The following is a 285,656-nucleotide window of genomic DNA, read 5'->3' as shown; positions in this document are numbered from 1 at the left end:
TGTCAAGTATAATAAAAACACTATAATTTCCTCCTCCTTCCACCCCCAGATATAACCGCTATGAAGAGTGTGATATACGATTCTCACAACACTAGGGGCTTACATTATATCTATGCTTTATTCCTTCTGCATATGCTCACTGATGTCCTTCTGTGTGCTGGAATACTCTGCTAGATCCCAGGGTAAGGCAACAAGACACACAGTCTCTCCTCTCACGGACTGTATATTCCAGTGATGAAGGCAGACAGGAAGTAAGCAAGTGAATCGACAGCAGCATCCCACAGGTAAAGAAGAGGGCAGTTCCTCGGAAGAGGGCTGCTCTGGAGAGGGTGATCAGAACGCGTCTGTCTCTGAAATTGAGATCCAATGATACAAGAATCAGACATTATAAAGCGTGGGGTAAGAGTGAGCTGATGAGAAAAAGCAAAGGCCCTGAGAAAGACCAAGCTAAGTGCATTCAGCCCCCAAGCAGAGTGGCTGGAGTGTGGAGGGCAGGGAAGAACAGAGTGAAGCGCAGGGCAGCTGGGGTCCAGGTCATGCAGGGCCTCAGCCAGTGAATTAGGTGAGGTCTAAGTGCAGCACAAAGTCAGTGAGCAATGTTAAGGGAAAAAGTGAAGTTGCTCAGTCATGTCCGACTCTTTGTGACCCCATGGACTATAGCCTACCAGGCTCCTCCCTCCATGGGATTCTCCAGGCAAGAGTACTGGAGTGAGTTGCCATTTCTTTCTCCAGGGAATCTTCCCGACCCAGGGACTGAACCCGCATCTCCCGCATTCCAGGCAGACGCTTTAAACTCTGAGCCATCAGGGAGGGCCCCTGAGTCTAATTCATAACTTAAACGGCAGTTAAATATAGACTCACACATAACACATGCTTATACTAAAATAGATACATATCCATTCACACATCCATTTCATTGCAGAGACGATTCCTTCTTACTTGAGAAGGACAGGCTTTCTTTGTATGCCCTCAGACAGACATTTCAGTCCGTGTCTCTCAGACACCTTTGCTTGGCAGCATCTAGAGGTCACAAATGGCTCTTTTCAACAGCATTTCTCTTTTAAACCCCTTTGCAGAGAGACGTTCCTTTGTATGAAACGACCATGTGTGTATAAGTTCTGTTTGCTTATTTCAGTTACTAACGACTCACCTATTCAGTTATTCAGCACCCGTTGTTTGAGCCTCCACAGTGCCTAAACCTCTAGATAGTCACAGGAATATGAATGAGCGGAGGGTCCTTGCCCTCAAGAAGCAGCGTTTGGGGAAAGGGTGTGCAGTGTATGACCACGTCCTGTTGGGTTTCACAAGGTCTGGAAGGAAGACCACACAGAAGGACAGAGGAGCACAGGTTGGGAGGAGTCCAGTCTCGGGATGCTGGGGGCCAGGGGAGCCTTGCAGAGTGGCTGGCTCCCAGAGGGCTCTGAGACGTCGGTAGGAACATGCGGCAGACAGAGCCAGCAAGGGGAAAGCACGGGGCAGGATGCAGCCCCACGTGTGAAAGGCACTGTCATTAACACTTGAGGAGACTCCACAGTGAGGAGAAAAAAAGGACTTGCGCTGGTGGTAAGGACACCTGGGCTCCAACTTGCTTTTTCCTCTAATCCCTGTGTCTTCATCGCTCAGTCCCTTCCCTTCTCTGTGCCTCAGCCTCTGCATCTCACAGGAGCACTCTGGCTTTCACATCTTGTGGCCTTAAGTAAAAATATGACATAAGCAAGAGCAGTTGGGGGAGGGGGGAGCAGAATCTTTTTCAATTGCTCCCGAGCTCTGAAATGCTGCCAAGTCTTTTTCCCAGCAGACAATACTGAAACAATTAATGGAATGAAAAATACTGATCTCACAGAGGGCATCTTCAGCAAACTAAGGGGAATCATTAAATAATACTGTAGTTAAAGTTTCAAAGTAGCAAGGAGGTAGTTTGGTCCCATGCCCAGCTGATAATTTGATAATCTTCAACAGCGCCACCTCGTGGTCATCCAGCTTGGGCTTTAATGAAGGAAGGTGTCCCTGGTGCTGCTGCTGCTACGTCACTTAAGTCGTGTCCGATTCTGTGCGACCCCATAGATGGCAGCCCACCAGGCTCCCCTGTCCCTGGTGGCTCAGTGGTAAAGAATTCTCCTTCAATGCAAGAGATGCCAGCAATGGAGGACGTGGGGGTTTGATCTCTGAGTGGGGAGGACTCCCTGGAGAAGGGAATGGCAACCCACTCCAGTATTCTTGCCTGGAGAATCCCATGGACAGAGGAGCCTGGGTAATGGAAGGGCAATGGAAGGAGCCCCATTACAGTCCATGGGGTCACCAAAGAGACACGACTTAGAGACCAAACAACAGCAGTGGAGGAAGCCCACCCTCTGCAGGATTTGCTCTAGGTGCCTGCCGCACCCACAGCTTCTGCTGAGACCTTCTCAGGCTGTAGCCCTGAGCTGGGGTGTTCATGATCTTTACAAAGTGACTCCCTACAGTCTGAGTTGAAGCAGCAGGGCAGACCGGGGCAGCGCCCTTCCTTGGGGACATCAAGCTCCAGCCTGGTTGAAGAATTCAAACAAGGGAGACAGAAACTGGCTGAAATGGGTTCCTTCTTTGAAGAATTTGAAATGGGGATGTAAACAGACAACTGAGGGGAAGAGCAGAGGGACAGACGTTCACCATGCAGGACACCGTGTTTGCCCTTCCATTACCCAACCCACTTTGCCACTGGGATTGGAAGTGAGTTTGCAACTCTTTCCTAAGATGCAGGGGCACTTAACCAGAAAGATTAATTCTCCCCTCTTCACTGTGTTGACCAGCATAGGCCAAGAGATCCCTGATTTCTCTCCCAGCCACAGGGAGTGCCTTATGAACTCAGGATTTTACAGGCAATTCTGAGAAACAGGCTCCTTATCTGTGGTTTAAAAATGCAAAACTTGGAACTTGATGACTGCCATTGTCTCCCCACTATGAGAAAAGCCAATATGAGAAGAAAGCAGATGCGTAGAGATGAGCAGAATAAAGGAAGCTGCAGAGAAACAGAGGTGGTGCTGTTCCACTGGTGCTAAATCCACTCTCTTTTATTGTCTAGGCCAGTTTGAGTTGGAATTTCTTTTACTTATTAAAAATGTATCCCCCAAACAAAAAAGAAAATAAAAACAGTGTGTCCTCTCTAAGACGCCAAGGCAGGATGCATGTACCATCAGAATCCTGCACCCCAAGGTCCCCCTGCATGGAGCGTGATGATCTGGACCAGACTTCAGTGCTAACTCAGATCTTGGTCATTCCAGACCCAGGAACCTGCTTGTATTCCAGCTTCTAAGCTGTATCTTTCCTGGTTACCTTACTTCACAACATATATTTGACTATATCTACCATCCTTGCGTGTGTGTGTGCTTAGTCGCTCAGTCATGTCCAACTCTTTGCAACCCCATGGACGGAAACCCGCAGGCTTCCCTGTCTGTGCGGTTTCCCAGGCAAGAATACTAGTGTGGGCTGCCCTTTCCTCCTCCAGGGGATCTTCCTGACGCAGGGATTGAACCCAGGTCCTTTGCACAGTAGGCAGATTCTTTACCATCTGAGCCACCGGGGAAGACCATCTCCCATCCTTACTCCTGCTTAAAACCTTTTATTTGGGTTTTCAGTGATTTGAGGATACAGAGCCAAATCTCTCCTCTGGCCCATAGGGCCCTGTGTGGTCTGGCACAGAACCTCACTCTTGGGTCTTCTTGACTGATGTCACCTCCTTCTCAAAGCTCAGGGCTCTGGTCCACCTGAAGCAGACACCCCCTCTCCCTAAGACAGCCCCTCCCCTGTCTCCAGCTCCTGGTGTGTCGGATGATTCTGCCAGTGGGCATGTTTGGGAGCTTCTGCTCACCAAATCTGCTTCTGCTCACCATTGCCTTCAGTCTTCAGCAAATAGGAGGCAGGGCAGAATTAATAGGTACGTGAATGAATTCCTACCACTAACAGAAAGTGTCAGTTCTCACTAAGCCGAATCTCTGCAGTTAATCCCTTCCAGCAAGTCAGAACATGATATAGAATTTCTTGAACCACCAAATCAGGTGTCATGATGTCCCCAGGAGTCTCACGCTATCAGAGTGGGGGGAAGGCACACCTCTTCAGTGGATACAAGCAGGATCAGCTGCTCAGTGATGCCTTGAGAATTGCCAAGGCATGGAGTTACTGCTGTTGTTTCCACTGGATTGAGGAAAAGACTGCAGCTGACACACTCCCCTAGAGTCTAAGAAATATGTCTAATTGATTTCAGGGGTGGTGTGGGGGTGGCTTTTATAAAATTCATTGCCAAACCCTTGAAATGTATGTATATTTGAAGTGACAAAGCGTGCCGTGTTTCCCAGGCAGCTCCTACCCGCCGCCTGGATGGATGGAGGTCGCGCTGAGTCGTGGGTTGCCTCAGTGGTACCAGCACTGAACTGTGCAGTCAGAACTGAGTTTTAACTCCAGCGTCACCACTTGGAAGCATGAAGCTGACCTGTCCTCTTCTCTCATCTTTTGTAGATGCTGATTTGGATGGCTGGCCGGCTTAGCGTTTGGTTAGCACTCTTCCCTGTGGCTCAGATGGGGAATCCATCTGCAATGCAGGAGAGCCGGGTTCAGTCCCTGGGTTGAGGAGACGCCCTGGAGAAGGAAATGGCAACCCACTCCAGTATCTTGCCTGGAGAATCCCATGGACAGAGGAGCCTGGCAGGCTACCGTCCATGGAGTCGCAGAGTCAGACACAGCTGAGCGGCTAACACACACAGATACTTCCCAGATCACAGTGGAAGGTGTCCCTTCATGCGAGATTAGAGCTCAGGCTCTGGATTCAGACTAGTTTGGAGCCCTGACTCTACCTTGTGCTTGGGTTAGCAGTCTGAGGCATCATTAAACTCTCAGCTCTTTCCTGGTATATAACAAGCGGTGGGGGTAGGAGGCATGGAATCTGCTGTAGGCCTCAACAAACAGCAATTAGCAAGACACCCTTCAGTACAGAGCAAGTGTTGAATATATCTGCCCCAGTGCTTTTCCCAGTGAAGTCAAAATCCAGCTCCAGGTCTTGTTACCCAGCTCAGAATTCCACATCCTGCACCATGAAGAGGGGCCTGCCTGGGAGACCCACAGGAGGCAACAGCCAAAGGCAGAGGAGCCATGCGCATTTCTGACATCGAAAGTCTTGCCAACCAGAGGAGAGGGCCCTGGGATCTGCTGCCTGTGCTTCTCCATGGGCTGAAGGGGGCCCTGGGGTGGGGCCAGGCCCCATTCAGGGGGTCCTGTGTCTCCACGGACTGGAGGAAGCCTCAGAGGTGGGGCCAGGCCCCATTCAGGGGGTCCATGTCTCCATGGACTGGAGGAAGCCTCAGAGGTGGGGCCAGGCCCTATTCAGGGGGCTCCAGGTGTCTTCAAGGCAAGCAGCCCAAGACCTGTTTCCTCTCCCTGAAGCTCGGTGGACACCCCGTGGGCTTCTCAGTGTAAATGAGGATGGGCGATGGTATCGTTTAGCTCCCATGGCGCTGTAAGACCCATAAAGAGCAAGACATTTTGTGAGATGGAGAACAGGTTCTTTGCTGAACTGAAACCTAAGCTGCTGAAGCTCAGAGATGGAAAGGATCTTAGAATTTTGTGCTTTCCTGAGCCAGAGAGGGAAAGGAACTTTTCTGCACAGTGAGTTGGAGAAATGACAGGAAGAAAATGCTCATCCTGGCCCTGAGTTCAGTTATTTTCCATTATTCCACACCATCTTTGCTTGCTCCCTCAGATAAACTATACTGCAGCTCTTTGTGAGAATTAAACATTGGGGAAAACTGCAGAAGACCTGCAGAGAGAAGACCCCAGCCACTCTGATTGTGTGGCTTGCAGGGGGCAGCAGGGGTGCTGGGGGAGTCAGGAGGGCTGGTCTCCACCCTGCATCTGCCCACCTACCCCCACCCCCCTGCCACCACTCTGAGACTTTGGGGAAGTTACTCAGCCTTTCTGCATCCTCGTCTCTAGGTTGACGGGCATGGATGACATTCTGAGGCATCCATCGATTCTGAAATACCTGTGGCCCAATTCCCCCAAGTGATTACGGACCAAGACAATTGGCTTTCTTCCAAACAGCCCATCCTGGACATAGCAGTAAACATTTGAGAGAGATTTGAGGATAAATTAAAAAAGGACTGAAAGGAGCTTTTTTTTTTTTTAAAAAAAAAAAAAAAAAAAAAGCTGCACCAAGTGAAAGAAGCCAGCCACAAAGAACACATAGCGTTTGCTTCCATTTGTATGAAATGTCCAGGAAGGGAAGATCCACAGACAGAAAGTAGAGCAGCGGTTGTCAGAGTGATTATGCTCAGAGCAGCATGACGTCTGAAAGGACTTCCACGTGTGCCATCTGATAGAAGCCGTAGGAGGACGGTGCACGGAAGGATAATCACCGGTGTTTCATGCCCAGAGTACAGAAGTGGCTTGAACGACGACCCACGCACCTCGACAGGGGCGGAAGGGGCAGAGGGACCGCTCGGTGCCCCTCTGCGGCTCTCCACAGCCCTCCCCACACCCCCCAGACCCAGAGCACTCATTAATGCCATTAACAGGAGCAACAAATCCTGGACAGGTGCAGGTGGTGTCTGCCGTTTCCTCGCGGGGTTCTATGCCGTCTCCAACGCTGCTCACTCAGCACCCCCAGAGACGCTTGACCCACCAGTCACTCTTCGCCCCCCTCCCCAGTGCCTTCATCCTGCAGCCCCTTGGTTTTTCTGTTTCCGGCCTGCTGGTGACCAGTGCTCTCAGCCCCCAGATGGGCCAGCTTACCCTAAGACCCCCCCTAGGGATATCTCCGTCCCTTGGGGACCCTTCCTGGGCTGTGTCAGGCTCTCTCTCCAGATTCTCCCCTCTCACGATCTCTGGTGGCACCTCTGCACGTGCTTCCTGAATTTCAACGGCTGCAGGGCCCAGGCCCACGTCAAACTCAACTTCATCAGTATCTCTCCGCTGGACCATCTCTCGGCCCCGCCCTGGAGGGTGCAGAAACCTCATGTGCAGAGAAAAGGACTGGCTGTATTCCTCAGTCCCGCTCGCCAGCATCCACATCCAACATTCAGGCTCATTCTCGCCTCTCTCCCCCACCTCCTCCCCTTCTTCTCTCTCTCTGTCTGCACCTCTCACCGTGTCTGGGTCCTCCTCTGCTCCTTCCTCCATTATACCCCTGGTCTCCTAATGAGTAACTGCTGTGTGTTTGCTGTCATTCCCTGCAGATGTGGGTATCTTCGGGAAATGTGTCAAGTTGTCTTCTGCCTACGTATTTCGAATGTGTATTAACGATCTCTTGCTGACATTTCACTCAGCACTTTTAAGATGTAGCCTGTCTTAAAAGTGGGGTGCTCCTCTGGTCTGCCGCTTCTGACTGCTCCGTGTCCACCTTGCATTCACACAGCTCGCCTGTCTGTTCTGCCATTGATGAGCGACTGGGCACCTTCCGACAACTGCTACCGCAAATGGATAGCCGGCCACGTGCCTTCTTATTTCCGAGTATTCCGCCAGCCTTTCCACCCTGAGATGCCGTCGGTGTCCCTTTCCCCACGCCCCCTCCCACACGCCCCATTGTACCCCCTTGCCGTTGTTGTCAGGATAAAAAGTTGTACCTTTCTTTCCATTAGCATTTTAAAATTACTGAGTCTCCATGTTTTCACTAAACATGTTAGTAATTTTGACTTCCCCATCTGTCAGTAGCCCTATTTATAGCCTCAGCTCATATTTGTACTCCGTTTAGTGTCTTTTATATTTTATTTCAGGAATTTTACCTTTTATTACTGATATTAATCATGTGTCTGTTTTGGAAGTTGGGGAAAAAATCTTTTCCTGGCCTGTCATTAATTTAACTTTTTTTTTGAATGGGAATTGTTCTTGTTCATGTTGTAAGAACCTTTCTTGCTCCCTCGAGGCTGGGGCTTCCTGTGGCACCTGTCCTGTCACTCTGCTTCCTAGCTGACCACCCCAACGTGTCCTGTCTCAGCTCAGCACCGCCCGCCCGTCCTCCCCGATGGCCCCTCTCCCCCGCCAGCCCACCTGCACCCCTGCTGGCCGTGTGGTCTCCTCTCCCGGCACCATCGCTACCCCGGCGTGTTGCCCACCGGCTCTCACCTACACTGTCCACCGGACCGCTTTCCGTGCCCCGGCCCCCACCTCTCCCCACTCCAGGCTCCCAGCTGCTTCAGTGGAGCAGTGCTAGTCGCTCAGTCGTGTGTAGCTCTGTGTGACCCTGTGGACGGCAGCCCTCCAGGCTCCTCTGTCCATGGGATTCTCCAGGCAAGAATACTGGAGTGGGTTGCCACGCCCTCCTCCAGGGGATCTTCCCGACCCAGGGATCAAACCTGGGTCTCCTGCACTGCAGGCAGATTCTTTACTGTCTGAGCCACCAGGGAAGCCCCCCAACTGCTTTAGTGCAATTAAAAAACCCCCAAGTTTATCATTACTGCTACTACGACTCGTGGTGCTATGATTTCTGTTGGTCTGGGGCCTACTGGACTCAGTTAAAGGCTCTCATTGGGAGGCAGCCATCCCGCTGCAGCCAGACGTGGCTGAGGTGGAGTCTGTCTGGAGGCCCCTCGCTCCTGTATCTGCTGGCTGGGGTTGGTTATCGGCCACAGCACCTGCCTGTGGGCTCTCCGTGTAGCCTGGGCTTCCTCAAGGCACGGTGGCTGAGCTCCAAGAATGAATGGCTCCAGAAAGAGTTAGGGAGAAACTATTTCCTTCCAAGAAAGTCACACGGGTCACTTCTGCCTCCCTGTCGTGGCCCAGGCAGTCACCGAGATCCACCTGGTTTCCAGGGGAGGGGACGGACACTCCTCCTGCCTGAGGAGCCATGGGTCACGTGGTCCAGAGAGCACATGCACTTTTGTTATGACCCACATTTGGAAACTACAAGCTGCCTCACCAGGAAGCTGGTTAACTTCTCTGAGCCTTGGCTTCCCCGTCTGTAAAGTATGGACACCAGCATAGACGTCACAGGAAGGCTGGCTGAGAGGTTCTTCTCCAATGAAACCTGACTTCTGTTAGTAAATATTGAGCATCTGCTGAGTGAAAGCAGAAATGGATTGAACACGCCTGAGGCTCATGATCTTAACAAGCCCACAATCACTATTAGCTTCAAGTTCCCTGTAGAAAATGACAACATGCAATGTTCAAAGTCGGCATCACCGTTTGGGAGTGGGCCTTTGTGAAAAACATCAGAGCAGGAAGTTGCCTGCCTGCGTACTTCTCCCCGAGCCACCACTGCTCCCTGTCCTCCCTGTTTTCACCCTTGTTCTGAGCTGCTTTCATCCAGATCTGGGCGTATTTCCAGCAATGAACACTCTCAACTGTTTTCTCTTCAAATATTTCATTTTGGAAGAAATCCATGTTTAATTAAATAAACAGCCTGGTCTGGGGTAAGGAAAAGACAGAATATTCCCATTTTTACTACAAGAAGCCTTATGTATCGCTCTTCTTTTTATCTGATTATGCCTCTCATATTCACAAATTTCCACCCATTAATGTCACTATACAACATGTACACATTTTATGAAATACAAGGCTTAATTTTTTTATCCCCTTCCCCTTTCCCCTCTGGTAACCATAAGTGTGTTTTCTACGCCTCTGGGTCCATTTCTGTTTTATATAGAAGTTCATTTGTATCACCAGGGGGTTGAAAAGAGTTGGACATGACTTAGCAACTGAACAACAACAACAAATCATTTTCTTTAGATTCCACATGTAAATGATATCATATGATATTTGTCTTCCTCTATCTGACTTACTGAGTGAAGTAAATCACTTACTTAGTGCGTGACTTATTAGTGTGATCATCTCCAGGTCCATCATGTTGCTGCAAATGGCATTAGTTCATTCTTGTTAATGGCCGAGTAATAGTCCAATGAATATATACATACCACGTCTTCTTTACCCATTCATCTGTCGATGGACATTTAGATTGCGTCTATGTCTTGGCTATTGTAATTACTGCTGCTGGAAACAGTATGCAGTGTGAAGTTTGACGGAGTATGGACTTTGGGGTCAGACAGATAGAAGTGCAGTTTATAGGGATGGAATTTACTTGTTGGCTTTAGACACATCACCTTGCCCACTGTGTCTCATTTTTCTTATCTGGGATGATTAGTTAGTTGTTTTTAGTGCTTAAAATATCAAAATCTATTCCATGAAATATCAGCTTCATGATGCTAATAGATATTCCACATATAAACCGATACATTATCAAACAAGGTTCAATATTTCTAAGAACAAACTATTCTTTTAAATTTTATGACTCCTAAAGGGATCTTTCTAGTGATTGTTCTAAATCTCCAAGGAAGTACCAGAATATTCAGTTTTTCAATATATCTCTGACACACTGGAAGCATTTTCCACAGAAAACCCTAGAGCTGTACAAACACTCCTGGTACAATGATGGTGTAAGACAGAATACACATTCCAAAATTCTACCTACTATTATCACTACTACTATTATTGCTAACATAACTATTATTCAGTTACTAATTATTACCTAGCAGCAACAATAATAATGCAAGAGGCCCAAATCTGAAGAAATCCAAGTTACAGTTCAAAAATTCCGAGTTTTCCAAACAAAATTTTGCCTGTTGGATTTTCCTTGGTGCATCTCCTCTGAATTCTACTGGTTGTAGAACAGACAACTTGAAAAGAGACAAATCCCTCTTCCCCCTTGCTAATCAGCAAGTTGGACTGTTGAGAAGGGACTGCTCCATCACAGCAGAGATGATGCCATTGCTTATAATTAACCATACAGGGACTTGAATTGATTCAAAAAGAAAGGAAAGTTCTGAACATGCCCACTCACTTGGGTTAAGGACCAAAGAAGTCAAAGAAATAACAGCTGTGGGCATGCATTTCCTACTGAGCTCCTTACAATGACAACACATTTATACATACAATCCATGGGGCTGCAATGAGTCAGACATGACTGAGCTCCATCACCACCACCATGACTTTGAATATTTATAACTGTGTTTTCATAACATGGGGCTAATGAGAGCATGGCCAGAGAAAGTGGTACACTCACATAATTCTGCAGTGCCAGCTTTTTGTCTAGTGCCTTCCTGGGTTATGCTATTAATTCCTTGGAAAGTGTGAATCACAGTAGTTGCTAGGTGATGAGTGATTTTCCATTATTCACGAATGCATTCTTGTATATAGACAACAGCCTCTGTGTGCCAGCATCTGTTTTATTCACTGAGACAGAGGCCCCCACCCCCTGCACTCTGGTTCTAGCCCTCCAGCATCCCTAGGTCTCCAGGATGAATGGAAAACCAGAAAGCACCCAGGCCTTGGGGTCTTTCTTGCCTGCCTTGGGGTCTTTCTTGCCTCTGGGTTCTTGTCTAGACTCTTCCCTGTGTGGGAGTCTGGGCAAGATTCACCATCATTCCTCTTCTCTTTCCTAAGATGAGCTAGACGCCTTCCGATTCCAAGACTGGAAGCCCAATCCATGGCTTCGAGTTAAGGGAAAAATGAAACCCTTGGGTTGGAGGGAGAATACAGGAATATTTACTTTGTCACTGGCCCTAGCTATCTTTTATAACTACTCAGCAGACATTTACTGAGCACTTAGTTACTAGGCCATGGGCTGGACACTGGAGAAATAGAGCTCATGATCAAATTGGGGAGAAAAACATACGCCCATAAAATAACGCAGTGTGCGGTATTCAGTCCTGATGTGGACATGTTACCAAAGAGATTACAAAAGGCAGGGTGGTCGCAGCAGGCCTCACAGAAGTCACTGCTCTGAAGCAGAGTTCTGAAGGTTGAATGTGTATTTGGCAGTTGAGTAGGGATGGGAACTCTGAGTAGAGAGAACAGCACATGAAAAAGTGCTGTGAGACTCAATATAGAAAAGGAAACACACACACACATATATAGTAACTACATATAGTAACATCAATCTACAGGCAACCCAGAAAGCCAACTCAAGGGCTTCCCAGGTAACTCAGTGGTAAAGAATCCGCCTGCAATGTAGAAGATACGGGTTCAGTCCCTGGGTTGGGGAAGATCCCCTGCAGAAGGAAATGGCAACTGACTCTGGTATTCTTGCCTAGGAAATCCCATGGACAGAGGAGCCTGGCAGGCTACAGTCCATGGGGTCACAAAAGAGTCAGACACAACTGAGCAACAACAACAACAAAAAGGAAACCAACCCATGACCTGCAGTAGGTCAAACTACTATCTTTAGCAACCAACTCAGGAAGCCAAACAATAACCCCTATAACAATCAGCCCCACATGGCCAGGTCTTGTTTAATAACTGACAGCTTCCCTAATTTTTGCCCCCATTTCCAGCTTAGGGCCCAATGGAATAAAACAATGGTCACCCCTAAACTGTCACACAGGACACCCCACTGGAGGCAGTTAGTCCACTTCCAGCTTCTCCAGGCCAACAGCCTCCAATCAGGGGACATCTGAACTTTTGTGTTTCCTCCACTTCCCACTCCTCTGCCTTGATTCTCTGCCAAACCGTAAGAGATGGTGGTTGACTCCCTCACTAAAGCAAGTTCAAAGTAAATAGCCTTTGCTTATTTTCATTTGGGAAATCTTCTTTTAATGTCACAGCACAGAAGCATGAAACCATATGTTCTGTGTAAAAACTGAAAATGTGTATTTACTGTAGGTGGTTTTTTGTGTGTGTTTCTGTGAATGTTAATATGCATTGGTTGAGGGGAGGATGATGGCAGATGGGTTTGGAAAACAGGCAAGACCAAAGCCACTTAGACTTTTGTATAATGTATTAGTTAACCATTGCTGTAGAATAATATTACCACAATGTCAGGTGCTTCAAGCAAAACACATGTGCTATCTCCATTCATGTGGGTCAGGAGTCCAGGCACCCTTACCTTCAACCAAGGTCTCCTTTGGGACTGGATTGAGGCTGGTCTGGGGAAGGTTCTGCTCCTGGCCCACGTGGCTGCTGGCAGCATGCAGTTTCTTGTGGCCTGTTAGTCTGAGGACCTCAGTTTCTTTCTAGTTATTGGCTGGAGGTCACTGGAGGAGGCAAGGTAATGGTCCCCCAAAGATGTCCATGACTTCATAACCAAAATCTTGAATATATGCCCTTACATGGACAAAGAGACTTTGCACATGTGATGATAGCTAAGGACCTTGAGATGGAGGTGCGGGTGTTATCCTGGAGTACCCAGGTGGGCCCAGTTTCATTGCATGGATCTTTAGTACCAGGGAACATCTCCTAGTTATAGCCAGAGAGAATCATGAGGACACAAAAGAGACGAGACTGTAGCTGGACTTGAAGATGGAGGAAGAGGCTCATGAGCCGAGGAGGGCAGGTGTCTCCAGGATCTGGAAAAGGCAAAGGACAGATTCTCCCCCAGAACCCCAGGGAGGAACTCAGCTCCTGATCTGTTTACTGCACAAAGTTCCCCCCAGCCTGAGCCTGCGGCCACTGAAATCCGGCTTGTGCTCTGCCTATGCTCTGCTCACCAAGCAACACCCTGTTAAGGGGTGTCCACCCATTGTGGGTCATCTGCCTAATCTGTCCAGCTGAAGATGGTGCCACTTCCTGAATAGAAGGAGCATCCCTGTGTACTTTGCCCACAGGTACCAGACAGCAAGTCCTCTGTTTTCACAAATGCCTCCACAAAGTTACTGTTACCCACTCTCTGGGAATGAAGCTTAGAAATAAATGACATTTTGCTCTTAAGTCCAAGGGATCTAGGCTCTAATTTTAGAGCCCAAGCTCACTCCTGCTTCATGCCATTGAGCCCCTATGCTTCCCCGGATGGTCATGCTCCCTCCCTGCCAAGTCTATGCCTGTGCTTCCTCTTCCCCGGCTGTCTACTGAAGCCACCAAAGTAGCCACTCAGCTGTGACCTCAGAGCTGAGAACCAGGCAGCCCGTCCCTGGTCTCAAGCAGGCCTTGCGCTTTCCTGCTGAACCCAAACATTTCACAGGATATCCACACTAGACAAGGCCACTCTGCCCATGATGGATCTAGACAAACAAGATTGTTGGGCAATCATGAACAAGAACTTTGTTGAAACGACAAAAATGTGTACACGTCCCCCATCCTTATTATCAGACCAACTGCTGCTTTTTTTGAGAATCACAGCTGTAGCTGTCATCCTCCTGGCCCCTGAGAGCTGAAGGAGCCTTGCCTCGATTGATCTCTGTATTTGTTTCAAAAGCACCTGGGATTTGACAGAGATGTTTGCAGCTGGACTTTAAGAGGTATGTGGTGGTCAACTGCCCTGAACTGACTCTGACTTGACCACAGGAAGAAGCCTGCACAGAAGAGATCTGGAGGTGTCTGAAAGCACCCAGAACAGAGCTTTCCCCATCTCCTCCCACCCTGTGTCACTGCAAAGCCCATGAACAATTCCAGGGAATAAAAACTTAGTCTTGCTGATATAATAAAGTCTAACCTTTTCTTCTCCTTTGTGCTTGGTCTAGTTCCACTGGCTCACAGGGGGCCACGTGCAGAGGCCTTGCACCCAGCGCTCTAGTCCACAGTTCCTGATGAAAGATGGCTGCACCCACACTTCAGCTCTCCGGCCGTGTGTAGGATGCTGCGCATGACACCACCTTAACCAAGATGGCGGCGGCGGTGGGCCGTGGGCAGAGGTGCCGCACACGACAATCAGGCCAAGATGGTGGCGGCGGAGGGCCGTGTGCAGAGACGCCACACCTGGGCCTGCAATCTGGGACATCAGGATTCTACTCACCCTCCAAGGCTCAATTCACCCTCCAGGTGCCCTCCGTGGCACCTCCTCCACGGAGTCTTCCCTGGAATTCGCCTTAAGAAGGAGTCACTTCCTCTGTATTGCCTGAGGAAGAAAGCTAATCCTTATGGGAAAATGAAGACATGGAAATGAATGAAGACCAACTCCCTGGTATGGAGACACTTCTAAAAGCTCACCTTGATCTTGCCCTTCTGTTCCCTCTCTTGCCCCAGGTAAAATAATAAAAATGCAAAAATACCATTTTCTTTTGGGGGTTTGCCCCTTTAAAAAGCAGCTGGTAAACAGTAAACCTCATTACACAACACACATTCCAATTAGAAGCTCAAGGCCCAGGAATGGAAGGATGGGTCCACCCCCTGCCATTGTGAACAAGAATCTCGCTACTTACTCTTTCTAGCCCTGCAAATGGACTTGTGGGTTGGTATGCAAAAGGAAAAAAATAAAGTCAGTTTAAATTTGCAGTGATTTATGTCTTGCCAGGTAAGTTATTTAAAATTGCTCAAGAGTAACACTAGGGCAAGTAATTATAAAATCAGAAAGGTTATAGCTATATATCTATAGCTACACATCTATATGACAGTATCTCCTTATAGACAACAAATACCGATATAACAGAAAATTCAAGAAATTTGTTGTAACCAGATCTGGTGTTTATAATTAAATTAATTATAGTAGTTATAATTACTTCTATCACTTTCCAGATGGATGATATCAGTCAGGCTTTTTGAACCTAAATGCTGTCATCCTGTAGAATGGTGGTGGTTTAGTCACCAAGTCATGTCTGACTCTTGTGGCCCCATAGACTGTAGCCCCCAGGCTCCTGCATCCATGGGATTTTCCAGGCAAGAATACTGGAGTGGGTTGCCATTTCCTTCTCCAGGGGATCTTCCTGACCCGGGGATTGAACCCAGATCTCCTGCATTGCAGGCAGATTCTTACCCACTAAGCTTTTAGGACAATTTCAGGACACAGTTTTACACAAGCAGTGAGTTCCCTTCCTTCCCTCTCCCTCTGACAACAGCATGTATTCTCCCTCCTGGCTGAGCATCACCAGCATTTGCTGGTCTGTCCCAAGACTGCTCTCTCAACCTTTCAACTCCAAAGAGTTAAACTCTATCAAAGTGAAAGTGTTAGTCATTCAGCCATGTCCGACTCTTTGTGACCCCATGAACTGTAGCCCACCAGGCTCCTCTGTCTATGAACTTCTCCAAGCAAGAATACCGGACTGGGTGGCCATTCCCTTCCCCAGGAGATCTTCCCAACCCAGGGATGGAAATCGGGTCTCCTGCATTGCAGGCAGATTCTAAACTCTATCAAGGCCTTTCTCAAATATTTTTCTGTTCGTGTGTCCACATCACTGCTCCGTACTGGAACGCCTTCTCTGGTCACGAGCCTTACAAACGGTCCCCATCTTCCCAGACCTGGATCAGAGCTCATCCCTGCCCCGGAGCAGCCCTCAGCCCCTGCTGCTCTGGGCCCAGGGAGCCTGGCCAGCTGTCACAGAGCTTTGACATTGGGTCATCCTCTGCCCTCTGGGTTGGCAAAGGCAGAAATGTAAACAAATGATTACAGTGAACTGCGACAGTGTTCTGAATGGAGATGAAAAGGAGTCATTCTGTCTGTGGTTAATGAAGGGACTGCTGAGCCTCGGGTCCATTGAAAGGGGGAGGGGGGTGCTGTTTATAGGAAAATGGAATCTGAGATGCCTGTATGGTGGCTGGTGCTCACCAGGAGCAGACAGACCACCTGGAGGGCACCGGGAGGAGCAGAGTGTCAGCTTGGTCTAAGACTCACAGCAAGCAAGTGCCGCCAGTGCTGCAGTGTGACCCAGGCAGGCAGTGCCCGGCACCCCTGAGCTTGGTGCTGGAAAAGATGACAGGATTTGGTCTGAACGTCACATCAGCTGAATGCAGCCCATGAGGAGGGTGCGGTCACCGTGGCTCCCCTTTCTCCCCCTCCCTCAGCCTTCTTGCTCCTGCTCTGCATGGCCTGAGGCAGGGCAGGAGGTCCCGAGAGCCAGGTAGACAGGCAGGCAGCCCCACTGGACCTGGGGAGCAGGCAGATCTGACCAGCTCTCTGCTCCCACTGGGCCAGACCTTAGCCACTCTCTGGAATTGACTTGATAACTTGACTGGAAGAGCATCACCCAGGCTTATGCAATGGCTGGCACATGGCTTGGATGTCAGCGAAGGGGGAAGCAGCATTGTAGCTGGAGTTTTCGAGAAAAATGCTTATATTGAGGACAGTACTAAAAGCCATCAGCACACGGCCAGCCCCAGGCCAGGCTCCCGGGCACCATCGCCTCCACACCTCTCTCCAGACACAGCTGCGAGCTGCCTTTCACTCACCCCATTTTACAGATGACAGCATCACCAATATTTGTGAGTCATTTACACTCCACGGAGGGCTTTCCAGGTGGCTCAGTGGTAAAGAATCTGCCTGCCAATGTAGGAGATGTGGGTTTGATCCCTGGGTCAGGAAGATCTGCTGGAGGAGGAAATGGCAACCCACTCCAGGATTCTTGCCTGGAAAAGCCCACGGACAGAGGAGCTTGGTGGGCTACAGTCGGGTCACAGAGTCGAGCATGGCTGAGTAATCGAGCATGCAAGCATTCACCTCTGTGGGTACTGACTAAACACCAGAAGGTACTGCCTCATTTAATAAAATAACCTCTCGAGGAAAATGCTATTAAGATCCCTACTTCACAGACAAACAAACCGAGACTAGAGGGCTTTGAGTATTTACACACAATCACACATCATGAGCTGATGTTAAGCTTGCATAGAAGTCAGCCCCAAATACCATCTGGGGGTCAGGCAGGGAGGGTGGAGGCAGGGATCCTGAAGGGGAAGGGGGCAGGATGGGGAGGCAAAACCTTTCCGTGCAGCAGCTTTAGCCAGGATCTGGTCTGAGTACAGGCCGAGCATCCGAGGGGCCGCTGCACCTTTCCCGATGGCCTTGAGCAAACCAGCTCATCTCTTAGGCCTCCCATTTCCAAGGCGGGAACAGTAGCACCTACTCTGGTTATGACGGTGAATTCCATTCCAAAGTCCAGCACTACGGTGTGGTCAGACCTTGGAGACAGTATGTTAAGCAGAAGAAACCAGCCACAAAGGGTGACACACTCAGCGAGGACTTGATGTGAAATTTCCACTGTAGGCAAAGCTGTGGAGACAGAGAGGCCATTATTGGTCATAGGGACCAGACGTGGGGATGGGGAGTGACTGCTGATGGGCATGGGGTTTCTTTCAGGATGATGATACTGTTCCAGAATTAGGGATGATATCGTACAATCCTGTTAATAAATGAAAAGCCCTGAAGTACACAGCTTAAAATAGTAAATTTTATGTGTCAACCACAAATAGGCACTTGCCAGGGGTGTTTGCCATTTACCTCTACAAGGATTAAATCACGTGCTGTTGCAGCTGAAGGAGTTCAGCGTGGAGATCAGGAATGGGGCGCTCATGTGCTCCTCGAAAACTGGCAGGACAGGTCTCCAGATAGATATTCTTAGGAGCTGATTTTATGAGCCCAATTTTCGTATCTCCTTCTATCTCTGCTAAGTCACTTCAGTCGTGTCTGACTCTGTGCGATCCCATAGATGGAAGCCCACCAGGCTCCCCCGTCCCTGGGATTCTCCAGGCAAGAACACTGGAGTGGGGTGCCATTGCCTTCTCCAATGCATGAAAGTGAAAAGTGGAGGGAGAGGGAAAGATGGCGGAGGAATAGGACGGGAAGACCACTTTCTCCCTCACAAATTCCTCAAAAGAACATATCAACGCCGAGCAAACTCCACAAAACAACTTCTGTAGGCTGGCAGAGGACATCAGGCAACCAGAAAAGCAGACCATTGTCTTCAAAAACAGGTAGGAAAAAATATAAAAGATGAAAAAGGAGACAAAGGAGGTCGGGAGGGAGCTCCGTCCCGGGAAGGGAAGCCCGTCCCGGGAAAGGAATTTTAAGAAGAGAGGTTTCCAAACACCAGGAAACACTCTCCCTGCCGAGTCTGTGGCGAGCCTTGGAAACACAGAGGGCAACATAACAGGAAGGGGTAAATGAAGAAATAATTAAAACCAACAGATCACAAGCTCAACAGTAACTCCCCCAGCGGAAAAGCAGCACAGACGCCTGCATCCGCCACTGGGAAGTGGGGGCAGGGCAGGGACGCGCGGGAGGCGCGGGCTGCAGAGCTTTGTAAGAATCGGGCAGGAACGCCCCACGCGCAACCAGAACGATCTAACTTGGGCTAGCAAATCAGACTGTGGGATAGCTACCACGCGAAAAGCTCGAACATAAGACACCGCCAGGACCGAGCACAGAACAAAGGACAGAACGGAAAAAGCCGGCTGCAGACCATCCCCTGCCGGGGACAGGCAGCCAGAGCCGTAAGGCTGGAAAGGGGCAATTGCAGACCCGGAGAGACTTTACTTACCTAACTGCAAGCAGGCTCCTTTGCTAAGACTTCTGGGGGTGCTGGACAGTCACAATCTGCCTCACGGGGTGCGCCAGCGGCCCACCCAGAAAGCTGAGCAGCAGCGGCAGAAAAGATGACAAGCCTCGGCGATCGTGCTCGCCAAACTCCTGAGCTACTCAGACCTGGGAAGGGCACAAAGCGCAGTTCCAGCCGAATCTGTGCCTCTGAGGGCTGCCTGAGCGCCGAACCTGAGCGGCTTGGACCGGGGAAGTGCATGCAGCCTAGAGCCGGCCCCAGACGGTTCCCAGCTGAGCATCCTAGAGCCGGAGTGGTTTGTGCGCCGCGAGAAAGGACAGGTCAAGCGGGGCAGAGATACTGTGTGCACACGACAGTGCTATTTGTTTGCAGCATCCCCCCTCCCCACAGCGCAACTGAACTAGTGAGCCTAAAAAACCAGCAAACAGAAGAAGTTAAACAGAGGGAACCACCTTGGAAGTGATCCCACACGTCCCATAACACCAGAAAGGGCTAGATATATTTTTAATATTTTTAAAATCATTCCTTTTTTTTTTTGCTTTTTTTTAAACTTTTTTTTAATTGTTAAGTCTTCTATTTCTCCTATAATTTTTATTTCTATAACCTATTATTACTATATATATATTTTTTTTTAAAGACTTTTTTTTTTTTTTTTTTAAGGCAAACACCATATACAGTCTTTGGATGGTTGTTGATAGTTTTTTTTTTTTGATTGTTTGTTTGTTTGTTTTTTAATAATTCTTTTTCTTTTTTTTTTTTCTTTCTTCCTTTTTCCTTCTGCTTCTCTTTAATATTGTATCTTTGAAAATCCAACCTCTACTCTAGATTTTTAATCTTTGCTCTTAGGTTTTTGTTGTCAATTTTGTACATTTAAAAACCCAAACTTCACTACCCCAGTTTACCTGAGAGCGAGATTACTGGCTTGACCACTCTCTCCTCCTCTGGACTCTCCTTTTTCTCCACCAGGTGGCCTCTGTCTCTTTTCTCCCCCATCTCTCCTCTATCCAACTCTGTGAATCTCTGTGTGTTCCAGACGGTGGAGAACACCTAAGGAACAGGTTACTGGCAGGATTTGTCTCTCTCCTACTCATTCCTCTCTCTGATCCTCCTGGTCACCTCTGTCTACTTCCTCCCTCTCCTCTTCCCCGTATAACTCTGTAAATACCTCTGAGCGGTCCAGACTATAGAGCGCACATAAGGAAGTGACTACTGGCTAGCTTGCTCTCTTCTCTTTTGATCTCACCGCATCTCATTCCAGTTACCTCTAACTACCTCCTCCATCTTCTCTTCTCCTTATAACTCAGTGAACCTCTCTGAGTGCCCCTCAATGTGGAGAAACTTTTCATCTTTAACCTAGATGTTTTATCATCGGTGCTGTATAGATGGAGAAGTCTAGAGGCTACTGTAAAAATAAAACTGAAAACCAGAAGCAGGAGGCTTAAATCCAAAGCCTGAAAACATTAGAGAACTATTGAATTCAGGGAACATTAAACAATAGGAGCCCATCTAATGCCTTCATACCTACACCGAAACCAAGCTCCACCCAAGGGCCAACAAGTTCCAAAACAAGACATACCACGCAAATTCTCCAGCAACACAGGAACACTCCCCTGAGCTTCAATATACAGGCAGCTCAAAATTATCCCAAAACCTTTGATGTCTTGTAACCCATTACGGGTCACTCCACTGCACTCCAGAGAGAAGAAACCCAGCTCCACCCACCAAAACTCCAACACAAGCCTCCCTAACCAGGAAACCTTGACAAGCCACTGATAGAACCCCACCCAAAGTGAGGAAGCTCCATAATAAAGAGAACTCCACAAATTACCAGAATATAAAAAGGCCACCCCAAACGCAGCAATATAACCAAGATGAAGAGACAGAGGAATACTCAGCAGGTAAAGGAACAGGAGAGTTGCCCACCAAACCAAACAAAAGAGGAAGAAGCAGGGAATCTACCTGAGAAGGAATTCCGAATATTGATAGTGAAAATGATCCAAAATCTTGAAATCAAAGTGGAATCACAGATAAATAGGCTAGAGACAAGGATTGAGAAGATGCAAAAAGGTTTAACAAGGACCTAGAAGAAATAAAAAAGAGTCAAAATATAATGAATAATGCAATAAATGAGATCAGAAACACTCTGGAGGCAACAATTAGTAGAATAACGGAGGCAGAGGATAGGATTAGTGAAATAGAAGATAGAATGGTAGAAATAAATGAATCAGAGAGGAAACAAGAAAAACGAATTAAAAGAAATGAGGACAATCTCAGAGACCTCCAGGACAATATGAAACGCTCCAACATTAGAATTATAGGAGTCCCAGAAGAAGAAGACAGAAAGAAAGATCATGAGAAAATCCTTGAGGAGATAATAGTTGAAAACTTCCCTAAAATGGGGAAGGAAATAATCACCCAAGTCCAAGAAACACAGAGAGTTCCAAATAGGATAAACCCAAGGCGAAACACCCCAAGACACATATTAATCAAATTAACAAAGATAAAACACAAAGAACAAATATTAAAAGCAGCAAGGGGAAAACAACAAATAACACACAAGGGGATTCCCATTAGGATAACAGCTGATCTTTCAATAGAAACTCTTCAGGCCAGGAGGGAATGGCAAGACATACTTAAAGTGATGAAAGACAATAACCTACAGCCCAGATTACTGTACCCAGCAAGGATCTCATTCAAATACGAAGGAGAAATCAAAAGCTTTACAGACAAGCAAAAGCTGAGAGAATTCAGCACCACCAAACCAGCTCTCCAACAAATTCTAAAGGATATTCTCTAGACAGGAAACATGAAAAGGGTGTATAAACCCGAACCCAAGACAATAAAGTAAATGGTAAAGGGATCATACTTATCAATAATTACCTTAAACGTAAATGGGTTGAACGCCCCAACCAAAAGACAAAGACTGGCCGAATGGATACAAAAACAAGACCCCTCTATATGCTGCTTACAAGAGACCCACCTCAAAACAAGGGACACATACAGACTGAAAGTGAAGGGCTGGAAAAAGATATACCACGCAAATAGAGACCAAAAGAAAGCAGGAGTGGCAATACTCATATCCGATAAAATAGACTTTAAAACAAAGGCTGTGAAAAGAGACAAAGAAGGCCACTACATAATGATCAAAGGAACAATCCAAGAAGAAGATATAACAATTATAAATATATATGCACCCAATATAGGAGCACCGCAATATGTAAGACAAATGCTAACAAGTATGAAAGGGGAAATCAACAATAACACAATAATAGTGGGAGACTTTAATACCCCACTCACACCTATGGACAGATCAACTAAACAGAAAATTAACAAAGAAACGCAAACTTTAAATGATACATTAGATCAGTTAGACCTAATTGATATCTATAGGACACTTCACCCCAAAACAATGAATTTCACCTTTTTTTCAAGTGCTCACGGAACCTTCTCCAGGATAGATCACATCCTGGGCCATAAATCTAAACTTGATAAATTCAAAAAAATCGAAATCATTCCAAGCATCTTTTCTGACCATAATGCATTAAGATTAGATCTCAATTACAGGAGAAAAACTATTAAAAATTCCAACATATGGAAGTTGAACAACACACTTCTGAATAACCAACAAATCACAGAAGAAATCAAAAAAGAAATCAAAATATGCATAGAAACTAATGAAAATGAAAACACAACAACCCAAAACCTGTGGGACACTATAAAAGCAGTGCTAAGAGGAAAGTTCATAGCAATACAGGCATACCTCAAGAAACAAGAAAAAAGTCAAATAAATAACCTAACTCTGCAACTAAAGCAACTAGAAAAGGAAGAGTTGGAGAACCCCAGAGTTAGTAGAAGGAAAGAAATCTTAAAAATTAGGGCAGAAATAAATGCAAAAGAAAAGAGACCATAGCAAAAATCAACAAAGCCAAAAGCTGGTTCTTTGAAAGGATAAATAAAATTGACAAACCATTAGCCAGACTCATCAAGAAGCAAAGAGAGAAAAATCAAATCAATAAAATTAGAAATGAAAATGGAGAGATCACAACAGACAACACAGAAATACAAAGGATCATAAGAGACTATTATCAGCAGTTGTATGCCAATAAAATGGACAACGTGGAAGAAATGGACAAATTCTTAGAAAAGTACAATTTTCCAAAACTGAACCAGGAAGAAATAGAAAATCTTAACAGACCCATCACAAGCACGGAAATTGAAACGGTAATCAGAAACCTTCCAGCAAACAAAAGCCCAGGTCCAGACGGCTTCACAGCTGAATTCTACCAAAAATTTCGAGAAGAGCTAACACCTATCCTCCTCAAACTCTTCCAGAAAATTGCAGAGGAAGGTAAACTTCCAAACTCATTCTATGAGGCCACCATCACCCTAATACCAAAACCTGACAAAGATGTCACAAAAAAAGAAAACTACAGGCCAATATCACTGATGAACATAGATGCAAAAATCCTCAACAAAATTCTAGCAATCAGAATCCAACAACACATTAAAAAGATCATACACCATGAGCAAGTGGGCTTTATCCCAGGGATGCAAGGATTCTTCAATATCCGCAAATCAATCAATGTAATTCACCACATTAACAAATTGAAAAATAAAAACCATATGATTATCTCAATAGATGCAGAGAAGGCCTTTGACAAAATTCAACATCCATTTATAATAAAAACTCTCCAGAAAGCAGGAATAGAAGGAACATACCTCAACATAATAAAAGCTATATATGACAAACCCACAGCAAACATTATCCTCAATGGTGAAAAATTGAAAGCATTTCCCCTAAAGTCAGGAACAAGACAAGGGTGTCCACTTTCACCGCTACTATTCAACATAGTTCTGGAAGTTTTGGCCACAGCAATCAGAGCAGAAAAAGAAATAAAAGGAATCCAAATTGGAAAAGAAGAAGTAAAACTCTCACTGTTTGCAGATGACATGATCCTCTACATGGAAAACCCTAAAGACTCCACCAGAAAATTACTAGAGCTAATCAATGAATATAGTAAAGTTGCAGGATATAAAATCAACACACAGAAATCCCTTGCATTCCTATACACGAATAATGAGAAAGTAGAAAAAGAAATTAAGGAAACAATTCCATTCACCATTGCAACGAAAAGAATAAAATACTTAGGAATATATCTACCTAAAGAAACTAAAGACCTATATATAGAAAACTATAAAACACTGATGAAAGAAATCAAAGAGGACACTAATAGATGGAGAAATATACCATGTTCATGGATCAGAAGAATCAATATAGTGAAAATGAGTATACTACCCAAAGCAATTTACAAATTCAATGCAATCCCTGTCAAGCTACCAGCCACATTTTTCACAGAACTAGAACAAATAATTTCAAGATTTGTATGGAAATACAAAAAACCTCGAATAGCCAAAGCAGTCTTGAGAAAGAAGAATGGAACTGGAGGAATCAACTTGCCTGACTTCAGGCTCTACTACAAAGCCACAGTCATCAAGACAGTATGGTACTGGCACAAAGACAGAAATATAGATCAATGGAACAAAATAGAAAGCCCAGAGATAAATCCACACACATATGGACACCTTATCTTTGACAAAGGAGGCAAGAATATACAATGGAGTAAAGACAATCTCTTTAACAAGTGGTGCTGGGAAAACTGGTCAACCACTTGTAAAAGAATGAAACTAGATCACTTTCTAACACCATACACAAAAATAAACTCAAAATGGATTAAAGATCTAAATGTAAGATCAGAAACTATAAAACTCCTAGAGGAGAACATAGGCAAAACACTCTCAGACATAAATCACAGCAGGATCCTCTATGATCCACCTCCCAGAATTCTGGAAATAAAAGCAAAAATAAACAAATGGGATCTAATTAAAATTAAAAGCTTCTGCACAACAAAGGAAAATATAAGCAAGGTGAAAAGACAGCCTTCTGAATGGGAGAAAATAATAGCAAATGAAGCAACTGACAAACAACTAATCTCAAAAATATACAAGCAACTTATGCAGCTCAATTCCAGAAAAATAAACGACCCAATCAAAAAATGGGCCAAACAACTAAATAGACATTTCTCCAAAGAAGACATACGGATGGCTAACAAACACATGAAAAGATGCTCAACATCACTCATTATTAGAGAAATGCAAATCAAAACCACAATGAGGTACCACTTCACACCAGTCAGAATGGCTGCGATCCAAAAATCTGCAAGCAATAAATGCTGGAGAGGGTGTGGAGAAAAGGGAACCCTCCTACACTGTTGGTGGGAATGCAAACTAGTACAGCCACTATGGAGAACCGTGTGGAGATTCCTTAAAAAATTGCAAATAGAACTACCTTATGACCCAGCAATCCCACTGCTGGGCATACACACCGAGGAAACCAGAATTGAAAGAGACACATGTACCCCAATGTTCATCGCAGCACTGTTTATAATAGCCAGGAAATGGAAACAACCTAGATGTCCATCAGCAGATGAATGGATAAGAAAGCTGTGGTACATATACACAATGGAGTATTACTCAGCCGTTAAAAAGAATTCATTTGAATCAGTTCTAATGAGATGGATGAAACTGGAGCCGATTATACAGAGCGAAGTAAGCCAGAAAGAAAAACACCAATACAGTATACTAACACATATATATGGAATTTAGGAAGATGGCAATGATGACCCTGTATGCAAGACAGGAAAAAAGACACAGATGTGTATAACGGACTTTTGGACTCAGAGGGAGAGGGAGAGGGTGGGATGATTTGGGAGAATGGGAATTCTAACATGTATACTATCATGTAAGAATTGAATCGCCACTCCATGTCTGACGTAGGGTGCAGCATGCTTGGGGCTGGTGCATGGGGATGACCCAGAGAGATGTTGTGGGGAGGGAGGTGAGAGAGGGGTTCATGTTTGGGAACGCATGTAAGAATTAAAGATTTTAAAATTTAAAAAATAAAAAATAAAAAAAATGGATAAAAATAGTCCACGAAAATTCTAAAAAAAAAAAGAAAAAAAGAAGAAGAAAGTGAAAAGTGGAAAGTGAGAGGGAAGTCGCTCAGTCGTGCCCGACTCTTAGCGACCCCATGGACTACAGCCTACCAGGCTCCTCTGTCCTTGGGATTTTCCAGGCAAGAGTACTGGAGTGGGGTGCCATTGCCTTCTCCATCTTTATATCTAAAGAACTAAAATTCTTCATGGTGTCAACTGTTTCTCGTGACTAGCTTCCTAAGACCTGAAGAAATGTTGCAATGTATGGCAAAACCACTACAACATTGTAAAGTAACTAGCCTCCAATTAAAATAAATTAATTAATTTAAAAGAAAAATACAGGCTCAATTGCATATACTCCCCCTTGACCAAAATCACATGCGTACTGTCCTTCTCCCTGCCTCTTTGGAGCAGGTGCTCAGAGCTATCTGAGGTGCTTGCTAACCGTCTCCTGTGCTGTGGTCCTCATTTTGCCCCAAACCAAATTTAACTCACAGCTCTCATTGTGCATTTTTTAAAGTCGACATATGGTATACGGATCATATCTCAATAAAAAAGATCAATTTCTTTTGACATTCAGGCTGTGCATTGGGCTCCAGACGTTTATGTGTTTTAATTTTTTTGGTCTACCCTGGATCTGAGAAGGAAGGATAAAGGAGGTCAGGCTCTGGCACCCTAAATCCGGATTTGTGTCAGCATTTCCCTACAAGTTAAATCGTTAAAACTTGGCCTCAGGTCTCTGAGCCTGTATAGTGGTTCTAATTTTATCTGCAGGAACAAAGTTCACCCCTTCGAGAGGGGTGAATTTAGCGGAAGGTGACGTGAAGAAGCAGCACTCGGCAACCTTAATGAAACAGGCAGGTGTCAGGGGAACTGCCCGTGGCTGTCATTAACAATAAAGCCCCGACAGTGCTATAGTCACGCTGACCCGCCAGTGTGCAGAGGGTGCTGTGTTCCCCGGACCTGTGGTCACTCCACACTGCTTCTCACTAAGTGTGTGGATCAACTCTATGAGGCAGGAGCTGTTCTCATCTTTTCCTTCTGAACAAGGCTTTGAGGTTCCGTGACTTAGCTAAGGTCGCAGGCCCACCTGGAACCTACAGAAATGTGTAGCGACAGCACGCTTGGAGCCTCCCAACTTCAAACCTAGGTGGGCATCATGGAGAGTGTACACAGTTGGGACAGACAAGGCTCTGTGGGTAAAACCACAGAGGAGCCGCCCTCTCCACTGAGACGCATCATTTTCTGGCAACTCAAGTTGCCCCAGAAGGGAGAGGCTGTCAAAGAGAGAACTGAGCTCCCTGTTCCTGGAAGCATTCAAGCTGAGGCCACCCAGAAAGGGAGGCTAAGGAGCAGACTCTCGAGGAAGGGGTGTAGGTTGACGCAGATGACCCCTAAAGCCCCCCATCATTCCTGTGTCCAGGGATCCCAAGACAATACACAGACGTCTCGGGGTGTCTGAGCCTCCAGAGTCTTGCATATCTCAGCAGGCCCTGTCTTCTGTCCAAGTGAAGACTGCGGTTGGTCCACTGGTTATGTTGGCAGAGCAGCTATTTTCGTAGCTTCCTTTTAGAACACACAAGAATTACAAAGTCCGTTATGACAAAGGGACACCCTTTCTTAAGGAAATCAGAAACCCTGCTTCACAATGAAACCCCAAGCAGAGGACTGGATGGTGAATTTACAGATCATTCTCTGCAGCTGTGAGCACTGGCCTCCTTTGATGGGGAGCTGGTTGTGAGTATACTGATAGGGTCTACATGGGGGCTCACTGTTAAGACGGTTCATTATGTTGACCTCACAAACAAAGAAGAAAATCCGTGACCCTTCAGACTGACCAAATTGCCCAAACGACATTCTTTTTTCACTGGCACCTACCTTCTCAAAGCTATGAGACCTCCAGATTCCAGACCTCTAGCTACGTGACCACAGGACTCAACTGCAGGCCAAAAATTAAGCATCCCTTCAGAGAATTTTTCATTAGTGGGAATAAAGAAAGACTCCATCAGAAGGGAGGATGCTGGTTCTCCTCAAGTTGCCCTCTCAATTCCCTCTAATAAATTTCCCTTTTCTTGCCTGACTGCCCAGCTCACTGTCTTTTCCCCTGCTCTCATCTCCCATATGCATGCTCTGAACTTTCCCCAGAGGCTGGACAGACATTTAAACTGTAAGGGTATCTCTATGCACCAAACCTACAGCAGCAGATCCTGGGAACCAGGGTTTTTGGGAAGCAGCCAAATCAATGGTAGACGCCCTGGGACAGGAGAGGGGACACAGCCTGGCCAGCCTGTGCCCAAAGGAAGAAAAAGGGGGGAAGCACCCGGCCTCCCCTCCGCCCGCTGCCCTCCAGGCTGGCTCTTGGGGACTTGGTGCCCGCCCCCACTGGTAAGTCAGGAACAAAGCTGTCTGGGGACTGCAGGTCTCCGCCTCACACATGAGGGTGTGCCAGGGTGGGCGGACGGGAGAGCACACAGACCCCAAGACCACAGCCGTGCCCACTCTCACACGTGTGCTCCCACAACCCCTTGGGAAAGGACTCACAGCCCCCGCTTCACACACAAGGAAACTGAGGCTCAGAGCCGAATAACTCACTCATTCAGCTCCCGAAGCTGGGCAGCGTCACAGTGGAATTCCAATCCGGGGCTCTTTCCAACACAGCGGTCGGCCCCCAAATGGCAGGATCGTGCATGGCTCACTTTGCTCCTGGGACCACAACACCCAGCCTATGTGTGACATCTGAGTCACGACCGTGTGGGGAGCAAAGGCTGCAGGTGGCCTGGGATTTCGCGATGATAGGACTGTGACAGCCCGGTGGCTTCTGGACCTGGAGTATGGATTTGGAGCCGAGGCTCGAGGGACACAGAACCGCAGAGTCAGAGGCCTCGGGCATGTGAGGCTGCTCCAGGTCAGCTCAGATCGTCCTCACGGTCCCCGCCAGGCACTCATCTCCCCCACGGAATACAGCAGGAGTGCTTCAAAGCAGCTGTTGTAAGCTCCATTGTACAAAAGGGCCAGGTGCCGCCTGAGGACGGGGAGACAGCCGGGGCGGGGTGGCGGGGAGTGCACTAGCGGCAGCAAGCTGCGACACGCCCTTCCTCCTGGGGGCGGGGGCCGGGTGGGGCGTGCGTGCTCAGTGCGGCTTCACAGAGAAACTGGGTAGGTGGTGCACGTGTGCGCGCAATCGCTTCAGTCGTGTCCGACGCTTCGAGACCCCATGGACAGCCCGCCAGGTTCCTCTGTCCATGCGATTCTCCAGGCAAGAAGACTGGAGTGGGGTTGCCATGCTCGCCTCCAGGGGAGCCTCCTGACCCGGGGATCGAACCTGCGTCTCCTGAGCCTCCAGCATTGCAGGTGGGTTCTTTATCGCTCCGCCATCTGGGAAGCCCTGGGTAGCGAGCTTGAGTGTGAAATTTCAAAATGTTTAAATGGTGGTCATGAATTCAGATTTTTTTTTTTAATACCACACAGGTAATAATAATAACAACGATAGTGAAAACTTTAAAGGTCGAGTCTGACCTGCAGGCCACTGGGTCTGTCCTTCCGCCCTGGAGAATCTGACCTGGGCTCCGGGCCCGAAGGCCTGTCCTGGCTGTCATCCACCGGCCCTGCCAGCAGGGGGCGATGTGCCTTTTGTTTACGTATTTGCTTTCTGCCCACCCGTTCCCCTCCCAGGGCAGCTTTATGGGGCGGCGGGGGGCGGGGGAGGCATTCGTGAAAGGCCTTCTCCAGCCCTGGTCTTCCCTTTCTAAGAAGGCGGTAAAATCAGAGACGCCGAGAGCTGCCCTCAGACCAAGGGAGTGCGGGGAGGCAGCCAGGGCAGGGGCATGGGGGACGCTGCAGGGGGCAGTGTTGGGGTGTGTGTGTGTGCACGCATACTCGCACACAGGCCGGGGTCAGGGACACGACGTGCAGGGGACTCTGGAGAGCGTGTGTCTGTGCCCCGCTCCCTTTGGGGATCTGCATTCTGAGCCCCTGGGCTCCCGAAGCGGAGGGGACTTACCTGGGGATGGAGGGAAGGCTGGGAAGGAAACTCAGCTGAAAGTGGTTTAGCTGATGCTGTTAGCTTTCCACCCGAGAGGGAGACAGACCGAGAGAGAGATGGACAGAGAGAGACAGAGGTATAGAGACAGAAAGAGAGACACAGAGAGAGGGGGACGGACACAGACGGACAGAGACACAGAGAGGGACTGGGAGGGACAGAAAGACAAAGAGAGACAAAGGCGCAGAGCTGGAGAGATGGATAGAGACACAGACAGAAATACAGAGACAGAAAGATAAAGACACAGAAGACACTCTGAGAGGGAGCACTCCCTGGGAGTGAGATGGTGTTGCCTGGAGCTCGTCCCTGAGTTCAGTTGGCCGTCAAGCAGCGATCACTGGTCTCTGGGCTTGGCCCAGGGAACACTTGGCTCTTTGCTTGCTGCCAGCTTACAGATTGTGGACACATTCTCCTTGTGTGGCTCAAGCTCAGAAGGCAGCCTGGGCTCAGCATGCGGGCGGCCCTGGCATCCAGGAGGGACCAGGTCAGGAGAGAAAGCCCAGAAGGACCGGGGAGGCAGGCAGGAGGAAGAACCTGCGTGGCGGGGCTTCGGCCACCAGCTCTCCTACCTCAGCCTACTATCCCCCAGATGGGGTGCCAGCTCCACGTCAGCCCACAGCCTGCGTCACCCTGGTCAGTCCTCGGGATACTCAGGCAGCCCAGGCATTGCTATCACCCTCCCCTCCCCTGCCCTGACTGTACAGGGGATGAAACGAAGTAGAGGCTAATGCTGTGCCCAAGGAGGCACAATTTCTAACTAGCAGAGCTGCCAGGACGAGGCACTCCCTTGATCGCAGAGAGGGTTTGGAGTCTCAGGACGCTGAGATGCTTGGCATGGTCCTGCCTCCCCATGTCCCCCGCCCCGAGGCCCGCATCCCTCCCAGTGCAGCTGTTTCCCCTCAGGCTGCTGAGGGGGTCCTAGGGGAAGAAGTGACCCCCTCTCCAGCCCCAAGGTGCGTGGGGCCCCGCCCCTCACTCACTGAGACTTCGTGATCGCCTCCCCCCTCCATTGGCCCTTTTTGTAGCGGTTGGTTGTTCCTCTTATTTCATTTTTAAAACTGACTTCATATTCAGTGTGCTCTGAGTTTTTGAGTTCTTCGCATGGAAGTTTGGGGTACTGCTTTTACAATTTCCCCCTACCTCTTACTAAACAGTATTCTTTTCTGACACTTCTGTTCATTGAGTTTTTTGATGAAAGAAACCACAGCTGGTCCTCTGTGTGCCCCCAGAGCCTAGAGTAGCACCCAGTGCCCAGCAGGTGTTGAGAACACACTGAAGCCACATATCCAGGGGTTTGGGGCAAGATGAAGTTATCAAGGGGTGTCAGAGTCTCAGATTTATAGACCCTGCTGAATCATCCTTTCAAATTGGCTTAATAAGTTGGTTGTCTTAAAGGTTTGAAGTCAAAGTTAATGCTCACTTTTTATAGAGCAAGAAAGGAAGGGAAATATTAAAATAATGACAAAGGAAATCTCAGTGAAGTGACATTTAAAGGGCACTGTCGGACATCCAGACTGCACGACAGAGTGCCTCTTGTGACATTATCAAGTTTACAGTCGCCTGGCCTTAGAGAGCTAAACAGGGCCTTGATGCTGGTTTTTATCCAATGACAAGGATGAGAGGAAGGCAGAGAAAGCAGCTGAGGGACCCTGGGCCATGAAGCCACAGGACTCACTCAGACACTGTCTGCCTCCAAGCTCCGTAGGAAAAAGAGCCTTGTCCTTTGGTTTAAGCCTTAAATGCAGGGGAAAGCAGTCAAATAATGTAATGTTTGTGATATTTTTCCATAATATTGGAAATCAACCAAAATGGAGAATGATTTGCTAAGATGATTACATAATTTATACCCTAAATAATATTTATATCAAGTGGGACTTTTTAATAAGCATTTGAAATATTTAGGACATGCTTGTATTAAGAATCAAACCGTGATATAGTTGGATACTTCCTGCATATTCTCATTAATGTTCAAAATAGCTTTTTCTTAATTAAAAAAAAAGTCTAGATTAAAAATACTCCAAATTGTTCATAGTGAGTATTTGCAAACTTAATATTTGGGAAGATTTTGATTTTAAACATTTTAGTAGACTACTTTTCTACTAGATATGCGTAGACATACTTTCTATGGCGTCTGTTTTGTAGGAAGAGAAAAAATAAAAGTGTACACATATGAGAAAACTGAAAGCAAACATCTTCCTTGAGGCTCTGCAGATTCCTGGATTTCTTCTGGAATTTATTTATAAATATGAATCTATCAATTTATTTATGTCATAAATTAAAATACATGTATTTCTAAGTTACAGATTTATAACTTGTAAATATATGTTATAAATTTACTCATAAATATAAATTCAATAATGCCTTCTTGAAGCAGACTTAAATAAGAAAAATTGAATTTCATACTATGACATGGAACTGGTTTCTGAGAGAACTGGGGCAGCTTTTGTGACCGGGGTCTCACACTGTGTTGGTCACACAGAAAACCTTCCACATGGGCTTCCTGGCCGGCTTTCATTCTCTCACTGACACCAGCGAATTATCATCAGGTTTGTATGAGGAGCAAGTTATTTTCCTACAGAAAAACACCATATGAAGTTGAGTGACTGCAGACATCCCGGGTCCTGTGCTAACATCATTCCCCAGCCGACCTGTCCTGACCTACCCTACATCATCACTCTACTTCTAACTCATGCAAGTGAGAACTGGTTCATGTAGTTACAGAGACTGGCAAATCCAAAATCTGCAACGTGGGCTGGCAGGCTGGAGATGCAGGAAGAGCTGCTGTTGCCACTCAAGTCCAAAGGCTGTCTGCGGCAGAATTCCCTCTTGCTTGGAGGAGATCAGGCTTTTGTGCTAGGCATGCCTCCAACTGATTAGACAAGGCCCACCCACACGTGGGAGGGCAGTCTGCTCCCTCAAATTTCCACCAGTTTAAATGTAATTTAAAACATCCCCAAATAGCCTCGCAGAAACACTCAGAGTGTTTGACCACATATCTGGGCACCATGGCCCAGCCATGCTGATGCAAAGCTAATCATCACAAGCTGAAAATATAACCAAGTCCATCTCCCAACCCTCATGCAAGCCTCCCTCTCATGGCTGTTTGGAATTGGTACTGGCAGCACATTGCTTAGTCCCTGCTGGGCTCTTGAGACAGAGAAGCCAACTGGCTGGATATTGGCAAGGTCAGCTGCCTGGACCATTGGGGCATCCTGAACTGGCCACAACCAGTCCACATGTCTGTCCTGACCAGAGAGCGTGGTGGGAGTGGGGGTTGTGGTGGGCACTCCCCCTTCAGCATGGACCATGAGCAGAAGCTGGCCCTGAAGGGGGCGGGTGCCAGCAGCAGCACGGAGTCTTGAGCACCATGGAGACCAGGCAGTGGTGGGAAAGCTCAGAAGGAAAGTGCCAGCCAGTCCCTAAGGGCGCCAACTCACTGCCGGCCTCGTCTTGTTAAAACAACGTGCCCACCATCAGGAGTCACAGTGCCTACTGTGCAACAGGGAGAGAGCAGTTCACTAGTCTGCAGCTGTGGGCCTGAGCGTGACTCGGTCTTTGACATCAGAAGTCAGAGCCCAGGGTGGGAGAGGGCAGGTTGTCCTTGTGAGCAATGGAGGGGGTGAGGAGTCCTGGGAACAGAGGGTGGATTTCTGGGAAGAGTCCACTCCAAAGCCCTCGGGGTGGGAGTACGTCTGGGTCTTCCGAATACAGCAGATTAGCCTCCTTCCCTCCACAGTTCGTCCTGGTGGCTTGTACCTTTCCCGGCTCATCCTAATAGAGCATGTACTTTGGTATTTAAGAGAGCACCGGGCAGCCAGACCCAGACAGGCCAGAACGGGGTCGAGCGCGGGGCCGGGCCATTACCCGCGCCGTCCACGAGGGGGTGCGCTCCTGTCGGAAATCAGCCCAGACAGAAGTATTGGCCCCTTGTCCAGCACTCACTCCCTTTCACCGCCTTTGCTGCCGTCTTTAGGATGGACCTCTCCCCTGCTGCTTCCTCTCCCGGCCCACCTGTTCCCCCTGCACTGGCTTGACTTCCGGTGTGAGCACAAGGAAGAGCTCCACTCTGGGGGCCAGCTTGTGGTCACCGTCCCAGGCTGGACTGGTCCCTGAGTGACAGGAGGGAGCCCAGAAGCCCCCTTAAGCAGGGCCCATCACCTCCTCCCCCCTTCCCTTCTCCGTGCTCACGGGCTTCCTCCAGGAAGCTCACTGTATCTGCAGGCAGCTCTGAACTCTGAGCTCAGCAGCTTCACCCCTTCAGGTGCTGCCGTTCAAAGGGTGGGTGGGTGGTTAGCATGGTAATTGATTGTATCTGCATTTTATGGGCCAGAACCTCAGGTTTGCACTTGTTAAGGAAGTGGCCCTCCACTGCAAGGTTAGGGAGTCGAGGATCCTGATTAAAGATTTGCCAGGATTCATGCTTCGCCCGTGTGCTCCTTTGTCCAGATGCTTCCTTGAGCTCTCTCCCTAGTGGATGCCTGTCTCTTCCCATGGTTCAAGTTCTCCCCTTGGGAGCCAAACAAAAGAGCCCAGGCCAATGTTTTTCCATATGATTTAGTGCTTTCATCACGTGATGAACGTGCTGGATAAGAGCTTCTGGCTCTTTCATTTTCTGCCTATGGACTCTAAGGCTCACCTAGGGGCAGAGAGCTTACTGTCTCCCCAGGTGCTGACGTGAAAGGAGAGCACCGAGTTCTCATCCATGGGGCAGTGCCCTGGGCGCCAAGGGAGGAGAAGGAGAGTATCTTAGAGACAGTGGGCCAGTAACAGTGCCACCAAGCGACCAGCCACTTTCCTCAAAGACAGCACCTTCCCAAAGAAGTCTGGGGTAGGGGAAAGGTCCGCGATGCCCGTCCCCAGCCCCAGGACTGAAGAGGATGGCGGCTGTGGGATGCTGTGGACTTTGCCCTGCGGGGAGAAGGTATCGGGCTTCTGCAGAAGCAGAGCCAGGTCTCGGGAGGAGCTTGGCAAGCTGACGGGGCAGACGTCCCTGGACTTGGGCAGGGGTGGCTGACAGGCTGGCGTGGGAACTAGACATGGCCCTCCCGGAAATGCTCCACTGCCTCTCATGTTTGATGTCCCCGCCAGCCTGGCTTCTGCGGAAGGTTAATGACCACCTGCAACCCTGCATCATCAGATGTGGCGCCCAGGCCAGCGTCTTTCCCAGAACAGTGACCTACACAGCTTTTAGCAGGTTGCCTTTTCCTTTCCTGATTTCAAAACTCTGGGTCCCTCCAAGGTGCGTTAAGAAGGGGCTCCCTGCCTGCCCCTGCTCCTCTGCCCGGCCAGCCCAGACATCCCCAATGAAGGTCCCAGCCTCATCAGAGCTCCATGGTATTGGAGTTGCCTAACTATGCTCCACAAAGTGTTTTCCGGAAAGTGGTCCTTGTGCAGATTGGGTCTGGGACTTCCTGCCGGCGGTTCACAAAGCTCTGGAGTCTATTAATGATGCTGTGGGTTTCCATGTATAGAGTTTGTTGAAATTTAACTTGTTATTTCCCAAACCATCATGCTGTTTTTGTTGTTACTATTCCCCTCCCTCCTCCCCTCCCTCCTCCCTCATCCCCCTCCCTCCTCCCTCTTCCCCTCTCTTTTCTCCCCTTCACTCTCCTCTCCTCTCCCCTTCTTCCTCACCTTCCTCTCCCCCCTGTTCTTTTTCCTTCTTCCCTCCCTCCTCCTCCTTTTTCCAAGAAACGTGTATTTACACCTCATAGGAGACAGAGAAGTATTCCTCTGAGCCAGTCCTGACAGGGAACAGGGATGGACAGATTAACACAGTCTCAGCAGGAAGGGGCCCAGAAGCCACTTAGCCCCTCGTGCTAACATCCGATGCTCCCTGTGGTGGGGCTGGGAGAGCCTTGGGCATCTGCATCCCTAGCCAGAGTCTATACCCGCCATCTGGTTTCAAAACTGAATTTCTGCCTCAGTTTCCTGTCCAGCACCTCAGCTCTGTGCAGGGCTGGAGGCCAGTCTGGGGATCCAGAGAGACTGGCTGGGATCCTGCAAGCTGTGTGGCCCCCGTGAACTTCCACAACTCTCTGATCCTGCCTCAGATCAAGCGTTGGAACCATGCCTCTGCCCTGCCTGACTCTGAGAATCGCTACAGACCCTAGGCCCTTGCTGTTCTTGCCCACGCACCTGGGGAGATGCTCTTACTTATGGTAGTTATTAAAACAAGAGTTGCAGTATGTGCCAGATATTTTACAGGTATTGTCTGATTTAACGGTCCTAACAGCAAAGAATGTTCTCAAGGCGAGGAAGCAGGCTCAGAGAGGTCCCGCCACTCGTGCATGTAACCCCCACGACTGATTACACTGTCAGTGCCCCCATCACACAGGTGAGAAGGAAGATGAGGCTCGAGTGTGCAAGGCATCTGTCTAAGGTCTTCCAGCGCAAGGTGGATGTGCGTGTCCTTGTTGCAGCCTGTGGAAGGGTTTCACACAAGCCGAATCAGATAAAGCCTCCAGAGGAGTGGCGGTGGCTGGCACCAGTCAGTGGCTGGCACCAGTGGCTGGGCCAGCCTCACACAGGAGACCCATGCAGACACACCAGGACCCCACGGCCAGAAGGGCCTCTTGATGGTGAATTTTCTGTGTCAACCTTGCTGGACCTGCAGATGGCCTGCTGTCTAGTTAAACATTATTCTGGGTGAGTCTGGGAGGATGTTTCTGGAAGATACTGACATTTGAATCCATGGACTAAGATTGCCCTCTCCAACGTGGGTGGGCATCATCCAATCCACCGAGGCCGGGATAGAACAAAAAGGCAGAAGAAGGGAGAGTCCGCTCTGCCGACCCCTTGAGCTGGGCTCTGGGTCTCCTCCTGCCCTTGGACTGGAGTTGCACCGCTGGGGTCCTTGCGTTGGTATCCAACTTCAGACAGTAGCTCGTGAGACTTCTCAGTCTCCATAACTCGTAAGCCGGCTCCTTGATAGAGAGATAACAAGGTACCCTGCGTGGGTGTGTGCCAAGTCACGTCGGTCACATCCGACTCTTTGCGACACCTTGGCCTGTAGGACTGTATCCCGTGGGCTCCTCTCTCCAGGGGATTCTCCAGGCAAGACAACTGGAGTGGGAAGCCAAGCCCTCCTCCAGGGGATCTTCCCAACCCAGGGATTGAACTTGCATCTCTCACGTCTCCTGCATTGCAGCTGGGTTCTTCACTGCTATTGCCACCTGGGAAGCCCCAGCAGGGCATCCTACATTTTCATTTTGAGCTAGAATCTGCATAAAGTGTAGCCAGTCTTGAACAGCATGTTTTTTAGTTGAAAGGGAATTGGGAGGACTTTATTGTAACCTTCCTGTCACAGCTTGGTTCTCTTGCCCCACGCAGTCCGGCCCCACACAGGCCCTGCCCAGCCCCTGAGGAGCTCACCAGCTGCCCAGGCCATGCCCAGGACACAGTTCTTCTGGGAAGCTGCCAGGGGCCCCAGCCAGGCTGGCCTCCTCTAAGGGCACAGGCTGTGTATTTAACTGTTTTCTGAGAAAGTCCCAGAAACTCCCTGCTTCTTCCCCAACAAAGTCTCTCTGGCCACGTGAAGCCCCATGCTGTGAGGCCCGTGGCCCACGGAAAACCCCTCATTGTGGCCAGCACAAAGCCTGAATGCGCCGCCCAGCCCGGAATCCCAGCCTCATTCACTGCATTGTACCCAGGGAAAGAAGGGCGCCTTGAAGTGTGCAGAAAAGAGGGGGCATGTCTTGCCTTGAGCGTGGAGTCGGCGTCCACCCTCTGGTTCGTGGGGCCTCCGTTTTCCCACGGCAACTGGCAACTCCCCCCACACCCGCCCCCTGCTTTGCCCTCATCCTACCAGCTTTTAATCCGAGGATCATTTCCAAGGGCCTCCCAGTCAGGGCGTCTTGGCTCAGTGGAAAGGAAAGGTGCTTCTTCAGGGAGGCAACAGCACCGTGGGAGGAAGCTGGGCTGGGCTTTGGTGGCAGGGGGCTGGGGACTGTGCGGGCAGCAGGCCTCAGAGGTGCTCTGATGGGCCTGCGGCTGGACATGGCACGCCTGCCCTGTCCTTAGGAGAGTCTTCCCTAACAGAGCCTTTCCTCCCAGGTCGGAAGCACTGCGCTCATTCTGCCCCCAACCAAATCTGATCATGCCTTGAAGTCGCCCACTCCCACTTCTTCCTTCCCCCATCTCACCAGCCTCCTGCGTTTGGTTGACTCAAGGCAGCAAGGAAGGGCTTCCCAGGTGGCTCAGGGCTGAAGAATCCACCTGGCAATGCAGGAGATGTGGGTTCAATCCCCGATGCAGGAATATCCCACACGTCTCAGAGCAGCTAAGTCCGCATGCCACAACTATTGAGCCTGTGCTCTGGAACCTGGGAGCTGAAACTACTAAGCCCTCATGCCCTAAGGCCTGTGGCCCGCAACAAGAGAGACCGCAATGGGAAGCCGGTGCATCACGACTAGAGAGCAGCCCCCACTCACCGTAACTAGAGAAAAGCCCGCGCGCAGTGAAAACCCAGTGCAGTCAAAAGTCAATAAGACTAAAAAAAAGACGATAGCAAGGAATCACGACCGGCCGCCTGGTCCAGCCCCTTCAGCTCTCCCTTCCCTGGGCCCTGACCTCCACGTGCTCCCTCAGCTCAGACTGGAGACAGGAGGGGTCTTGGCTCCAGCCGACCCTGCATGCTAACTTCCATGCTGGAACTCAGGCTTCCTGGCTAGTCTGGTGCTGACCTTGGACCTTACCTATAACATATGCACACTTAGTCCTGACCCTGGAGCTGGTGAGAATTGCAGGCGCCTTACTGGCTCAGACGGCAAAGCGTCTGCCTACAGTGCAAGAGACCCAGGTTTGATCCCTGGGTTGGGAAGATCCCCTGGAGAAGGACATGGCAACCCACTCCAGTATTCTTGCCTGGAAAATCCCATGGATGGAGGAGCCTGCTGGGCTACAGTCCATGGCGTCACAAAGAGTCGGACACGACTGAGCGACTTCGCTTTCACTTACCTGAGAGCAGGGACGGGGCCAAGAAGGAGCACCAATCACCGAGTCGCGGGTTACCCCGGGGTGCCTGAGTTTTCTCTGTACCCACAAGCATCTTCTCTTTCATTCTCAGCACCTCACACACATCCCATGTGCAGACCACTCTCCTGGGACTGTATGGTTCAATAGAGGACCATGACTAGCTTTTCTGAGCACCTACTAAGTGCTGGCATTTGTGGCTAATTTCACAGAGGGGATGTCATTTACGTGAGGAAACTACTGAAGCCTCGTAGTCGCCCTCGGATGACTTGCGTGAACCCACAGGATGGGCGCCACAAGGCAGGACCTAGGGGTTCCGGGTGGTCTCCCCTCTCTGCCCTGAGTCCTTGCAGCGAGTGATACTCAGACTTTGGGGTATCTCTCCGAGACCATGTATGGGTCCCTCTCCCCAACCCCTGCAGACCAAAGGTGGCCCTTTCCAACCCTTTCCTTGTTCAGATAGCCTGAGGGTGGGGTGCATCCCACGCCCAGCCCACTGTCGCTCTGTAAATATTTGTCTGCGCTTTTCTCACTGCCTGCAAAGGTGGGTGAGTGCAAAGCCAGACGGGGCGTGTGAGCACAGGCAGTTTGTCAGCATAATTGATACTTCGAGGCCGGAGGCCCGGCTCAATGGATGCCTGCCGAGCAGATGGGCGAGGATGTGTAATCCCTATAATACAGGCAGGCGTGTAATTTAGGAAAGTGGATTTGTTTTTCTGGAACAACGGGGACAGATAATGCCACTCCACGCAGCCAAGACGGTCTCTGGAGAGTTCAGATCCGCACCGCTTTTCTCTCTTGCGTTTCGAATGCTTGTTCTGCAGGCATCCGTCACCGTCACCGGATGGCGGCCCTGTGAGTGAGCGCTCCGTCCTCCCTGGTCCCCCCACCCCCTCCCAGCTGCCCACAGGGGGACACAGATTGACCTCTGGGTGGCAGCGGGGCATGGAGGAAGTCGAAAACCAGCTTCTGTCTTCTCATCTCTGCAGCAGGGATGATGGTGCCTTCTGCATCGTCACTCATTCAGCCACATCAGGCATACTCGTGGAGCCCCTGTCTCTGTGGGCTGGGTGTAACCAGCTCTGACAGTGCTGAGCAGATAGCAGATGCTCCACACATGCACCTGCCAGACTTTTCCTTCTTTCCTAAAACTCCAGTTTATAAAGCAGCCTCCCGTCTCTAAACCCCCTCCCCCCAGCACTCTTGTCCTGTACAGAGTAAGATCCCTATTTCTTTACTGGGCTCTAGCATTGAAGCCATCCAAGAAAAATAAATCTATCAGAAAACAAGGTGTGCACATCCTTTAACCACCTGGGACCATTTCTAGGACCCTTCCCGCCTAATCACAAGCACAGATAGAGAACAGAGTGAGGCGCACGTGGAGAGGTGTTTCCTGCGGCATGTTGCCAGTGACTAAAGACTTGGGAATAGCTATCCATCCCTTGAGGAATCGCGACGGAAATTCCTGTTCTCCATTCACCAAGCTTGGTGAGATTTCCTGGCATGTGATGGGCGTCTAGTGTGTGTGTGAAATGAAAGAACAGATGGAAATCAAGGTGGCCGTGAACAGAATAAGGTCAATCTAAAGCAAATGATACCGACAAGTGCCCAACATACAGGGTTAGATGGAAAAACAACTATAGAATAGGATGTGTAAGGGGCTTCCCAGGTGACACTAGTGGGAAAGACCCCCCTGCCCCCACCACTGATGCAGGAGGCACAGGAGACACTGGTTCAATCCCTGGGTGGGGAAGATCCCCTGGAGGAGGGCATGGCAACCCACTCCAGTATCTTGCCTGGAGAATCCACCATGGACAGGGGAGCCTGGTGGGCTACAGGTCCATGGGGTCTCAAAGAGTCAGACATGACTGAAGTGACTTGGCACACGTGCGGGGTATGTAAAGAACATGTTCTCATTTTCGAAAACAGAATGTAGAAAATATTAAGAAAGCTACAAAAGCATCTCTTCAATACAGACTTTTGGAAAGAGAAAGGGAGAGCCTGCTTTTTTCCTTCCTCCAACTCTTCTCCTGCTTTATTCTTTCTTACCTTGTAATGAGCATAACCATAAATCTCCACTTGAATGACTTTCCATCATTTCTTTCATCCGATCCCCTAGCATTGGACATTATGACTGTTGCCCATTTTTCACTTTTGTAAACAGTGCTGGTCTGAACACTCTTGGGAACATATCTGTGCTGACGAGGAATACATTCCGGGAAGGACAATCACTGCCATTTTTACTAATGTTCCTTCCAGTTGTCTTTGACCCACTGCACATGACTTAATTGATTTCACAATCAAGGAATGGTTCACCCTTTACTAGCTCTGACAGAGCAAGCGACCCTCCGAAGCTCACTTGCCTCACCTGGAAAAGGGAAGTTTATGATTTGAGATGCTGCCAACCGACAGGGACGATCCCTGGACGTGGGCAGTCATATCACCCGGGGTGCCCAGGAATCTTAGCAGGGGACTTCACAGAAAGAAGGAGTTACTGATGTTGGTGTAACTGGCTCAGTTTCTAAACCAGGGAAGCCTGGGAATGGGGTGTGATCCCAAGGGCAAGCAACTGACCCAGGACTTGCCTAGGTGGCTTTGGCAGGATCACACCATCAGTGTGAAGGCTCTGGTTGAAATCACCCTGAATGGGACAGCAGGCAAGACCCAGGAAGAAGGAGATTCTGAGTTGCCAGGAAACCAGTGTTTGATTTCTCAGCTGATAACTTCGACCCCCTTTTCAGAAATCAGAGCATTTTTGTGCTAAAAAAAGGAAATTTTCAAGTCATCTTTCAGGCTGGGATATGTAGAAGAAAAGCTTCTAGAAGGAGACCTAGATTCACAGGCAGGTGGACAGCTCTGGCAGGATTCTCAGCAGCCAAGCCTCCGCCTTGTATCCATGAGAGGAGGCTGGCCCTGTTACCCTGCCAGCTGTGCTCAAAGTGACACACGCGTGTCTGGAAGTGTTTCGAGCACACAGGTACCTAGCTCGTGGCCACGGTGACTGATGTCATTGTTCTTTAGTTGCTATTATTATTTGCTGTCTCTCCTGGAGAATTCCATGGGCAGAGGAGTCTGGTGGGGCTACAGTCTCTGGGGTCACAAAGAGTCAAACACAACTGAGCGACTAACACTTTTAACTTCACTGGAGATGTCAGGGCGTCTCAGGAAGAGACATCAGCCCAGGGACTAAGTCCCCTCACTCACCAGCTCCTCTCTGCTCTGGACCAGGCGCTGTCCTCCCCAGAGGATGCAACAGAATTTCCTGCCCTCTTGGGTCTTGTTTCTGTCTGGGGAGACAAAGAGGAAACACTCAAACATAAAATACACTGTCAGAAGGTGCGGCTGGCTTGCCCTCAGTCACTCAGTCATGTCCAAATCTTTGCGACCCCATGGATTGTAGCCCGCCAGGCTCCTCTGTCCAGGGGGATTCTCCAGGCAAGAACACTGGAGTGGGTTGCCATGCCCTCCCCCAGGGGATCTTCCCAACCTGGAGACTGAATCCAGGTCTCCCGCATTGCAGGCAGATTCTTTACCGTCTGAGCCACCAGGGAAGCCCAAGACAGGCCAAAGCCAAGTAGGGAGCAGGGACAGATGTCGAACTGGTTTGCATTTTTTTTTAAAATTTATTATTGTCAGGACCCTTAACATGAGATCTACCCTCTTAACCAATTTTTAGGTGTGTAATACCATACCGTGCACCTTGCTGTAGAGAATCTAGAACTGATTCACCTTGCTCACGTGACTCTGTGCCCCCTGAACAGGGACTCTTCGCTTCTTGCTCCCCTGGATCATGGCAGCCCCTGTTCCGTACCCTCCTTCTGTGCATCTCACTGCTCCAGCTGCTCAGCAGTGGAACCCTACAGCGAGCGGAACGTCTTCAAGACGCACCCGTGCTGTCACAGATGGCAGGATTTCCTTCTTTTCCAAAGCAGAATGACACTCCATCGTATGTCCATACCGCACTGTCTTCACCCGTCCGTCCACAGTGGGCATTTAGGTTGTTCCGAAATAACCTTGGATATCGCGCCCAATAAACGCAGACGGGGTGGGGAGGGGGCCTGCTGAGGAGGGGGCCTTTGACCCGAGCCCTCTGTGGAGGAGTACATGGCGCCTGAGGCGGGCCCTCGAGGGAGGGAGGGCCACCGAGAGCCCCGACTGTGTAGAGGGGCTCCATGTGGGAGAAAAGGCAGGGAGGCCAGGGTCCAGGGCCAGACTGTGGGGAGGGCAGGGTCCTGGGCAGTTTGTGAAGGAACACGGTGTGGCCTGGGGGCTTCAGAGTTGATTCTAAGCAAAAGGGGAAACCCTCAGGGGGCGTTTCCAGCAAAGATAAAGAAACTGGATTTGATTTTCAAAGGATCCCCCTGGAGGCTGGTGGGTGGAGGGTGCCCAGAATCCATTCCAAACATGCCCTCCCCCGCCCCACCCTTCCAACCTCCGCAATCTGGCCCCCTCGCTTTTCCCGATGTTCATCCTGCCAGTAGTAACTGATTTGTAACGCACCTGTTACATGGCAAGCACCACCCTGGGCTTGGGGACACAGCAGTGAACAAGAAGATGCATTTACTGCCCTCACAGAGATTGAAGTAAGAAAGAAATGCAGGAAATACCCCACTTTTTTTAAGAGAAAGGAAAAGAATAACAGATTTCAGTAAGTGCAGAGGTTTGATAAAAAGGCATGGTGGGTCAGAATGACTCCTCCCAGGAAAACGTCCCGCTCTAACCCCTGGAACGTCGGCATGTGGTTCACTCTCGGGACTGTGTTATGTTATGGGGCCCACATTAATAGAGGGAGCTTATTGAGATTGTCTGGGAGAGCCTCACCTAATCCGATGAGCTTCTGAAATCAGCCAAACTTTCTCTGGCTGATGGCAGAAGAAGGCAGAAAGAGAAAAGCGGTGCTTCCACTGGGCTGGCCCAGGAAGAAGCAGACGTCTGATGGAGAGTGCTGACCTCTCAAAGGGATGCTGGGGCCATGCTCAGCACTGACAGGGAGCCAGATAACAGGGATTTCTGTGCCACAAGCAAGGCACCACAGCCAGCAACCCCAATGAGCTCAGCAGCCGATTCCTCCCCAGGAATTTCCAAGGGAAATGTGGTTTGCAACACCTGAACTGCACCTTCGGGAAACCCTGAGTAGATGATCCCTTGATGTTTCCACCCAGAAATGTGAACTATGACTGGCAATCACCCTACAGTTATTTCATATGGTGTTTATTATCACCATGATGGAATGGGTGGAAGAAATGAGGAGGAAGTAAGTCACAAGGGGCATTTTCTAGCTCTTTGTCTAATGGATATCCATATACTTTTGTATGCAGAATGATGGGTGTGTGTGTATGTGTTAGTCACTTAGTCGTGCCTGACTCTTTGCGACCCTGTGGATTGTAGCCCATCAGGCTCTTCTGTCCATAGGATTCTCCAGGCAGGAATGCTGGAGTGGGTAGCCATTCCCTTCTCCAGGGGATCTTCCCGACCCAGGGATCGAGTCCAGGTCTCCCGCATTAGGCAGATCCTTTACTGTTTGAGCCATCAGGAAGCCCATGAGGAATGATACCCAGAATATTTTCTATTTCCGTTTAACACATCTTGAAAATTTGAGCAGCTTGGCATCAGAGTTGGACTCAGCAACTGGACTCAGCAGAGAAAGAGTCCAGAAGGGAAGGAGGCGAGACAGAGCTTTCTGGAATTGTCTTTGCAGAGCCCTCTGCTCACTTCTCCAGGCTCTCAGCCTCTCTTTGCAGAGATGGAGAACAGAAGAAATCCTTGTGTCCATTTCTCAGAGGAAGGGCATGACCTTGTGAACCCACGGATCCGTTTTCGTGAAGAGGTTAGGTTTGGAAGACGGCAGCAAGGAGGGCCTGGAAGGCAGTGCCGAGTATGCCCGGCCTCCTCTCTGGGCCTCGGGGTGCTCAGGTGCGGAAGGAGATGGAAGGAGAGGCCGCTGGTCTCCGGGGGTTTGTCCAGCCCGGAGAGGCCTTCATTCTGGTTTAACAGTGGCAGCAGGGATTTCCCTGGCAGTCCAGTTATTCAAACTCCGTGCTTCCATTGCAGGGGCAAGGGTTCAATCCCTGGTCAGGGAACTAAGATCCCATGTGCTGCTAGGCACCACACACACAAAAAAAGTTACCATTGCATTTGATAAAAATTTAAAACAAAATAATTTTTAAAAAACCACTGGCAGCCACAGAAGGGAAGATGGGAGACTGAGGGCTAGGGTGTGTGGTGGGGGCCGTGGGGCTCTGTCCACAGCTGGCAGTCAGGACACACTCAGTCATGGTGAGGCGTGGGGAAGGGGCAGGGGCAGGGGGAGAGCCCTGGGCGACAGGACCACTGCAGGGCAGGGTCCCAGAGACAGTCCCAATGGTGGCAGAGGCCTTCTGTCCTGTGAGCTGACCTCCCTCACTAGGACTCAGGGGTCATCAGCAGGGGGAGGTTGTTTGGGGGACCCCACTGGGGCTGCCCCTCAAATGTGCAAGCTCGTTTTCAGCATGGGGCCCGGCACTAGCTGTTCTAGGAGCTCTATCTCTGATTTTGGATGGTTTCCCAGCTCACCTCCCTGCCATGGCCCATGGGCTCTAGAAAGCCCCCCACTGGCCAAACCCCTGCCCCACAAGCGCTCCAGACACTCCTGATCATCTGGCTTGAGTCCACGGTCTTCTCAGGCCTCCCCAGCTGCATCAGTCACCTGTGCCCTGCTCCCCTCTCTAGCCTGGCCCTGGCCACAATCCCCCCATGAGCCCCAGGCCACAAGGGGCCCTCAACTCCACGCTCAAGTCCTTTACTCTGCCTGGCCAGCTGCCTGTGACCTAGTGACCTCCGGGCACCCTGCAAGCCTCGACCCTGGGTACCCTCCTTCATCAGGCAGGGCAGAGGTGCTCCCATCTCTAGTCACGGCCCCCTGGTACTGATTCTGGAGTCCGGCTCTCTCCATTCACTCTCTAATTCATCTTTCTTCTCTGGGTCTTTCACAGCACTTAGGACAGCCTGGTCATTCAATGCGGTGGGCCGCATCCCTGTATTCTGTCTCCCTGTGATGATGGGCACAGGCAACTTCCCCCTCCCAACCAGGCTCAACATGATACCTGGCACCTGGGCACACGCGGGGCCCGTGACGCCTGTGTGTTAAGTGACTATGCCGTCTAGTCCTTTCACGCAGGTGTGATGACTCTCTTCCTAGCCTCCCTACCCTACCTGTGACTCTGATAACCAGGGCGCCCATCTCAGTTCATTGCCATCCCATGCCAGGACAGCGCCCACCCACCCCCCAGCATGCCTCCTGTGTCCCATTTACCTGGCAGTTGACACTCTGCCTGGTACCAGGTGGGCTCCCAATCCACCCCAAGTGTAATGGACTGCCGCAGGGACAAAGGGAAATGAGGAGGAGAGGAAGGAAGGGGCTGGATGGCTGAGAATTCCCTGGGTCACAGATGAGCCCCACTCTGTTTATTAAATCCCTGCTGCCGAGCAGAAGACCAAATAAAGACACCCCGGAGCTTGGGAGTCTGATTTGTGTCAAGAGGGGCTGAGGGAGGTCATTCAAATTAAGGCATGTTCTCATCTAGTTCAAAATACTCATGCCCGGCCCATTTTTAGGAACGGAGGTCAGCAAGAAAAAGCAGAGGAGCCCTTGGGGCCAGCACCTGTTCCTTCCCTTCTTTTGGAGGCTTTGCAGCCCTTGAGGAAGGAGAGTGTGCTCCTCACACCCACCTGGCCCCCATCCCTGTTCTTCTGGGGGACTCCCGCGGGCGGATGACAATGGCTCTCCCTGAACTTTCCTAGTCCTCATCTCAAAATAAGGACATCAATCCACCCCTCCCCCAGGATGTTCTGAGAGCAGGGAGAGGGGCCACCTGTAGCCAGAGGCAGGCAGGTGCTGGGCCAGCAGAGGGGCTCACAGAGCGGCTCACAGAGCGCGGCAAAAGCGAAGCCCCCCACCCCTGGCTCCCTGCCCCTCCAAACTTTCCAAACTTGCAGGCAGCTGCTGCCTAGAGAGGGGGCTATTTCAGACCAGGCTGTAAAAGGGACCGAAATACCCGCTGAAGTCTATTATTGGACGAGAGTTGTCAGGCCCTGTCCCGGGCTTCTGAGTGACTCCTCTTTGCCGCCTGGTGCCCGACGCTGTTCCTGAAGCCCTCACCCCTCCCCAGCCTCCTGCCCCCAACCCCCCACCGCGACCCCCAGAGGGACACCCCATCCCCCTCTCCCCCTTCTTCCGGGAACCTCCCGCCCCTCCGGCCCCTGGCACTCCAGGGGACGGAGCGTCTCCTTCTCCGCTCGCCCCACCCCCGCCCCTTCGCCCGCCCCGCCCCTCTTAGCCCCGCCCCACTGCCCGCCTCCCTCCTCGCCCCGCCCACCTCCGCGCCCCGCCCTCCGCGCTCCGGCTGGGGATCCCACCGCCCCGGCCGCTTCGCCCCTGGGGGGACCAGAGCAGCTTTGTTCTTGGGCAGCAGCTGGGCTGGCTGCCGCTGCTGCATTTTTGTTCCCCCCAAGGAGGTGTCTCCCGTTTCCTTATTTTTCTGTTTCTCACAAACTTTCTGTTTTATCCTCTAAGTGCCAAGCCTCACCTTTTTCACAGTATTTATTTAGTTAGTGGTCTGATAACTAGCTCTCTCTCCGGACCCCGGCCGGGGCCAAGGCGCCAGAGCTGTTACAGGTCTAACCTAGGGAGTCAGTTTGCTAGATTTGGGGGGAGGGTGGGCGGGGCCGCTGGCAGGTGACACCCCCCCGCCCCGGAGGGGGCTGCCTGGGGCTCGCGGCTTCTCCAGACTCGCTTCTTCTGGATCCGCCTGGACTCGACCCCGGCTGGCATCCCCCTGAGCCTCGCCTCTGCCAGGTAAGGCCGGCTTCTTTTCTCTGCTGGGGGCTGCCGGGGGTCACAGGGCTTCAGGCTTCCCCCATCTCCCCCGCGACCAGGAGGGGAGCGTCCTGGGGCCGTGAGCCCCGGGGGCAATGCCCTCTCCTCCCTGGGATCTAGCTCCTTCCGGAGCACCAGCGCACCTAGCTCCTCAGACAGTGTGACCTCGGTCCTGACAGGTGGGCCTGTGCTGGGCCCAGGTTCAGAGTGGGATGGAGCAAAGTCGATGAGAAGCACCTGTTTGATTCTAGCCAAGCAACCCTGGGAAATAGGAGCACAGGGTGGCTGGCGCCAGGCAGCCTGTGAGATGCAAGTTGGTTTCTGAGTTGCTACTTTTGAGTTGTCGAGACATCCTAGCTTCTTTTAACTTTCCAATAAAAAATTTGGAGCAGGAGCCAGAAAGATTTTGTTAAAAAAAACAACAAGACAAACGAAAAATCACAGAGTGAAGTGGGGAAGAATAGTGTCCCTTTGGTTTTGCATTCAGTGTCCAGGATCTTTGCCTGTTGGTCTCAGTTGACATCTCTTTCCTGTCTGAGCAGTGTGTCTCCCTCTCCCAACTTTCTCCGGTCCAGGAAGGTGTTTTTGTTCCTTTTCTGCAAAGCCAATCTCTGCAGCAGACCTGAGCTTCTTGTCCCAGGTTATAAAGTGTAATTGGAATTAGTCACATTTTTGGCAAAATGTGCCCTCCCTTCTCCCCACTCAGGTCCCGACTCAGAGATGACAGATAGGGGAGAGGCTTATCAGGCATGTCCTGAAGGGGGCGACCCTGCTAGTCCCCTCCCCAGAACATCATTCCATTGTCATCTTCCAGCACCTTCTGCGGCACCCCTGTGGGAACACAGGTCATTCCAGCTCCCGTCTGTGTCTCATTGAAGATGTACACCTGGCAAAATCCTAGGAAGCCAGGCTTGTGCTGTGAGAGCCCCCGGTGATGGGCCGCATTTTCAGACCCTTCTAGTTTAGTTCACTGAGTTGTTCCAGGGAAGTTCTAAAGCCCAGGGCTTCTGTGTTGCTGGAGGCTGGGCTGAGTGGGGTGTGTTGTCTGGTTGGTACTGATGCTGGTGAAGGGCGGGAGCCTTGCTGCTCATCTGGCCTCCTGGCCCAGGTGGTGCTAATGGTAACAAATCCACCTGCTATTGCAGGAGACACAAGAGACTCGGGTTGGATCCCTGGATTGGAAAGATCCGCTGGAGTACAAAATGGCAACCTGCTCCAGTATGCTTGCCTGGAAAATCCCATGGACAGAGGAGCCTGGTGGGCTACAGTCCCTGGGTTGAAAAGAGTCAGACACAACTGACTGTTGGAGCACACGCACACACCTCCACGGGGCCTTGAAAATGTTGGGAGCAGAAATTTGTAACTTTTTTTTTTTTTTTTTTTGCTGGAGCTTCTTCAAAGTTTCATCAGGTTCTCAAAAGTTTTCTCATATTTACAAAATGGTTAAGGAAGTGGCCCACAGGCTGATCCAGCCCACAGACAGTCTTAATGCTTCTTAGGTGCATTTTGCATTTGTTTTAATTACTTTTCAACATAAACTGAATCAGATTTCATGTACACATCTTAATCTCTGGCTTCTCTTGAAAAATGAGAAGATGGGACAGCCTTGGGCTTGTGTCCCAGGGAGGCTGTCCATGTGGCTGCCCACCAGCCAGGCAGATGCCCCCTGGTCATCCACGGTCATTGGTGTGACCAGGAGGGTGCTTGCCTCTGGACTGGAAGGTTCAGATTCTCTCTCTCCCTCTGATTCCATTCTAAGAGGGTTGCAGATAAACGGAGTCACTTTCAGAGGAGAGAATGCAGGCTGCCCTGGGAACAGAGTCATGGACCGTAAGAAAGAGCCTCTGTTGTGGAGGAGAGAGGACCCGTGGCTGAAGGAATCTGGGGAGATGCCGTGGAGGAGAGACAGCTGACCCGCTCTCTTGGTCCCCAGAGGGTGGAAGCAGGAGGACCGGTGAATGAAATTTCACTGGATGCTAGATTCCTGTCCAGTGGGAAGATCGGGTCAGAGACAGGAGGGGTCCCCTGGATCCAACCACTGGGGGACGAGGCTCCAATGCTAAAGGGATTTAAACAGAGGTTGGACGGCCATTTCACAGGACCGGAAGGGGTGTTGATCTGAACATCGATGGCCAGGTGAACATTTAAGCTCTTCTCCCAGCTTGAGGGTCTGCACTTCCTAAACGCTTCCTTTCCACCCCTAAAATTCTGCTCATCCACTCTGGCCCCCTGCTCTTTCTTCAGTGCTGCTGCTGATAGAGGCCAGCACGGGCGTGTGGTCACTTGGGTCAGGACTGTGAACTCTCTGTGGGTCATTCATTTCTCGATTTTGTGAACAAGGAAACGGAAGGTGAGAGTCTGAATGGCTTACCTCAGGACAGGTAGAGGGAACAGAAGAGCCAAGATGCAAAGCCACATCTGGGGGATCAAAGCCCTTATCACACCGACAGAAGAGGCCACCATTGCAGATGCAGGCAGCTGAGGAGAGCTGGGATGAAGAAAGCCCACGGGGATCTTTAGGGTGGGGAGGTCCCTGAGGATTTCCTAGCCCATCTTCCTACTCAGGGCTGGAAGACACGGCAGCTTGCCTGACAAAAACAACTTTAGTCATTTTTATTAAATAAATGAAATAAATATTTTTATTAATAAAAATCAATAACAGAAGTCAAGGAAGACGTATCTGGTAAGATGAGAAGAGTCCAGTTGCCCCATTTTACAGATGAAGGGACAGAGTCCAGGAGAACGTGGATGACTTGACTGTTTTGTATGTAGAGTCAGAGATGGGTCTCAAATGCACGTCTACTGAGAGATACCTGGGCATAGAGGGCTTGCCCTTGGTCTTCCTGCCCATTGTGCGTGCGTACGTGTGTGTGTGTGTGTGTGTCAAGGCCAGGCGGCCACACTGACCTCTCCTCCTTGCACTTTGCAGTGAGTAAGTGAACAAATGTCCATAGGAATTGCAACACTGAATGAGTGAAGGACATGAACCACTTCTCAGCCTTATGATTTAGCAAAATTGGCCACTTTCTTTGTGGTTTAGTAAACACCATTTTTTATTGCTTCTTCTAATCCCTTCGGTGGATGCCGCCCCCCCCATTCCTGCTTGCTGCCTCAGCGAGCCTCTTTCTGCATGTGACTTCCGACCCTCGCGATGCCGTCCCTGAGATTATTCCTAAGGAATAGGCATTCTGGGTCAAAGGGCGGGGCCATTTTAATAGCCCTCAGGAGGTTTTGGGACTGGGCCTTCATGAGAAGCCAAAAGCTGGGTAACATCGTGGTCTGAACAGAGGGAAGTCTTGGCCGAGATCCAGGGAATGTGCCGACCAGCCCTCCTGCTGTGGTCGTGGAGCTAGTCGGAACCCTCTAGAGACAAACCCCATCTGATGGGGTTAAGTTCTCATCTGCTGTCCGCCTGCCTTAGCTTGGACACTCCCAGTTAGTGCGTGCTCACCACTTCTAGCTAACTCTGCATAAGTTCTGATAGAGATGAGAACATCATTTTAATTTCTTAAAGTTGGGTTCATAATACAGTTTTGGGAGGAAAAAAAGCAATTTGCACCATCCTTTTTGGTTGGAGCTCTCTAAAGAGAAAACTTTCTTTTAACTGCATCCTGACAGATAGGAGCCAATTGGAACTGGTCTTGACTGCCTGGCAGCCAAGTGGCTGAAGCCAGAGTGTGCTGTATAAAAACAAGAAAAAGCAAAATGAGCTCAACAATGCAGTCAACAAAGTCTCACTTGAAAATCAAACAGTGCTACAAGCTTCTTTGGGGTGATAGATTCATGACCACACAGGGCTTTACCAGATAGTCATTCCTTTAACAGCCTCTTTCTTCTCAAGCCTGTGAGATGACCATCACAGCCACCTTGCCCCATCTCCTCGTCTGGAGTCTGACTCATCTCTGTCCCAGCCTTTGCTCACCTTCTCCTGTCCTACTCCCGGGGCAGAGGAACCGCCACCTCCCAAGGGGAACCAGTGGTTTGTTAGTGGATATCTTGTTAAAATGAAAGTTTTCTCCCTGCCACCTCTGTCTGTCAGCCCTTACTCCATGTTTTTGGTGGTACTTAGAATAATTAAAGGGGGCTTCCCTGTCAGTCCAGTGGTTAAGACTCTGCTTCCAATGCAAGGGGTTAGGTTGCATCCCTGTTCAGGGAACTAAGATCCCACATGCCACACGGTGTGGCCAAAGGGAAAAAAAACAGTAGAATAATTGAAATCTCCTTTCCCATAACATCTTTTTTTGACCTCTGTAAAAACAAGACTAGTGTGACCCTGAGCCTGATATTGGACCCCAGTTGGTCCCAGGTTATATAATCTACATTCTCCCATCACTCCTGGGGATCAGTTACGCTGCTACCCCCTGTGCAGATGGACAGCCCAGTGGCCTGTCCATCCGGGGCTTACAGATGTTTAGTCCCACAGTAAGTAAGTGGCAGAGCTGGGACTCAAACCCATGTCTTCGTGCAGAATCCATGGCCTGAACCAAAATTCCGATCTGCCTTGAGTGTGTCAGGTAAATGTAGAACATTCATCCAATGAGGCATATATACCATATGGACCATCCTTGTTCTTTTTAGAAAATATTTTTCATTAGAATGTCTTAAATTATGAAAGCAATGAAAGTATGTTTTTTAGCATTTAAATGCATGAGAAATTCATAAGTGTATAATTGCTTTATACTTGAAAGTGTATTTTTACAAAGGCAAAAATATTGACAATGCCCTGTGTTTTCATCTCCCCAGCTTATGCAATAGTAACATTCTGACAAATACCCTTTCGGAATCTATATCCAAACATACACATCAATCAAAAATCCAACATTTGAATGTAGTAGTCATTGTCAATGACTACTACAGCAAGTTTACCTACCACTGTGTCTAGGTCATAGGAGGGGCTCTGTTAATAACTGAAAGGTTGAATTGTCTGTTTTGCCTGGTCTAATGGTTCCTCTGAGGCCACTGGGCTGTGGGGCAATGGTCTCCATCAGCCTTCAGCAAAATGGACGGGCAGGATAAGACCCCAGATGGCATGTTTGCAGGTCTCTGAGGAAACACCTAATGCAGCTCAGCTTTCCCCCTTGCTCCTGCATTGCTGTGGAGTCCGCGTGGGCTTTCCTTGCCGCTCGGTTCCCCGCCTGCCCTCCCGGTGTTCCCCGCCCCCGGCTCCCCGTGCTGCCACAGCTTCACGTCCTCGGCTTCTGTAACCCCGAAGGCTAGTCTGTCTCTGCCCCTCGCCAATGAGTCCCTGGAGTTCATGGGTTTTGCATTTCTTATCTCTGAACTACTAGCGTCTGCACGGTGGTGGGCGCAGTAAGGAACTCAATACATCTTTGTGGGAGGAAGGAATTTCCAAACAGTGATGATCAAATGCCTGGCACATAGTATCTGATTAATAAAATTACAGCTTGGTTTAAATCACAGATAAGGGAGTGAAATATCAAGATTGGAAAAGTGGTACTGATATTTGCAGTGTCTGGCACAGCGTCCCACAGACAGACATGTATGGCGGATGTTAGTCCTTCCCCATCAGCGTGGCGTGGTGGTGGGGGTGAACTCTGAGCGATGACCGGGCAGCTCTGGACCTTGGGCATTGCTGGGGGTCCCACTGAGCCCTAGGGGCCTGGATTCATGGACCGGGCTGTGTTGGTGGATCTAAGTCTGGCTTGGGTCTGAATCTGGCCCTTCTCTTGCCTGTCTGCGTGGTCCAGGACCTTTTAGAGACTCTCTGTGGGAGCCGAGGGGATGGGCTCAGAAAACACGGTGAGGCACAGCTCAAGGCCTGGAAATCTCTGGTCAGTGAGTAGATCTGACATCCTCAGTGCCTGGTAGGTCAACTTGCTAGAACCTTTGGAAGGTGGTACAGGCCCCAGGATTCCCTGGCAGCCACACCAGCCTGCTCTTATGCTGGAAAAGGAAGTCCTGAACACCTGATCACCCCTCCCTCGGACGGTGCACTGGCTGTACGGCGCATATTGAAGGTACTGTGCTAAGTCGCTCAGTCATGTCTGGATCTTTGCCACCCGGTGGACTGTGGCCTGCCAGGCTCTCTGTCCATGGGATTCTCCAGGCGAGAGAGTGGGTTGCCATGCCCTCCTCCAGGGGATCTTTCCAACCCAGGGATCAAACCCAGGTCTCCCACATTGCAGGTGGGTTCTTTACCATCTGAGCCACCGGGGAAGCCCAAGAGTACTGGAGTGGGTGGCCTGTCCCTTCTCCAGGGGAACTTCCTGACCCAGGAACCCAACGAGGGCCTCCACATTACATACTGACTACAAACACCTATGTCTCTTGCCTCTTTGGTTGGTCATTTCCTGCCCTGCCCCCAGGGCTCTGTCCGGTTGGTGCTCTGAATGGCTGCTGCGGGTCAGATGTGCTTAGGGCATCAAGGGGGCAGATACCCCAGTGCCCTGAGGCCAAGCTGCCCTCCGTGTGTTCAGGTAGGGATTTGGGTGCCCCTAGCCAACCACTCACCATGCAGCAGTACTTACTAGAACACAGACCATTGGCACTGTGTGTTTACACACTCCCCCCGGGTAATTTTTGCAAGAATACTAGAGGGAGTTAGTCATCACTTTATGTAGCAGAAGAGACCCAGAGCGTTAGGCGACCTGCCCAGAGGCAAATGGCCAGATAAGAGCAGAAGCCTCTTTCGTTTATGCTCCCCCCGCTTTCTCCTCCCCTCCCTTCCCTTCTCTGTGTCAGCATGTTGTCTGTTAAGGCTGGGCTTTCACATTCGACTTCCTAGGGGGTAAACACGGAGGCTTGGAGGAAAGTGGAGAATTCCCCAAACTATCTTTATTTGCTTTTACTTTTCTTAATTGGAGTCTAATTGCATCACAATGTTGTTTTAGTTTCTGCTGTGCAACAAAATGAATCAGCCATACACATATCCCCTCCCCCTTGAGCCTCCCCCCTACCCCTCACCCCCCACCCACCCCTCTAGGTCATCACAGAGCCAGCACCGAGCTGAGCTCCCTGGCTATGCAGAAGCTTCCTGGTAGCTTTACACATGGTCCCGTATATGTTAGCGGTACTCTTGCAGGTCGTTCCACACTCTCCTTCCCCACCAGGGTCCACACATCCGTTCTTTTTGTCTGTGTCTCTATTCCTGCCCTGCAAACAGGTTCATCAGTGCCATTTTCTAGATTCCACACATACGCGTTAATATATGGTATTTGCTTTTCTCTTTCTGACTTTCCTCACTGTTCATCCACATCACTGCCGCTGACCCCACACTATTTTGAATGCCTTGTTCCTCTCTGGGGCTGTGTTCCTACCACGTGCATTCCCGCAGGCAGGAACTCTGCCTGTTTTATCTCCATTGCCGAAGCTCGGGTGTGGGCTTGGGTGGGAGTGGGTTCAGTACTGGGCCTGCGGCGTGAGTGAACGCCTGTGTGGGTAGGTGGTCGGTGGTGATGAGGTGGGGAGGGAGGGAGGGAGTGCAGAAATGCATGACTCCCTGGGTGGAGGGCGGGCTAGAGAGCCGACTGATGAAACAGTGAGTGAGAGAGCAAGCCCGTGGGTGGACGCATGCACGAGGGCCTTGTGATGCGTTAACGCCACCACGAGTTGATCTGCCATGTGTGGACGGTTCTTAGGTGAAAAGGAAGGAAAGAGGATGGGGTGGCAGGGTTCAGTCCTCAGATAGAACCTTTCAAGAGGCTCTTCTCTGTCGCTCCTGCGAATTCTCCCACTGAGAAATGCTCAGACTGGGTTTGGACACAGCAAAGGACAGAGGTGATGAGCAGAACCCCTCCCACTGCCCCCCCCCCCCCCGCAAGGGGAGGTATTTCCGGAGCTTCCTCTTCACCTTGGTCCTGGAGTCCCTGCACAGTGATGCCAAAACAGCGGGTCCTTTGAACAATGAGCCGGAGCCCCGGGTCACGCTGGGCACGAACCTCCCTGGCCCCACTGTGTCAGGCACATCTGTGCATTGATTCCCTGAGAGGGAAACTCACCCCATGGGGTCTCTGTTCCTGGTTCCTCCCCAGGCATCCCTGACCTCCCCCACCTACTCACACCTGCAGAGCAGTGGGTCCTGGAGATCTGAGAAGCTCTCTTAGAAAAAAAGAAACATCCTTTGTGACTAGACAGAGACGGTAACTCCTGTGCTCATAAGCCACATGCTTGCTCTATTCTCAGGACGTAGAAGTTTTAAGATTATATTTTTTAGTATTTTTTTTTTCAAAAAAATAAAAGAGAATGTGCTTTCATTATATAAGTCAATATAGAGTTAGTGGAGACACTCGGTCATGGTTACGCTGATGCATGGAGCGCCTGCTCTGTGCCTGTCACCCTTCCAGGCCCTGAGACATGACTGCTAAGTCTAAGGAGCTCCGTGGAAAAGACAGACCAATAACCTGTTGTGCCATGTCTGACTCTTTGCGGCCCCATGGATTGTAGCCCACCAGGCTCTTCTGTCCATGGGGATTCTCCGGGCAAGAATACTGGAGTGGGTTGCCATGCTCTCCTCCAGGATATCTTCCTAACCCAGGGATCCAACCCAGGTCTCCCACCTTGTAGGCGGATTCTTTACTGTCTGAGCCACCAGGGAAGCCCAAGAGTACTGAAGTGGGTAGCCTATCCCTTCTCCAGGGGGATCTTCCTGACCTAGAAGCAGAAGGAAAAAAAGATCATAGGAAATAACATAAAATAACATAAACACTAGATGAGGGGGTGGGAGGAGTCACAGCTGCCTGAATTCACCTCTGCCCACCCCCAGAGGCTTGGCCAGAGGGGAAATGCCTTAAGTTCAGCTCAGTCACTCCTCAGGCTCATGGACTGATGGCCCAGAGAGAGAGAGAGAGAAACAGTTATGCTGGAGCCCATCATAATACAACCGGAATCAACCCTGAGTATTCATTGGAAGGACTGATGCGGAAGCTGAAACTCCAATACTTTGACCACCTGATGCAAAGAACTGACTCATTGGAAAAGACCTTGATGGTGGGAAAGACTGAAGTCAAAAAGAGAAGGGGGTGAGATGGTTGGATAGCATCACCAACTCAATGGACATGAGTTTGAGCGAACTCTGGGAAACAGTGAAGGACAGGGAAGCCTGGAGTGCTGCAGTTCATGGGGGTCACAAAGAGTCAGACCCAAATGAGCTACTGAACAACAACACACTACTACAATATCAGCTTCCCACTTGACAGGATTCAGAAGATAAGAAGGTCAGTTTTAATATTGTTTATGAGATGATAAAACATCATCCTGGGGGTCTGTGGGAGCTTGAAGAAGACAGTGGCACTCCCTCTGTGGGAAATCAGAGAAGGCTTCACAGAGGAGAAGATGCATCCTAGGGGTTTTGAAGGATGAGTAGGAGTCTAATGACAGAACCGGTGGCAAAGGGTTAGGGCAATGGTGGGGTGTTGAAGAAAGAGGAGGAAGGTGCTGAGGTTGGAGGAAAAGGCTCATGAGGAGTCGGTGGGGACCATGAACCTGGAAAAGGAGATTGGGACAAGACTGAGAAAGGCTGGAAGGAGAAGGCTTTCTTCTGGGAATGACGTGAACAGACCTGTGTGCTCCAATGACATCTGTGCCCAAGGCCCTTTACAGACTTACAGAGCTTAACCCACAGGGTTACAATCTGGTTCAGATGTCAGAGTCTCACCCTCAGGAGGAAAAGTGTCTTCAGAGATTCTGGGGTCCTGGGTAACCCGAGGGCTGAGCCAGGAGCGTGGATTCTAGACTACAGCATCTCTTAAGGTAGGGGCTCCAAGTGAGGGCTGGATCCTTCCTTCAGCGTCCTCACCTGAAGATGGTTAACATCTCTCAGACACCGTGAAGCTCCAAGAGTGCAGGTTTTGAGATGTTCTTAGTGCCTTGCAAGGTTGCCAGGACCTGGTTAGTGGGGGCACTCAGGCTTAGGTGGAAGCATGAGAGGGGCTGAGAGTGGATTCAGTTCAGTTCAGTTCAGTCACTCAGTCATAGACTCTGCGAGCCCACGGACTGCAACATGCCAGGCTTCCCTGTCCATCAGCAACTCCTGGAGTTTACTCAAACTCATGTCCATTGAGTCGGTGATGCCATCCAACCATTTCATCCTCTGTCGTCCCCTTCTCCTCCCACCTTCAAACTTTCCCAGCATCAGGGTCTTTTCAAATGAGTCAGGTTCTTCACATCAGGTGGCAACAGTATTAGAGTTTCAGCTTCAGTATTAGTCCTTCCAATGAATACTCAGGACTGATTTCCTTTAGGATGGACTGGTTGGATCTCCTTGCAATCCAAGGGACTCTCAAGAGTCTTCTCCAACACCACAGTTCAAAAGCATCAATTCTTTGGCGCTCAGCTTTCTTTATGGTCTAACTCTCACATCCACACATGACTACTGGAAAAGTCATAGTCTTGACTAGACAGACCTTTGTTGGCAAAGTAATGTCTCTGCTTTTTAATATGCTGTCTAGGTTGGTCATAACTTTTCTTCCAAGGAATAAGTGTCTTTCAATTTCATGGCTGCAGTCACCATCTGCAGTGATTTTGGAGCCCCCCAAAATAAAGTCAACCACTGTTTCCACTGTTCCCCCATCTATTTGGCATGAAGTGATGGGACCAGATGCCATGATCTTCGTTTTCTGAACTTTAAGCCAACTTTTTCACTCTCCTCTTTCACTTTTATCAAAAGGCTCTTTAGTTCTTCTTTGCTTTCTGCCATAAGGGTGGTGTCATCTGCATATCTGAGATTATTGATATTTCTCCCGGCAATCTTGATTCCAGCTTGTGCTTCATCCAGCCCAGTGTTTCTCATGGTGTACTCTGCATATGTTAAATAAGCAGGGTGACAATATACAGCCTTGATGTACTCCTTTTCCTATTTGGAATCAGTCTGTTGTTCCATGTCCAGTTCTAACTGTTGCTTCCTGACCTGCATACAGATTTCTGAAGAGGCAGGTTAGGTGGTCTGGTATTCCCATCTCTTTCAGAATTTTCCACAGTTTGTTGTGATCCACACTGTCAAAGGCTTTGGCATAGTCAAGAAAGCAGAAATAGATGTTTTTCTGGAATGCTCTTGGTTTTTTGATGATCCAGCAGATGTTGGCAATTTGACCTCGGGTTCCTCTGCCTCAAGCATGGGGCAATGGGGGAGTTTGGAGTAGACCACTCTCTCAGACAGCGGTCTCATCTAGTGGTACAGAAGGTACTGTCAACTTGAAACAAGTGCTAGAAAGGGCTCTCTGGTAACTTCCTTTAAATGAGTGCTCGTAGCTTTTTTTTTTTTTTTTTTTTAATTGGCAACCAGGCACTGTGGTAGGGACCCTAATCCTTCCCATAAACTGGTGGGGCAGGCTGATCCCCTTGTTACAGACAAGGCGTGGAAGCTTAGACAGTAGCTGAGATCATGGAGCAATCCCGACAAGTGCTGGACCCGGGAGCCAAACTCCAGTCTGTCTGGCCCCACGGCCCGTGGCTCTCTGTTGACTGTCAGTCCCAGCTCTCACTGGGGGACACCGCTTATGCCTCCTCACTGTCCTTCCCCCTCAAAAGTGGGGGCTCTACTGGGTCGGCACCTCCCAAATCACAGTGGGTCCTGCAGCACTATTTATACGCATTGCTTCATCAGGCCAGACGCCACTCAAAATAAGTTAAACAGAAATATCTCTCTGTGTCCTCAGGACCCTGTAATCTGAGATGGTCTCTTGTGAAATGAACTGAGACAGTCTATTTGGGGTGGGGCGGTGAAGAGAGAAAATAAAGAACAAAATGAAGAAGAATTCAGTACTGAACATGCAAGAAAGAAGGACAGGGTTACAACAGCTCTCGGATGTGTGCACAGACTCACAGAGCCATCACGGGCAATGAGTGGTTTCTGGTGTGGATGGTGGGCTCTCTCAAGGGAAGGCATCCTTCCCCGTGCCGCCCCATTGGCCCGGGAAGGATGCAGGGGTGCGGTATCTGGATGGACTTTGGAAGTCAGCCCTTGGAAAGGGATTCTGGGAAAGCCAGTCTAAGCTGAGTTGTCTATCAAACATGAACGGAGGAGAAGAGGGGAAAAGACACAGAGCAAGGAAGGAGATTAAGGACCCGGGGTGGGGAGGGCACTTGGAAGGGCCTGAGTGAGCTCGAGATGGAGCCATTATCTGCAGGGCCATATAAAGTCCAAGGCTTGTCTGTGGTTTGGAAGTGAAAGAAGCCCAGCTCAGACTGGCTTAGATTTTTTAAAAAATGGGGCTGGAGAAATATTTATCCCCAACACAAAAGCTCTGAGTGCTTGTGGACTTTGGGCAACACTGGGCTAGGTTGCTCAAGTGACAAAACTCATTTCGTTCTCTTCAATGGGTGGCTTCCTTCTCCGTCAGGATTCCCCCACCCCCGGGTCATGGCAGATGGCCCTCCACATCTCCAAACTTAGCATCTCTATCAGAAACATGCCTCTCTTCCCGGAAGCTCCAGCGGAGTTTCCAGAGACGCCGTGGCTTGAATTTCATTCACAGTTTTTAGCAACTGGCAGAGAAACGCGACTGGCATCTGGTCTCTTGATAAAAAGAAACTGATAGGAAATATTTTTGAATTCCACAGCACAAAGAAGGAGGTTAGAAAAGCACATTTCTCATTCTATTTCCACCCCCTGCAATGAAATTAATCCTGCATTTTGGTAGCCTGGGGTTTAAGCTGATTCCATGTAAGTCTTTCAGTGTCTGAATGGAAGGAGGGCTGGGTGGATGTTCTTGCTGGTAATTAGGACTAGACTCCTGAAGTCCCTAGCTCTTTTGTTTCCTCCTCTTCTATGAGACATCAGCTAGGGCTTTCATTCTATAGCGGTCAGGGAGCAGTCCTCTGTGGTTACTGATGATATCTGTCTACGACTGAATCCTGGTTCTGCATGTTCCTGGGTGTATGATTTGAGACACGTTTGTTAACTTTGCTGAGTTTGAGATTCCTGGATTCTAATCACCGTTTGGTCAGCTTGTTGTGAGGAAGTAAAACAATTCAAGTGAAACCACAGCCTGGCTCTGGCTACTGTCTACATCGTTCCCGCCACAGTATGTTCACCGCATCTGTTATCGCATAACCTGTTGAACCAGCTGTCATACTGTGAGTTTGGACATGTATTTTCACTGCCCTAAAAATCCTCTGTGCTCTGCCTGTTCATCCCTCCCTCCCCCCAAACACACACTCTTGGAAACCACTGATCTTTTCATTGTCTCCACAGTTCGGCCTTTTTCATAATGGCATAGAGTTGGAATCATACTGTATGTAGCCTTTTCCAATTGGCTTCTTTCACTTCGTAACATGCATTTAAGGTTCCTCCAGGTCTTTCCATGGCTAGCTGGCTCATTTCTTTGTAGTGATGAATAATCTTCCATTGTCTGGATGGACCACAGTTTATCTATTGATTCACTTAGTGAAGGGCATCTTGGTTGTTTCTACGTCTTGGAAGTTATACATAAAGTTCTATAAACATCCATGTGCAGGGTTTTGTGTGGACCTAAGTTTTCAGTTCGGAGAAGGCAACGGCACCCCACTCCAGTACTCTTGCCTGGTAAATCCCATGGACGGAGGAGCCTGGTGGGCTGCAGACCATGGGGTCGCTAAAAGTCAGACACGACTGAGCAACTTCACTTTCATTGGAGAAGGAAATGGCAACCCACTCCAGTGTTCTTGCCTGGAGAATCCCAGGGACAGAGGAGCCTGGTGGGCTGCCGTCTATGGGGTCACACAGAGTTGGACACGACTGAAGCGACTTAGCAGCAGCAGCAAATTTTCAGTTGCTTTAGATATATACCAAGGAGGGTGGCTCCTGGATCATATGGTAGGAACACGTTTAGTTTGTAAGAAAGCACCAGAGTGTCCTCCAAAGTGGCTGCACCGTTCTGCTCTCCCACCAGCAATGACTGAGGGTTCCTGTTGCTCCACAGTCTCACCTGCATTTGGTGTTGTCAGTGTTTGGACCGTTCTAACAGGTGTGGAGGGGTGTCTCACTGCTGTCTGAATTTGTGTTTCCCCAATGACAGGTGGTATGGAGTATCTTCCCCTGTGCTTGTTTTCCCTCTGTATATCTTCTTTGGTGAGGGGTCTGTTAAGAACCTCAGCTAATTTTTAAGATCAGGTTGTTTTCTTATTGCTGAGTTTTAAGGGTTTGGGGTATATTTTGGAGAACTGTTCTTTATCAGATGTATCTTTTGCAAATATTTTCTCCTGATCTATGACTTATCTTTTTATTCTCTTGAAGATTTTGTTTGTTTGTCTTTAGTTGAAAGTATACCACAGAGGATTCTCCACCATGAAAGTCACAGGAAAACATTGGATTGTGGGAAGCAAACCAAAGGCACAGAAGTACCCTAGCACTCTGAGACCAAGTGTGGTAGTTGAACGTGAGGCTGACACTGTGTCAGCAGGGCGGGGGTGGGGGGGTGGGGGTGGGCATTTGCTTTCTCTGCCTGCCCCCACCCTGGCTGCACACTGCTTTCCCTCAGGGCTCTGTCCTCCACTCCCTCTTCACTTCTCCAGGAGGGTCTCCTGCCCCAGTGTCTCTTCTGAGCTAGACTCAGATGTCTTTGACTTCTCCACCTGGGTGTCTTCCAGGCGACTCAGACTCACTCACTGTGTCCTGCTTATCACCCTCACCCGACTCAGTGACTGGCTCCCAGATGTTCAAACTGGAAGTCTGGTACCATGGAATCTGCAGCTGGACCGCTTGAAAATGTTAGCGCTAGTTGCTCAGTGTGTCTGACTCTTTGCAACCCCATGGACAGTACTGTGTCAGGCTCCTCTGTCCATGGGATTCTCCAGGCAAAAATACTGGAGTGAGTTGCCATGCCCTTCTCCACGGGATCTTCCTGACCCAGGGATCAAACCCTGGTCTCCTGCATTGCAGGCAGATTCTTTACCTTCTGAGCCACCAGGAACGCACAAGGACCACTTGACCTCCTTACTGTCTTAGGAAAGATTATCAGCATCTCTTTTTGGATTTTGCACTGACCTCCTTGTTGGTCCCTCTGCTCCATCCATCCTTCTCAACAGGGTTTTTGAAATTGTATTAATATAGGTCACTCCCTTGCATGAGGACATCCACTGCTTCCAAGGGTAAAGTCTGACCCCCTTTTACTAGGTTACTGCCCAAGTCCTTTGACTGCCTTTATTAACATGGATTCTTGCCTTCTGGTCCAGCCTGAATTTTCCCCATTGCTTTTACTTCCTCATCTAAATACTTTACTTATTGCTCATAAGTGATCCTGGAAGGGAGGCGGGCTATTCCTGGTGAAGACAACCCTTGTCTCCCTGCCTGCTCTCCACCCATCTTTCCTGACTTGGCTCAGGTGTTAGCTCCTCCAGGAAGCCTTCCCTGACTCTCAGGCCTAAGTCAAGTGCTATCAGAGCACTGACCCTACAGAAATGGAAGCATCTACTCACTTATCTGTGTCTATTAGGTCTGAAGCTTCTTGGACAGAGTGTCCTGTTCTGTGTGCCTGGCACTTAGTAAGTGCCTGACCTGCCTTCAGGGCATGATTGAATTGGGGAATAATTAGACGTTAAAGGCCTGGGACCCCTATGCAGTTAACACTGGCCTGTGATGTAGGTGTTGTTATATGTGAATGGGCTAAGGTCTGGAGAGGTTAAGTGACTTCCCTGGTTTGCACAGTGAGTCACAGGCAGAACTGGACTCTGAACACAGGGTTCTAAACAGAAGCTCTGCTATTGTGCCAGCTGTTGCAGAATAGTCAACGCCCCTGAAGGTGCTCGGTCTGTGTTTGGTGACTGAGGAGGACTTGTTGCAGGTCTTGAGTCAAGGAGGCAGGCTCCCCAGCACTCCCCAGGCAGCTGGCCTCTTGGGCTTCCATAGAGACAGAAGCCAGCCAGCTCCCTCTGCCCCTCTGCACCTGCAAGTGCGGTCTTCATCAGACAGCACAGCAGAGGCTCAAAAGGACCCGGCTCAGTGGCCTGGACACAGCCACGCCAGGCTTTTCTGTCTCCACCAGATTCCTGCCCAGAGCTTCGTCCGTCACCCCAGCAACACATCCGCGGTGCCTCACTCCACGCAGTCTCCACCCTCCATGGGCAGCGGCCAGACCCTCTGCAGCAGGCAGAGCTCACACTTTGCCCAGGCTGCCTTGCAATGTGCCAGTTCTCATTTTCTCCCTCTAAATTGCCTTCTGCTCAGTGTCTTTTCTCCCCCACCTCTGAGTCCCTGAATAGGGAAGGTTGGTTACTATGGCAATGGGCTGGCTCGTGGAAGGAACTCAGCTCAGTAAATTAATTGCTGGACTTTGGGATACTAATGGCACAGCCCTGCCTCCCAGGGACAGGGTGTGGCCTGCGTCGTGCCCACTTGGCAGCCAAGTCCTAGACAGAGCTGATGAGAGAAGTAGAATTGTGGTACCCATGCTTGCTGGTGGGGAAGCAAGGTACACAGATCTCACCAGGTACAGTGGCTGTGTCCCTGGTCTGTGCTGGTATCTCTGTGACATGCTTCGTAGAAACTACTTCATGGAACCCTCACAGCATCCCCTATGGAATAGGGGTTATCCCCTCTTATGATGGAGATGGGATGTTCATTTAGTGGCTCCTGCAGTAGAAACAGTGTCAGACTTTATTTCTTTTTGGCTCCAAAATCACTGCAGATGGTGATTGCAGCCATGAAATTAAAAGACGCTTACTCCTTGGAAGAAAAGTTATGACCAACCTAGATAGCATATTCAAAAGCAGAGACATTACGTTGCTGACTAAGGTCCGTCTAGTCAAGGCTATGGTTTTTCCAGCAGTCATGTATGGATGTGAGAGTTGGACTGTGAAGAAGGCTGAGTGCCAAAGAATGCTTTTGAACTGTGGTGTTGGAGAAGACTCTTGAGAGTCCCTTGGACTGCAAGGAGATCCAACCAGTCCATTCTGAAGGAGATCAGCCCTGGGATTTCTTTGGAAGGAATGATGCTAAAGCTGAAACTCCAGTACTTTGGCCACCTCATGCGAAGAGTTGACTCATTGGAAAAGACTTTGATGCTGGGAGGGATTGGGGGCAGGAGGAGAAAGGGACGACAGAGGATGAGATGGCTGGATGGCATCACTGACTCGATGGACACGAGTCTGAGTGAACTCCGGGAGTTGGTGATGGACAGGGAGGCCTGGTGTGCTGCGATTCATGGGGTCGCAAAGAGTTGGACACGACTGAGTGACTGAACTGAACTGAGCATAAGGGTGCCTTACTTAGCCTGACTCCTCAGTGGGCATTTTGCTATGAAAACTCCATTCATTCTCTTCCCTACAACATCTTCCAGAAGACAGAAGTATAGGGAACATTTCCTATCTCATTCTGTGATGCCAACATGATCCTAATCCCAAATAAAAGCATTCGAGAAGAGAAAATGGCACACCAATATCTCTCGTGAGACTTGATGCAAAAACTCTCAACAAAATATTAGCAAATAAATATGACAGTGAATAAAGGGAATTCTAGGTCATGGCCAAACAGAGTGTATCCCAGGCATACAAGGCTGGTTCAATGTTTGGAAATCACTTAATGGAATCCATCACACCAACAAGCAGAGAAGATCCTTCTCTGTCCTCTGGAGGATGCATGACTTGGTTTTGGCTATATCCATGTTGTCTCTGTGCTTAAGAAAGAAGTGTTGCTCCAGCCAGATTCCAGCATCCTGAGAAGCCCTGTTATGCTTGATTATACCCATGCACCTGTGATTGCCTGGGACTGAATCCTGGCTACTGGATGTGTGTCAGGGGCAGATTCCTGAGCCCTTTGTGCCTCAGTTGCTTAATCTGTAAAATGGGTCTCATGACACCTGGCTTCCAGATTAAATGAGTTATTATGTATCAAGTCCTGCGAATGACTCTTGGTGTTTAGTAAGCATGTGATGTATGTTAAAAAGGTGAGTGCTGGAGAGTGTGGACTTTGGTCATTCAGGCCTGACGGCAGGTCCAGCTCCGACTTTACTGGTCTGGGTGCCTAGCAGAATTGTCTGTGCTCCCTGATCCCAGGTTCATCTTCAGGAGGGTGGGGCTCGCAGTACTGCCTTGCAGAGAAGATGTTGCTAAAAGTGGTCTGGTTTGCAGCACATGCATTTCCCCAGCCTTTTCTTTAGAGGACCAGACAGCAAGATTGAATTTTCAACTCAACACATATTCACTGGGACAGAGGTCAGCACAGACTGGCCCTGGGGGAGCTTGCTGTGATGCTGCCGCTGCTAAGTTGCTTCAGTCATGTCCGACTCTGTGTGGCCCCATAGATGGCAGCCCACCAGGCTTCCCCGTCCCTGGGATTCTCCAGGCAAGAACGCTGAAGTGGGTTGCCATTTCCTTCTCCAATGCATGAAAGTGAAAGGTGAAAGTGAGGTCGCTCAGTTGTGCCCGACTCTTAGTGATCCCACGGACTAAGCCTACCGGGCTCCTCCGTCCATGGGATTTTCCCATGGAAAGCGTACTGCAGTGGGCCGCAATTGCCTAAGGAGTAGTTATTTCTGAGTCCCGTGGACCTGCTTTCACATGCAGCTCTACCCTTCACCACCTGGGTGTGCTGGGGGCATCTCCCTGCTTGTCAGCCTTGGCTTGCTGGCCTGTGAATGGGAGATGCAGGTGTCCACACCATGGGGCTGTTCTAGAGCTGGGACCTATGACATATACAGCGTGGAGGCTCTCCAGTGATGCCGGGTTTTACCCCGGTTCAGTGACCCTTGGGCTTCCCAGGTGGAGCTAGTGGTAAAGAACCCACCTGCCAATGCAGGTAGACATAAGAGACACAGGTTCAGTCCCTGGGTCGGGAAGATCCCCTGGAGGAGGGGATGGCAACCCACTCCGGTATTCTTTCCTAGAGGATCCCATGGACAGAGGAGCCTGGAGGGCTGCAGTCCACGGGGTCACAGAGAGTCGGCTGAGTGACGTAGCATGCATACGTGCACAGGATGGTGATGGGCTGAAGAAGCAGGTTGGTTGGAGTCCCTGCCCTGGCTTCTGTTACTGACATGGCCTTAAGGTTGTGCTAAAGCTTTACTTGCAGGTTTCTTTTTTTTTTTTTTTTAAGATTTGTTTATTTTTGCTTTCACTGAGTCTTTGTCACTGTGCGCCAGCTTTCTCTCATTGCAGTGAGTGGGGGCCACTTTCTAGGTGCGGTGGGCGGGCTTCTCATTGCAGTGGCTTCTCTTGTTGCAGAGCGCAGGCTCCGGGTGCACGGGCTCAGCAGCTGTGGCTCTAGGGTGCTGGCTCAGTAGCTGGTCACATGGGTTCAGTTGCCGTGTAGCATGTGGGATCTTCCCGAAGCAGGGATTGAAGCCGTGTCCCCTGCATTGGCAGGTGGATTCTTAACTGCTGGGTCACCTGGGAAGCCCTTTCTTGCAGTTTTCTTATTTAATCCCCTTGCAGCAACCGTGTAAGGTGGTTTTTGTTTGTATCTTACTCCTCAGTGAGGATGCTAAGGCGCAGAAAGGTTAGGTCCCTCTCTGAGATTGCAGAGTTGCTGACTGACGAGGATTTGCACCACCAGGCACTCTGGGTTGAGGCTCCGCCCTCCTGACCTCCTGGCGATGTCTGCCCCCATCGAGGGAAGCTGCTTTTCTCTTAGTGGCGCTGGTGGGTGATGGAGCTGTGAGCGGGCTAAGCGTGCTGACCTGCGGCCTGGGATGTGGGGTCAGGCGGTCCTCAGCCCAGGTGTGGGGATGCTCGTGGGTTGTTACAGAATCTGCTGCCTATTTCAGAGTCAGGCCAACCAGTCCACCCTCACTAGAGAGAACCACTCCTGAGATCTCTTCTTCTTGTAAGGACACTAATTTATCATGGTGAACACAACCTCATGACCTCATCTAAACCTAAGTATCTTCCAAAAGGGGCTTCCCAGATGGCTCAGACCATAAAAAATCTGCCTACAGTGAAGGAGACCTGGGTTCGACCCCTGGGTTGGGAAGATCCCCTGCAGGAGGGCATGGCAATCCACTCCAGTGTTCTTGCCTGAAGAATTCCATGGACAAGAGTCAGACACAATTGAGCAACTACTGCACACGCATGCTTTCCAACGACCCCACTTGGGATTGAGATTTCAACACGTGAATTTGGGGGGACATGATTTACTCCAGAGGAAAGGGCCTGGACAAACATTTGTAGATGGTAGGTGAAGAGAAAGGGAGGGTGGGAAGTTGCCAGGAGGGACCACTCAGTACTCCCCAGGATCCACTGGGCCCTCCATTCCCCTAAACTGTCATCTGAATTCAGTGTCCTGTGGATGCTGTGACCAATATTGAACAATTTAAGCAATGCAGATTTATTATCTTAAAGTGCTCAAGATCAGAATTCCGAAATGGGTCTCACTGGGCTAAAGTCAAGGGGTTGGCAGGGCTGTCCCCTTCGAAGTCCAGAGAGGAGAATTCATTCCTTGCCTCTTCCAGCTTCCAGAGGTCACTTACATTCCTTGACTCGGGGACCCTTCCTCTGTCTTCAGAGCCAAGAATGGCTGAGCAAGTCTTTCTCAGGTTGCCATCTCTCTGTGTTCTGAGCCAAATTCTTCCTTTTGTAAGGACCCTTGTGAATACATGGAGCCCACCCAGATACTCCAAGTTATCTCCATATTTTAAGGTCAGGCGATTAGCTATGTATTTGTTTTTAGCATTAACTTATTCTTTGTTTTTTCTCATTTCTTTATGTATTTATCGGCTGTGCTGGGTCTTCGCTGCAGTGTGTAGGCTCCTCCAGTTGCAGCGCACAGGCTCTCTAGCTCTGTGTGTGGGCTCAGCAGTTGTGGCACACGGGTTTAGTTGCCCTGTGGCATGTGGGATCTTCATTCCCCAACCAGGGATTGAATCCATGGCCCCAGCGTTGGAAGACAAATTCTTAACCACTGGCCCACCAGGGAAGTCATGATTTGCAATGCTAATTCCACCTGTAACTGTCATTCTTCCTTGCTATGTAGCATAACATATTCACAGAGATAAGGATATGGACATCGTTTATGAGGTTTATTGTAATAAAAAGTATATGACATAACATTTACCATTTTAAGTGTGTGACTCAGTAGCATCAGGTTCATTCAGATATTGTATAAACATCAGCACTATTTCAGGAACATTTTCATCACCCCAGACAGAAACCCTGTAACCATAAAGCAGTAACAGAAGATGTCTTACTGCGTACTTAGGCCTTTCTTTAATTCCGTTCAGCAGTGACTTGTGGTTTTCAGTGTACAAGTCTTGTACCTCCTTGGTTCAGTTTATTCTTAAGTATTTTATGCTATTTTTTGATGCTGTTGTAAATAAAATTCTTTTCCTTAATTTCTCTATGGATTGTTCATTGCTCCTGGACAGAAATGCAGCAGATTTTTAGATGTTTTTTTATTCTGCAACTTTGCTGAATTTGTTTATTGGTTCTAACAGCTTTTTGTGAGTTTTTAGCGTTTCTTACACGTGGTAAGCTATCATCTTACCTTCTCCTGAAATGGTCACAGGACAGTCCCCCTCCTGTTCCTGAGCCCCATAAACACCGCCCCCCTTACCACTATCAGTGCCATTGAGCCTACCTTGCCCTGGCCTATGTCTTACCTGTCTCCCAGGTGTCAGTGAGTATGGATTTGGTGACATTCATCTGCCTGCCCTCAGAACCTGTCACATGAGGGCCACTGGCAAATATTTGGGAATGAATAAATGAATGGTAACATCTATAAGCAGTTTCCTTTTCCTGGATCTTGGCGTTCACAATGACAAACCGTTTTTGAAATGGCCATCCAACGTGAAAATAAAATACACAAAATGGGAAATCATTTAGCTAATAAACCTCAATGGATCAAAGAAATGCGTTGAAAGCAAGAAGGGATGTTGAGTTAGCCAAGATCAAAGGAATGGTGCCACTCTGTGCGGCCAGGTACGCAGTGAGAGGGGCACCCACACACACACTCCGACACTGCTGGGGGCAGCGAAAACAGCGCAGCCTTTTTGCGAAGCAGTTTGACAGTTCTTACCAGGGCCCTTTCAAAACCCATAGGACGGACGCCCCAAGTGTTTTCCTACAAATCTGTTGTAAGAAAATAACTGAGTATGGGCAAAGAGGTGTCCTCTTGTGACATGCTAAACAAATTAAGCAGCCTATTAATGTCTAAAAGTAGAAAATACGATCAGAATAATGACGTTAGTGTCACAGGTCATAGCCTTAGGGAGCAGATAACAGGAGGCCTGGAGGTTCTTAATTAATTCACATCTGCTAATGGATGGATGGGGACCGGAGAGATGGATGAGTCAGGGATCAGGAGGTAACACTGAGCTTTGCTCTTAGAAAGTCACACCTTTGGCTGTGTGAAAAGGTGAGTCTCAGCAGTGAAGAGGGTTGGCAGGCTGGGTCTGGGGAATTCCTCCCCTGAGGGGGTCCAGAGGCTACTTCTGCAGCTTCTTAGTTCAAGGGCCCTCCTGTAAAGGTGTTCTTCCTCCACACAGGACACGTTCCAGTAGACCCTCACGGCGTCTCTTCCTGGCCAAGAAATGCTGGTTCCCAAGCACAAGAGAGCCATGGGCCGCCTGCAAGGGAGAGTCGTGGCTTGCCTCCTGTGGATGCTGCTGCTTTGGAGTGGGGACCACGGCTGTCAGGCCCAGAGGGCAGGTAGGGCCGTAGGCGGAATACAGAGCAGTGGGTGTGTGTCCATGTGTGTGTGGGTGTGGGCTGGGGGTGAGCTACTGCCGGTGTGTGTGAGAGTGTGGGTTATCCCAGGTGTGGTGTCCACTGTCCCCCAACCAGCGTGAGTCATAATCAGCCATGCCACTGGGGTGTGTGCACGTGTGTGAGAGTGAACACATGTCTGTGGCCGATCATACAACGTGCTGAGGCTGTGTCTTTGTTGACCACATACATGGTGTGGGGTAGCAGTGGGGTTAGTGTCCTGCTGCCTTGTCCGGTTCTTGAGAGGACCTTGGGCCACAGCCCGAGGGGCACTGAGTGCTCTGGAGTCCAGCCTAAAGGGGTGACCGGGACAATGAGCAGCCAGGAAGTGGGGAAGTTACAGGAGCAGAGACAGCCCGGGTGGGAGGGGTGAGAAGTGATGGGATGGCTTGTCTACCCATCTGAGGGCTTCCTGGGAGGAGTCATGGTCTGTGGGGGACCTGGGGAAGGAGTCAGGGACGGGAGTGGCTTGGGCTATCACGGCACCCAGCCCCGAGCCTGCATGCCAGGTCTGCAGTACACAGCTGGAGCTGGTTTCAGGGAGAGAACTGCCGCTGGATGGCTGGGTGTGAAACGCTGCCCCATTTTACAGATAAGGAACTGAGGCAACAGAGGCACAATACTGGAAAAAAACTGTAAATCGCAAGGATTTACTGTGCAGCCCAGGGGACTATATTCAGTATCTTGTAGTGACTTATATTGGGAAAGAATTTTAAAAAAGACTATAGATCGATACATAAATATGCATAAGCAGATCACTTTGCTCTAAGCCCTGAAATTAACACAATATTGTAAATCAACTACACTTTGATTTTTAAAAATGTTGAAAAAAAAAAGGGAGCACCCCCCCCCCCCCCCCGGCCCCGCCTCCACGCCTCACCCCCTGTGAGGCTGAAGGAATGGGCAGGGCTGAGCTAGAGTCAGCCTGTTTATCTGGGTCCTCCAAAGAAGAGGAAAAACAAACAACCCCGAAGGCTTGCATTTCTCCATCACTTTACAAAGGTCTATTCTGCTTGCAACTCACAAAGCCGGGGTAGCTAGATAGACAGTGATGAGTATGGACATCCTATTTTCCGTGTGGGGAACACGGGCCTTCCAAGGAGATTTCTGTGCCCCCCAGGACAGCTGCAAGTGCCCAGTTGGCACCAGGATTATCAAATTCAAAAGCAGGAAGGCCAGAGGACCTTCTGTCTCTGCCCTCATTTCATGGAGTGGAAAGCAGTTTGCGGGGTCACAGGGCCCCTGCGAGTGGCAGGACCGAGGCCAGAAACCAGGGCCCCTCCCGCCTCATTGCCCTTCATTCTCACCTGTGCCCACAACCTCACCTGTGCCCTGGCCTCCAGAGAAAGTGGCCCCGTGGTGAAGCCTCCCGCACGAATGAACCTTCTGCCGCCTACAACCACATCACCTCAAGGGTTAGAGCCGTGGACAGCAATCACCCTGATCAGGCTGGGACATCACAGTCCCAAAGGCAAAAGGATGACCTTTGTGTCCAGGGCAAAAACTCCCTAGGAGTTTTCTCTGAGTCCACACATCTGGGCAAACACACTTCGAAAGCTCTGATCCTGTTAGGGGATCCGTTCTGCAAAGGCAGGGGTTCACCTCGGCTTCTCAGCCAATTGGACTTGGATTTTAAAAAACTAGAGGGGAAGGTAGACGTGGAAAATTCAAGGGGGGCACTGGAGCAGGGTGGGATGAGGACGTGTGCAAGTGTGTATAAATATACCTAGCTTTATTATTTTTGTTTTTTGAACTTAATGCATTGTGTGTAAACACAAGATCAGGACTACACAGAACTTCACGCATGGCTCTGCTTGCCAGAACGAAGCAAGGGTACTTTTTGTAGCTTCTTGCCTCAGTACACAGTTGTATACACACACACACACACACACACACACACAGACACACATATGTGCTTTTCATACCTGATGACAGATGAGTAAAAAATGTTCCACATTGGTAAATACGGCAATGATAGAGTGGAAGGTGTATCCACGTTGGTAAATACAGCCATCACCGTGGTGGCCGCCTGGCATTCCACTGAATGATGCTGGCAGAATATTATTTAAATGGTCCTTATGCATACCCATGAAGGCAGGCTCCGGGATTTTGCTTGGCAGTGCTGCCATGAACTTCCTTACAGCTTTACTTTTGCCCTTTCTATTTATCTGCTGGTTTTCTTTAAGTAAATCACTGATTCTGGAATTGGCAAATTCAAAGATACAAGGCTTTTAGGAGTCTGACAAGTGGGGGTGACAAACCCCAGACTCACTCCTTGAGCCCATAAAGGCATTCTCCTTACATCCTCACGGGCCACCACAGTCAATATTTTTTACTTTTGCCAACTGGACGTTTTAACACAGTGAGATCTCTCTTTTTTTAAGAAAAAAAATTATTTTCACTGATCAACTCTCTGTGCCAGGTGCTTCCAGAAGCCTGATCCACTGCTCCAGATGTCATGGCCAAGACTCAGATTCTGGAAAAATTGAGGCAAGGGCATTTTGATGATTCCCCTGTCTACTTGTGCAGCACTTTGAAGTTTAGAAAACACTTTTCTTCCTATTATCTAACTGTAAAATGGGGACCAGCAAGCTCTCTGCACAGGGTTGCCCTGTGGATCAGAAATAAATTATAGTGCTGCATTTTATTTAATCAAAAGTGTCATATAGCTTATATAAAGTTTATATTTGTAAAAATATGAGCATATTTTTATAAAGCACTGTAGACGTTCTAAAATATATGAATGCAATCCATTTTATATGATTTCTAATAGTGAAACACTGTGAACTGTTTAACTATCTGACAGGAGAGGACTGGCTAAATAAATTATGTTCATCCCTGCGGCGGAATCTCTGCAGCCATGGAAACCAGCATTATCACACTGGAAATAGGCTCCTGGCGTATCACTGGATGCTGGGAACCAGCTTATATATCAGTGCCATGGGTACAGGCCCACTTCTGCCAAGAGCATAAATAAATACACCCTGGGTTAGCAGCAGTTATCTCTGCCCAGATGGAAATATGAGCCTTTGAAGATTTTTTGGATTGCCTTTTGCAGGTTTGAAAGACAACGAAGTCACTTTTGAACCAACATGGTAGGAGGAGTTAAACTGACAACAGCAGTCAGTATTGTTACATGACTGTTAGGCACTTTCATGAATGTATCTGTAACCTATACATAATCATATATACTTATATACAGTACATAATATATAATATACATAATTATGTTATTCACTGTATAAATACATATAAACTATATATATATAATTATCTATAGTATATAATATATAATTATATGTTATTCACTATATATATGTGAGTGTACATATTAACTATACCTAGTCAGGTGAACTTCAGAGCAATCCTGGGGAGACTCCCCATCACATGGCCTTTAGGGAACCAAGGATGGGGCTCTAAGGCGGCAGCCCAGCCCCCCTCCACCCTGCGGAGCGGTTGGGGCCTGGAGGCAGGCTTTGGGGGACCCGGGTGATCACGCCTCCAGCCCCCAGCAACGACCCTGCATTTCCCGTTGCCCCTGTAGGTTGCAAAACCGTGCACTACGACCTGGTGTTCGTGCTGGACTCCTCCTCGAGCGTGGGCAAGGAGAACTTCGAGAAGGTCCGGCAGTGGGTGGCCAACCTGGTGGACACGTTCGAGGTGGGCCCGGAGCGCACGCGGGTGGGCGTGGTGCACTACAGCGACCGCCCGGCCACGGCCTTCGAGCTGGGCCGCTTCGGCTCGCGGGCCGCGGTGCGCGCGGCGGCGCGGCAGCTGGCCTACCACGGTGGCCACACGCACACGGGCGACGCGCTGCGCTTCATCACACGCCACAGCTTCGCCCCGCGCGCCGGCGGCCGCCCTGGGGACCGCGCCTTCAAGCAGGTGGCCATCCTGCTGACCGACGGCCGCAGCCAGGACCTGGTGCTGCCCGCCGCCACGGCCGCGCGCCGCGCTGGCATCCGCATCTTCGCTGTGGGCGTGGGCGAGGCGCTGCGCGAGGAGCTGGAGGAGATCGCCTCCGAGCCCACGGCGGCGCACGTCTTCCACGTGTCCGATTTCGACGCCATCGACAAGATCCGGGGCAAGCTGCGGCGCCGCCTGTGCGAGAGTGAGTGGGGGCCGTGCCCGGGGCGGGCGGGGCGGGGGTCAAACCCAGCTTCCAGGCAGAGGCGGGCCTGAGGACACCCGGCGGCTGCTCTGGCACTCAGGAACCTGGAAACCCACCCGCACCCACCCCCAGCGTGCACACCCACCCCCAGCGTCCCCTGGGCCCTATGCCTTGGGCCCTGAGTCCAGGGAAGGAAAATTCAGGAGGGCTGGGTCCTAAACCCCATCCAGCCTCAGAGTCTGGGTATATGTCTCTGGTTGCAGCTCCATATTTGCCATGGGGACCACGCACTGGCTTCTCAGGGCCCTTGAGTCAGAGCAGGTGCTTGCAGAGGCCTCGCCCAAGCACCTGCTCACAGAGGTGAGAGATGTCGGGTCCTGCCCCTCTCCTGAGGTGTCACAGTGAAAGATCATGGAAGAATGGGGCACAGACCACCTTCAGGAACTGTCCCCGACAGGCCGGAGGCAGCCACTTCAAGATGATGGCCGCTGCTGGTCCCAGAGGCCAGGAGCTCTTGACCTGTTGCTCTCTGAGTTCACCCGAGGCCTCCAAGTTATTTGTCTGGAATCTTGACTATGGCTGAGGCTAGGGGGATGAGAGAGGGAAGAGTATGTGGGTGGAGTCGGGGGACAACTGGGCAGAGAGCCAGGAGCCCCTAGCGCTCTGACCTGGGCAGCTGACCTCAAGATTCTAGTGGGGTCATCCTGAGGCCAGCCCCCTCTCCAGGACAGGAGGGGCTGTGGTGGGTTTGTCCTGTCAGCCTTTCCCCAGCTTCAGCCTGTGCCTGCTTCACTGGGGTGACATTCCTTCCTTGCTGGTAACTTACCCCTCCTGGGCCCAGGTGGGGGCCGGGAGCAGTGTCAGCCTCTGACTTACTGACTTCTCTGGGGGACTGAGCCCTGGGTCAGGGAGCCCCAAGGGTCCCACCTAGACAGGGGCAGCAGGCTGGGTCAGTGGAGGAGGGACTGACAGTGGGAACAGCTGGCCGGAGCTGCAGGGGCCTGGTCTCAGGGATGGGCCAGCCTTGCAGCTAAGCCTTGTCAGAGACTTGATGCTTCTCTCCGTTTTATTTTAGCACTCTGTGGCTTTTTCTCTGTGTTGACTTTCTTAATCTCTACTTATTTATTCACAGATGCTTAATGAGAATCTGTTTTTTGTGCAGCCTTGTGCTGATTTCTGGGCCTATAGAAAAAGATAAGACACAGCCTTTGCCCTGAGGCTTTCCTCATCTGTTGTTCAGTCTCTAAGTTGTGTCGACTCTTTGCGACCCCATGGACTGCAGCACGCCAGGATCCCCTGTCCATCATCTCCTGGCGTTTGCTCAAACCCGTGTCCATTGAGTCAGTGATGCCATCCAGCCGTCTCATGCTGTCATACCCTTCTGCTGCCTTCAGTCTTTCTCAGCATCAGGGTCTTTTCTAATGAGTTGACTCTTCACATCAGGTGGCCAAAGTGTTGGCGCTTCAGCATCAGTCCTTCCAAGGAATATTTAGAATTGATTTCCTTTAGGATGGACTGGTTGGATCTCCTTGCTGCCCAGGGCATTCTCAAGAGTCTTCTCTAGCACTACAGTTCGAAAGCATCAATTCTTTGGCGCTCAGCCTCCTTTATGGTCCACACATGACTACTGGGAAAACCATAGCTTTGACTAGACGGACCTTTGTTAGCAAAGTAACGTCTTTGCTTTTTAATATGCTGTCTAGGTTTGTCAATCATGTCTGCAGTCACGTCTTTGCTTTTTAATATGCTGTCTAGGTTTGTCAATCATGTCTGCAGTCACCATCTGCAGTGATTTTGGAACCCAAGAAAATGAAATCTGTTCCTCATCTAGATATTGGGAAAGATACCAAAAAAAGGAATGTGGTAGGTGAGGTCCTGCTGTGGTTTTGGTGGATGGTGACCTTGAGAATGAGGGAGAGCTTCCTGGAGGAGGTGGCACTTAGTTTAGAAGAAAGAGCACAAGCTTCAGGATGAGGTGGCAACGTTTAGTCAATGCACTATAATGACTGGAGGAAAGGAGCAGAGTCGGGGCTGGTGGCTTTGTGTGATTGTCAAGGCCTGTATAAAGGGGGCCCTTGTGGGCATGGCAAGGCATTGAGGGTTCTGGGCAGGACGTGACATGGTCAGATCTTCGCAGAGAAAGGAATACTGGCCGGTGAGCAAGCCCCCTCACAAGACAGCTTGGCAACTTCAGAGAATGATGTTGGGGGTGGATGCCCAGGCCCGTTTTACAGATGAGGAAAGGGATGCCCAGAGGGTTAAGGGACACTCACCTGCTCCATAGGGTGCAGCTCCCTGGCTGTGGATTTCCATAGTGACTTCATTTGACCCTCGTTACAGCCTCCTAAGATACAGATGCTCCCCTTCTTGCTGAATGCTGAGATCCAAGGGGGCACAGCTGCAAGGCCTGCGGGGCCCTCAGCAGCAGTCCAGAGAGGTGATGGCACCATGTGGGGAAGAGGAGGAAGGGAGGATGAACTGCTTCGGCAAGGCCGGGTGGAGACTTGATCTAGGTGCATATGGCCAGAAATACCGGCTGACAAGAGGTGGGCGCTAGGACCAGGTCCAGCCAAGGGGCAGTCATCCAGCCTGGTGGCTCAGGGTCTGTGAACACCCAGCTGACCGGGCCCCCCACCCCCGCCAGCATTTCTTCATCCTGGCAGCCTGGGTTCAAAGTGGTTCTTCATCTTGGCAGAGCAGAATCTAGATTTTGAAGAGGTTCCCCCTCCCAGGGGATGGTTTTGGGAATGGTTTGGACAACCCTGGAGAGGTCAGGTCACTGGATCATGTTGCCCAGTTAATAAAATGGCAGTGTGGGCACAGAATCTGGGCTGTCAGCCTGTGCCCCTAGAGCACAGATTTCACCACCCCTGACCCTGGGTCTGAGTCAGGGACAATGATCACAGGTAACAGCAAACCCTGCTCTAACTTGCTTAAGCCTTGAGACATATGGACATCACCCAGGATGCAAAGGCCAGTGGTCAGGCAGCCCTGAGCGGAGACCAGGCCCTCTACTCTCCTGTTGCTCTGCTCGCTCTCGAGCAGATTAATTCTGTTCTTGGCAGATTTGTGTGTCAGGGTCCGGCAGTGACCAGCGTGGATGGAAGAGATACTGATAAGGTTCTGTTTGGAGAAGACAGACGTTGGGGAGGGAGAGGGAGGCACCGGGAGCCAGCGGTGGGAGCAGGGATGGCAGGGAGCTGGGGCCCCTGGGTTGGGAGGGCCTGACCATCACGAGCTCTGGTCTCCTCATCTTGGGGAGAATCACGGCTGCTCCCTCGACCATGACCCAGGAGTCCCTGCCTCACTCCCTGCCCGCCTGGCTGGCTGACCTCATCCCATAGCAGCTAGCGAAGGGGCTGGGTGACATGGGCCTGAGCAGGACAGAGAAAGAACAGGTGTGGGTTGGACCCAGGAGAGGAGAGGGTGACCCCACAGGCCTGGACTCGTCTAGCTGGACATCTATAGGCTCTGTGACTGTCCCCAGCCAATCACCGTAACCTCGGAGTGAAAGCAGGCTGACTCTCTGGGCCTGAACCATAGGACCCTGTTTGACATTGTGGAGTGGAGTCAGTTACCGCCTCTCCTCCCCCAGGGAAAGGGGTCTGACCCCGGCAGGAACACCAGGGAACCAGACCCAAGGGGAAAGGATACAGGTCCAGCCTGCTAGCACGTCGCACGTCTGCTGTGGAAATGTCAGGAGGAAGTCAGGACTCTCCCTCGCAGGCTTCTCCACATGCCTGAATGGAGGGAAGAGTCGAGTTATTCTTAGCCATCTGAAGGGAATGCAGTTTGTAAATACAGCTGGAGGCTGAGAGGGTCCGCTCTATTCTGGAGACTCAGGAAGCAAAATCTCTTCACAATTGCTTCAATCAGAAACAAAGCAAAACAAAACAGAAGCGCGAACAGTAACATAGTGGAAAGCACGTGGTGGGTGAGATCAAGGAGCCCCACAGCATCCAAACAGCCAGAAGCCCCTTGGCACGGGGAGGGTGCCTGCGGATGATTCACGGTCTGGAATCGGGCTGTTCCCGCAGGGGCTTCTCACCGATGACCTAGGAGATCTGAGAGTAAGGATATGGGTTTCCAGTGTTGTGATCATTCAGTCCATCCAATCCACTCATTCATTTATTCATTCAGCAGCCATGGTGGAGTCACACTAATCTGTTCATTCATTCGACTTCAACCCAACCGTATGTTGTATTCGGCATTGGTTCACTTTAGTCCATCTGTCCGTCCGTTCATTCATTCATTGAGGAGTCACACACTGAGTGAGTCCTCTGCCAGGCAATTACCAGGTGTCCAGGATGCAGTGTGGGAGCTGATGTCCTTCTTGTCCTTGGGAAGCTTTTTCTCCTGGAGGCAGCAGGGAAGTGACAGATTATTACACCACAGACTGTGCATGCTGGTTGCCTCCTGCCATTTGAAATTTCTGTTCATTGTCAGAGCTGCCTTCACCCACGGAATACAGTCCTCACCAGGGAAAGGCTGTTCCTAGGGGTACCAGTGCCTGGAACGGAGCCTAGGATGGAGGAGGAGCTGCCTGAATGTTGTCAAAAAAGAAATCAGGGGCAGCAGCCTGCAGTGGATTCTGTGCTGTGCACGTTGGAAGCAACTCGCGCAATGATGTACTGCCTCCCAAATGCAAAGACTAGGCATATTCAGCAAATCTGAAATCCTAGCCAACAATAACTGTTTCCCTTGTGTGTATGAGCAGAGTGGAACAATTAGATGTTGAAGGTTGATGAACGTCTGGAAAAGGCAGGCTGGGGCGTGGGGGGTGGGGGGTGAATCATACCTGCTCCCTATGGCAGGCCACATCTGGGGGAGAAGGACCCCAACCTGATTTCCCAGGGTCGGTGCTGAGGGAGGTGAACAGCACTCAGACAGCCTGCTGTTCTCTGAGCACCAAACGTTTTGAAGGCCGGGGAGGATATTTGCGTTTCACTCACACTGTGTTCTCACCCAGCCCAGTTGGGGTGGGGGGAGGGGGTGGTGTCCGTGCTCACGATTTGCATGCGGGGAAACTGGTGCCTCGTCCTGCGCTGGCCATCACGTGTGGCCAGTGACCAGTCTGGAGCTGGTCCAGACTGAGAAGTGCCTGAGTGCCATACCCACTGGATTTTGTAGACAAGGTATGAAAAAAGGGAGTAAAGCATCTCATGCATCTTTTTATATTAATTACACGTTTGAATGATAGTATTCTGGAAATTTGGGGCTTCCCTTGTAGCTCAGTAAGTAAGAGCCTGCCTGGAATGCAGGAGACCTGGGTTGGATTCCTGATTCAGGAAGATTTCCCCTGGAGAAGGAAATGGCAACCTACTCTTGCCTGGAGAATCCCACGGACAGTGGAACCTGGCAGGCTAGCTATAGCCCGTGGGGTCGCAAGAGTCGGGCACGACTGAGAGATGAAGCACGCAGCACACACACATCCTGGAAATTTAGGGTTCAATACAACATATTCCTAAAAGTAATTCTACCTAGTTCTTTTTGCTTTTTTAAAATTGTGGCTGCTAGGAAATTTAACTGTATGTGTGAAGCCTACATACGAGCTTCTTCCTCCTCCGCTTCCTCCTTCTCCGTCTTCTATGATGCTGATGCTGCAGATGGGAACTGACGTCTGACTGCTTCCAGAGCCTGTGCTTTCCAGCCAGCCCGGCTGTAGGAGGGAGGCAGGGCAGTCCGAGGGGACAGCGGGGAAGCTGAGTGCCAGCTCAGCGCACAGGAGGTGAGGGGCCAGTGTCCGGGTGGGTGCCCAGCCCCGGCCCTCAGGCAGCACAGGCTGGGGTGTGGGGGCCGTGGCTGCCCTGGTCTGGTCTGGAAGCCCAGCTGGGAGTGACCGTGTGAGCAGAGGAGTGGGTGATGTGGGGACAGGACCAGGCTTGGGATTGGACAGTGTCTTTTCAGGGTGGCTGCTGCTGAAGCTTCTCTTTGTCAAGATTGCTCCTGGACCAGCCATGGATTTGAACTGTCCTTCTGCTTCTCAGGCCTCAGAATGCCATCATCCCTCTGCTTGGAGCAGAATTCCCATAACCTGCCTCCTAAATCATAGCAGCAAATAGGATGACTTGGTGCCGCCAGCTGATTTTTTTCCCCAATGCGTTTATGGCTTCCTTTCCGCGTCCGTCCTTTCTCAGAGTTCATATTCACAACGCTTAGGTGCTTATGTTGGCTTTTACCCCTCGGCCACTGCTGGTCCCTCGCTGGGGTGGCTAGTTCAGGTCACTCCTGAAGTGGCCCTGCTGGCTGGGAGCAGACCTGGGATTTTGACCTCACTCTGTTTGACCGCAGGGCCTGAGCTCTTCCCACTAAGTTTGGATATTCAGGAACCATCTTTAAATCCACCATGGCTTTGAAGTCTCACGCCAATCCCCTAAGTAAGTTTTTCTTCTATCGCTGATGGTGGTACTGATGGCCTCTCCTTGGCCCTGAGGGGCTGAGTGGCTTATCCAGGATCACAGGGAATCAGGCCTTTGACTCCTCACCCAGCTCAGCACCCAGAGTCTGAGCTTTTCTGAGCTGTTCTTCCGTAGTAATCCCATCAGATGTCTAATTATCGAACCCTACAAGGGCCTGGTCAAGCCCTGGCTCCTGCGCGGTGACCAGTGGCTGTTTGTTCGATAGACAGATGAAGGTCATGGTAGCTGAAGCAATCTTTATCCTCATTTTATAAAAGACAGAGATGATCTGAAAAATTAGGAGTGGACCAGCAGCAGCAGCAGCAGCAGCAGCAGCAGCAGCAGGCACGCATGGCAGTGTTGTCAGAGACCTGTTTCTAGCATCATGACCTCCGTGGCCTTGCCCGGTGACCTCCCCTAAGCTCTGCTCTGGCCCGTGGCTCACTGTCCCCCTGGCCCTGGGCTCGTCCAGGGAAGCACCTCCGTGTCAGGGCATCAGCTACTGCCCATCCATGGCCTGCCGAGGCCCCCAGGAGACTGGATCTCAGCCTGGCTTCCTGCAGAGTGTGGGGCGGAGGCCCAGCCCCAGAGCCGCGGCTGTAATTAAGAGCCCTCTCCACCCCGGGCTCCGTCATGGCCACGACACAACCTTTATATAGCTGGTGGTGTGGCCTTTAGCGATCCTGTGGCCTGCCAGCGCCCACAGCTGGGGAGCCTCCGCCTACTTCTATTCTGGGGATGCTCTCTGGTGGTCCTGCCTCCCCTCTCCCCAGGGACAAGGGCCATGTCCTGGGCTGTGTCCTGTAGCTCTTGGATGTTAGCATGACTGAGGGCACGGGAGGAGCCTCTGGTGTCTCTGCAGCCTCCCTCCCTCCTCTGTGTTGTGTCCACGTGCTTTCCCAGTGGGTTTTGACTCCTGGATGTGATTCTTACCATGACTACACTCACACACACACAGAGGGGCTTTCTTACGTGTGAGGTGGAATGCATTTCACTGCTCTCCTGCAGATCTCTCTGGGAGCATGTCGGCATCCGCTCCCCAGCCATGCATTTCACCTGTTCACAGGCTTGTCCTCAGCCCCTGCAAGAAGGGTCCCGGCCTCCTGTGCTCGTTGGACCTGCTCACGGACTTGGCTACCGTGAGGATGGGGAAGGTGGGCCCAGGGGCTGGACACTGAGATTCCTTGAGAGGCTCTTTCTTGCTTTTGACCGTATCTGCCGTAGGACACTTCACCTTCAGGTGAGGGAATCACTTGAAAATGTATTCTATGCTTTTTTTTTTTTTTTTTGATAGCATAAAACAGTGTGAGGAAATCTCAGGACTTATTTGTGTAGCTGGGACGGACCAGGTGGACCTTTGAAGACGGTAGCTTGCGGCAGTGCGCGTCTTAAGGGCTCTCTATTATACCCTTGGGTTACTTTCTCAACACGTATTTTTTGTTTCCCTTTCATCTCCTGGACTTTGTTCTGAGGCAAGGGGATCATGATGGTGAATGATTGCATCTGAGATTCTACTTTTAGGGCGATACTCTCCAGAAGGGAGATGGAGGGGAAAAAAATCAAGTGAATATGAATGTGATTTCATAGAGTGGTTAAGTGCTTTGAAGAAATGAGAGAGGTTTGCATGATGAAGGGTCTTAAGTGGGAAGGTTATAGGAAGGCCTTTGAGAAGGGAAAAGCTGAGTTGAAGCTGGAATGATGAGCCCAGAATTCCAGGCAGAGGCAAGCAGGAGAACCAAGGGCCTGCAGGAGGCCTGGGCCTGATGCTGGTGGAGGAGGGGCTGGGCCTGGCGGGGGTGGGCAGCAACGGTGCCCAGGAGGGGAACATCACGGCACTTACCGGCGAGGGGCGCTTACCGCCGAGGGGTGCTTACTGCCGAGGCGCCCTTACCAGCGAGGGGCGCTTATCGCCGAGGCGCCCTTACTGATGAGGGCGGATGCTGAGGCTTGACTTGGGGGCTTGACTCTCCAGAGTCCACCCAGCTGGGAGGGGGCCGAGAACCAGCCAAGGCCAGAGCACACCTCGGCGCCCAGGAATGTCCCCTTGAGGACCGAGAGAGTCTGTCTAGGGAGAGCCTGGGCCCGGCTGTTGGCATGTCTGGGCAGCATGTCTGGGCTGGGAGTTTGTTTGGGCCTGTCTCCCTCGGGGCCTGAGTCTTGTGGTCATCAGAGAGGGCACAGCCCTGCTGGCGGGCTTGTGCCCAGGGACCAAGTCCTCCTGTCCCCACCCATCTCCTTTCCCACGTCCCTTTGCGTGGCCTGGAGACTCGGAGGTGAGGTCAGCGTGTGTGTGTGCGCGCGCGCACACACACACACACACACACACACACACACACTTACATACACCCCATAAATCATACATACACCCCCCACACACTCTACACCCCCCCACACACAGACACCCCATAAATCATACATGCAATCCCAGACACTCTGCACACACCACACACACACTCACATCTGGGAACACACACGTGCCCATGAGACGACCTGCCCAGCTCATCCTCCCTGGGTGGACCTGAAGCTGGGGCAGAGCCAGCAGCTGCCCCGGCTGCGGGTTTGGAGCCGCCACGTGGATGCCTGTGGCCTGGCTCCCGGACCACATCGCCCTCAGGAAGTGAGGCCGGGGGTCCCACCCTTTGCTTGAAGGTCACTGGGAGGTCCTCCTCGGGAAAACTTGTCTTGATCGAGGTCACCCCCTGGAAATGGTAATGGGGTTTCTTAATTCTGATTATGAGCTGGGACATTTTATTGGAAAATTACTGGAAGTGATGGAAAACTAAAAACCACCCATCACTCATTCTTGATTTGTGTGCTTGGGGAAGAAGGCAGAGTCGCCCAGCCAGGCCCCACAGGGCCCGCGCCTGACCAGGCCCCTGCCTGACTCCTCTGTCGGCTGCATCTGCGTGACCCACGTGTCCAAATCCCAGAGCTTCCGCCTTTAGCCTCTGCTGAACCAGAGAGGGCAGCTCATGTTGTCCACACTTCCTGATGAGTGTGTCCCGATGCACAGAAGGAGCAGGCTCCCTCGCGTCCCGAGTGCTCCCCACCTGACCATCGCTCTCTGCTGCTGGGTCCTGGAGTCTTAGGATGGCTGTCCTGCCTTTTTAGTCCTGAGCTCTCTGCGGATTTGTGCAGGCAGGGAGGCTCCTAGAGCAGGCTTGCGCATGCCCAGTGACTCCCCCAGTGTAGCATGGGCTGGTGGGAGGGCTTTGCACCCCACACCCTGGGTGAAGCCTCAGGCCCGTTAGCTCACCTCTTCCTGTCCTGTTCATTGGTACAAAGAGGATGATGGTGACATTTCTACCTTGTCGAGCGTCCTAAAAATCTAAGGATTGGGATGTGGAAAATGCTCGACACAGCAATGGCCCTGAGCACACACTCTGCAGCTGTCTGCTCTACTCTGTGTGTGTGTCAGCGCGTGTGGGCTGTAGCCCCCAGGCTCCTCTGCCCGTGAGGCTCTCCAGGCAAGAATCCTGCGGTGGGCTGCCATTGCCTTCTCCAGGGGATCTTCCCGACCCAGGGATCGAACCTGCATCTTCTGCGTTAGCGGGCCAGCTCTTTACCGCTGAGCCACCTGGGAAGCCCATGTGTGTATATTTATTATCTGTCAGAAAGGTGATTGAGTTTATATGTTTCACGCAGGGCAGTATTTCTCGACCTTTTAAAAATAGGGTATTTATGTAAGTGTTCTGTTTCCTCTCATTGCCTGCTTCTCTGAAACTGTAATATCACACCTACTATTTATGCTGTTTGGGTAGGTTGAACTTTGGAGGGCCCCATCTGAAATCCCTCAGATTTTTTCAACCCCTCCCTGAAAGCCATTTTTGCCCCTTTGGAGGCAATAGTACCCGCTTTGAGAAGGCGTGGTTTCTGGCGTGTGTGAGGATTACAGGATGAGAATTTGGGGAGGGCCTGCGTTCACAGCCTGTCCTCTGTCTCTGGGGAGCTGCAGTGTTGTAGCATCTGGGTTGAGCAGACAGACTGAGGTCTACAGGCCCCAGTTAAACACAAGGTTCTCTGTTTGACAGATTCCTTTTTTAACCTTTAGTTTTCAGTATAAATTGAGGACAGTAATATTACTACCTACTCTCTAGAGCCCAGGGGACTTGCACATGAAAGGCTCCCTTTGTAGCCTGGCACAGAGTTCGTGACCATCCTAATCAGGGCACGGCCTTGCCAGCACTTCTGATCTGTGGCACAGAGACTGGATGGAATCCCAGCTCTGCCCTCTGCCGCCGGCAGTACCTGGGCAGGAGTCTGAGCCTCTCTGAGCCTTGGTCTCCTCATCTGAAAGAATGTGATATTTACCGATCTGGTGAACAACTTACTGTGGTTCTTGTTTTTATCGCACTGTTTATTATCATACTTAATACCATGATGCTGGGAAAGATTGAAGGCAAAAGCAGAAGGGGGCAAAAGAGGATGAGATGGTTTGATAGCATCACTGACTCAATGGACATGGATTGGAACAAACTCCAAGAGATAGTGAAAGACAGGGAAGCCTGGTATGCTGCAGTTCATGGGATCAGAGAGTCAGGTGCAACTGATAAACTATGACAAATCTATATTTTAAAAAAGTAAAAAACTGAAGTTCTGAGACATAATGGGTGTGAGCTCCTCATCCCAGGAGGGAATCAGGCAGAGTCTCGAAGTTCAGGCACTTTGAATTCTGTAAAGGGAGCTAGCCTATTCAGGAAGGCAAGCCCGTCCTTGACCTAGTGCACGGGCTGGCCAACTCCAGCCCGCAGGCCAGATGCGCTCAGGCACCACGTGTTACACACTGAGTTTTACTGGAGGATGTAGTTCATGTCAGCTTGTTTACATATTGTCGGTGGCTCTGTTCACACAGCCACAGGCAGTGGTTGTGACAGCAACCACGTGGCCCATGAAGTCTGAAGTGTTTACTCTCTGGCTCTGTAGAGGGAAAGATCACAGACTCCCGATGATGGGTTCTGAGGCAATGGCTGGGAGAATATGAAGTCGCTGCTGCTGTCTCCTGGGGTGACCCTGGAGAGGGTGTTTCATGGGGTGCTGCACAGGGTGTGTGGGGTTCCCACCCACCCATTATATTATATTATAAATTAATATATATTTTACATTCTATTATGAATTAATATATTACAAATCAATATATACTATTATAAATAATATGTTATATATAATCCCACCCATTATATACTGTAGATTATCAATTATCCAGAAGGCCCCTTCCCTTCTGTGTCTTGATTGTCATCCTGCATAACCCTCTCCCCCGCTCCCAGGAGCTGTTGCTTTATAGATGCTTCCTCGCCTTGCCATTTTTTAGGGGTGACTCGTGTATCCTACGGAGAAGGCAATGGCACCCCACTCCAGCACTTTTGCCTGGAAAATCCCATGGACAGAGGAGCCTGGTGGGCAGCAGTCCATGGGGTCGCTAAGAGTCGGACACAGCTGAGCGACTTCACTTTCACTTTTCACTTTCATGCATTGGAGAAGGAAATGGCAACCCATTCCAGTGTTCTTGCCTGGAGAATCCCAGGGACGGGGGAGCCTGGTGGGCTGCCGTCTATGGGGTCGCACAGAGTCGGACACAACTGAGCGACTTCACTTTCACTTTCATGCATTGGAGAAGGAAATGGCAACCCACTCCAGTGTTCTTGCCTGGAGAATCCCAGGGATGGGGGAGCCTGGTGGGCTGCAGTCTATGGGGTCGCACAGAGTCGGACATGACTGAAGTGACTTAGCAGCAGCAGCAGCAGTGTGTATCCTAAAAAGTCCTTCTGCCATCCCAGGTCTTAGATGAGGATTCACACCCCGGTACAACTAGAAAGGACTCAAGGTCAGCTGTGGGTCTGCGTGCTCCCCTTGCCGCTGCCCGGCTGTGGGATGGCTCCAGCCATGGCGCTGTTTGTCCCTGGGGTCATCCCAGACAGAGTGCAGGCATGCAGGCGTGACTGTCTCATTTACTGGCATCGTCACGCCAGGAGTTCCGGCTCAGGGAGGGAGGTTTGACTCTGCACTCGCCACAGTGGCTTTCGTGTTGCGTTGGTAAAGGGATGAAATATAGTGGCCGCAGTGAAATTGGCACTTGCAAAATGCATATACACGTATACGCAGTCTATATATACACACGTGTCTGTAAATAAGTATGCATCTATATAATTAACTATGTGGAGGAATTCTGCCTTCTGAGTGTCTCTCACGTCCTGTAGCTAACCTTGACCTAGCTGAACTGGATTCACACTTGTGGGAGGGCGAGGGGGGCACAGGGGTTACATGGTGTCTGGGACTTTCCAAGAAATGTGGCTGATTAATTGCTGTGCTTCTGATACAGCCTCACGCTTCCTGGAAGGCTGAAGGAAAACAATGGTCAAAGTAGCATGTTCTTGGTGACTTTTTGGCTGTAAAGTGTGTCTGTCTTTGTCCTTTTAATGACACAGATTCTGGTTTCTTTGAGTTTATCCACATATAAACACAGCGAATCACAGACACACAGTCACACAAACAAAGATACACATACGCACTCAAACACATGGGTATGCAAACACACATGCCCACTCAGAACACACACATGGATGCATGTATGTGCCTACACACACTCACACACGAATCTAGAGAGGGGTGGTCCATATAGCAAAAGCCCCTTCCTCCTGACCCTCAGCCTGGAAGCTATAAAATTACAGCTTTATTAAAAATCAGTGCATTTTGGGGCTTTCCAGGTGGTGCTCGTGGTAAAGAATCTGCCTGCAAATGCAGGAGACTTAAGAGACGCAGGTTCAATCCCTGGGTTGGGAAGATCCCCTGGAGGAGGTTATGGCAACCCACTTTGGTATTCTCTCCTGGAGAATCCCATGGACAGAGGAGCCTGCAGGGTTACAGTACATAGGCTTGCAAAGATTCGGACACAACTGCAGCGACTTAGCACGCACGTACACGTGGGAGAGAGATGGAGGGGTGGCATGGGGAATAGGAACAACAAATATAAAACCCAATGTGTATGGAGTGTCTGTCTGCGCTTCTGAAATACCTGCTCATATTCTGGATGTAGCCAGTGTTGCTTGATCAAGTAATGAACACATGGTGGAGTTTTTTTGGTTTGTTTTCAATCTCCTGTTGCTTGCATCAGTCTAACAACCGGACGTAAGGATGAGTGACCAAGGAGGGGGCAGTGATGACAGGAGCTCTCGGAGGGGCCCCAGCTCCCCTGCAGGGCGAGCCCGGCCTCCCTCGGTGCTTGCTCAGCCTGGGTGTGTTGTGCTGCAGCTGTGTCTGCCTAGGGCCCCAGATCCTGCCCTGAGCTCAGGTTGAACCAGAGGAGCCTGTACTGGTGGACCCTGTGGGACCCGTGGTTCCAGGGGCTGGAATGCAGAGCTGAGCATCTCCAGTGACTTCTGCCTTGACCAGAGCCCGCCCAGCACTGGGAAGGCCCTGAGCCCCGAACCCCAGGCAGGAGAACAAAAGGAAACCTGCCCACTGTGAACTCTGTGTTACATGCAAGTCACCGATCAAGTATAAAAAGTGTCCCCGGAGACATGTCCCATCCCCGTAACGTGGGCCTAGGAGGCAGGCGAAACCCCCTTCCAGTGGCGTCCAGGACACAGCGGCCCAGAGGGTCCCACCCTGGCCCCAGTCCGCCCAGCCCCCTTCTCGTCACTGCTCCTGCTAAGTTGGCCTTGCCTCTTGGGGGCCTTGTGGGGGCAAGGACCCCCCAAGCTGCAAGGTCGAGTGTGTCCACAGACCCCACCGACGGCTGCCCCTCACAGTCCTGGTGGCCCCAGGCTCAGGGTGGAGCGGGAGCGGGAGAGGGAGCTGGAGCTGAGCCCAGCACCCCAGGCAGGTGGGCTGGGCAGGGCCTGAGAGACGGGGCGGGTGTCCCTGAGAAAGTGGTCTGAGGGTAGGCCTGGGGTGGGCGGAAGGGTCGGCCGGAGTTAGGAAAAGTGAGCGGAGGTTTGATCAGAGAGCCCAGCACCTGGTGATGCCCTGGTGAAGACACGGGGCTGGAAGGGGACAGGGCAGTGGCCGTGGTCAGCTGGGAGGAGAGGGGCCCCCCGTGCCCGCACTCCCTGCGTGAGATTGGCAGGAAGCCACACTGCGGGAGGGGCTCCGCATCCCCTGCCTGCAGGTCCTCGGGGGAGGCTGCCGTCTGCGGCGGGCAGGCGGGCCGCCCTAGATGCGGGCCCTGCTCCCTGGGCCCTGTACCCTCGTGCCCTAGACTCCCTCCTGGCCTCAGCCCCGGCTCCGCTCAGCACGCCGCCTGTGCGGCTGGTTAGCCCGGTGCTGGGGGTAGGCAGCCAGGCTGGCCGTGCTGACCCACCAGTCTCCCCACGGCTCCCACAGAAATGCGGCTAGTGGCCATTTCAGGAACCCACCTCCACCGACCCTCGGGGAGAGCGGCCAGGGGCAGGTGGGCCTGGGGGCCGGCCGTGTCCACCGCTGCCTGGCGCCCTGGTTCCCACCTTGCCACCCCGCCCCCCACACACAGGCGTGCAGGGCCTGACACGGTGCACGGCTGAGCTGGGCCTCACTGTCCGCAGTGGGCTCCGGGCCTCTGTCTCTGTCCCCTAGCTGGGGACATGACCCCGAGTCCGGACACAGTCTGACCCCAGGCCGCCTGCTAATGGAGAGGCTGTGGCCGCAAGTAGAAGAGACTGGGTATCTTGCTTGCCCATCCGCCCTGAGGCCCACAGACACTGTGGGTGGCGGTCAGGGGTGTGCCTGCGAGGAGGCATTTGCACTCTCTTAGCCTGTCCTCTTTCCTGAGATGCAGCGGGGAGGTAGTTTGTCCCGGCCACACGCCGAGGGCCTCGGGTCTGTGTTGCCCCCAGAGCCGGGCTTCCGAGACCTCTTCCCACCGTGGGTCTCCCCCTTCTCCCCCCGGCCCCTGCCTCTGGTCTTCCCAGCCCAGTCTCAGCCCCTCTGCACAGGGCCAGGGGGACATGTCTTGTCCACCCTTCTCTGGAGTCATGTGATAATTTTGCCGCTTTTTTGGTTTTCCTATCTCTCCATCTCCTCAGACTCCACGTTGGAAGGAAGGAAGGGTTCGTTTTGCCTAGTTTTTCTCACTTGCTCAGCAACTCTCTCGTGGGACCCCTGCCCTGTGTGAAAGCCTTGGGGCTGCTCCCCCTCCTCTCTGACCTGCAGAAACTTGGGGTTCGGGGGTGCAGACGACAGGCTGGGCTTGGGTGACACCTTGCTGGGCACCGGCGTCCTGGGGTGAGGGGGGCCGTGACCCCCTGGGATCCCCATGGCCGCAGCCCTGAGTTTGGAGCCTCCTGTCCTTTCTCTTGTCCAGTCCCTGTTGGGACCCTGAAGGGTGGATGCTAAGGGTGTGAATTTGGTTCTGGAACTGAGGAAACAGTCTCGGAAGGTCGGAGAAGATGGAGGGTGCCTCGCAGAGAGCGCGGCTTTCCCCCACAAAGCCTCCCCCACCCCTGGCTGTCCAAACGGCGCTTTCAGGGTGCAGGGCGAGGTCGTGCTGCCGTCCCACACTGGGCATGAGCTCTGCCTCCTGGTGGTGAGCTCTGTCACTCGGGTGCCCGACCCTGTCCTCTGAGATGCTCCCTCCTGTAGCCTCCGGGCCTCCTCCCTGCCCTGGGTCCCCCTCCGATCTCACGAGCCTCCCCTTCTCAGCCTTCTCTGCTGGTCAGTTCTCATGTCCCGGCATGTGACACGGGAGGCTGGGACCTACTCCGAGGCCTCCTCTTGGCCCTCTCCCTCTCCAAACCATCTCCTCCACGCCCCTCCCAGCGCGTTAAACGCTGTCTGCACACGGGCCATTCCCAAACCAAAAGCCAGGCCTTGTCTTGGCTCGGAAAGCCAGGCTTATGGATCTGGTTGCTTGCTGGGCGACTTGAGACACCTCAGACACGGGGCGGTGGGAACTGGACTTGGGTTCTCTGTTTTCCAGATGGGTTCTTCCTACAGGTTTCCAGACACTCAGAACTTTCTTTCCGGTTCTCTCCTCATCCAGTTGGCCACCCGCCTGCCCACTCTGCTTGGCAGAGAGCCCGGGGTCTGACTGCCTCTTCCTGCGCACCCCCATGGCTCTCTGCCACCCCCTGGCTGGTCCCTCTGCCCCCTTCCTTGCCCAGGCAGAGCGGCATCTCCCACCAGGGTCTGTCAGTCCCCATCCTTGCCCAGGCAGAGCGGCATCTCCTGCTGGGGGCTGTCAGTCCCCACCCGTCCTGCACCACCCCCAGCTTGTTTCACGGTCGCTCCTCCCTGTTTGCCATCCCAGCCGTGGTGGCCATGCTCCCTGGTCCCCTGGCCCTGGCCCACGCCTCTGGTGGGCCGCCCTTCTGCTCTCACCTGCCTGCCTCTGCCTCAGACCTCAGTGGAGACACCTTGGCCCTCCAGCCAGCTCCGACCCCGCTGTTTGCATCCCCCACTGGCCTCCGCACCTCTCAGGGGTTGTGATTGCAAGGTTCTTGGAGACATCAGTGCCTGGCTTGACCGGTTTCCGCTCTGTCTGCTGGAGACGGCAGCTCCCTGAGTGCCGAGGGCTCCTTACCATGAGCCCTGGGCTGGCTCAGCGCCTGGTGCGTGGCAGGCGCTTGTCAGATGCGGCGTGAGGGAGATTTGCATTCAGGTGCTTCTCAGATGCCAGGTGCTAACGGTCACTGCGGGGCTGAGCACCTGGGTGATGGCCGAAGGCTCTGCCACCCTCCCGACTTCCAGCCACTCCAGGCTCCTCCCTGCCCGGCTTCCAGGAGGTCCTCGCAGTCTCTGGTGACACCTACTGGTGCTCAGCCCACGGGACAGTCCCCAGGAGAAAGGAGGTCCAAGGAAAACGGAATCACACCCTCCTGGCAGGGGTTGCGCTTCCAAGGTCACCGTGATAACCTCTCTCTCCCTGGCCGGGATCGCCCCCTTCCTGCCCTGCTTTGTATCCCGGGCAGAGTAATTTCCTCATTGCCCTGAATTTCAGACTCTACCTGGGGTTAGGCGGTGTCCCCTGATCCATGTCTGCCCTCTTCCCTCCCTGGACTTTGCTACAGGGCTTGGTACTGCCCCCCCACCCCCCTGCCCATCACCCTTGGGCTGACCGAGCATCACCCCTGGGCCGACCGAGCAGCTTCCTCTCCGGGGCTCTGCCCTCGCTGGGACCTTCTGGCCCTCTGCTTTTCCTGTGGCAGCTCGTTCCCTTCTGAGCTCTCAGCCCAGACGCACCAAGCCCGGGGTCTTCTTAGACCCTACGTGCGTCCTGATCCCCACACCTAGTGCCCCTCACCGGCCAGTTTCCTCTGTGGACTGATCACGCATGACGACCCCTCACTTCTCCGTGTCTGTCTCTGCCTTTGCTCCCGGCATCCCCCATGTCTGGCCTGTGGCTCCAGCAGGGCGGGGCTGCCTCGTCTGTGTGTTTACACATTTGCTCCTTGTGGCAGGATGTCTTGAGTCCAGACGTGCATATGAGCCCCACGAGATCCCTGCCATCCTCCGGGACTCCAGGTCACCCCTGGAAACAGCCCTTGTGCCCCCCTGCCCATCCCTGGTGACCCTGCCGCCCCCTGCCCCTACAGCCTCCAGTTGCCTAAGCATCGAGGGTACCAGGGCAAGGCTCAGGCCTCCTTCTAGTAAAGTATAATATTGATAACCTGCAAATACTGTACTAGTGAATCACCTTCATATTTTTAAGCCCCATGTGAAAATACAGAAAAGCAAAAAGGAGGTAAAAACCACTTCAAGTTCTGCCCTCACAGAGGTAGCCGCGGTTTAAGTGTTAACATATGTTCTTCCCCACCCCGTATGTTTATGTTGAGTTGTGGTGTGAAGTGTGGAAATGCTGGGGTCATACTGAATCTGAACCCTACTTCTGCCGCTAACTAGAGGTGTGCTTGGAGCAGGTCATCTAAGCGCTCTCAGTTGTCTCATCTGAAAAATGGGCGTAACGCTACACTGATGGGTGTCACAAAGGAGGCTAAGCACTGTCCTCTGCCGGCAGAAGCACGCCTCAGCCATGCCCCAGGACCTGTGAGTGTACAGTGTGTGTGATCGTAGGTTGGGTCTTACTCCTTCCGATCTTCCTCTCCTGGGTGAGGGAGCTGCTGGGAACAAGGGATGCTCAGCTGGAGACGATTGGAGAGAGGAGGACGCTGACCATCTGGAAACATCTAACCCGCTTTTGTGAGAGACAGTGGGGCCGTCCTGGATTTGGCACCAGCAGAGGGCACACTCAAGGGCAGAGTCTTGACATCTGCCCTCCCCAGGTTCCCCAGTGTCCTGTTCAGAGCCAGATGTAAGCGGGCCCAAGCATTCACGCCTGACGGGCGGAAGTCAGAGAGCAGATGAACCCTCAGTGCAGAGCGAGGAAGCCCCGGGTGCATGTCAGGGCGTCCAGAGGCAGAAGGCGTGCCCCCGGAAGTAGCAAGCTGGCCGTCTGTCCCCGCAGGCTTTGGAGACAAGACAGACTTGGCTCCTCTGTGCTGGGTGACCTTGGACCAGTGGCCTTGGAGAGAAGCTTCGTGCTGTCGTGGCCCTGAGCCAACGCCAGGGCTGGCGCTCTGGCTTTGCCTTCTGCTCACTCTGTGGCCTTGGATAGCCTGCTGACTTCTTTATGCCTTTGTTTCTGCATCTGTGAACCACCGCACCTGGCCTGTAAAGCTGTAGGGAGGAGTCGGTCAGACGTGCTGATGGTTTCAACGCCCCTGGCGCAGTGTCTGTGCAGAGCAAGCTCCCTCCGTCTGCTGACCGTGGGGAGAGCTGCGGCCCTGGGCAGAAGCAGACCACAGAACTTCGACGTGTGGGCCTTCGGCCTTGGAAGCCTGTGGTTCTAATCATTATTCCTTTCATCCTTGGGGCCTTGGGGCCCGGCTCTCCAGAGCGGGGGTGTGTGGACTGTTTTCCCGGCTGGCCTCCTGGCCTCAGAGGAACGACCCCGTGAGTCTGCCGGGTGTCTGGCCCGTGTCTGCTTCCCCTGTCCCCTTCCCTGCCCACTTGGACTGTTGTCATCCCATCTGTGGTTCGCGGCCGGGAGGTGATGGATGGGCAGTGACCGCCTCCTCCCTCGGGCTCTGCTCCCAGCTTCTCCCGGTGCTGCTCAGCTCATCCGGGCCACCTCTGCTCACTCATTCTAGACACAGGTGGCCCTTTATTCAAACCCAGACACCCTTCCTTCCTGGTGAGTTTCTTGACCTCTCTTAGCCTCCATTCCTCCATCTATGTCATGGGAACAAAATCTGCCTCCTGGAATTGCTGTTGTGAGTCAAATCTCCAGCGACTGGCACACAGTAGGCACTCAGTAGTTGCCAGCACCCTCCCTTTCTCCCCCCAACTGGAGAAGCTCTGGACTGAGAGCCAGGGGACTGGGAGGCATGTCTGAGACGGCCTGGCGTGTCTCCTCCATACAGAGCTGCGGGTGGGTGAGCATGAAGCAGAGGACGGCAGAGACCGTCTGTGCTAACCCTCCTCCTCTGATGCTCAGACACACGCCCCCTGTTTGCAACTTGGTAAACTGAGGGCAAGCTGAAGTGTTGTTTTGTTTTGTTTTTTTTTCTTTTCTTCCTGAGAACCTGTAGTGAGTTTCTGTCATGTGCCCCAGGGAGCAGCAGCTCTGATCAGCCAAGACTCAGCCTCTGTTGCAGCTTCTGATGAAAAAGAACCCATCCTGGGGAAAGGGAAATCGCATTGCTCCAGGAAGTCTAGAATGTTCTACCTTCCTAAAGGCTGAAGGAATACAGATATCAATGGGTGAACTCCGGGGGAAACAGGGGCTTTGTCATCAGCTGTATCTTTTTTCTGCTTTCACACTTTAAAAAGGAAAAGCAACCAGCTCACCGGGAACTAGTTAAATACACATTTTGACTGCTGAGAACTTACTCTCCTCCTTAATTCCAGAGCAGCTCCTTGTGTTGATCCTGAATGATAACCGGAAAAGTCTGTATTGGTGGGATATGTGACGATAATCCAGTCTCTCAGCAGCTTCTTTGCTTTTTCTCAAGCTTTTCACTTGGACTTGGAGGCAGCGGAGTTCCTCTTTCTTCAGTTCTCCTAGACAGTCCTACAGATGTCCTGCATTTGAAGGAGGAGGAAGGGAACATGCCCCTGCCAGCCCCTTCGGCCTACCTGTCCCCATCCATCAGGGAAACGGAGGCCTTCTCAGACCCCCGCCCGCCCCCACCCACCATGCGCTTCCGGTGTTTACGCCCTTGGCCAGAACCGGGTCACAGGTGCATCTCTAGCTGGAGGGGGTGGCTGGAAAGGTGGGGACCATAGGAGTCATAATCGGCTTCAACCTACCACTCACCACTTTACTCCCTGGGCTAACAATGCTGCTCACCTGAATAAAAGTGACATTGTTTTTGCCAGGAGGAAGTGAGGGATGGGTATTAGGGTGGCAGCTAACAGTGCCTGCCCCACCTTGGTGGCTGGGGTCCTGGATTCTGAGTTCTCACCCGGTCAAAAGCACAATGAAGCCCTTTCCTGGGAGGCATCTGGTCTACCGCTCAGCTTTGGTTCAGGCATCGCTGGTCCTTCCTTCCATCGTGGACTCGCCTCCCGTTCTGAGCCTGGAGCCGGGAAGGCAGTGGAGACAGAGCTGGACTGAGACTCAGCTGGGCCCTTAGACTTGACTGGGGAGGCAGCCACGCTGGTCAGCACCTTCAGCATGGCACCACCAGCCCTAGGACACGGGACCCTGCCAAGGGGTCCTCACTCAGGCTGGGGTGAGTGGGAGCAAGGCCCAGGGGGCTGCTGACCAGAGTCTGCAGGGTCAAGGAGGAGGATGCTGTGAGGCAAGGAGACACAGGGTGTCAGGGTATCCCTGGCACTTCCTGGAGCTGACCTGTCTCAGGCCCTGGCTACAGTCAGCCCACGAGCACCCTGAAGGCAGGGATGCTATCTTATCTGTTTTCTCATTTGTGGGCCCTTAAAACTAGCTCAGGACCTGGATTGTATCTGGACCTCTGTAAGTATTTCAATTCCAATAAGCAAGCTCATGTGGAAATAAATAGATCATTATCCAAGAGGTGGACATGTCTTGGCCAAAGGCACGTAGTTATGAGCTGAGAGTGACTTTGGGTGCTCACCCCCACTCCCTGCAGAGAGGTGACCCTCCAGGGCCCTCTCTTCCCTGGGGAGCATGGATGCAGGGTGTATTTTGGGAGCCATTTGTTATGACTTATTGTTAGCTATAAATTCCCTCTTGAGGCTTTGGCGTGTATGGGGCTTAGTGATGGCTCCCATGAGGGGACTGGCAGGTGGTCTGGGGACTGATTTTTTAAAGTGGTGTGGGCACATGTTGACATCTCTGAAACGTTTCCATCTTTTCTGTGTTCATGGCCTTCGAACTGTCTTTGACCATCCAGGGTCGGGAATCAGGGCCTTCCCCCGGGATATTTGCAGAGACAAAGGCTCAGTGGCTTTGCCTGCACTGAGCTCCAGCCGTCAGACTGCAGAGGTTTGCTGATAATCAAGGCTAGAAAGGTCAGAGTCAACTCATTTTAATGACGCACAGTCCCAGCGCATCCCTCTGGCGGCCTGCCAGCCTTGAAGCAGTTGGTTGTCACCCACAGCTGCTGCTGTCCTGGGTGGCGCTGTCTGCACCCTGCGCGGCGCCGGCACCCACTTGCATATATGTGGTTCTAGACACACATAGCTCTGTGCTGTTTCCAAAATAACCCCTTCCTTGGGGCCTGTCAGACCTCTGGTGCCTTCGAGGATAAATATTAAAAATACCTCCTCCCAAATCAGGGAGAATCCCATTCTTGCTTCTCACTCCTGATTGGTGAAGGGTCCCACAATGAAACACTTGTGCTGAAAAGAGGTCATCGTATGTGAAATCTGTGGGATGACGGAACTGCCTGATCGGGTGTGATTATTGCAATAATGTATGTTACCAGATTGCTTCCAGGGCAGATGCTGAGTTGCCTCTGGTGATAAATTTAATCCCGTTATGGCTTGGATCTTGCCCTTCCTCCAAGCTACCCTAGACAAGTATATTCTCTGTAAGGTGTCCCATGGCACACACGCTCACACCGAGAAGGAGATTAGGGGACTTGCAGGAAAGCCACCACTAGGGCCCGAGACTTTAACATTCGCAGTGGGTTCTCTGGGTAGGATTTTTAAAAACTGAATAATAGTTGGCTTACAATGCTGTGTTAGTTTCAGATGTACAGCAGAGTGATTCAGTTATGCACATAGATGTATATATACGTGCATACTCGTTTCCAGTTTCTTTAATATTCTAGGTTACTCCAAGATATTTACTATAGTTCCCTGTGTTATATGTACACTATGCCCTAGTTGTTTATCTAGTATATATATATATGTATATGTATACACACACACACACACACACACATATGGTAGTTTGTATCCGTCAAGCCCAAACTCTTAGTTTATCCCTCCCTACCCTTTCCTTGGGAAGAGAAGGGGACGACAGAGGATGAGGTGCCTGGATGGCATCACCGACTCAATGGACATGAGTTTGAGTGAACTCCGGGAGTTGGTGATGGACAGGGAGGCCTGATGTGCTACAGTGCTACAGTCCATGGGGTCGCAAAGAGTCGGACACGACTGAGCAACTGAACTGACCTTTTCCCCTTTGGTAACAATGAGTTTCTGGGATTTTTAGGGCAACTGAAAGAATCCCTTTTCCTTCCAGTTTTTTTAAGGTGAGAAATCACGAAGATGTTTAGATATGTTATGCCACGTAATGACGTATGGTTCACTTTGACTTCCCCCATTGCCTCTGTATGACTGGGCAGTCTTGCTTCCTCTGGGATGTGCCTGGAGTGGCACCTGAAGCTCCCTCAGGCAGCATAACAGATGCCTTGCCGGTAGGCTCTCGGCATGTTTCCGTCCCTTTGACACCTCTCTGACTTGGAATTCTCATCTATTAAGTTCATGCCTTCGTGACATTCCCTCTCTGCCTGTGTCCCCTTTTGTTCTTTGGTCTGGCTGGCTGAGTCTTACTGTTCCTTTAGGAGAAACTGCAAGCGTCACCTTTCTGGGGAAGCTTCCCTGACCTCCCAGGCTGGGCTGGGTGTTGGGATCCTGAGACCCCCAGGAACCCAGACCCATTCCTGTCACTTAGGACCCTGTTGATCCTGTGGGCATTGCTCTTGGGCTCCCTCTACTGGACACACTGTGAGCTCCCTGCTGGGACCTTGCCTATTCCTGTGTCACCTCTGGGCACGGCACTGGCATTAGGGCCCATGTGCATCAGGTACATCTGGGAGTAAACAGAACGCCCGGTCGGTGGGGCCCTGCTTCTGCCGCTGCTCCCGGCAGATGTCCCACATGCTGGGGGGTGGACGGGGTCTCTGCCCTGTCACTTTCCACGGAGGGAACGTCAAGATTGCTTATCAGTCTCTCCTCTCGCCCTTCTCAGATGTGCTCTGCCCCAGCGTTCGTGTGGAAGGAGATCGCTTTAAGCACACCAATGGTGGAACCAAGGAGATCACAGGTACGAGAAACAGCCAGCCAGCACAGCTTGCTTTGTGATGCTGTTTGCCAGACGTGAATATCCCCAGGTGGCTCAGACTGCAAAGAGTCTGCCTGCAATGCCAAAGACCTGGGTTCAATCCCTGGGTTGGGAAAATCCCCTGGAGAAGGGGATGGCAACCCACTCCAGTATTCTTGCCTGGAGAATCCCACGGACAGAGGAGCCTGGTGGGCTGCAGTCCATGGGGTCACAAAGAGTCAGACACGACTGAGTGACTAACACTTCCACTTTCTTCTTTGCTGGACTTGACCACAACCCTCCTGGACTCAAGGGTGGTAGCCTTGCTGGTACTGTCCTCATCGCTGTCTTTCACCAAAGTCCTGGGGATGGTCTGAACAGTGCAGGTGGCAACTCCTGTCCACAAACTGCCCACTGGGGGAGGCCGTTCACGTCTTCCATCTGGGAGTCAGTGGTGATGTATAGGCATTGGTAGAGAATGAAGTAGGATGAGGGACGTGGGGAATGAGTAAGTGATGGGCAGCCCGAGTAAGAAGGTGAATAAATAGCTGCATTTGGGCGTGAAGGAGAGAGTGAATCAGAGTTATAAATATAGGAGCAAATCAATGGATGAGGGAGCAGAGAGACACATGACTGCAGAGCCAGCAGCAGAAATAAGCACTGCAGAGGCTGGCTCCATCCAGCCCGGGCGGGGTGACTGGGGGTACGCGGGGACGGCTGAGCCGGCTTCCCCTTTATCCTGGTGGTGAGCATCTTTCTACTGCTCCCTGTGGCCGGGCGTCCTGCAGACACTTGAGGTGCGTGATCACAGGGGAGCTTTCTCCCCGTCCAGGACAGCAGCCCGGCTCTCCTCACCAGTGCCGGCCGGGTCGGGAGCCCCATCCATCCACCCTAAAGCATCTCAGGTCCAGTATGAACCCACATGCGGTCTCCCTCCCGAGGCAGTGAGCCATGGGCGATCAGAACCAGGTGTCTCGTAGGTGCTGCTCTGCCCCACCCCTACCCGAGGGACCCTGCCTGCCCTCATGAACAAGGCAGCATCTGCATCTTGGTGCCTGGGGGATGTTTCTAGAATGGCAGGAGACTGTGCTGCCTGTGTGCACAGCAGGTGAGATGAATCGGGGTTAACCCTCCTCGGGTGTAATGGAGTAACCCAGCGCTCAGCCAGTGACCACGGGTGAGGAAACACTCAGGCCCTCTGACCCACTTCCTAGAGCGTCCCAGCAGGGTCCCACTGCAGCCACTTGCTGGGGGCTGAGGCTGGAATTAAGGGTGGAAGGTGCTGCAGACCTGCCAAGTTCAGCGCAGCCGGGTAATGGGAGCAGCTTTTGTAAAAGATGCGGTTTGCAAAGGCTCGTTTCCTTAAGTGACTCCAGCTAGTCTTCGGGCTCAGTGGGGCTGGAGCAGTGAGGACGGGGTGGAGGACAGACCAGGCAGTTGGAGGCGGCAGTCTGGGACTCCGTTTACCCACTTCTGGCATAATGTCTTTTAGGACCCCTCCCAGCTCTGAACCTGAACATTCTGCAGATTCTAGCAACTATGATGTTATGCAATGCTCTCTGGAGGAGTTATTTAATGGTGAAGGAAGGTGCTGGGCTCGGTCTTACTCTGAAACTTGGCCACAGACATTCTGATGGGTCTCTCCTCCTGCCTGGTCTCTGACGTCCAGATAATCATCGCCAAGTCCCGACTGTCTCAGATGGTCCCAGCCTAGTGCTTCTTCCCTCCCCCTCTCCCCCAGCCCCATGTTTCCAGTCTGGTCCTCCCCGGTCCCCCAGCTCCTCCATCCCTGCGGCCAGAGTGATCTCTGAGCACAGGCCCCGGGTTGTGTTTCTCCCTGCTTTAAAGCCCTTCCACGCCCCACCACCTCCTGCAGAAAGAAACCCAGGCTGCCTCACGTGGTCGTCAGAACCTGGCCCAATCTGCACCCGCCTCACTCACTCCTTGGTCCCCCGCTCGTGGTTCCTGACATCCCGAAATAGTGGGGATTCTCAGAAGGAACCTCACTGACTCAGGTCTGGTGACCTTTGCACATCCAGTTACCTTGGATGCCCTTCCCTCCTCCTCTCCCCACATGTCATTGGTTCTTTAAATTCAGGCCAGGCCTTGCCTCCTCTTGGGAGCCTTCCTTGAAGTCTCCTCAGCTGGGCCAGGCAGATACTCCATGTGCTCCTATACAAGCCCAGACATCTCCCTTCTTCCCATCTACCCACTATACGGACACTGCCCACCTCTGTGCACATTTCTCTGTGGACAGTAGACTTCAGGTAGTGGGAGGCACGTTGGGAATTTTGTCCTATTGACTACTGAAATCTGAGCAGCCAATGGGGCATTGTAAGACATAGAAAGCCCTGAGTGGTTTAGAGAATTCCTTTCTTCTCTCCTTCCCTCTTTCCACAAGTGGAGCCTCAGTTAAGAACAACAGCAGATTCCATCCTTTTTCAGGGATGGAAGCATGAATCAGATCAGGCCCCACCCCCCACCCCCCGATTGCTCAGCTTCCTCCTCGGACACAGACACTGTGTGCACCTCGGCCAGACCCACTAAAGACCTGGAAGTGACTCTCATGCCCAGGGCGTCCAGCGGAGCTCGGTCCCTCGCAGACCTTTGAAGGACACTGGGCGGTGGTCACGGTGTCCCTGATGCCATTTGCTTCAGCTGAGTCCACGACTTCAGGGAGGTGCCCCCTCACACTTTCTGCGTTAAACAATTGCCTCTTTATCTCTCGGTGCATCACATTCGAGTCTGCTTACCTCAGAACATTTTTCATTTTCCTTCCCGGCCTTTATTTATTGCAGGCAATTCATCTTTCTCTCTGTGCCCTTTGCTGCCACCTCGTTAATTGCTTGTTGTTCAGTTTCGTGGTGTTTAAGTCTTTGTTTTTATTCATGGAAACCAGTGAAAGTGGAATTAGGCAGTAGAGCATATGTTTGCTTTTTGAAGTCTTTTTTTTTTGTTATTCTCTCACAAATAACTACTACAGGGAAACCAAACTGAAGGTGGAAGTTTCCAGGAAGAGGGATGGCTCTGTGAAGGGAAGGAGCAGGACTCTTTCCTGTTCAGCCCTGGCACCTTCCTGTGTGGGCATCAGGCATGTGCCTGCTGGATTTTAAACCCACTCTCTTGGGAACCTCTGGGGGCCAGTTCTCCCAGCTTGTTGCCAGTGCTGACATGTGCTTGGCTCAGAGCAGGCTCTCAAAATATACATATTGAATGAATAAATGAAATCCATGGACAGATGTAGTGGGATAAGAGACTGCAGTCATTGTCAGGGGAAGTAATTAATATGAAAACTATTTCATGGATCTTTCACTGCATGTCAGGCTCTGTATGATGAGCTCTGTACCATATCATTCAAGCTTCACCACAACCCTGTGAGACGCATGCAAAGATGGTCCCTTTTCTGCAGATGAAGAAATGGATGCTCAGAGACGTCAGGCACCCTGCCTCAGGTCACATAGCTAGGACCTCGTGAGCAGGAAGAAATGGAAAAACCCACTCCAGTATTTTCTGGCCTGGAGAGTCCCATGAACAGAGGAGCCTGGCGGGGCTGCAGCCCATGGAGCGGCAAAGAGTCAGACACGAGGGGGAGACTAACAGTTTCACTTGCAGGGTCAGCGCAGTATGCTCTGGCTCTGCTGCTGCTCAGACTCTCGGTCGGAGGTCAGTGCTTTCTGTCCTTGCAGCTCCTTGTGCAGAGCTGGGAATAGACAGGCTCTCAAGAATACAAGTTGGATGAGTCAGTCATCTCTTAGGACAGAATTTTGTGGTAGAAGATGTTTTAATCACCCTAATGTGAGAGTTCGTTTCCTGTTTCCTGTGGCTGCACCCCAGAGTGCTGGAGACAGAGGAATCTTCCTGAAGAACCGTGGGTTTGGTGCTGCTGATGCTGAGTGGCACGTTCGCCCTGGGGATGTGGAGACGGGTGAGGGCCTCCCTTCACCGGCCGGGAGCGCTTCCTGCTCCGGGGACGCAGTGTCAGGCCGATGCATCCCACTGATGTGTCCATGCGGGCATTGTGGTTGGGCTTATCTGAGGACCGTATCTGCAGGACTCAAGCCAGCCCCCCACGCTGGTCCAGGCAGTTTTGTAGAGGGTCGTGGGTCAGGATGTGTGGCTGGTGATGCAGAATCCTAAGGAACAACCGACTTGCTGAGTCAGCTTCCTACCCTGTGTTGAATGGCCACCTGGGGTCCTTAGGACAGCCTCAGGTGGCATGTCAACCTTCTGTCACAACCAAGCACCCAGGCTCCTGTGGGTTATGTCGCTGCTCGGCATCACACAGATACGTGACTGACCTGGATGCCCCGCCTTGTCCCGCCAGCTCCCCTGAACCCAAGATCATGTCTTTCCCATTACTTCCCATGACCAGTGAGCAAGGTCCTCTCTTGGAGCCAAAACAAAGCGAAAGACACCTTTCCGTTCCTGCGGTATCACGGACACAGTCGTCTTCTCTCTGATGCGCCTCTTGTCTCTTTGGACAGGTTTTGACCTGATGGACTTGTTCAGTGTGAAGACGCTCTTGGGGGAGAGAGAGAACGGGGCACAGAGCTCCTACGTCCGGATGGGATCCTTCCCTGTGGTGCAGAGGACCGAGTGAGTGCTGGCTTCTGCCCCAGACCTGCCCTGGACGCCTTAGCGAGGGCGGGAAGCAGCCAGTGAGCTTGGTTGCTCGCTAAGCACTGGGTAGGGGTTTAGCCTCCAGAGTGCCTGGTGAGATCACCTTGCGATGAAACGTCCATATCACTGACCCCGGAAATTCCCCCCGTTTCTTAACTGATCTGTTTCCAGTGATGTTGCTGGTTCCCTGGTCCTCCCGGTCACCTCTCCATATGGATTTGGTGTCCATCCTCCATTCACTCATGCATGTAGTTTTTTTTTTTTTTTTGGTCTCAAAATGGGACAGTAACCTGTTCAAAATCTCAGTCCTAGGAAGCAGAAGTTGACCTCAAACTCCAGTCCTCCAACGCCATTCCCTTTACCCTCTCTTGTACATCTGTGTGTGTATACTCAGCCAAAGGAAAAGTCTCAGTCTCTTGCTAGATTTACAGGAAGGTAGTGACAGAGATAGAGATAGGAGCGTGCCCTTAAGTTAGTACAGCTTTGGTTCCAGGCCACCACAGTAAATTGAACGTCAAAACAAAGCAAGTCACAAATCTTTTGGTTTCCCGGTGTGTTATCAAAGTTACGTTTACACCGAACTGTAGTCTGTTAAGTGTGCAACAGCATCATGTCTAACAAAACAATGTACATACCTTAATTAAAAAAGAATGCTGTGTGACAGTGGCAGCGATGGACTTGCTTGGTGCAGAGTAGCCACCAGTCTTCCATTTTAAAAAAACACAGTGTCTTCAAAGCTAAAGCAGTAGCTAAACACAGTATCTTTGTAAAGCTAAAGCAAAACCAGGCATGCCTGTATATAAACAGATGTAGATACAGTTATGAATACATAGATACATACACGGGCTTCCCAGGTGGCTCAGTGGGTAAAGAATCCACCTCCCAGTGCAGGAGATGCGAGAGATGTGGGTTCAGTCCCTGGGTTGGGAAGATCCCCTGGAGAAGGAAATGGCAGTGCACTCCAGTACTCTTGCCTGGAAAATCCCATGGATGGAGGAGCCTGGTAGGCTGCAGTCCATGTTACACATACATGTGTGTTGAGATGTAAGTGTGTTTAGAAACTGCATAGCAGAGTAGGCTTCACTGATGCAATAAGATGAAAAAGGAGGTGAAGGGCAGTGTCCGTCCGAGGCTCCCAAGCCCATGTCTGTGCAGACCCTCCCATGGGCAGTGACCGGGGTGGCCCTGACTCCGGGGGAGGCCCGGGAAAGTGATGGGCGCTGCTCCCAGTGCCGCAGTGTGATCCAGGGTGAAACCCAAGCTCAGAGAACGACTCTGAGCAGCCGGGCCGACTCGCGGCTCAGATCTGAGACCCGAGAATCACAGAGGGAGGACCAGTCTTTGCTCGCAGCTCCTACAGCCAAACCAAGGGTCCCTGAGGGTCCACGAGTCTGAGAACCAGGAAGTCAGACGCCCCCTCATTTCCCATCCTGGCTCTTGGACCAGACAGCCTCCACCTGCTCCAGTGCGGAAGGCAGTGCCTCTGAGCAGGGTGTGCAGGGCAACAGCTGATAGTGATGAGGGGCGCTCTGGAGACCAGCCAGTCTCTGGGGGGGAGCCTCTACTGGGCCACTGAGCCCCAGGAGTTTTGCCCCAACAGCCCGGCCGCCCTCAGCTAGGACAGGAGTGGCACAGCTCTGCACGCCCCTGACTCTGGCGGGGAGCCACGCTCCATTGGGATGCTGTCAGCAAAGGGCAGTGTGCCTGCCTTGTAGGGCTGTCTGGGCTGGAGCTGATGGGGTTGAAGGACTTTCCCAGATGAAAGCTGGCCCCCATGCTCTGTAGGGGATGGAGGATGTCCTTTGACGTGGGGCAGCAACCAGGCAGGATAAGACACCCCTGTGCGGCCTTGCTGGGGGCAGCAGGCAGGGAGAGGTGAGGGCTGGCACAGTCGGCTGCATCTGACCCCAGGGAAGGAGGCAGGGTAGCATCTCTCATTGATTTTGGAGAGATGGAAGCAGGTGAGCCCTGGAGGGGAGCAGGTAGATTTGAAGGGGCCAAGGCAGGGCTCAGAAAGAGTTGTGTGGAGGCACTGCTGGAAGGAAAAGGCAGTGAAGGCAGGGGGGGAAGTGGACTTCAGAAATCCACGAGGTCAGTGTGGCAAGACTCAGTGACCCTGGGGTGCGTGGGCTTCCTTTGCAGCCTCTGCCCTCAGCCTGGTGGTGTCTGTCTCTTGTCTCCCTCCAGGGACGTGTTCCCGCAAGGCTTGCCCGATGAGTACGCCTTTGTCACCACCTTCCGGCTCAGGAAATCGTCCCGGAGAGAAGACTGGTATATCTGGCAGGTCATCGACCAGTACGGCATCCCGCAGGTGCGCGCCGCCCGCCGTGTCCCAGTGCTGGCTTCTGTCTCCTCCTTGTGGGCAGGGCAGCACCGCTGTGTTTTCTCCACGGGTCCCTGTCTTGGGCCCTGAAAATGGAGAGTCCAGTGTATCCAGGCCCAGGGCACCTGCAGAGACTGGGAGACCCCTGGGGGACAGGGAGTCCCCCGGGGGGACTGCAGCCTCATTTCTCCCTGATGGCCAAGTGCCCAGCACCCTGCTGGGCTGGAGGCCTAGCTACTGCCTCAGGGACCCTCAGTCCAGCTGGGGAGCTGGCAGCCGGCACCGCTGTCCTAATGCACGTGTTCCATTAGCAGCGTGTTCGTGATGCGGTGGAAGAAACCTGCTCAGAGTTGGCATGACTGGGGCTCAGACTTTGTGTCTGGTCCTTTCTTGGTGTGGGCTCAGGGCCATGCTGGCTTTCCAAGTCCTGATGTTCTTAGTCGGGACACAGAGCACCTCCCGTCAGTGGTTGGTGGAGGCATCGTACAGAGTGATGTCTGTAAAGCATCTAAGATGCTGCCTGATGTGTAATAGGGTTTTTATGGTCATCCTTGGTTTGACCTTGAATGGAGCTCTGCAGCCTGTCTTTGCCCACATTGAGTGCATTCTGGTTCTCATCCCTGTGAAGCTAGGACAGTCCAGTGGCAGCAGGAGCCGAGTGGGGGCCTGCCTCTCTCCAGACGCAGACCGTCAGCACGATGCGTTCATCTGAGATGCACCTCTCAAACCCCTTGTTCTCAGAGCTCGTGGACCAACCGTGTCTATCATTCACCCTTGTCCCCTCTTGACGACATATGAGCGGTATCAACACATGACCCATCTTCATCTGGGAGACACTGATGTATTTTCATTTGGGGTTGAAACAAAACAAAAGCATGCTCAAGCCACAGGACCACAGCAGCCACTCTCACGGGCTGCTCGCTGAGAGGGGACTTGCTTCATGGTGGTGAGTTCCCTTCCCGAGGTTGAAGCTGAGCCCTGACCCCGAGCACACGTTGTACCCACACTCACACACAGTCAGTAGGAGCCCAGGCTTGTTCCGACTGCTTCGGAGATCCTTCTTCAGTTCTCATAACCACCCTGTGAAAACTGTGAAAGGGGTAGTCGCTCAGTCGTGTCTGACTCTTTGCGACCCCGTGGACTGTAGCCCGCCAGGCTCCTCTGCTATTTCCTTCTCCAGGGCCTCTTCCTGGCCCAGGGATCAAACCCAGGTCTCCTGCATCACAGGCAGATTCTTTGTCATCTGAGCCATTGGAGACGCCCCATGAATAGGCTCTGCTGTTACCATCGCAGTGAGCTTCAGTGTCTGCCTGGCATTCGTAGGTCATGATGGGGGGAGGTGGGACTGGAACCCAGGCGGTTGAACTCCAAGTCTGTCTCTTGACCAGTGTGCCCCGCTGGCTTTGGTCCCCATCAGCTAGTCCTGTGGAATGACACTGCCACAGCATCCCCGGTCAGACTGGGATGCAGAGCATGGTCAGGCTTGGCTGCCCTGGCCTGATTTCCTGAGCGCGGGAGGCTGGACAGAGGTGAGCGTCTGCTCCGGAGGCTGTTTTTGCAGAGAGCAGGCAGTGCACCGTGACCCCCATCCACCGTCTGCAGACACGCACATCTCTGGCGCCGCGGGGTCCGGTGCTGTGGGCCTGGGCGCCTGCCATGACATTCCTGTGGGTGAGCGTGCACTGCCCCCGCCGTCTGGGTCCTCTTCCTTCATGGCGTTTGCAGGGCTGCGTGCTCCCTCGGCCATCTCCACCCCCTCCTCTTCTATCTGAATGCGCCCCAGGCCGGGATCCTGCAGAGCCGTGCGCAGTCAGAACCTGCCTTTTGGAGAGGCACCTGGCAGTCCTGTTCCGTCGAACCAACCTCGGGGTTGACCCTTCCCTGGAAACGCCACGATGGCCACCCCAAGCATGCCCTGGGGAATCCTGGCCGGACCCAGGAAAAGTGGGCAGAAGCCAAGCAGCAGATGAGCTCTGAGCAGTGTTGCGAGCAGCCTCCCTGTGTGCTCTTGGACCTGTAGACATGTAACCGTGTAGCTATATTTACCTCTGTGACCCCATGTAGGATTACAGCCTCCCTTGACCACTGGCATGTCATTGGGAGAAACTGAGGGGCGCTCACTCATTCCAGGTCTGATAAAGGGCCAGGAAGGAGGCTGGGCCTGGAGCAGGGGTGGAGGGGGGCATACTTAGAGATGAGGCTCCTGACCGGGTGGGCGGCCAGTGCAGGGACCTGAGACCAGGCCCTGGAAGGTGGGCAGGCCTGGAACAGGGAGCCTGGGAGACCATTGTCCTCTTGGCAAGGGATGAGGCTGACTTAGAGCAAGTGATCATGGGGAATGAGGAGAAATCGGATTCCGGGCATGTATTTTGAAAATAGAATTGGCAGGGTTTGCTGACGGATCCGACCCGTGGGCTGTCTTCCTGAGGCCTCCTGGCTCAGATTGGTAGACGCAGGACTTGGGCCTGACAGGCCTTCCTGTGCTCTGTATCGTGCTGGAAGAAATGGAAACATTGGAGAAAAAGTCATGGCCTCATGAAGCTCCCCAGGTCCTCAGGGATTCAGGGCTCAAACAGGTGAAGCCAATTGCAAGAAGTAGCAGACTAGGTTTAATCACAAGTATTAGATTATATGCATGCCAAGTTTCAGGAGGAGGGCATGGCAACACACTCGAGTATTCTTGCGTGGAGAATCCCCATGGACAGAGGAACCTGGCGGGCGGCAGTCCATGGAGTTGCAGAGAGTTGTACTCAACTGAGCGACTAAGCACAGCACATGAGAAGTTTCAGGTTATTAGGGGTTCATAGTTTTGTTTCTCACTATAATTGTAACATACCACCAGACAGTGCAAAAAATAATAAATCTTAGGTCCCCCTTGGCTGGACTGAGCCCACGTGGAGCCCAGACAGGGGAACCAGAACACCTGGGTGGTGTCCTGAACACTGGCTGATCTGCAGAGCAGTGGGCTCCTTCCTTTAACCTCAGCGCTCCCATTCATTCATTCCCTTTCTGTTAAGTGCTACTGTGTGGTGTGTGTTGGTTGTCCTAGCTACTGGGGTTAAAGAAATGAGTGACAGAGACAGAGTGCCTGCTTAAAAAGATGGGGTGGGGCAGGCAAGAAACAGATGGACCAAATAAGTGAACGAGATATTTTCATATACTGACCCAAAGTGCTATGAAAAAATAAATCAACATGCCTGAGGATGTGAGAGCAAATGACCAGGCTAGAATCCAGTTATGTGTGTGTCTCGGAGAAGGCTGCACTGCAGGGATGTCTTTGAACTCGCTTGATTTATGATAGTTGATATGTGGAACAGTGCTTGACTTATAATAAGTACTGTAAATGTTTTACATATCTGTAAATTCATTTTATCCCTGTAACAGCTCTATGAAGTCAGCACGATCATTGGTGCTATTTTACAAATGAAGAAATAGCACACAGAGGTTAAATAACCTGCCTGAGGTCACGCAGCTTAAAAGTGATTTGCCAGTTTGGGTGTAGGAGGAAAGTTAAAAGTTTCCTCCAGAGTTTTCCAGGCATTTTACAAAAGGCAAAATGGGGGTAATCCAGTGAACAAGAAGGGCAAGTTCCCTGTATTTTGCTGAGGCTTCATTTTTATCCTCAAGGTGAGAGAGAGAGCAGGTTAGCGGCAGGTTAGTGGACGCATCACAGACTGGCACCTGGCACCTGGCAACAGTCTTGTTCTCTGGGCTTTTAAAGGACGCTGAAACCACTGGCAGTTTCTGGTAGGTTTCACAGCTCAAGCCTCATCCACACTTTCAGGTTTACGAATTGCTCTTACCGGCTTGGCCCCTCTCGGCATTTGAGAGTTTGACCCCTGGATTAACGTGTGAGCTCAAGTCTTCCAGTACAAGGTTGGGAACAGTGTACAAGGTAGCTGTCAGCCATCGCATCGCGGTGAGGGGGCCGCCGAGGCTGACCGGATGGGGAGGGTTGCGGCCGGGGCCTGACTCTGCGGCCTCCCCTCCCCGCTGTCCTCTCCGCCTCGGGCCCAGGCAGCTCACGGGCCCCCGGTGCCCTCCTCCGCAGGTGTCCATCCGGCTGGACGGCGAGAACAAGGCCGTGGAGTACAGCGCCGTTGGCGCCATGAAGGACGCCGTCAGGGTGGTCTTCCGGGGCCCCCGGGTCCACGACCTCTTCGACCGGGACTGGCACAAGGTGGCCCTGAGTGTGCAGGCCCAGCACGCCTCCCTGTACGTCGACTGCGCGCTGGTGCAGACGCTGCCCCTCGAGGAGCGGGAGAACATCGACATCCAGGGCAAGACGGCGATCGGCAAGCGCCTCTACGACAGCGTGCCTGTTGACGTGAGTTCCGGGGTCACGGGGTCACCTCAGCGCAGGGGCCTCAGGAGCCGGGTGCCCCCACGCCTGCCTGTATCACTCGGGCCGCCTTAGGAGGGAGGGCCCTGGCCCAGAACACTGCCAGGTCCCGTCATTCACTCGTTCAGTGAGCTAGCCACTTGCTCATTTAGCGTATATGCCGAGCACCTCCTGTGTGCCGGGCACGGTGCTCTGTGCTGGGAATGTGGCTCATGTGTCTCCATATCACACTCACACTCGTCAGGCGGAGTCACGTCCGACTCTTGTGTGACCCCATGGACTGTGGCCCGCCAGGCTCCTCTGTCCATGGGATTCTCCAGGCAAGAATACTGGAGTGGGTCGCCATGCCCTCCTCCAGGGGATCTTCCCGACCCGGGGATTAAACCCACGTCTTCTGTGTCCCCTGCGTTGCAGGCAGATTCTTTACTGCTGAGCCACGTCTACCCATAAGGGTAGGCAAATCGATGGGTAGTAGTTACATAGTTTCCTTTACATTTAAATAGACTCTTTTCCCTTCTCTGATTGTGGGAAATTAGGAAAATATAGCCAAGTATGTGGGAAATAAGTAAAAAGCATCCCCATTCAACTATCCCGGGATGTTCACCGGGAATGATTCAGTAGCTGGAAAGAGCTGTCCTCCATCTTCATTCCATCATTCTTCTTTGTTTTTCCTCCTCCTTTTCTCTCTTTTCCTTCTTCCTTTAATGTATTTTCTCCTCTAGAGGTGCATTCCGACACCTACACACACACACACGCACGCACGCACGCACGCACGCACGCACGCACGCGCGCGCGCACCGTCTTCAAACTAAAGTCACTCTATCCTTCTGACCGGAAGTGTCCCCCGCTTGCCAAGGGGTGAACGAATCATGATCTGGGATAGCTAGCTCTTCCCAAAGCCATCTCTTTTTTTCCCCCATGTATTTGCATTTCTGTGATCGAACGTAGCGTTGTTGGATGTGTGCTGGATGTTTTGAAATGTATGTACAACACAGTCACATACTGTTTTTTTCCTCTCAAAATTGTGTGTCTAAGCTTTTATTCCTTTTAGCTGCTTTGTAATACTGTGTTTTCGTGTACATTTTGCTTTTTTGTTCTCCTGTTGGTGGGTATTTAGGTTGCCTTGGTGTTTTACCATCATAACCAACAGGTCTTGGGTTTTGAATATGCTGGTAGCTCTTTAGATGTGCTTTCTTGGGGAAAATGGGGTAATAGAGCCCTTTATATTAAGGGCACAGTGGGATTGAAGACAGTGATAGAAGCAGATTTGTGATATGAAAAAAAGTTCAGTTAAGACACTGTGGAGCTGCTGAAGAGTCGAAAAGGGGAACATGCTGAAGCTTTGGAGACTGTTGGTGACCGCGTCACAGCCTGGCCTATAGTGAGCGCAGCGGCATTGAGCGGGGAGAGGAGGGGCGTGCGAGGGCCTGGCTCACAGAAAGCAGGAGACACTGCTCCTAGCCTGTGCTCACTCGCTCCTTACATGCGAGGCTTGTACTTTTGGAAGGATGGGATGTTGGTAGATGACACTTTGGCTCCCTCTGACATTCAGCTCAGAGTCAGACCACCACACAGGACCCCAAGGAGGAAGTGGGCCGGATCCCTGAGTGGGGCCTGCCTGATACAAGGGGGGAGCCTGGGTTCTGAGCCCCCCAAACTCATCCTCTGACCTTGCTTCCCCTCCCAGTTTGACCTCCAGCGGGTCGTGATTTACTGCGACTCCCGGCACGCGGAACTGGAGACCTGCTGTGACATCCCCTCCGGTCCGGTGAGCAGAGACTCTGCCCGGGGGGTGGGGGGACAGGCCCTGACTTCCTCCCCGTGACCCCCTGGGGAGGCGGTGTCCAGGGTCTGGGAGCAGAATCAGGACATCCGCCATCAGAGGGAGGGAGCCTGGTGGTCATCACCAGGGGCTCCAGTTCCGGGTCGGGTGGGGCCTGGGTTGGGGGAGCAGGTCCCTCTGGCCTCAGTCAGCTGCCCCAGGGGCCCAGCTCTGGGTGGTGAGGGGCAGAGGCTGGCCGCATGTCCCTAGGAGAGAAGGGCCTTGGTGCTGCCAGTGCTCAGGGCTCATCAGCAGGACTGGGGAGGCAGCTCGGGGTCGGGAACAGCGGGCCGGCCCAGACTGCCTGCTGTGCCTGGACCCTCTGTGCGGTTCTGCCTGTCCTGGGTCCTCCCCACCTCCGCCTCCGCCCAGGCGCCTCCTCTCCACTCTCTTTGCCGAGGACCCATCCCGAGGATGCTTCGGTAGTCCTGCCTTGTGGGGCTAAAAGCTAAAATCCCCATTCCGTGCTCGGCCGGCCCAGGTCCTGAGTACAGTGAGCACCCGGTCAGCGTGTCCTGTCTCAGGACGACCGTCGGGCACAGGCACCCAGAGGCGGTCGTTGTCAGAGGTGGGGCTGCAGGGTCAGATGAGCCTGGCGGTTGAGAGAGGAGAGGGAGGGAAGGGAGGAGGACAGATTAAATTAGGAGAGAGCAAAGGGAGGCAACGAGCGAGGGAGTGGAGGGGAAGGGAAGAAGTAAGTCATTATCCAGCATTTGGCTGGCTCCTGGTTTCCAGACTCTGAGCTCGATACTTCAGTTCAGTCCCACTAAACCCTTCTCACTGCATTATGATGGAAATGCCCTTGTCCCCATTTTGCGGAGGTTAACACTGAGGCTCAGAGTTGTTAAGCGGTTCCCGTAGGCTGCTGAGAGGCCAGTGGAGGGGCTGAGCGAGACCCGTTGGCTCATCTGACTCCATGCCCTTCTGACTCCGAGGTCTCGGGGTGCCAGGACCTACAGTCAGATACTTGCCTGTCCTGCTCAGGCTCCGGCCTCCTCAGGATTCCCAGCTCCCCTTTGCCTGGACAGGGAAGCACTCCAGGGTGCGGGACAAGAAGCCACGTTCTGACCACTGTGCTTCCTCCCAGTGTCAGGTGACCGTGCTGACGGAACCCTCCCCGCCGCCCCAGCCGCCTCCCACCTCCGGCAGTGAGCAGATCGGGTTTTTGAAGACCATCAACTGCTCCTGCCCACCTGGAGAAAAGGTACACAGTCCACCCTCAGCCGCAGGCCTGGGGCCCCAGAGCTCAGTGGGCCCAGAGCTCACAGAACTAGCGGTGGAGCTGGGAATTTCCCATCGTGCACGTGGGCTGCCAGGGCAGGATGACCCCGGGCTCCAGGCAACTCTCGGGTCTGGGAACCATCCTTTCTCCTGGGACTTCCTCCGGATCTCTGTGGGCCTTGGGAGGGGAGCCCCTCAGACCCCACTGGGATGAACATTTTCCTGAAGTTAATGATGTCTTCCCAAAGTTTCTCTGCCTCCTGGTGTCCTCTTCAACTCCTGTGCAACTAAACAGCCAGATTTGCTTTGAGAATAAGTGTCAGCAGGGCAGCGGCAGAGGGTTCAGGTGGCTCTGTGGGGTCCATCCTCATCCCTCTGTGCTCTGTTGGCCATGCTGTGTAATCTAAATGTATGTAGGAATGGAGTTTAGCGCTTCTTGTTTTAAAACCCAGTGCGTTTCTGACTAGCACCACCACCTCCTGTTTGTCTGGATGAAATGTCTCCTTGGATGCCTGGGGCCTTCATCTGTTGTTTTTCTGTAGACCAGCGGCCTTCTTAATAAGAAAAAAATTTCCACTGTCGGAGCAGAACAAATAACACCAGGATGACAAATTGGAGCTGGTCTCCACGAGGCTCTGCTTTAGGCTCTGGCCCTCCATCTCCAGTGTTCGGCATAGCCATCGCTCTGTCTACCCCTCCCAGCTCGGGACTGGCACGCGGCGGGTGCCCCCCGACTTTACAGGGGTCTTGGGAGACAGGCCAGCATACAAAGTGGTGATTGAGGTTACTTGGAATAAACACACTGTAAGAATTTCCCAACAGATGTGTTTCATTAAGCCTGCCCGTCATGGCAGCCTCTCTTCCCTCCCACCTTCCCTCTCCTCTGTTCTCCCTCACTCTCGCCTTTCTTCTTTCCTCCCAGAGGGCCCCTCAGGAGCTCTCAGTCAGGTGGGGTGGTCAGACCATGGCCCTACCTGCTGGGAGACCTCGAGGAGCCACCCCAGTCTTGCTGTGAGCTGAAGCTTTCCTGGGGAGTCGGTGAAGTGGGGCGCCTCTGGCCTGGTGCTGGGTTCTGATTGGCAGAAGCCAGGCAGGGAGTCAGAGTGGGTGCCCACAGGGTGCCAGGCAGGGCTCTTCCTCTTCTACGGCGCCCTGGGCACGCTTAGGGCTTCAGGCCACAGACAACATGCTGATCATATTCTCACCCATCAATGTCATAACAAAAGCAACCATCCAAAGCCAAATCCTTTGGAGTCTTTGTTTTCCGTTAAAAACCCCAAATGAGAAGGGTAACTGCAGCAATGTGAGGTTTGGCGCACCGGCGTGCAGACTGTGCCAGGGAGGGCGGCCAGTGGGGCTCTGCCCAGGTCAGGGTTTCCCCGGAGCCCTGCCATGGCAGGGACCCCTGAGGGGAAGTCTGGAGTCAAGCAAGGTTCTGTCCTCTCTTAGCACCCACCTTCCCCGCCCCCAGCTCACAGACACCCGCTGGATGGCCACTGACCTCCTCGGCTCGGCCTCTGGATCCCCTGCCCCAGCTGTCTCTGCTCTGTGCGGCCCCTCAGCTCCAGTTGCCCTTCTTGCCTCATCTCACTCCACATTCCCCTCCCAGTCTCCAGGCAGGCAGGAGCATCCTGTCCCGTGGAGGGGGCAAGGTCCTCCTTGACTTCTGCAGTTTGCATGTGAAGGTTCTGCCTAGAACACCTTTTCCCCCTCCAGCCTTTTTATCTGGCTAATGCCTGCTCTTCTTTCAAGACATCCTCAGAAAATCCTTCTCTCATAATATTGTTGCCTGATTTTCCTCCTTCCTTCCACCTGTCCTCCCCTTCCCTCCTCCTCCCTTCCCCTCCTTTCGGCTCCCTCCCTCCTTGTATCCTTCCCTCCATTATTCACATCCATCCGTTCAGTTCAGTAATTATCTGTTCAGCACCTGCTATTTGCATGACACTATGACCCTTTTCTCTCCCTCTTCTTCCACCTACCGTGGCAGTTATCACCCTGGATGAAGACTGTCTGCTTGTCTCTACTTCCATAAGCTCGTATATTCTAGATGGCAAAGAATGCATCGTTTCATGTGTGTATTTTCAGCCACTGTATTAAATAATGATTGAGTTGGTGGGAAGGTGGGATCCAGGCAGGGTATGAAGCAATGGATGGAATGGATTATTGGGTGAGGCTCCCCAGAGTTTGAGGCTGGCATCTGTCGACTGATGGATGATCTCTCCACCAGTAGCTGTATTTGGAGGCCAGGTCCCAGCTCCCCATGCAGGTTGGCAGTTTGGGATCAGGAGCTCTCAGCTGCCGTGAACTCTGTCCAGCTTACTGATCAGCATGTGGCTTACCTAAGAGACTGGCTTACGAGCCTGTGCCTGGGATCGCCCACCGGTGAAGAGAGAAGGGGGAAATCAAGACAGAGCCTTACTTGTTTCTTTTGTCTTTCTTCCTTTAGGGTGAGAAGGGCTTCGATGGCCCCGTGGGACTCCCCGGCCCAAAGGTCAGTACTGGAGCTTCAGATGAGTCCTTTGAGCCTGAGGATCTTTTGATTTGCTCTCTTTGTAAGAAAGAAAAAAAAAGTAACCAAAACAGTGGTGTGTTAGTTTACTGTCCTGTGGGGTTTTTCTTCTGAGCTTGTTGAGATGGAAGAGCAGAGCAAGTGCCATGACGTTCAGAACCTTTGAGTCTCTTCACAGCTCAGAAGGCTCATCTCTCAGCTTGACAGTGGGAGCTAGAAGGAGGTGGAACTCGCACGCCCAGGCTCAGCTCCTGTTCCAGCAGCCTCAGTTCTCTGTGGTCAGCTAACCTTTCATCCATCCTTTCAGGCCCTATATTCCAGAAACTTTGGGGGTTGGGTTTTAAACAGTCTGTTTAGCACCTGCGATCTGTTTGTTTAAATTGGTTGGAATTATTTTTGTGCTCATTTTCCAAGCTCATCAATTGCTCAAAGCCAGGTGTCTCCCCGGGGGCTCCCCCTTCCTCATTCAGGGACCTGCCTCTTCTCTCTCCACCACTGCCCAGGTTCACAGCATTTATGGGGCAGGACGGGGCTGTCATCTCCCATCACGGTTTTAGTCTCAGGAAGCTGAGACCTGGAAATATGTGAATTGCCTCTGGGGGTGGGTCATACAGTGGCTGAGGGCAGAGGTCAGTGTGGCCCAGTGACCATCACCTGGTCTGGTGTCAGAGGGGCTGAGTGTAAGTGTGGAGACACAGGGGTGCCTCCCTTCCCTCCTCCCTACCTCACTTTCCCCCTCCCCCTTTCGTTCCCTCTCCTCCTCCCTCACCTGCATGGATGATGTTCATATTTAGCGAACCACCGTGGAGCGCCTGCTAAGGTCCCTTTTCCCTTCTTCCTTCCTCTGTGTATCTCCGTCACTTCCCCTCCTTTCACCCTGCTCCCCTCTGCCCCCAGTCTCCTAGAATGGAGAGGACACACACAGACACACGTGGGCGTGCACACACACACACAGACACACATGGGTGTGTACACATGTCCACGCACACACACACACCACACATGGGTGTGCACTCACACACAGACACACATGGGCATGCACGCACACACACACACACGGGCGTGCATGCACGCGTGCACACACACACGGGCGTGCATGCACGTGTGCACACACACACTCAAGCAGCTCTGAGATCCAGGGTGCCCGGTGTTCTTTGCAAAGATGGGAGTGAGGGTTTCTGCTCGGGTACCCCCAGGCTGTAACCTTGTCTCCTCGGCTGTCAGATGAAAGAAGGGAGCAGAGCCATCTGAGGGTGTGAGCCTCTAAGTAGAAAATGTTTGTCTGAAGCAGCGACTGTTCACAGAGCAACCTTGCCAGGGCTGTGATGGAACAGAGCCGGGGTGTGCGGGCGGCAGAGCCCACCCCCCGGCCCTGGGAAAGAAGGCAAGGTGCAAGGGAGGGATTCCAAGGAGAGAAGAGGCCCCGCTGCCTGCAGGGGAGCCTGGCTGTCCCGTGGCTGGTCAGCTGTCCTGGCCCTTCATCTGTGTCCCAGCCTGTCCACAGTTAGGAGGCTGCGTGAACACTTGTGAGTCCCTTGGCTCCGTTTACCTAGAGGTCACTCAGGTCATGTCCACAGGTGTGGCCTGGTGGACCCAGGTGCCCAGGCCCTCTCTGGGTGCGAGGATGTACCTGTGGGTGACAGGGAGCCGGGTCCCCAGGACTCAGAGGCAGCAGGAAGAGGCATGGCTGGGCGATGGGAGAGTGGGTGGGGGAGCGGGGTCAGAGGGGCCCTGAAGCTGCTGGGGGGCTCCAGGATGCCTGGGGCCCCCGCCCGAGCTGGGTCCGGTAGGATGCATGGAATCTCCCATTCCCGCTCCTGGCGACCAGCATGCGAGGCTTTCATCCAACTTGCTGTCTCAAGCTGCCCTGGGCTCCTGGAATTAGGAGGTTGGGGAAGTTATTCAGATGCTTCTCCCCTCTCCGGAGGTGGGAAGCCTAGCCTCATTGTGCAGTTGGCAGTGACAAAACCAGTCGCTTCCAGGAAATGGGGGCAAGGTGGGCCGTGGGCAGCTGGTATCGGGGAGCCTTGCCTGACCGGAGGACCTGACCTGCTGCTCTCTCTGGTTTCCACCCCTCAGGGAGACGTGGGAGCCACTGGGCCGGCGGGCGCTCCTGGACCCAAGGGAGAGAAAGGAGATACGGTGAGTGAAGGCCGCTCCACCATGGTTAGTGTTGGGGGGCCCCTCTCCACGGGCATGGGGGGCCTCCTGGCCACTCTGGCCCCACCCCGCACCACCCCACCCCCAGCCCCTGGAACCCTGTGCTCCAGAGCGCTGCATCCCCTAGCACCAATGGCACAGATTCAGAGCAGGTGGGCCCCAGCCACTGGCTTTGGCTGCAGCCTTCATGAGCTGCCTGACTGTGCGGTTAGTCTCTTAACCTCTGAAAATCTCATCTTACTCCGCTAGCAAAGTAAAGAAAGTAACAGCTTTGTCTATAAAATGCCTGGGCCGTGGCAGGTGGTCCGTGAATGAGAGGGGTATAGCCAGTTCCTTTTAGGTTCTGTCCTCAGGGGGTTCCCTGAAGATAAGACAGATGAGAAGAGTCGCTCTCCTAGATGAGTTAGCCTGGCAGATAGCACCCCTCACGTCATCATCTGAGAGCTCGTAGTTGTAACTGTACCACCTGCCCTTCTTCACCAGTGCTTTGTATGGGAATCCTCCTTACTTCTCAGAAGCACTTATTTTAAATTCTTATTGGAATATGGTTGATTTACAGTATCGGGTTGGTTTTTGGTGTACAGCAGAGCAAATCAGCCTTACGCATCCCTTCTCTTTTGGATTTCCTTCCCACTTAGGTGACCGCAGAGCATTGAATAGAGTTCCTTGTGCCATACAGTAGGTTCTCATTGGTTATCTATTTTAGACTTGGTATCAAGAGTGTATATATGCCAACCTCAATCTCCCAGTTGATCCCACCCCAGAACATAGTCTCTTCACTTCTCTGATGTGAAGGATACAGGATCTTCAGACTTGTATGATATGCTTGTTATCACGGAGCCTGCGTGTGTCAGAGGCGAGATTTGAACCTGTTTTCATCTGAGTCTTGTGGTCACCCGCTGAGCTGTGCCTTTCACCCGCACCGTGTACCTGCCTCCTGTAGGGGTAGGAAGCACCTGCTCTGTGCAGAACAACAGGGAAGTAGGAAGACCTGCTGGTGTAACAGTGTGCGTCATACTGTTTGACAGTATTCTTTCTCACTTAACCTTCAGATCAGTGTTACAAGGTGGGGGCTAGTGAAACACCCATCTTACTCATACACGGGGAAAAAAAGCAGAAACAGCCAGCAAGAGGTCTCAGATGTCAGATTTAACAGACAAAGCCTGCAAAGCAGGCACTAAATCATATCCAAAGAACTAAAGGAAACTTCTGAAGGAAATGGAGGGGAGTGTTGTGACAATATCTCATCAAATACAGAATGTAAGAAGTATAACAGATTTGAACTGGCTGAAGAAAGAGCCAGAATTCTTGAAAATAAATCAGCGGAGATTACTTAAACTGAAGATCAGAGAGAAAAAATAATGAATAGAAATGAAGAGCCTCAGAGAAATGTAGGGGCCCGTGAAGTCGATCAGTGGGCACATAATATGGTTACCAGGAGAAGAGCATAAAAAGTAATCAGAGAAATCATGTCTGAAGATATCCTAAACTTGATGAAGCATAGTCATCTACACACTCAGAAAGCCTCAGGAACTCCAGTCAAGAAATGCAAAAGGAGATCCATCCTTAGAAACATCATAGTATCAATTTGTTGTTCAGTCACTAAGTCATGTCCAGCTCTTTGCAACCCAATGGACTGCAGCACACCAGGCTTCCCTCTCCTTCACCGTCTCTCAGAGTTTGCTCAAACTCATGTCCATTGAGTTGGTGATGCCATCCAGCCGTCTCATCCTCTGTCGTCCCCTTCTCCTCCTGCCCTCAATCTTTCCCAGCATCAGGGTCTTTTCCAGTGAGTCAGCTCTTCACATCAGGTGGCCAAAGTATTGGAGCTTCAACTTCAGCATCAGTCATTCAATGGATATTCAGGGTTGATTTCCTTCAGGATTGACTGCTTTGATCTTGCAATCCAAGGGACTCTCAAGAGTCTACTCAAGAACCATAATTCAAAAGCATCAGTTATTCAGTGCTCAGCCCTCTTTATGGTCCAACTCTCACATCCATACATGACTACTGGAAAAACCATAGCTTTGACTCTATGGACCTTTATTGGCAAAGTGATGTCTCTGTTTTTTAATACGCTGTCTAGGAGTCTTCCAAAGAGCAAGCATCTTTCAGTTCCATGACTGCAGTTACCGTCTGCAGTGATTTTGGAGCCCAAGAAAACAATATCAATAAAAAATGCTAAAAGATAAAAAATGGGAAAGCAGCGGAAGAAAAATGAGTTATGAGGTGGAAGGAAAGCCCAATAACATCATCAGCTGACTCATCACCAAAAATAATTGAGGTCAGAATGTAGGGGGATGACAACTTCAAAGTAATAATTATGGCAATGTATCACTGGGTACTTAACAAGTATTTGTTAACGACAGTAGCTCTAAAAGGGGGGAGATAGAATAGGTCACATAGCAGTATGTTTCTCAATCTCACTGGAAGTAAGTTAGAATAAGTCTGAGGTTGATCTTGAAAAGTTAAGACATATATGGTAAACTTCAAACAACCTCCAAGAAAAGTAATTTAAAAGTATAGAGTGAAAATATCCTTAAAGAGGTTAAAATACTGCAGTAAAAAACGTACTCATGTAGTACAGAAAAGATTAATAAAGAAGGAAAACAAGGAACAAAGTCAGGAGGCATAGAAAACAGAAAGTTAGATGGCGTATGTAAATCTGCCTGTATCAAAGCCAGCACTGCCTGTAAATGGATTATACAAACTAATTTAAAAAGCAGAGATTTTTCAGACTGGACATAAAAGCAAGATCCAGCCGTGTTGTGTCTAGAGGAGACAAACTTTAGATTCAAATACATAAACAGGTTGAAAATGAAACTGTGGCCAATACACATTCTGCAAGTTGAAAACATTAAAAATTGGGGTGACTGTAGCCATACCAGAGAGTAGGCTTTAAAATGTTAATAGAAACAAAGGGGAGCATTTTATCATGATAAAAATGTTGATCCTTCAGAAACATGCAATGATTATCAACATGTGTGCACCTAAGAACAGAACCCCTAAATACGTGAAGTCAGTACTGAGAATTGAGGTGAGAGATAAACAAGTCATCACCAAGGATTAGAGATGGCAGTGCTCCGCTTGCAGTAACGGGTGCGCAGCGGGGAGTGTGGAGGAATGGAGCCCTCGAGGATGCTGCAGCTGCTTTGAAAAACCATCTGGCGCCCCTTAAAGGGTTAAACACGAAATTGCCGCAAGACCCAGCAGTTCCGCTCCTTGGTATACAGCCAAGAGAAATGAAAACACGTGTTTGTACAAAACTTTGTCCACGGATTTTCATAGCGGCGTTATTCATCATAACCAAACAGCAGAAACAACCCAAGTGTTCATCACCTGACGAACGGATAAATAAAATGTGTCATAGCCATGCAATGTCATATTGTTCTGCAGTAGAATGAGGTTTGATGCAGGCCATACGGGGAGTGAACCTTGAAAACACTTTGCTAAGAAAACACTGGCTATGAAACCGGTCATAAAAGCCTGGATATTGTGTGATTTCCTTTATATAATATGTCTAGAATAGGCAAACCTACAGAGACAGGACGGAGAAGGCAATGGCACCCCTCTCCAGTACTCTTGCCTGGAAAATCCCATGGACGGAGGAGCCTGGTGGGCTGCAGTCCATGGGGTTGCTAGGAGTCAGACACAACTGAGCGACTTCACTTTCACTTTTCACTTTCATGCATTGGAGAAGGAAATGGCAACCCACTCCAGTGTTCTTGCCTGGAGAATCCCAGGGACAGGGGAGCCTGGTGGGCTGCCGTCTGTGGGGTAGCACAGAGTCGGACACGACTGAAGTGACTTAGCAGTACAGAGACAGGAAACAGACTGATTGTTCCCAGAGCAGAGGGTGAGGGAAAAGGGGAGCGAAAACTATGGGTATAGGGTTCTTTAGGGGGTGATGAAACGTTCTAAAATTGATTGTGGTGATGTTGCACAAGTCTATAGAAGTACTAAATTGAATTTTAAATAGCTGAATTATGTGCTGTGTGGATTATATCTTGGGCTTCCCTGGTGGCTCAGTGGTAAAGAATCTGCCCGCCAGTGCAGGAGACTCAGGTTTGATCTCTGGGTCGGGAAGATCCCCTGGAGAAGGAAATGGCAACCCACTGCAGTCTTCTTGCCTGGAGAATCCCATGGACAGAGGAGCCTGGTGGGTTATAGTCCATGGGGTCACAAAGAGTTGGATGTGACTTAGCGACTAAACAGCAACAGATTACATCTCTAAAAAGCTGATGTGGAAAAAAGAATGCTACCATCATGTTGAGTCATTGGGAAAATGAAATAAAACTCATGAGAATCAACACTCAGGGAATGATAGATGACTTTTAGAGGTTCTTCGGCAGAGCTTATGAGAAAGCAGCCAGCTGTTCGAATCCCGGTGTGCTCACCATGTGTGACGCCATGACATGGAGATGCTCTGTAGCAAACCTCTGCCTCTGCTTTCCTCTTCCAGGGCAGAGGACCTTTCGTGCAAGGAGAAAAGGGTGAAAAGGTAAGCACCTCCCCATTGTCTCACTCCTCCAGGGGCCATGGAGGTGGCCCAGGACCAGGATGAGGGCCTTGGGTTCAGGAGAGGTGTGTGTGCTGTGATGCTGCTGGTAAGAATTGGGTGGGAGGGAAGAGGTCTCCCTGCTGAGTGCCTCAGTGTGAAGTGCAAGGAGGGAAAGGCTTGTCTAGGTCCTGGATACTCCACAGTGCCCAAGAGCACAGGGTGCTTCATGGAGCTCCTGGTAAGTGGGATATGGAGCTGCAGATGTGGTTTGAGGACCAGCATGCTGGGCATTCAGTATCAAAACCTGTCCAGGCTTGTTTGCAGTGATGGGAAGGACAGTCTGTGCATGATCAGACATGCTGAGAAAGTTCAAATAGCAGGTACCAGTAGGAGGGGGGAGACCAGAGGGGTTTGGGGAATTGCCAGGAGATCGTTGCAGAAGCACAAAAGGAAGGTGAGAAGGGACAGAGTGGCAGGCGGCAGCAGCAGGACAGACGGAGGGACAGAGGCCTGTGATGTGCTCCCCAGCTGCTGCACCTTCTCTAACCTTCATCCGTTGTGGCAATGATGCACACACTCGACAGCTCCTGGGAAAGAGGGGGATGCTTTCTTGAAGTGTCCGCCTAGAAGAAGCAATAAAACACAGTCACTAAAAATGCCATCTTCTACTCACACCAGTGATCAAAGCTACATCTCCTGTTTCTCAGGAGAATAGCCACAAGACTTTGCAACATACATTCATGTTGATTATTTTCTCAGAGTCTGAGCACTTGCAGACTCGGGACGCTGAGCACTGGACCCTGGGGGGCTCACATCAACCTCTTGCGTAGGGTTGATGATGTAAAGCAGGTGCCACTCTGTCAAGTTACTATGGAAACAGAGCTCTCACATGCCCAGCCCATTTTCTCTGTAGAGTACTTTTTATTTCGTTCGTTCAGGTCTAGAGATTTACTCTCGGGAGATAAATGGAGGTTGTGCATAAGTACAGAGCCACACGTTTCCTGCAGCGAAATCTATAAGCCAGTCTGGAAACAACTGTTGCTCTGTCGACAACTACAACACTGTAGAATGCGTCTTTGTTGTGCAGGTCCGTAACACGATGGCACAGCTCCGTAATGCGAAAACACTTATGGATGCATAGTCCCATCTAGAAGGATAATTCATGACCCAGAAAATGAAGATAATATTTTGTTAATTTTTAAAACACGTTGCAAAATATCTGTGCAGTGTGAGTCATGCATTGTGTGTGTGCATGTGCGTGTGTGGAAGAGAGACAGATTAATTCTGGAAGCAAATCCCCATTGTTAACCTCTGGTTGTCTGTGGGTGGCCAGGCTGTGAGGGTCTTTATTTTGTCCCTTATATTCCTTTGTGTCTTCACTGATTCCACAATGAGCTTCTGTCTCTTTACCTGTATTAAAAGCGCAGGCACAGGCACACACACAGCAACTACTGCACAAGAATGCAAAGCCGTTGGGGAGACGGCGTGAGCAGACAGCATAACGCGAGCTTTGCACCCGCAGACCTGGGTGGCCGGCGCTGCTCTCAGCTCTGCTGTCAGAGTCTAGTCTCCTGATGCCTGAAGCAGGGCTGATGGACCACCTTCCATGGTTCCTGTGTAGGCTCAAAGCATCGCAGCTGGAACTTGGTTTGATAGTTGCCAGCATGCTGGTTCCTGAGGGCCCAGAGCCAGAGCACAGGGTATTAACAGGACACCCAGATGCTCCTCGGGCTCAGGAACGGGGCTGCCGGAGCCCTCCTGCAGTCAGGGGGCTCAGCCTGGGTCCTGGTCCAGCCTGAGCTCTGAGTGACGTGCTGTCCTTCTCGTGTGTTGGTGTCGCCAGGAAACTGACAGGCGCCCCTTCTCCTGGGAGAAGTAGCTGCATCTCTGCCCCGTGCGTTCTGGTTGAGCTCAGGTCAGGCAGCCTCCTCCTGATGCCTGGAGGCACGTCCCTGCTGCCCTGGAGTCCAGGCTGCAGCACTCCCCTCAGAGCTGAAGCTGCGCTGTCAGAGCCCCGCAGGGGCACCTCCTCACACACGTGGCGCTGGCAGAAGAGGCTCTGGCACGCCTGGCTCTGTCCTCGGTTGACATTCTCTTGCAGTTGGGCATTTTTAGTAAAGTCTGAGTTTAGATTCTGCCACATATGAGCTGTGCGATTTGGGGTGAGTCACCTCCATCTCTGGGTCCCTGCTTCCTCATCAGTGGAAACGAGAGAGTGGGTGTGATGATGCATAAAGGCCCTTGCAGGTGGCTGTTCTGAGGTTTGGTCATCAGCCCACCCCCAGCCTGAGTCCCTGGGGCCACCTTCTGTAGCTTGGAGCCTCTGCCTCTCCTCTAAGGATGCAGGAGGCCAGAGTGAGTCAAGGGGATGACTGAATCCATGGCAGGGAGAAGGCCACTGGTGACTCATGCCCTTGGAAAGAGCTTCATAGCCTGGCTTTTTTGCTTGAATATTCTCTCGAAAGCAGTTGCAGAATACCAAGCAGATTGGATGGACAGGAGCCCGATGTGTCTGGAAATCATATTGCTCTAAATTGTGCTGTTTTTTTTTTTTAAATTTTTGGTGACGCAGTTAACCAGTGTGACAGTGTGCATCAGCCTCTGTGAAGGCCGCGTGCCCTGTAAGCTGTGTCTCACTGTTCACACAGTGCTTCAGGGAAACCAGTGCCCTGCCCTTTTCAAAGATGAGAGAACTAGCTTAGGGGTCAAGTGACCTGCCCAAGGTCACTGCTGGTAAGATCTAGAAAACACAATACTAAAGTACTGTGTACTAAAGTGATGGGTACTAAAGTGAAGGGATGCTGGGAGGCTGATTTAATCCCCTTTGTCCTATAGCTGAGTGAACTGAGGCTCAGAGAAGGTGAGTGACTGGCCCAGGGTCACACATCCGAAGCCCTGCAGGAGCTCTTGGCCCCTTGACTCTCCCGGCCCAAGACTGGTGTGTGGCGCTCTGTTCCTGGACTGCTTCTGCCCTTCGTTTAGGAAATTAACATCCTCTCTGGTTCCTGTTGTGCCCCATATTCTCCCTGGGGTTCTTGGGATTCTTCTCCCTCAGTGTTTATATATGCATGAAATCAGGCTCCGGGAAAAGGGGCAGCAGGCTTGTGGGGCTGCCTGAAAAGATCTGCCTGCACCTCAGGCACTGGGGACATGGAAAGAGAAAAAGGGACTTGAGACCCCCTCACAGTGTCTGGAAGATGCCTGTACCTAAATCCGTGCTTGTCTAAGGAGTGAATGGGTGGTTGGAACATGCACCTCCATCATCCAGGACCAGGGGCCAGTAGAGGGGCCCCAGACTCTGCAGCCAAAAAGACTCAGCTTCAAACCCATGTCGACTGTATGTCTCCCCTTGGGCTACTTGGAGCCTCAGTTTCCTTTTCTGTAAAAGATAGGAAGGGAAATAATAGTTCCTACCATGAGAGGTTGCTCAGAGGATTCAGCCAGTTCCCTTGCCCACATAATGGGTAACACTGTGTTCTTGTTACCCCATCATTGCTGGCAGTTCTGTCTTGGTGACGATGGTGATGGTGGTGATGATGGTGATGTGATGATGGTGGTGATGATGGTGATGTGATGGTGGTGGTGGTGGTGATGCGATGGTGATGATGGTGATGTGATGGTAGTGATGTAATAGTGGTGATGGTGGTGATGGTGATGTCATGGTGGTGGTGATGGTGATGTCACTGTGGTGATGGTGGTGATGAGGATGATGGTCATGATGGTGACAGTGATGGTGGTGATGGTGATGATGGTGATAGTGATGTGATGGTGATGGTGGTGGTGATGGTGATGATGGTGATGTGATGGTAGTGATGTAATAGTGGTGATGGTGGTGATGGTGATGTCATGGTGATGGTGGTGATGATGGTGATGTGATGGTGGTGGTGGTGGTGATGATGGTGATGATAGTGATGTGATGGTGATGGTGGTGATGTAATTGTGATGGTGGTGGTGGTGATGGTGATGTGATGGTGGTGATGATGATGGTGATGCGATGGTGGTGGTGATGATGGTGATGTGATGGTGGTGATGATGGTGATGTCATGGTGGTGGTGGTGGTGATGATGGTGATGATAGTGATGTGATGGTGATGGTGGTGATGTAATTGTGATGATGGTGGTGATGATAGTCATGTGATGGTGGTGGTGATGATGGTGCTGTGATGGTGGTGATGATGGTGATAATGGTGATGTGATGGTGATGATGGTGATGTGATGGTGGTGATGTAATAGTGGTGATGGTGGTAATGGTGATGTCATGGTGGTGATGATGATGATGTCATGGTGATGGTGGTGATGTGATTGTGATGGTGATGGTGGTTGTGATGGTGATGATGGTGGTGATGATGGTGATGTCACTGTGGTGATGGTGGTGATGAGGATGATGGTCATGATGGTGACAGTGATGGTGGTGATGGTGATGATGGTGATAGTGATGTGATGGTGATGGTGGTGGTGATGGTGATGATGGTGATGTGATGGTGGTGATGTAATAGTGGTGATGGTGGTGATGGTGATGTCATGGTGGTGATGTCATGGTGGTGATGGTGGTGATGAAGATGTTGGTCATGATGGTGACAGTGATGGTGATGATAGTGATGTGATGGTGATGATGGTGATAGTGATGGTGATGGTGGTGGTGATGTGATGTGATGGTGGTGATGGTGGTGATGGTGGTGGTGGTGGTGATGGTGGTGGTGATGGTGGTGATGTGATGGTGGTGATGATGGTGAGGCGATGGTGATGATGGTGATGTGATGGTGGTGATGTAATAGTGGTGATGGTGGTGATGGTGATGTCATGGTGGTGATGGTGGTGACAGTGATGGTGATGATAGTGATGTGATGGTGATGATGGTGATGATAGTGATGGTGATGGTGGTGATGATGTGATGTGATGGTGGTGATGATGGTGATGTCATGGTGGTGATGAGGATGATGGTCATGATGGTGACAGTGATGGTGATGATAGTGATGTGATGGTGATGGTGGTGGTGATGTGATGTGATGGTGGTGATGGTGGTGATGATGGTGATGTCATGGTGGTGATGAGGATGATGGTCATGATGATGGTGAAGGTGATGACAGTGATGTTGGTGACAATGAGGATGATGGTGATGAAGATAGGGTAGAGCCACTGCTCTGGACTGGTTTGGACTAGTCTGGGGAGAGTCAGGGAGAGCAGGGAGGGACGATGACTTCCATGCCTCTCCACCCTTGGTCCTTCCATGTTGACAAAATAAATGAGTAACCATGGTGAGGATGTTGGTGTGAGGTTTCTTGCAGCTGGGCACAGTGTCTTTTTTCCTTAGAGACGTGGTTCATGAGCCCCAAGGAGAGAAAAAGATTGAGAAACAAAAACACAGCCTCCTTTTTCATTCCCAGGGCCCTCCTGCTCTGGGGACCAGAGCCTTCAGGGGAGGGAACCAGGAGAGGCTGCCTTGTGGTCGCTTCCTGGACCCACAGCGCCCTCTGGTGTCTGGAAGTCAGGGTGTTGATCGAGTTTTCCTCTTTATGCCTTCATTCGATATTGGGGAGCTCTCTGCCCTTTGGGGGTGCACTGCTTTTCCCTGGGAATCTGGCACATGGGGGAATAAGGGTAAAGGGAGTCTTTGTTTTGTGCTCAAATGGGGGCTCAGGTGTTGGGAAGAAAGCAGGTTTGGGGAGTTGGGCAGACCTGGTTTGGACCAGCTCTGCAGTGGCTGCGTGAGTTTTAGGTGGTGTCTCTCTGAGCCTCAGTCTCATCGTCTGTAAAGTGGGGCCATTGGGGCTGTGTTATAGGAGGTTGGCACTGCCTGGGGGAGTGCCTGCCTTAGGTCTGTAGGTGGGTGCATATAAAGATCTTTTATCATTCTTCCTTTCACTCATCTGCTAGACACTATTACTCAGATCCACGAAAGAGCGACACGTGCTTCTTCAGGAGGCAGTCTTAAAGTACTGAGTACGTGGGACAGAGTGGTGGGTTCATGGAGCTCTAAAACCTGCCCTGGGTGGCCTTCTGGCAGAGAGCAGCCCAGATCTGGCGCTGGGAAGACCCACCCCACACACACCCAGTTTCCCTAGAGTGGAGAGTAACCAAGGACAGGGTAGGGAGCAGGCTTCACAGCCCCCCTCAGGAGTCCGGATCACAACTTATAGATGGTGAAGGCCTTTGAGAGACACGGGATGGAATCAGGGCAAAGTGTCTCCAAGCCATGCTTGGGTCAGCAACTCTGTACTCAGCACTTGGTAGACGGGGTAAAAAAAAATCCCAACAAACAACAACCCAAAAGCCCTTTCTTCAGCATATTCACAGGAATCCTGTCTGGCAATAAATAAAACTGTGTATGGATTTTGTGCTTGGATTTCATAGTGTGGTGCCCCAGAAAAAATACGCGAGCAAGTAGAAGAAACTCAGCTGAATTTTTGGGGGCTGGTTGGCTCCTAGCAGATAGAATTTTCAGTTCAGTTCAATTGCTCAGTCATGTCCGACTCTTTGCGACCCCATGGACTTCTGCATGGCAGGCTTCCCTGTCCATCACCAACTCCTGGAGCTTGGTCAAACTCATGTCCATTCAGTCATTGATGCCATCCAACCATCTCATCCTCTGTCATCCCCTTCTCTTCCTGCCTTCAGTCTTTCCCAGCATCAGGGTCTTTTCCAATGAGTTAGTTCTTCCCATCAGGTGGCCAAAGTATTGGAGGGCGGTGAGCTCAGGTGGAGGGCATCACCTTCTCTCTCTCTCGTGGAAAAGGCCACTGAAATTTAGGAAAATGCTCTTACACGGTGATGTTTTCATTGTAGAAGGTGTAGGAAGTAGTCTATAAGGAGCTCTGGTTCGTTATAAGAGTTACCCAGTCTAGGGCCAGGCACTGTGCTGGAGGGTGGGGGAAGGATGGCACAGTGAGGGGCATGAGCTTTAGAGCAGGATTAACCCGCTGTCTACACCTGAGAGTCAAGGTGGGTGGAGGAGCCAGGGTGGGGGTCAGGGTGGGTGATGAAGAGAGAGAATGGAGAATCACTGTGGCCCCTACAGAGCTCGCGGGGCAGAGCCAGTGGTGGGTGGCAGTGTGGCTGCTCACACAGTCCTGACTAGCCCGCAGTCTGAGCCAGCTGGGAGCCCTTCCTATGAACATCACAGGGGTGCCTGGGGCCCTGCTCCAGGGGACGGTCAGACCTGCTCTCACAGTGACAGTTCTCTCATCTCAACATGACAGACCCACCTTGTGCCATCACAGCGTGAAAGACCCAGTCTCTCCCACTGGATCTGGTTCTTTGTTTGGTGTCTTTAAAGGCAGGCAGTCTTTGAAATTGTGAGATGAGAGGATTTTGTGGAGGTGGAGATGGACTGCCCAGGTGGGTGGGAGTGGAGCGCAGGCTCTGCTACGTGATGAATTTTCTTCCTAGCACCTCCTTTCAGAGCTAGTGACCAAGTCAGGTCCTCGGATGGTCTCAGCTGTCTCTACATATCACGGGGGTCTGGTGCAGGTGAGACGTGGGCCCTTGCAAGGGATGATGGAGCCACTCTTATGTCACAGATTCTGGCTGAGAGGATGGCCTGGGGGCATTAACACTGGCGGCCAAGGTGAATTCAGCGGCCAGCGCTTGGTGACTCTTGTCTGGACTCGTCTCGGAGAGGTGCCTTGAAGTGGAAAGAATCGTGATGTCAGCCTTTTATTGACCGCTTTCATCTGCCTGCTGTTCAGTTTATGAGTACCAGCCTCTGCAACTCCTTGAAGGAGTCTGGGGCATGCCTGAGGGCACAGAGCGGTGGGTGAGGGTTTCTGGGGCCGTGTCTGACGCTATGTGCCCCACTGTTAACACCACACTGGCCAGTGCCAGTTCCCTGCCCGCCCCTAGAGAGATGCCTTTATCTGGGATTTCTTGACCCTCAAAACCCACGTCCCTCATGGGGAGGAACTTATTTTAGGCAATGACTACATTATAGAGCCTCTGAGCCATAAAATATAAAGTATATGTGTGCGTTTATATGTGTGAAACTTCTAAGACGTACTTACGCCCTTTGCCTCTAGCTCTGGGTCTCATCCCCTTTGTTAACGACTGGCTTAATCAGCACACCCCCATCTCCTATTCTTAGCCTGTGCCTTAATGTGCATTATTCGTGGTTATCGAGCTAGATAACTGTGGTCGAGTGCCTTCTATTTTTATCATAATTAGAGGATTTAGGGGGAAATAAGTTTAGCTGCCTACGTGCCCTCAAATAGCCTTGTAGGTGGGGGCAGATTGCTGGGAGTTGGAATAAATAAAGGTGCCGCAGACCCTGTCCGTGGTGCTGAAGGACACACTGAGGAAGTTTTGAGTTCACGGGTTCTCACAGCCCCAGGCAGAGCCAGAATAGGAAAGTATGCGCTTTTTCCAGCTCCGTCTGACACTCAGGCTCTTGCCAAGTCTCATGGCCCAGTCACAGGGCCAAGGGCCTCATACAGGAGGGTGAGAGCATTTATTGGAAGGGTAAGTGCTGGACTGGGAGGGCAGTGGAGGCCAAGGGCGCAGACCCTAGACGCCAGCTGGCTGGACTCAGATCCCAGTTTGGCCACTTAGCAGCTGTGTAACTCTGGCGAAGTCAGTTACTCAACCCCTGCAACCCTTGCTTTCCCCCATCTATAAACTGATGACTATAATTCTACCGGCCTCAGTGGGTTACAGCAAGGACGAAGTGAACTAGTGAAAATAAATGACTTCTGTTGTTAAGAAGTACTCATAAATGTTGAGTATAATTACTGTTACGCCAGTGTAGTTTTTCACTTTTTACACCAAATGACATCTTCTGCGTCCTCGGCAGCAATGAGGTCTTATCCCCAGGTGTGGCTGACAGCTGGGAAATGTCAGTGTCGCCCACCTCTCCCCCCCCCCCCCCACCGCAGGAGGACCTGTGCAACTCCCAGAGCCTCAGGAAGCCTGGAGGGCGTTATGAGAGAGTGTGCCCCAGGTGGGCTGACATAGAGGTATAAAGTATCTTTCTCTTTCTTCACTTCATCCAAAACAGCTTGCAGAGCATCTAGGAATAACAGCAGTCCCTTGTACTCACAAGTGTCTGCCAGGACTGATGCACAAGCTACTTAGTTTTGGGGTAGCTATTGTTGTCCTTGTTTTCAGGCCTGTTCACCATGTGACCAGGTGCAAGTGACTCTCTGTCTCTGTGTGGCCAAGCCAGGGATTGTTCTCACATATTCAGACACCATGGAGAAGTGGTTCTCAAACTTGAGCAAGCACCTGAACCACACAGAGGGTTTGTTGAACCAGCTGGCTAGGCCCCGCTCCCAGTCTGTCTGATTCCATGGCCCTGGGATGAGGCCAGAGAATCCGCCTGCCTAACCAGGCCCAGGGATGCTGCTGTGCCAGAGCTGCGCTCAAAGGATCACTGTGCAGAGGACCTCTCTGTTCCACCTGAAGGGCCTGCTCCGGCTCAGCCAGGGGGTGAAGAGGAATCCTAACGGGGCATCTCCACAGCAAAGCAGTGCTTTAGTTGGGATTTAGGGGGCAGGCTCTGATATTTAAGTAATAGAACAGGAGACATTTCTGTTTTCTCTTTGTATTTCGCCCAGTGAAGTCACCATGTGATCCTTGGAGCTGTGTTTCTTGCAAGTGGGCCTAGGTGGGTAATTTCCTGCCAGACGTTACCCTCTGGGGCTTCTGGTGAGATCATCCAGGCAGAGTGTGTGTGGAGGGGGTGAGGTCAGAGCTTTGACTTGGAATCAGGGCCCCCGATTTTGAGTCACAGCTGCCAGTGTGAACCGAGGGGAAGCCCCTCATCCCCGAGCCCTGGCTGTCGTCTGTAATGGGTTTCACGTGCGTTATCGACACTCATCCTTTTGTTTTTCACCCAGGTTTTAGTAATTCTATTCCATGATGACTGTGACACAGGAAGATGAAGCGAAGTGTATTTTCCTTTTATAGTTTATTTTTTATTGATATATAGTTTATTTGCAATGTTGTGATAATTTCTTCTGTATAGGAAGGTGACGCAGTGTGTGTATGTGTGTGTACATATGTTCCTTTTTGTCATGGTTTGTCCCAGGATACTGACTATAGCTCCCTATGCTGGACAGTAGGACCTTGTTGCTTATACCTCCTCTATGTGATAGTTTTTCATCTACTAACCCCAGACTCCCACTCCATCTCTCCGCTTTGGCCACCAGGAGTCTGTCCTCTGTGTCTGTGAGTCTGTTCCATGCTGCTGCTGTTGCTAAGTCACTTCAGTTGTGTCCGACTCTGTGCGACCCCATAGACGGCAGCCCACCAGGCTCCCCCATCCCTGGGATTCTCCAGGCAAGAGTCCTGGAGTGGAGTGCCATTGCCTTCTCCAATGCAGGAAAGTGAAAAGTGAAAGTGAAGTCGCTCAGTCATGTCCGACTCTTAGCGACCCCATGGACTGCAGCCCACAGGCTCCTCCATCCGTGGGATTTTCCAGGCAGGAGTCCTGGAGTGGGTGCCATTGCCTTCTCCGAGTCTGTTCCATAGATAGGTCCATTTGTGTTCTGTGTTAGATTCCACGTGTAAGTGATAAGTATGGCCTCTGTCTTTCTCTTTCTAACTTACTTCACTTCCTATGACAATCTCTGCTCTCATCCACATTGCTGCAAGTAGCATTATTTTGTTATTTTTTTATGGCTGAGTAGTATTCCATTGTATATATGGATATAGTCATCTTAAGTGAGTGATTTCCTTTTCACAGGCAAAGAATGGAAGTTCCTGATATTATATTCCAAATAACAGAACCTGATGCTCTCTTCAGATTCCCGTGTGCTCAAGTCATCTTCCAAGGCATTGTCTCAAGGCATCTCACTTTGGGCCGGAGGTGCTTTTCCTCCTCATGTCACCCTGCTCCCAGGTGATGAAATGGAGACCCGGCAGGGAAGGCAGCTGTTTCTGCTCAGCTGAGGCTCAGCAGAGGCGTCACATGAACCCAGGCCCTCCCCCAGTCTGGGCCTCTCCTCTCCTCCCCTGTCTCTCCTCTCTATCTTTCTCTCTCTTTCCTTGCTCGCTTCTCTTCCTGCCTTCCCTCCCTCCATCCCCTTTCCTTTTTTTTTTTTTCACTTTGCCGTAGATCCTGAACTCCAGATTTCCTTTTCAGGAGCCCTCTGTGCCGACCTTTCCCGCTGTAGGCCGGCCTCCGGTCTGTTTCCTGCTCCGCTCATTGACCCGCCTTATGGACCTGAGAAAGTGTTCTTAGGTCTCCACGGAATATAAGCAACTGACACTTCAATAGCATTTTATAGTCTACAATTATATCCACTCTTGTTTTCTCATCTCAAGCAGCATGAACCTCTATCTTACAAATGATGACATCAAGGCTCCAGGAGGCAGCATGACTTTGCTGGTGGGATGTCAGGGAGCAGCTTAGGGTGGTAACTTCTCTCTTCACAGCATCTGCAGGCAGCTGAGTTCAAGAGAAGGACTTTGGAAGGTGTGTTGTGCAGGCATGGTGGTGTTCTGTGATGCTAAGATTATGTGACCCTGGAACATGAAATATCTGGGCCAGGTTGACTTTTTCTTGGGCACACAGCCTCCCGGGGCAGGAGCCCATCTAATGAAATACCTGGACCTCATGATGACTTGAAAATGGAAGTTTCTCAGTATGTGTCTTATTTCCAGTGCTGGCTTGGTTATCCCAACCATGATTCAAATTAAATAAAAAAAAAGATGTTAGCTTCTTAGACAAAGAAAATATTCATTCATCTCTAAAGAGGCTGACTTTCTTGGACTGCAGGGGGAGCCCATCCCTCCAAACAAAGCAGAAGGGACTGGCTCTGGGATGCGTGTGTGCTCAGTTGGGTCCGACACAGACTGTAGCCCACCAGGCTCCTCCGTCCATGGGACTTTCCCAGAAAGAACACTGGAGTGGGTAGCCATTCCCGTCTCCAGGGGATCTTCTCGACCCAGCGATCGAACCCATGTCTTCTGCATTGCAGGCAGACTCTTCACCACTGAGCCACTGGGGAAAGCCCTGGTTCTGGGACACCAGTTCTCTAAAACCAGTTTGCCGAGCTGTTCCCATTTGTGGGAAGCACAGATCCTGCAGTGAGGCTCATGACACCTACTTCCCAGGGGAGCCTGAGACTTAGAGCGCTGCGCTGACCTGGCCGAATCTGTCAGTACTGAGTGACGGAGCAGGATGTGAAGCTGCAACTTACTGGCTCTTGAAATCATTGTTTTCCTGCAACAGCCTGCGGTTCACTTTGGCCCTGGGGTTTCATACCCCCAGGGCTAATTCTGAAGTAGGGGGTCTCCCCTTGCATGCCCACGGGGCTTAGGAAGGGATGGACGCACAGGGAGCACCTGTGGGGCTCTGGGCCCGGTGGACGCTGTTCACACAGTGTGACCCAGTCCCGATTCCCATCTTGTGGCGCTCCGGTCCTGTGATCAGACAGACTCACCCAGAAACTTGCTGGACAGCAAAGACGGGGCTGGCCCTGCGACAGCCATGGGCACAACGGAGGTTCCGGAACTCTCTGGAGTCCCCTCTGGCATTGTCTCTGGACTCCTCCCCAGCTTCCTTTATTACACGGTCCTGGCAGCTCCGTGCCCTGCTGCCCCTGCCCCCTGGATTCCCACGGCAGGAGCCCCCCAGACCTCCCTTCCCTACCTGCAGCTGCCAGGAGACAGACTGAGTAACTGATCCCCGGGTGAGCTCTGCGTCACGCCACCCCAGGGGGCCTGATCTTGGGGGTGTCCTTATTCTTCTTGATGTTGCCCTTTTGGGAAATCTTGAATTTCTGTCTCATGTTGTAGGGAAGCAGGATTAAGCTGGCCCTGGCTACCTGGAAACACACTGCCTTTTGCTTCAGCTCTGGGTAGATGAAACATGGGCCTTGGAGACAGACAGGGCATCTGGGGAGCTGAGCCCACACTGTCCCTGACCCCCAGTGTGCTGGCTTGAGCAGGGCGCCTGCCTCCTGAGAGGCATTTGGGGAAACTCTGATGCTTCCCCAGGGAAGGGAGGCTGAGTGGGGCTGACCTTGATCCCTGGGGAGGGAGAGCAGGGCTGGGTGCCCAGGCTTCCGCTGTCCCAACCTGCCTCACTGGGCCATGGAACCGCTGGGAAGCCACCAGGAATCCAGTGTCCTTGTGTGCTCATGGGCTGCATGTGACGTGAGCGTGAAACACGGATGTGCTGGGGGGACGAGTTCAGTGCACTGATGAGCGGAGAGAGCTCAGAACATGACAGGTTGGGAATGTGACGTGAAGACAGGCTGTGAGCAGCACAGCTGTAATGTCCTCTTAGTACTGTCTTTAGTATCCCGCTCGTATTGCTGTTGGCTCTGCCATTAATGCTAATGATAGCAACGCTAGCTGGTGTCTAGTCGCCGTTCCACATCAGAGAAACCACTTGCATCTGGACTGGTCGCCTCGTTCAACCTCAGCTGAGTTTCAGAATAGTCAGATGGAGGGACAGGCGGGCAGAGGGTTCATCCTCACTGTGCAGCTGTGCGATTAGAGGCTGAGGAATCTCCAGCCACAGCTGCCCTTCCCTTATAGGGGCGGACGGGGAGGACAGTCTGACTCTAGCAAGCATCCCGTCAGCTCCCAGTTGTCCCGAGGAAATGGCCACTCAGGCAGTTTACTATGCACATCGCACGTGAGTTGTGGTGTCCTTTGCTGGCCATGGGGGTGCCCAGTGGGGTGTGTGCTCTATATCTGAAATCCCCATCACCCTCGCAGTGATCCTGCTGGTGTCACTCTGCACACTTTGAAGAGAGATGAGTGATGGCCTTCCAGGGTGGCTGCCTTTGGGGTCCCATGGCTAGAAAGGTGCAGTTGTGGGCCAGAGATGTCTGTCCGTCTTTCTCTCCAAGAACAGAACAACTTAGAATGTTTGCCCATAGAATGCACTTTGTAAACATTTTTAAAGTTATTTGTGTGTGTGTGTGTCTGTGTGCTTACATGCGTGCATCTTAATTTCTAGGTAAAACTAGAAATGTGTCATGGGTCTGTGAGAAAATGAAACCTCTCTCACGGGCTTATTTTAAGAACTAAGTAAGAAAATATTTGTAGAAGACATCCTACAGGGTCTAGCCCATAGTGTTTTCTTCTAAATACTACTTACAGGTTCATCAGTTCATTGATTCACTGAATGTCCGACATTCTCATTTCACAGATGGAAAAGCCCCAGAAAGAGGCGTTGGCTTGCTCTGTGGTCCTTGGAAAATTGATGGAGAGTGGGGAGCGGGATGAAGGTCTTGGTGGAATCCTTTGATTTGAAAGAGACCGTGTGGGAGCTGGATGGGAGCTGAGGGGTCCTCGGGTTCCCTGTTCCTGAGTTGCCCCCCTCCTGCATCTCCAGGGAGCATGGGGGTGGGATGAGGAGGCCCCCACAGCTGCTCCATGAGGATGTGCGTCACATGCTTCGTCTTGAGTCGCTGGAACGGAGTTTGCCCCAGCTTAAGAAACACTTTTGATACCTGGCCTAGCCCAGCATTTCTGGTGTGATTTTTCCTCCCAGGGATGCTTGGGTTGTCACACTCGGGGAGTGGTACCCGGTATCCAGGGCCCCTGGAGGACACCCTGAATCACCCAGGGCAGCCTCCCCGCCCCCAGCAAAGACTCACTCGCCCGGTGCTGGGGGGCCCAGGTCGAGAACCCTCCTGCAGCCGATGCTCTGCTCACGTGTGTGACCGGGGCCTGGAGTGGGGCGGCCACGTGGCGAGTTACTGAGAGGCAGGGCTGGGGAGTCTCACTCCCACCGTCAGGAGCATGTCTGGTTAAAACGTGGACCCTGATGTAGGGGTCTGGAGAGAGGCCCGTGAGCCTGCATTTCTTGCCCTCCCCCGGAGGCGTCCAGGCTGCAGATCTGCGTGTTGCCGCCCTCTGAGTAGGAATGTCTTGGCCACGATTCCAGTCTGGCGCGTCCTCTGCTGCCCCAGTGGAGAGCCTGTGTCCAGTGCAGTCCTCACCCCGTCCTAACCACTCTTCTCTCTCTCCCCTCCTAGGGCTCCCTGGGCCTGCCGGGTCCCCCAGGAAGAGACGGCAGCAAAGGCATGCGGGTATGTCTGTTCCCACAGGCCGCACCGGGCTGGGGGCCTGCTGATCGGAGCCCCTGTCCTTGAGGGGAGGTGGCCTTTGCCAGGACCAGGCTTGAGCTGGGCCCCTTTGTACCAGGATCATCCCAGGTCCCTGGAGGTTGGCCTGGTAACTATCACCACACCAGCAGCGCTGGCTGGCCAGCAGGCGTCACCTGGCCGCTCCTGGGAGCTGTTTTTGCAGTTGGTTGACCAGCAGTTCTGGGCTCTTGTCCCAGTGCCTGGAACTTGGAATGGAGCCAGGGGACCCAGTTCCCAAGTCCTCAGTTCATAGCTTAAGGAGTCGGCAGGGCCCCGTAGGCCCTGTGTCCAGCCGCCCTGCCTTCAGTGGGCCCCTGACTCCCCCTTTGCCTCCCCGGCCTCTGAGTCAGAACACACCCCGGGACCCCAGGTGAAAGTGATCTCAGTTCAGGCAGGTCCGCCTGACCCAGGATAAAGAGGTCCTCTTTGCCACCGAGAACTCGGTTTGGGTCCTCAGTGGCTCCTCACCATCAACGCCAGCTGCTGTGCTTTCCCCACTCTTCCGTCCGGCCCGGTTCTGTGGGCTAGCAGAGCCGGAGCACGTTGGGGGCTCCGGTGACGAAGGCCTGAGGCGAAGATCAGCTCCTTTGCTTGTCGGAGGCGCTTCTGGGGGGAGCCTAGGTCTCGGCTCGCTGGTCATTACGACATCGTTTCCATGCTGAGATCCAGTTCTGGGAAGGACTCCCTGGGGGCCTGGGCCTGAGTCCCCCGGGGTTGTGACCTCATGCTGTTCTCTATGCCGCAGGGGGAGCCAGGAGAGCCGGGCGAGCTGGGGCTGCCCGGGGAGGTGGGCCTGCGGGTGAGTGTTGCTCTGAGCTCTTCTTCTGATGTTTCTGGGCTTCCCTGGTGGCTCAGCTGGTAAAGAATCCGCCTGCAATGCGGGAGACCTGGGTTCGATCCATGGGTTGGGAAGGTCCCCTGGAAAAGGGCTAAGGCTACCCACTCCAGTGTTGGCGCCTGGAGAATTCCATGGACTGTACAGTCCACGGGGTCACAAAGAGCAGACTGAGCGACTTTCACTATCTGATGTTTCTAGTGCACAGATCTTGATACAAAACCAACTTTTATGGGCCCACTCGACGCCCCACGAATGCTTCTCATGTAGCCGCACGCCTGCTCGTGTGTGTGTATGTACACATCCCTGATGTTTCCTAAATTCTCACAGAAAGTAAATCCTACCGTATTCTGCCATTTGTCTTTTCTAACAAGAGACGTGTCTTTCCTCACCAGTTCAGATCAATACCGCCTGTTCTCTTAATCAGTGCTTACCGTTCCATGACATGGATGCATCACGATTTACATAACTTTTCCTCTATTTGCCGCCCTCCAGGTTATTTCTAATTTCATTTGTTTTCCACAAAAATCAGTAAATGCACGCACCACTGTATTTTTTTTGTTTCACTAGAGTAGGTGACAAAAATTAGGGTATCTTTGGCTGAGGAAAAAGCACTTTTTAACATTCAGTTCAGTCGCTCAGTTGTGTCTGACTCCTTGTGACCCCATGGATCACAGCACGCCAGGCCTCCCTGTCCATCACCAACTCCAGGAGTTCACCCAAACCCATGTCCATCGAGTCAGTGATGCCATCCAACCATCTCATCCTCTGTAGTCCCCTTCTCCACCTGCCCTCAATCTTTTATTAATGGGTTTTGATAAATATGGCCAGTTTAGCAGCCTTAAAGTAGCAGTTCCTGGTCCAGGCAGTAGGGGCTCCCGGGCTCGGGACCCAAGGTGGGCTTTGTCAGGACGTGTCCAGGCTGTGCTGGCCCCACGTGAAGTGTGCGTGATGAGCCATGGGAAGCCGACCTGTGACCAGGAGCTCTGCACGGGTCCAGCCCAGGTCCTGGCATGGCCACGGGGCGCGGCCACACCAGATTGCTGCACTGGCCTCGTGAGAGCTCAAAGGCTGCTGTGGAAGTCAAGCCAAGCTGCATGTGAATCCCGGCTCCCCCAGGCAGGGGGTGACATGATCTCTGCATGGAGGGGGGCAGCAGAGGTGGGGAGGGTCTCTTGGGGGGACCTTATACAGGCAGCACGTGGCGACGGATGAGGAGCAGCTGTCTCAGCCCCTAACATGGTTATTGAGTGCATCTTCCCTCTGCCCCTGCCCTTTTCTCTTCATCCCCAAACCTCTGCTCTGGAACTCTCTTCTGCAGGGATCCCAGGGACCACCTGGACTTCCAGGACCTCCCGGCCCCATTGGCGCTCCCGTAAGTAGAGGCCGCTATTGGAAGGGGCTGTGTTGCTGTTCTAGGGGACTGGGACCCAGGCCCTGTGACAGGTCCCCACCCCACATCTATGTATAGATGCAACTTGGAGCATGTGGTCAGAGAGGCCCACACCTGGGCTGGCGTCTCCATCATGTCTGCTCCCAGAGGGGAGGGGGGCCCTCGCGCAGGTTCTGGGTGCTTCTCCTGAGGATGGTGTGTGGATGCAGGGCAGGGCGGCAGCCCTTTCCCAGGGGAGGGGGAGGAATGTGGCTTCAAGGGGCCTTGAGTCTCAGGTTCAATTCCTTGGTTCCGTGATTGGATGGCAGTGGGGACTGACTCTGGGGCCACCTTGCTGCGCTCGGCCAGCTGAGCTCAGGTGTTAGCTGGGGGCACCTGGATAATCCAGGGATGGGGTGACCAGCCCCGGGGGCTGTCATCCAAGTGGGGGCCGAGCTCACCACCTGGGCCCGAGGGAGAAGCAGGCTGCCGTGGGGAGTGAGACACATGGGAGACAGACCTTCACCACCGTCCCAGGTGAGCAGGCTGTCCCGGGGCCTCAAGCTCAGCACAGAGAAGCTGGACGGGGCTGTCTGCATGTTACTCATCCTCCCTTCCCCTCCAGGGTCTCCATGGAGAACGAGGGGAAAAGGGAGCCCAGGGAGAAAAGGTATTTACAGTCTGCTTCAGTTAGTTGTGCAGCTTTCTGTGGACAGTGTGTGTGTGAGCGTGTGTGTGTGAATGTGTGTGTGTGTGTGTGTGTGTGTGTGTACCGTGGTGACCGAGGGCTGGTGCAGAGGAGGCATTAGCTTCTGACCCCAACTGTAAACTCTGGGCCCGGAAGGCCGTGGGCCCGGTACCTGCAGGGGTTGAGATCCCCTTGCAGAGACAGTTTGGGGTTTCCGGGCCAGAGGGGTTTTGAAAGTGCCCTGGATTGGGATTCAAAAAGTTCCAGTTGCTGCTGGGGACTCACATCTTCCTTAGCAGCTGGCCTGCGTTCTCCACACCTCAGGGACGCTGACTCTCAATGGAGAGAGGGGGCGCGGGGACAGCTGTGGCCCTGGTGACCCACGCTCAGCCTCGTGGACCGAGCGCAGTGACCTGACCTCAGCTGAGACTCTCCATGCCGAGGCTGGCTGTGCCTTCATATTGACGCCACCAGGTCACAAGTCATCCACAGACCAGACCTTTCCATGGGTGGAGTGCTTGGGGCCCTGGGGGTGGGGAGAAGGATGGCACCCCCTGCCCCACCTCCCCAGGTAGCAGTGAGCATTGAATTCCCAGGAATCCCAGGCCCATCCGCTCACTGGGCTCCTTCAGATCAAAAGCTGGAAATTGGCCCTCTCGCGCTTAGCTGTGTTCCAGCTCCCTTTTCAGCACCTGCCCTGTTCTGTCTTCCTGGAATATGTGTTTCTTTTGTTTATAGAACATTTCTAAATTATTAAGAAATTTAATTTTATTTCAAGCAATGTAACATACACACAGCCATATCTGGAAACAGGAAGAAAAAAACCAAACAAACAACAGCCTATAATTGCACCATCCCACTTCAGCTGCAGTGACCACTCTGGCCCGTTTCTTGATTTCTTGCAGGACTCACTCCTGCGTCTCCGATGTCTTTCTACATCGTCCCCCATGACGTGTTCTGCTTTGCGTCGCGTCTCCTCTTCCTCCAGGCAGCGTCTCCCCCGCCTGTGCTGCTGCAGACGTCTATGATTTATCTTAAGTGGCTGTACAGCGTCCCCCTGTGTGAATAGGCCGTGATTTATGTGCTCATTCCCCTATTATCGATCAGTGAGGATTATTTCCAGTTTGTCATGATTAAAAAATACTGCTTTGGTGAACATTTTCACACCAATGCCTTTATTTATTTATTTTTCCCAATGTAGGATGGTTTTCTCTGGCCGCTCCCTTAGAAGGGAGATTGTGGTCAAAGGAGACGAATGTGTTGTATGACTCAGGAAGCGTGTGGGTCCCCAAAAGGCTCCTTGGAAGGAGGGGGGCGAGAGCCAGGGTGATGCCCCTCACCTCAGGCCACAAAGCGTGGTTTCTGTTTGTTCGGATATCAAACTTTCATCACTGCAGCTTCAACAGTGGAGTCCCTTGCCGTGGTGGTTGGGGGCGCATGTCCCTTTGTTCTTTGGAGAGAGTTCGTGTGGCTCCGTGTGTCAGGTTTTGGGTGGAGGGCCTCTCTGTGGCCCTCTGCTTCTCCTCTGTACAAGGTGGGGACTGGGAAATGACCCTTGGGGTAACTGAGGGTCCAGGCACAGGCTTGATGGGCAGCCCTGGTGCATGGGGCGGTGGGTCCAATTTGAAGGTTTCCCCCAGAAGCAGGCAGGGTTTGGGGAACAGACGTGGCAGGAGGGCTGAGCCACAGCCCAGAGCCCTGTAGCCGCCACCTGGCAGGGAAGCTGGGAGAGCAGGGGGTCACCTGCAGGGCAGGTCCTGGAGAGGAAGTCCAGCCATCAGCCGTCAGCCTTAGTCTACAGTCTGGCCCAGAGGGCCCAGAGGAAGCCCTGCATGGTGATTCCATAGTCAGGTTGCCTGGGTTTCCGGCTTAGCTCTGGGGTCTGCAAGCAGTGTGATCTTCGGAGAGTTGATTTCACCTCTGAGTCTCAAGTTTCCTCAATGTAGAGAATAGATATTATGTAAGGCTGCTATGAAGATTAAATGACTTCATGTTTGTAAAATGCTTAGAGCAGTGCTGGGCAACAGAGGCCATATTTATGGAGAGTGGGAGACGAGAAGGGGAGAAACAGCAAGGCGTAGAGGATCGGCAGGGAGGCATAACCTGAGCGCTGAGAGCTCTGCTTTGACTCTGATCCCCAGCTCCCTTGCCGATGTTCTCGGTGACTCTGGGGGGAGCTGGTTCCTTCTCTGCACCTCTGTTTTCCCATCTGTCAAACCAGATGCTTGGGCTGCATGATCTCTTGGGCTTCTTTCCAGTTCTTATATCTGATGAGTACTTAGAACAGTTTATTTTCTTGTGAACCTCTTAAATTTCTTAAATCAGCAAAAAGGAAGTTTCCATCTCCCCTCGAGACAGGTGCATCCCGCTGCCTGGCCTCCCAGATGTGGAGAGTGGCCAGAGAGAGCCAGTGCCTGCCCGCCACCGAGCCCAGCTCTGCCAGCGCCTGTCAGGACCTTCTCTGAGGGCGTGGGGCAGGCGGGCCGGCCTTGCTTTTGGCATCTTCCAGAAAGGCTCTGCCAGGCACGAGGTATGGAGGCTCCGTGGGCACAAGGACCTCCTAGTGACTGAGGGGCAGTGAGGCCTGAATGGATTGTCCAGGGGCCGCTGGGCTCGGGGCAGTCGGCAGAGTGTACAGTGGGTCCACTCAGTCGCAAAGAGGGGCGCCCACTCCCTGGGGACCAGAAGTTGGACACAGCCGCCGCTGCTCTGTCCAGAAGAGCGTGCTCTCTGGACAGCTTTGGCGGGGTGTTGGGGCGAGCTCCTGCAGCCCCGGGGAGGGCGTCCCGGGGTCCTGCCCTTCTGGGGATGGGAGCCCAGGCCTTGGAGCAGCAACCCGTGGTTCTGCTGCCAGCAGCTCTGGGGCCTCACTGCAGCTTCTTTCCCCTTGACCCCCAGTACACTGAGAGTCTAGGCTGGTGTGTGTGTGCGTGTCTCTCTCTCTCCTCTGTGTGTGTGTGTGTGTGTGTGTGGGCAGGGGAAGGGCTCTCCTGGTGTGTGTGTCTCTACTGGTGTGTGGGTGTGTGTGTAGAGAGGGGAGGGGCTCTCCAGATGTGTGTCTCCTGGTGTGTGTGTGGGGGGGTATGTATAGGTTGTGTGTGTGTGTCTCTCTCTCCTGGTGTGTGGGTGTGTGTGTAGAGGGGAGGGGCTCTCCAGGTATATGTCTCCTGGTGTATGTGTGTGTCGTGTGTGTGTGTGCCTCCTGGTGTGTGTGTCTTTTGGTGTGTGTGTGTCTCCTGGTATGTGTGTGTGTCTCCTGGTGTGTTTTTGTGTGTCTCCTGGTGTGTGTGTGTGTCTCCTGGTGTGTGTGTGTGTCTCCTGGTATGTGTGTGTGTCTCCTGGTATGTGTTTGTGTCTCCTGGTGTGTGTGTGTGTGTCTCCTGGGATGTGTGTGTATCTCCTGGTGTGTTTGTGTATCTCCTGGTGTGTGTTTGTGTCTCCTGGTATATGTGTGTGTCTCCTGGTGTGTGTGTGTGTCTCCTGGTGTGTGTGTGTGTCTCCTGGTATATGTGTGTGTCTCCTGGTGTGTGTGTGTGTCTCCTGGTGTGTGTGTGTGTCTCCTGGTATATGTGTGTGTCTCCTGGTGTGTGTGTGTGTCTCCTGGTATGTGTGTGTGTGTGTCTCCTGGTGTGTGTGTCTCCTGGTGTGTGTGTGTATCCTGGTATGTGTATCCCCTGGTGTGTGTGTGTGTGTGTCTCCTGGTGTATGTGTGTGTCTCCTGGTGTGTGTGTGTGTGTACCCTGGTGTGTGTGTATGTGTCTCCTGGTGTGTGTGTGTCTCCTGGTATGTGTTTGTGTCTCCTGGTGTGTGTGTGTCTCCTGATGTGTGTGTGTCTCCTGGTGTGTGTGTGTGTGTGTGTGTGTGTGTCTCCTGGTGTGTGTGTCTCGTGTGTGTGTGTGTGTCTCCTGGTATATGTGTGTATATCTCCTGGTGTGTGTGTGTGTGTGTGTCTCCTGGTGTGTATGTATCTCCTGGTGTGTGTGTGTGTGTGTGTCTCCTGGTGTGTGTGTGTCTCCTGGTGTGTGTGTGTGTGTGTCTCCTGGTGTGTGTGTGTCTCCTGGTATGTGTTTGTGTCTCCTGGTGTGTGTGTGTCTCCTGATGTGTGTGTGTCTCCTGATGTGTGTGTGTGTGTGTGTGTCTCCTAGTGTGTGTGTGTCTCCTGGTGTATGTGTGTGTGTCTCCTGGTGTGTGTGTGTCTCCTGGTGTGTGTGTGTCTCCTGATGTGTGTGTGTCTCCTGATGTGTGTGTGTGTGTGTGTGTCTCCTGGTGTGTGTGTGTCTCCTGGTGTGTGTGTGTGTCTCCTGGTGTGTGTATCTCCTGGTGTGTGTGTGTGTGTGTCTCCTGGTGTATGTGTGTGTGTACCTCCTGGTGTATGTGTGTGTCGTGTGTGTGTGTGCCTCCTGGTGTGTGTGTCTTTTGGTGTGTGTGTGTCTCCTGGTATATGTGTGTGTCCCCTGGTATGTGTTTGTGTGTCTCCTGGTGTGTGTGTGTGTGTCTCCTGGTGTGTATGTGTCTCCTGGTGTGTGTGTGTGTCTCTCCTGGTGTGTGTGTGTGTATCTCCTGGTGTGTGTGTGTGTGTGTGTCTCCTGGTGTATGTGTGTGTGTACCTCCTGGTGTGTGTGTGTGTGTGTGTGTTTGGGGGGGTTCTCGCCTGGTGCCTGGTGGAGAGCAGAGCACAATGGAGCGCTAAATGCCTTTGCTGGCCCTTCGTTTCTGTGACACTAACCCTGGGCGTGTCCCTCTGTTGTTCATCTCACTTTGCTTCCTTTGCCAGGGGGAGCGAGGCCTGGATGGATTCCCCGGGAAGCAGGGGGAGGCTGGTGAGCAGGTAGGTGGGCAGGATAGGGTGGGGCCTGAGTCAGGCTCGTAGGGCCTGTGGGCTTCAGTCTGTCCTGCTCTGCTGGGGGCTTCGGGAGGCTTAATGACCAGCCCCCAGCTTGCCACTCATGGACTCCTCCAGGCCAGAGTGGAGGGATCCCAGAGAACACACCACTTTAAAACTGGTCTAACCTTAGTAACACGACAGCTGATCATCAATGGGAAGACCACAGGCAACGTGCGTGTGTTCAGAGAGACGCATGCGTTGCAGTCCTGTCCCTGAGACTAAACGATTACAGACAGCCCAGATGCTCATAAATAAGAAACAAGCTGAATAAATCAGGGTGTGTATTAAATAGACACAGGGAATAATATGAAGCTGTGCAAACTAATAGAACTCCTAATGTCCTGATACGGGTGTTCTATGAGATGCATCCAGGAGTCCAAAGGGGACCACATGGAAATGTGGGCCTGGGGTAACTTTATAGCGACAAGTGCAGTCTGGGAGAACTTATGGAGGAGACCTTCTGGGGAAAAGGCCAGGAACAGATCTGGAGGTGTGTTACCCTCAGCCCTGCCATCTCCACTCACTCCCCTGATGGACCCCGTGTTCTTCTCTTTCCAGGGAAGACCCGGCCCTCCTGGCGAGCCAGGGCCCCAGGGGGAGAAGGTAAGCCAGGTGCTGGGGTGGGAGATGGCTCCTGACGAGCAGGTGTGGCGCTGCTCCCCTGAACAAATTGAGGCCTGTGTTTCGGGGGGTGGCTGTGCTGGAGTTCTGGGAACAAAGTGCAGACAGAGGTGGTGAATCGTGCATTAGAACTCAGCCTACAAGAAATTTCTGGTTATTGTATTTAAACATGTTTTTCTATTTGGGGGAATAAAAATCCATCTAAAAAACAAATGAAAATCCCCATTATATAACATCTGGACATACTAAAATGTTGTGCTATTTAAATGTCTTTTTGGGCTAAGGCAGAGTAGGAGCAAATACAAAAATCTTGCAAATTCCTTTTCCTCTTTCTCCTCCTCTCCTTTGGAAGGTTTACTGTTTTTTTAACCAGAATTATAATTCTGAAAATGTGCTGGGTATTTCATAAATAAAATAGAGGTTGTACCTCATCCTGCTAGTCATCTGTGTTAGAACATTTTCACAACAAGGCTTATTAACTCGGTGAATTTGCTGTTTAGGATTTCTGTAATGCAAAGAACTGCGTGTAAAATTGTGAAGTGCTATGAAAACATATGAAGATGATTACCTTGCTAGGCCTTCAGGGTCACAAAGGAAATGGAGAAGGCAGGCTGTGCTCTGGATTTATGGCAGGAGGGGTGATGAGACCCAGCCCTGCATTTAGTACAAGAGAAAGAGTTTCTTTCAGATGATTAGGCCCTTAAGAAAGACATCAGACTTTGGGTCTGAGAACAGGCAGGAGAGAGATGGGCAGTGGGGGGAATCTGGCTAAAGCAAAGAGGGCTGGGCCAGAGATACATGGTTTGTTCTCAGTGTCACACTGCAGAGTGCAGGTCAAGGTCACTGCCCGACTCGGACGCCTTCCCAGCACATGCTGAAAATGAAAAGAAAAAGGCTGCTCTGACTCCTTCCAGAAACAGGGTATAGTTATAAATAAATAAGACCCCCGTGGGCTGAGAAAGCCTCTCTTGAGCAGTGGTGGCTGGAGAAGGTTGATCTTTTCTTGAACTTCAGTTCTTGCCGAATTATTCTCTCTCGGTCTAAATATTTTTAGAGTTGAGATTTATATTGCTCTGTTACCCTGGTGTCAGGATTTTAATGTATTCTTGAAGTTTCTTGACACTGAGGATGCTAAATCCTAAAATAAGTAGTTTATTTCAAGTCACTAAGAGGGGATGGTTCTTAAAGTTTGGATCTAGGTGACAGCTCTTTCCTACTACTGTTTGTGTGTGTGTGTATTATAAATTCTAACCTCCCCCTCATTTATAGAGATGTTTGGCCCCTTCTGATTGGGAGATAGCTGAGTTTTCACTGCTTATTATGATGAATGCAGCAGAAGTGGGAAGACAGGGTCCAAGGGCCATGGTATGATTTGGAGCATTTGTTGGGTCTAGAAACCAGAGGTCCTTGAGTGATGATACAATGACTCTCAACTCATGTTGAAGCAATGTTACTGGGACAGATCTTGGCTGCTTTACAATTTGAAACAGTCATTGTGGCTATAGCTCAATATCAAAATAGTTCCCTGTAATGAAATGCCTGTCATTTCTCTTCAGGGTGCCGTGGGTCCTGCAGGGCCCCCTGGGCTTCCAGGCTCTGTGGTAAGTGGTGCAGCCCCTTGAGGTTAAAATCCCGGACTCAGACATTGATCGGATTGTGTAGTTGGGACAGTTGTTGCCTCTGAGAATGACAAGGAACTCTTCTGATGACAAGAGCTGGCTCTGAAGCTTTTGCACACTGAAAATGGGATAAAATCAGAGAAAAGTCAGAAATGGCTGTGCAAATGCCTGCCATGGAGTGGAGTGAGGGTGGCTATTGAGAAGAGGCCACCAGCTTTGCTGACATCTGGTTTGTCCCCCAGGTGCAGAGAGAGGGCCTGAAAGGCAAGCAGGTAAGTGGGATGTGGGACCCCGGGTGGTGGCCGAGATAGAAAGGCCACCAGCATAGGGGTGAGACTGCTTGCTGAGCTCAGATGGAGCCCCTCAGAGATGGGTCAGATCGACTGTCCGCCAGGAACGCTGATTCGCACCAGTGTCTCTGAGTCCCTGCTGGGAACTCGGGAAGAAGACAGTCAGCAGAGGGTCCTGGTTGGAGCCCTGGGACATGAGGAGGGGGTGTCATGGCTAATTCGTGTTTGGCTTGTGTTACCAGGGAGCCCCTGGACCACAGGGTCACCAGGGCCCACCTGGGCCACCAGGCGCTCCGGTAAGTCATTCCCCACCCTCCCCGTCCCTGTCCCCCACCCCCCCCTCCAGGCTGGGGTCTGCTCTGCACACCTCTAGGTTTGCAGATCATGGCCATTTTCGCTGCCGAGTGCAGGGTTATTTCAGAGGCTCATCCTGTCACCCTGAGTGACAGGGGTTGTTACCAGCATCTAGCACAGGAGACACTGGGCCTCGAGGGCTGAGATCACCGGGCGCGAGTCGGGCATGAGCAAGTTTGCACCTGGAGCCGAAGCCCAGGCAGCCTGCCTCCAGAGTCCCCAGGCCGAGACTGGCCAGGGCTGGAGTTCTGGTGCTCAGTCTGGTGTTTAAGCTTCCTTTCAGATAAAACAGAATAAAAACATTGGACACTTCAACACCAGTTGAATCATTTCCAATGCACATTTGCTTTTCGCTTGTTTCTAATTAATACCGACTTTGAAGTGGCTTGGAACACTTCAGCCTTCGGTTTCTCCCTCTGTTAAGAATTTAACGTTAAGAATAACCATCTGGGAAAAGGCCATTCAAAGGGACTCTGTGATCATTTTTGATGTGAGTTCAGATACTAAGGATGATGAATATGAATCAGTCAGTTCCACATGTTGGTGGTTGAATCAGGTCCCTTTTGGTAACAGACTTCTGCTTCTTTCAAGTGAGTGTTTCATTGAAGGAAATGAAACAACTCTTATTTTGAAATGCCCATAGATCATATTTAAAGTAACTCAGATTTATCATAAGTTGGATTTATAATCATATTTACAATAAAGCCTATTCCTCATTAGGGTAAATGTGTGTATTTTTGCTGGGGTAAAACTGGGAGAAACTTAGATGTATTTTGCTGTTGTCCAGTCACTCAGTCGTGTCTGACTCTGCGACCCCATGGACTGCAGCACGCCAGGCTTCCCTGTCCTTCACCATCTCCCAGAGTTTGCTCAGATTTATGTCCTTTGATTTGACGACGCCATCCAACCATCTCATTCTCTGTTACCTCCTCCTGCTCCTCAGTCTTTCCCAGCATCAGGGTCTTTTCCAATGAGTTGGCTCTTCTCACCAGGTGGCCAAAGTACTGGAGCTTCGGCATCAGTCCTTCCAGTGAACATTCAGGGTCGATTTCCTTTAGAACTGAGATGGTGTTTAATTCCAGTATAATTAGAAAAATTTCACATCAAAAAATTCAGGTTAGAATAACTTCCCTTCTATCTCTATAACCTTAGATACCTTGCTTAAACCCTTCTGAGGCTTGATGTCCAAATCTCTCCACCATCGTCGGTATGTTGAGAGATTTCAAGTAGATAACATGGGTAATACAGTGTGCTCAGATCAGTCAGTGGCAAGTATTGATTATCGGTGTTGTAGTACATATTGGAGGCAAACATATGCATAGTATGGAAGGGTGAAGTTTTTTTTTTTTTTAACCAAAGAAGATATGCACAGAGATATAAGTAAGTAGCTTGCACAAAGTCACATAGCTAAAAAGCAAGACTGAGCTTTGAACCCAGATCCATCTGACAGTCTGGCCCATCCTCTTTTCACCCCTGAGTGCACAGTGCAGCAACACCTCCTCCGAGCTGCCCAGAGCAGAGTGACTTTACCTCTCAGTTCCCACTAAGGAATAAGAAGGTAACAGTGCCCAGGCCTGCTTATTCCCAAGGCAGCCTTCTTGATCCCTCATTCAGGGGTCTGGGATGTACTAATGGCATTTTTCCCCTTTATGTAAAATTTGATAAATGAGGAAGGGAGGGAAGGAAGAAACCTCAAACATTTTGGTCACATGCTTTATATCAAGTGAAATATTTAAGGGTGGAGATAGGAGGAAAGCACATGGACTGATTTCATAGTTTAGTGAAAAGAGTGTGAAAAAGAAATAATTGTGAGTTGACACTTGCAATGAGGATTCAAGTGTTTCATATCATTCCTTCAGGCCATTTTCTAGAACAAGGAGAGGGTCCTGAACCCACAGTTCTTGCAAATACTGGAACAGCACAACCCTGCAGCTCAGTGGAGCTGTCCAGGGTCCTGAAGAGGGTCTCGGGGCTGGATGCTCTTGACAGAATGGGATTGAGTACAGTACATGGTGTTGGTGATGAAATTCCCCTGGAAGGAGTTCAAAAAGCCAGTAGCCTACCGAAAGACCTTGTGAAAAATGAGGAACAGTGATGAAAGGCCTAGAGTGTAAAGTTCTTAAGGCCAGGGCCAGTATCTCTCCCATTTCTCAAATCCACAGTTTATCACATGGTGGGAACTTAATACATGCTTGTGAAGGAGTGACCCACAGCAAGTATTTAGGAGGGACATCAAAGTGAGACCTGATTTCAGTTTGAGCTCTTAAGGAGCACTATGGCCATGGAAGACACTTGGGGTTAGGAGCCCCAGAGCATTGGTTTCATGTCCCAGTTCATCCACCGAGAAGCTTTGGGTCTTGATGGCATCACTGTACCCATCTTATCCTCTTCTGTTTCCCTGGAAATCATCATCATCAATGTCACCTCCTACATTAATGTGCTGTGAGAGTTAAATGGGTGATCGTAGGAAGCACTGCTCTAGGAAGCCTTATTAAGCCCAATACAGAGATCAGTTGTTATTTCTGGTTTTCTGAATCCCCAGCAGCACCTGGCCCAGGGCCTTCTGCAGAACAGTGGCTCCCTAAGTATTCATTAGATTGAAGGAGAGCAAAAGCCTGGCTTCAGCAGCTTCTGTTGAGAAGGGAAAACTTTGAGTTTGTGACGAGCAGTCCCAGAGAGTGGAAAGTGCATCCCATTCTCTGAGTGGAAACAGCACGCAGCCTTCTGCACCCGGATGCTGGGAGTCACTGAGGAGGCCTGCATCTCTCATCCTTTCCCCAAGATGGAACGGGTTGTGGTAGTTGTATCAATGTTTGATTGAGTGTAATAAAGAAGGACCAGCTGGGCAGGTCAAATGAGAGACATTTCTCGATGCTTCAGGAAAACTCACCTCTGCAGGGGCTTCCCTTGAAGTGTGCCCTGATCTCACTGGAATAATCCTTGTGAGAAAGGGATATTTAAACCTTTGATTACTATAGTTGGTACAGTCACGTGTTCATTTTAATGGTGTTATTAAGAGAAAAGACCTTAAACCTCAATACAGTTCTGTCTCTTAATAGTTATGCAAAATGTGGCAATAATAGCTGTTTGTATGACAGTCATATTATTGAGTCTATAGACTCGCTTCCCAGGTGGCTCAGGGGTAAAGAATCCCCCGCTTGCCAATGCAGGAGACATAGGAGACACAGGTTCAATCCCTGGGTCAGGAAGATCCCCTGTAGACGGAAATGGCAGCTCACTCCAGTATTCTTGCCTGGGAAATCCCATGGACAGGGGAGCTCGCAGGCTACAGTCCATAAGGCTGCAAAGAGTTGGCCACGACTGAGTGAACAACAACAACATATTATTGAAAATGAGGAATTTGAAGTGCAGAGAGGGAGTTGTTGGCCCCAGTTCACTGATAAAGTTGGTGATAGGGTCTCAGAGCTGAAGGCTGCATTTTCCGATCCACATGTCATGCCATATTCTAGACGACGTCATTATGCACATAAGTATAAACCAGGGTGCTGTCAGGAGACCCGGGTGCGCGTCAGGGCCTTTGCACCCATTCCTCACTTTGTCCTCATGGCCACTGAGTAGAAGGTATATTATCCTCACTTTGGAGATGAGCTGACTGAGGTTCAAGGGCGCCCAGTGTACTTGTCTGAGATCAGGCAGGAGATACATAGTGAGGGTTTAGAGGGCAGGATTTTAGTCAGTTCCTGTGCCAGTTTTCCTTACTTAGTGGAAATTGATCTTCCTTCCTTCCTTCATTTCATTTCAGTCGCTCAGTTGTGTGACTCGTTGTGACCCCATGAATCACAGCACGCCAGACCTCCCTGTCCATCACCAACTCCTGGAGTCCACCTAAACCCATTTCCATTGAGTCGGTGATGCCATCCAACCATCTCATCCTCTGTTGTCCCCTTCTCCTCCTGCCCTCAATCTTTCCCAACATCAGGGTCTTTCCAAATGAGTCAGCTCTTCGCATCAGGTGGCCAAAGTATTGGAGTTTCAGCTTCAACATCAGTCCTTCCAATGAACACCCAGGACTGATCTCTTTTAGGATGGACTGGTTGGATCTCCTTGCAGTCCAAGGGACTCTCAGGAGTCTTCTCCAACACCACAGTTCAAAAGCATCAATTCTTCGGCGCTCAGACAATTTCATTTATTTATGCAATCAGTTTGGATATCACTGTGCGTGGAGGGTCAGATAACCCAAGCCTGTCCTTGCCCAGCCATCAAAATACAGCGACAAAGGCACCAGGCTCAGAGCTAAAGACACTTGGGTTCCGGACGCTGTCTTGTGTGCGCCTGATGCAGAGCACCAAGGCCGGGCATTTGGTCCTTACTGTGCTTGTCTTTAGAGCGTGAACGATGGTGCCTATCTTGGTTGTCTTGGTTGTCAATCACACTTAATTACATCGGATAGGTGCCCATGTTTAAGTGTTACAGACTTGATGGAATTAGATGGTTTTTGTTTTATTTTTTTTCCCCTCCTGACCTCCCAGGTTCCCCATTTGAACGGGGTGGTATTTTCCTATCCAATGGGAGTGTCCAGACAAAGTATATCCTGTGGTGTCTACTGTGTGTGTTTACCATGATCCATCTCTGTTGTTTTTTTCCCCTTTCTCTTCCTCTTGAAGGGTCTGATGGGTCCAGAAGGCAAGGACGGACCTCCCGGTTTGCAAGGTCTCCGAGTAAGTAAACTGTGTTTCTTTCCTGGTGCCCCAGCTCAGCCACACCACACTCCCCATTTTAGCTGCTCACACAGAGGAGATAGTGCCGGTCTCCTGAGGTTGAGATGAATGCTGGAAGCAACTTGAAGGGTTAGCTGAGTTCGACAGTGGCTGAGGATGGGCAGCCTCGAGCTGGGTCCTGGCTCATCTCCTGCAGACGAGTGTGTGGTTTTCCATGAGCCGTGTACATAGAAACTCACATCTCTGTGTGATCAGAGGACACTCAATCCTTAGAGTACTGACCCAAGCTGGGGGCCAGCCAGGGCCTCCTGAAAGAGGTGATGTTTGAGCTAAGCCTTGAGGAGAGAATAAGAAAAAATAACCATGAGATAATAGAGGTCTGCCCATAGGCTCTCAGGTGCTCTTGAGTGAAGAATCCATATGGTTTTTGAATCTCATAATTTCTTAGGAGCATATCATTTGATCTGATAGAACCCCCCCTTGCTTTTTGTCCAGATTGTGCACACCTACGGGTTTGACTCCTGTGTTGTAGAATAGAGGCTGCTGTAGCCCACCAGAGCTGCCTGCCCACCTTGGTACCCCCCACCACCAGAGACTAGGGCTGACCCTCAGCTCTGGGTCCTCAGTTCCCAGCAGGGGACCTCGCGCAGAGTGAACACTCAGCTCACATTTCCTGACTTCTGGCTCTAATTTTGTAGCATCATGGTTTTTTAAAAAATTATTTTATTCAAGTCCAGTTGATATACAATGTTGTATTGCTGCTACTGCTGCTGCTAAGTTGCTTCAGTCATGTCCAACTCTGTGCAACCCCATAGACGGCAGCCCACTAGGCTTCCCCGTCCCTGGGATTCCCCAGGCAAGAACACTGGAGTGGGTTGCCATTTCCTTCTCCAATGCATGAAAGTGAAAAGTGAAAGTGAAGTCACTCAGTCGTTTTCGACTCTTAGCGACCCCATGGTCTGCAGCCTACCAGGCTCCTCCGTCCATGGGATTTTCCAGGCAAGAGTACTGGAGTGGGGTGCCATGGCCTTCTCCGAATGTTGTGTTAGTTTCTGCTATACAGCAAAGTGACTCAAACATACACATACGTGCACTCTTTTTCACTATTCTTTTCCATCATGGCTTATCCCAGGCTGTTGGGTATAGGTCCCTGTGCTGTGTGGTAGGGCCTTCTGTTTATCTGTCCTGCATGTTTATTAGCAGTCTGTATCTGCTAATCCCAGACTTTTACTCCTCCCCTCCCCCCACCCCTTGGCAACCACAAGTCTGCTCTAAGTGTCTGTGAGTCTGTTTGGTAGCTGCTTCATTTGTGGCGTGTTTTAGATTCCACGTATAAACGATATGAAGTGGGGCTTGTCCTTCTCTGACTCCCTTCAGTAGCACGGTCATCTCCAAGCATCGCTGCATTCTCTTGTCCTGGAGTCACAGGGCGGGGTGGTGAGAGTGCTCGTAGAGCATGTGCCAGGGGCCCGCAGGAGGCGCCTGTCTCGTCCTGCATCCGCATGTCCTTGGGGACGCCGGCCCTGCAGCGTCGCTGATGATCTCCTGACTCAAGCTGTTCCCTCCCGTGGGTGCTGCTCGGCGGCCTATGCTGTGGACACGCGGGAGAGACGGCAGCCGATGTTCCCATGGGCGGCGGCCTATCCTGCGGACACTCAGGAGAGACGGCGGCTGATGTCCGTGTGGCTGTGAGGTGGCCTCCTGTTCCGCCGCCTCTGGCTGAGTCAGGAGGGCCTGAGACAGGGTGACGACTCACTCACAACCTTATCCCTCCCCTTGCAGAGGGTGACTTGCCTTGTCAGCGTCCATTGAAACGTTGCTCTAAAGAGCTCCTGATTTCAGTGCTCAGGCCATGATGGGGGAAGAGACGAGACAGTGATGAGCCCAGGGACCCGGGAACTGAGACCGTGAGACTAAAACATGGGTTGAGGAAAGGGATCCAGGCCCTTTACTCTAGAGATTAGCGACAGGCAGACAGCATAATCCCCGGCGGGGCAAACACATTCATTTTGGACAAAGCTGCTGTTTTTCCACAATGAGGACGTTAAAGGGAGGGGAGGTTGCAGCGGGGCACCCCCTTCCCCATCCACGTCTCCACCCCATCTCATCCTGCTGTCCCCCCGCTGGCGGAGGAGGGGGGTTGGGCACTCACTGCATGGCTGGGTTCCTGCTTCAGATGGAGGCAGAGGAGCTGCTCAATCTGTCCCACCCACTCCTGCTCCAGCTGTGTCCATGTGCCCGTGTTCCAGGTCTGGCTCTGCGTTTCTCCTCCGTGGATAGGTTCATCAGTCCCAGGACACGAGGAGAAAGTGGCATGCACATGTGTACACTGTCATGTGTAAAGGAGAAGACTAGCAGGGAGCTGTGATCACAGCTCCCTGATGACACCGGGAGCCCAGCTGGTGCCCTGTGATGACCTAAAGACATGGGATGGGAGGCTCAAAAATTTATTTTTATATATTTTAATAAATTTATAAAAATAAATTTATATTTATAAATATAAATTTGTATTTATATATATAAATTATATAAGAGTTATGATTGATCTGCATTAATGTACAGCAGAGACCACCGCAACGTTTTAAGGCAATTATCCTCGATTTTAAAAAACAAGGAAATAAGATTGGCAATTAGAGCAGACTGTTAAAAATAGTGATGAGTGCAAAGATCAAGTGTACTTAGAGGCTTTTCTCTTTTTTATGGATCTGAACAGATATCCTCTTTTGAATGTCATGTTTTCTAAGTTAGCAGACCTAGATATTTTAATAAAGAATACTATGCTGTCAGAAAAAGAAAAAGGAGGTGCTCAAGCCTGTCTGAGATTCTGATTTCCTCGTGCTCATCTGAGCGAGACCCTGGGGAGAGGGTGGTTAGGGGAGCACTCTTAGCTGGAGCTGGTAGCATTGCAGAGCATCTGAGCCCGGAGCGTTCCAAAGCCCAGAACGTTCCAGAGTGGAGGCAGCCTGGCTCCAGGCCACTGAGGCAGTTGGACACACAAGAGCTTCCATGAGGCTGAGTTTTTCCCCAAGAATATTCTCTTGTGCCCTAATCGTCCATCTCAAAATGGACACCCTGTCGCTCTCACACCAGCCTATTTTAATTTGCTGTAGAGAACTTGTATTTTTCTTATTGAGAATCCGTTTCTGTTTTTCTTCACTAAAATGTAAGTCTGTGAGAACATTATTTTTGTATTTGTAGCACTTAGAGGAGTGCCTCACGTTTATAAAATTATATATGAAAATAAAAGCATATATAAGTGCATAAAATATGCCTAAATGTATAATGTCATCAGAAGATGAAATTTATAGATGCTTGCTCCTCAGAAAGAAAGCTCTAGACTGTAATAAAGAGCAGAGACATCACCTTGCCAACAAAGGTCCATCTAGTCAAAGCTATGCTTTTTTCAATAGTCATGTATGGATGTGAGAGTTGGACTATAAAGAAGGCTGAGTGCTCAAGAATTGATGCTTTTGAACTGTGGTGTTGGAGAAGACTTTTGAGAGTCCCTTGCACTGCAAGGAGATCCAACCAGTCCATTCTGAAGGAAATCAACCCTGAGTATTCATTGAAAGGCCTGATGCCGAAGCTGAAACTCCCAACAGTTTGGCCACCTGATATGAAGAGTCACCTCATTTGAAAAGACTCTGATACTGGGAAAGAGTGAGGGAGATAGTGGAGGACAGGGGATCCTGACAGGTTGCAGTTCATGGGGTCACAAAGAGTAGGACACAACATAGCCACTCAACAACAACCGAATGTTACTAGTGAACATCAGACACAATTAAGGTTGCAAGAGTGAAAGGCTCATGGATCACGCATGAGTGCCGCGGTTGGGTGGCTGACACACCCAGGTGGTGCGGGCAGAACAGGACCCAGGACTAGCCATCTGGCACTTGGGTTCTGACCTTCCACAGGAAATTCCAGCTCTTTTTTTTTATGACTTTGACCACCTTTACCCATTTCACCCACCATCTACCCCCTCTCCTCTGACAACCACCAATCTGTTCTCTATACCTGTAAGTTCAATTTTGGTTTAAATTCCATATTATAGGTGAGAGCGTAAGGTACTTGTCTTTTTCTGTCTGATGCATTTCACTTGGCATAGTGCCCTCTAGATTGATCCATGTTGTTGCAAATAGCATGGTTACCCTCTTTTTTATGGTACTATTCTATTGTGTATGTAATACTATGATATTGTTCTTTATCCATTGTTACATCCCTGGGCATGTAGGGACCGTCTCTGTCTTGGCCGTTGTAAATAATGCTGCATTGAACATGAGGGTGCATATGTCTTTTCAAGTTAGTTTTTCATTTCCTTGGGATAAATACTCAGAATTGGGGTTGCTGGATCATGGATTGGTTTTTCTTCTTCTTTTTTTTTTCAGCAGCCTCCATACTGTTTCCCACAGAGGCTGCACCAATTTACATTCCCACCAGCAGTGGGCTTCCGTTTTCTCCACACCCTCCCCAGCACTTGTTATTCTCTATCTTTTTGGTAATAGCCATTCTAACATATGTGACGTTACATCTAAATTGTGGTTTTGATTTGCGTCTCCCTGATGGTTAGGGATGTTGAGTGCCTTTCCATGTACCTGTTAGTCATCTGTGTGTCTAGAACGTCCAGTTTTAAAGATGAAACCCTGGTTCCCTCTGTACCTTTTACTTAGTTTTTATCTTGCTCTGTGGTCTTAGCCTCATCTGAAATAGCCTAGGTATCTTCTTTCCCCTTTGGATAAAAACAAGGGTTGGGTGGGGATGGGGAGGTGGGGGGGAAGATTTGCTTAATAGAATTCCATGTTGCCAGGCATTTAAACAATGTCAAACTTGAAATGTCTAAACTGGAGACTCATCATGGTGGAGGGAGTCTCTGAGATTGATAGTGAGAAATTTAATGTCCAGAAATATTAAATGACCTCCCTGCTCAGGTTAGGGTCACTCAGGGCTCTGTCACTGCTCCTTCCACAAGCTAGGGACAGTCTCTATGGCTCCTTCAATCATTTTATCAATGTTTTCTGGCTTCTTTCCTCTCTTAGCAAGAGGTGAGACCTGAAGAAGTGATACTATCAAGTGTGATGCTCTCTTTCTTACTAGAGATAGAGTGATCCCCAAGCGTCCTATGGTGGGTCTGATTGTGCCAGTTGCTTTAAAAACAATTTTAAAATCAGAATCTATCGATGCATGTGTAGAACTCTAGTATAAGATAGGAAGGAGGTAGCATTGGTTGAGTCATTGCATAGCAGGCATTTAGCTGTTTGTTCATTTGTTGTTTTTCAAACACATGTTTCTCACTTAATTCTCACAAGGATCCTATGAGGTCTGGCAGTTTCAATCCCATTCTGCAGATGAGGAAAGCAAGATTTGAAGGTGTAGATCAGATTACCCAGCAGCACGCAGATTGTAAATGAGGAGGCAGGGATTAGAACTCAGGTCATCCTGGATCCAAACCATTCCTGCCTTTGCTTTAGGATGGGGTGTGTGTGTGTCCACATACACACCAGAATTCTACGCTGGACATTAATAGGCCTTTCAGTGGAAACTTTGGAGAGATGTGGGACCTCTTAGTGGACTTCCCTGGTGGCTCAGATGGTAAAGAATCTGCCTGCAATGCAGGAGACTCAGGTTCGATCCCTGGGTGGGAAAGATCCCCTGGAGAAGGGAATGGCAACCCACTGCAGTATTCTTGCCTGGAGAATTCCATGGACGGAGAAGCCTGGCAGGCTGCAGTCCATGGGGTCACAGGCCTCTTAGTAGCTGATAGCACCTGGACCTCTTAGTAGCTGGCAGCACCTGTTCCGGCGGGTGCACTGGGCACCCATCACTTGCAGCTCTGACCTTTGCCCTTGGAGCCAGCGGCCTCACGTGACTGAGTGTAGTCAGGCCCGTCAGCTCCAATTTCTGGTAGACTTAAGAGAGAGTAGCACAAGAAGTCTTTTTTTGGTGGCAACCTGGGTTGAATTTGTTTTTACTTTTCAATTTTTAAAGCCTTTTTTCTTGCTTTTCCCTGACCTACCAGATGGTAACAGCATTGCTTGGATCACAGGCTACTGTTTGATTCCTATCATGGCGCGGAGCCAGGTTTATTTCAGGACACTCTAGGTTTTCCCTGAGCACCTGGATTCAGCTCTCACCAGTAGAAAATAATCATGTTTGACATTTGAAGGCATGGAGAACAAGAACTGAGCAAAAGGGCCATACGGCTCAGATTAGAATCACTTGCACAAGCAATTTTTTTATCTGATAACGGTCCCTCATGCGGCTGTGTTAACTCATCCTGCCTGGGAAGGAGATGCTCTTTTGAATTTATCGACTTCTCTCTTCCACGGGCAGACAGGCGGCCTTGGAAATAGTGGTCTTGCTCAGCATCCAGACATCCAGACTAGCTTGAGAACTCTGCCCTCGTTGATAAACCATAGACATTTATCCAAACAATGTGTTGGGTGGCAATTTAAAAGAGAAGAAAAAATTACAGGGAATAGGCCTATTGTGAATGAATGGTTATTTATTGATGCATAGCTTGCACTGGCCAGCACTTCTCAAATCCCCACACCCAAGTATAGGTCCGGAATGCAGAGTTGCTGCTATGCCCAGCACCCCTAGTGCCGCTGCCTCCACCAGTAACTTTACCATTAATGCCAATAACAGAATCATCATCACCACCATTGCCATCGACACCAACAGCAGTATCATCGTCACCACCACCATTGCCATCAACACAAATAACAGTATCATTGTCCCCACCATCAATACCAATAACAGTATCATCATCACCATCATCACCATCGACACCAATAGCAGTATCATCGTCACCACCACCATTTCCAGCACCACCGTCATCAGCATTATCACCATGATCACCACCACCATCACCCCCACCATCGACACCATCACCAGCATATTCACCACCACCCACCCCCGCCATCATGACCTCCACCATCCCCACCATCAGCACCCTCATCACCCCTGCCGTCAGCACCGTCACCAGCATATTCACCACCGCCCACCCCCGCCATCATGACCTCCACCATCCCCACCATCAGCACCCTCATCACCCCTGCCGTCAGCACCGTCACCAGCATCTTCACCACCATCACAGTCACCCCCACCTTCATGACCACCGTCATCACCACCGCTCCACCGTCACCACTGTGTACTTCTTCATGTTGGATCCTGCGCTGCGCACTTTGTGGACATTATCTTATTTAATCTTTGCAGTGTTCATCGGAGGTAGTGGTTTTGAAGCCAGATCTGCTTGACATGTGGTCTCTCACCCACTTAAGGACTCAAAAGGCCAGAATTCTGCTATTAGCATTTCTTCTTCATTAGAGTCACCGTCATCTTCCTTCTCATCCTCATAACTGTCTATTACGTTTGCATGATGCTCTGTTATGCTTTTTAAATCATTTTCTCAAATATTGGATTATTTCTTCTACTATTGTCTTTTCACATAATTACAATGATTATAATTTTCCACATGAAGAAACTAAGACTGAGCAAGTTAAGTGGCTTGCCTGTCCTCATCTACGTTAAGTTTAGAACTCTTTTTCTTACAATATTGCCGAGGAAGGGGCTTGGGAAAAGAAAAGATCAAAGGCCTCTTTGATCACAGTGAGTGGCTGAGTTCTCATGGCCGCTTACTTAGAGCTCCATGCCCCACCCCTGGCGATTCTAACTCATGAGTTCTTGAATGACACCTGGGAATCTGTCTCAAATATGTTTTCGCCCTATTTTGCCAATATTTCTCATTATTGCTGGTGGGACTTCGTGAAAGAGGAGATAGTAGAGTGGGATAGGACTCTGACAAGTTGAGATGGAGCATGGGTCCTACAGACAGAGGCGGCTTGGCGGGCCAAGTCCTTGGGATCTTTGGGGCCAAGCTAAGCAGCCCACGTGAGCTGTGGCTTAGGGCTGGGAGCAGGGCCACCAGACGCCAGACTGAGAGGGCAGGTCAGAGGGCTGGGCTGGCACAGTCTGTGGTTGTAAAGACACCTTCCCTCTGGGGTGGCCAGTGCATGGGGACAGACCCGAGTGTGCAGGGGCAGAGAGGGAGGGGCCAGAGTTTAAGGAAGAGGGGAGACGCTGACGTCATCCAGCTTCTGTAATCCAGCAGACTGTTAGAGACGCTTCGTCACAATCATCTCATTGTCAGAGCCCTGGCAAGTAAGAGTCACATGTACAGGCCCTGCACACAGCTCTGGAGCCAGATCTTAACCTCATCAGGTTCTAGCCGGGTCACCGGTGAGACTTGACTGAACCTCGGTGTCCATGCCTCCCAGTACGACTGAGAGTGCCTGCATCCCAGAGCGAGGGGATTCCTGCAGAGTGGAGACACAAGGGAAGTATGGGAAACCCCGAAGAGGGTTTGACACAGAGCAGGTGCTTGAGGAATGTGGTTCTGATTCAGAGTCATGCCTTCCTTTTCGTTTCTTGTTGCAATCTGATCTTGTGAGGATAACTGTAAGGAAGAAAGCAGACGGGTGGGCCTTCCATCGTCCATGTACACATATGATAGGGTACACGCTGTGTGTTGTGAGGACTTGCCAGCACGCACCTCACCCTTGTCCAGACAGGTACACTCTGAGGCTTAGTGATCACACCTCCAAGGGATGACCGGCTGGGGTCATGCAAAGTAGCACAGATCCTGACAGCAGAAGCGCAGAAATGGTCCGCGTGACCTGCCTGCCCAGAGTCGAGATGCATCACCTTTCGCCCTCGTACTGAGAGGTCTGCAGCTGTAAGAATGGAGCTGCTCCCCACGTGCTGACCCAGGAGGCATCTGGGTTAAATCCCCAAGTGAAATAAAGTGGAGTTTATCAGCGGATTGAATGTTATGCCATAGTTTCTAAAGAAAAAAAGGGATAGAGGGAGAGAATGTGTGTGCATGTGTGGGCGCATTTGCATGTGTGTGTGTGTGAGAGAGCCTGTGCAAAGCTTTCCTAAACATCAACTGCAACCAACATCTGGTAGGGTTAGTTGTTGTCAAGGAAAGAGAGTGAGTGTCATGGGCACAGGACAAGGGCATTTTTCTCAGGTAAACCCTGCAGTACTTTTTAAAACGTGGGGCCATGTATTGCCAGAGTCATCCACACTGCGGCACTGACATCCAAAGGGGAGGCTCCCTGGCCCCAGACTTCCCCCCGACCCCACACGGCCTCCTTGCAGGGAGGCTCGAGGCGGACAGTCTGTTATCAGGGGGGTTCCTCCAGACGTGTCATCAGACGGGCTCTGGGCGCGGGCTGCCTGTTAATCCTGGCTTCTTCTTTTTGTCCTCAGGGAAAGAGAGGTGAGGCGGGTCCTCCTGGAGTCCCTGGCTTGCTGGGGCAGCAGGTAACTACTGTCTTCCAATTCTCTTCCTTAGCCACACTGCTTTCTCTGATTAAGGAAATGACAGGGTAGCAGTTCTCAGGTTATAACCAGACCCTTGCGTGAGTCTGAGCAATACTCATCAGAGCATTAAGAACAACATGCAGCGGGTCCCTCACCCTCCCTGCCTCCCACCTCAGTGCTGGGAGAATGGCTATTCAGTCTCCTGGGGGGTGGGAATTAGGCCTGGAGGAGGGTCAACCTCCTCTCCCAGCCCCAGGCTGGTCCAGCTCCCCACTCCCCCATGGTCTCACGTGTGCCACCCCTGTGGTCCCCCGTGGACCCCTCCAGCCACCCCAGCAGGTGGGCAGGCTCAAGGTCACCCTCCCCATTTCACGGACCAGGTGGGGGTGTGACTCCCCAATACACAGACTCGCTAGGGGTCACCTGCTGTTCAGGAGAGCCCTACCCCTATCCCAGGCCACCTGGGCCCTGACCCCCCTCAGTCCCCCTTTTCTATAAATTCAGAGTCACTGTGACACCCTCACCCCCCTCCCGACACACACACTTCAGTGTGGACAGAACAGGGTGCTCAGCACTGGTAGTGATCACACCCCACTTTGTGATCTCTCTGCTAATTGCACCAAAGCTCACCACCGACCCCCAGCCCAGGCCTTCCTGGAATGGGGGTCGGTAAATTCCTGGGAAGCATTGGCTGGTGGTCACAGTTAGGGAGGCGGAGATTAGGAGCTTAGGGCTCCAGCTGCGGCCACTGGCTGCGGCGTCTTGAACAAGCTCCTTTACCTTCTGAACTTCCGCCTCATCATTTGTCGCAAATGCCAGTAAAAGCAAAGCAGGGTGGTGATTTCAGCAGAAGATGTGGGGATGTGGCCCAGGTGCTGGGGTCCCAGTGAGAGCACAGGGAGCCCCGGGTGGGGTGCTGTCCCATCCTCTGGCTTGGTGGGCGGGCGGGATCAATACAGGCTTGTCAGCTGGCTCCCCGCTGCAGTAAAGGCTCGGCTCTGGCGCCCATGTGTTCCTGGGCACGTCTCCTCCACACCCGACTCTGTGATGGTCGCCACTGTCCTTTACCATCTGGTAGGCACCCACCCAGGGCACGCTGCTGACCACGCTTCCAAATGGGCTTTTCCCGTTCTGAATATGAAGTGTGTGCCGGGCACCCCACACGCGAATCTCAGACTTCATTCCAGCCCCTCACATGCCAGTCAGGCTGTACCACAGAATAAGGGGCTGTAAAACCAGCCATTATTCATGGTCTTCTAAAGATTCCACACTCACTGTGACATTTTGATGTTAGTAGTGCAAGATAAAGAGTGTTTTTGCATTTGTTTTATGACCTTGTTTCCAGTGCGCAAAGCTTGTGTATTTCAAAAATTCACTATAAATATGGCTCCATCAAAATGCTTTAAGTTACAGATTTTTTTCCCTATCACTGTTTTCTTGGCTACCCTGAAAAATATATTTCTTTCTTTCATTTTAAATTTTGAAGCCCTTTTCCCTTCAACAAAATCTTTACTGAGTGCCAGGCCTTGAGCTGGATGCTGTAGACACAAGTAGGGCAGGGATTTTGCCAGAAATGGGGCACCCTGATATACTTGGGGATCTCAGTGGTTCAGAACCAGGTGGTATAGAGTGTATGATAGGTATCACCTAGCTCTCTGCATTGGATCACTACCCCACAGATGCAAAGCTGCATTCAAGCCCACCATGCCCACTCCAAGAGCAGTGTTTCCCTGCTGGATCCCTACCCAGCTCGTAATTCACTCTTCCTAACTTATGCGCACACCCGCCTGCCCTGGGCTCGGCCACAGTTTTGTGCTGCTTGCCATCTGTGTATTTGCTCATCGATTCATTCAGCAGGTGTTCACTTAACCCCCACTGTGTGCTGGTGCGGCCCTGGGAAGGGGAACCCCGCAGCCCCTGTCCATGCCCAGAGGAGCCAGATGTGATGCGGGCAGGCAGAGATGTCGATAGGGGGGCCGTCCTCTCAGCTAAGACCTGGGAGAGGCGTAGTCAGAGCTCTGGTTTTGGGGGACAGGTCATCAGCTTCTTGGGCCCAGAGGAGAGTCCCTGAGCTGATCTGGAAAATCTGGGTTGATTCTGTTGCAGCAGAAAGTAAGTTCCTGGGCTCCCTGGTCTGACGAGAAGGCTGAGGATCCGTCTGTTCGGTTTCTGCTCTTGTCAGATGCTCTCCGTGTGTCAGCATACAGTTGGGTCTGCTCTTTACAACCACCTGGGAGAAGAGAAGGCTTATCCCGTTTCCAGTCTAAAGAAATGGAGAAGTGAAAATGAGTGTGTTAGTCTCTCAGTCCTGTCTGGTTCTCTGCAACCCCGTGGACTGTAGCTTGCCAGGCTCCTCTCTCTGGGATTCTCCAGGCAGGGATACTGGAGTGGGCAGCCCGTCCCTCCTCCAGGGCATCTTCCCGACCCAGGAATCGAACTGGGTCTCCTGCATTGCAGGTGGATTCTTTACCACCTGAGCCAGCAGGGAAGGCCCTGACAGAAATGGAGCCTAGAGTTTAGTTAGCTTTGCTGTAACAGGAAGAGCCAGCCTCAGGGTGAGCCAAGCCCCGGGCAGCTGGCCTTCTGGAAGATGCTTTTGGTGCCTCTTTTTTCAGGATGAAAACATTCATCCTGGAATGTTTTAGACTCAAGATACACATTCTAGGTGGTGGCTCTTGTGTCCTGGCAGCTTTTTAGGAAAAGTGGGAATTTGTATCTGGTCTAGATGACTGTTTATGCGAAGGTATTGAGGTCAGCATGGCTGGCAGACCCTTGAGTGGGTGGGAACACAGCCAGGGGAGGGGCCGACCCCAGAGGACTGAGCTGGGTTTCTCTACCCAGGGAGCAATCCCTGTGCCCCTGGAGCTGTGTCCTGGAGGAGGACTCACCATCATGAGGGAGGAGGACGCACGATCACGAATAACCTCTGAGAACAAACATTCCAAGTTGTGCAGGAAGTGTGACTACGTGCTAATTATGCAAGTGATTTTCATGCACCTTCAGATTCCATCCAGTTTCATAAATCTACTCCAGTTGGAACAAGGTGATTATTAGGAATAGTTATTTGCTTTTCTGTTATCATTAATGCTAATTAGGTTAATTGGTTATTTACACGTCACCACTGTAATCACTGAGCATGATGGTGTGTAGTCACCATCGTATCAAGAAGGATAAAACATTCCATTAATAATAATTAGACTCATTGGTTAATTGATAGAGTCATTATTCAGTTGGTTTTATTCATAATAATTACAACAGTGATGTTGTTGTTAACGTTTAGATCTATTGGCTAATTTGTCACTCTCTTTAATAATTAGGTGAATTGGTTATTTAGATACTGGCTTCTCCTGGCGGCTCAGATGGTAAAGAATCTGCGTCCAGATTCTGTAGAACCCCAGAACCCGGGGTTTTATCCCTGGGTCGGGAAGATCCCCCAGAGAAAAGAATGGCATGTTGCTCCCATATTCTCGCCTAGAGAATCCCACGGACAGAGGAACCTGGAGGGCTACAGCCCATGGGTTCTCAAAGAGTTGGGCACGACTGAGCGAGTAGCATTTTCACATTGATGATAAAAAGAGAAGAGCGTGAGCTGAGCTGGTTTCACACACCTCATTCATCGGATGGTATGAGGCCCCTCCTGTTTTTATCATCACCCTCTCCCTCTATATTTAATCCTGCACCTCCACTCCCCGAGCTCCCCGGCACCTCCGCCCAGTGCCTCGAACACTCGCCGAAAACAGCCAGTGTCCGCCCCTCCCGCACACACTCACCCTGCTGTGTCCCCACTGCAGCGCAGGGTGCCATCACGGGTCCCTTCGTTCTGGTGACCTGGTCTCTTCTTGCCCCTTCACTGCACACACCCAACCTGCTATCGAGTTTTGTCAGCTTCTCCTTCCAAATGCTATTCCAGCCGAGTCAGACCGGCTCTTGTATTGCTTCTCCACTGCTAAAGCCAGGTCCCGGGCACTTCCCAGCAGCTCCCCCCACCCCAGCGCTGTGTCCCCCCACTTCCCGGAGCCCTGTCTCCCAGCCCACACCCCCATTCCATTCCTTCACACTGACTGTTGGTCCTGGCAACACACGGAGGTCTGCCTGTTCTCAGGCCCCTCAACTAGTGTTCTTCCTTCTCTGGACTTCTTAGCTCTCAGCTTGGACATGGCCTCTTCTGCAGGGCCTTCCAGCCCCAGGCAGGATGGCCCCTCATGTACAGGTACAATGATTTCATCACCAGGGCTTCCCGTCCCCAGAATGGTCCCTTCGCTTGTTCCACGTTTGTTCCCTCCGTCATCCCAGCCCCCCACCAGCTTCTAAGAGTGCCATCAAGGGACCTGGTAGCCTGTTTTTACAACGAGCTTTCCAGGTAGTTCTGTGGCAGATGAACCATTCAGGATCCACTGCACATGAGGGCTGTGTGACCTCAGGTAGGGCCCTTACCCTCTCTGGGCCTCAGTTTTCCATATTGTCAAATAAGGAGGTTTAATTTCTAGTTGTTCAGTTGCTCAGTCATGTCCAACTCTTTGAGACCCCCAGGGAGCCCGCCAGGCTCCTCTGTCCATGGGGTTCTCCAGGCAAGAATACTGGAGTGGGTTGCCTTTGCCTTCTCCAGTAATTTATAGAAGAGAATCACTAAAACTGTCCAGTAGCACAGGCTGTGAGACTGAGACAAGCAGTCAGCAGCCCCCAGGGGCTTCTGCAGGACGTGGAGGAGGAAGGGGGGCGGGTTCAGACTAACGAGCTGGTCGGCAGGCCGCTTCCGGGAGCGGCTGCGTTGAAAGAGGCCAGCGTACTCCAGGGGGTGTTGCGCGTCACAGGAGGGATGGAAGCCAAGTGTGTCTGATTTGCTGTTGGAGGGAGAGCTGCGTGTGGTGGGAAGGGGCCTTGGATGAGCTCCGCGGGGTTGAGGTCACTGTGAGAACCTCAGAGGTCAGGGAGAGGTGGGTCCTGGGAGTGCCGCCTGCAGGACTGCTGCTTTGCCCGGAGGTGAGCAGAGCTGAGCTGGAGCAGACGTGGAGAGAAGTGAGGTCACCAGCCACTTTGGGTGCCTCCATCGCCCACCCTTTCGAGGGGCCCTGCATGAGTACCTGCCCAGTTCCCCGTTCAGCGCGGCCTGGGCACTCAGTTGCTCCAGGTCCAAGCAGATGTCTCCCAGTAAAAGTAGACGCTACCCCCCAAAGACTCGCCGGCACTCAGCGAGCCACGCGGAAAACCAGGTCCAGGTGCCAAGCACGAAGATCTGTTCCGTTCTTGTCTTCTCTGCCCGTCGTTGACTCAGCAGTGCCCCCAGCGGGAGAAAAGGGAGGTGTCCGCAGCAGCGGCAACCGTGGCCATCTTTCAGTGTTTACCACCCTCTAGTGGGGATGGGACGCTCTTCCCTGAGAGCACGGCCCTCTCCCCAGCTGTTTGCAATTGAAGTTGGCTTCAAACTTCTGCTCTGTTGCCAGCCCTGGGCTTGTCGCTGTGTGAGAAGAGGTGCAGGGGGGGACAAGTGGGGGACTCTGGCGTCAAGGGCCTGTGAGTCACGTGAGCACCGTCACACTGGTCTTCATCGTGGGGGACGCAGTGATTACTTCTGCAGAACGTTTCAGAAAGATGGAGACATCCTTCTGAGCAGGGAGACGGGAGGGAGGGCATGTGTGGAGAGACACCTGGGCAAAGAAAGGCCAGAGGTGCATCTCCTAGAACGTGTCGTGGTGAGAGCTGCTGTTTAACAGACCTGTCTATTCACCCTAGGTGATCCGATGCTGAATAATGCTTGTGAACCGCTGTTCTGGGAAATTTTTGTTAATGGGTTAATTCCGTGTGTGTGTGTATTCACACACAGACGTATTTATTTTAAATGCGCAAATATTTTCAATAAATATCAGAATAGATACTGCACCAGTTACATGCCCATCACCCAGACAGCACACATGTTACTATGGTGTAAGTGTTACTTCAGATCTTTTCTTTCTGCTTTTGTTCCTTTTTGTTTAAAAAGAAATTAGGTATTTCAATAAAACTGAAGCCCCGCCCCCACCCCATCTCTTGTGTCCCCATCCCTCTCCTCTCTTGAAGGACAGTGCCACCGGGAGGCTGCTCCACGCACGTTTGTCACCCAGACCCCCCTCTCTCTTTACAGGGCCCCCCAGGACCACCTGGCGTCCCAGGCCCCCCTGGACCCGGAGGCCCCCCGGTGAGACTGGTTTTGACTTTCTCTTCCCAGGGCACTTAGATGGAGGTTTCATGGCCCCAGGAGCCAGGGACATTGTGGTGTGGAGCTGTCCGTTGGCTCTTTGTCCAAGAGCAAAGCGAAGGCATGAACGAGGAGGGCCCTGCCCACAGCCAGCTCTGGAGCCCCTTAGACTGGAGATAGCTCCTGAATTCATACAGCTCCAGAGCCCCTTAGATTGGACATAGCTCCTGAGCTCATATAGCACGTTCGTGGCTGCTCCTAGAGAAGTGTGCAGGAAGCGTGGGGTCACCCTTCCCGGGGTCTTTTAGCAATGTGTGGGTTGGCTCCCCTCCCCCAGTTCAAGAGCAGCTGGGAAGGTTCCCTTGGGCAGAGCGGATGGTGGGGGATAGAGAGAGGTGGTTCCTTCCACCCATCCCACCAGGGGGGAGTGAAGATGCTGGTGGCCCCGAACGCAGCCCAGCCCAGCCCCACGCTGGCCAGCCTGGGAGGCATGTCAACCCCTTGGTTCACCGTGGCCCACACCACGGACGGCCAGATGCCCCCGAGGGGTGTCCACCCTGGATGCCCTCGTCAGAGCTAAAGATCCGGGCTTCTGCCAGCAAAGACACTGGGAGAAGGGAGCCAATGCCCGGAAGAGGTCAGGCTGACGGTTCCCCTGTGGTTCCCCTCGGCAGGGTCTGCCTGGAGAGATCGGCTTCCCGGGAAAGCCTGGGGCCCCCGGGCAGGTGGTGAGTGACCAGGGCACCCCTTCCTGTTCTCCCCTCTCCTGTCCTTCCACGTGGGAGGGGCTGGCCCTTCCGCTGGCCGCCCAGGCTGCTTCCCAGTGGGTGAGGCTCTGTGTCCCCCTTCCTGTTGGCGGGGACCGGGGCCCTGGCACCAGGCCTCCTCCTCCTCCCTTCCATGGTGCCTGCCGCGTGCTGTCTCCAGAGGCTGCTCCCCGAGGACCCCCAGCCAGGCTGCGGACCAAAGCGCCCGCTCCTCCGGCCACTGCCTCGGCTCTGTAACCCCGAGGCACAGTCGACAGCCCTTGGCTGCTGGAAGCGTGGCTTCTCGTCTGTGGGGACACCACCAGGGGGTCGTGGAAGTAATGGGCACGGAGACACAAGGCTCGGTCCAGGACGTGGCAGGGCCGCCCTGCCTCTCTGCCTGCTCTTTCCTCTTTCCCAGTCAGCAGGATCCAGCGAGCCAGGCCTTCTCGATCCTTTTAGGTCCTGAGGGTGGAGGTCATCAAACCTTAACGTCCGCACGAGCAGGGTGCAGATTCAAGCTGGGTGTCTCCTGCCTCTTGGCCGGCAGCTCTTCAGGGCAGGGTGATAGAGTGGCCTTGGGCCTCTGAGACCATGTGACCATGGTCATCCAGAAGGAATTTCCTTACTGCTGCTTGTCTGGTGGGGCCAGCGGGTGGGGAAAGGCCGTGGCTACGGGAGGCCAGTGGAACCCGCGCCACTGATGGGGGCCCAGGACATTGGAGGAAGGGTGGCAGAGGGAAAAGGCAGACTGGGCAGCACGGGCAGCTGGCCCCCGTCACTGGGCGCCGGATCCGCAGGGGGCTGTAGGCAGAGGCCCTGGGATGCTGGGATGTGATGGCTGGACGCCAGCATGCTTGGCTCTGTCGAGCTCCGGGTACCACAGTGAAGGCTCTGCACGTAAATCATGGTTGTGAGGCCCATTCTCAGGGGAGCTGGTCCAAGCCTGGAGCGCACGGTTAGCTGCCATCCGCAGATGTTCCGGAACACCCATCCCCTCGGCTTCACCCACTAACAGTTTACGGCAGTGACAGCGCCCCAGGAGCTGACACCCGGGAGTGGCCCTGTGTGTGTCAGGCGCCACGCCGGCCAGCTCTGGCTGCAGGATCCGCTCCTGGCTGGAAGCAGTTCAGTGTGGTGCTGCCCTAACCATGCCTTTTACGTTGGTCTGTTTTCTCCCTCTTTGCCCAGGGCCCGCCTGGAAAGGATGGGCCGAATGGACCCCCAGGCCTGCCAGGACCCAAGGTTGGTATGAGTTAGGGAACCCAGAACCCACAGAGCTGTTTGATGGTTGGGTGCCCCAGCTGTGGATCACGTTTGGATCCTGAGTCATGCAGAGCTCAGAAATGTTTGTATTCAAGGTCAGATATGGGTGAGCCCCTTATTCCTACCTAGGTAACTGGTTGAGGATATGGAAGCCGAGGACTTTTAAATTATTCTATTAGAAATATGCATCTATTTTATTTGCAAGGAGGTAGCCTTTTCAGAGACTCTTACATAATAAGAGACTTCAACTTAAAAATATTCTGGTGGGGCTCATTACAGTAAGATCATTAAGAGGAGTCAGAGGTTAACTGTCATAAAATTGGGAAGCAAGTTCACAGTTTACTCACTTCAGAGGGACAATTAATAAACCAGACAGCCAACAGATTAACAAGTGAACTTCACCTTTTCATGGCAAAGATACAGAAGCTCAAGGATGAATGTCAACAGTCCTTGCAAGGCAACTTCTGGATGTTACAGGAGTTTTCACCATCCCTTTCAGTAAGCAGACTTAGAAGCTCAACTTTTTCATGACAGAATACAGAATACATATGGGTTTAACTTAATTTAAGAACATATCATGTAAATATTCTCCATTCTCCTCTCTTTAAAAACAAAAGATAAGGGCTAACCAAGTATTTTGTGGTCTCAAAAGCACTTAGGCAGTGTCTACCCTGCTCTGAATCCCTCATTCCCTCTCACTTGAGTCTGTAAATCAGAAGCAGAGCTGCTGAATCTAGGAGGTGGCTGGAGCTGCTGTTTCGGGCCACTGAGGTCTCACAGAATTAAAGGAGTTCAGTAGCACCCGAGTGCAAGTAGCTTTCCTGCTTCCGGCCCGGAGCTGGTGCTCAGTCGCTTCCCTCCACTCCCGGCTCCTGCTGTTGACTCTCCTCTGCCTTCCTTGCAGGGAGACCCAGGAGACAGAGGGGAGGACGGTCTGCCCGGACAGCGCGGCCCACGGGTAAGGACTCGGCCTTCCTCCTCTCGCACCTGTTATTCTAAGCAGTGTGTTCGAGGCTCTGTGTGAACCTCCGCTGTCAGAGCTGTGTGGGCTGGGGTCAGGCAGGAGGCAGCCAGGGCCATTGCACACGGGCTATTGGAAAGGCAGGGGTAGGTCGAGGTCAGTGGTGACGCCCTGGACTGATGACCACTGAAAGCCACACCACGGCATGCCCAGGAGGAGGAGCAGAGAGTTCCTGGAGGCAGGGGGCCCTGCGGCTGGAGGAGAGGACCCCACCCCCATGGGAGAGCCTTGGCCTCAGGAAGAGGGACGGCCTTGCTGACCAGCCTGTCCTGGGAGGGGAGGGGCCGGGGGGTCAGTGCCCTCCCTGTCCTGTCCCCTGAGCTTTCCCTGCCTCCAGTGTCCCTTTACACCTGACCCCTCCAGAAGGCAAGGAAGCCCAGGGCTTCCGGGGGTGCAGACGTGTGGAAACTGGATCCGCTGGGGCAGCGGAGGCAACCCACGTGCCGTGCAGAGGAGGCACCTCCTGTGGGTGGGGGCCCAAGTGCTGGATTTGGGTGAGTGTCCGTATGTGCTGGGGGTGTGTATATGGTGTGTGGGTCTGTATGTCGTGTGTATCTGCAGTGTATGTGTGTCTATGTGAGATGTGTGTATGTGTGTGTACATGGTGTGTGTGTCTGTATGTTGTGTGTGTATGCAGTGTGTGTGTGTGTGTATGTGAGGGGTGTGTATGTGTGTGTACATGGTGTGTGGGTCTGTATGTCGTGTGTGTGTGTATGCAGTGTGTGTGTGTGAGGGTGTGTGTGTTGTGTACATGGTGTGTGGGTCTGTATGTTGTGTGTCTGTGGGTATGCAGTGTATGTGTGTGTCTCTGAGGGGTGTGTATGTGTTGTGGGTGTGTACATGGTGTGTGGGTCTGTATGTCGTGTGTGTGTGGGTATGCAGTGTATGTGTGTGTCTCTGGGGTGTGTGTATGTGTTGTGGGTGTGTACATGGTGTGTGGGTCTGTATGTTGTGTGTGTTTATGCAGTGTGTTTTGTGTGTGTGTGTGTGAGAGAGGTGTGTGTGTGTGTGTGAGGGGTGTGTGTGTGTGTGTGCATCGTGTATGCATTTGCAGGCGCCTGTGCTTCTGGAGGGGCCTGTGTCCAGACAGACACTCACGCGGGGGCCCTCTCCCTCACGCTCTATGAGGGTAAGAGCTAGTTAAGGGCTGTGACTGGCTCTTGGTGACCTGCAGGCACTCAGTCAGGGCTCACTGGTGGCCGACTGATAACAGCCCAGAAAGGGCACAGGTATGGCCTGGACTTGGCCCAGTGGTGACCCTGCTGTCCCAGGAGGCAGGACCCGGGTCACCTCACTGGCCAGTGAAGGCTGATGGGCAAATCCCTGGACCCTCAGTTCCCTGTGGCCTCGCTTTTTCAAGAAGTGATCATTCTTTAGTGAAAGTTGCTCAGTCGTGTTTGACTTTTTGTGATTCCATGGATGATACAGTCCTTGGAATTCTCTAGACCAGAATGCTGGAGTGGGTAGCTTTTCCCTTCTCTAGGGGATGTTCCCAACCTGGGGATCAAACTCAGATCTCCCTTGTTGCAGGTGGGTTCTTTACCAGCTGAGCCACAATTTAGACTAAATTAAAATGGAGCAGAACACACATGGATTACCACGTGCCCGCCCTCTCCAGGATGCGCGATGGACTCCCTGTGGAAAGCATCCGCTAGGGGCCCCTGCACCCCAGATTCCTCAGGGCTCCACGAGCCAGCTCACTGTCACTTGCAAGCACAGCACCTCCATCTTTTAAGACTCAACATTCCTGTTTTAAAAAAATGTCTGTGATTGAAATGTAATGATGTGTAACTGGCTGTGTTTTGTCCCTCCATTGCTCTGGGGTAAATCACATGGTCTTTTAAACACCAAAGGCCATGTTCCTGTTTTTGATTGATTGGCTGAAATTCTGTCATCTTCCAGAAATAACTTAAAGCGTTTGCATAGGTCACTATTATTTTTCATTTTTGACTGCTGGGATTTTATGGACTCAGCCAGACCTGTGAGCTTTGTTTCCTCAAATCCTCCTTGGATTTTATGGGGGATTTGTGGGGTCAGCCAGACCTGTTTGGGCTGTGTTTCCTCACATGTGTGAGTTGGCTCATCCTTCTGAGCTTACAGTGTATAAATTCCCACATTCAATTCAAACAGTCTTCAGAAGAACCTGTTCCCATCGAGTTCCTTGTACAGATGAAGTCGATGGATCAGAAGTATTGGGGTGAATTTGAGGTGCCCTCGGGTTGTCTTTAGTCTTTCCATCTATGTGTTCGGTATTTATGCTCGCCCCCAGTGACTGAAAGTTTCAGAGAGGTCTGTAACTACAAGCTCATCTGCCATTTTTGTACGATTTCTAGTGTAGTGTAGTGCATTTAAAAATTTTCTCTAGGAAGTTAGAAACTGTGAATTTCTGCAGTTACGTTGCTTTTAGAACATACTTTGTAGTTGCGAAGGAGACACGGCAGGAGGTGTGTTGCTTTATTTTGACATCACACCTCGTAAGATAAGTATCTCTGAAGAAGGTCGTGGATGCATCCTGGATGACGGGTCTCAAGTCCACTCGGAACAGACCGGCTGCGGGATGAGCAGGTGCATCACCCTCTTGGGCTCATGTCGAGGATTCCAGGAGCCGCTCAGCCCCTTCGTGGGTCATGCTCTGGCTTAGGATTCACAGCATGGATTCAGGAGGCACTTCAGGATGCCTTCAAAATGCTTGCTACCAACTTCAGCACCACCCCCCACCCAGCGCCTTTCCAACTGTAAGGGTTGCCCTGTCCTAGAAGATTTAAAGTGACAATTTGTGTAGCAAGTGTTTGCACAGATCCAGGAAGAGCAGCTGTTACTAATTGTGCTTTTGAACACTGGGGATTGATGGGAGAAGTGGAGCGCATCTAGAATTTCTGTACACACCGACTCAGACACCAGTGGCCCCAGTGGCACCAGAACTGCAGGATAAAATGTGTGTCTCATGCTAAACAGTGCTTTTAGTTTCTTTACTTTCTTTTTTTTTTTTCTCTCTCTCTCTGTCTCTCTCAACATGTGGTATAGACTTCACTACCACTGGAGTCTGGCATAGCTGCAGGGAAAACCTTTATGTGTTTGCATAACCGCTCATTCATTCATTCATGTGTCCACTTATCAGAAAACCAAATTTCCTTATGGAAATCTACATAAAGATTTTAATAAGGACCATACTTAGCTTCCCTAGTGGCTCAGACAGTAAAGAATCTCCCTGCAATACAGGAGACCTGGGTTCAGTCCCTGGGTCGGGAAGACCCCCTGGGGAAGGGAATGGCAACCCATGCCAGTCTTCTTGCCAGGAGAATCCCCTGGAAAGAGGAGCTTGGGGGGCTAAAGTCCATGGGATTGCAAAGAGTCAAGACATGACTGAAGTGACTATGTGTCCATGCATAATGATGTTAGAAATTGGCATTCAAGAAGTTAGTGTTTCTGAAGACACATGGCTGGTTAGAAATTGCAGTCCCTCCCTGCCCCTCCCACCACAGGCCTCTTTGCCTCAGTGACGTACAGGGAACTGCTGAGCGTAGCAGCCGGGTGGGGTCAGGGAGTGGGCCCCTCTGGTCCTGCACCCCCTGCCCCCGCACTTCAGCAGGACCAGGAAACGCTGGTCAGAAACCTGATGCCAGAGGACACAACTTCATCCACGCGACCGGAAGCCACGTAGCCCTGCTGAGGGCTTGCTTTCCAACATAATATAAGTTTGGATGTTTAAGCAGCATTTTACCCGAGGCTGGCCTTTATAGCAACATACCATGGGAGGGGAAATGGACCTCTCTCCTTGCCTGTGAGTTCCTCTACCCCCAGCTGCCTGTGTTTTACCAAGGAGTCTGAACAACTGCGGGCCGCTTGGTCAGCTTGGACAAGTTCATCAACAGCTTCTCCACCACTAGACCTAGCCTGGGGTCTGAGTACCCCCGAAAGGGGGCAGAGCTCAGAGTCGGGGCAGCTCCAGGACTCTCTGTGGTTCTAAACTGTGTTTAGAGTCAGAATCACTGGATCCAACCTGTGTAAACTCCCATCAGGGCAACTCGAGAAATTGTTTCTTTGGAGGGAAGGTCGAGCCAGCATGGGGCTTCCCAGGTGGCACTAGTGGTGAGGAATCTGCTGACCGATGCTGGAGACACAGGAGACCTGGGTTCGATCCCTGGGTGGGGAAGATCCCCTGCAGGAGGGAATGACAACTCACTCCAGCATTCTTGCCTGGAGAGCCCCATGGACAGAGGAGCCTGGCAGGCGACAGCCCATGGGGTCACAAAGAGCTGGACACGACTGGGCGTGCGTGCACAGACCACGCGGGGGAGTGTGGAAGCCTGCTTCCAGGAACGCTCGGCACCCGGGGCTTCAGTGCCTGTGCTGCTGTGTGAGCATCGAGGGTGTGGGTGCCAGGTGCTCCGAGTCTACAGAACCACCTGGGAACGACAGCCATCTCTGCAAACGTGAGTGGTGAGTGACGGGGTGTCTGTTATTCTATCTTCAGGGTGAAGCTGGGGAGCAGGGCCTGGCTGGCCGACCTGGAGAAAAGGTCTGTTCACTCATTCACTTGTTCATTTGTTCATCCGATGCGTTTGTTTGTTGGTATCCGCTGCGCCTGTATCGCGTGTCTCCCTGGAGCTCGCAACACGCCTGTGTGCCTTCATCTCTTTACCCCGCGACCGTCAGCATGTCCTGTGCGTCCCTTGCTGTACTGGGTACCAGGGTCACCACCGTCAGCCAAGAGCACTTGAGCAGGTGCAGCGAGTGGTGCTATGCAGGTGACCGAAGGGGTCCCAGGAGGCCCCTCGCTCAGGCTTGGGGCGTGTCAGGAGAGGTGGCCTGGAGGTGACGTCGTGGCTGACCCAGAGGGATGAGGAGTCAGACAGCAGGAGAGGGCAGTAAGGGCTCCCGGGCGAGGGGCTGCAGAGTGGGCCCACGCCTGGGGCCGCCCCGGAGCTCCGTCTAGGATCCCCCTCTCTCCACTGCTTTGTTTCCATGTTGTCCTGCTCCTGCAGAGGTCTGGGGCAGCCTCCCTCTTGACAGCCCACTGATCACGGCACCGCGTTCTTTCCGCAGGGAGAGGCCGGGCTCCCAGGCTTCCCAGGACTCCCCGGTGAGAGGGGAGAGAAAGGCGACCAGGTGAGGCCACGCGCCGCGCCCGAGGAGAGCGCCCCGGCCCTGGTTTGCGCGCTCGGCAACGGGCTGACCCGGGCTGGGGTTGGAGCGTTTTCCCAGTGTCTAGGAAGAGGAAAGGCAGGGGACCGGGCTACCGTGGGCCACGCGCTGGAGTGAAGGGACGGTGGCCAAGGGGTCCATCTGGAAGGGTGGGTGGAGTAGCTTCAGATGAAATTTGTGGGAATGATCAGGGGCGTCAGCTGTCGGGTGCCAAATGGAGTGCTTGCCCCTTCACACAATCGACAGGATGTCCCTTGAACTCGGTCCTCACCGTGGCAGGGCAGGCTGGGGAGACAAAACCGTATTTTGCCCAGGGTCCCCCCTTGCTCTCACCTGGAAGAGGCAGCCGTTACACTCAGTCGTGTTCTAATGTCTCCTGGTTTTTATCTTTTCTCCGTAGGGAGAGAAAGGGGCCCTGGGGCTTCCGGGACTGAAAGGCGACCAAGGTGCAAAGGTAGGGGCCGCTGTCCTTGCCCAGGGCGTTGGTGCCACGTGTCGCACAACTGCCTGTCCGTCGTTCACGTGGAGGGAGTGCCGTGCTCAAAGGTGCGGCGGTGGCCTGGGTGGCAGTCCTGGTTCTCCCCACTGTGGTCCTGGGTGTCCCCTCTGATCCCAGTGTCTCCCTTGCTGGCCCGAAAGCAGAGCTGCCTGTATAGGCTGGCATCCGTGGGCAGTTGGTTCTAGGAACCCTGCAGATAACTAAAATCCATGGATGCCTGAGTCTCTCGTATAAAGTGGTGGAGCCTGAGAACTGTGGGCCTCCAGGAACCAGCGGCCAGGGAGGCAGGACCCGCCACAAGTCAGGGTCGTCATGGTGAGCACGGCACACGTGGTGACTTGGGTGATCCTGGCAACATCTGGATGTGGGCTAGATTATCAGCGACACCCACCCCCCCATTTATAGATGAGGAGATTGAGGCATGGAAGGGCCAGGCTGCCGGCCTGGGGCTGCGTGGATGGAGGGCGGTGGGAGTCAAGACCTGACCGCAGTCCAGGCCCAGCGTCCAGGCTCCAAGTGGGCCACATGGCACACCGGCCTGGCCCGGGGGAACCTGGGCAGCCTCACACGCCTAGCAGGGCCCTGCGATCCCCCCCTCTGCTGCCCGGAGGGCCACCTGGCTCTCCCAGTTTGAGTTCTACACCCTCCCGTGTCCCGCTTTCCTGCCCACCATCCTGCTCAGCAGCCCCCATCCCTGCTCCCATGCTGAGGGCCAAGGTCTTTGTTCTGAACGGACCTGCTCTATAAATAGAGATCCTGCAATGGAAAGGGCTTTGGTGGATAAGCCGTTCAGGCCCGCCGCTCTCCCGGACTTCTCAGAAAAGCAATTTCTATTTGAGAAACTCATTTCCAAGATGCAGAGGACTCGGCGAGGCCATTAAGCCCCTTTTATTGCTTCGGCAGAATTGCCAGGGCCACGGCAGAGTCGCATTCAAGATTCCAAAGAATCTGGCCTGCTTTTCTTTGCCTCTAGAGAAATATGTCATCATAGACAATTCTGGGTTTGAAAAAAAAAATGACACTGAAGCAACATTGCCCCCTGCTGGCCGTGCCTGGGTGTCCCTTCCTCAGTGTCTGATCCACCTCCTCCCCACCCTGCACTAAGAGCGTTTGACCCCAGGGCATCTCTGAGAGGAGGGTGATAACGCCCCTGCCTCAGCTGGGGCTGAGACACTTAAACTGCGGAGAAACAGGGATGGGAGCCCCGCCAGTCCCACTGACTCAAGCTCAGAGACCCTTCTCTAGGCGAGCATCTTTCCCCAAGTCAGGGAGCTCCTGGGCTCTGCCCCGCCAGCTCGTGGTGCTGTGTTCACCCCACAGTGTTGAGGGCAGGCGACGCTCTTCCAGAAAGGTGGTCTTGAGGCCCTCGAGGTTGGAGATACATCTCTCCTCCAACTCTCTTCTTGTTTATGTCTGTTCATACCTTGCACTGTCATGCTAATGGTAAGGAACCCGCGTGCCAATGCTGAAGACGTGGGTTCAGTCACTGGGTCGGGAAGATCCCCTGGAGGAGGGCATGGCAGCCCACTCCAGTGTCCTTGCCCGGAGAATGCCATGGACAGAGGAGCCTGGTGGGCTACAGTCCATGGGGTCACAAAGAGTCGGACACAACAGAAAGAGCTTGATCGCACGTGCATTGCACTGGGAAACACTGAACTTGGATAGTCTGGGTGAGATTGGTTCTGGAACTCAGCACTAGAAAAGGTGCTGTATTCTCTCTGAAGCTTCTGCAACACGGTCAGGGGAACGCCTCGCAGTAGTTAAGGGCTTGGGCTCAGAGTTTACCACCAGGATGCACCAACTGCTGTCTGTGTGACTTTGGGCAAGGGCCTGAGTGTGGCTGGGCTTTAGTTTGCTCATCCATGGAATGGGGCTACACATGAAGCATCTCTGTTTCAGGCATTTCGGTGCTGATGAAGGGAATTAACGCACGTAGCAAAGTGAGCTGAAACCTGGGGTTAAATCCTATATAACTGTAGAAACAAGCATAGAAAACAATGTTACCACTTAAAAAATTTTAATTGACGTATAGTTGATTTACAGCGTGGTGCCAGTCTCTGCTGTACAGCAGAGTAACTCAGTTGCACACATGTAGACATTTTTTAAAATATTCTTTTCCATTATGGTTTATCATGTAACTACTTTTCATTATCATCTTATTGTTGTCACTATGAATAAGAGAAGCCTAGCCCATCTCTCAGTCAGCTTGCTTCATTCATTTGTCCACTAATAACCACTTGTGGACCCTGGGCTGCTAGGACACGCGTGGACAGAGATATCCGTGTCCCAACACCATCGTGACTCACATGGAATGAAGGGCTTTGGGGACTGTTCCTCCTGATGGAGCAGCCCAGTGACCTCCTTTCCTTGAGGCAAATGGAATAACAATTTCCTCTGGCTGAAGGTCTCAATTAGTCCCCAGAGGACACTTGTGAGCTGTGTGTACCGTTGTCGTTATTTTGCACAGAGGAAAACACGCCAACAGAAGTAAAATAATGTATACAGTGGTAGAGTTAGGTTTCAAGCTCAGGTGAGTCGACTCCCAAGCCTATGCCATTCATAAGAATGTAACACTCACCACTCAGGCCGCTGAGAAGGATGGGCCTGAGCCCTCGGGAGAGGGCAGGGTCCAGAGGAGCCTCTCAGGGGGCTCAAACTTTGGCTCCAGGACAGAGTGTGGGGGCGCTGGCGGCAGGTGGAAAATCAGGTCAGCGTTGTCAGTGGGAGGATGGATGATGGGTCACTGTCTCCACGTGCGCCATGGAATAGTATAGAATGGTATAATCAACCTACAGCTACACGTGGCTACATAGGTGTTTCACAGAGCCGAGTTCTGGTATGTTTGAATTATTTTATAGCTTGGATCTATATATCTATCAGTTGCAATAGAGGCAGACGGGGTGAGTCTGTCTTCTTAGGAAAAGTGTCCCAGGATAAGCAGGACTGTGTAAGTATGTTCAGTCGTGTCTGACTCTTTGTGACCCCATGGGCTGTAGCCCGCCAGGCTCCTCTGTCCATGGGATTCTCCAGGCAAGGACACTGGAGTGGGCTGCCACGCCCTCCTGCAGGGGATCTTCCCGACCCAGGGATCAAACCCGCGTCTCTTACATCTCCTGGATTGGCAGGTGGATTCTTTACTGCTGTTTCCACTTCTTCGTCTAGGGTGAAGTGGGCCCACCGGGGCCCCCTGGATTACCTGGCACTGTAAGTTACTCTGCTTCTAATCCTTTCTCCTCCTGCACACCAACCACGTAGTTATAAACATCTTTCTAAGGGAGTCTGCCCATAGCCAGACCCATCCCTGGGTCTCGTGATCCAGAAAGTGCATGAGCTTCTGTAAGGACCACCTTGTGCTTTAGATTAGTTGGCAGCACGGTTACCGCTGGTCAGAACACTGGACAGACGCTGGGCGCCCATGCCCACCTGCTGCCTGTGGGGGTGAGGTCAGGGGCAGGAAGCAGTGTGTCCAGGGTGAGACTGCAACGTGGGTATACACCCGTGACTCACACCTCCGCCCTCTGCAGGTCTCAGGGTGGGCATTGTGAGTTGGGGTTCAGGTGTGAGTAAAGAGCAGGGGCTTTGGAGCCAGAAGAAAAGAGTGGGTTTGAATCCCAGCTGTGTTCCTCACCAGCATTGTGATCTTAAACATGTTATTTAATATGAAAAAGACTCCATCTTCTCATCTGTTAAGGAAAAAATATATATTATACGGAGCTGTGTCTTGCACATTTGTAGTGAAAATTGACTGAAATATGTAAGGGACATTGTGTAGTTTCTGGTACATAATACATACTAAATTAAAGGGAAAAAAAGGCTGTATAAACATGTGAGCACGGCTTGCATGGTTTGTTTTTTTTTTCACTTGAATGTTTCTTTCCGGCCTTGGTATTCTGTGCTTTAATCACTTTCCGGGTGGGGGGCAGGAAGGGAGAGGACCATGGCTCTCCGGTAACTGCCCTTGTCTGGGCATGTAGGGATGGGTCAGTTAGTAGCTGAGGCAGGGGATGGCCTCATACGGAGGGCAGGGGCTTTAAAAGGAATGTGTGATTCTGTCGAAACCATCCTTAGAGGGGCCCCTGCGGCTGCATTCTCGACCGGTAAGTCTGTGTGAGGCAGGTTGCTGCTGTCCACTCACATCTGTCTCGTTTCTGCTGTCTCCTTTGCAGACATCCCTGTTCACACCACACCCGAGAATGCCCGTAAGTAGCGGTGGCGCCTTGTGGCTGCCCGGTGCCCCCCCGGCCTGGCTTGCGATGCCCCTGGGTCCTCTGGGGGGCGGGGCCCTGACCTGCCAGCCGCTGTCAGGCCTCTGGGTTCCCAACCTTGTCCTGGCAGCCGGCGGGGAGCGGGCCAGGCGAGGGACCAGCTCCAGGGGCAGATGGGACCTCCTGGGTCAGGGCCCAGGAGGGGGCCTCCCAGTAGCCGAGGGCAAAGGCCACCCCTCTCTTTGGGTAAAGTGACCCCCTCACTGCACGGGGTGGCCGGTTGTTCCAAGCAGGACAGAGCCCTGTGAGCAGCAGAAAGTGAAAGGGCAGAGGGGGCCGGCCTGGGGGTCTTGGGGGCCAAGTCTGAGAGGGGCCAGTGGGGACTGAGCCTGTTTGGGGAGACGGCCGGCGGGAGAGCGCGTGGCTCTTTCTGAAGACGGAAGCGCATGATGGAAAAGGACACTCAGCGTGGCCGCAGCCTCCAGGAGCCTTTCCCTCCTCTTTCTAGAGAGGCTTCTGTGAAAACGAGTGTGTTCAGGGTCTCTGACATCACCAAGCTCACCTCCTTTGTTGCTTCGCTCTTGGGGACGTGGTTCTCCTGTGGTTAGGACTTGACCCACTGTACCACGTGCAGCGGCCAAGAGGCTTAGGAGAGGACCCATCTCCACATGGCTGCTCTTAAGTAACTACAACTTGAGAAGCGAAAGAGATCCTGGATGTGATGGAAAAGAATGGAGCACAGAGAGAGAGAGAGACTGAGCGCCAAAATCATTGTGGAAGGGGAGGGAGGACTTTGAGCTGCTTTGGAGGAGGAATGGGGAGGAAGAGAGGGCAGGGGTGCCGTCCCTGGTGGTGCGGGGAGGCAGGGGACCGCAGGGGTGTCCGAGGATGCTGAGGGGAGAGCAGGCGGGGCTCCGGCTGCGTCTTCTCTCTCCAAGGAAGGGCTCGGAGGGACAGAGCAGGAGAGCCTTGAATGTGGCGGGCACAGGGCAGGCATCGCTTCGACCGGCCCTGTGCCCAGCTCGCAGATGATGGCCTGAGGCTCAAGGAGCGAAGCACCTTGCACAGGGCCTTCCTGGAGTCAGGAATCGGGATGTAGCTGTTGGCCGTAAGGCCCTGGCCGAACTGCTGTCCCCGCCGGTGCCGAGGTTCAAGGCTCCGTCACACTGGCCCGCCGCCTCCCTCTTCCAGAACCATATCCCCCTACACGATGCCTCAGCCCTTCATCCTCTGGGACTCCTCCCTTTTGCCCACCCTGAGTCCCTCAAGCTTGCAGCAAATCTACACATCCCGCCTCTCTGTAAAGGAATCGCTCCATCCGTAAAAGATGATGTCCGAGGTGTTCCCCCAGTAAGGGACTGAGAGAGGCCAGGGGTCTGCCCAGCCTCCCCTTTGAATCCTGGTGAGGGGGACACCTTCCTGCAGGGTCTGAGCTCTGCGGAAACCAGGAAGCCACTTGGAGATGCAAAGCAAGGAAATTGTGTCCACGGGAGAAAAAGATTCATTGGGGGTTACTGCATGAATCCCTCTGGGGGCTGCCTCGTTGCCATGGTAACCGTGTTTGTATTGATGGTTTTGGAAGCCATTGTTCTGATTATTCCCTGCTCACCTCAGTGGTCTGCCTTCCAGTCCCTGCACACAGCGGGGGCTGGAGATTTGGAGGGGCAGCCAGGTCCCTTGGACAGAGGAGCCTGGTGGGCTATAGTCCACAGGGTCGCAAAGAGTCGGACACGACTGAAGCGACTTAGCATGCATGTATGCACAAGGTTTGCAGCATAATTAAGAAGGCGATAGAAAGGGGAGGAGGGCTGGAAGGAGAGCCCCAACTCCTGTTGCAGAACAAGAAGCCTCCTGGGGATGTCGGGGACCCCAGCTGGGGAGGCCATGAGGCAGCGTGGGGACGACAGTGGGGAGCAGAGCAGGGGCTGTTAGCTGGCGTGCGGGTCCGATGTCAGAGAGGAGTGGGAACCCGTTCCTTGTCTGGAGGACGGAGGGACAGGCCATCTCAGGCTGGGAGACAGTACAGCTGAGAGCTTACAGGGGCTTTGTAACTGGTTCAGAAGCCGCTCCCTGGAAGAGCAGCCTGACCCACCCCCTGCGCCTGCAGAGGGTTCTGGGAGGCCTGGCCAGTGCCCTGCAGTTGCTGAGCCCAGAGCGGCATCTCCCTGGGCTGGCATCACCAGCGGGGGGCGGTGGAGGAGAAGCAGGCACCCGTGTTCAGCATTCAGCTCAGCAGGCACCCCCATGGTGAAGTCTGCTCCTGGATCTCAGGCCCTGGGGAGAAATGCCTTGAGCATCTTGTCTGAGAGCCTCAGGATCCCTCTCCTGACCCAACCCCCACAGTCCCTTGCCCCGCTGGCAGAAAGCAGATTCACTCCTTCCCTCTGTATCCCCCAAATCCATCCCATCAGCCCTTCCATCTTTACGGCTCGTGTCTCCAGTGACTTGAGGACCAGACAAAACGCTTTTGCAAATTCCTGCCTTGGGAAATTTTCTAGGGGAAAAGCAAGCTAGAGATAAGGATATTGTCTGATGAATGGAGCCAGAGTGTGTTCTCCTGAGCTGGTGGGAGATGGAGATTCTGGAAGGAGGAAGGAGCTTGCCTCTGTTGAAAGCCTTATTGTCAGGGCGTCCTCACTGAACCCTGGCTCTCTGGGGTGGAGCGTGCACATTCCATCAACGGCTGATGCAGAGGGAGTGGGGCCCCAGCCCAGGCTGTGGGGACACTAACTCAGGGATCAGGGATGGGCTTGGGCGGCTGGGGGCAGGCAGGAGCCTCGGGGACAAGGTCGTGGGTGGAGAAAGCAGCCTGGGAACTGCACTGGGTGGTGCCGGCTTCTCCTCCAGCGCAAGGTGCCTGCACAGGCCCAGAAGGTCCGCGCGGCCCACCTGAGGGTGGGCCAGGGGCAGCTGCCTTACTCTGCTTCTCTGCCAACAGGGAGAACCAGGGCCCAGGGGAGAGAAGGGCGATCCTGGCACGCCTGGGGAGCCGGTGAGTGCTCTCTGCTCAGCGCCCCGCACCCCTCCCTTTACCCCTTCCCCTCACCCCACCCCACACCCACCCCTCACCCCTCCCCTCACCCCCTCCCCTCACCCCTCCCCTTACCCCTGCCCCTCACCACGCCCCTCACCCCTGCCCCGCACCCCTCCCCTCACCACGCCCCTCACCCCTACCCTGCACCCCTGCCCGCACCTCTCCCTGCACCCCTGCCCGCACCTCTCCCCGCACCCCTGCCCCTCACCCCTCCCCTCACCTCTGCCCACACCCCTACCCCTCATTCCTGCCCCTCACCCCGCCCCTCACCCCTGCCCGCACCCCGCCCCTCACCCCTGCCCGCACCCCGCCCTCACCCCTGCCCCTCACCCCGCCCGTCACCACGCCCTCACCCCTCCCGTCACCCCTCCCCTCACCCCTCCCCTCACCCCTGCCCCGCACCCCTCCCCTCACCCCTGCCCCTCACCCCTCCCCTCACCCACGCCCCTCACCCCTGCCCTGCACCCCTGCCCGCACCTCTCCCTGCACCCCTGCCCCTCACCCCTCCCCCTCACCTCTTCCCCTCACCCCTGCCCCTCACCCTTCCCCTCACCCCTCCCCTCACCCTTCCCCTCACCCCTCCCCTCACCCCTGCCCCTCACCCCTGCCCCCACACCCTTCCCCTCACCCCTCCCCCTCACCCCTCCCCTCACCCCTGCCCCTCCCCCCTCCCCCACACCCTTCCCCTCACCCCTGCCCCTCACCCCTGCCCCTCACCCCTGCCCCACACCCCTCCCCTCACCCCTCCCCTCACCCCTCCCCTCACCCCTGCCCGCACCTCTCCCCTCACCCCTACCCCCCCCCCCCTCACACCCTCCCCCCCCCCCCCTCACCCCTCCCCTCCACCCCTCCCCTCACCCCTCCCCGCACCCTTCCCCTCACCCCTCCCCGCACCCTTCCCCTCACCCCTCCCCCGCACCCTTCCCCTCACCCCTCCCCTTACCCCTGCCCCGCACCCCTCCCCTCACCCCTGCCCCTCACCCCTGCCCCGCACCCTTCCCCTCACCCCTCCTCCCCTTACCCCTGCCCCTCACCACGTCCCTCACGCCTCCCCCACACCTCTCCCCACACCCCTTTCCCTCACCCCTCCCCTCACCCCTGCCTCTCACCCTGCCCCTCACCCCTGCCCTCACCACTACCCCTCATTCCTGCCCCGCACCCCTCACCCTGTGCGTTTGCTTTCCTGAGACTGGACACCGAAGGGCCTGTCTGAACACACAGGAGCCCTGCTGAGCTGAATGTAGCTCCTTCCTCCTCCCGCCTCTCTGTGGATCTCAATCCCTTCCCGTTGCCCGTGTTCATGCCTCCCCAGAGCAACGGTGTGACCTCGTCCGCTGATGGGTGGTTTCATTGCAGGGGTCGCCAGGTCATCCTGGAGAACTGGGGCCTCGGGGACCCATTGGACCACCGGTAAGAGAGCCCTCTGTCCTCCGTTGGCTCCCAGAGCAGAAACTCGCGCGGGCTCTTCTGCCCCTCGCTGGCCCCTCCACCCTGTCATTCTAGGAATGTCCATCAGGGGGTGCTGCAACAGGTGCTGCTAGGACTGAGTCCAGGGCCTGGGGAGAGAGGTCTCCCAGAAAACCCCAAAACGCGACCCCTGGAGCCCAGGAGGTCATTTCGCTGTCACTGAAGTGTGGTTATGGTAACCTGCTGCACCCTCCCTCCCCGACAACTCTTAAAATCCAGGTGGTCCTGGCTCTCGGAGGCTTTTCAAATGCAGGAAATCTCCAGTGCCAATTTAAAGGACACCTAGAGTGTGTTGGCATTCTGATTGTATTTTGATTGGCTGCTTAACTGGCTCTGTGCTGGGCAGTGTTTTGCGCGCTCTGCGTGGCCTGTCCAAGCTCAGATCCTAGGGCCCCGGCTGCCTGTGTTTACCTGGGCAGGCCCATCCCTCTGTGCCTCGTATACCTCAAGATGAAGGGCAGGGGATGCTGCCTGTGTCCTGGGGCAAGTGAAGACTGAAGGAGTTCAGGGAGCCCGGAGCTGTGGTCTCTGCACCTGTAAACCTACTCCCCGTCCTTTCAGTTTGGTTGTGGTACTTTAGTCGCTCCATCGTGTCCGACTCTGTGACCCCATGGATTATAGCCCACCTGGCTCCTCTGTCCATGGGATTCTCCAGGCAAGAATACTGGAGTGGGTTGCCATTTCCTTCTCCAGGGCATTGTCCCGACCCAGGGATCGAACCTGCATCTCCTACATTGGCAGGCGGAATCTTTGTCTCTGAGTCGCTAGGGAATCCTGTCCTTTGCATTTAGGTCACCTGACTCTGATGACAAAGGTGCCCCACGTCGCTGCGTGGGGCTGAGGCCAGCATTGCAGGAGGCGTCTCACTTCTTTCTGTTTCTCGTGCAGGGTGCCAAGGGGCAAGAAGGCGCCCAGGGAACGCCCGGAGCAGCTGGGAGCCCTGTGAGTCCTTCCTGGCCACCTGCCTCGCGGGCCCACGGGAGGGGACTGGGCCGACCCCTGCTCCCAGCGCCCAGCTCCCCACTGAGTGTGCGGACAGGGCTGGGAAGGTGCCGTCCACACTGGAGGGCTGGCCGGGCCCAGGGCTGGCTCCTGTCCACCCGCCTCACCGGGTCCTCTCTCTCGTCTCCAAAGCTTGTTCACACCCTTACAGTCAACTTGCATCGTACCAGAGCACGTGTCTCCATAGAGCAGATCTGCAGATTTGTTCCATTTTCAGGGTTTCCATTCCCCCATGCTCTGAAACTAGAGCCCATGCCCCACCTGAGACGTGTGCTTGACAGTACCTGACCTTCTCTGCCCTCCCCTCAACACCCACTCCTCCTCTGCCACCTCCGTGCTGTGGCCTTAGGATCGTCCCAGAGTCCTTGGCCTCCTGTCGCCCCTTTCTGTGCTGGAATCTACCTCCTTTGAGGCTTGCACCCTCCTGACCCTCCTGGACAGGAGGGTCATCCTTCCTGTGGAGGGAATGTCATCTAGAAGCATTTTGGGCAAATCAGGGAGAGTTGAATAGGAGGCAAGTTTGGAGAAAGACAGGGGGAGCTGCTTGTAATCAATTCCTTGCCTTTCTGACCATCTTCTGCCTCTCTATAGGGAGCTCCTGGACTTGTAGGGCCCCCTGGCCCCAGCGGCCCCCCAGGGAGCGTGGTGAGTAACTGGGGTGGGTGGGGAGGATCACCAGCACTGGTTGTGGATCCACAATGTCCACCCCCCTGGTTAACTCATGTATCCTCCACGACAGAACTCAGGGCATAGGCATCCCTGCCCCCATTTCACAGATGAAAAAATTGAGGCCCCGGCAAAGATACCTACAGAGCTACAACCTGAGGTTCTCGGTAACTCAGGAGCTTTCCGGTGGTGAAGGAAACTGTTGGGGTGAGAAAGCTGTGAGTAGTGCTGATGCTGGATCAGCGTCACAGCTGGCCCTGGAGGAAGCAGGATGAACCTGAGGAATGGCAACCCTGACTGTCGGGATGCTGGGTCCTTGCTGCAGCTCACAGGCTGCCAGGCCTCTGTGGGGGCCTCCTGAGGCCTCAGCTTTTTCATCTTCAGCCTGGAGCGTGTGGACTCTGTAGGCTCACCTTCGTGCCCCACTGCGCTTGACCTGCAGAGGCGGCCACCCCGTGGGGGCCCTGGGGTCTGCTTGTGGACCAGCGTTAAGAGCCACCCTGGACACTGATTTCTATCTCAGTTGTGGAGCACAATGCCCAGTGGCATGCAGTGAAGGGCATTGGAGAACTGTGTTCCTCAGATAGGCAGAGTTCAGTCCTGTTCCATCGTCATCTTTTCTGTTGATAACCACAGCGGCTTAGAGAACAGATGTGGGTGTAGGTGTGTGCCAGGCACTGTTGTCAGCCCTTCACACTCACTGACTCCTCACGACCCTGGGAGGGGAGTGCCAGAAGCAGCCCCATTTCACTCCGGAAGAGACTGAGGCGCAGGGAGACTGCGTTACGTGCTCAGTGGTCGCCGTGGAAACCGCGAGACCCTGGCCCGCAGTGTCCGTGCGCCCTTCCCCGGGCCAGCCCTGCATCCCTTGGCCCAGGGTTTTCTCTGGCCTAAGAGATCTTATGGTCCAGCCACATGGCACATGCCCAGTAGCAGCAGCAGCCCTGGCCGACCGGTGTGTAAACGGCCCACCTCCTTCGCCCCTGGGGGAGCTGCTCCGGGTGCATGTCTGCCGTTGGACCCCGGAGCCCCCAGCAGGACCGAGCTGCAGCCGCGTGAACATGTCCCTACCTGCCCGTCCTCTTTCTGACGTCCCTGCTGGTGCATCCACGGGACGCCTGCCCTGAGCCTTGCCTCGATAAGTCAGCCTCTGGGGGATGCTCACAACACGGGCAGGTCACCGACACCAAGGCTGTGCTCTTGGGTCACCCTCTCCTCCCCGAGGTCCCCTCCGCGCCACGCCTTGCCTGCCGTCTGAGAGTCACAGCCCACAGTGGGCAGGCCATCGGGAAGCAGGGCCGTGTGGTTAGAGCTCCGATGTGCGAGGATGCGTGACGGTCCCAGGGGACAGGGAGGCGGTGGGAGGGCGGCGGAGGAGGAATAAGTCAGAGGTGGAGAACGAGTCAGGAGCCTCTGACCAGAGGGGGCCCATCGCTCTTCTCTGAGTGCCCTGGGCCCTGTTGAACTTGACCTTGTCACCTTTCTTTGCCTAGGGTCCCCCCGGCTCCAGAGGCCCCCCTGGGAAAGATGGGGAGCGTGGTGAGAAGGTAAGATTCAGTGTGGTCTCCATCCTCCGTGGCGGTTCTCAGCTTTTAAGAGGTGGGAAAGGAGCCCGCTCCGCTCAGACCCGCTTCAGGACGCGGGAGGCCGAGGGCTTCTCTGCAGTCGGCTCCTCTAACCCTCGCCACAGACGCAGGGTCAGATGGGGCCCTGCCTGACAGAGGTGTAGACTGCAGCTCTGTGTCCTGCGTCCCGTGGCTGCTGAGCCGCAGAGCTGGTCTGTCTGCCTCCCAAGCCCCCCTTTCTCTCAATTCAGTGCTCCAGCATAGCCACCCCACACTATCGCATGTGCAATTAAACCTTCCCAGGCTACGAGAAAAGCTTTATTCGTTAGGAAGCAGAGAGACACGGTGTCCTCCCCCCAAACACCAATGCCCCGAGGGCAGAGGGGCAGGCTCCCCGGCCTTTTGGAATCCCAGGTGACACGTCCTGACCTCGCATTCCAGCATGTGTCTCCCATGTTTACTCCGACTTCTGGCATCTTGTGGGTGGAGACAGGGATTCTGAACACCCACAGGACGGCGCCCCTTCTCAGTGCAGACCGTCCGCCACGAGCATCAGCAGTGTCAGGGCTGAGGAGCCCGGGTCTCCAGCTCACACTGAGCCCACACGGACCGCGGGGCCGCACAGATGGCGAGGAGGAGCTGAGGCCCTGACATGCGGCAGAGAGCAGGTGGTGAGGGGAGAGGGGCTTGCTGTCCCGAGCCCCCAGCAGAGGCTTCTCATCCAGAGACAGAAATCCCAGGGCCCCTGCTCACCCCACCCCAACTCCTGTTGCGTCCTCCACAGCCAACCCCTACCCAGTTCTCCTGTCTGAACTTAGTAATGCAAATTCCTTCAGGTCCACTTCACCTGGGACCTTTGGAAGGTGTGACCATTTTATCTTTTCTATTTTATCTTTTCCATGTATCTTTTCTATTTTGGCAAAACGTTGTAACAGGAATAGATACAAACCTTTACATTTTGATGGGAAGGCTGTTTTTAAATGCATCCCTCGGAGAAGGAGTGATTTGCTATGAAGAAAAATGATCGACCAGCCTGTGGAAAATCTCCTTAAGCGAGGGAGAAAAAAAAAGAAATCTGGCCCATCTGTTTTGCTTTGATTATTACCATGTGCAGAGGACGGGCCTCTATTCTGGGCACTGACAAATTAGAAGGAGCTTAGAAGAGGGTTGGTTAGAAGGGATTGTTGAGGGCTAGTTGAGCAAACATGAGAACGTCTGGGGCTTCCCAGGTAGGATACTTGATTTCGATCCCTGGTTCAGAAGGATGCCCCGGAGGAGTAAATGGCAACCCACTCGCGTATTCTTGCCTGAAGAATCCCATGGACAGAGGAGCCTGGCGGGCTACAGTCCATGGGGTCGCTCAGAGTCATGACTTAAAAAGACACAACTTAGGGCTTCCCTGGTGGCTCAGCTGGTAAAGAATCCGCCTGCAGTGTGGGAGACCAGGGTTCGATCCCTGGCTAGGGAAGATCCCCTGGAGGAGGGCACGGCTACCCGCTCCAGTATTCTGGCCTGGAGAATTCCGTGGCCTACACTCTCCATGGGGTTGCAAAGAGTCGGACAGGACTGAGCGACTTTCTCTTTCACTAGTGACTAAACAGCAATGGCAGTTGGCTCACTCAGCCTCTAGAGGGAGCCAGACACCTCTGCTCTGATGAGCAGAAGACTGCGTTTGCAAGGGGACTATCCCTCCGTGCTGTACAAAGTGGTAAAGTCCCTGACAGCAGGACCTGCTCTTCTCTCTGCCTGTCCAGTGGGTGGCCTGAGACCTGCAGAAGCTGATCCTGCCCTGTGCCTGGAGAGAGGTCCTCTCCATCCTTTGCTTTGTCCTCCGTGGGACATGGTACCTCCCCTCACTTCTGCATCAGGGATGTCTGGTTCAGCTTAGGTCTTGCAGCTTAGGTCCAAGAGAACCCTGCCCAGAAAGGGACTCCTGTGGCCCACATGGTCCCCGCAGCATTCCACAGCTGGGGCTGCACGGGGCTCCTGGCTTGTGGTCAGAAACGGGGCACAAACTCCAAGCCCAGCTCCCTCCCTCATCAGATCCTGGCTTCCTCTCTCTCTCCGCACTTTGGATCCCCAAGTGGTGCTCACATCACTGAAGGCCTGTCGTGTGACGAATTGGATTTTGTCTGCATAGCCCCGAGTTTGAAGTCAAACCTCTGGAAGATTTCAGAGAGGACTGTCTCGGCTGAGTATAAAGACACAGTGTCTAACAGAACTGCCCAATAAGGAGATAAAAACTGCCTGGGGAGGTGGTGAACTCTGTGCTCTCAAAGGAGTCCAAGTAGAAATGGGAGGGCTGCCTGGAAGAGGCACACCTGATGGCTTCCTGCCGCGGGCGGAAGGTTGGACCAGAAAACTACTAGTGTCCCTCTTGTGCCCATGTTCAACGCTGTATAGTTTGCTAAGGCCGCCGTAATGAGAGCATCGCAAACTGCGTGCCTTAAACCACAGAAACGTGCTGTGTCACCACTCACCGTGTTTGGAAGTCCTGAATCAAGGTGTCAGACGGGCTGGTCCCTCCTGGAGGCTGTGAGGGAAGGATGTCTTCCAGGCCCCTCTCCTTGGATTATTGACGGCCGTCTTCTCTCCGTGTCTTCGCGAGGACTTCCCCCTACACAGGCCTGTGCCCAGACGTCCCTTTCTCGTGAGGACCTCAGTGCTTTCTGGGTTAGGCTCTGTGCTACTCCAATATCAGCACCTCTTAACTAATTACACCTGCAGAGACCCTATTTCTAGACTGAAGTGCCGGAGTTAAGGGCTTTGGCATTTGAATTTGGGGGTCCCATTACACAGCTTGTCCTCTGTGCCTTCAGAAGGGGTGGGCTTTCTGAAGCAGGGCATCACCAGGAAGCCCACCTACCCCTTTCAGGTGGCTGTGGTGGTTTAGTCACTAAGTCACGTCTGACTCTTTTGCAAGCCCATGCACCTTGCCAGTCTCCTCTGTCCATGGAATTTTCCAAGCAAGGCTACTGGAGTGGGTTGCTATTTCCTACTCTAGGGGATCTTCTTGACCCAGGGATTGAACCCTTCGGTCCTGCATTGGCAGGCGGTTTCATTACCACCGAGCCGCCAGGGAAGCCCTCCCTTTAGCTTGTTGTCCATTGAAAAACTTACTTTCTGCATCTCATTGATCCCGGACACTGTCCACTTGTCTTTCCAGGGAGCAGCGGGAGAAGAAGGGAGCCCAGGGCCAGCCGGCCCCAGGGGCAATCCTGGTTCCCCTGGGCCCCCCGGGCCCCCTGGAAGAGGGAAAGATGGAGACCCGGTAAGTGTCAGGGGCTTCGGTGACTGTAACAACCAGGCTGGAATTAGAAAAGGGAAAAAGGCTCCACTGTCAAACTTTGCAAGAAAGCAGCTGGGCTGGGAAAGGGGTCTTGTATGGGGGCAGCAGCTGGCTCCCGCCCGCATCAGGCCAGCGCGGCACAGGGTCCCGTGTGGACTGCTGGCTGTGGGTCAGGCTCCGAGGACGCAGACACGGGTTAGAGCCTGTGCTGTTGAGATGCTCGTGAGACAGCCAAGCAGTGCGATGGCCATAGCTCGGCCATCCTGATCTGTGTAAGCTGCGGAGGCCTCACATAGGAGGTGGCATCTATGCGAAAAGTGGAAGTTGGAAGGAATTATGTTTTAGGTGGAATAGCACAGAGTGGCTGTTGCAGACAGATGAGCTGTATGTGTAAGTTCATGAGGGTGTTATGTGCATGGGGACTTAGAAACACTTTAGTGCGTCCTGGACAGAAAGTGGTAAGTAAGAAAGAGACCAGACTTTGGGATCAGAAGAGCCCCTACCATGAAACCTGACACCTGGCCTTGACCTTATTTGAGGGGATCTGCAAAATAAGGATCTTGCAGGGAGGGATAAGTTAGGAGGTTGGGATTAACATATACATACTACTATAAAATAGGTAGTCAACAAGGACCTCCGAGCCCAGCAATCTCTGCTCAATACTCTGTAATAAGCTATATGGGAAAATCTGGACAAGAGTGGGCATATGTATGTGTAATCCTCCTGCCGGCACCAGAGGCACAAGAGGCAGCTTGGTCCCTGGGTCGGGAAGAGCCCCTGGAAAGGAAACGGTACCCCACTCCAGTACTCTTGCCTGGAAAATGCCATGGACAGAGGAGCCTGGTGGGCTACAGTCCGTGGAGTCACAAAGAGTGGGACATGACTGAGCACACAGCACATATGTGTATATATAACTGAGTCACTCTGTGGTACACCTCAAACCAACACAACATTGCATGCCTCAATGTATACAACATTGTTGTACACCTCAAAAACAGCACAAGTATACTCCAATATAAAATAAAAATTAATAAAATGAAATTTCACTACCTAAACACCGAAAAAAAAAAAAAGATCTTAAATAAGAAAGCAAACTAAGAGAGACCTGAGGGGTTTGCTTGAGGTCACGCAGAATGGGTAGGTGATAGAGTCAGAATTCACACGCAGGGGTCCTGTGTCTCAAAACCAGGTGGTTTTGCTTTGCACACAGCAGATCATGGAGACAGCCCCATCCTGTGTGTCCCCAGAGCACAGGGTAGATGGGTAGATGCTCATTCGTGCTCCCATGATTGTCTCTGTTCCATTCGTTTTCCCAGGGACTTCGTGGCCCACCTGGATTACCAGGACCTATGGGAACCAAGGTGAGTATTTGTCTACCAAACTGTAGATACCGTGGGTTGCACTTAGAAAGCGAACATGCCAGATTTAATTGCGAGCATCTCTGGTCACCCCTGTTTACTTCCGCGTTCATCACCTGTCACCTAACAGAAGCCTCTGCAGCTCTGAACCATGAGATGGAAGTGGGTGCCACACAGTTGTTCTTTAGTAAATACTTGCAGTTAAATTAGTTGCAAAAGACGCTTGCAGCCACCGAAGTAGATCTAGTCTTGTACTGGGGTCTTCCCCAGTGGCTAAGTGGTAAAGAACCCACCTGTCAATGCTGGAGACCCAAGATCGATCCCTGGGTTGGGAAAAGCCCCTGGACCAGGAAATGGCAACCCACTCCAGTATTCTTGCCTGGGAAATCTCGTGGACAGAGGAGCCTGGTGGGTTACAGTCCATGGGGTCACAAAAGAGTCGGACACGACTTAATGACTAGACAATGACAAGTCTTGTATTGTTAGTTTAATTGGGGACACAGAGGGTCCTCGGATTTCAGATGATTAACATAGTAAAAGTTTATTCCTCATTCAGGTTAAGTGTAATGGGAGTTTTGGTGAGTGGAGAGTCCTGACCACACGGCCATCCAGGGACCCACGTTCCTCCAGCCCTGTGCACTTGCTCCTGTAAGACTTCAGTGTCTCCTATCGAGTCCTCCATATGCAGTAGTAAATGATGGAAAAGATGGTGGAGGACCTTGTGGGAAGATTTTGTGGGCCAGGCCCGGAGGTGGTCATTCATTTCCACCAACCTCCTGACCCCGCATGGGAGGGAGTTGGTTGTCATCTAGCCAGGCCTCGGAGAGGAAAGGCAGACACTTCAGTCAATAGCAGGCGTCTCTTCTTCAATTTGCTTGTAACCATGACTCAGAAAAGACGACTTTGCCCATGAGGGAGTATTCATAAGAGAACTTTCCTGGGTGATGAGGACAGTTTTCCTGAAGTTATCTTTACACTGAATCAATGAGTTCATTGAGTCACTGATGCATCCGTTAACAACATGCTTATTATCTCATTCATTGTGGATCCACTGAGCCTCTGCCACATGTCAGATCTGGAGGTGGGCTGGGGGATGTCAGGGATGAGTGGCACGTTTCCCCAGCCCTCTATAGGCTCAGGAGCCGGGGGAGAAGCAGATGAACAGATACTGGGATAGAGGGAGGCTTAGGCACAAGTGCTCAGAGGGGACTCCTGGCCCAGCCTGGTTTGACTCCGGAAGGCTTCTTGGCGGAGATGATGTTTGTCCCTATTCTAAGGTGTGGAGCAGCTGAAGGGGAAGACAAGGAAGGAGTCCTCTGCGGGGCCCTAACCTGGGAGAAGACCACAGGAGGACGAGATAGAACGTGTTCAGAGCAGAGCATGTGCTGTACAGGCACCCACAGCCAAGGAGCGACTGCTTGACCAGCTCAGATGCATAAACTTAAGAACGTGGGTGACATAGTCAGTGAGAGACATTAGAATGTTTATTTTCTGCTTTAGTTTACCAAATATATTCAAAATCACAGGAAGCATTACTGTAGAGTCACCATATTTTTATCCACTTGCATATATTTACGCAAACCGATTTTTAAAATTTCTTTTTATGTGCCTCTGGTGTCAGCGGCTATCTTTCCTGGACCCACTTTCTGAGTCAGCCAGCACTCTCCTAAACCGCATCCTACCACCCAGCCCAGTTGCTGAAGATGCAGCACTCTGGGAATCCATTTGTGCCGCTCTTAGGGAAGTTTCATCTGAAGGCCCAGACATTCATTCTTTTATTTCTCAGCTGTGTTTTTGGGATCTTAGCCACAAAACCACAGAGTATATTGTTTTCATTGTATGTAAAAGTCTTGGTTTACAGTAATAACCAGGATATGGAATTTGAGAACTCAGGAGTAATTGCTGGGGGCTTTCCTTGTGGCTCAGCTAGTAAAGAATCCGCCTGCAGTGCAGGAGACATGAGTCTGATCCCTGGGTTGGGAAGATCCCCTGGAGAAGGGAAAGGCTATCCGCTCCAGTATTGTGGCCTGGAGAATTCCAAAGACTGTATAGTCTGCAAAGAGTCCGACCCGACTGAGTGACTTTCACTTTCACTTTCTAGGTTAAACTTGCTGCCTGATTTTTCCACCCTTCAGGCAGGGGACCTCTGCAGTCATACTGAGCTTGTACTGATAAAGATCACATGTGTTCCCCTAATGGTGATTTTGTTGTTCATGATGAAAGGAAAAAGAAATGAGGGAGTTCTTTTGAGTGATCTGAGCAAATATTTGGCAACTCCCTAGTTTCTGAAGAAAAAAAAAAAAGTGGAAACAACTTTACCTGAATTTGTAGGCCTGTAAAATAATTCCTTGTGCCCGGAGCAGTGGGTGTGTGTGGAGCAGGGCGGCAGGACCAGGGACTGGAGGACCCCTGATCCACAGCCAGCTCAGACGTGTGTCTGAGGTCCCTGCGTGATGCTGTGAGCCCGGCATCTGCCCGGCAGCGCTTTGAGCTCTCAGTTCCCCCAAGAGGAGGGATTTCAGGATCTGGGAGAAATCAATTGTCTCTTAGAAGGCAAGGAGGCGAGGGCACTGAAAAGGGAACCAGAAACAAGAGATGCGGAAATGGGTAAAGACGTCCTTTTTCTGGGCTGCTTATTAATGAGGTTGATAAAAATCTACCTCCCAGGCAGAGTTTGGGGAAAAAATGATGTAATGCAAATAAAGTATTTGCCTGCCTAGCCTTATGTTCGTCACAGGTACGTGCCCAATAAATATTAGTGATCCTTATCATTAGATCACCCTGTGGAGTCTACTTTAGGGTTCAGCAAGAAGGTGAGGGGTCTAGAGAGACCTGACTCATCCCTGTCGGTCTGTTTTTGGAGAGAGAAGCCCGGGTGGATGTGCAGGGAGGCGGGTTTGTGGGCGGAGACCTGGGGTGAGATGTGCAGAGGGCCTTGCCCTGGGGTACAGTTGACCAGCCAGTGTTTACATATGAGATGTGTAAACAGATGACCCTTTCAGCGTTAATACTGTACATATTTGCAAGGTGGAATGTAGTTTAGAATAAAGGTTTCCCTAGTCAGCTGGCATTGGGAAGGTAAATTGGAATCAGAGAGATCTTTAGTTGTGGAATGAGGGGCTCATGGGGGGGACAAGGTGGGAGGAAGGGGAGAGATGCCCTTCCTCACAGTGTTCAGCTGTGGGCCTTGCCTGGGTGCTGTCCCTGGTGCTGAAAACCCCTGGGGACTTAAGAGCGCTCTACAAGGATTTTCCTTGGTGCTTTCTCAGCCCTTCATAATGACTTACAGCCACAAAAAGACTCTTAAAGATGCCTTTCCTTCTCTTGGGTGGACTTGTTTCCACCCAAATGAACAAGCTTTGCCTTCCAGTGGAGCTGGGTTAGGATCCCAGCCCAGCTACCTGTAAGACTGATGGCGTGCATGCCCTTGCTTTAGTCCTGACCGAGTCTTTGCAACCCTATGAGCTATAGCCCTCCAGGCTCCTCTGTCCATGGGTTTCTCCAAGCATGAATACTGGAGTGGGTTGCCACGCCCTCTTCCAGGGTATCTTCCCGTCCCAGGGAGCGAACTCACATCTCTTATGTCTCTTGCCTTGGCAGGGGGGTTCTTTACCACTGATACCACATGGGAAGCCCAAGATCTATGACATAAAGGCAAGGGGCTTGTTGTTTCTGAGACTCTGTTCCTTTTCTGTATGAAGGAGTAAAACGTAGTTAACCCCCAACGGGCTCCTGTGGATAAGTTATCTCACAGCACGTAGTTTTCCAATAAATGACCTCCTCCTTCCACAACCTCACACATTTTCCTCCCTAAACACTGTTGAACTGGCTCAGAGTGTCTTGCAACCAAAGCAGATAACACAGTCACTATTATAGATTAGAGCTCACATGCCCCCTTTCGTCTAATCAGGAACTTTCTTGCTTATTCTGTCTGAGCTTTAAGGTCTTCAGCTCTTTTCTTGGAGCCATTTTCTCCGAGTTTCAGTCCATTAAGCTGTTGCTTCAGGGAAGTGTTGGCATCACAGAGGGCCATAAACATACAAATGGAGCCAGGCCTGTGCTCCTGCAGGAGATCAATTGTGACTCAGATTCTTGGCATGGCTGCCAGAGGTCATTCATCATGTTCCCTCCTGAGCAAAAAGTTGATTTTGGTCAACAGCAAAATTTAGTACCTGACAAAATGCAAGTGATGATAGATTCACTTATTCAGGCATTCAGGAATTTGCTGTTAAAGGGCTGTCCAGGCCCAACTCTAGGCACTGTGGATGCAGAACTGTGTAGATACTGTGCCTGACATAGGGTCTGACTCCATTTAGGTACTTGACAAATATTTGTTGAACTAATGGATTAATAAATCAATGGATAATTTATCCTTTTAAGATACTTACATAAAAGTCAGAGGGTCAGACACAATGGGAGGGTGGTGTGTTAATGAAGATACATTCAAATGTCTTCTGAAGGCTGAGAGGTGGGCAGGCAGAGGGGGGTTTATAGAAATGAAATGATTGGGCTGAGTTTTAATTGGTGGGTAAGTATTTGGAAATAATGGAAACCATGAGAGACTTTATTTTGGGGGGCTCCAAAACCACTGCAGATGGTGACTGCAGACATGAAATTAAACGATGCTTGCTCCTTGGAAGAAAAGCTGTGACCAAGCTAGGCAGCATGTTAAAAAGCAGAGACATTACTTTGCCAACAAAAGTCCATCTAATCAAGGCTTGGTTTTTCCAGTAGTCATGTATAGATATGAGAGTTGGACTATAAAGAAAGCTGAGCACCTAAGAATTGATGCTTTTGAACTGTGGTATTGGAAAAGACTCTTGAGAGTCCTTTGGACTGCAAGGAGATCCAGCCAGTCCATCCTAAGGAAATCAGTCCTGAATATTCATTGAAAGCATTGATGTTGCAGCTGAAACTCCAATACTTGGGCCACCTGATGCAAATAACTGACTCATTTGAAAAGACCATGATGCTAGGAAAGATTGAAGGCAGAAGGAGAAGGGGACAATAGAGGATGAGGTGGTTGGATGGCATCACCAACTCGATGGACATGAGTGAGTAAGCCCTGGGAGTTGGTGATGGACAGGGAAGCCTGGAGTGCTGCAGTCCATGGGGTCGCAGAGAGTCAGACATGATTGAGCAACTGAACTGAACTGAAGTATTTGGAAGCTTAGAACCTGGATGAAAGAAGACCAGCATGTGAGGATCAGCTGGTTCAGGAAGCAGGAGTGTGAACAGTTATTTAGAAGAACACAAACTGCAACATGGATGTGGTTTAGCTTGCAGCTGTTAAGGTTGTGTGCTGTGCATAAAATATAACCTCGGGAAGAGGAAAGGAGGCAGGCTAAGACAAAGTACAAAGGAGATCCACGTTCACTTTCTTTTTTTTTTTGGTTTGTTTTTGTTTATTTTTGGCTGTGCTGGGTCTTCATTGCTGCACTTGGGTTTTCTCTAATTGCAGTGAGTGGGGACTACTCTCTAGCTGTGGTGTGCGGGCTTCTCACTGCAGGGGCTTCTCTTACTGAAGAGCACAGGCTCCCAGTGCACGGGCCCAGGAGCTGTGCTTCACTGGCTCAGTTGCCCTGTTGCTGCTGCTGCTGCTGCTGCGTCGCTTCAGTCGTGTCCAACTCTGTGCGACCCCATAGACGGCAGCCTGCCAGGCTCCCCCATCCTGGGATTCTCCAGGCAAGAACACTGGAGTGGGCTGCCATTTCCTTCTCCAATGCATGAAAGTGAAAAGTGAAAGTGAAGTCGCTCAGTTGTGTCCAACCCTCAGTGACCTCATGGACTGCAGCCCACCAGGCTCCTCCGTCCATGGGATTTGCCAAGCAAGAGTGCTGGAGTGGGCTGCCACTGCCTTCTCCATGCAGAGTCTGCCAGAACCAGGGGTGGAAACCGTGTCCCCAGCATTGGCAGGCAGATTCTTAACCACTGGACCACAAGGGAAGTCCCTATATTAACTATTTTAAAGGAGAAACTGGGGTGCAAAAGAATATGGATTTTTCTAATATGTATAGTGCTTAGTTTATTTTTTGTCTTCTAACTTGGCTTCTAACTTGGCTAACTAACTTCTAACAAAGCTAGTGGAGGTGATGGCATTCCAGTTGAGCTCTTTCAAATCCTGAAAGATGATGCTGTGAAAGTGCTGCACTCAATATGCCAGCAAATTTGGAACACTCAGCAGCGGCCACAGGACTGGAAAAGGTCAGTCTTCATTCCAATCCCAAAGAAAGGCAATGCCAAAGAGTGCTCAAACTACCGCACAATTGCACTCATCTCACATGCTAGTAAAGTAATGCTCAAAATTCTCCAAGCCAGGCTTCAGCAATACGTGAACTATGAACTTCCAGTTGTTCAAGCTGGTTTTAGAAAAGGCAGAGGAATCAGAGATCAAATTGCCAACATCCGCTGGATCATGGAAAAAGCAAGAGAGTTCCAGAAGAACGTCTATTTCTGGTTTGTTGACTGTGCCAAAGCCTTTGACTGTGGATCACAACAAACTGTGGAAAATTCTGAAAGAGATGGGAATACCAGACCACCTGACCTGCCTCTTGAGAAATCTGTATGCAGGTCAGGAAGCAACAGTTAGAACTGGACATGGAACAACAGACTGGTTCGAGATAGGAAAAGGAGTACGTCAAGGCTGTATATTGTCATCCCGCTTATTTAACTTCTATGCAGAGTACATCATGAGAAACACTGGGCTGGAAGAAGCACAAGCTGGAATCAAGATTGCCGGGAGAAATATCAAAAACCTCAGATATGCGGAGGACACCACCCTTACGGCAGAAAGTGAAGAAGAACTAAAGAGCCTCTTGATGAAAGTGAAAGAGGAGAGTGAAAAAGTGAAAAAGTTGGCTTAAAGCTCAACATTCAGAAAACTAAGATCATGGTATCCGGTTCCATTACTTCATGGCAAATAGATGTGGAAACAGTGGCTGACTTTATTTTTCTGGGGTCCAAAATCACTGCAGATGGTGACTGCAGCCATGAAATTAAAAGACACTTACTCCTTGGAAGGAAAGTTATGACCAACCTTCTGCTGCTGCTGCTGCTAAGTTGCTTCAGTTGTGTCCGACTCTGTGCGACCCCAGAGATGGCAGCCCACCAGGTTCCCCCACCCCTAGAATTCTCCAGGCAAGAACACTGGACTGGGACCAACCTAGACAGCATTAAAAAGTAGAGACGTTACTTTGCCAGCAAAGGTCCGTCTAGTCAAGGCTATGGTTTTTCCAGTGGTCATGTATGGATGTGAGAGTTGGACTATAAAGAAGGCTGAGTGCCGAAGAATTGATGCTTTTGAACTGTGGTGTTGGAGAAGACTCTTGAGAGTCCCTTGGACTGCAAGGAGATCCAACCAATCCATTCTAAAGGAGATCAGTCCTGGGTGTTCATTGGAACAACTGATGTTGAAGCTGAAACTCTAATACTTTGGCCACCCGATGTGACTAGCTGACTCATTTGAAAAGACCCTGATGTTGGGAAAGATTGAGTGCAGGAGGAGAAGGGGACAGCAGAGGATGAGATGGTTGGATGGCATCACCGACTCAATGGGCATGGGTATGGGTGGACGCCGGGCGTTGGTGATGGACAGGGAGGCCTGGTGTGCTTCCGCTCATGGGGTCGCAAGGAGTCAGACACGTCTGAGCAACTGAACTGAACTTGGCTGATAAAATATAATATACACCTTTTAACACTCCGTGTTATACAGTCTCTTACCTTGTAAATGAGTCTGCAGTAGGTATGTGGGAATTTGGAAAAATGTTCTTTTGGTTCCTCATTGATGAGGGTCTTAAGGGTGCCTGAGAGGTTATGGGAGTCATCCAAGGTCACAGGGCCAGGTTGACATTGTTCTGTGACCGAACCGAACTTGAGTCCGCTTGCCTGATGCACAGCAAAGCCAGCCTGCTGCCACGGGGCGAAGGACAGTAGTGTCTGATGCCTGGAGCTAAGAGAACAGGGAGGCAAGTGAGACTCGAAGCCGTGGCAGCTTTCAGACAGGGTTGAAGAGCAACATTTAGATGAGGGTCATAGGGTGTGTGATCAGTTGGTGGACATCTTTCTAACCGGTTGGTGGTGAGGTAATAGGGTGACGTTTGGAAATCTTAATCATCAACCTTCTAGTTTCAACCAGTCTGGTATCCACATGCTGGTCAGCATCCTGTAATGCGAGGGGATCTTGGTTTCTGCATGATGTCTCAAAAGTGCATGGCAGGTTTTTATGTACGTCCCTTCAGGAGAAACTAGGAGTCCTGCGACTCTGTCTCACTGCTCAGCCACCGTTTAGGTCATCATTACTTTTCTTGCTTGACTGCGTTTCCTTTGTTGCTGTTCTTTGCTTTGTTTCCGTTTTTCTGTTTTTGCTTCCCCTCTCTTCCCTAATTAGTAACTGCTTGAATCTGCTCTTTGGGACTTGGGGAAGGCCAGACAAGAAGCGAGGACAGGACGTGGAGGGAGTTATACCCAGGAAGATCCTGCAGGGTCCTGCCCAGTTTCAGTCCCCCCCACCTTTTTCTTTGATCCTCTTCTCTCCTGGGGGGAACAGGGGCAGGGCAAGAGCAGGAATAAAGTTTTGGATAGAGAGGTTAGTCGTGAAGCCGCAGGGAAACGTGGTTTTAAGGGGGACTCGGTTTCAGTCCTGAGACTGGACTTGCGGTCACTTGGCGGCAGTGTGAACGCCTCTGCCTCGTCCTCTCACCGCCCAGTGTGCTGGTCAGGGACCCGGCACTGATCATATCTCTCTTGGTTCAGTGCACTTTTTTCCACCTTCACCTTACTTCTTGACTTCCTCCCCTCCCTGCCTTCCCCCTGCACACAAATCAGCTTTTCTGGCAGTCCCAGAATCAGCCACATCATTTTATTCTAAAGAAACAGGACGCACCATCTGGGGCTCTGAAGAGGATTTCTCGGGGACTGTTTGCAGAGGCAAGGGTGGGCCAGAGGGAGGCTGTGGTCCTTAGGACACGTGGCCACTGTGGGCCTAGGGGGAGGAGGGACAGAGACAGTGTTACCAGAGTTTAGGGAGCGTTTAGACTGTGGTTCACCTCTTTCCTGAGAACTTCGCAAGCCTGTTCCGATCTCTTTCCTGAATTTAGCACAGAGCATTGGAAATGGGCAGGGCCCCTGAATGAGTCATCTTTGCTCGTGGAGCCAGATTGCAGTTTGCTGTGAATAAACAACCAACATTTGTTGAATGAATATATAGCTTACAAACTCGCCCAAGCAACAGTCACACTGCAGGAGAGACAAATCATCTTGAAGCATTATTTTTCTGAAAGGTCCAGATGTACAGTTTTCAAATTCAGATGGTGGTTGCAGGGTAAGCCAGTTATTAATAGGATTTTCATTTAAAACATAAGCCTTGATAAAGCAGTGTTGCCTAGCAATGTCAGGTTCTACCTGAAATAAATTTGTTGCACATTATCTAGTTGGCTCTTCATGATGACCTCCTAAGGCTCCTTCCATTTGCCATACAAATTAACTCACCCTGGAGATGATAAGTGGCTTGAATAGGGTCACCTCCCATTTCAGTATTAGGCTTGGCTACCATCTGCTGACCTAATATAGGGGTACAGTCTCTTACGCAAAATTGTGTGAGTCCTGTGTGCTTTGGATTGAGTTTATTTTGGAATTTAGAAAGTTAGTAATTTATAAGTGATGAAAATAGCATTTACTGTGGTGTGTGGGGTAAAATTCCTCGTCAAACTCATTATAATGACGCCATGCTGCTGCTGCTGCTAAGTCGCTTCAGTCGTGTCCGACTCTGTGTGACCCCATAGATGGCAGCCCACCAGGCTCCCCCGTCCCTGGGATTCTCCAGGCAAGAACACTGGGGTGTGTTGCCGTTTCCTTCTCCAATGCATGAAAGTGAAAAGTGAAAGTGAAGTCGCTCAGTCGTGTCCAACTCTTCGCGACCCCATGAACTGCAGCCCACCAGGCTCCTCCGTCCATGGGATTTTCCAGGCAAGAGTACTGGAGTGGGGTGCCATTGCCTTCTCCAATAACGATGCCATAGAAATGTGTAAATATCCATGAAAAGGGGGATGTCTAAAGATTGTAATTAGCCTTCAAGTCAGTACAAGTCAGCTTTTGCTGCCTGATGAGTTAGGGTAAACACTTGTTGTCAGAGGTCGAGAATTTTGAAATTGTAGATACAAAGGTGTGACTGTCTCAGTGTCCTTCTATAGAAAGTAGCAAATGGGATTCCTCCCCTGCCTTCCTTTCCTTCTCCTTTTTCTCGTCCGATCAAAGTCCAGAATGATGGGCACCTGAGACCAGCAACAACCGCAGCAGCTGAAGTGCGTTGACTGCCATGCCAGGCACTCTGTTCTCATGATCTCTGAACAAACACATCCTCTGCTGGCCCGGCAGCTCCTCGTATACCCTGGCCTTCGTAAAGGAAGGAAATTGTTGCCCTCTGAAGCTAGCAGTTACCAAGTGTTGAAACCAGAACTTAAACCTACACTCTATTGACCACCATGCTTGAAGGCAGAGATTGTATCTCAGTCATTCTTGCCCCTTGCAACCCCTGTGAAAGTGACTCACAAAATATAGGTACTTGGTACACGTTATTGGCAAAATGATGAATTCATTTATTGATGATGTGGGGATTGGGTTGAAATGTGGATACATAGTCAACTCTGGGGTGAGTTCAGGATGGTGGCGGGAGAATTGTGGAAAAAGCACAGTAAAACTTGAAACTGTGGTCACCTGTGGTGGGGGTCATATGGTTATAATCACATCTGGAGCCATGGGCAATGTTGGGGCACAGTCACTGCTGAAAGGTGGGTGGTCACAGTTGGTGACTGTGGTCCAGGCGTGTTGGACTGAGTGGGATGAGGGGCAGCTTGCATGAACTCGAGGGGGCATGCAGAGTGGGGTGCTGGGAGAGATGCTGGCTGGAGGATATGGTCCAGACAGTGGGAGGAACAGAGTTGCCTTGCACCTTTGCTCTCTCCTGCCCAGAGCTGACATCTTGACTGTGTTGTTTTCTCTTTTCAGGGGGACCGTGGTGCGCCTGGGATCCCCGGCTCTCCTGGCAACCGTGGAGAGCCAGGCATGGCGGTCGCCGGCCCTCCGGTGAGTCTTTATTCACCCGGCACCTCCTTGCTCCAGCACACACGGCCAGGGCCTGCTACGACGACAGGGCTGCTGCCTTCCGGGCTGATCTGGTGGGGGGGTCACTGATCCCTGGGTCAGTCAGGCTGTAGGCCTGTCCACTATGGCTGATGCTGTTACTGTAACCTGGTGTATTTCTTATGGGAATAAGGCCTCTGGGGAGACCAAGACGTGTCCTTTCAAAGAGGAGTGAGAGAACAAAGCTCGTTAAAAAAAGAAAAGGGAGGGGAAAAGGACTCACTGTCCAAACTTGGCGAAAACTGAGTGGAAGCCAGTGAGCCTGGGCTGGTTGGGGGAGGGGCATGGTCTTGGAGGAGTGACTTGCCTTCATGCTCTTTCAGGCAAAGGTGAGTTCATTATCCCTCTCCAATTAATATATCGCTGAGGACATCAGTATAATCAGGAAAGGTTTTGTCTTTTTTAAATAATTTTATTTTATTTATTTATTTCTGGGTTTGCTGAGTCTCATCGCCACGAGGGCTTTTCTCTAGTTCCAGCAAGTGGGGGCTGCTCTGGCTTCACTGCGGCGGCGTCTCTGGGTGCAGAGCACACAGGCTGTAGGGCACGTGGCCTTCGGTAGATGTGGCAGCAGGTTCGGTACTTGCGACTCCCAGGCTCTAGAGCACAGGCTCAGCGGCTGTGGGCCATCGGGTTAGTTAATGTGGGACATGTGGGATCTTCCCAGATCAGAGACTGAACTTGTGTCTCCCGCATTGCCAGGCAGATTCTTTACCACTGAGACACCAGGGAAGCCCCCAAGAAAGGTCTTTATCTCCAAAATAAAGTCCTATGATGTGGTCTTCGGATTGGTGGTTTTGGTGGATAATTCATATCCGTCTACTAGGAAGCTCCAATACTCAGTGGTTTTCTGATACGGCTGCTAAACCTCATAGAATCCAAACTGCCCATGTATCATTGATGACGTTGTCGTCGTCATTATCTTAACCCAGAAGCACAATCAGACTTTATTCCTATTAAACGTACTCTGAATATAAACTGGAGCAACGCATGACCTGGTCTCTGCTTGGTTTCCCATTCAAGAAACAAAGTGGCAGCATGCCTCATTTGTCTCTAAGGAATTTGAGAGGAAGTCCAGTGTATTACAATGTGTGTGCTCGGTCACGAAGTCGGGTTTGACTCTTTGCCACCCCGTGGGCTTTCTCTGGATTTCCCAGGCGGGAATACTGGTGTAGGCTGCTCTTTCCTTCTCCAGGCTTATCTTCCCGACCCAGGGGTGGAACCCTTGTCTCCTCCTTCCCCTGCATTGGCGGGTGGGTTCTTTACCACTGAGCCACCTGGGAAGCGCGGTTACCCACAGCACCACTTGTTAAGTAAACCCCCTCTCCTTGCCCCGGTGCTGCTCTTACCCCCCTCACTCTCTCCCTGAAATTCCCCCCGGGAACCCTGTATTTTCTTCCTCCCAGAAATGACCAGCTCGCTGCCACTCCCCTCCCAGCAGTGGGGCTGCCTTCAAGGCGGGAAGACCAGCGCCCTTGTGTCTTCCTGAAGGTCCCTGGAAAACAGGGAGGAGGCAGGTGGTATCCTCTCAGAAATGTCCAGTTTTAATCTGTTTTTCTTAAATTCTCTGCTAAAATTTCTGATGAAAAAAAACCCCTCTATTGCATCAGCTTTATCTTTTGTCTTTGGCTGTCTTTTACAATCTGTTGGTAACTGGAAGAAACAATATGTAGTGAAGAAACGCAGCAGGTTTCAGGCTTTCTCTTTGTTTCAGAAATCCTGCTTTTAATGGGGCCTTCTCTGCCAGAGTCAGGATTCTGAGTCCTGCAGGCGTTAGCTGCTTAGAAGAGAAACTGTGATCTGGAGTGGTCCCTCCGTCATTTCACGGGCCTCTGCATGTCCCGTCCACTCCCCAGGGAGTCACCGTAGGAAAACCTCAATCAGAAAGCCAGGCAGCAGAGGGGGACGCCTGTCGCCCCACCTCCCGCCTCAGAGCCATGAAATAGCCCCTGAAATACGTCCCCACCCAAGTGATTCCACCTGAAAGGTAATTGGCTGCCTCCAGCTGAGAGGCCACGAGTCAACCGCTCAGGGTCCTCCACTTCCACTGATTAAAAGCTTCCGTGGTGGGTGAGACCTTATGGAGCTTCCATAAATCCTGTCTTTGGCCGCTGGCCCAGGATCCTTCCTGGTGGCCGGGCTGTCTGTATGAGGGTTCAGGGGGGTGTGGAGGTGGAGCGGAGCTGATGACAGGGTGTGTGTACACCCCTCATGCCCCCGGGCTCGGCAGCCCCCCGCCATGGGCTGAGTGGTCTGTGTCTGGGGCTGGGTCCAGAGCATCCATGTCCTCAGGCCTCTGTGCTGTGAAAGCTGGTTTATCCTTTGCTGAAGGCTGGGCTTCTGCATTAGCATCTCCCGAGATCAGAATTCAAGGGCTGTGGGTTTATTGGGGGAAATTATCTCAGAAATCACCCCTTGGGGAGTGGCATTGTCCCCTGGCAAGGCCCTGGAGATGCTGGTGCAGCTGCAGAGGTGTTCTACAGAGGTTGGGGCACAGCCAGGGTCGACTCCTGGTGGGAGTCAGTGAGGGCTGCTCCGGGGTGCGCGGGTAGTGGGGGGACTGGAACTCGGGCTAAGCATCCCCTCGTGGCTACAGATGCCTCAGGAAAGGCACTTCACCCAGAACCTGCCAGATGGGTGCGTGCCCAGAGGTGCTGGAGAGGGTCACTGAAGGTGTCTAGGGCTTCCCAGGTGGCTTGGTGGTAAAGAATCCTGCAATGCAGGATGACGCAGGTTCAGTCCCTGGGTTGGGAAGATCCCCTGGAGGAGGAAATGGCAACCTGCTCCAGGTTTCTTGCCTGGGAAATCCCATGGACAGAGGAGCCTGGTGGGCTACAGTCCATGGGGTCACAGAGAGTCAGACACCAGTGAGCGGTCACACTCGTACTGAAGGTGTCTGCTCCTTCAGTGTTCTCCAGGTAAACCGTCTGGGGCTCAGAAGTGAGGAGACTTGGCTGGTGTCACACAGCTAGTCCAGGGCCAGGACCATTGCTTCCAGTCCTCCAAAGCCAGCTCTCTTCCTCTGCTTCAGCTGGCCTGTGGCTTCCCCAGCGTGGGTGGGATTGCTCATTTCCATCACCTCCTCACATTAAGCCTGGATTCCTCTGGCCCCTCTTCCTGTGGCTCTGTGCTCCAAGGCTTGGGCATCCAGGAGCAGCACTTATCCTCCCTGGAAGGGAGCCCGAGGCTTTCTCTGCCAAGCTCTGCACATCACTGGGCAGGGGAGTGGATTGAGAGGCAATTGTTTGGCGTTTCAACTTCTCCCTTCAAGACATTAACAAAACATCCCTTTTATCTTAAGGTTGCCTGTGATCTTCCTTAGCGGGGTATGACAAGCTTGAAAATGACCCAGTTAGGCCTGAGGACAGATCAAAGTGCTGTTGAACTTCACTGAGCCTCTGAGCCTGAGGTCAGCGAGGGCGGGGCTCCCCCAGCAGCACCCCAGGACCCCGGCCTGAGCAGTAGTTTCTAGATCAAGGGTGTAGGGAGGGTTGCAGCTCGGTCATGTTGGTAGTAACACCTAGAAGCTTGCCTTGAACCTTTAAATGCCACACAACTCCTCCCCTAACGTCTTTCTCAGCCTCCGTTGCCTGGAATCACCTCTCCTTTCTGTCTTCAGCGTTCCCTCTCTGGAGTCACTTGTTCTGACTTTGCCCAGACACTGAGGGTTCACATACAAAGAAAACGAGCTCACAGCCCTTTACAGACCTACAGACTGCGGGAGAGAGGAAGCATGGCACTGATGATGTGGGGAAGCATCTGTCAGGTTTGCTGAGTGGAGCCGTTCTTCTTCCCACTCCCCGCTCTTCCAGGGAGTAATAGAACAAGAATGGAAATGAAAGCCACTAAAAGCTGGAGCGCTGATGACCACAGCTCACGTGGCCTGCCCACTTGCTGCGTCCAGCTCTGAGCAAGATACCCACATCCATCCCCTCACTTATCTCATGGGCATCCTCTCACCCAGTCCTCCCAGCCACCCTGCCAAGCAGATCCTGTTCTCTCTTTCATTTTACGAATGAGGGAATCCGCGTAAGAGATGTGACTGTTGCCTGAAGTCATAGTTAGGACGTCGGGGAGCTGGGATTGGACCCCAGCCTTCTAGCTCCGAGCAGATGCCCTTAGCTGCTCTCCAAGCCAGGGCAGCAGTAGAGCAGGGGTTCACGGGTACATAGTCCTTCCTTGTGCCAGACTTGCCAGGTGGTGCTCAGTTCAGTTCAGTTCAGTCGCTCAGTGGTGTCCGACTCTTTGCGACCCCATGAATCGCAGCACGCCAGGCCTCCCTGTCCATCACCAACTCCCGGAGTTCACTCAGACTCACGTCCATCGAGTCAGTGATGCCATTCAGCCATCTCATCCTTGGTCGTCCCCTTCTCCTCCTGCCCCCAATCCCTCCCAGCATCAGAGTCTTTTCCAATGAGTCAACTCTTCGCATGAGGTGGCCAAAGTACTAGAGCTTCAGCTTTAGCATCATTCCTTCCAAAGAAATCCCTGGGTTGATCTCCTTCAGAATGGACTGGTTGGATCTCCTTGCAGTCCAAGGGACTCTCAAGAGTCTTCTCCAACACCACAGTTCAAAAGTAAAGAATCCACCCGCCAAGGCAGGCAGTGTCTCAGAAGATGTGGGTTTGATCCCTGGGCTGGGAAGATCCCCTGGAGGAGGGCACGGCAACCCACTCCAGTATCATTGCTTGGGAAATCCCATGGACAGAGGAGCCTGGCAGGCTATAGTCCATGGTGTCGCAGAGAGTCAGACATGACTGAGTGACCGAGGACACACTTTCCTTTATGCCCAGGCCGTCTCACGCACTTCACTGCTTTTGAACTACTGACTTGCGAGTCTCGCTGCTGTTTCTGTTCATACGTCTCATCCCCTGGTTTAGCCCAGTTCCTTTGGTTCTAAGAACCGCACCGCTGCCCGTGCTATCCCCAGATCAGGCTGGCCTGCTGCCCTTCTAAAGGAGCGTGTGCAGACAGGTGGCCCCATCTCGCCCAGCTGCTACTTGGAGACCCCAGGCATCCTTCGGCAGGCACCCCAGGGACTTAGGACAGGCGCTGCAGCTTCATTCACTCCCAGTGCTCTCATCCTGTTCTGTGCACAGCGCGAGGTCCCCTGGTTTGCAGAGGAGGAGCTGTGCACCGCCCCGGACCCCAGTGAATGTGCTGTGTCACTTCAGTTGTGTCCGACTCTCTGTGACCCTATGGACTGTAGCCCGCCAGGCTCCATGGGATTCTCCAGGCAAGAATGACTGGAGTTGTTGCCATGCCCTCCTCCAGGGGATCTTCCTGACCCAGGGATTGAACCCACATCTCAGGTCTCCTGCGTTGGCAGGCGGGTTTTTTACCACTAGTGCCACCTGGGAAACCCAGGCCCCAGGGCCCCTTGCATAACCAGGAGCTGAGTATCCCAAATATCCTAATCTTGGCTTTTCGATTGAAGTCTCAGGGGGACTCCTCTGTTGTTGGAAGAAAAAAAAGGTTTTAAATAAATTTCTACTCTCGTTTCCAATTGAAAATGCTCCTTTCTAAACTCAACAAGGCTTTTTGTGGTTCCTATAATAGTTCCTAAGGCATATTGAGCACTTACACAAATGGGCAAGGCTTCTGTGCACGGCTTCTCAATGCATTGCCTTCCGCAGTCTTCGCGGTGGTCCTGGGAGCCCTAGCTGTGATTGTGTCCAGTTTACAGATGAGGAAACGCAGGCTTGGAGAGGTCCAGACAGTGGGCCTGGCTCAAGCTGCTGATGAAAGGCAAAGCAAGTGTTTGAACCTGCCCCGGGAGCCCAGCATGTAGCCTGGTACCCGTGAGCCCTTCAGATGAAAGGTGATGGAGAATAAACTGTGCTGTGTCTTTAGGTAGATATCTATGGGAGGAGGAGCAAAACTGATGAAACAAGATGTATTGTTTGGTCTTATGGAGCTTCCCACGGTCTGGACTCTGCTCACAGAATAGCTCATTGCTTCCTGGTCCCCGTGTCTCCTGTACACCCATACTTGGGCCTCAAGGCTGGAGCAAATTCAGGTTTGATCTTTCTGACAAGACTTCACAGGCTGTGTGTCCTTCCAGCAGGAGGTATCTGACGTCTGGCGGTGTCTTGTCTTGACGTTCACAGCCTTTGATGTCCAAGCCTTAGATCAGTTAGCACAGCAAGGCTTGCAAATCGGCGCTCTTTTAGTTTAATCAGTTCTTTTATGTATTAGCTCCAGTCCTTCTGTATGGAGAGGTGTTCCCTCATTTATAATTTGGATACCCAGTCGAGCCCTTCTTGTGGAAGGCCGATTATGTTTTCCTGTAAATTATTTTCAAATAATAACTTGGTTCCCTCAGTTAAGTTCAGTCACTCAGTCGTGTCTGACTCTTTGCGACCCCATGAATCGCAGCATGCCAGGCCTCCCTGTCCATCACCAACTCCCGGAGTTCACTCAGACTCACATCCATCGAGTCAGTGATGCCATCCAGCCATCTCATCCTCTGTTGTGCCCTTCTCCTCCTGCCCCCAATCCCTCCCAGCATCAGAGTCTTTTCCAATGAGTCAACTCTTCGCATGAGGTGGCCAAAGTACTGGAGTTTCAGCTTTAGCATTATTCCTTCCAAAGAAATCCCAGGGCTGATCTCCTTCAGAATGGACTGGTTGGATCTCCTTGCAGTCCAAGGGACTCTCAAGAGTCTTCTCCAACACCACATTTCAAAAGCATCAATTCTTCGGTGCTCAGCTTTCTTCACAGGCCAACTCTCACATCCATACATGACCACTGGAAAAACCATAGCCTTGACTAGACGGACCTTTGTTGGCAAAGTAATGTCTCTGCTTTTCAATATGCTGTCTAGGTTGGTCATCACTTTTCTTCCAAGGAGTAAGCGTCTTTTAATTTCATGGCTGCAGTCACCATCTGCAGTGATTTTGGAGCCCCCAAATATAGTCTGACACTGTTTCCACTGTTTCCCCATCTATTTCCCATGAAGTGATGGGACCAGATGCCATGATCTTCGTTTTCTGAATGTTAAGCTTTAAGCCAACTTTTTCACTCTCCTCTTTCACTTCCATCAAGAGGCTTTTTAGTTCCTCTTCACTTTCTGCCATAAGGGTGGTGTCATCTGCATATCTGAGGTTATTGATATTTCTCCCAGCAATCTTGATTCCAGCTTGTGCTTCTTCCAGCCCAGCATTTCATGATGTACTCTGCATAGAAGTTAAATAAGCAGAGTGACAATATACAGCCTTGACGTACTCCTTTTCCTATTTGGAACCAGATGTTGTTCCATGTCCAGTTCTAACTGTTGCTTCCTGACCTGCATACAGGTTTCTCACGAGGCAGGTTAGGTGGTCTGGTATTCCCATCTCTTTCAGAATTTTCCACAGTTTGTTGTGATCCACACAGTCAAAGGCTTTGGCATAGTCAACAAACCAGAAATAGATGTTCTTCTGGAACTCTCTTGCTTTTTTGATGATCCAGCGGATGTTGGCAATTTGATCTCTGGTTCCTCTGCCTTTTCTAAAATCAGCTTGAACATCTGGAAGTTCATAGTTCACGTATTGCTGAAGCCTGGCTTGGAGAATTTTGAGCATTACTTTACTAGCATGTGAGATGAGTGCAATTGTGTGGTAGTTTGAACACAGTTGGTTCGCTGGTACTTGGTTCCCTGGTATCTCGCAACGATGATCAATGAGGTGTTTTTGTTTTTTTTATCAATAATTTTGAACTCAGAGTTAAACACATTCAGTTTGTTTTAATGTATGGCAGATATTCTTCCTTTTGCTGTCCAGATTGTCTTATTTTATGCAAATAGGAGCCTCTTCGGGTTGACCCTAAGTACTTTTGACACACGCCTAGCAGTCTTTAGGCTTCCCAGGTGGCGCTAGTGGTAAAGAAAACGTGAAAGGTAAAGTTGCTCAGTCGCATCCGACTCTTTGTGATCCCATGGACTATACAGTCCATGGAATTCTCCAGGCCAGAATACTGGAGTGGGTAGCCTTTCCCTTCTCCAGGGGGTCTTCCCAAGCCAGGGATCGAAGCCAGGTCTCCCACATTGCAGGCAGATTCTTTACCAGCTGAGCCACAGTAGTAAAGAACCTGCCTGCCAATGCAGATGTAAGAGGTGCTGGTTGGTAGTTTCCCTGATCCCATTTGGAATGATAGAATGTTCCAGATTTGAATATATTCCTTGTCCAGATCTGGGATCAGTCATTTCTCCAAGGAGTCGTAGTTCCTTTTAAGTGGAACACGGTATCAAAGGCCAAAATATGTGTGTTGCATAAAGTGACTCTTGAACAAACCCATCAGAGGGCGTGATCTCAGAAATAGGGTCGTTATGGTGGAACACGTTTTTAGGCTTCAGATTTTAGACTGACATTGGGAAGTTGTTACACAATTGCTCCTCCATAGCACACTCCTCTATTGCTTTAAAGTATAGTAGCAAGATAGCTGTGGGAATGCCTGTTATAGGCCAGGCACCGGTCCTGTTCTCTACTTAGAGGATCTTCTGCTTCTGATCATAGGAGCCAAGGTGATCACCCAGCTTTGTGTTATAAATAAGGAAGCTGAAGTTCAGAAAAACAAAGTAATGTGCTCAAGCTCAAACAATTAATAATTGATAGAACTAAGATTTGAAATGAAGACCTTTTTGACAAGCAGTTCCATCCTTCACATGTGGATTTCTATTAAATGACAGATGAGAGGAATCCAACGCTTAGTCTGATGAACAAGCCAAATGCTTGAGGTGCATCTTGGAGTTCAATTTAGAAACAAAAAGTGCCTCTAAAATCTGGCAGCATTCCCCAGGCCAGTTATAAACTGTCCTTTAGCCCTTTCCTTGAGGAGTAAGTATACAGCCTCAATAAGGAGCTACTATGGTAGGAATGAAATTTGGATGTGTGTATATTGGTCCCCGGGTGCCATTGACCTTCAGCTTGACGAGAGCCTGAAAGCTCATGGAGGGGGAAGTGATCTGTGAGTCAGGGAGATTCTGCGTGGGATTCTGAGTCCATTGTCTCCTCTTAAAAAAAAAAATTACTTATTTATGTTTAGCTGCGCTGGATCTTCATTGCTGCACAAGAGCTTTCTCTGGTTGCAGAGAGTGGGGGATACACCCTGATTGCAGCGCTTGGGCAGCCCCTTTTCGGTAGCTTCCCTTGTTGCAGAATATGGACTCAACGTGCCTGGGCTTCAGTAGCTGAGGCTCCAGGGTTCCGGAGCAGAGGCTTGGGAGTTGTGCACACGGGCTTAGCTGCATTGCGGCCTGTGGAATCTTCCCAGACCAGGGATTGAACCTGTGTTCCCTGGCTGCCACGCCTGGTGTATGTGAGGCTCTCAGTAAATATTTGCAGAGCACAATAAGGAAATTACTTCATGTATTGCTCTTAAAGAAATCTTCTATGAGGGTTAAAAGGGCTGTTTGTGTTTCTTGAGGGGAGTTTTTAGGTTGATATGAGTAAAGTACTAGAGTAGGAAATGGCAACCCACTCCAGTATTCTTGTCTGGAAAATTCCATGGACAGAGGCGCCCTCTGGGGCTCCATAAGCTCCCAAAGTCCATGGAATTGCAGAGTCCCACTGCTCAGTGCTCCCACCGACCCCCGCATTGCGAGGCAGATTCTTGCCCACTGGACCACCAGGGAAGCCCAGAGCCCACTGTCTTCTTACCTGCTTGACTTAGTCCTCTGGAAGTTTCCACTAGTTTAGTGCTCAACTCTACACTGAAAATGATGTTTATTTTATCTTATCAGGAATTTCTGGGACGTGTTTAATGGGCAGGCTTTTAGGTTACCTGGTCTGTGGTGCTGTCTGGGACCTGTGCCTTTGGGTAAAGGCTCTTCTCCCTCTCTGGGTATCTCAGAGGTTCTCCTGGGCACTGCTTCAGGGATACACAGGTGCCCAGGACTGAGAGCGGGTGGTGGGGCTCCGCGCATCTGGAGAGTGACTCGCGGTGTGGGGACACACAGGTGCCCGGGGCCAACAGCGGGTGGTGGGGCTCCGTGCACCTGGGGACTGAGTTGCGGTGTGGGGACACACAGGTGCCCGGGGCCAAGAGTGGGTGGTGGGACTCCGCGCACCTGGGGAGTGGCTCGCGGTGTGGGGACACACAGGTGCCCGGGGCTGAGAGCGGGTGGTGGGACTCCCCGCACTTGGGGAGGGACTCACGCGGGACTCACGGTGTGGTGTGGGCTGTCTCCTTGTCTCTTCCAGCCTTTGTTTGATCATCAACGATGAGGATGATAACACTTGATTTTCAAGTTCTCATACCATAAAATTTTAATTTTAGCAGCATGCCGTGTGCTGTGCTCTACTGTGTCTGGCTATTCCCAGGGTGGTGCTGAGTCCTGGAGAGCGTGTGCTGAGCGCCCCCAGGGCAGAGGAGAGAGGGCAGATGGGCCCAGAAGCAATGACAGTACCAGGCCATCCATCCTAGACGGGGTGACCTGGGGGCTGGGGACCGGTTCTAATGAGCCCCCTGGGAGAAGCCTGGGAGATGTCCAGAGGTGTCAACATCTACCCTGGGAACCCACGTGTGGCAAGGAGAACTTGTCCAGGCAGGAGGGCAGGGCGGCGTCTCCTCTGTGGATGCGAAGGCTTGGGGCCCAGGGCCAGTGCCGCTCACTCGGGGCCTGACACTTGACACTAGTGCCTCAGGCAGAGCGCGCATCTTTGGTTCAGCTCAGGAAGCCAGGTTGTAGGCTGCTCACACGTGTGGGATGGCAGACCGTGGTGTGTGTGTGTGTGTGCACACACACATGTATCTGTATGTGTGCGTGCATGCGAGGGAAGGGGTACTGCTGCAGCATCAGCCATGCAGCCCACTCTGGGGAGTCTAGACGTGCCCCTTCCCCTGCCCATCCCGCCCAAGCAAGCAGGGCGTGCAGCACAACAATGCTGAAATGCAGGGTCCACTCCGCGCCAGGGCTGGAGATGGGCTAGGCGCCAGACCCCCGCTGGGTGCCAGGATGGGGCAGCACCCGTGCAGGGCAGGTGGAGGAGGTTCCAGGAGGATCCCCACACACAGCGATAGTGGGCGCATGAGAGAGGGGGTGGCAGTGTGCCTTACAGATGCAGGAAGCCATGAAAAAGAATGACATTGCCATTTGCGGCAGCATGGGTGGACCCAGAGGTTGTCACAGTGAGTGAAGTAAGCCGGGCAGAGAAGGGGGCAGAGCACGTGGTGTCCTTTATATGTGGAATCTGAAAAGAAAGGATACAAACGGGCTTACAGAACGAAACTGACTCGCAGACTTATGGTGGCCTGGGGGAAGGGATGGGAGGAAGGGGTGGTTAGAGTTTGGGTGGACATGTACTCACTGCTGTATTTAAAATAGATGGTCAACAAGGACCTACTGGCTTGCACAGGGAACTCTGCTCAAGGTTCTGTGACAGCCCGCATGGGAGAGGAGTTTGGGGGAGAATGGATACGTGTATATGTATGGCTGAGTCCCTTTGCTGTCCACCTGAAACTATCACAACACTGTTAATCAATTATACCCTGATACAAAACTAAAAAGTTTTTTCTTAAAAAAAGATGGGAGAGCGTTAGCTTTTCCTTAAGGACCCAGCCTTAGAGATAAACACCACAGCACGTTTAAACAGACGTTTCACTTCCAGTTTGCTTACTTACTTGTTTGTTTGTTTCTTAGGGCCCCTCTGGACCACCAGGAGAGAAAGGTCCTCCGGTACAGTATGACTTAAATACAGGGCTGTGTCTTGATGGGAGAAATTATGCACTAATCAAAGCCGTTTGAAGTTGGAGGGGTCAGCAAAGACAGTAGTTTAAAAAAAATCTTTGACGTTATACAGTGGAGACTGTCCGAGATACAGGCGCTCACCTGCGGGGTGGTAGAGTCGGGAGGTAGGCTGCCCAGGGCCCTGAGCTCCAGTGACAGCTGGGCAGGCTGGCACTGCCTTTGCTTTCCGCCGCCTCTGCTTCCCTCTGGACGGACAGCTGTGGTTTCACGCATGTCATCATGTTGCCAGAGGAAGTAATTTTGAATCCCAGCTTCACTGCCCCCAGCCGCAGAGCCAGGAGCCAGTGAGGGTGCTCTCTTCATCTGTGAGGCGGGCGGGAAGGTCTAGAAAGATTGATTCCTGCAGGAAGTGAGATCCATAATTGAAAGATGATTTGGGCCGACTCCTGATACCACCTAGAAATTGTCAGCAGGATGGCAACGGCTTTCCAATAAAAAATAGCTAACAGTCACCCGAGTGCTGGGCTCTGCACTGGGCCTCTTGCAGTCTGTCCAGCCAGCGGGCCCCCCGAGGCTGGTAATCAACCCTGCACCCGGGGTGAGCTCAGGCCCGTCTCACTGCAGGAGTAGGAAGGGGGCCTGCGAAGGGGGCCTGGGCAGTCAGCATCATGGGGAAGGTTTTCCAGAGCATTCTCTCTGTGTGTTGAAGACAGCCACTCCTCAAGCCTTGGCTGCTCTCACATACCTCCGTCCCATCTGATTGCTCAGAGCGCCAGGCGGTTGGACAAGGAGAACCGACCCAGGCAAGGGGGCCCTTGGTTTTTAAGTGTCGGGGGGATGTCTTCTTTTTCCTCAGGGATCTCGAGGCCCACCTGGGTTTCCCGGCCCCCAGGGACCAGCTGGCCAGGATGTAAGTAAAGGCAAGGGGTGTGGCTTGTGTCCCCGCTGATCCCCCGCCGCCCCCCCCCTCCCCACCTCCCCGGCCTCCATGACCAGGAAACCGCTGGAGGAGCTGTTTTCTGCACCGAGCCCCGCCCGCTCCCCCAGGAGCATGTTGAGTGTTTGGCCCCTCTGTCCACGGTGGCCTCTAAGTGTGTGTTGTGTGCTTGCACTTCTTCTGCTTCTGTGTGATGCTGTCAGAACCGTGTGAGTTCCTGGGTATATCCCACACAACACCTCCTGCTGTTTTGCCCTCCTCTGGTTCAAAGTTGGTCCTTCTGCCTGGGTTTGGAAAAAGATGGCCAGAGTTGAAGATCAGATGTGTGAGTGTGTGTCCACATGTGCACACACATGTACGCAGTTTCAATTTTGTGTTTTGGAAAGGAGTTCTGAGAGGGGTGGCTTACTGTTCTGAACATTTGCCCAGGTTGATATATCCTGAGAAGCTCTGGGTCTTCAGCTGAGGTTGGAAGCCGTGAGTTTTTGTTTGTGCCAGTCTTCACGATCGGGTGATCTGTTTTCTCCTGAGTTGCACTTGGCAGAGAGAGAGGTTGAGGGAGAGAGTGGGCAGAGTGGATCAGTATTATGTGCTTAGCAGAATTAAAGTTTTTCTTTCTTTCTTCTTTTAGGGTGTACCAGGAAATCCAGGAGAAAGAGGGCCTCCTGGCAAACCAGTATGTCATCTAACTGTTCTGGATGAATCTTGACCATCAGAGGTTCAGCCAGAATAAAATGCAACTCGGATGGCTCAAGAAGCTTTAAGAAGGGGCTTTATACAGAGCTGTGGGTGGAGGGAACTAATCAGAGGTGGCTGTGATGCCCAGAGATAAACACAGAGGGAAGCCAGTACTACCTTGCGCCCATCTTCAGAGCCAAGAGAAAGCGGGAACAGTGGGGACAGGGCTGCCAGATGGGAGTGGAAATTGTGGGTTCACAGCCACTGCCAGGAAGCCTGGCCAGAGGCTGGGAGGGAGCAGTGCCCCCTGCCCGGTTTCCCCGTGTGCCTCTCTTTGGGCCAGCTCACCTGAGCGCCAGAGGCAGGGAGTCCCTGATACCCCCAGGACTTGGAGCAGTACAGAAAGGGATGGATGGGGACCTGGAGGTGAGCAGATGGACAGGAGCCGCTTCTTGTCCATGGCTAGCTCCTCACTGGCCTGTGTCTTGCCCTTTTTCTCAGTAATGTCGGTTCCTTCTGGTTTCCCCCCTGTTAGAGTAGAAGCTTCCTTTCTTCTCTCGTAAGGAGAGCTACAGGAGCTTGCGCAGGACGAGACAGTCCTGAGCACCTGGTCCCAGGCAGCATGGCCACGCTCTCGGCTCCGGCAGACTCCCCTCTTGTGCAGTGAATCCCCTCTGGGAACCCAGCCCCCAGATTAAGTTACCAACGCCAGAGATGCTCCAAAGGCTTAGCCAGCTAACCAGGCTACCAGTGGGCCCTCCAGGGAAGGAGCAGTGAGGATGAGCGGGTCTGGGTGGGCAGGAAGCCTCTGGGAAGATACGGGAGAAATCAGCCCTTTGAAACCTGCTGCCCGAGAAGGAAGAGACAGTGGCAGCCACGACTGGGGAGTCCCAGGCCTCGAGACTGGTTTCAGAAGCCAGGGAACTCCCTGGGCAGAGGCTCGCCCTCAGGATGGCCGTCTGTCTGCTCTGTGAGCCCGGCCTGCTGCGAGTGTCAGTCAGGCAAAGACCCAAGACCTGGAGGCCCCTGAGGGTGTGAGCGTCTGTCTCTGCCTTGTCCAGGCTGCTGGGAACAGCAGACACCTGGACGGGCACCCTGGTTTCTAGAAGGGTCCTGAAACTTCACTAAGACCCGCCAGAAGGGTGAGGGAAAAGTCTCGCTGGAGGTTGGGGGTACTTATTCATATGCTCCTCCTCCTCCACGGGGTCAGACTTGCAGCAGCCAAATAAAGCTCACAGAATCCACCCTGGTACCCAAGTGCCAGGCCCTGGTGAAGTGGGTGGAAGAGTAAGGTTCAGGCCAAAGGCTGAAGGGGTTCAGATGAGCTCTGCCAAATCCCGACCTTGACACCTCTGCAGAGAGAAGTGCGTCCGCAGAGTCCAGTGGACAGGATGGGCTCACCTTGACGTGTCTCAGCTGGTTTCCGGCAGAGACAGAGAGCATCGGTCTCTCTTTACTATCTCTAGGTTCATAGGACACCCTCCCCCCACATGGTCCTGGGTACTGCTGAGTCGCTGTCAGGGTCTCTGGTCTCGATAATCAGACCAGTCACGTTCTCAGGGGTCCCCAGGACTCCCCTCAGGTTCAGTGACTCACCAGAAGGGCTCCCAGAGCTCGGGAGAGCTGTTACACTCAGGGTGATGGTTTATCCCAGGGAAGGAGCCCCCGAGACACGAGGCTGAGGCCTCCACGTGTCCCCTCCCCACACTCGGCTCTCCCAGAACTTGTGTGTAATCCAAGTCCATGGGGGTGACCCTGAGTGGTCTGAAATTCAGCGGGTGTTGCCATCGAGGGACGCTCACCCAGACCAGGCGTGCCTCCCTGGGTGGTCTTGGTTACTCCACCGTCTCCCGCCCTCCCAGAGGTCAGACTGGCCCCAGGCCCCCACCCTAGAGGACACTGTTAACTGCATGGCCCAAGGCCCTGGGTAAACCCAGAGGTCAGACTGGCCCCAGGCCCCCACCCTGGAGGACACTGTTAACTGCATGGCCCAAGGCCCTGGGTAAACCCAGAGGTCAGACTGGCCCCAGGCCCCCACCCTGGAGGACACTGTTAACTGCATGGCCCAAGGCCCTGGGTAAACAAAGGCACTCTTATCAGGCAGGGCATTCCAAGGATTTAGTAGCCATCTCTCCAGAGCAGCGAGGCCAGACCTGTCTTGGGAATGTTCAGGGTTGGGACAACCAAAGCCTCTCCTGCGGTCACCAGCCCCCCCGAGGGTGGACAGTGGGCCCTGGGCGGGGTTTTCCCAGGGCTGCACCCCTAGAATCCCTGTAGCAGGAGCCCCCTGTCCACCCTTGGGTGCTCTAGAAGCAGAGCCTTTGGTGGAGATTCTTGTGCCTAATGATTGATTAAGGTGAAACCAGTTAAGATTGAAGAAAACAGGGCATGGTGGGGGAAGAGGCGATTGAAGCTGTGGGTTCAGCCGGAATCTAGCCTCAGCCTGATCCCACAGGGAGCTCTTGGGTGTGAGCGGCAAACAGAGCTAGCCCGTCAGGAAGCGATTCTTACTCACCTCACGCCAGCCCATCATCAGTGGCTGTGCAGCTGACGTCTCTGTGACCAGCCAGCCAGCCTCCTGGCGGCAGGTGGTTGGTGCCCAGGAGGTAATGACGGCCTGGGCAGGGCACAGACTCTCTCTCTTCACCCCAGCACTTCCCACCCATCAACAACAGACTGGCCACTGCCCCTGCACCGGCCTTGCTCCTGTGTATTCAGACCTCTCTAAGAAGGCCCACAGAAATGGGTCACAACGGGGTATTAATTAAATTATCCCCCAGGGCACACTGTACCTAGATGGGAAATCCACCCCTTCTTCTCTTCTAACTGATGCCCAGCCGTGCTCATAGAGCTCTAACAACTCTACAGAGGGCTCAAATGACAGCGGAAAAATAGCCCCAAGAATACAAGGCCAGCAGCATAAAAATCTCCCAATTTGTAAAAGAAAAAAAAAAAATCCCATTTTGGACAGTATGAATCTTGCGTTATTAACTTGCCTGGGAAAACATGCAATGTCAAAATAAAACCCCTCTCCCCTTTTAAAGTTATACTCAATTAGCATATGGCACTGATTGGCCTTCCTCCCCAGGGTCGGTCTCCAATAACTAAGGGTGTTCTAGGCTTTGTCCAGCAGATGCAGCCTAGGCAAGCTTTCCCTGTAGGTGAGGGGCCCCTTCAGAACCTCCGACTCTGACTCAGTCCGACCCCAGTCTCTCTCAGGTGGTGTCCTCTTGCAACCCAGGGCAGTGATTGAATACTTGAGCATTTCAGCTTAGGAAACATGACGTACACCCAGCCAGTGCCAAGGTTATCCTATGCAAACTTACACAACGCCTCTGCCACTGTCTGCAGCCACAGGATGTGGCAGAAACCCCATGGAGTCAGGGAAAGTGGGGAAGCCAGGAAATTGTCTCTGTAACAGGCTAGACTGGATAAACCTGGACTCAGTCAGAAGGAACCAGCCGCCACAAGTCTAATAGTGGTCCCAGGCTTCCCACATTCTGGAGGAAGCCTGCCACCTTCCCTCTGGACTGTGGGCTCTCTGGCACTCCTTGTCCACTGTGACGTGCAAAAGTTTGCAGATCAGCACGCCAGTGTCCAGTCTTTACCTGAGAATCCCTCGTCCCTTCAGCGTCTGCCTCTGCATTTCCATTTTCCTTCCCAGCTTCATGTCCCTTGCACCCCAGGGTGAACCCAGCCTCTACTCCACTTGGGCTCTGGGCCAGCCACAGTCATAATACGTCCCTTCCCAACTCACCGTGGGTTTGAGTGTGGACTCAGTGACCTGCAGACTCCTTCACGCCTTCAGAGGCTGTGTAATTACTCCTGATTTCTGAACTCTCCTTCCTGAAGTTAGAGACTTCCAACTCATTAAGACGAATGAGGCTTAAAATGCTATTTCACCTGGGGGAGCTGAAGGAATTACTTTAGATTCATGCTAGGTTGTGAATGACAGGTAGCGGCAGCTATTACCCTCCTGGAGTAAAGGACAACCTGCCCCCTTTGTCTTCCACAGTACCCATAGGACCTGCTGGTGGTGATGGAAGAGGGAGGAGGGGCCAGGAGGAGAGAGAAAGGGCCAAGAAGACCAGACCAGAAAGTCTGATGTTAGTTAGGACTGCTCAGAAGAGTCTGCCTGTGGTTCCCAAGTGTGGGGCGTAGACCAGGCTCTTTGTGTCCTGTGTAGACATGTCACCTGTTACAGTCACATTCTGAAGGCTGCTCGCTGCAGAAGCATGGAATATGCAGTGTGCGCTCGTGTGTATGTATGTATTTATTTTTACTTTGACAGGGCCCCTCTTCAGTACTGTCTCCAGGGGACGTAAATCTCTTGGTGAAGGTAAAAACATAAATGTGCATGCATTTTGAGAGTTGTGATGGGGAGACTGGAGGTGTCAATAATACGGTCTTTTTTTTTTTTTTTTGTCTGAGCAACTACGTTAGAGTATAAACAACTATAACAACATTTGTTGAGAACATGCTGTGCCAGCAACGCTCTAAAATTCACTGTCCAGCACAGAAGCCACTGGCCACATGTGTGAATTTAAACTTGTTGAATTTAATGAAAAAAAAAAAAAAGATGCCTGTCTTTGGTCACACTGGCTACATCCTAAGTAGTTACTTGCCACCTGTGGCTAGTGGCTGTCTTATTGGACAATAAGATCCGTTGTCACGGGAAATCCTTCCGGGCGGTACTGTGGTTAACGCGTCACCTGCATCTCTCGTGTCTGCAATCGCTCCGTGAGGTCGGTACCATTTATGTTCTCGTTTTGCTTGTTAGTCGCTCAGTCATGTCAGACTCTCTGAAACCTCATGGTCTGCAACCTGCCAGGCCCCTCTGTCCGTGGGATTCTCCAGGCAAGAACACTGGAGTGGTTAACCATTCCCTTCTCCAGGGGGTTGTGAGACTATCCTGCTGTGTTTCTGGTGCAGTTGGCACATCCGGCAGTTAACCAGAAGGTTAGTGGTTTGAGCCCGCCCAGGGATGCGTATCACCCTTCACAGGGCCTCCCTGGTGGCTCAGACAGTAAAGAATCTGCCTGCAATGCAGCAGACCCGGGTTTGATCCCTGCATCCAGATGATCCCCTGGAGAAGGGAATGGCAACCCCCTCCAGTATTCTTGCCTGGAGAATCCCACGGACAGAGGAGCCTGGCAGGTTATAGTCCATGGGGTCACAAACAGTCAGATAAGACTTAGTGACTAGCACTTTGTTTGTTAGAAACCTGAATCACCATGAGGGTCAGCAACTTTCTGGAAGTAGAATCCACTCCTCAACGAGTCCAGAGACTTACTTGGGACCCCACACAGGACTGCATCCTAGGGTTCTGAAAAGACAGTCCTGGGCAGAATCCAGCAGGTTGGGTGAGGATCCTGCTGGTGCCAGGTCCAGGGCGCAGGGGCCGAGCTGCTGGACCCTTGGCCAGGCGGAGTCTGGATCCGAGCGCAGTCGGAGCTCATCGTCAGAACCACAGCACATTCTCCCCGGGGGACAGGAGCTGAGAGAGCTCGGTTGAGATAGGGCATGGAGAGTTGGCTGCCTGGGAGCTCGGCCAGGGACCTCGAGTCTAGAACGAAGAAGGGGGACAGGCAGGACAGGGCGGGTAAGATCCATGTTTCCGGAAGAGCGGTCCTATGGCCACACACGTGGGGGACCGTTTGCTGCCTCTGTTCTCAGCCTTGGTCTGAACTTTGGGTGGAGCCGGGCCTTGCCTTTTGTGTGACTGCCCCCTCCCTCATCTCCTGTCTTCTAAAAACCACTTGGGAGGCATTTGAAAGCACCTGGTTCTTGCATGAGAGCAAGGGAGGAGAGCAAAAGGAAAAAGGAAACCTCAGAAGCCTGGGGCTTTTCATCTCTCTACACATTGAGATGCCTTGATGGAAAATGATACATTTTACTTAAAAATGAGGAGTGGAGCAATCTTTCTTGATTTTTACTGACAAGAGGGAGATTTTTTTTTTTTTTTTTTACAACCAGGACATGGTAAGAAATCACTATCTATTGATCCAAGTCCTGTTTAGTACAGGCTTTTTAGTCTAGGTGATTTTCCCCTAATTTTGTCCCACTGGGAAGGCATTGGGTTTGCCTCGGTTCTTGTCTGCCACCTCCCCTTAAGGATTACAGCCTCAAAGTGTTCCAGTCTTTAAGGCAGAGATAGCAAGAGTGACTGCTGTGTGCTTTACAGCTGCAGCGTTGAGACAGATATTTAGTCAAATTGATACTTCTGACCTGCCAAAGGATGTACCTGCCAGGAGCTGCAGAGAGAATGCGAGCACCTACATTCCGGGCAGCACCTCACACTCCCTGGCCTTCCACAGCTGTGCTCGCCTGGAAACTCTGTAGATGAGAGCCTGGCCCTCGTGGGTCTGCCCTGGTCTGCAGAGTCACTGTCCTGGCTCCCTAGTTTATAATCACCCACTGCCATCTTGATGTCAGTTAAAGCCTGATGGGCTGTCTGGTCCAGGTGGCTAGTGGGGGAACCCTCTCTTGCTGAGAAGGCATCTTTCATTACAGAAAATTTGCCGCCTCTTGGTCATTGGAAGACTGCCTGAGTAGAAACTTCGTATTCTAAGAGTTCCTGTCTACTAAACTTCCATGGTTGGATCTGTGCCCGAGAGGTCCTCCTCAAGGCCTCTCCATTAGATGATTCCCAGGATAAATGTTGTTTCACCCAGTCCCTGCCAACAACCCAGTTACTGTTGTCGTTCAGTTGCTTAGTCATGTCTGACTTTGTGACCCCATGGACTTGCAGCACACCAGGCTTCCCTATCCTTCACCATCTCCCAGAGTTTGCTCAAACGCATGTCCTTTGAGTCAATGATTCCATCCAACCATCTCATCCTCTGTCATCCCCTTCTCTTCCTGCCTTCAGTCTTTGCCAGCACCAGGGTTTTTTCCAATGAGTTGGCTCTTCACGTCAGGTGGCCTAAGTACTGGAGGTTCAGCCTCAGCATCAGTCCTTCCAATGAATATTCAGGGTTTATTTCCTTTAGGATTGACTGATTTAATCTCCTTGCTGTCCAAGGAGCTCCCAAGAGTCTTCTCCAGCACCACAGTTTGAAAGCATCAATTCTTTGGTGCATAGCCTTCTTTATGGTCCAACTCTCACATCCATACATGACTACTGGAAAAACCATGGCTTTGACGAGATGGAGTTTGGGTACCATTACCTGCTGCCTTTTGCAGAGCAGGAGGTAGGTATGGATGGGCCAGACACTTGTTCAAGGTGACAGAGCTGGATGGTGGCAGAGCCAATACTCACTCCCAGTGTGACCAGCTCCAGTTCCTCATGCTCTCGACCCCTCTGCTACATGACTTCATCTCTGTGTGTGTCCGAGCTTCCTGACAGCCTCCTGATGCAGAACAGGCAGGCAGTGATCTCCTTGGCTGTCAGCTCAAGGTGTGAGGTACAGGCTGCACGCTTGGCATGAACGTGCACTGAAGGTTCAGGAATCCAGCAGAAGTTTGCACGAGATGATCTGGAGATGATTTCTGTGCCTGGCAAGAGGCCGCAGCATCCGTCCAGGGTGATGCAGTTTTGAGCGCTTGCTTGGTCTGCTGTCCTGCACCAAATACAATGACACAGGGTTTGCTGAAAATGTCTCAGGAAATAGGAAGGGGATGGAGACAAAGGGGAGTCTGCATTTACACACTGGAGCTTGCCACATGCTAGGCGCTTCATATATATTAAATTTTGCACTCTCCCCCAAGGCAGGAGAAAGAGCCTCGTTAACAGATATGGAAGTGACTCCAAGGAACTAAAGTGGCTTGCCTGAGATGACTCAGTTAAGTGGAAGAGTAGGGAGCAGAATTGATGATCAGGGTCATCTCTGATCTGCCAGTGGGAAAAGGGAGGAAAATTAGAGCTGAAACCACAGGGATGCACATGACAGCTGAAACTCCTGTGTTCTCACCATGTCTTTCTCCCCAGAATCTGAGGTTCTCATCTCACAGATAGGGAGACTGAGGCTTGGAAAGGTGTAGCCGTGAACCCCAAGTGGGCAGAGGCTTCACTGTGGTCTGGGCAAGCCCGTCCAGCTGGACACACAACTCTGGCTGGTGATGGGGAGGGAGAAAATTCCACCTATGGGTCCTCTTGAGTTCCTGTGGTGGGACTAAACATTGGCGCAAGACATTAACAGGCACAAAATAAGTTTTAATTTGTGTACATGGATATCTCCTAGAAATGAGACCCAAAAAGAGGCCAAAACAGGCAGCTTTCATACTTCGTAGATAAAGACATAAGACATTTGTGAAGAATTGACAGGGCAAAGAAACATAGGCTTTGGGTGCTTAATTAGTGAAGACTTTAAGCAGAGCTTGGGTTCAGGGTAGTAAATTAAAACTGAAGATTTATACAGGCTTCTTGGCCCTGAAATTCCTGTTTCTGGGGATAAAGGTGTCCTCCCACCTCCAACTGCAGGGAAAGCCCCTTTCGCATGAGAGGTTTGTTTCCTGTTTTACAGTTTATTTCCTGTTTTAAGGAAGACAGAAGTATCAATATCTGTCTTACACTGACCATTTCTTAAGTAACTTTAATTCACAATAATTAATATGCCACTGAGACGTGTTTGGGGGCAGTCCGCCTGGGTCCCAGGGCTAATGTCCAGATGAGTGAGGTGTCCCAGGTCAGGAGGGGCTGGGGTCCCACGGGCACAGGGGCAAAGGGGGCCTTAGTAAGAGAGTGAGTTGGGGGCTGGTCTTGCCCTGTGCGCACTGGGTTCCAGGACCAGGTCTGTATGTTAAGTCCAGCACCTTCTCTAGCAAGTCTGGGGGCTGCCCTGGCCATCAGGGAACAAAGCTCACAGGACGTGTGACTAAGACATGCTCAGGCTGACTTATCCACTCCAGAAATTGACACGAAATGAGAAAAGAGTGAGATCTTGTCTTAGATGCGATCACTTTCTGCTGTGGATCCCACTGTACCCTCCAAGTCCAAAATTTGTGTCTGGACATCCTTCTGCAACCAACCTAGCCCCACTTCCATGCATCCTGTGTCTGGGGTTTCCCTATTTCACAGATATATTCTATTTTAAGCAACTATAGAGACGGTCTAGGAATAGAAGAGTTTCTCCCTAGTCTGCCACCCTTCCAAACAGCAGCAACTGAAGACAGTGCCCTTCAACTCACCTCATTTGCCATTTCTTCACATACCCAACATTTCGTTCCCCTCAACATTTCAACCAGCTTCTGAAACCGCCCACTAAAGGGAGATGGCACTAGGCGTGTGAAGGTCAATTGGTGGTGGTTGATTGGGTTGGCTGGGCACCTCACGGAGCTCATGCTCTGTGGAAGATTATTTGCTATAAGTCGGACATGCAGAGATAAAGCAACTCTACTTTTGTTCTCGAAGAGCTCACACTTTTCTTTTTTTTGGCTTGGTGGGGAGGGCATGGAGCTATAAAGAGACCACTCTATATTGAGGTGCTTCTGTAGCAGGAATTCCTGGGTCCTCAGGGGCAGAAGCATACCCCCAGTGTGAAGCAATCAGGAGGGCTTCTTGGAGTAGGACACCTCTAAAGAAACATCAAAGGTTGAGTAGGTGTGAGCATGGGAAATAGATGGGGAAACAGTGGAAACAGTGTCAGACTCTATTTTGGAGGGCTCCAAAATCACTGCAGATGGTGATTGCAGCCATGAAATTAAAAGACACTTACTCCTTGGAAGAAAAGTTATGACCAACCTAGATAGCATCTTCAAACGCAGAGACATTACTTTGCTGACTAAGGTCCGTCTAGTCAAGGCTATGGTTTTTCCTGTGGTCATGTATGGATGTGAGAGTTGGACTGTGAAGAAGGCTGAGCACCAAAGAATTGATGCTTTTGAACTGTGGTGTTGAAGAAGACTCTTGAGAGTCCCTTGGACTGCAAGGAGATCCAACCAGTCCATTCTGAAGGAGATCAGCCCTGGGATTTCTTTGGAAGGAATAATGCTAAAGCTGAAACTCCAGTACTTTGGCCACCTCATGCGAAGAGTTGACTCATTGGAAAAGACTCTGATGCCAGGAGGGATTGGGGGCAGGAGGAGAAGGGGACGACCGAGGATGGGATGGCTGGATGGCATCACAGACTCGATGGACGTGAGTCTGAGTGAACTCTGGGAGTTGGTGATGGACAGGGAGGCCTGGCGTGCTGCGATTCATGGGGTCGCAAAGAGTTGGACATGACTGAGCAACTGAACTGAACTGAACTGAGCATCTAAAAGGACGGTGGACTGCTCAGAGTTGCTTTTTTGTCGATGCAAGCCCATCCATCCTGAATTAGAGATCAAGATGAGTGCCGGGTCACCTGAGACATCACCTGCTGTGAACATGAGCAAGTCTTTGCCCATCTCTCCAGTGGAGCATCCCAAGGGCCCGAGTTAGCACATTTGCTGGTGTCAGTTGGTGCCATGGATCCATGAGCTCTTCAAGACAGCCGTTTCCTGTTTCCTGTGGTCTTGAAGCAGAAGAGTGCAGCGCCTAACAGCGAGGGAGCCGCTGGCTGAGTACGTGAATTCATAACAACAGCCGAACACTCTGGAAATGATCTGGCACTGTTCTGAGAGCCAGCCTTGTTTTACTTTATTTAACCTTTATCACAAGGAGGGAATCGGGGAAGAAGACAGGATTAGAGTGAAGGCATGGAACGAGCATCGTGGTAAAGAATCCGCCTGCAATGCAAGAGGCGCAGGAGATGTGGGTTGGATCCCTGGGTCAGGAAGATCCCCTGGAGGGAGACATGGTAACCCATTCCAGCATGCTTGCCTGGGAAATTCCATGGACAGAGGAGCCTGGTGGTCTACAGTCGATGGGGTCACAAAGACTCGGACATGACTGAGCACAATGACAGCACAAGGAAGGAGCAGTCCAAGACGCTGGCCTGTGAGCTGGATGAGAGTGTGGTCAAGCCAGTGAATTTCATTTGGGGTTTACTGTGCTCCAAACTGTAAGATTTGGGGATGACACAGACAAGCTCGAGAATTGGTTCCCTGGGCTTTAAATTCACTCCAGGGACAGAACTCACCTGCCTTAGAGCCAAGGAGCAAAGCTCCATTCCAGAGAGCCTTGATTAAATACCTACTTTGGACTGAGAAGGGCTTCCCTTGTGGCTCAGCTGCTGAAGAATCCGCCTGCAATGCAGGAGACCTGGGTTTGATCCCTGGGTTGGGAAGAACCCCTGGAGAAGGGAATGGCTACCCACTCCAGTATTCTGGCCTGGAGAATTCCAGATACTGTATAGTGCTTGGGGTTGCAATGAGTCGGACACGACTGAGCGAGTTTCACTTGGACTGAGAAGAATGCCAGGTGATACTTGGTGTGTGTTACAGCTAGCAAGACCTCAGGGAGAGGGTTGCCTCTTAGGTTCTTTATTTTGCTTCTTTGTTCAGAAACTCCTTAGGTAAACCTGTGAGACAGAGAATCCAACCTCCAGCATCGTTTTGTCTCTGGCTTTAGGGACAAAGCATGCTGTTTCTCACGGTACTAAATGCTTGCTTTCAATCTGTACTGTGAATATTTTTAGATGTTCACAGGCATCGGTACGTGTGCTTTCGACATCTTGATCTTGGGCTACATTTCAGTCATTGGCTGGAAGTAGGGAGACATGCGGTAATAATATAGATATATCAATGCTGAAACCTAGTTTAAGAAAAAGAGAGAGAAACATGAAGTTTGACATAGGCTGTGTGGGTAATGACTCCATCTGCCGTTTGCTTTTTCATCATTTGCTGGCTTCCTCCTGTCTGGAGGGGTTAGAGCTATGGGTCACCTTTTGTTTTACAAGTAACTGTACTATCATGTTACTCTTTCTCTCAGGACGTGTGCAATGACTGTCCCCCAGGCCCCCCAGGCCTCCCTGGTCTTCCAGGTTTTAAAGGGGACAAAGGTCTCCCAGGAAAGCCAGGGAGAGAAGGCACAGAAGGGAAAAAGGTAGGAACAAAAGAGACTTTATTTTTATCATTGGGACGAAATGAATCATCTTGGGGATGCCAGCACTGCCTCTCTGGTACGCGTTGGGAGGCGAGGATCATTGGGGTCACCTTGGGGACTGGTTCCTGCACCATTTACCACTTTGGGGATGGGTTATACCCTTGAATGCGCAGCCACACACCCTATCACCATCCGCCTTTGCTCAGACATGCTGAGGGGCAGGCAGGGGCCTGGGAATCCCATGGGAAATGAGTGAATGATATGGAAGTGGACATCTTACTGATGATGCTATATGTTGAGTCCAGACACTTATTCCTGCTGTTTTTTCTTTTATTTCTCCCTGTTCCTGCTGCAGGGGGATGCTGGACCCAGAGGCCTCCCAGGGCCCCCAGGAATAGCTGGACCACAGGTCAGTGAACCGTCATAAAACTCACGTGTATCTGTTCTCATCTCACTGGTTAGCCTAAGTTTGAGGAAGAGTGATGCCCAGTGTAACGGGATCATGGTTTTAAAATCAGAAAACCCACATTCAAGGTCTCTCCTTTGCTCCGGCTGTCTCAGTGACCTTGGGAATGGGCCCTTGAACTTGTTGAGTCTCAGATTGCTCATCTACAAATACCCTAGTGGTTGGAAGTACAGATGAGCTACTGGATAGGAATGTGTAGTGATGGTTGTGATGTGAACTTTGGGGTCAAATAACTCTGAATTTGAGTTGAGTCATTGTTGCTGTGTGACCTTAGGCAAAATCTTTAACCTCTCTGGGCCTCAGTTTCTCCAACCACTAATGATGTGAATAAAAACAACTGCAGAGAGAAGTGAGAGTTGAACATATCATACAGAAAAAGAACTTAACACTCGATAAAAGGATTAGTAGGGTGCTTGCTTCAGCAGCACGTACACCAAAATCGGAATGATACAGAGAAGGTTAGTATGGCCCCTGCGTAAGGAAGACACGCAAGGTCGTGAAGCGTTCCGTATTTTTAGATGTATGGAGAGAGTAAATGGGAACTTACGTTACCATATGTAACATAGATAGCCAATGGGAATTTGCTGAATGGCTCGGGAAACTCCAACAGGGGCTCTGTATCAACCTAGAGGGGTGGGATGGGAAGGGAGATGGGAGGGAGGTTCAAAAGGGAGGGGATATATGTATACCGATGGCTGATTCATGTCGAGGTTTGACAGAAGACAGGAAAATTCTGCAAAGCAATTATCGTTCAATAAAAAGTAAGTTAAAAAAAGAGTGTTATTAGGAAAGTGCTATAGAAACGCAGTGGGCATCATTCACTGTGCTGTGAATGACGAGACACCTGTCTGGAACAGGCAGCATGACTCTGTAGGTTCACAGAGCTCGGAGGCTGGCATGGGCACATCGCTCTACCCCAGCGTTCAGGGACGCATGTGCCACTATGTCGCTGTGCTTCTCTGGGACTCGGTATGGCTCCTCTGACGGGGGTTGCAGCATGCAATCGTCAGTGGGAGAGAGACCACAGGAGCAAGACCCTTGGCGTGGGAATCCGGTCTCAGCAGCAGCCCTGGGCTGGCTTCTTGCCTCCCGGCCCTTCCTGTTCCTCCTGGTGAACGAGGGGCTGTGAGGGCAGAGACCCTCCGGGCTTCTGGCCCTGACGACTGCTCAACGATGCTCCCACCTGCGCCTGGCACGTTGTAAGCCCTCCGTCAGTGCCTGGGCCAAGACTGAGGTGAGGACCTGGGCGGAAGGTGTAACCAAGCTAAATGAGACTCTGATGCAGTATTGTGAAATGTTTACAATGAATGAAGTAGATCCATGAGGAATAAAATACCAAAATGTTAAGTCAAGATGAGACCCAGCCTACGTGAGACCCTCGTTTTCCTGATAGTGCTCAATCGTGTCCCCTTGTCTCATGGCAATTTCTGCCCCTTCGGAGCCCTGTGTTTATTTCTATTTTCATATTTTGTTCATCTTGCATTATTTTGCATAAATTTTTTAGTAGAAAAGAAAAATATTTTTAATCACTTAAAAAATTTACCACTTAAAACATATAGTACGATTTTCTAACTTAAATACAGACATATTCAGAAGTTCTCAAGTAGGAAGGGATATAGATTTATACTGGATAGGTGATGAAATTCTTCATTTTCCATTAATTTTGACTTTTAAAAATATGTCATTGACATATTCTTTATCTCTGATCTGAGGTTTATGGGGCCCCCAGGTGAGTGCTCACTTGCCTCACCCTAGGCACAGCCCTGAAAGATGGGGTTGGGGCCATTATATTTGCTATTAAAAGGTAAGGAGGCAAACAAAAATACTGAGATGTGACACCAGCTGGGAGCCTGTGGGGCATCAGGATGGAAAACAGCCAGGTGTCCCAGGCCCCGGCTGGCAGGTTAAGAGAACTGGTGTTTGTTGTGCAGAGACTCTGAAGTTGTATAGGCTTTTGACCAAGACTCCTGCTTTGGGAACTGAAGACATCAGGTCTCAGCGTAGATAGAACTGGAGGTTCTGCCCTGGGAAAGTGTTAGGCTAGGAGACACCGGCACAGCTGAGCATCCTCTGTGCCATTTCCTGAGATTCCCCTTCTTTTCTGAGGTCGTAAGTGGTGGCTAAACTCCTTGCTTGAAGGATTCTGCAGGTGGGTCATTTCAGCTCATTCTCAGTACGCGACCTTTGCTGCCAGCTTGCCAGCTTCTGGGTTCTACCTCTGCCCCGTGATAACCTTTATTCAGAGAAAGGAAAGCAGATCAATTAAACAGATAAGGCGTTCCCTCCACTAAGGAGGAATTGTTTTCTCGATCAGCCCAACCACTCCTGAAGGGCTGGTGTCTTGGGACAATGACTCTGCCTTTGTTCTTTTATAATTCCCTTCAAGGGAGGGTTTGTTCCTTTTCAGAGTCAGAGAAAGTCAAAGAAAGCTTCCATGCAGGAAAAGAACAGAAATCAGTGCTGCTTCTGAAAGACAGGGTGTTTTGTTTCTCTACTTGGGAGTCTGTGGTGGCCTTGTTCTCAGGGTCACCCTACACAGTGAGATCTCAGGGAGCTGCAGGAGACATCATACCTAGTGTATTAAGGACCAAAGACCAGATTACCTGCTTTATAATGTCATCTCCTATGGTGGTGAGCATCATTCTTGGAGGTGGAGATAGTGTTCTACTTTACGTATTAGAAAACTAAGGTTTAGCAAGATTAAATGCCAATATTACAAAACCACTACAAAACTAGTAGGTCAAAGAGAATCCCTGAAGTCCAGGTCCCAGACCCCCACTGGTTAGTATGCTGTTACACCTCCAGGAGGGGCTTCCTGCTGGCTCAGCAGTAAAGACTCCATCTGCAAAGCAGGAGATGCAGGTTTGATTCCTGGGTTGGGAAGATCCCCTGGAAAAGGAAATGGCGACCCACTCCAGTATTCTTGTCTGGCGTATCCCATGGATAGAGGAGGAGCCTGGCGGGCTGCAGTCTACGGGATCCCATGAGTTGGACACAACTTAGTGACTAAACCCAGTAGTGCTATCACCAACACCAGCACCAAGGAAAGCGCCCAAGGAGACTCAAAGCTTCTATCTATTGATTCACTGCCTCTGGCACTGACTCTTAATAGCTTTCCCTTTCTTACCAACTGTGGCTGGGAAGATGAATCGCACTTGGTCAGTCACCCAGTCATGTCCAGCTCTTTGTGACCCCATGGACTGTAGCATGGCAGGCCTTCCTGTCCCTCACCATATCCTGGAGCTTGCCCAAGATCAAGTCCATTGCGTCAGTGATGCCATCCAGCCATCTTATCCTCTAACCTGCTCTTCTCCTTCTGCCCTCAGTCTTTCCCAGGATCAGGGACTTTTCCAATGAGTCAGCTGTTTGCATCCGGTGACCAAAATACTGGAGCACCAGTATAGGTCTTTCCAATGAATACTCAGCATTGATTTCCTTTGATATTGACTGGTTTATCGTGCCTGGGGACCCACAGGCTTGCCTTGGTTTTTGGCTCCAAACTCAAGCTTGTCTCTGTGCTCTTTGTTCAACCCATGCCTCTCTCTAGAAAACAGAACAGAGGGCTGTTTCATTTCCTTTCTCTTGAACTTGGCTTATCAAACAGGATCTCTGTCAGACTTGCGGACCTCATGATTAATTTGTAAATTGAAAACGCTGCCCACAGTGGAGTATTTGTGGTCATTGTTAGTGTCCTTTTATAACCAGAGGCTCTAGGAATTCACTGGTCACAGGCTTCATCAGGAAGGTTTGACTGTTTGTGACTGTGATCCAACATCTGGGGACTCAGGCTTCCCGAGATTTTTCCTGCTTATTTGCAGCTGCTGTCTTTGGATCTTGGGTCTGGGGAGGTAAATGACACCGTCAGCTCCAGAGCTTCATTCTGAAGCTTTCAGACTGCGTAAGATACTGAATAAGGGGAGGAAGCTGAAAACAGTGGCTCCCATTATGATCACCATCCATGCAGAGGAAGAAGAAGCGAGATTGTCATCAGACCATGACTTTCTAATGAGTCAGATGTAAAAGCCCCTTTGAGTTTGGAAATGCTGATTATTCTATCCTTCGTGAAAAACATGGTTTTCTTTTTGTCCACATGTCCACACATCATGTGGTGGGAACTGCAGGCACTGGGCTTGCTAGGTGAGTAGAAGACCTCATTGGAGGTTCTGAACAATTCCGGGAGGCGGAGATAAAACCTCTTTTGCTGTTATTAGAACTGCCAGAAAAGGCCCTGGAATCCCATTCTTCCCAGAAGACAACCCAGAGCCATTTAGTCCATGCTCTCCTCAGAAGTCTCTATTCATCCACAGCTGCCTCAGTCCTGAGAGAGTCCCACCAGGCATGCCCTTAAACAGCTCCCTTCCAAGTCAGGAGGAATAGTGTTAGGTCGGATATGGGCCATGTCTTCTAGGGCTTGATGTGTTGGAGAAGAAAGATCTAGAAGGTGATGACTCTAAGCAAAATCAGACTGGGGCCAAGGCCATCGGGAGCAGTGAGTGGTCAGTGGTTCCCCAGCCTGGTTCTGCCTCTTATTAGCTGCGTGAATTGCAATGACTGATCATAAGACTTGGGGAACCAGGACTTTTCTGAAGCTGGGGTCCCTCATCTGTAAAAGTAGGACTGCATGGTTCATCTCCCAGAGGATTAAACAAGGAAACATTTACAAAGCGCCAGGCATGGTGCCCAGCACATAGGTAGGAAGTCCTGGATGCATGTAACTGTGGATGGTCCTCCTTACCGTTCCTCCTTTTGAGTTAATAACAACTATGACAGATTGCCAGGAGAAGAGTTAAATGATTTTAAGGAAAATAATGCCACGGGGCAGAGGTCACCAGTGAAGGCTACCTGGAGGAGGAGGTAGGATTTTTTTTTTAACATTTATTTATTCAGGTCTTAGTTGCGGCATTAGGATCCCGCTGTGTTGTGTGGGACCTTTCGTTGCGGCATACAGACTCTCAGAGTTGTGGTGTGCAGGCTCAGTAGTTGTGGCAGTCTAACTTAGTTGCCCCTCGGCATGTGGGATCTTAGTTCCCTGGCCAGGGATCGAACCTGATTCCCCTGCGTTGCAAGGTGGATTCTTAACCACTGAACCACCAGGGAAGTCCCAAGAAGTAGGATTTTACTTGCATTGACAGGCATTCTTGGGGAAAGGCTTCTAAGCAGAGAAACAGCACACAAATTTTCAGGGACAAAATTTCTGAGAATAGCAGAAGCTTACTAATTTGAGAAAATTTAGGCCATGCTCTCAAAAATTTGTAAAATCCTAGAGAGAATTATCTGCTTGATGGATTCACAAAAGCTAACATCCTTAGAGCAGCCTCTGCTATGAATATAACCTCTAAATAATTGTTGTATTATGTACTTAGTACATGATGGCATGGGGGAAATATATTTAAAAACCAAACAGAATCTTCTCCCAAACCAGAAGGTAGAACTGAAATAATTATTTTTTTTGCACAAGCATTAAACCAGAATATTATAGGTACCGCAGGCAATTCTGCCAAGAGCTTGTAAAGACAAAGGAATCTCACCTTTTCTATGGTCAAGCAGCTATGACTGATGATGTATGTGTCCTCAAGGTGAATAGTAATTAGTCCTCACATAAAAGGACCACATAGCACTGTTTGTCATGTTCAGCCTGATTCACCTGGTAATTGGACTAATGGTCTGCTTTAGTGAATTAGCTTCAAACAAAATAAAAACAAACTGCTTTCATCTTTTTGCCTGGAGGTAGTTCTGCAGCTTGGAAAAATGGACCCAGAAGTTAGGCTCCTAGTTTCCTACAGCATCTGGCTGATGGGGCTTTATTTCCCTTGCTGATTACATTTCAAAGAGATGTTCCCAGATCCTCGAGAAATATTTTCCTGGGTCCTTTTTGTTGTTGTTTAGTCGCGAAATTGTTTCTGACTCTTCCATGACCCCATGGATTATAGCTCACCAGGCTCCTCTGTCCCTGGGTCTTCCCAGGTGAGAATACTGAAGTGGGTTACCATTTCCTTCTCCAGGGCATCTTCCCAACCCAGGAATCAAACCCATGTCCCCTGCACTTGCAGGCAGATTCTTTACCACTGTACCACCTAGGAAGGCCATTCCTGGGTCCCAGAACCGGCAAAAGGCTTACTGACCTTTGAAAAGGGCTGATATCCATTTCCAAGAGACAGAGAAAGAACTCACAGTGTGACGTTTTCTAAAGTCAGTGCTCTGATGTAAGGGCTTGTGGTGCGAGTTTCTTCTGTCCTTTCCAACAGGAAAAGCGAAGCCCTTTCATTGCATCCTCAGTGAACATCTACCGCAGAAAGCTAAGTTTGCAAAGTAATAAACTAGTAAAGTTCCTGGAATGCAGAATCCAGGATGGCAGCTTGTTGCTTGGTTTATTTTTTGTTTCTAATCTGTTTTTTCTTGATGGCTATATTCTTGGTGCGTTAAAAGGTTCCGAGAACATGGTTAGCGTAATCAGTCAGGCTTCCAGACTAAAAATCGAGTGCTCTTGACATTATGAGACCAGCGGGACAAAGCATCGTGACCTAAAAAAATAACCAGGAAATTAACTTGATCAGGAGGAGACAGTTTGGACACAGATCTGGATTAGGTGACAAATATTATTATTTTTTTCAGCTGTGTGACCTCAGGTGAATGACTTAACCTCTCTGGTCCTCAGGACTCTTATCTTTATGCTCTGATAATAACCCCCTACCTCACTGGGTAGTTTTCCTGGCTGAATGGGATGATGTGGACATATCGAATGCTGTTTTGCATCAGCTCAGGATATAAACAAAGAAATGCATGAAGTGGGACCTCATGTGGACTCTGGCAGAGTGCCCAGCTGAGCAGGGGCTCTGTAAATGTCAGCCCTCTTTTTTGGAAGGAAGTGAGTCAGGCTTGGGGGTGGCAGTGTGTGCTTTGATCCCCAGCTGCGGTGGAGGAGACAAGGACAACTGTGGAGATCCTTGAGCTGCTGACATTTTAGTTGTTGTGGGATGAGGGTTGGAACCACTCGAAGCCCAGACTGAGGACTGGGAATTGAGAGGAAACCATTTACTTTTAAGGCAGTCATCCTTCATGTTGGAGAAACAGTGTGAGATTACGAAGTGGCCTGCAGACAGTGTGCTGGCTTTATAGATCTTAAAAGAATAGACATGAAGTAAGTGAAGTAAGGTCGCTCAGTCGTGCCCGACTCTTTGCGACCCCATGGACAGTAGCCTGCACCAACGCTCCTCCGTCCATGGGATTTTTCTAGGCAAGAGTACTGGAGTGGGTTGCTGTTTCCTTCTCCAGGGAATCTTCCCGACCCAGGGATTGAACCCAGGTCTCCCGCATTGTAGACAAACTCTTTACTATCTGAGCTACCAGGGAAGTCCAAAAAAGAATAGACATAATTAAATGCAAAAATGTTGCAACAAATGTTCTTCCCCTCTGAACCTATTTTTTCCCCTGTACACAAAAGCATTTGGCACTTTACAGACGCTGGAACACCTAACCCTCCCAATATACCACAGAGAGGAGGCTAGGGTGTTATTGGGTAGTTATGGTCATTGACGAACTGTTGGTGTGGTACAGTGTCCGGATGGAAGAGGGCTGGGCGTGATGTTTCAGTGAGAGAATTGCAGGATTTGGGAGTCTGGAAGGACCCTCAGAGACAGGCCTGCCACCCACCACCTCTGCTCCTTCATCGACTGAATGAACAAACAGGGCAAAGAAGGAACACGATCTTTCAAGGATGCAAAGGTAAGGGAAAACAGGCCTGGAACCACAGCCAAGACTGATTAATTGCCAACAGTTTTAGTGCATAATGCATTCTTTCAAAGGAGCTACAGTGTTTTTTGTTTAATAACATTTTACTGGAATGCACTTGTTAACCTGGTAAGCCTAAGTAGGTGACAGTTAAGAGAGATCGGAACCTTTGAACGGTACTTTCCGGATTAGTGTGTAACACTATTTTTGGTAGGTTGTATGCTGTGTCTTGGTGACCGTGATAATGGAGATGATGGTGATGTGCAGGAGGAGGGGGAGAGAGGTGCTAGTAGTGAGTGACGGAGGTGGTGACGGCAGTGAAGATGATGATGGCATAGCTGATGGAGAGGATGAGGATGGTAGTGGCGCGGGCACTGATCATGGTGACGGGTGAGGAGGAGGGAGAGAAGGATGATAGTGACGGTGCCAGGGGAAAGATGACAGGGTCGGTGGTGGTGGTGATGCTGATGGTGAGGATTGGTAAGGTGAGGAGGATCGTGGCTGTGATGGTGATGCCGCAGTGGCGGCAGCAGTGACGATGGTGATAATGGCCGTGGTGCCAGGGCAAGACTGGTGAGAGCCCTGAGGCCACCACTGGTCTAGGCGCTTTATGGATTTTAACTCATTTCTTCCTCACAGCAACCCCATGACAAAGAGTCTACTGTTACCATTCCCGTTTTTTAAGTAGGAAGCAGAAGAGTTGAAACACCTTGACCAGTGACACACAGTTAGTAAACGACAAAATCAGTATTGGAATCCTTCCAGTACAGAATAGTAAAGATAATTATCGCTCTTACTGTATTTTGAGCTCCATGCTAAGTATTTCCCATGTATTATTTGATTTCATTCTCCCAGCTTTTCATGGGGTGGGCAATCATTATTCTCTTCATTTTGTAGATTAAAAAAGCCCCACAACTTGGGCTTTAAATGACCTTCTCCAGGTCATGTACCTGTTTGGGCCCCCAGCACAAACCTGATGAGAAACTGATGAAGAATGAGTGAATGAAGGCAACACAGAATTTTTCTTTTGCAAAGGAGCTCTGGCAAGATTTTCTGTAATTTTCTTTCTTTTTTTCTCCTAAGGGGAGCAAAGGAGAACATGGTGCAGATGGTGAGACTGGACAGAAAGGTGACCAGGTGAGAGCTTATTTTGTGAGAAACTGTTCACCCTGAAGAAGCAGCACTGTTTTTTTCCTAAGTAATTTTCACTCCACCATTTCGGAAATCTTTTCCTGTCTCTTCTTTGTCTCCGGTGGATTTTTTTTTTTAATCAGGATTTCGTAGTTTCCACCTTGGTTCATTGTCACACTCCCCGTTCCCAATCATCTGAGGAGCCTACCTTTTTTTTTTTTTTTAAATATATATTTAAAAATTTTGTGCTCACTTACCTTTAGCGCTTCTCGCTCGCTGAAACAGTAGTCATTCTTTACCGAATGCACAATGCTGCATTCTTCCCTGAAGGCAATGGCACCCCACTCCAGTGCTCTTGCCTGGAAAATCCCATGGATGGAGGAGCCTGGTAGGCTGCAGTCCATGGGGTCGCTGAGTCGGACACGACTGAGCGACTTCACTTTCACTTTTCACTTTCATGCATTGGAGAAGGAAATGGCAACCCACTCCAGTGTTCTGGCCTGGAGAATCCCAGAGACGGAGGAGCCTGGTGGGCTGCCGTCTATGGGGTCGCACAGAGTCAGACACGACTGAAGCGACTTAGCAGCAGCAGCAGCAGCCCTCCACTTCTGCCGTATGCCTCTCCCCTGTGAGAGCCGATCCATCCCTGCTGGACCACTTCTCCAAACGCCTTGTAAAATGGTCCCCATGACGATGTGGTGCTCTTCCTGCTGGTCTGAGCACTGTCCCCCATCATTGCGCGGCCAGAGCAGCAGCAGCCTTTCTGCCTTTAGACCGACCGCTCTGCTTGTGCGTTGCTTCTGCCACCCTTTCCCCCCTTTCTTTCTCCTGTCCTCTCTCCACATGCCCCTGCCTTTCCTTCTAAGTCTTCATCCATCTCTTCATGGTAAACCCGCTCCACGCCAGGCCTCACCCCAGGCCCTGAGGTTCAGGTTGAGCGGTGGGCAAATCCCTGACCCCACAGACCCTCAGCGGCAGGTGAGGCTTGGGGGCAGAGACCCGAGGGGCGGGGAGATGAGCGCTGCATTGGATGACGTACTCAGCAAAAATGTTTCTGTCCTGAAAAACAAACCGTGTTTGGATTACTCTCAATAGTTTTCAACAGCAGTGCTCTCTAGACCGAACGTTGCGGCTTGCGTTTTCCTGTGGAAGGAGGTGAAGGCGGAGGGCAGGGAAGCCGTTTCTTTCATGGCGGTTAGCTTGGTTTGCTAACTTTGCTGTACTGCATGAACGCTGAGGTGCTATGCTCTGCACCATAACCGGTTTAGCTCATTCTGTAATACACATAGACTCCCTTCTACACAGAGGCATGACTCTCTTTCTTAAAATAATTGTAATATTCTCAGAGATGCCATAATTCAGTTAATTGAGCGATTTCCATTGTGGGTATAAATTGTGTATATGCATTTACTTGCTTTTAAGTTTTTCTTATGGGATACTTCAAACATATCAAAATAAGTGTGTCGAGACGTCCCTGGTGGCCAGCTGGGTGGGACTCCATGCTCCCAACGTGGACACCTGGGTTCCATCCCTGGTTGGGGAGCTGGACCCCACACGCCCCAGCTGAGGGTCCCACATGCCATAACTGAGACACACAGCAGCCAAGGAAATAAATACATATTTTTAAAAAACGTGCTTCATGTTGATGTATGGCAAAACCAATACAATATTGTAATTAGCCTCCAATTAAAATAAATAAATTTACATTAAACAAAAACTGTGCTTAGTCTCTCTGTCATCCCCGACTTTTTGTGACCCTGTGGACTACAAGCAGCCTGCCAGGTTCCTCTGTCCTTGGGATCTTTTCGGGTGAGAGTATTGGAGTGGGCTGCCGTTGCTTCCTCCAGGGGGTCTTCTCTGGCCCAGGGATTAAACCCGCATCTCCTGTGTCTCCTGCATTGCAGGCAGATTCTTTTCCAGGTGGATTCTTTTCTCACTGAGCCATTGGAGAAACCCCATTAAGAAAATAAGAGAGTGTAATAAAAAGCACCCCCTTGGACTTCTCACCTGGTCCCAGCATCTTTCAGCTCTATAGCCACTCTTGTTTTCATCTGTAGACTTCTTCCTCATATTCTTTTGAAGTAAATCCAGTTCCAGGGTAGATTGCTAGACACTCCCTCAGCCACCTTTTGATATAAATATAAATATGTAGATTTATGTATACACACACACACACACATATATCCAGAATTGTTATCAGAGTTAGGAGATGGCTTCTGGCTTGTTATCTGAAATCTGTAGTTGCACAAAGTAAAAAGCCTTTGGGGAATCATTTAAAATAATCGTCTTGTGTTTTCCTAGGGTCATCCCGGAGTTCCTGGTTTCATGGGCCCCCCAGGGGACCCCGGACCACCAGTAAGTAATTACTCGGAATGCCTTCCTCTTCTGACCTTGCCATTGGTATGCACTGTGGTGGCCATATTTGTGAACAACCTTGTAGGGAATTGATCAGGTTGCTATCATTTAGTTTCATGAACATCTGGTTGTTTCAAAATGTATAATTTCATGTAGGAAATTTCTTTACACTCTATTTGCCTGTGTTACTGGATTTGGTGACATCCGACGATCAGCAAAAAGAAAAACTGATCAAGATAGGAGTAGTATAGATCATGGGAAAAGGCGTTGGCCTGAAGGGAGAAGGGACATCCGAGGGGCAACCACTGTCATAAGAAGCACCCAGTTCACGAATGAGTCATGATGTGGCCGCTTCTGTATTCCTGAGACTTTGCCTGCACCTGGGCCAATATAGGCACCCAATAAATGTATGTGAAACGACTGAATAAAGATGCTGAACAGTATAAATAAAGTCCTGTGAGAGCTTGCTTACTGGTTATCCCGTGTTTAGTTACTCCCTGCAGTGTTCCTGGTTTGGGTTGGCCACCAGACAGGCACAGAAAAAGGCTATTGTCACCAGACCTACGATAACGGAAAACCCTCTAGGAGTCTCTTCATATGTGCCTGGTACAGGTTAACTCTTTGTATTTATACCTTACTCAAATTAAATGAGTGCTCTCTTTTTCTTTTTCTCCATTTTACAAAGGAACTGAGATGGCAGAGGAATAAAATAACTTCCCTGGGGCCATACAGCTCTCAGTGGGGACCCGGGACATGGACCCAGGAAGTCTGGCTCTGAGAGGGTGCTCTCCTAACTGGTGCCCTCGATTCTGTGCTACGCACGTTGTGGAACATTGCCTCACTTGCTCCTCACCCCCTTGTGGCTCGGGCAGTGTCACTGCCTACCTTCTATGGGCGAGGACAGCTTAGAGGTCTTGTACCATTCCCTCAGAGCCAGTAAGCAGCAATGCGTTCATTAATCTAAAGAGCCTCTGCCTTTATCACCCAGCCAGCCCGGCTCCTCATTCATTCATTTATTGAAGAACTGTTGAGTGTCTGCTATCTCCAAGGCACCACGTTAGTTCCCAATAAACACAGTGATAAACACTAGGAGGTCAGGTGAACATAAAAGCTGGAGAAAATATAAACAGAAAAGGGGCGGTGAGGAGCAGGGGCTTGCAGTTTTGAATCTGGAAGTTGGGAAATATCTCACTGAGGACCTGGTGCCTGAGCTACAATGAGGAGGGCGGGATCTGAGCTCTGACACGTGCCGGTTTCGACTACAGGCAGAGGGAACGGCTTGCCCAGGAGCCCTGGGGCAGAAGAGTGTCTGGGGCTCGCTTCACACCACTTCCTCACCTCTGTGGAACGCTTCTTCCCTTGCATTCTTCATCCCTGGGTTGATACAGTCATCTTCTTTAGCTCCCTGGAAGATATTATACGTCCAGTTGTATATTTCTTGCCTTGTGTCCCAAAGTGTTCCCTGATATTAGCTGAAAATGTCCTCTCTGAGGGGAGGCTGTTTATTCCTCTTGCCTATGGATAACTGGCCGGTGAGTGCTTTGGCCTGTCCTGCCGTCCTCCCAGCATCTTTGTGTTCCCAGAGGCTATCGCAGCCTGATGGGAGAGGCAGAGTACCTCTGAAATACTCCCAGTTCAGGCAGCTGCGAAGGGGTGTAGGGTGCCAATTCTGTGCATTGCCTCATGCCCAAAGAAGAGGTGCCGATGACTTCCATTCAGATACACGACCAACTGGCTTTCTGGTTTACCTTCCTCAGGGAGCAGACGGAATAGCAGGAGCTGCCGGACCACCAGGAATCCAAGGACCCCCAGTAAGTTCCTCAATGGACAGGATCTGCCTTCAGCATGTGTTTGGAACTTCCCAGAACTTCAGGTGTTTGCTAGCCCTGCCCTGATCCTCCCTGACTCCCGTGGCCCACGTTCCAAGGGTCGAATGACTACTAGTCGACCGCAGGAGGAGTTGCTTTCTGTTAGGACCCTGGTTACCCAGCCTGTAAATGACAGGTTTGGATGAAATGACCTGGCCATCAGCTGTTCCAAAATTCAGTTTACAACTAGTTCACACTGGCTCAAGGTTTAGCCCCATCTCTCTAGTCCTTTCTGGTGTGGTTTCCACTTGGAACAGGCACAGGAGACTAGAAAGCCTGGAGCTGCTCCATCCTGAGCCTGTGGTATGAGCGGCATGTCAGGCAGGAGTAGCCCCTGTGACTCAGCTGTTCAGAAAGCCCTGAGTGAAATGAGAGTGAATTTAAGAGCGAAAACAGAAGTTGCAGATCCTAAAAGCACACAGGTCGATTTGGTTGGAACCTGAGACTTTTATCTCAAAAACCAGCATTAAATTCATTGCGTGAAGCTGTGGGACCATTCTTGGCTTCAGCACCACAGAGCAAAGGTGAACATTACTTTAGCAGGCATTGTGTTTGTAGTCACTACATGCATAGTCTCTTAAAGGGATTTACAGTCCCCTAAAACCTCTTATCTCGTCTGATGGCCTCTTATCAATAGGAATCATTGTCTCTATTTTATGGACAAGGAAAGTGGGCATCAGAGAAATGCCACCAGCTCAGGGGCAGTGAGGAAGTGTCAGGGCCAGGTGCAGACCCCACTCTAGGGAAACCTCAGGGTCGTGTTCCAGGTAGGGCTATTGCTAGTAAGCAGGTCAGCCCTGCCCTGGTATCCCTGCAGTCTGGTGCCAGGAATACTTTAGGGGTCAGCCAGGAGAACTCCTTTTCCTCAGATGAGAAGACAAAGCAGGCGGGGTAAGGTCACTCATCCAAGGTCATTCAGAAAATTAATATCCAAGTTAGGAGTGAAGCCAGTTTGAAAATTTCCATTTCGGCATTCTTTCTGTTAACTCCACGCTCACCCCTTGTGTGGGATGGTGGGTTAGGGGTAGGGGGATGCCAAGATTAAAAAGTAAGAGCCACGTGGTTCTTTTTATGATTATCATCTGGCTGATCCTTTAGAAGCAGCCCACCTAGAAGTTCCAGGCTGAATAAAATGTGAACCATACTACAGGCAGCTTTTAATTGATTCTCAGACAGAAAAAGATTGCCCTGATAAAAACTAACTTACTGTTTGCCCGAGGAAAATAAGATTTGGGGCGCAGATGTAAATCCTCACATTCCTAGGAATTAAACGACATTAAATAAGACATTGATTCTGTCCTTGCAAATTACGCCTGTGCTTGAAGCTGTCCACTGTCCTCATATTTAAACATAAACATCAAACCACAAAACAGCTGAAGTTTTCTTGGCACAAGCAATGAGTATTGGTAGTTAAAAAACAGAAATAAAATTAAACAAAGAATTTACACAGGGAGAGAAATCTAAAACATTCGTATTGCATTTTGAATTAAAACATATAAACCACTTGCCAGTTTTTTTGACACAGAGGGAAGGCCCTCATTTTTATTTCTGTTCCCTTGAATAGAGTCTCTTGTTATTATGTTATAGAAAGAACATCCACCCATTTACTATTTGTTGTTTTTTTAAAAAGTAGTTTGAATATCTAGCAACACCTGTGAAGCAGTTTGAATGTAGGATCCTAGTAGGATTTTTTGCTAATCTTTTATAGATTCTTCTGATGGTACAGCTATCAGCTATCTGTTTAGACAGTGAGTGTCTCACCTTTATCAAGTATTTTCAACATCTTAATTTGCATGAAATGATCATGGTTTTTCTTCTTTCCATCTAAATTGGGTGATCTGATGAAAAATTAAATTGCATAATTTCTATAGCATGCAACAAGTCATGAAAACAGGCTTAGGAACAACCATACTGACTCCCTATTGAGTCTTCAGCTCACCTGATTGGAGCAAAAATACCCTGAACAGTGAATATTTTAGTCTTGGGGGCCATATGGTCTCTGGTGCAGATAATCACTTCTGCCATCGTAAGATGAAATCAGCCACAGACTGTGTGTAGACTAGTGGGTGAGACTGTGTTCTGATGAAACGTTGTGCAAACGAGCTGAGAGCCAGAGCTTGGTGACTCTTGTCCTAGACTCCTAGTGTTTACATAGTAGGACCTCTGGAATAATAAGCACCTGTTAATAATAAAAATTATTATTATAACAGGTAATAACAGATAACAATAATAATTATCTGTTATAATAATAATAGCTCTGTTATCGCTATTTAAAAATACCTCATGTGATCGAATATTTGGCCCAAGTTGACAAAAAACCCACTTTATTTGTTAATGTGTTTGCAGGTGTTGTGATGCAGGGAGAGGATGACATTTTTTCGTTTGCTTTGTGATTATTTTACGTTGGTGTAAGTGACAGTGTCTCTGGCTAATCTCAAATGTCATGCAACATAAGTTTACAGAAATGCTTACAAGTGGTTGTCAATTCCAAATGTGGAATGTGGATTAGAGTGTAAAACCTGACGTCAGTGTCTACTGCGAAGGAGAAAACGACAGGAGATTCGGAAGTTATCAGGGCTTCTGAAATACTCATGGTAGAGACACAGGGTGATATAAATGAGCCCACTGGGATAAAAATGGTAACACTGATTACCCCATCTGGTTGCCTGTGGAGTGTGTTTCTGGTGACTAAAATGGAAAGGAAGTATTAATTAAGGCAGCTTGGTAAACACAATCCTTCAAAGTCGATTTCATAGAGGAAAAGGGATACTAAACGCCGCCATGGATGGTAAAAAGTTGGGGAACCTCTGGCTCAGAGGGCAGCAGTAACAAAACCATCTGCTGTGTGTGTCCCCCGTCAGTTCTTTTCTTGTCCTGCGTCCTGTGTGCAGAAGCCCTGCAGGTTCTGTGTCTGTGCTGTGAGGCAGACTCCTGAGACGCGGGCTATTTGGGGACAGAACGCAGAGTTGGATCTGGACCCAGGCCTCATGGACCCCCTAAGCCTCTTCCCACTGTGCCTTCCAAGTCCTAATTCCCCCTGAGTCTATGTAATAAGGCCAGAGGGAGTCTTCACACCAGCTGTGTGATTCTGCCCTCCCTGCCCTGCAGAGAAGCAGCTCCTGGAAAGGAACAAGGTGGATGAGGACTCCTTCCAGACCACGAAGGCGATTCTGCGTGAGATCACTCACCTCCAGAAAAGCCAGCCCAAGAAATTTAATGGTGTTCTGTGTTTTGGATCTTTTAGGGGAAAGAAGGTCCTCCTGGCCCCCAAGGCCCGTCTGGATTACCCGGCATCCCAGTAAGTGGCTTTTTATTTTAAATCAAATTTCTCTACTTCAAAATTATGCCAAGAAAATGATATTCCACCATTGTTAAAGCAAAGCGTGTTTACTAGGGGACTTTTTGGTACAATAGAAAATTAGAAAAAAAAAAATCACTAAGCAAAGCCAGTCTTAATCTCATTCTTTCTCTATGTATATATTTGTTGTTATTTACTTATGTAGATACAATTTTCATCTCTCTCTCTACACACACACACACACATAACTCTGATAATGGTTTGTGATAATATAAACATTTTATATTTTCCACACTGGTATTAAACGCTCATAAATTTTACATACACTCTACCCAATAAATGTATCAAAATATATATGATTATTCTTTGTTGCCTGATAAACTTTATAAAACTATTTTAAAAATCTACAATAGATTATTTTACATGCATAGCACTTTCCTTACTTGTGTAGGATGGTGCCCAAAAGTCTACTTGTCAGAGTGTAATAATATCTAAGATTCTTGAAACATACTGCAAAATTGAAGTGAAGTGAAGTGAAAGTCACTCAATCGTGTCCAACTCTCTGTGACCCCATGGACTGTAGCCTGCCAGGCTCCTCTGTCCATGAGATTCTCCAGATAAGAATGCTGGAGTGGGTTGCCATTCCCTTCTCCAGGGGATCTTCTCAACCCAGGGATTGAACCCCTGTCTCCTGCATTACAGGCAGATTCTTTACCATCTGAGCCACCCAGGAAGCTTGCTGTTCTGGACTTTTCAGTTTAATATCGGGTTGGCCAAAATGTTCGTTTGGGTTTTTCTGCAACATCTTATGGGAAAACCAGAACAAACCTCTTGGCCAACCCAATATATTTCTCAATAGGGTCAGAGTCTCCAGTATGTTAGTAATAAGGCAGGTCCAAGGAGGCTGCCTGCTGCCTTCTCATTGAGAATGCGTCCTCGTGTGCTCCAGGCCTGGAGTGTGCCTGCTCCTGGCGCCGCTCCTGGCCACAGGCCCCACCCACCGCCCTCCACCACGTGTCCTTTTGTTCCAGCTGTGCTGGCCATGTACTGGCTTTCTTTTGGGTCCCTAAACACTCTGCACCCTCTCTTCTCCAGGCCACAGGGCCTTTGCACATGTGTTTGTGTCCCCCGCGAATGCCCTCTGTCGCCTCTTGCACTAGTCAATGCCTTTGATCTTTCCCATCTCAGCCCAGGCATCACTCTCCAGAAGTGCCCTCTGACCCTCAGGCCAGGGTAGGCTTAGTCTCTTTCCTTTTTTCTTAAGTGTCTGTCTCAGCAGGTATCACATCTTTATGTCATGGTTTGATCTGTGACCACCTCCCCCATTGTTAATTGACTTGATTATCCAACACACTCTAATTAGGCACCTACTAGTTGCTAGATCTGGGGACATAAAACAAGAGTGGCTGGAGTCACTGGGTTATGTTCTGGGCTGTGGATTCTATGACACCAAGTTTTTTTTGCTCCCTACATGTGCTGAGCACATGGAAAATATTACTGAAGTAAATATATGCGTGAATGAATGGTTTTTATGGAGCCCTTCCTCCTTGAATGTCTGATAAACGCCCCCATTGGTCAAGGAGGCATTTCCTGGACATAGCCAGTAGCCCTCACAGAGGCCACGCCACCCCAGAGATTAAGCCCCCTGTCCAGGGTGCACATATCTTAAAAGACAGGCTGGGATGTGAAACCTCTGTTGGTATAAACTGCAACCATGTGGCCTAGTGTGTCAGAGCAACTAGGGAATGTTTGATTTCATTCCAGCCATTGTAAAGGTAAGGAGAGAAGATCCTAGTTTGAATTTTGTGCCAAACCCTTACCATCAAAGTCCTAGGGTAACTAGAGAGGAAAGAAATGACCTTAGATGTGATTCTGTGATTTAGAAGAATTCCTTCTTCCTCCTCTCTTGCCTCCCTCTTCCCTTCCCGTGCAAAACTCATCTGCTCATGGTTATCAACAGATAGAAGCCAAGATTTTGACCTGCATGGCACCTCGTGAGTTGAGCCCCATTTCTTCCTGTCTCTTCAATTCTGTCCCTGTAAAATCCATTCTCACTCCATGGCTCTTCCTCCCAGCCACTCTACATTACTCTGCCTTCCTCTAACGAGTCATCCTTGTCTAGGAAACTCTTCCTCTCCCTTCTGCCTGGGCGATAGGAGTCATAATAGTTTCTGTGTGCCTGGTGCTAACCGCAGGGCGGGCTGTGGGCAAAGTGCTCTCCGCATGTTAACCTGCGTAGTCCTCGCCGCAGCCCCACTCCTCGGTTAATGCCCAGGTCTCCAGCCTCCAGTCCCGGCCACTCTCCTTGCTGTGCTGGTCTCACCCTCTTCCACGGGCTTTCTCTGCCGTCCGTGGGTCTCTTGACGCTCCTCCCCACCACTCTGTGCAGGGGGAGAAGCAGTTTCTGGAGTTAACTCTTAATTGAGGAAAGGACCAACACTGCCTGGCCTCGGGCCTGCCCAGCTGGCTTACCTGGCGTTACCGTGGTTATGCCAGGAGCCGGATCGTTATGGGTTACGGATGCACATGGAGCACTGGCCAGTGGCCCGGATGGTCAGTAAACTTAACTTACCATCTGCAGTGCTTCCCCCTGGAGCCCGGGCACTGACATTGCAGTGCTGATGAGGGGCGCTGCGTGATTTCCTGCGCACCTGTCAGCGCGGGAGCAGCTTCGCTGCTGGTGTCGTTTGCCGTCGCTGGTTGGTTAAGCATCTCAGGGGGCAGCACTGATTCTGAGCCCCCTCGTGACTCTGCCAGGCGGGTTTGTCACCTCTGTTTAGGAGAGGGGCCGCTCAGAGCTGAGAATGTCAGCAGTTCACCCAAGATCACGTGCATTGTTGGTGCAAGCGAGCTCTAACCTTGCCCGCTGTGACTCCGGTTCCCTCGGCCCTGCTGCCTGCTGCTTTCTTTCCCTGGAACCCGCCCAGTCTCGGTAGCCCCGGATTGGAGCCTGAGCCTGTGTGATGTATCATTGTCCTGATCTGCAGAGAGTCCTGCAACCTCATAGTCTCTTAGAGAAATGTGAGGCTAACGGTGTCTTGATTGAGAGCAGCGGGTGGGCTGGTAGGGGGTGGGGAGCAGGTGGGAGTCGTAGCTTGATTTCATGGAATGAAATGTGACATGTTGGTGGCCTTCCTACGCCCAGACGTGGCCCTGGCTGCCATTCTCAGTGCCCCTCTCAAGTTCCAGGAGTTCCTTGAGTCCTCGGGGTCCTTGTCACCCTCATCAGAAGCCGCATCCTCACCCCCCGTCGCTGTCGTCAACACAGGAGGCCTGGAGATGAGCCTGTAGTGTCCTAAGTTAGAGAATGTCCAGGAGGGGCTTCTCTCCATCCATAGCAATAAAAAGTGATGCCAGTGCAATGTACTGCTTTTCCGCTGTGCGCCAGGCGCTGCCCAACAGAGGATCCAAGTCGGAATGGTGGTGCTGGGGAGTAAACCTGGATGCGCAGCCGGTTCTGTCGGCCGCATGTACACCCGGCAAAAAAATAAAAGTCTGTCCTTCCCTCCCTCTGGGCGTCTGCAGCCAGATAACTGGTTTGAATTTCTCTTGCAGGGAGAAGAAGGCAAAGAGGGCAGAGATGGAAAACCAGGGCCCCCCGGAGAGCAGGTAAGGGACTCTGTAGTTTCTTATCACTTACATGTCAGAGCAGCCTAAACGGCCACTGTGTGTCCGGAGCTTCCGGGACCCAGGCACGGTGAAAGTTCTCTTCCATGCATGTCTTCATTTTCTTTCCCCAAGAGTCCAGCAGGGTATTATCATTTTTAACTTTGCTTATTGATAAAATTAAATTAAAATATTTTATGCCAAAGTTGCAACCACCCCCAGAAAAAGGAGCTGGCTTTGGGTTCTGGCTCCACTCCATGCAGGCTTGTGATCTGGCGTGAGTCAGAGCCTGCCCCAGGCTTCAGTCTCATTTCAGACAAAACGAGAATAATAGTAGCCACTCACTGGAGTTGCTGAAGAATCAGATGAGGTGAGAAACTGGTTAAACGCATCAGGCTTCTTTAACTGTTAATCGATTTAGTGAGTTACTTTTCCCAACTGCCATGGTTTTAACTCCTGGTGAGGTTAGAACCGTGCAGCCTATAGAATCGCTAAGTGGAGTTACATAAAAATCTCCACAGTGAGGTTTGTGTTCCAGTTGATTTGTCTGGTCATAACTACTATGATTCATTTTGCGTCTTATGTGACTCCCCAGAAGCATCTTCATTATCACTTTTTACTCCGCCAGATGCTGAAAGCAGGATTCATTGCTGAGAGGAAAAAAGAGAGCCCAGGGCAGCGAGCAGAGTGCAAAGCTCATCTGAGCCGCTGAAGGCTGATGCCCTGCAAAGCAGCCCCAGTGGGCAAGGGGCAGGTAGCCAGGCTGAGGTCCTGGCCAGGAAGAGAGAAGGACAAATGTCGCCACTGTGGCCGACAGCTGCTGCGGGCACGCTGAGGGCTGGGAGTACCGAGCACTCCATTATATTTTGCGGTGTAGCCCCCAGAAAACCCCTGTGGGGCGTGGGCACCATTATTGGTCCAGATGAGGAAACTGAGGCACAGGGAGGTTAAATAGGATAGCTGAGGCAACCCAGCTGGTAAAGGAAGCAGTCAGGACCTACACCCTGAAGGCTGACCCGTGTTCAGTACCGCAGAGCAGGCAGGCAGCTTGTTTGCAGGAAGTAGCAATGCAGGAGATATGGGAGATAGGGGCCGATCCCAGGGTCGGGAAGATCCCCTGGAGGAGGAAATGGCAGCCCACTCCAGTATTCTTGCCTGGGAAATCCTACGGACAGAGGAGCCTGGCGGGCTACAGTCCCAAGAGTAGCAAGAAGTCGAACATGACTGAGTGGCTAAGCACGCATGCAGCACGTACTATCCCGAGAGGCTGTCACTGACAGCACAGGAAACCTGTGTGAGGCCCTCGGTCTTCATGCAGAAAGGTTTGTGCCAGGCGCTGGCCGTAGATGGATAGGGGACCAGGCCTGCTCTGGGTCACCACTGGCCGAGTCTGTCCACGGGAGACAGGGCCGGCTCTGCTGGGAGCAGAGGGTGCTCAGCGACTCCCCCCAAGTGCCCCCACAGCAGGCAGTCCAGAGCTCACCAGCAGCTCCTTCTGGGGTCTCAGGGTGGCCGTCCTGATGTTTATCACTCTGAGCTGCTCCAGAGGAAACTGGCAGAGGATGGGTGGTGTCAGAGATGTCCTCCAAGCAGACCGGGAGCCCAGGATGTGGGACGGGGTCAGGCATGGGGAACAGACCCCAGGAGCAGGCGCTGAGTGAGGAGGTGTAGCCAGGAGTGGAGAGCTGCCGGCAGCCGGTGAGAGGACGGTCCAGCGGGCACCAGCGTGCACGCCAGGTCCACTCCCTTGGAGACCGGCTGAGAGCGCGTGAGCAGCACAGCTGCCTGCCCACTCCCACCGCTGCCAAAGGACCGAAGGCCAGGCTGTTTATCTCCCCTTCAACTGCTTGAAGGGAGTATAGCTCCAGTGGACCTGGACTCCCATGCTCTGGGGCTCCTGCACCCTCAGAGTCTGAGCACTGCCCTCTCTGTGAGCAGAGGCTGATGGACAGAGTGACAGGAGCCCCTCCAGGGGAGCCCAGGGTAGGGGTCCAGAAGCTGCAGCACTGGCTGCGGGTGGTGGCTGGTTGCTTTCCACTTTGACCTGGACCTTTAAATTCTTGTGCACTGGGGACACAGTGGAGAGATGGATGGCGGATGCATGGATAGATACACAGATGGGTAGACAGGCAGCTGTTAAGTGTTGCCCATTGCATTATTTTTAATAGGAGACATTTGAGCATGAATTATAGCGTAGGATGAAGTTCGGCTTCCCTGGAGCCAAATTACCTGCATTATAAGCCCAGCTGTTTGACCCTGAGCAGGTCCCTTGACCTCTCCGTGCCTTGGAGTGTTGCCTGCGGGAGAACAGAAGTGTCTCCTTCATGGGTTACAGGGAGGACTCAGTGACACGGCTGTGTGAAGCACTGGCTGTGCTGGTACATAGAACACCCTCGGCAGTGGCTGGCAGTTGCCCTTTTCCTGCTACAGCTTGGGCCAGTGCTGGGCGTCCCACTTGACTGTGGGGCCGGGGCCAGGCTAGGCCCATATCCCCTCTGTCAAAGGCCCTGTGGAGGAGAGATGGTCCTGAGTGTACAGCTGACAAACAGATCCAGGGGAGGGGATGACCCCCAAGACCACACGGCTAGACTTTGAGGAGCTGGGACAGAGAAGAAACCGATTTAGAAATCAGAGCTTGGTGCCCCGTCCTCCTTCTCCCTGTAATTCTCACTTTAAATCCACGGATGCTCTTCTGTCTCTCCTGTGCCCCCTCTTGGACCCCATCTGACCCTCAAGGTTGATAAGCTGTGGAAATGAGGGAGGGTTTGGGGGTGGGTGTGCCCTCCTGTGCCCTGCCCGTTTCCCCATCAACCCCCGTGGCCTTTCACCCACTTGCCCTGCTCCGCAACCCTCCCCTACCCTCACCACTTTTATCTGGACTTTAGCACCCACGGGCCTGTATTTATTGCTCTATTCTATCCAGGGTCGTACAAGACTGCTGGGAGGGAAGACCCTTGAACAGCAGAGTGTCCCAGTTGCTTGTGTAGCGTTAGGAGGAGATGGGATGGGGTCGGGATGAGTCAGTTGCAGGCCCACCTGTCACCGGCACTGCTGTTGGGGTGAGGAGAGCATCCTTTCAGGTGTCTCTGGGATTCAGTCTGGCTCTGCTGCTTATTAACTCAGTGAAACTAACTTTGAGCCTCAGTGTCCCCTTCTGTAAGATGCAGTTGTTAGTAGCTGCCTTGCGGTGGTTTTGTGAGTGACATAAAGCTACTTCTGGCTTGGGTGTCTACCTAATTTCTCATCCACACCAGAAAATCCAGAGAATTAAATAGGGGCAACTGTGAATGGGTCTCAGAGATGAACCTTGTGTAACCAGCGCCATCCCAGGGAAACCAAGAGTCTAATAGGCTGGACTACACAGTGCTGTTCTGTATGGACTAATATGGACCATGGTGCTGGAGGGTAGGGTTGGCAGGCGCAGAGACTGGCTGGCGGAAATGTGATGTGAAGCCTGGGCAACCAAGAATAGGAAGATCCTGAAAATACTGTCCTCAGATGTTTCTTTTCTTCTTTATCCTCAGGGCAAAACAGGAGAGCCGGGTCTGCCAGGACCAGAGGGTGCCCGCGGTCCCCCTGTAAGTGCTTAGTGTGAGAGTGTGTGTGTGTGTGTGTGTGTGTGTGTGTGTGTATGTGAGTGTGTTGTCCACATAGAATAAAGCCACCAGCCAGCTGCCTGTGACACTGTGGGTCTGGTTCTTTGAGACCGCCCAGCCATGGATTCCAGAAGTACCTTCCTTCCAAGACATGGGTACTTACCTGCAGTAAATCCAGTCACTTCCTATGCCATTGCTATAAAATGTATTTTCCCCCCTTGCAACCATTGTCACAATGTTGTTATTCTAAGTTGCCTTTGTTCTTATCCTGTTTATTATATTTTTAATAGGCTTTCTCTGGATGACAGACCCTAAAAATGAGTCTTAATTTTCATTCTGAAACCTTTCCACAGCTAAAGTATTTTTTTCCAATTAGAAGTGTAACTCATTTTCACTGCATAACGATAACAAATGATGATGGTCATAAAAAGAATAAGAAAAGTAATGTTATAAAGAAGAAAATTGAGTTAACATAATTCTACAACATGGAAGTAATGCTCTGTTAATATTCTAGTATGAGTTTTAGTCTTCTATGTATGAAACCCAACATTTATGTATCTGAATATATATCTATCATTTATATATTTAAATCTATATCTAGCTGCTGAGCTATTTATTATACACATAAACAAAGATACCTTTTCTACAAAAATGAACTCTGTGTATTTTAGGGTTCCTGGGTTGTTTCTTGTTTTTTGCTAAATGCTTTACTTCTTTATAGTTTCAAAGTTGTTTACACAGTTCCTTAGATTTTCTTTTGGGAAAATGTGATTTTTAATGAAAATCTTAAAATCCAATTATCTAGATATAATTTTGCCAGATATAAGATTGCCAGAAATCACCTACTGGCAAGAAGTAGGAGAAGAAAATGCTAGTTCTACTTTCTTAATTTGCTTCTCTGTTAAAAAAAAAAAAATCAATAACTTACCTGGCTAGTATTCAATAAGGAGATAAAACACAAAAAAGCACTTTCCTTCTTCCTAAATCTCCCTGCTTTTCACCTGATTGCACCAGGAGAAGAAACCTAAGACTGCAGAATATCACCTCTCTGGAGGATTAAGACACAGAATTAGGATTTTTTTTTTTAAGGTTGTTACTGGCTTATTGGTGGAGAAGGAAGTGGCAATCCACTCCAGTATTCTTGCCCTGGGAAATCTCATGAACAGAGGAGCCTGCCGGCTACAGTCCATGGGGTCCCAAAGAGTTGGACACGACTCAGACTAATCTGCCGCCACTACCACCACTGGTTTATTGGAGGGAGGGGTTTCTTGGTTTGTTTGTTTGTTTTTTTTTCAACCAAGAAGATCCATTTGCTGAGAACTGTGCTGGGGCAAGGCCCATCTCTCAACTGAGAGCTGTAAGGAGTCCTGCTTCAATGCAGGGATAGAGGTTAGAGACCCAGGCAGGTGATGAAAGACCCGCCTCCTCTGGCTGGCACTGTGTGAATTAGAGACGTGAAAGCTTTGACAGAGACAGACCTGGGCTCAGCTTCCGCTTTGCCATTTAACAACTCTGTGACCTGGGTCAGAGGACCTTTCTGAACCTGTTTCTTCTTCTATGAAATGGGCATCAGAGCAGTTCCCACTTTTGCAGGGTGGTTGTGAGTACTAAAGGAATTTCCCAGCCATGTGCCAGGTATGTTGCGTGCGGCTTCCTTTACTTGGTGCTTTTGTCTATGATTGTTGGGAGGAGAACAACCAGGGTCCCTGGCTCCGAGCATGGCTGGATTCGGGACTCGAGTGTCTTGGAAGAATATCCTGCGACCCAAGGAAAGGGAACTGGCCCATCTTGAACAGTGGAGAGCACTGTGCCTCTTTCTCAGTCCTGAGCAGCAGCCCTGCAGACGTGGGCTCACCCTCACTAGATAGATACAGACACTGAATCCCAAGAAAGAGAAGGAAAACTCCCAAGGCCCACAGCTAGAGAGCAGGGCAACAGACCAGGTTCATTTTCTGACCTGGCTCCAAAGTCAGCCCTGCTCCGTCACGACACCTGCATAGAACACCCCTTTCTGCCGATCAGTCCTGCAGACTCTGCCAGGTGTGTGTTTTTATTATCCTCAGTCCTTAGATGGTGATGTTAGGACTCCAGGGGGTCAGCTGACTTCTCTGAGGTCACAGGGTTGAATCTGGAGTCAAAACTGAGGGAGTGCGTCTTCCTCTCCCTGGCGCCTCCCGGAGTCTCAAGCTCCCCTTTGTACTGCACCGCCCCACAGCCTGGGGAGTGACCCTCACAGCCTCCCTCCAGAGGCCATCATCCTTGTCCATTGAGTGGGGAGGAGTGGACAGAGAACACATTTCCAGGATGACAGCCACAACCACGCAACAGCGGGGCCTGCAGGTCGGAGCTCTCTTCTAGTGGCTGAGCCTGAGGGCTGGTATTCTCCCCAGAAGGGCCTTCACTTGCTCTTGAAAACAGGAGATTAAAGGAGATAAGGGCTTCCCTGGGGGCTCAGACGGTAAAGAGTCCGCCTGCAATGCAGGAGACCCGGGTTCGATCCCCAGGTTGAGAAGACCCCCTGCACATACCTGGCGGGGGCTTGCTGCCTCCTCCTGCTCCTCTCGACCCCCTGGAGTCTGCCTGGTCCTGCGTTACCAGCCTGCTCCCTGGTGGGATAACATCATCCTTTCTCTTCTAGGGCTTCAAGGGACACACAGGCGACTCTGGCCCCCCTGGCCCCCGGGTAAGTGGACATGTCGCCGTCAGGTGGTCCCCATGCACCCGAGTGGGCGCTTCTAGACACAAGGCTCCTGGGCCCTGGAGGGACAGGCAGAGCTGTGTCCCGAGAGAGGACAGTGGCAGCCATTGGAAGCATCGTCCCTCCCTGGTTGTGTTTCTAGACATTTCTCCCGGGGGCCTCACACTGATGTCCAACCAGTTTGACCAGGTCAGCCTAGAGTCAGGTCACTGCCGGCTGGAGGTTGGGGGTGGTTTTCCTGAGGTCCCAGAGCTCGTGTGTGGACACCTTCAGCTTATCCCAGCTGGGAAACCCCGGGCCCTGTCTTTCTGTGCTCCACCTTGCTCTGTCTCTTCCGAGTGCCCCAAACAGAGGGATCCCTGGGGGGAACCCCAGTGAGGCCCGCTGCTCTGTACAGCGAGGAGGAAGCCGAGGTGCAGCGAGGGGCCAGCGGGTCGGCTCGTGGGGAGGCGGAACCCCCAGCGGTTTGCCTGATCTGTCAGCTGGAGCTTCCCCGCAGCGCAGAAGGCTCGCAGCTGGCCCTGGGGGCACTGCAGACTCCACCTGGGGGCGAGGACCCGGGGATGCTTTCGGTTGGGCGGTCCTCCTGGTCTTTCTCCCCCGTGCTCCAAGGAATGGCGGCTGAGACACTGGCGTTGCGCATTTCTCTCCCTAACAGCAGCTGTTGTGTTTCTGCTTCTCCTAGGGAGAGCCTGGCGCCACAGGGCCCCCTGGCCGGGAAGGGTCACCAGGAAAAGACGTGAGTGTGGGTGTCTGGTGGGGCCCAGCTGGGCCTGTGGGCGGAGGGGTGTAGAGAGTTTAGACAAGGACCAGGAGACGCTTAGAGCCTGCGCAGGGGAGTGGGTACCACGATGGAGGGAGTCACAGGTGGGTTCTGAGAATCTCTGGGCGACGTCTCACCTGCTGGCACTGCGGGCCGCCTGAGCCCTCCCCGCAGGGCCGTCCAACACGTGTGGACGCGGCTCGGCCTCTGGACGTGAGTGCTTGGTCAGGAGCATGGCTCGCGGTCCTGAGGTCCCAGGTGGCCCCGTGCCCAGCCCCTGGCGCCCTTCAGGACCTGGCTTTAAGCCCTGGTGACGTGTCCCCCCACCCTGGCTCTCAATGTACATTGTCGTCTCGGCTGATCTGTGGTCGTGAGACGCTGGAGCTGGAAAGGGTCTAGCTCTTCTTGTGCTTTTCCTTAGCAGTGGGATCCGTTCCACAAACCCACCCGTCTGGCACATGGGGGCCCTGCAGGCAGATCAAAGCAGGGCAGCTGCGTTGACTGGAGCGAGGCCTCGCCCCTGTCCTGTCCCCAAGGGTGCCTCTCGGTGCTGAAAGGCAGGTTGAGAATCCTGGGCTCACTGACCCCTCTCACTCCAGTTTGTAGCGGAGGGCGTAAGGGAAGCCCCTTGGCAGGGGGTGGAGGGTTCGGCTCGCCCAGCAGTTCAGGGTGCAGTGGGGACAGGCTCTGGAGGCCTGCTCTTGGTGCGAGTGCCTGCCTACCTCCCGCTCAGCTCTCTCTTTTCATGTAAAACTGCCAATTTTTTTAGGATGTCGTACAGTGTAATTTCTTTAGGAGCATGGCCAAGCTTCTGTCCTTTTCATTTATAATATGAGGAGACTTATACCCTGGTTAGGAGGCTGCCGGAAAGACCGTGTGGGAGGCAGTGGCGAATCCCCGCTGCTTGGCACCTGGAAGTTTCTGTAGACCTTCCAATGGCATTTTTCTTACTGTGGAGACTGAGGCAGGAGTGGCCACAGGTGGCTGACCAGCAACTCAGAAATGGGACGCCAAGGAAAGTTCTCTTCCCTGTCACGTCCTTTGGCTCCCAAGTGGAGCCCCCGAGATCCCAATGGGTCCAGGTGGGCCAGGTCTACGCAAGTAAATTAAGTCAGCAAGTGTACAAATGAGGACTTACCTGCAGGAGGTGAGCTGTGCCCATGAAACAGCTGGTGATTGGTGATGAGACACGTTGGGCATCATTTGTTGGGTCTCTAGGGCACCTGGGGGGAGTCTGCTCCCACCATTTTCATGCAGCGACTCTGGGGTGACGTGACCTCTCTCTGTTCCAGGGTGACACAGGACCTACAGGGCCACAGGGTCCCCAAGGACTGAGGGGCCTGCCGGTGAGTTTTGCCTTGAGGCCGATCTGCTCCATGCTTTGCAGGCCTGTTACCATGGTGACATTTGGTTGGTTCATCCTGGTACAGCCCTGTGTGGCACTAAAAAATGACAAAATGTCTCTGTTGTTGTTCAGTTGTGTCCAGCTCTTTGCGACCCCATGGACTGCCGCACGCCAGGCTTCCCTGTCCTTCACTTTCTACTGGAGTTTGCTCAAACTCATGTCCATTAAGTGGGTGATGCCCTCCAACCACCTCATTTCAAAACGTCTTGAAGTGAAGTGAAAATCACTCAGTCGTGTCCGACTCTTTGTGACCCCATGGACTGTGTGGAACTCTCCATACAGAATACTGAAGGGAGTCGCCTGTCCCTTCTCCAGGGAATCTTCCCAACCCAAGGATCAAACCCAGGTCTCCTGCATTGCAGGCGGATTCTTTACCAACTGAGCTATGAGGGAAGCCCTCAAAATGTCTTAGCAGTTGGTAAATAGCCGCTGCCCTAAGCCCACCCTGTGGCCCAGCACACACTCCCCAGGCTCTTGTCTGGGACCACCTACCCACAATCCAGTTACTAAAACGGTGCCACTTGGCATGGCTGGGGCGCTATAACAGCCCCCAACCCCGAGTCATGAGCCAGCTTTAGGAATCCTGGGGTTTGAGTGTGCTCTGCATTCATTCACTGGGGCTGCCGTAGCGAAAGGACCGAAAGCACAGTGGCTCAAGAACAGAAGTGTATTACCCCTCAGTTATGGAGGCTAGAAACCTGGGACACTCATCATCTCTGCGTCCTGTGACCTGGGAGTCCAAGGTCAAGGTGCCACTGGAGTTGCTTCCTTCCGAGGCTGTGAGGGAGAGTCACTCAAGGCTCTCTGAACCTCTGGTGGTTTGCAAGCAGCCTCTGACATTCCTTGGCTTCTAGAAGCATCACCCCAGCCTCTGCCTCCATCTTCACATGGTTTTCTCCCTGTGACATTTGTCTGGTCCAAATGTCCCCTTTTTATGAAGACAGCAGTCATATTGGATTAGGGGCCCACCCCATTCCTGTGTGACCTCACCTTAATTAATTACATATGCAGTGACCATATTTCTGAATCAGGCCAAATTCTGGCACACTGGGGATTAGGACTTCAGCCTATGGATTGGCAACAGGGGGGAATGTCCCTGAGTTTTGGGCACAAAATGCCCATCAAGTTAGAGCATGTTACGGTTGTGAGTCTGTCCTGGAATCTGGAGTGCGGGGGCCTTCCATCCAGTAGCCACTGATGCTGCACCTGCTGTGTTATCTGATACCTCTACCCACGCAGTCAGCGGTGCCCCTCACAGAGAAGGGGGAGGGCATAAAGGCAGGAGCACGCATCCCCAGCTGAGACCAGGCCTCCAGGGATGTGAGCACTTTTGTTTGTTCCTTAAAGTCAGCATCTGAGTGGGAGGATGAATGGATAAGTCAGCAGATGTGTTGCGATGATTTACCATGCCTGTGCTCCCGGCAGCAGTCACCAGCCCAGGATTTTTCATGCACGTGAACTCATTTAAGTATTTATCATTTATTATGAGTTAGCTACCCCAAGCTCCATACTGTAACCCTCCCAGGCTCCTCTATCCGTGGGATTCTCCAGGCAAGAATCCTGGAGTGGGTAGACATTCCCTTCTCCAGGGGATCTTCCCAGCCCAGGGATCGAACGTGGGTCTCCTGCACTGCGGGCAGATTCTTTACCATCTGAGCCACCAGGGAAGCCCCGTAGGGTTGATAAGCAGCCTCTAAGTCAGGACGTGGAGCCACGCTAGTCCGAGTCACGGCTCATGTGAGACCAGCCCTTCGCGTCCAGCAGTCTCCGTCCCCATGTCCTGCCCTGTGATGCCCCGGCAGAGCATCCTGGCAGAACCCTTACTGCTGTTTCTTCCATCAGGGTAAGAGTGGATCGCCTGGATCACCGGGAGAGCCTGGCACCCCAGGAAGCCCCGTGAGTACTGTCCCTTGGCTGCGGTGCAATCAGGGCAAGCTTTGGAAGGGTGTGAGGCTTACATCACCCTGTCTGGTCTCTGTTCCCAGAAGCCTCAGTGGGGAAACATGGTATTTGGATGGTGGGAATAGGCTGGAGGCAAGAGGCTCCAGAAAGGACCTCTTTCATGTGATTACGTGCTTAACTCTGTGGTCTACAACCATAGGCATCCAGTGGCGGGGAGGAACTATTAAAGAATTTTTTAAACGTATAATAAGAGCGCGAGTTAGTTGTTTGATGCCTTAAGAGGATGGAAGGACAGGGTCAGGCCCACGACCCTTCACATATGAGAGAAGGTAGGCATCTTGCCCTGTGGGGCTGAATGTAACTCAGAGTTGGCTGAAGAGGATCCTCCTGCTGGTTGGGAGGTGGGAAAAGGGGAGAGCAAGAAGGAACAATGGGCAGGGAGTAGAAAAAGGGGGCCCTTGAGCAGTGTCCTGATCCCTGGATAATGGATTCAGGATTTAGGGTTCAGGTCTGGTAGATGGTGAGACATGGTGGAGAAGACAGGTCTTTGATGATGCCTAGGGTTGGATAAGTCAACGCCTTTCCACTCCCACCCCAGCCTTACAGTAGATTTATTAGCTAAAATTGGCAACCCTCTTGAGATGGCCATCCTCATAGTTTGGTGCTCAAGCAGTAATTGCATGGGGCAATGGGCAGACCCATCTGGCCGGCTGACCATTGTCACTGTGGAAATCAGGGTGAGCAGCCCATCCTGGTTTGCCAGGAACCCTCCTGGTGGTAGCACTGCAAATCCTGCCTCTTGGGAGAGCCATCATTCCCAGGCAGACCGGGCACCTGGGCGCCCTGTAGAGCCCCGTCTTCCTGTTGGACCAGGGACAGCCGTGTAGGAACCATCGCGGGAGTCTTGTCACCCATGCTGAGACACCTCAGACAGGAAGGATTGTGTCACGAGGCTGATCCACCCCCAGCGCAGAGCTGGCTGCAGAAGGGCTCACCCGCACTTGGTGGCTTCCCAGAAAGGTTGGAGCTGAAGGATTCCCACACAATTTGCCCCCAAAAGTGAGCCAAACTATGAGAATCGCTGACCGATTGGGAAGAGGAACTCCGCCTTTCCCGGGAGGTCACTTAGAGGGGCCCCATACCTGTCGAGCGTGGTGGCTTCGTAACTGAGTTGTGTCTGATTCTTAGGACCCCATGGACTGTAGCCCACCAGGCTCCTCTGTCCATGGGATTTTTCCCAGGCAAAAATACTGCAGGGGGTTGCCATTTCCTTCTCCAGAGGATCTTCCCGACCCAGGGATCGAGCCTGCATCTCCCGCTTGGCAGTCGGGTTCTATACTGACCGAGCCACCAGGGAACCCCACACCCATCAAGGTGTTTTGTTAAATGTTTGTCCCTTTGTGTTTCTGTTGCTTTGCATGGGAAGGCCGTTGACTATTCACAGGAAATTCTCCTCCTGTCCGCCGCCCTTGGGTGGGATTCTCAGCACAGCTTCTCTCCCTAACCCCGCCCTTCCCTTCCAGGAAAAGGGTTGTCTTTTCTTTTGTTCACATGCCAGGCCTGCAGAGTACAGAGGGCTACGAGATTTCTGAACCTTCTTGAGTTGGCCCTTGACCTTAAAGAGTGACTGCCCCTTTTTCCCTCCGCAGGGCCAGAAGGGAACCAAAGGAGAAAACGGCAGCCCAGGGCTCCCGGGCTTCCTGGGTCCTCGGGGGCCTCAGGTGAGCATGGACCCTGTCGGGATCTCCTTGGCGGGACCCTTGATTATTGTCGTTGCTCGAGACGACTCGAGCGAAAGTGTCTGTTTTAAAGGCACTCGTGTTAAGTGCAACGTGCTGATGCAGCTGTGCAGCTAACTGATACTTGTTCTGTGTTGTAGGGGGAGCCAGGCGAGAAAGGAGTCCCAGGCAAGGAGGCAAGTGCCGCACCCCTGTTCTCCTGGGACCCTTTCCTGTGGGAGACACGGGGCCACCTCATCGGCGGGTGGTGCGAGCTGTCTCACGGGGCCCTTCGGCTTAGCAGGGCGCCCACACTAGATGCTGTATTCTGCCGTCACTGTCCTGAAATCCGAGCGCCTTCTTTCATTTTATTTTTAAATATTTGTTTATCTGGCTGACCTAGCCTTAGTTACAGCACGTGGGATCTTTGATTCCGTAGCTGCAGCATGTGGCATCCAGTTCCCTGACCAGGTATCAAACCCAAGACCTCAGCATTGGGAGCTCAGCGTCTTAGCCACTAGACCACCAGGGAGGTCCCCCTAGTGCTTTCTCAACAAAAGTCTGTGTTTTCACTCTGCATGGGAGCCAGTCCTGGGGTCCCATCTTGATACATCTCTCACTTATCGCTCTCTGCACCCAGTCCATCAGCAAGTTCTGTTTATTGACAAGACGTGTCCGTTCTGACTCCCCAGTACCTCTCAGCTCTGTCCAGCTCTCTCCATCTCTGCCACTAAGAGACCTGACTGGGACCATCGTCATCTCTCACCTGGGCATTTGCAGGGACCTCCTAACTGATTTCTTATGTCCAGCTTTGCTCCCCATGGTCCTTCCCCACCCAGCAGCATGATGTCAGTTTCCAGCTCAAGCCGCAGCTCTGTCCTCCCCTCGCTCCATCAGCAGAGAAGCTCCGGCCCTGGTCAGGATGAGCAGGGGCAGGGGTGAGAAGGGGTAGGGGAGACAGGTAAAGGCTTTTGGAAAAGATCGCTTGGCACATGTGAAGCACTGGGGAGAAAATGTGGCATGTTTCAGGAACTGCCAGGCAAGGGTGATGGGTGCATAAGAGAGGGGTTATGACCAGGCAAGAGCAGGACTCTTGGAGGACCCCCTGTCCTCCACAGGCAGCAAGGACTAAGAAGAGATGAGATGCCCCTGGTGAAGTAACTGCCCTCCTTTGCTTTCATTGCAGGGGGCGCCTGGGAAGCCAGGAGAGCCAGGACTCAGAGGAGAAAGGGTGAGTGGGACACGTGGTCACGTGCAGGCGACCTTCCCGGGGGCAAGGGGCCTGTGTCCAGGGCTTTAGGAAGCTGCCCACCCGGGGAGCAGCTTGCGGGGGCTTCCCTGTTCTCTTTCCCCCTGCAAAAGTCATGAGCCCACAGCAGGAGGTTTTTCCCCTTGTTGGGGTTTTGTTGTGGTTTTCATGGTTGTTATTTTAAGGAGTAAAATCATTGCAATTACACATTCAGAGGCAAGCACGCCCAGACTTTGACAAATCTCCCCGTCTCCTCCCCGTGTGCGAAAGCCTGTGCATGACATGCTTGGAGCCCAAAGTGCCAATTTGCCAAGAACCAGCTTTGTCCCTGGAGGTGACAAGGGAACAGATTTTCCCATAATGAATCGTCTTGGCGCTGTGCTCAGAAAGCTTTTCTTTACATTGCATTCCTCCAAAAAAAAAAAAAGAAAAACCCAGCAGGGTAAAAAATCAATTCTGTTTTGGAAGAAACACTGGTGGGGGGAGGGGGCGTTCTTTCACCCATAACAACCGCTGTTCCTCCAGAGAAATTAAACAGTCCTCCACGTGGCTGGCCATCACAGGGTCCCGCTGCTGCCTGACACAGAAGGCACTGCCACCCCATACCCGCCCTAGGTTTTTTTCCGTGGTCCCACAAAGAGTTTATCTCTGCTTTCCTTGCAAGTTGGACAGGTGTGGACTGGTTTCCCCCGCAGACCAGAGAGAAATGGAAGCCGAGAGGTCAGGGATTCTCACCCCACCTCGATCTCTCACCCTTCTCCTTCCCAGTGACTGTGATTCTCATGGTTGTTGGCCTCTGAGGATGGACCCAGGGGCTGGGGCTGTGGCCACAAAGACAGTGAGGGTCCTACCAGCCAGGAGCTGGCCGGAGCTGCCACATGCTGGAGTTTCGGTTGGGAGCCGGGGAATTCAGACCATGAACCTTCTCTAATACTTAATCAATAGAAGCTTCTCTAATACCCAGTCAATAAAGGAAGTTGCCTTCCCCCATTAAGTGGTTTCGTGGAAGGTTGCCAGACAGCGGTCAGGCTCCTCACACCTTCCACTCTGGAACATTTGAAATATGGGACAGGTCCTCTCACCGCAGACGGATGTAGAGACGTGGAATAAATAGGAAACGCTGTACCACAGGCCTTGGCACTGAGATGCATGAAAGGGACCCTTCCAGATCCCCACACTGGAGACCACCCACGGATGACAGCGCCCCCATAAAACCCATCACGTGGGAGAAATTTAGTAGACCCTCCTCACATCTGGTGCATTCATTTTTTACCTCTCTGTTCTTACTGTTTCTGTTGAAAAGTGATACAGTTAAACAATATAAATTGAAAAAAAAAAACAAGTGAATGGAGTGTAGACTAGGTGCCTATCCAGCACGCTTTTCTTGGGGCTGTCACTATATACTTGCTTGTATCTTTTTGGAACCCTTGCGCTCAGAACCAGGTGGGTGTGCACGTGTAAATATGCATGTAGCTTTTATGTAAACCCCCAGAACCTATCAGACTTTCTCCACCGCTCTTTACGCTTTTCCACATAAGCATGTATGTGGCAGCTGGTTTCATCACCGCGCTGGCCTTCTCTGCTGGGAGGAGACGAGACTGGGATCTGAAAGTCAAAGTCGGCGTCTCATCCCCTGCAGACCTCCTGTGTGACATCAGGGTGCAGCTTTGTCCGTCTGGGCCCCGAGTCCTGTCTGTGCCAGCGTGGTGTCACGGGCCTGTAGGACTGAAGTCTCCTCTCCCGGACTGAGGACATGGGGCCGGGGGTCCCTCCTGCAGCCTGGGGCACGTCCGGCCTGGGGGTGCCTTCTAAGCCTTTGCTCACCGACGCTCTTCTTGCCTCCTCTAGGGAGATCCTGGCATCAAAGGTGACAAAGGCCCTCCCGGTGGAAAGGGCCAGCCTGGTGACCCTGGCATCCCAGGCCACAAGGGTCACACAGGCCTCATGGGCCCCCAGGGGCCACCTGGGGAGAATGGGCCAGCCGGTCCCCCAGGGCCTCCGGGCCAGCCAGGATTTCCAGGGTTAAGGGTAAGCGTGCGGGCAATGCCTCAAACTTGAGGCTCCTTGGGGTCTCAGGGGAAGCCAGAGAGGTGTGTGGGCTCCAGAGGGGCCAGGTTACAGGTACTGGTGACCTGTGTGAGCCAGGGCTGACCCCTGCTTGTCCTCTGTGAGCCTGCCCTCCCATCCCTCCCAAAAGGGACGAGGATGCCTCTCTCCCAACAGGCTGGCTGTGATGGTTAAGTGAAATGATGCACATGGCTTATGAAGGGCTTGAGGATAGAGTCCCTCTGTCCCCGTGGTCCAGGCTTCACTCCTGGGTGGTGATGCTCTTTGCCCAGGACTCCATGCAGCAGGCAGTCATGAAGATGCAGAGGCTCCCAGTGACCTGAGCTTCCCCATGGGGATGGCTCCCTCCCCGTCCATCCGGAGCCCAGCTCTAGTCTCCCTCCTGTCTGCTGTCTGGGGTGCTTGGTCTTCCCTGTGGGTCTAGCTTTTCCCAAAAGGAAAAGCTTGTTGAGAGCAGTTTGTTTTTTCTCTGAACACAGTATTTCTTGTGGCCGAGCTCTTAACTTGACACAGTCTTGCAACACAGGGACAGGCTGGCTGTAGTGTGTCGGGGAGAGCTTGGTGGGCCGGTCCCTGGGGGCTGGTTGCCAGGCCCATGTGACCTCCCCACCCCGGCTCTGCAGCCTGCGTGGTCCTCAGGGGCCCCTCCTGTGGCCTGCCTGCTCTGAGGCTCTGGCCCTGTCCCTGCGGGGCTCTGCAGTCAGCCTGGATTTCACCCCCCTGGAGAGGCCGGGCAGCCAGGTGCTGTCCCTCAGCCAGGTGTGGGTGCTGGCGGACTCAGTGGGCTTCCAGAGCGCCCCCACCCACTGAGTCTTTGCCTGGTGTCCTGCTGCTCTGGGTAGTAATGAGAATTCTGGGAGTAAGATGAAAGGTCATTGGCCAGAAAGGAAAAAAGGGAAATAAGACCGTAAGCCCGATGCTGGGGCTGCAGCAATGAGCACAGTAAGCCCCTCCACCCTTGGGAGTGGACACCTCCCTGAAGGGCTCTGACGACCAGGGAGGAGCCCAGCATGGCATGAGGTCTGCTCTCACGGATCCCTCTAATAGCTGCATATCGCCGTGGGGGCCTGGAGGCAGGGCTCTGCTCCACTGACCGCTCATCGTTTGTGTGAGCAGACACCATGTGGGGCCAGTGGGGCAGGCCAGACACTAGAGCCGCCAAGTGGCCAGTGGGAGGACAGCAAGCCCGAGATAGCGCGGGGCAGCCTGCGAGCTGGCCCTGCAGGTTGGCGGACTTCAGCCCAGAGAGACTCAGAGCCAGGCCTCCCGGGTCCAGGGCTGGGGAGGGGGTTTGTGCAGGAAGGAGAGGGAGCAAGGGCTTCAGGGAGAAAGGCATCCAGGTCGCCATGCAAGACGCAGTGATACTGCCTGCGTGGCGGGGGGTGGGGAGATGGTTCTAGGTGTTAAAGGGATTGGACTCGGGAGCTACGGTCTGCGTGGCTATGGCCGTCTTGGTTTCCTGAGCGCTCTGGGTCTTGGGAGGCAGGCAGTCCTGGGAAGGTGAGTAACTCCTCCTTCCCTCCCTCCTGCCAGGGCGAGTCTCCATCCATGGACGTCCTGCGGCGGCTCATCCAAGAGGAACTGGAGAAACAGCTGGAAAGTGAGTCGCTGGCTTTTTCACAGCATCGGGTCTTAGATGCTGTGTGAGCCTGGGCGGTAGTCCGTTTGCTCCTCCTTCGGAACCTCTGCAGCCTGGCTCGGGAAAGGCAGCCTCTGGGCAGCTCCTGCAGAAGCCAGCACAGAGGTGCATCTTGCGGACTCCCACCAGCCTCTTCTGACACAGATCCCGCTCTGAGCCGCTCTTTGGGGACGCTTGAGCTGTGGCTGCTTGATTACCTCCAGGAAGGGGAGCTCACCACCTGTAGAACCAGCCTTGCGATGAGCACTTATCTGTGCCTTCAGTTGTTTATCTAATCAACGAGGAGCTCTGGCAGGCCTGCGATGGCTCTTGTAGAACTCAGCCCAGAACAGGAGACAGAGACAGACAAGGTGACTTCGGTATTTAGTGTGACATGGAGGACACGGAAGAAGACAGGGGAAAGTACCTCAGATAGCTCAGAGGGTGGGGAGCAGGTGAGGGAAGGCTTCCTGGAGGAGGGGCCATGGGAGCTAAAACCAAGTACCAGACCCCAGACCTTAGACACAGCATGTGCGGAGACCCTAATGGGAGCTGGGACACACTGGGCTTTCAAGGAACTAGAATCCTTGTAATTCTCCTGTATAGGATTTACTGTGAAATCCCAGTCTTGCATGGGCCCCATACAGAGGTGCTCAGGAAGGGAGGGATGGGGAGGTAATAGTCATAGCACCAGCGTGTAGGGCCAGCCCCACATCAGGTGGAGTTCTCAGAACCCACACGTGTTTACTGGCATAAGGAAGCCTCTGTGAGCTCTCGAGCCATGGATGAGGGTCAAATCAGAGATGCTAAGTAACCTGCCCAAGACTGCAGAGCTGGTGAGTGTCTGACCAGGGTTTGCATGCTGGCAGCCGGGCTACAGAGTCCAGGCTCTTAGCCACTGCATCCTCTCCCATCTCACCTCTGCCTTCCCTCTGTGTTGGAAACTGTTAGGAGAAGAAAGTCACAGACCCCTCTGGGCTAGGGAAGATCGGAAGCCCGCCATCATTCCCAGGCATGGGTGGGCAAAGGGGAAGCGCATGTTTATTCACGTGGTCAGGTCTCAGACAGTGAAGTTTTCCTCCTGGCACATTCGCGACCCTGCACTGGGTCTGTGGACGCAGCACTGAACACGATGACTTTCTCACTGCCCTTGTGGGGTGTCCAGGCGAGTGAGCATGGTCCGTCTCCCTGCCCAAGAGAACCAGAGACCGTTCCCTGGAGAGGACAGCACAGAGCTGGGCTGGTGGTAAGGAGGGTGAAGAACGGAAGGATCCCAGAGGCTGGAACGGTGACTCCCGCCGGGCAGGGCAGTCCCGAGGTCTCCCGGGTGCAAGCATCCCCATCCACAGCCTTTCTTCTGGGTGTTAGATTTGTCGGGCACACGAGGAATTTCTCGCCCCTGGGCAGAGATATGTCCTGTTTTGAATGAGTTCAGATGGAGCATCTGCTGAGCTGAGTCCTTTCTTCTAAACAATCTTGGGAGGAGGAAGCATCAGAAGCATCTGCTCGACGTTCAAGATGAGAGCGTCCGGGCTGTGAGCCCGGCAGCTGTGTGCCCGGGTCTCCGGCTCATGCCCCTCCCACTTCCTCATGTGGGAGGGTGGGGAAGGTGCTGCCCGGGAGCCCCCCACCAGGCTGTCAGAAGACCGGACTCTGCTTCGGTTTTACCACCGAGACCCAGGAGGGCGTCAGCACTGCCTCTCTGGGCTGGTCACGCCCCCTGCCAGGTGAAGGGCTTGGCCTGATTGGAAAACAAATGAAGAGCCCCCGGTGGGCTGTGTATTCCCAGTGCAATAGGAAGGCGTGGAGGCCAGCGGCTGGACCTCTGGGGTTTGGAATCAGCCTGCGATCTTCACACACCTAAGGATCATTAATGACATCACATCCAGCCCTTCATTTATAGATAAGGAATTCCACGCTTAGGAGAAGTCCCTAAGTTGCTCTGTGTAAGCCACTGAAGTCTCAGCCTCCCCCACTGGCCTCAGTTTCCCCAGCCTGAGAGTTGCAACAGTTTCTGCTGCTGCTGTCATTGCTGCCTCAAGGGGAGCAGCGACATCCATGCGCCACTTAGGTCTCATGCCGGGGCTGTCGCGATGCCTCGTCTCATCGGCTGTATCCTCCCACCAGCCCAGTGGGTTTGGACTTGTTTCATTGCTCCCGTTTTGCAGAAAAGGCAGCAAAGGCTAAGAGAGGTCAGGTGGCTTGCCCAGGGCCACGCCGCTGGCAGTGGTGGCACTGGGACCCCAGCCCAGCCGCCTGGCTCCGGAGCAGCGTCCACACGGACACTCGCCCTGCAGCGCTCTTGGTGTGTCTCTGTCGCTGCTGTTTCCCAGCTCTTACTGCCTCGAGCTTTGCAGTGTGCTGCCGGTCCGTCTTTGGTCCTTTATCCCTTCTTCATGAAACATCTCTCTGTTTTTCTTACTCCACAGCCAAACTCGCCTACCTCCTGGCCCAGATGCCCTCTGCGCACACAAAGTCCTCTCAAGGCAGACCCGGACCCCCAGGGCCTCCTGGAAAAGATGGACTTCCAGGTCGGGCAGGCCCCGTGGGGGAGCCAGGAAGGCCAGGGCAGGGGGGTCTGGAGGGACCCTCTGGCCCCGTAGGTCCCAAAGGTGAGTGAGGAGCTGGGAAGAGGTGCTTCGTAGAGAAGGACCCAGCGTGCACAGCACATGCTCCTTTGAATATGCAGGAGTCCGCCCGTTCCCCGCCCCTGCAGCCTGCTAACACCCTGCGTGTTGACGTCGTGCCGTTTCTTCATCTGCCTAAGAGGGTTTCATACTTGACGTTTTTGCAAAATGATGCTTCTGCCAGAAGGAGCGAGTCTGTTTCCTCCTCCCATCTTGGCCGGTCTCCGTCTCCACTGCCCATGGTCCGGGGAGTACGCAGGATGTCTCCTCTTTCCCCTTTCAAGAAGTCACTGAGGAATAAGGCATTTACTCTCCAGGCAAACAGGCATTAGATGCCCGCTGTACATGGGCTTCCCTGGTGACTCAGGAAAGAATCCGCCTGCAGTGGAGGAGACCAGGGTTTGGTCCCTGGGTTGGGAAGATCCCCTGGAGAAGGGAACGCCAACCCACTCCAGTATCCTGGCCTGGAGAACTCCATGGACGGAGGAGCCTGGCAGGCAACAGTCCGTGGGGTTGCAAAGACTGACATGACCGAGCAACTAACGCTGTTCCATGGGAATAAAGTGGTTTGAGCTAAAGCTGGACGTGGCTGCCAGCTCTCCAGCCCTCAGGGACGTACCTGACCTGGACGTGGCTGTGCTGGACACAGCGAGCCTCTCCTGCACGGCACAGTGCCTGGCGCCGTCAACAGCGCCCCGTGCACGGAGGAAGGCATTGTCTTTGCAGGCAGACAGATGTGGAAGGGCAGGGAAGGACCTGGCCCCAAATTCAGCAGCCTGGCGGTTCACCCCTTCTGTCCGGCGAGGAATAAGCACGGGGGAGGGGAGAGACAGTGCTGTCGTCTCAGCTGCCACGTCTCCCTCCTTCACCCTCCCATTCCTTAATCGTTTTTGGCGGGGGTGCACCCTGGGATCTTAGTTTCCCGACCAGGGATTATTGAACCCACACCCTAGGGAGTGAAAGTGCAGAGTCCTAACCACTGCACTGCTCAGAAAGTCCCCCTTAATTCTTCGTTCACTGAGAAACATCACCTTGTAATGTTTCTCCTTCTGAACTTTTTTAAAGTTTGCATCCAAGTCTGTCTTCTGTTGGTTCATGAAACAAAATATACTAACTAAAAGCCAATAAGAGAGCATAAAGCATAGAAAAGTCATACTGTGACAGAAGACAGACCAAATGTAGTAACCGTAACAATAGATAAGAATGGCCTGAAATCTCCATGAGTGGGCAGAATCTCCATGTGGATTATAAAAGAAAACCTTATACACTACATACGGGAGATATTCTGGAGACAGCGTATCAAAGAAAAGGAATGATGGGAAAAAAAAAGCTGAGAGTTTAATCAAATTTGTATAGTATTAACCCCAACTCCTCCCTGGTCTCAGATATCCTCCTGGGGGAACGAACCCTCTTTCTTCTGAACATGTTAGAGTTTTACATTCCTGTGGTGGTTAAGACTTGTACCTGATTCTGCTTCATATTAGAATGTTCTTTGTGTCCTGTGTTGTCTGTCTTAGCATTCACGCTTCTCGAGAGTAGGGCTGCGTCTTGCGTATACTCAGGTCTGTTTGTCACGCAGCCCCTCCTAGACAGAGGCTCAGATGGAATGCTTTGCGAGCACAGGGACGTGTAGGCTTGTGTCAGTGGGTGTGTGTGGACATATGTGTTTGTATAGGAGAGAGTGTGGACGTTTGGGTGTCTGTGTTTGACGTGTTTATGACGTATGCATATTTGTATAATATATGTGTAAATGTACATATGTGCCTGTGTCAATGGGCAGTTATCACACTTGAGTGAATGTTTACGTGTACATATGTGTGTTTGAGCAAATGTTTTGGAGGGGGTGTCTGTTTTGGTGTTCACATGGGCATATTTCTGAGTGCAGGTGTGTGCTTGTGAGTGTGCATGAATGAGCGTGTGAACAGGAGCGAGGCGTCTGACACAGTGCTGGCCTTGCCCCTAGTGGGCTCCCTCCCTGGTGGGCTCCCTCCCTCCACCACCATCGTGAGTCTCCGCGATCAGAAGTGCGTGTTTTTCTCACCAGGTGAACGAGGAGCCAAAGGTGACCCGGGCGCACCTGGAGTTGGCCTCCGAGGCGAGATGGGACCCCCCGGGATCCCAGGTGGGAGAGGCTGGGCTGGAGTCTGGGGCAGGGGAGGGGCCAGGCCCCAGGGTGTCTGATGCGAAGAGCAGCCATCTGCCTGCACGGTGTCCACGGGGACCATTCTCATCTCTCCAGGCAGGGCGCCCAGACCGTGGGGTGTTTGCTCTGAGCCTGAGGCATCCTCAGCTCGCTACTGAATGAAAATAGTGACATCAGGGCTCGTGTGTGCTCCGGAAGGAAGGTGACCCACCGTCTCTTTCTTTTGCTCCTTGGTCCAGGTCAGCCCGGGGAACCCGGCTATGCTAAAGATGGACTTCCCGGGAGTCCCGGGCCTCAAGGAGAGACAGGACCGGCTGGACACCCCGGCCCCCCGGGCCCCCCCGGCCCCCCAGGCCAGTGCGACCCCTCGCAGTGTGCCTACTTCGCCAGCCTTGCTGCTGCTCGACCCAGTAACGTGAAGGGCCCCTAGAAGATGCCGGAATGCCAGGAGACGCTGGTGGATTTCTGAAACTTGAACGCACAGCCCGATGGGAAGCCAGAGGTCTTGAGACATTTCAGCCATGTGGTTTTTGTTTTTCTTTCTTTCTTTTATCATGTTTTTTTTTTTTTTGCCTTGTTTTTCTTAAGAGACCTCAACATTATTAAAGCCAACAGATGCTGCCGGTCGGTCAGATTATAATATTATTATTGTTTATTATTATTGTTATTTCATATGGTAATGCTTTTTGAGTTTTTCCCCTCTGCTCCGAAGTTGGGGAAACCTGATTCATGAGGCAGAGAACATTTCTTGTTCTCCTGATGGCCCCCGATTGAAGTGTAGCTGCCAATTCTAAGGAAACTCTTGGTGCTATGAAACCCTGACCGGACACTTGCCAAACTTACCTCTTTCCTCAAAAGGAAACTTTAAGAAAATGAGGACAATGGGCTTCTATTCTTGGTTGTGCCCAGAGGTCGCCCAGGGAGAGATTAGCTGACAGCCGCTGCTTCCCAGGAGAAGTAAGTGAAGCAGAAAGAGGAGGAAGGTGCAGACACGAAGCGCAGCCTCTGCTCCGCATGGCGGGTGCACGCAGCAGTGGGCAGGTCTGTCCTCTGGGAGCGGCTCAGCACCTCCAGGTCCCAAGCCTGCAGAAGGGAGACTGCACACGGCTGGAGGCCACTTCCTGGAATCTCGCAGCGTCTGCACCAAAAATGTGGGAGCTGACACAGAAAAAGATGCCCCTGTGTGTTCACTTGGCTTCTGAGCCATGGATAGGCTCCTCCGTGCCCCTCTGTTGGTTTCACCCACTTTCATTTTGAAATAAGAGGGTCCAGAGACCACTCCCGTGTGTCTGATGCCAGGCAGTTGGCCGGGGTGCTGGCCAGAGGCGGGAAGCATGTGTCTCCAGCTTCTGGTGTTGAGTGTATGTTTGTGAATGACTCGCCCAGCTCAACAGGTGCTCAATAAATCTGAGTTTCCTTTTCCTTTGCTTTCCGCAATGGTTCCTTCCTTATCACCAGCATCTGCCCCCATGTGGGCCCCTTGAGGCCAGGGAAGCATCGTTTTCCCGGGGGGCACAGAACCAGCCACCGTTCAGGCCATGTGCTCCGTGCGCGTGTGTGTGAGCAGGAGTGTGTCACCTGGCCCTTTCCTGGACCCTGAGCCAGGGCAGCTCCTAGGGGTGCGGACCCTGCAGCTTCAGGGGGACAGGCCTCCCCACGTGCTCACAGCAGATGAGGGTGGGCATGAAGGATCCAGGCCTGCAGCTCTGTCTGGGGGCAGCTTGGGGGCCAATTCCAGCCCCCTGGCCGAGGACCACCATCGTGATGGGCGCCATCATCCATCATCACCTGTTACCACCCTGGGGCCGGTGCAGTGAGAGTGCAGACCACGGTAGGAGTCACCCCACGACCCCACCCTGACCTAACACCCGCACCCGGCCGCACACCCGCACCCAGCCCCATATCCACAACCCTGGCCTCACACCCAGATGCCTGGCCTCACACCCGCACCCGGCCGCACACCCACACCCGGCCTCACACCCGCACCCGTCCGCACACCCACACCTGGCCTCACACCCGAACCCCTGGCCTCACACCCGCACCTGGCCTCACACCCACACCCGGCCTCACACTGCCCCCGGCCTCACACCCGCCCCCGGCCTCACACCCGCACCCGGCCTCACACCCGAACCCCGCCCCACACCCACACCCAGCCTCACACCCGCACCCGGCCCCATATCCACAACCCTGGCCTCACACCCAGATGCCTGGCCTCACACCCACACCGCCAGTCTCACACATGCACCCGACCTCACATCTGCACCTGGCCTCACACCCGCACCCCTGGCCTCACACCCGAACCCTGGCCTCACACCTGTGGTGCAGCTCTGAGAGCCCTTTGGCTTCGGAGTCACCTAACGTGTGGATGAAGCCCCAGCGTGTGAGTGAGGGAAGAGGAAGTCACTTCCATTAGTTCTAAACTGAGATGGATAGAAACCCCGGGTGCTTGGAGGGTGGGACAGAAAGTTCCAGATCGTAGACACACCAGCAGAGTCAGGAGAACTTCCAACAGACCTTTGTTTCAATACCTGCTGTGCACAGGCAATGTGGCCTCACACGAGCTATCACGAGCTGCTTCCACCTGGCAACAGAGCAGACGCCACAGCGCGTGGCCCGAGGGGCCGGGACAAACCGCAGTGGGCTCCCAGGTCGTAGTTTTCGTCTCCAAGACGGGGCCTGCCTGGGGCCATGAGCCGTGGTGCGGGCACTGGTCCCAGATCTTGTGCGTACGTGCATGTTCAGCTGCTCAGTTGTGTCCGACTCCTTTTGACCCCATGGCCTGTAGCCTGCCAGGCTCTTCCGTCCATGGGATTCTCCAGGCAAGAATACTGGAGTGAGTTGCCATTTCCTCCTCCAGGGGATCTTCCCAACCCAGGGATAGAACCTGCGTCTCCTGCATTGCAGGTGGATTCTTTACCTACTGAGCTACCTGGGATGTCAGATCTCAAGACCTCCAAAGATGAGATGCTTCCTCCTCAGAGTCTGAGGATGCTCCACTGTGTTTGGAAGGGACAGAGTGTGTGAATAAGTGGTCCGGATAATTAGGTCCCAGCCTGCTATCTCTGGTGTTTTCCAACCAACCCTCAAATTTCTGCCTGCTGATGGCTGCAGCCCAAGGACCCATCTCCGTGAGCGTCTGTTCTTGGAATGCCCTGAGGAAGGTGCAGGAGAGTTGGTTCTGATCCCCAGAAGGAACAGTTATCTGAATATCTAGCCTCGTTTAGATATTTGATACATGATGACAGACCAGGGGCTTCCCAGAGACCTCCCAGAACCTGGGCTTCTCCTATGTGGAACCAGTAATAAAAGCTCACCTCTCTTCTAGCCAGAGGTGGGCAGCAAGCAGGAGTGGATTCAGCCACACTGGTCTCAGCTTGGAAACATTCTGTCCTCTGCTCAGGGCACAACATGACTGTTACTGGAGGCATGTTGGCAGCTTCCTGATCAGCAACTTTCCCCTTCTGGGAGCCAGGATTTGCAAGAACATCCATGGATTGAGTTCAGCCCCAGCTTCAGGGCAGATCTGCCCCTGGTCAGCTGTTAATCAGTGACCCTCACTTCTGGTCCCTTGTGGTCCAGGTGAGAAGGTCCCCTCGGCACTGCAGCTGTACCAGCCTGGGGATGTCAGCTGCATCATTGAATCGCCCATGTTTCCATTTCCTCCTTTGTGAAATGAAATTAACAGGACTTCGCAGGATTTCGGGGGGTGGAGGTGGGTACTTCCCTGGTGGCTCAGAAGGTAAAGAATCCGCCTGCAATGCAGGAAACCTGGGTTCGATTCCTGGGTCAGGAAGATCCCCTGGAGATGGGAATGGCTACCCACTCCGTATTCTTATCTGGAGAATTCCATAAATAGAGGAGCCTGGCGAGCTACCCTACATGGCGTCGCAGAGGGTCAGACACGACTGAGCGACTAACGCGTCCAACTTCTTCACAAGATGTCTATGAGGCTCATTTTTTCTTGCAGCTTTATTAAGATACGATTGACATGTAAAATGGTATAATTGTAAGGTATGCAACAGAATGATTTGATAGGTGTATGTTTTGAAATGATGACCACAAGAAGGTGCTGCTGCTGCTAAGTCATTTCAGTCATGTCTGACTCTGTGCGACCCCATAGACGGCAGCCCACTAGGCTCCCACGTCCCTGGGATTCTCCAGGCAAGAACACTGGAGTGGGTTGCCATTTCCTTCTCCAATGCATGAAAGTGAAAAGTGAAAGTGAAGTCGCTCAGTCGTGTCTGACTCTTTGCAACCCCATGGACTGCAGCCCACCAGGCTCCTCCATCCATGGGATTCTCCAGGCAAGAGTCCTGGAGTGGGGTGCCATTGCCTTCTCCGACAAGAAGGTGCGTTAACACCTAAAAGCAGGGCACATGAATCCGTCCCTTACAACATCTCATTTTGTCTTCCATCGAGAGCAATTGAGGGATTTCCTGGTGGTTCAGTGGCTACAGTGGTTGGCTACAGTTGATGGGGTCGCAAAGAGTCAGACACGACTGAGCAACTTCACTTTCTTTCACTTTCCAGGGGCTGACACTCTGCACTCCCAATGCAGGGGCCCTGGGTTAGATGCCTGGTCAGGGAACTAGATCCAATATGCCACAACTTAAAAAAAAAAAAAAAACAACGAGATCTCACATGCTGCAACTATGCTCTTGTATGCTGCAAAAAGATACAGCACAGACAAATAAATAAATATATAGAAATAAATGCTTTTAACAAAGAGAGTGATTGAGTCCGCTTTGCTCATCTGTTTACAGTAATCCAAGTAGAGAAACTTTTCAAACCAAATATTTGCTTTATATTTGGCTTAGTTTTCAAAGCATATTCCCCTAGGTTTAGATCCAACCAGTCCATCCTAAAGGAAATCAGTCCTGAAGATTCATTGGAAGGACTGATGCTCAAGCTGAAACTCCAGTACTTTGGCCACCTGTTGTGAAGAACTGACTCACTGGAAAAGACCCTCATGCTGGAAAAGATTGAAGGTGGGAGGACAAGGGGATGACAGAAGATGAGATGGTTGGATGGCATCACCAACTTGATGGACATGAGTATGAGCAAGCTCCAGGAGTTGGTGATGGACAGGGAGGCCTGGCGTGCTGCAGTCCATGGGGTTGCAAAGAGTTAGACACGACTGAGCCACTGCACTGACTATTTGTCCTGTAACACATCTCTGAGGGGCTGGGCTTGGCTCTGTCTCCCCATGGTAATTCAGAAACAGTGGCAGAACTGCAAACCCAACTATCCCAAATCACACATGCAGCTTGTGTGTCCAACTCACTGCAGGACCACACGGAGGCATCCAGGGGGCTGGAAACTGCAGCCTTGACCCAGGCCACCTTGTCTTCTTGCCCTGGTGTTTTCTCACGATGAACTGCTTTCTCCTGGCTCTGTGCAGAGGCGAACTCCAGCCGTATGTTTAAAAGAACACTCCCCTGGGGGAAAGGGGGATGCCACTTGTTCAGTTACTAGAAGGAGGCAGGTGGCCTTTCTGGCTCGTCGGCATATGGTTGGGGAGATGCTATTTCAGGGCTATCATTTTGTAGCCCTCCTATCCTTTGCAGCTGGGAACATCTAGCTTCAGGTTTCTTTTGTGGTGCTATTTTATGAAGCCAGGGTTCCAAGTGTGTGCCTATATACAGGAAGTTATTAAAACCATTGGCAAACTACAAATCTGGCTAGGAGGTTCACCCGGGGCAGGGTGGGGGAGAGCGTGGAGTAAGGGAGGTTTCTCTTGTCAAGACACTGGAGTCCTGGAAAGGTGCATAAGACGAAGCAGCGGCAGATTCACACTGCTGACTGCTAGGCTGATTTCCCGTTTCAGCAGCTCCTGTCCTCACCTCTTACAACACTGATGTTTGGAGAGGGAGTGAGCCGAGGAGGCCAGCCCTGTTCTGAAAGACACCCTGGCAAGGAGGCCATGTCCTGGCGGTGTGACCTCTGAGCACTTTGTTAACCAAGATCCTTTGTGTGGAACAGCACTGTGGCTGTTGCCATGGAGACACTGGAGTGGTGGGCTGACCCAGTCTCACCTTGATTCCCTTGCAGAATATTCCCCGTAGTGAGGGAAGAATGGAGAACTTGGCAGGAATTAAGCCAGCCAGCTGCCACTCAGGGCGCGTCTGACCCTCCAATGGTCTGAGCGTGTGGGGACCCTACAGGCAAAGGACACGACAGAAACCAGGCTGGAGGACCTGTGTCCTGTCTCAAGAGGGATGCTGGCTTGTTTATGCTCAGCAGATGTGGTGCCAGGCACTTTGGATGGCAAGTCGAAAGAACACAGGCCCATCTCATGGATGGAGGTGGCAGTCTGGAGAGATTTAAGGCAATTATATTTCATCGTATGTATGTAATTATTTCCATGACACTATTTCTGGGCAACACAGAGGGAGACAGACATACAAGAAGCAGAGCCTTACAATTTAATCTTATCAGCACTGTGGAAGAGAAATCTGCAAAGATTATGGAAGACTCCACGATAAAAAAAAAAAAAATCAGTATCATCTGAAAATGATGGCACGCACCATGTGCCTGCAGCCTTGCTCCCTTTGACAGTCATCATCGGGGCAGGTGTCCCAAGCCTTGTTTTATAGGTGAGAACAGGGGGACTAGGGAGGTATGGCGACTTCCTCCAGGTCTCCTGGCAGCAGCAGGTCAGGTGCATCCTGGTGTGGACATGGGCTCCTGGGGCCCTGCCCCTTCACTGGCCGCCCATCAGATGGGGGGCAGGCCTGGGTCCCTGCAGACTTCTCTTCATCGTTGCTCGATCTCTCAGCAAACTGACAGTTCTTTTCTATGAGTAACTGCCCTGGGGAAACTTAGATTCTACTTTTCATCCTGTTTCAGAAGACAAGCGTGATCTGGTCTGGACGGAGGTCTGCAGAGATGAGCTGTCTCAGATGTGAGGAGTCCCGTGGGACAGACATCCCCCACCCCCAGTTTGGGCTTCTTTGGGAAATGTGGGTCTCACGGGATGGAGTCGGGACACACAGCGCCCCCGGCCATCCCGCCTGCCAGCCTGCAGTGAGGGGTCCGGAGGCCGCTCAGGAGGAATTAAACCCACAGTGGCGCAACAGAGAACACTGGTCTGGACCTAAACCCTGATGTAAAGAGAGCTGGTGACATTTCACCTGGCGGGAGGATGCAGGGGCCGCCTAGCGAATCCAGGCGCCAGAAGGAGAGCCCAGGAAAGGCACGGGCGAGTCAAGTTAGGAGGGAACGGATGTAAGCACCTGGTCTTCAGCGCCTGGCCCCGTCCTGAAGTTCCAGGTGCTGTGGAGGAGGGGGTCACACCATGGCCCCCGGTCAGGCTGGGAAAACTGTGCATCTCCAATCTCTGCCAATCCAGCCTCTCTCCCTCAATTCTAGAGTCTGGCTGTCTCCTTTTTCTCCCCTCCTGGAGTCTCTGCCCTTCTCGGTCTCCTTCCCGGTGTGTTCTGCATGGGCAGCCTTGGGTTTCTGAGACTGCTAGCTGGGCCCTCCCTTGCCTTTTCTCTCCTGCCTCCTCCTTGCTTTCTCTCTTTGCCCTCCTCCTCCTCTTCCCTCCCCTTCCCAGCACCCACCACCCTCTCCCTCTCCCCTGCTCTCACCCTGAGCCTCCTCCTGGGCTGACCTTCTTGGAAGCTTCCAGCTTCACGGGCCCTGTTCTCATTCCTGGATGTTCCACGCCCAAGAGGAGCAGCCTCAGTTCTCAGGGCGGTGGTGGCGGCCCAGGGGGTTTATTTATCCAGCGGGTGGAAGGGCTTTTCCACCCCAGGGCAGGGGGTCTCCCCTGCAAAGAATCATGGAGTCCTCCAAGCCCCCCTGCCTGGACCACCCTGCAGCCTCATATTCACTGCAGGAGGATGTGGGATTCCTTTCAGCCTGGAGCCACACAGTTGGCTTTGCCCCCTTAAGTCAGAGCTAATTCTGTTGCAGAGTTAGGTGAGGGTTTCTTTGGCCTCTAGTAAAAAAGCAGAGCTCTTGGCTTTGTTTGTTTGAGTGGATGCTCGTCACGAGCTTTTCCCCGTTTAGAATCCATCTGTTAGCGCCTCTGCTCTGGAAGGCTCACAAAGCTGGTCATTAACAGACATATTCTCTGTGTCTGGAATCTTAGCGGACCTGATGATTTCCTTCTACATACGCCTTTTGGGACTGATGGAGGGAGAAGGGACTTCCTCCCCATCTCAAGTTGGTCCAGCCTCCTCCTCTCTGAGGCCACCCCCTCCCCCAGCGAGGAGGCCTGTCCTTCTGAGCTCTGACGTGCAGCCACTCCCAGGCTCCCCATCTGGAAACTTCTGAGTCCACTCCCAGATTCAGGAGACACACACAGGGGTTCACCTGCATCCCCCACTGCTTCCCTTAGGCAGGCCAGCATCTGATCTCCTCTGGTTGGTGGGGCAGGGCTTGAGGCCTGGCCTCAGGGGCCTCTCTGGCCCCAGCTCTTAGGATTGCAGCCTTCAGTCCATCCCAGTAGCTGCCACACTGAGACCTTCAGGGCCACGTGTCCTGCCCTTCCGGGCACGGGGTGGCCCCTCAGCCAGGACACCCGGCGGTCTCCACTCCATTCTCTGTCCCACCTTGAGGTCCCCCCAGCCTGTCCTCAGGGTCCACTCAGGCTTCAGCAGAGCCTGGAGCCTCCACTGGAGTCCCGTTGGGTAGGCCACGCCTGCAAGGGCTCTGGGAGAGGCCGTGGCTGCTGATTCCGTGTTGAGGCGGGCGCTCCGGGTCCTGATGCCCGTGGGCTCTGGTCCCTGGCCCCGCTCTCCACTGCGCACCTGGCACAAGCCTCAGAAGCATCCTCCACACTAGGGACATGGGTTTGCTGCCCCTTCCACCAGGGCCACACTGTGCCGAGAAGGAAGCTGGAAGCTGGTGGGGTGGGGGCTCAGCACACATCCGCCTGGCTCCTCCCGGCTGCCGGCTCCATGGTTGGGACATCCCTTTACTTTCAGTTCTTTGGATCCCTGAAGACCACTATCAGGTGAGGACCCCAAAGTCTTCTCTTCTCTCTGGACCAAACATCCTCCCCCCAGGCTGTGTGCCCAAGGAGGGCTTTCTTCTGTCAACCACAAACTGGCACCTACCAGGGGCACTTGCCAGCTACCTACCAGGATTAGATCATGTGGTGCTGCAGCTGCTGACCTCCAGCACCCCTAAAGGAGCTCAGGGCGGAGAGCAGAAATGAGGTGCTCTGTGTTCCAGAAAGTCACAGGACAGGTCTTCAGAGAGATATTCTCAAGAACTGATTGTATGAGCCCGGTTCTTGCATCTCCTCATATCTAGAAAAGCATTAAAACTGTTCACAGTGATGCCCGCTCCTGGTGACTAGTGGAAACCTTCTGCAAAACATATGTGCTCAATCACATGTATTCCTGTTCACCAAAATCACATATATACTGGCCTCCTCCCGAACCTCTTTGGAGCAGTTTCTCCGAGTTGTCTGAGGAACTGTCTCCCAGGCTGCAGTCCTTATACTGCTCCACATAAAACTTAACTTGCAACCCTCATTTGTGCATTTTTTTAGCCGACGCTTCCATGATGGGTTTTGGGAGTTATCAGCAGAGTGGTGCAGGAGAGGGTGAAGCTGTTTTTAAATTCACTTACTTATTCTGGGCTCCACTGGGTCTTCGTTGCCATGCGTGACCTTTCTCTAGTTGCAGAATGTGGAGGCCACTCTAGGTTGCGATGTGTGGGCTTCTCCTTGTGGTGGCTTCTCTTGCTGCGGATCACAGCCTCTCGGGCACAAGGACTTCAGTAGTTGTGACCTGTGGGCTCAGTAGTTGTGGTCACGGGCTCTAGAATGTGAGCTCAGTAGCTGTGGCTCAGGGGTTTAGTTGCCTTACTACATATGGGATCTTCCTGGACCAGGGACCAAACCTGTGACCCCTGTGTTGGCAGGCAAATTAACCACTGGACCACCAGAGACGTCTCTGAAGCTTTTTTTTTGTAGCAAACTCTGAGCTGTGTTCTGCTTCCTGGTGTTCTGCTTCCTGATGCTCTCCTGGACGGGCCATCTGGGGACAAGGACGCAAAGGTGATGGCAGAGGGGCAGGGCTTTCTTACCCAGTCAGTATCCTGGGTCCCTCTAGTCCAAGACCAAAGAGAGAAACTGCATAGCTTTCAGCAGACAAGAAAGGGCAAGAGGCAGCCGCAACTGCGACTGAGCCACATCAATATGTATAATCTTCACAGTCAAGACCCAGTACAGCTGGGCTTGTTATCCCATTTTACGGATGGTAACACTGGGGCTCAGAGATGTTAGACACTGAAAAAGAAAGTACTTTACCCATTTTCATGGAGCCAGTCAGCAGAGGATTCAAATGGAGGCAAAAATGACTTTTCTCTGCAGCCAGCATGTTGCTCTTAATTTTATTTTTCATTTATTTCTCAGCATTTGACAGTGACTGAAAATCATTTAACCACTTGCACTTGATGCTAGCACGTAAAAAGTGCACATCCATAAAAAATGCATTTCTTTATGGATCTGTGGATACTGCTGAACGTATATTTGGGCTATGATATTTTCAGCTAACTTTGTGGGTTAAAGCCAGGCTTACTGCCTTTAGGCTGCAGCTCTGTCTATATATTTATGGTTTATAGCTTATCAGAAAGCAGTTATTAACTTCATAAGGTGCCATTTTAGACACAAGAGACACAAGAGTTAAAAAGTAATTATTGTTTTCCTCAAGAAAGATTTATTCTGGTGGGGGTATATATATATATATATATATATATATATATATATATATAGAGAGAGAGAGAGAGAGAGAGAGAGAGAGAGAGACTGTAATTCTCTAGGGAGGATACACATGCACTCCATAAAAAGATATTTAAAATAACCACAAATAAGATAGAATGAGTAACATGATAGAGTACCTATCTTAGGAAGACTGGAGGAAAGATCTCTGCCAAGACTGCATTTGAGATGAAAAGAGGCAGCTGAGCATAGGTCTGGGAAGGAGGAGAAGGACTCCCGAGCTGAAGGCGTGTGCAAATGTCCTGTGGCAGGAAGCAGGATGTCACGTTTGCAGGATCCTGAATGAAGGGTCTGCAGAGAAGAACAAAGAGCTGAAAGAGGTGGGCATCTGCTCAGGAAGACCTTCAGGGACTGAATAGAGGGCTTGGCTTTTCATCTAAGAGTAAGGAAAGCCCAAGGGTCCTTAGAAATGTTCTGTTCACAAATTTGGGAAAGGAAGGTGGGGGGTGGGGTGGAGAGATGAGGTAGGGGTGTTGCAGTAGTCCAGGTGAGGAGGATGGGCTGGGTGCAGAGTGGCAACCATAGAGGTGGTGGAACCAGGGCTCTTTGAAGGCACTACTGAAGGACATCACTGATGCGAGGTGTGTGCAAGGCACGGGGGTACCCATTTCTTGGCCCGAGTGTTGGGTGGTGAAGGAGACGTCGGCTGAAACAAAGATGTCGTAAGTGTGGGAAACGATGCAGTGTGGTACCAATGGTTCTGTTTTACAAAGTTTAACTTGGGATGCCCAAAGATCCTAAGAGAGGATGAACCTGGAAGATGAACCTGGACTTCAGAGAGGAGTTGCCACTGAAGACGTAACTGTGAGTGTCATTAGCATAGAGATGGTGTCTCTGGTTGTGGCAACGAATGCACCGTCTTCCCATGTGCATTTCCCTCCAAGAAAAAGATTAAGCCAGTGCATCAAGACTCCTGACTCCTGGAGATTCTAGAGAAGGAGGGGCCCAAAGGAAGCCTGGGAGAGGTGCAGTAAAGTAGACAGAAGCCAGCCTGCTTCATGTCGAGCAAGCCCAGAGTACAGAGTTCTTGTAAAGAAGTGGGGGCCCCCATGGCCACTGCTGCTGAAAGCCAGGAAAGGCAAGGACAGAGGGTGGGCTATTGGCCACGTGAAAGTGGCCTGAGGGTTGTTCAGGGCAATTTCAGAGCAGTGATGGGTCTGAATGCCCAGCTCAGCCTATGAGGGTCACATCAGAAGTGAGGGCATGGAGACAGTGATACAGAGAGCTTCTTGAGTAATTTTGTTGAGAAGAAGAGCAGAGAGGGATACGGGATGGACAAACCTCTATATCTGTATCTGTGCTTATAACTACACCTATCAGTAAATATCCAAATATACCTATCTAAATTATATACCTATAGATTATATTTATCTTTATCTAAATTATATTTAAATCTAAATTATAAACTTATATGTATAAATTTACGTATATTGGATTGGCCAAAATTTCATTTGAGCTTTCTGTAAGATAGTAAGGAAAAACTTGAACAAACTTTTTGACCAACCCAATATTTAAATTCAGTATCTAGGAGTACAAGTTCATTCCCTTCAATTTTTCCAGACTTACTTTTCCCCCCAGGCTGTGCTGCCTGTCCATTAGCTTTGCTCTTAAAAATGAGGGTGAATGAGGACTTCCTATCTTTATAGGGCCTGTAATGTGCCCAAGCCCTAGACCATGTCCCACAGTAAAATGAGGAGGGGTGAGTGGACAGTGCACAGACTTCAGGTTTCTTGCAAAGCGAGGCAGCAAGGAGTTCCTCACAGGTAAATGGAGGCTGATCATGGAGCATCTTGATACAGGCTGGGTGCTGTTGTTCAGTCACTAAGTTGTGTCTGACTCTTTGTGACCCATGAACTGTAGCTCACCAGGCTCCTCTGTCCTTCACTATCACCCAGGGTTTGCTCAAATTCATTTCCATTGTATCAGTGTTGATATCTAACCACCTCATCCTCTGTCACCCCCTTCTCCTCCTGCCCTCAATCTTTCCCAGTGTCAGGGTCTTTTCCAATGACGTAGCTCTTCCTATCAGGTAGCCAAAGAACTGGAGCTTCAGCATCAGTCCTTCCAATGAAGATTCAATGTTGATTTCCTTTAGGATTGACTAGTTTGATCTTCTTGCATTCAAGGGACTCTCAAGAGTCTTCTCCAGTACCACAATTCAAGAGCATCAATTCTTCAGTGCTCAGCCTTCTTTATGGTCCAAATCTCACATCTGTACATGATATTGGAAAAACCATAGCTCTGACTATATCAGTATGAGGTTTTTATTCTGCAGGTAATAAGAAGCCAGGAAAAGTTTTTAATAAGAGTGAGCAATGTATGTCAAGGCTGTATATTGTCACCCTACTTATTTAACTTATATGCAGAGTACATCATGAGAAATGCTGGGCTGAAGGAAGCACCAGCTGGAATCAAGATTGCCGGGAGAAATATCAATAACCTCAGATATGCAGATGACAACACCCTTATGGCAGAAAGTGAAGAAGAACTAAAGAGCCTCTTGATGAAAGTGAAAGAGGAAAGTGAAAAAGTTGGCTTAAAGCTGAACATTCAGAAAACTAAGATCATGGCATCTGGTCCCATCACATCATGGCAAATAAATGGGGAAACAGTGGCTGATTTTATTTGGGGGGGAAGAGCTCGAGATAGATGGGGAAACAGTGGAAACAGTATCAGACTTTATTTTGGGGGGGCTCCAAAATCACTGAGAATGGTGATTGCAGCCATGAAATTAAAAGATGCTTACTCCTTGGAAGGAAAGTTATGACCAACCTAGACAATATATTAAAAAGCAGAGACATTACTTTGCTAACAAAGGTCCATCTAGTCAAGGCTATGGTTTTCCCAGTGGTCATGTATGGATGTAAGAGTTGAACTATAAAGAAAGCTGAGTGCCGAAGAATTGATGCTTTTGAACTGTGGTGTTGGAGAAGACTCTTGAGAGTCCCTCGGACTGCAAGGAGATCCAACCAGTCCATTCTGAAGGAGATCAGCCCTGGGATTTCTTTAGAAGGAATGATGCTAAAGCTGAAACTCCAGTACTTTGGCCACCTCATGCGAAGAGTTGACTCATTGGAAAAGACTCTGATGCTGGGAGGGATTGGGGGCAGGAGTAGAAGGGGACAACAGAGGATGAGATGGCAGGATGGCATCATGGACTCGATGGACGTGAGTCTGAGTGAACTCTGGGAGCTGGTGATGGACAGGGGAGGCCTGACGTGCAGCGGTCCATGGGGTTGC

General features: G+C 51.5%; 1 protein-coding gene across 1 annotated transcript; it reads left to right on the top strand.

Moving 5' to 3' along the window:
- Positions 47,839-272,798, top strand: COL22A1 (collagen type XXII alpha 1 chain). Its single transcript, XM_018058603.1, has 64 exons — positions 47,839-47,985; positions 70,356-70,518; positions 74,120-74,686; positions 98,399-98,473; positions 102,955-103,066; positions 105,278-105,401; positions 109,465-109,740; positions 111,443-111,523; positions 112,665-112,781; positions 115,245-115,289; positions 117,387-117,449; positions 121,930-121,968; positions 136,898-136,951; positions 137,754-137,807; positions 139,165-139,218; positions 139,841-139,885; positions 144,678-144,731; positions 145,347-145,391; positions 146,966-147,010; positions 147,271-147,300; positions 147,561-147,614; positions 152,298-152,351; positions 161,622-161,675; positions 167,794-167,847; positions 168,522-168,575; positions 169,785-169,838; positions 170,764-170,817; positions 175,355-175,399; positions 175,927-175,989; positions 176,426-176,479; positions 179,687-179,728; positions 180,691-180,723; positions 183,668-183,721; positions 185,120-185,173; positions 186,119-186,172; positions 186,824-186,877; positions 188,392-188,445; positions 191,630-191,734; positions 193,069-193,113; positions 204,112-204,189; positions 215,867-215,902; positions 216,771-216,824; positions 217,483-217,527; positions 221,821-221,868; positions 229,324-229,437; positions 229,793-229,846; positions 238,715-238,768; positions 241,064-241,117; positions 242,875-242,928; positions 246,230-246,283; positions 249,839-249,892; positions 253,414-253,467; positions 256,124-256,168; positions 256,869-256,922; positions 258,239-258,292; positions 260,194-260,247; positions 261,903-261,974; positions 262,133-262,168; positions 263,158-263,202; positions 265,069-265,248; positions 266,821-266,887; positions 269,335-269,517; positions 271,577-271,654; positions 271,915-272,798. Exons 2-64 carry the CDS (start codon positions 70,401-70,403, stop codon positions 272,103-272,105), a joined length of 4,845 nt encoding a protein of 1,614 aa, XP_017914092.1. The 5' UTR covers positions 47,839-47,985; positions 70,356-70,400; the 3' UTR covers positions 272,106-272,798.

Source organism: Capra hircus, chromosome 14 (assembly GCF_001704415.2).
Source record: "Capra hircus breed San Clemente chromosome 14, ASM170441v1, whole genome shotgun sequence".
Classification (NCBI taxonomy): Eukaryota; Metazoa; Chordata; class Mammalia; order Artiodactyla; family Bovidae; genus Capra; species Capra hircus.
The sequence above is the reverse complement of the archived record's forward strand: the minus strand, read 5'-3'. Positions and strand labels throughout refer to the sequence as shown.

Coding starts and splice junctions, on each gene's coding strand:
- COL22A1 (XM_018058603.1), top strand. CDS start 70,401: ATGCTGGTTCCCAAGCACAAGAGAGCCATGGGCCGCCTGCAAGGGAGA. Junction 168,576..169,784: donor CTGGGGCCCCCGGGCAGGTG/GTGAGTGACCAG, acceptor CTCTTTGCCCAG/GGCCCGCCTGGAAAGGATGG. Junction 170,818..175,354: donor CCGGACAGCGCGGCCCACGG/GTAAGGACTCGG, acceptor TTCTATCTTCAG/GGTGAAGCTGGGGAGCAGGG.